Source organism: Lonchura striata, chromosome 1 (genome assembly GCF_046129695.1).
Source record: "Lonchura striata isolate bLonStr1 chromosome 1, bLonStr1.mat, whole genome shotgun sequence".
Lineage (NCBI taxonomy): Eukaryota > Metazoa > Chordata > Aves > Passeriformes > Estrildidae > Lonchura > Lonchura striata.
This window is the reverse complement of record NC_134603.1, coordinates 45,583,821-45,825,854: the sequence shown is the minus strand read 5'-3', so window position 1 is coordinate 45,825,854 and position 242,034 is coordinate 45,583,821. Positions and strand designations below refer to the sequence as shown.

Here is a 242,034-nt window from a genome sequence, read left to right as displayed (position 1 = left end):
TCTATCTTGATCTCAAATTAATTTTACTATGGGGATCATACTACAGATCCCAAGTGTAAGCTTGTGTAAACAAGCATACTGCAATTTCATATTATCTTTAGTACTGGCAACAAATATGTTGTGTTACCTTTTTTCCCAGGTTTAAAAATTTTTTTTGGCTTATGAGAACCCCTTTAGAGGAGTACTAATACTGAATGCCCTTCTGTGTATATCTGTATGTGTGTATAAACACATACATATCTATCTGTGAGCAGCAGAGTCAAAGCTGTGCACAAACCCCCTTCATTTTCTAATTTTAAAATTATGAGCTCTACAATCAATGTTTTATTCAAAATGGTTTTCTTCAACTGAGTATCAAAAAACTATTTTTAAAGAAAGATGGGACAATCAGAAAGACTGCTCAGCAGATTGTGGAGAGAATTGCAGGAAGATGTGTAAACACCATAGTCTTAAATTGCTGAGTTGGATCACAGACTCCTGGAAGCTCTCTTGAGGTGCAGGTGCACCAGCCCAGGCACTGGGTGCTCCTGAGTGGCTGTGGATGGCAGCCACCCCTGCACACAGTGGGATCACCAGTGATGGGAGGTGACGCATTTCCTGATCACTATTTGGAGATGATCTAATCTTTTCAAAGGGTGTTTTCTAAATTTCACTTGCTGGATTCTGCAGGGTATGACATTTGATTGCTTTTTACTGTTTATTTTTAGTGTGAAAATGCCAATAGGATCCTCCTTAGGCTCCTCACAATACCTGAATATTGTGCTCAGTGTTGGGCTCCTCACTACAAGATATTGAGGTGCTGGAGTGTAAATGCAGGCGAACCCAATGGGAAGAAATAACGATGTCTGACTCAATTCAGAAGGCTGAATGATTTCTTTATTATAACTATGCTAAAATACATTAATATACAATATAAAGGGAGATACCAAAACTACATACTACTTTCTCTAACTCTCACATAACTCATGACTCTCAAATGATTGGCCATCAGGCTCAAACAATCCTCACCAGAATCCAACCAAGCAATCACTCCAGGTAAAAAATTCTCCAAACACATTCCACATGAGAAAAACAAGGAGCAGAAATATAAATTGTTTTCTCTTTCATTTCTCTCTGTGCACCTCTATGAAAAATCCTGAGAGAGGGAGAAATGTGCTACCACACTGGAGTGTGTCCAGAGAAGGGCAATGGAGCTAGTGGAGAGTTTAGAGCACCACTCTGATGAGGACCAGCTGAGGGAACTGAGGTGTCTGGAGAAAAGGAGATTCAAAAAGGGAGATCTTATCTCAAGTTGCATCAGGGGAGGACCAGATTGGATATTAGGAAAAATTTCTTCACCAAAAGGGTTGCCAAACATTGGAACAGCATGTCCAGGGAAGCAGTTGAGTCACCATCTCTGGAGTTATTTAAGAGACATGTAGATGTGCCACTTAAGATTTAGTGGTGGACTTGGATAATTTGTTGGATTCAATGATCTTAAAGATCTTTTCCAACCAAAATTATTCTATTCTCTGATTCTATAATAGCAACAAGTTCATTCACTGTTTTAAGAATTTTCTTTTGCCCTTTAGCCCTGCTTATTCTTTTGCACTCTTTGCACAAGTGCAATGATACTTAGTACATGTTTAAATGCTTTGATGGCTGGGTCCTAAACCCTCCATAGTGCACTGATTATTACACTGTTTAAGGTGGCAATTCAATTTTTCTGTTTGGAAAAATGAGTTATTTTTGGCATTATTGTTAGGACGGACATTAATTTGAGCATACTTACTACCATATGACTTGACAGAAATGCATGTTTTGTTCCTCCAGCACAAAGTGAAAATAAACAGCAGCAAAAGGGAACCCCCTTGCTTGTGGGGATGCTGGTGTTTCTAGAATGTCTGGGTCATGATATCTTGGAAAAATTCTGCTCCCAGCCAGTCATATAAAATAAGCTAGTGGTAGGTAAAATAGTTGCTGTCCTTGTCATGCTGAATTCTGCAGGTAATTCTGTACCAGGTTGCTTTTGCCTGTATGAAAAGCATTCCTTCTAATGTCACTTGCTACATCATTTTAGCATAATGTTTGTAATGGATTCATACATCTCTTAGCTATGATGTCTAAATAAACATGTCCCTACATGTTTTGGCAGGTTTTTTTTTTTAGTTTCTTAATGCCTGGTTATACACTGTACATTCACAGGGTAAATGCCTAAACCCTACAGTTGTATTTAGTTTTGGTTTGCTGAGCTTCATTGCAGATTTGAGAGGACTCTGAAAGGTAGGTGATGGTGTGCCACCCCAGGCACATTTTGGCAGGTGTTGGCACAATTTCCAGGACTCCTGGGGACTGCAGTTCCCCTGCAGGCATGGGCAGGCCTTTCCATTGTTTCTGCCTCACTGGGTTGAGAGCTTAGCTGGTTCACCTTGCTTCCTAATCATGCATTTCTTTGCTTTTCTGCTGCGCTTCCTAGCTGGAGAGTGCTGTTTTTTCACTATTTAACTGAGTATCCTGAGTGGCAGTCATTGCCTCCTTAGTTTACCTTCTCAACTCCTGTTTACAAATGACATGAACTCAAAACATCTGAAAGGTGGACCAACAGATCTGAACTGTGTGGATACAGAGTAAGACAGGTAGGTGTAAGAAGGAAAGTTTTGCTCTTCTTGCATGAAGTTGATCAATTTACTGTTTGATTTGTTATTCTGACACCAAAGCCTTTAAGGGAGAAAATAGGTCTCATTTGATTACACCCAGCTGACTCCAGCAGTGATTTGTTTATTAAGCTAACAATACCTTTAAATTAGGATAACACTCCCTTGTGAATTAGATTAATACACCCAATGTGAATGTGTAAATGTTGCTTCATTCCTCACTGTTGAAACTGCATTGATGACATCTTCCAGGAATCAACAAAATCATCTTGGACTTACAATCAGGATTGACATGGCAGGGAGCTAATGCAGGAAAGGGACAGCAGCCCTGCTTGAACTCCAGGCCAGTGTGTGTCCACAGACACTTTGTTTTCATGGAAATGTATAAATAGTGGTTAGATGATTTTATATTTTAGGATTTAAAAAAAAAGAAAAAAAAAGTAAGATCCAGCTACCTGGTAAGTGCTTCAGGGTAATGGCAAATGCAGGATGCAGCCCTGCAGGATAGAACAGCCTCATGCCTGGCTCATATCAATGACAGTACAAGATTATCAGCACCATCAGCTCTATCACTAAGCACTATCAAGCCAATGAAAGAAGGGATTCTTCTCCTGGTCTAAGAAAACAACTCAGTATATCTCTGCTGGATACCTGACACTTTTGACTGCCTGTCCCATTGTTGCTGATATTAAGATACAAATATTAGTTCTTAACTGAGAGTGATTGTGTGAAAAGACAATGAGAAAATGACTGTCTCATAGTTATCTCACTGTCCAGGGACTACAGCACCAGAAATGCAGATTTGTGGCTTGCTTCAGAACAGAGTGGTAAGAGAAACCAGATTGAAAGTAAAATCTTGTAAACACAATAAAAAATGCAGTTAATATAAGCACTGGTTTTAGTTGTGCTGAGATCTTTGTTCCAAAGCAAAGTAGTTCACAAGAAATTTAACCAAAGGGTTATGAAACGATAGAGTTTCCTTAAGCTGCTCCTGCTTTTCTGGGCCAAGACCTCAGAAGGCATCAGCACCCTCTGTGAATGAATCATTCATTATGGAGCCTGTGTTTACTTTTCCTTTTGGCATCCCAATAAATAAAATCAATTTAAGATTATTTACACAGTCACACTGCAAATGGAATAGTCTGATTTATTTCATCTGAAGATCTGGACCATTATTATTTAAGTTAAAAACTCTGTGTAGAAAGAATCCTCACAGTTCTTGTCACTTCCCCAGATGAACCTAAATAATGAAATGTGTGTTGTGAAAAGAAATACAAAAGAAAGGAAGAACGAGTATCTTGATAATTAGTCTTGTCCCCTTCTCTCCAGCCAGACTGTCTTAACATCCCTTTTTTAGAAGATGCACTATTAAAATCTACCAAAGCAGCCTGCTCTAATTATCCAGTGGAATTTACTGTACAGAAACTCTGGAGTTTTATAGTGGAATCTACAGTGTGATCATAAACCAGCCTTGCCGTGTCCTAAATTTTACGGCACAAAGATTGCTTGAAGGAATAACCCCTTTTGTTTGGCACATTGGAGCCCAGATTGCCATGACTGTGGCTCATGTTTTGTTCATGTGTATACATATGTATATATTTTCACTTTCCGCTTCTTTTCATTTCTCTTGGAGCACTGAGGCTTGTGTATTCACTAGTTTAAAATTTCTGCAGTAGGGGAGCCAAGGAGTTTGCTTTTCATTTTTTTCCCCATTTGTTCCCTGAACTCTTCTTGCAGTTTAACAAGTCAAATACAAAACACAGGGGGAATAAACATCCACATGACGGTACCATGCGTGATATGGCATCATTGATTGGATATACTGCATTGGAACATCACACAAAAGAGCCTGTAACGAAAAAAAATCAGTTGCCTGAAGCTTTGAGCTTTCAAATTAGACTAAAGAGGTTCCCCTGATAACCAGCAGTGTTGAAGCTTTCAGTATTATTTAGCTGCCCTGGTATCAGTAACAGTTTTCAGTTAGAAGAACCCGGAGACCTAATGCACTGCTAAGGTAACCCACCTGCCCTCCCAATACTTTGGGATCAAAAAGCCTATCTAAAAATCTCCAGTTTACTAAGCATGACTGGGAGCGAATTCAACTCTCCCTTCTTCAATACTATCTCAGTCTGTGCAGCCTATTTTGCATCAAAAGATCCATTTGAAAGTAGAGATCCCTTAGAGCTAAATATTCTAAACTGACAGAAGAATTTCTAGTGGCACACCAGCCTAGAGCCATATTTTTATGAGGACATCACTTTCTATTTCTAAGCTTCAGTATGCACTCATGCTTCCTCATTGCCAGGAGCCATGCCACATCAAGTTGCCTCCTCCCAGCTTTTATAGTTTTTTTTTCCTTTTTTTTAAATGGAGTCCAGTTTTCTGCTGAATTTATAGCTATCTCCTTGACAAAATGTCAGACACCTATGTCACTGGGATGGAGGTGTCCTGGTACAGCACAAACTATAAAGGACACTGTAGGTGTCATTAAAAATTTATATGGGACAACCATTTGTAAGTCTGATTAGTCTTGAAGGTTGGGAGAGATTAAAAAACACCCCAAAACCCAGACCCGATATGCAGTATTCAGTCCTTAAGTATAAGATAGGAAATCGCAATAGATAAGAGCTTTAAGTTCATGGGGCTGACCCTGAATTGCTTGGCACCTCACAGTGTTGCAGAGAAGGGAAGCTGTGCTGGATCCTTGGCACCAGCAATGCTCTGCAGAGCTGCCCTTGGGTTACAGCCACCTTAGGGCAAGGCTCTGGACTCCTTGGAGGTCTTATTCAACACTGAGCAGGCTGCTTGCACTGAAATAAACTGCCATCGCTTCAGTGTCTGGCTAGAGCCTGGTGAGTCACACTGCTGGGTTTTAAGAAACAATAATGGGCCTTCCTCAATTTCATGTCATGGGAAAACACTGCTTTTACAGTAATGAAACTAATTTTTTTCCCCAATGAAAAGGCATCAGGGTTTAGCTGCTCCCACGCAGTGTCAGGGAGTTTAACATCCGCTAAAATATTCTCAAGGACTAGCAAAGGATTTCAGTCTTAAAAATTCCACATCCATCAAAGAAGGTAGGAATTTTTATGTTAAAAGAAGAAAGATGTGCTGTTATATGTCAGCAACTTAAAATGCCTTTATCTATACAGCCTGCAAGACATCTGCAGAACATTCAGCAATTAAATATGCCCCCAGCTGAACAATAATGTTGCTGCTTGGTCTGCATATAAATTAAGAATATGTTAAGGGTGTGTGTTCAAGATGGGCTCTGTTGTTGTCAATATCCTCTGCCATAAGCTGCCCTTGAAATCACCCTGAAGTCTGCAAAGGGCACTTGTAAAGGTCCCAGCCACACATCTCTTACTCTCTCACCCCAATAAAAGAGAGTGCAGATCCTTGAAAGAGGGATAAGTAGTAATCATTCATCATCTTAGATAGCTTAGATTTTCTCTCAGCCTCCCAGAATATGCTGGTTTGGGAGGGATGGAGGAAGAAGAAGAAAAAAAGGCATAATTTACCCAGGAGTAAATTTGTCCAGCTCCCTGTTTCATGTGAGTACCAAGCAAGGCTGGGATTGTCTGGTGAAGCTCCCCTCCCACTACAGTACTAGGGTTTTCCCAAAGGTGACACCATACCTGGAGGTTGGTTTTTAGGCTGCTGAACTCTCAGCAGCTTTCCTTGCTTGGCGGCTTTGACTGGAGGGCCAACAGTCTGTGTTTATTCCCTGTAGTAAATGTCCTGTCCATCTGTGGTTTGGAGCTCTCAGGTGTGTGTAGATCTGTGTGTGTGCTTGTGCTGGAGGGGCTGGAAAAAAACAGCTGGAGAGGCCCTGCTTTTCTTCCACTGCATTATTTCTGAGGGTGACTAGAGGGTGTTGGCACACCTGTCTACTCATCAGGACTTTACGAATATATATATTCTTTAGTGTCTTCTGTGTAAGGATCCCAAAGTATTTGCAAGATATTGAGGCATTTCTTGAAGCTGCTGTATTGTTCTAGTGAGGCAGACACCCTGGGAAGGAGCTGTGGGTGCCCACTCACATGTGGAGCAACAGCAGCTGCAGTTGCTCGAGGGACAGCAGCCCTTGCTCAGGTGGCTGCCTGTCTCCTCTGCCAGAAGTCACCCCTTGCAGAAGCAGAGGAAGTGAGACAGATGCTTGTCCATGTGTCTGTGGCTCCTATGGGTGCAATGGTGCACATCCATCCTGGTCCCCCAGGAAAGCACAGGGAGGTGGATCAGGGAGGGCACTGGCACTTGATGCTCTCTGTGACCCTGCTCAAAGGAGGGACAGGAGCATGCACATCTGCAGCAGCAGGGATGGAATTTGCCATAGCTCATCATTCAGGACCCCGAGGCATTAACTTCTGCTATGACTTACACCATCCTTATGACTGTAGCACCTTTATGTTTACATTGAATTGCCTTGAAATTACAACAAATGATAAAATTAAAAAAAAATCATTTAGCTTTTGCCCGTTGGGCCTTATTGTCCCACAGAGCAACAGAAGCCACATCTATATCTGAAAAAGAGAAGTACTCTTGCTCAATCCTCCTGGTAGCAGCTTTGTGTGGATAGTCTGGTGAGCACAAGAAAACATACAGCTATATGGCACAGCACATGGGCCCAGGCACGTGTGGGTTTACAGTAAATAATCCAGTTGGAGGTCTTTCTTCTGGGCAGAGCTTTCCATGTCACCTCTCAGCAGGAGAGAGCTGCTTATTCTGTACCTGGATTCTAATTTTAACAATAACTTTCTATTTAAGCACTACAGACTATGTTTTCTTTCAGCAATCTTGTAGCAACAAACAGCTTATACCTCCCTTTCCTCGTCAGATTTTTTTTTTATTCTTTTTCATTCCTTTTTTTTTAGGTATTTGAAAAGAAACCCTGAATTTTGCCTGGTACAAACATCACTTGACTTGTTACAGGTGATATAATGGGGTAAAGAGACTTAAAGTGTGCAGGGAAACCAGCATGTCTTGATAACCATATAATCTTCTGGGAGAAAGGTACAGAAATATCCAGAAGCAGTAAATATGGTAAGGTATGCATAGGGCAACTCCAGACCATTAGCTAGGGACCCATAATGGAACATTGCGGTCTTTAAAGGCATTTTTGTTTCTACAATTTTTATGACAGTTTTATGGCAATTCTGTAACTACTGTACTTCACTGCTTCACAGTGATTCCTTTTTATCTCCTGAGATTTTTCCAAGACATTAGGATGTAATATATGGAGAGAAGAGCAATCGTCGCATAGCAAGCTACACATAAAAGAGTCATATAATCAATTGTTCTGATGTCATAAAAGTCACAGCCCACTGATCTGATGTCACTGTGATGGATTGGGAATTTTAATGCTTCATTTATGGTGTTTAAAAAAAAATGTGGGAAGGGGTGGTTATGTCAAAACACATGCCATTCTTAATGTGGCATTAACAGAGCTAAATGGGATGCAGTGATATTTATTTATTTGACCACAGAAGTGTGAGCCAAGATCAGTGTTAACAGCATTAAATGTGACTACTTCTGTGAGCTTTCAGAAACCAGTGGGCGAGAGCCAGGAGCAATGAATATTTACTCCAGCTGAGGATCTCCTCCAATGTTTTAATTAATAATAAGGGAAGTAAGGGCTCAAATTTGACTTTGCCCCAGGTCAGGGGCACATGGCTGTGGTATCCAAAGAGCAGCTTGGGAGTCTGTGGCTGATGGTGTTGCAGCCTGCTGCTGCTTCCCACATGCTTTGGCAAAGGAAATACCCCCAGCTTGCCCTTCCCTTGCTTACCGTAATCAGCGGGTGGGGAGAGGAAGAGGAGTGGGGGCTGGAACAAAGGTTTGCAGGTATTGCCATGGCCAGAACTGAATGGACACAGCAGTCACACAGAGGTGGCTCTGCTCCCTTCACTGTGGCCCACAGCTAGGGAAAGTTGCTTGAAGGGGAATGTGGCATGGCCCTTACATTTTAGGCGAGACAGTGCAAGATGGGTCATATGGGGCCATAAGATTCAAGACATCCATAGGTCACATACTCCTAGAAACTGCCCTGGACTCACAGGACTTGGTTTAATTTTGACTCCTGTTAAGAAGCTTTTATTTGCAACCGAGAGGACTGTAAAAATGAAAGTCACTCCTTATCAAAAACCACAGTTGGGAAATCACCATATACATGGGTGTTATGCATGAGAGCATTACTACCTCAGTTTGTGATGGGCACGTGAGCTTTTGCACCTGGCCAGATGTACATCTGGAAAAAAATAAGTAAATCCCATACAACATTCTTGTTCATCCTGGCCACAGTTAAAAGATGATTCTGTGCCATTGCCAGAGAAGTTATCACTCTTCTGTCAGCGCTGTTCTTAACTCCTGTCTCCCTCCCCTCATCTTCCCTTTCTCCAGTCTCTCCCCTTTCATTCCTTTACCTATAAAGTCCTTTCAGCCTAGAAGTGTCCTTCCTGGCTCAGCACAGCTGGAAACAGTGACTTTAGAAGAATTTCAAGCAGGGTCTCCTACAGCCCAGCACTGCAGAGGACTTGTGGGCGTGCAGGCAAATAACACTGGGGTTCTCTCTGCAGTGGTACAGTGCCCACTTAATGCCTAGTGATGGCCAGAAAGGGAACACAAGAACTGGCTTGCAGAGAGGGATCCTCTGACTTCACTAGAAAGCCTATTGTGGGTTTGCTGGACAAAAGTGAAACACTATCTTTGTGTTCTTGTGCTTCTGAGGCTTGGGAGCAGGATTTTCACTGCCACCAGGACCACTGCCCTGTGCTGGTCTGCATCTTCCCCCTTATCCAGCTTATTTTCTCCTCTTCAAACATAAAGTTGGAAAAGAAGCCAAGGGATCTGTACTAGTGTATATTTTTTTTTTCACCATCATTTTTGAAGTATCATACAGTCCCCTTCCTTCATGTTGAAAGCGGAATAAAAGAACTCCAATTTCATGCCTTCAGGCCTGAAAGAAAGAATAAAAACAACACAGCATTTGCATCTGTTTAGCAAGCTCTGTTCTAGAAGTCTCCATGCAGGAAAAAAAATGGGGGAAAAAACCTCATCATTTCAGGTGACATGGAGCTGTCAGAGAGTACTGAGGAAAGGCACAGAAGAAAATTATTGTCATAAATGACCTAAGAATTCATGGCCTTATGATTGCAAACACAAAGTCTAAAAAGGTTACATTCTCTTGCTTCTCTGCCTACCCCTGATATCAATGAACATCAGCTAAAGGTGGCTGAAGAACCAATTTCATGCATCTACTGTAGAAGGAAATGAACTGAGCCAAGGGCAAAAATAAAATTATACAAATGTTATTATAGACTAGCCTGCTTCTGTCCTAGTTTAATTCAAATTTCAGTGCTGCAGGCTTTGCTGCTGGCAGTAGCCTTCCTGAATAAATCAACATTTGCTTACATCTAAATTATTAGAGAAACATGTGACTTTGTTTATTGTATAAATTATACGCAAGGTTAAAGCATTAACTGTTCAACGGGCTTTGTGCAGCCACACAGTCACTCCCCTCCCCCCCAAACCTTTCTCCCCCAATACTGTTTTGCCGACAAGGCATCCAGGCTGGGCTCAGTGGGGGCTGCCTGGCAGGAGTGCAGCTAAAGGCATCATTTTAGGGCCTTTCCTTTCATTGTGCTGCCCTGGGGGAAATCACTCACTGCCATGCAGAGCATGCAGAGGATGTACAGCACCCTTGTGCTGACTGGGTAGCTCTTCAGCCCTACTTTGCAGCAGTGTTTGTGGGTGTAGGAGGTAATGGGGAGAGAGGAGCTCAGTACCTGGGCACGTGTACAGGCAGGAGGAAGGAATCTGCTGCTACCAGCCCTTGTGGTGGATGGTGGGGTCCCATCTGCCACAGCCTCCACAGCAGGTTCCTGGCTGGAACCACAGCAACCCAGGGCCTGGGACCACAGCAGCTCTGAGGCACACAAGCTTGCATGCCACAATCCCCAGACTCCCTGTGGGTTTCCAAGTTTCATGGTGGCAGCTGCTGAAGTTCATCTGGGAAGGTGCTCATTGAGAAAACCGGGCAGCTCTGCTGCCTTCACCACGCAGCCCTGAAGGAGTCAGGGGCTGCTGGGGCAGCCAGAGTCCCATCCCCTGGCTGCCAGCTCTGTGTAGGGACAACTGGTGTGACCCCTCCCAGCTGGACTCTTCCCATAGCTGCTTTCCTTATTGCTCTTCACATAATAGAAGCACTTTGCTTCCCTTAGAAATACAGTCTTGTTGCACAGTGCTGTAGCAGTCCTAAGCACTGCAGCACTGTAACTTCAGACTGCGGTATCTGGGATTGTTGCTGCAAAGTATTGAAGGATCCTCTTTTTAAAACAAAGAAAGCAAAAAACCCAAAGGAGCTCTTCTCCCCCAAAGCCAGCAATGTCTCACGGGCCAATGGTATGCTGCTTTTTGTCACAAGTATATCACTACATAGCAGCTGTGTAAATCTTTTCCACAAAGGTATCAGATGCCACTAGCTCGGGGTCTAGGATATGGAATCCAAATGTATGTCTCCTGAGTTCCTGCCCTGAAATACTATCCTGAAATACTATCAGGAGGTTTCTGTGGCCATACTGAACTGAATATTTTGTTTACAATTAATTTACACTTATAAATTAATATATACTTTCAACGCTGCTAAAGGGCCATTGAACAGAGCTGTAGTTTTATATTCAGCAACAGGATGTAATTCCCTATCAATAAAATTGTTGTTTGTTTTTCTCTGCACTCGATTATTATGGAAATTTCACAGTTTCTCAGCTACAGTGGTGTCTAGTGAAATGAGCAGGCCATTTATGTGGAACTTTTTTCAAGTGTCCTTACTCTTTTCTATTTATGCTAATGTTATTTCATGCTAATAGCAGACTATATTTTGCTTTGATACTATTAAAACCTGGCTGGCTTGAGTAAAAGGAACATTTTTATAATGTTTTCTGGAAATGATCTAACACAGTAAAATCATCTCCATTACAAGTGTGATTTTAGAGGAGACTCTGTTTCTCTGCCCTTCAATCCAAAAAGAGAAAAATTCTTTAGACATAAATTAATTTCACTGGCTCCTTTTCCTATTTTTTGTTCTTTGTAAATGATAACTCACTGTGTAATTTAGCTATGCTGCAAGGAGTTCTTCTTCCAAGAGGGATTCAGGAAGCATATATTGTTTATCTCAGCCTGTGAACATGAGGTTTACAAATCTCATTACCAAATAATGGGATTGGAATTCCTATTTCAATGTTTGTGCATCTTTTTGCAAAAATGTGACCTCCTTCTCCATACTGAATAGCTGAGATCTTCCTTCTCCATTAGACAGGTCTCTGCACCTGGCTTCCTTCCTGTGTATTGTCACAAAAATTGGCGGGCTCTTTAAACATGAGAAATTAACTTTCATCCTGGAATGGAAGCTAATGAGAACTCCAGCTCCTTTGCCTGAAATTTATATGAGACCTGAGAGAGGAGACTCACCGAATGAGAAGATTCAAGGCAGAAAATGTAATCAATATTTAGGCATTTCTAATGACAGAGTGACTCTGTCTTCTATAGTGGTTCTGTTCACACCTGCCTTCAGAGCCTCCTACCTCGGTGGCACTGAAAAAGTGCTGAGGAAAACCACGTTCCCCACACCCACCTGCCAGGGGAAGGTTCCCATGAATCCCATGGCAGTTTTGGGGGAGATGTCAAAATGCAAGCTAACTCCTCCTTGGCCTTATGCTGCTGCCTCTGAGCTCGAGCTCTTAAACCAGGGATAAAAATCTGGTGCAGCAACATCTTGCCTTGATTGGAAAATTTGCCTCATCTGACTGACAAGCCTGGGCGCCGGGGTCAGCTGGGAGGCCTGGCTGAACAGAAGGCTGTAATGAAGACATTTTCTCTCTCCTGGCTGACCTCCTACAGCCGACAGATTTGAATAGCCTCTTCTCCAGCTGACAGAATGAAATGCAGGCTAGCAGAGATCAAAAGCACTTACCATTTATCTACCTAGTTATTCATAAAGTCCCCCATCACCATGGTATCTGAAAGCCTCCAGTGAACTGGGGAGAGTTCCCTGGGGCTAAGAGCCTCCAGTGCTTCCTCACAGCAATCAGAATTGCTTCCTGAGGGTTGGTTTGTTTTTTTTTCCCTTCTTTCTCCTGCTTGTAATTTTTATCCATTACTGCAGATCATCATGGGGATTAAAAGGAAGATTGAATCAACTGGGCAAAGGCTTTGACTGAATTTGCATACACTCTCATCCAGCTCCAGTGCTCTAGCTTCTGATCAAAAGATTTTTTGTAATAGTAAAAAAGTGGCTGAAGAGAGAAATTAAAAGTTCCCATCCACGAAGTCCTATCTGAGAGGAAATTAACAGAGACAAGACTACCATTTTAAGACCAGAGTGTATTTTACACAGTGAAAAGACAAATAAATGCATGGTTGAAATATTTTTACAAAAAGGTACAGAATTTTCTAGTGAGAATTTTCTCCTTGCAATTTGCACAGTGCTTTGACAGTTGGACACACAAAGCAAATAGATCATTGCTGTTAAAGAGAATAAAAGGACAAATAAGAAAATAAAAAGAGCATTTCTTTGAAAATATTTGTATATTTTTTACACTAATCTCATGATTTCTCAAAATCTAATGTGTGATTAATAAAATTTACCTCTGACCATTACAAAAATTCCATGGCACAGATTTTTCCAAACAAAGACTCCAGTTTTACACAAAAGCAAATATATCTTTGATATCAAAAGCCAAACTACAAGCAGGTTTGGCTATTGAATTTCATCTGTAGCCTGGTTTTCTTTCTATAGCCTTCTAATCTAAACTGAAAACTAACCCCAGGACTCCAAAATGGTTGTTAGATAGGACAAACTGGTAAACAGCCTACTCTACCTTGACATTGGTGTTACCTATTTCTTTTAGGACTGAAAGCAAGATTTTTAATTGATCTTTGCTCTGCTTCCTACTTGTCAGCCTCTTTACATCACACTTGCACTTTTCCTTTGCTGCTACAAAAACAAATCCTTCATTTTTGAGAGGTGCTGGAATGCTTCAGTGACAAATATCCTGGAGTTTCTATTAACAAACTATGAAAAAATTTAGTCGTGGGATGCCAGTGTTTTCTTCTTCTGATTCATATTAAACAATCAGTGATTTATTAAGAGCTTGTTAATTAGTAATGTGGCAAACTTGATGATTAAAAAGAAACCCAAAGCAACGGAGAGGAGAACCTCTACTGGATTATCTTATGAAAAATGCAATCAGGCTGTAAAAGCAAGCTAAAAATAAAACTAATGCCTTCTTCATTGACCTCAGGCAGTTGCAATCGGATAAAACCCTCTTCAGTTTGTTCCCAGCAGTTCTGTGCAGTGTTGCTCTATGATAGGACTGGCAAGTGTATTCTGCTTGGAGGAAGATTCATCTTGGCTGAGTGTGTGGGAATTCTGAGTTCAAGTGAAGCCTTAGAAGAATCATATTTCAGGTGCCTACAAGTTTATAAATACAGGTTCATAGAGAAGTGGTTGCTGCCAGAGAAGTACCTACTTAGCCTTTTATTTAAACATCTGAATGGCATGAGCTGTGGTACAGGTCATTAATGTGACATGGCAAAAACTGTGGTTGAAAAGGAATCTGTCCTTTATTGCCCAGGTGACAGGCATCCTTTTATTTTGTAATCTGGCTCTGTTGGAAACTGCAGTAGCAGAGCTCCATTTTGGTGAACCTGCTTGGGTTTTTTTTTAACAGGATTTGCTTTGTCATTACAAATATATTAAACTATTTAAAGTTGACACCAGGCTTTACCAGAACAACTGCTGTAAATACATAGTATTATAAAATTGTACTACAGTATATACTATGTTATAGTAATCTACCATATTACCACACTGTTGTATAAAAATATATTACATCGGTCAAGGAAATAGATCTAATGCCTGAGGAAGCATCCTTTGCTGGTTTGTATGATAGTCTTTAGTCACATAGCTATTAGTTTACAAAAATCAGTATTTCATAGTGGGGCTTCCACTAGCTATTGCTAATTAAAGAAATTCTGCCATACGTGTAAAAGTTATTGGAATGTATTCTGAGCAATAAGCTCTCCTGTTCACAAGGGATATATAAACTGGGCACAGGGCAGTGCATAAGGTATTAAGCTCCAGTGTCCTGTGTGTATAAACAGTCTTGATTTTTTGGTTAGGAGCATAATGTTCTATCACATGAGAAACCTGGGCTGTGGTGTTAACCTCACCCAGCTCAGAGTTTAGGAGCATCACAGAGGTGATACTTTTAGCCTTGGAGGGATAATGTATCATACTTGAGCACCTTGTTCACAGCAGTGCTGCAGTCCTGAAATAGGCTATCATCACTTCTCGGAGCTGATGGCTTTCTGCTGCAAGGTAGCAGTGTCACCTAATACTGTGAGGCAAGGGGATGAGGGTGTGGAAGGACAGAATTTAATGAGGAACAATACTTTGCAGTAGTGCTTTAAATGCCTCAGGCTTGGTGTCCTAGAAAGCTCTGGATAAGTGAGAAAAGGCACAAATAGCTTGGACTTCCACATTAAAAAAAAAAAAAAGTTTATTTAGCTTGCAGTTATGCAGGGATCTTTCAGGGAGCTTTACTTTTTTCAGGGAATGTTTGCAGTGATGGTTTCAATGCTGTGCAATTACACACAGTCAGATCTAAAGCAGGTTTTTGTGTCAGCTGGCACACAAACCTAATCCCTGCCCTGCCCAGGGCAGATGAGACCAAGTGACAGTGCCATGCAACATGTGCCACGAAGCTTCCAGTTCTCTGGTCTCCTCTGTCCAAGGGAATGCAACCTCCTCTCTCATTCCCAGCTGGAGGGAGACCAAAGGATAAGGGTTTTCAGGTTGTCCCTCTCCACTTGCTGAGTCCTTCATACAAGGTCAGTTCCAGCTGTTGAAAGGACCAGCTCCTTTTCTGAACTTCTAGGAAAGGAGTCCCATGACCCACTGGGAATGGTGTTCTAGGCAGTGAGCCCTAAACATATGTTAATTGTGCCTTACAAGAGATTAAATACCTCAGCCCCTGAAACAGGTAAAACTGAAGATACACCTGTTTTCCCATCGCTTCATGTCATGTTGCATTTGTTTTTTGGCCTCTGTTATGTGATGGTCTCTATGTTTTGTCAAGCACTCTGTAGTGTCTTTTGACAATCTTTTGTAGTGACCAGACACTCAAAAGCTAGCCAATAGCAAGTGGAATGACCCTGCCCAAAGAAATTCTAGGTAATTTTAGTGCCTTTAAGATGTGAATTTTGAAGCAGCCCATAAGTCCATGTTAAGAAATTGGTTCAGCGCTGACAGAGAAATGTGGTGCCTGATGTATCTTCAGGTTCAAGCATGATGCTGCAGTAACACAAACATGGCTTTCAGGCAAATGACTTCCAGTAGGGAACCATGTCTGGCCCACTGATGATTCTGTCATTTCAGTGGAGGATTCAAGTGATCAGTCTTATCTGGCAAAAAAGGCAAAATCTGAATCCCAAACATTATGAGAGCAAATGATTGAATGGCTTTTAAGACTGTCTGCGTCAAGGACTTGGTGTCCCTGTTCCAGAGCAATAAAACTAAAACCAACAGAAGCAAATGCCAAATCTAGACATCTCCATTCTTGCTGTGACTACAGAGTTTCTGAGACATCCAGAGGAAGGACAGAATACATGTGCAAGAATAGTCTTGTACATGCTGCTGGTGCTGCAGAGTGAAGCTCTAGGGGTGTATTCTTCATGTACTCAACAGCCCTGGATGATGGTGTTTCTGTCCTAGTTGCTGGAAGTTATTACTCCTGCCAGAAGACATGATTCAGTGAGAGTTCCTGAGCAAGGCAGCTGGCTGAGGTTACACAAATGAGGAAGGCAATTTTTCTAACTGTCTGGCTTGCAGCAGATAAGGAAGGGCTTGTGCACCCCTTTCTTGGCAGGGCTGAGGTGACAACACTTTCTGGTAGGGGCATGGAAACCCCCAATTAGGAATGATAGTCTTTGACAGGCACAGCTGTTTGTAGAATCCATGACCTAGTATCAAGACTTCAAGTGTCACTTGAAAATTAGCTAGACGATGGCAAACAATATTTACAGATGAGGAAAATCTGGCACTAGAGGCATTAGAGGGCTTGGCACACAGTACTCTGGCAGACACATGGCTGCAGGACTCCTGCCTTGCATCTTCCTCCTCCAGTCTCTCCCCACTTCTGCCTTCCAGGGTCCCCCAGTGGCAGGGTCAGATGGAGGGGTGATCCAAGGGATGCCCTCCCCGTGATGTCGTCCAGTTTGGTCTGTTCAGGAGCAGAGCTCCACACCTCTGATACTATTGAAAGCACACACACACAGCCTGCAGCTCTGGCTGCCTGCAAAAGCAAGTGCTGGCCTTCAGCCCTGGCAGCTGGAATGCAGAAGTGCAAAGCAAAAGGAACAAAAGCAGTGCTTCATTTCTCTCCTCTTTATCTGTACACTCAGTTAAGATGGTTTGGGATGCTGTCTGTTCTGTGGGCAGTCTATCATCCTCAAGCTGCTGTAGCCTTGATTAAATCCAAGCACTTTAATTAGAAGAGAGCTGTAGCTCTGTATGGCCGTCCCCCACGCTGAAACAGCGGTAGGGAAGTACAATTACACATAGTGACAGATGGAGAGCACTAAGGTAGGTGTTAAACCCGTGTGTAGCTCACAGCCCAGCAGGGCTGGCTCAGCCCCATGGCTCTTCAGGGCGAATGAGCTGGAGACTTGGAAGTTGACAGAGTGAACATGCACTTTCATAGTAGGACTTGAAAATTGAAGGCACAACATCTTTCATATGCATAGAGGCCTGCTGGGAAAAGCTTAGCAGTAACCTTTCCATTCCCTTCTGGCCATTCTTCCCAGAGGTGTGTTCTGGTTTTGTCTTATTTTGGGAAATCATGCAAAGAGAGTTTGGTAAGAGCCTGCTTTGGGTAGGTAAACTAAACAAAATTGAAGATGGTTTTAGCATTGAATTTTTCATCTGATTATATTAAGATCGCTTATAAGCTGAAGAGTTGATCTTTGGCTCTCCTCTTTTATAGTATCTTTATTCTGAGTGGATTCTTCACCCTGAGATCCATGGAAAAGGACAGAAAGACAGAGGGAGAAAAAATAAGATCAGAGATTTTTTTTTTATCTCTTGATCAGCATCTTTCGAAGAGAGGCATGTGCAGGAGTTTCCACTGCATTGGCTGCAGTTAATGAGGCTGCAAGGGACTTTATCTCAGCAGGTGACAAGTCCTCTTTTGAGTGCCCAGAGTAGCATCACATAGTATTTCCAGACTTAGCTACCTCTTTTGGAAGCTGGGCTTGGCAACACCTCAGGATGGCAGCTATGGCACATAGTCCAGCAACTTTCTTCTCATCGATTAAAGGGCTAATGTAGTAAATCTCCCCATAGCTAAACAAGTTGGGTTTTTCTCTAGGATTTTCTGCGTTCCCACAAGGAGAATGGGGAGAAGGGTGAGAGCTTTCAGCCTCAGAATGGTACAAAGAGTCTTACTGGTGCGAGTACAGCTGTGGAAAACAGAGGGTTTATTGTTTAGCATGCCCATGTTTCATGCACAGCCAGGGAAGTGCTGATGAAGCAGTCACACCTGGGGGAAGGGGAAGAAAGAGCATTGTTTATTCAGTAGGGAAATTATAGACATGGACAAACACTGTTCCTGCTCCTCAAAAGTACACCACTGCTCAAAAGGCAACATCTGAGGTCATCTATTAATAGGATTTATGCTAATGAGCAAGCTATCTGGAGAATACAATAGAAATTACTTACAGAACACCTTTGCTTCCTGATACTTTCGCAATCCAAACAACAAAGTCAAGATTGCTATCTATATTTCTTTGAACACATAAACTTCCATGTCAAATTTGGCCAAGGGTAAGTAAATGCCATCCAACTGCACTTTTTTCTTTCAGTCTGCTTAAAAATCAACACTAAGAATTCTTCCTTGACTTTAATAAGGGTATAAGAGAAGGGCTAGAGGAGAAGAAAGCTTTCCAGATACTTCAGCCGATCAGCTGGCTGCTGCGCAGGGCTGTGAAGTATAGGAATAATAGCCGTGATACAGTTCCTGGGATGCAACTCTATTTCATCTCACGAATTGCCTATGCTGGCTGGAATGCTGCAGCTCCCACATGGGAGCTGGAGTCAGGACATTCCTCCTTGCTGTCCCTGCCCTTTTCACTCCTTACAGAAAAATGCTTCCAAATAGACCTTTGTTGCAGTGAAAGGTCTGCCAGGCACATCACTGCTTCATAATTTTCCCCATTTGCTTAAGTGCATAAATTCTGGATTTCTCCTTGGTGGTCCCAGTGTATGCTGGAGGGATGGAGGAGACCACAGAGACTCAGAGACAGCCCTGCTGACTGAGCCCTGGGGAAATGTCTGCTCGGCCTCCAGTGGGCAGATATGGGTTTGCTTCAACCAAAAACTGTACACAAGGGTTACCTTGCTGACTGTCTTGTCTGCCTCCAGCTATGTGGCTTCATCTGAAGATCATATGGCTTGAATCCAGGCCTTGAACCCTTGATCAGCCCAAAATTTGATACCTCTAATAATCAGTCCTCTCTTGGTGGTACAGATGTGTAAGGAGACCTTGTCACTGACACTGTATGAGTGAGCAGAAATTCTGAGAGGGAATTTAGAGCTGATTTTTCCACCTAGGCGAAAGGAATTGGTGTGTTAGCAGAAGGAACAACTTCTGATCCTGCTGTAGAAGTGGGTTTTTTGCCAAAGGACAGAGAAGGTTCCTAGACCACAGGCAGCCTGAAGGCTGTGATCCAGAAGAAGATGAAGGAGAAGCAGGACTTGAAATAAAAATTGCAGGTCATGTCTCTTCAAAAAAACATGTACTACAAACAACACAAAAGAGGAGGCTCTAAACACAGAAATTCGGTGGGTTTTGAACAACAGGGGAGAGAAAACTAGAGGACATTAAAGATTATATGAAACATTTTCTTCGGGGCTCTGGAATTGCAACATCACTGTTGGCAAAATTTACAGATAACTGTAAATGATAAAAGTGGGGACAATTACATAGTGATAAAATACCTTGGAAGAATAGGACCATTTTAAAAAAACCAAAATGTTTCCATGCTTAAAGTACAAGTCTAGGGAGGTTGTCTGTGGGGTATGGCAGAGGAGGGAGAGTGCTCAGAAAAGGAGCTGAAAATGAGCATCCTGTGGTACTCAGTCTACAAAGAGAAGGAGTAGTCTTTTGTGAAAGCTTTGTGAGACCAATACTGGTGTGCTACCTGCAGACCTTGTGCTCACATGGTAAAGGGGGGAAGAGTAGAAAAGAGCACTGAAGAGAGTCACAGAGATAGCTGTGCTGTGGTGTATGAGTGTGAGAAGGGAAAAAAAAAATACTGCCTACTGAAGGGCTTTAAATTAGAACTGATGGCTGGAAGTTGAAACCACAAGTGTAATTCTCAATACAGAGCGTGAGTAAATGTGAAGTAAAGGGGCCAGGGAATTGATGCGGTTTTGTTTCTCAGTATCTTTAAATCAACGTAAATCAGGGATACTTTTCTTGAACATATATTTTTTTTTCCTGAAGTTTGATGTATCTTTGATCCTAGAAGAGTCACCACAGCTTGTAAGCATAAGGGAATGTGCTGCTTTGTGCTTACTTGGAAAGGCAGTGTATCTCAGGTTCAGATAGGTCTGTTTTGCCCCTAGTAGATTCACAGAGACATTTTGATTTTGTAAAGGAGAAAAGGATATCGGATAGTTAAAGGATACAGGATATAGCATGATCAGAGCCCAAGAGTAAGAAGAATAACAGTAATTAAAATATTGTGATCTGAGTGTAATGGCAATGGCAGATTTTTCATTCCAAAGGTAATGCTGCTGAAACTTTTAATGCTTGCACATTTCTCTTCAGTTCTACTAAATGTGGGGCACTGAAATATTTCTGTTTGAGGGAAGGATCACTTTCAATTGCAGGGAGATAATCTCTGCTTCACCAATTTCCTTAGGCTCCTTTGAGATTGTGGGTTTCTAGCGCAGGTTTCCTGTGCCAATTCTGCCCAAGTCTGTTGTGATTTTTGATGCTGGAGAAATAACATTGCAGATGATCTTGAAGGTCACATGAAGGCAGGAGAACTGCAAAACAGCATGACTGCACCCAGCTGAAAGCTGATTGGGAAGAAAATGGTTGCAACTGGACAGCCTATGTCCTGCTAGCCTAAAGCTCATGGGGACAAATGTCTTCCTTCATCTAAAGGCTTAGCATTTCTTACTGGAACTGTGCAAAGAAAAGAAATCAACTGCCCCCTTATGGGATGTGATGTTCTTTTAGCCAATATTACCATCTTTGTTTATCCACTCCTACACCACAAACCCTGAACATGTGCTACATGTCCTTAGGCACCCATTGGTTAATTTACTTGTGTAGAGTAAGGCAACAAAATTATAATAATAAATTACGAAACATAGTACAACTGGAACAAAAGATGCTCTACAAAAATTCTTCCTGCTTTTTTCCCTTGGTATTTCTTCTCAGCCAGAGATATATAAAACTACAGGTCAAAGTGTGGTCTGTCACATTAATAAATCTTATGAGAAAAACTAAATAATCCATTAAAACAAATTAACAAGAAGTGAGTTAAAACACAATAAAATATTATTAATACATCTCAGTGTGTATGTAGAGCCTGTTTAAAATGAATCAATGTACAATTAATGGGAAGCTGATCTCACGTTTTCATATGATTATGTATAGGGTAGATCATGCAATATCATCTAATCTGCAAGGTGTTTAATCTCTTTAGCACTTCTGAAATGAAACTAAGTATAATCTGGACTTCAGGATCCTCAGTGACTGCAGTGATGGGAATTTTAGAAGAGAAACTGGTAGTTAGAAAATAGCATATATATGTGTGAGACTATAATCTATAACCTCCCACTGTATTTTCCTCTCTTCATAATTTTTCAATTTAAATAGAAATATTTGTGTTGGAATGAAACCATCAGAATTCTGGATAAAATAATGACAATTTTAATTGTCACACATTTGTTTTGAGTGTGTTAGATTTATTATAACTGCAGAATTGATTCATGACATTTTCATCTTTTTGTATTGGGATTTCTGTGGCTGAAAAAAAAACCACAAAAAAAACCCACAAAAACCCCACAAAAAGCACCAAAAAACAAAGGACACTGTCATGGAAGAAAAAGCTAAAGGCATTTTGGAGGCCAGGAAAATGAACTACAGCATAACCCTTCTGAGCTTTTTGGGTGAGGACAAAATTTGAAGTTTATTTGCTATCCAGGGAATGATGATTTCACTGGGACTTTCTGGGCTTGATATTGAAGAAGCAAGTCTCATCACTCTGAGATTTTTGCACAGCAGCACTTTGACATGTTGAAGCAAATACTGTGAGGTTTGTGTGACTTCAGTTTATCATGCGTTTTACATCCTTGTCACATAGGTAAATGATCCAAGAACTCAGAGAAATTCCTGATTTAAGTAGACATCAAATACCAGGTGTAAAACAAAGTTTTGTCAGAGAGAAAACGGTCATATTTGTCTCTGAAAGAACTTAGAGTCCATGCTTGAACTTCTCTTTCTAGATAAGTCTTGCTCTTCTCAGGGGCAAGGCTGGGCTTTTCTATCTCACCATTGCTGTGCTTCCTGAGGACTTTGATAAAAGGTAGTACTTGGATTTTCTTTTTACTTTGGTGGATGTTTAGGAGATAAAAAGACTGTGGCAGCAGGGGGAGGGAGTTGAAGTTGTTGAGTTTTCACTGCTGCAGAGGAGACTACAAGAAGAAGGAAAGCTGAGGCTAAATCTTGATTCCAAAGAAAGAGGAACATTTCCCTCTTCTACTATAATAAGCAATGACAGCTGCAAAGGCATACCCTGTCTTGCAATGCAATAATTTTTTTGCCTTTCCCCTACCCACAAGCACAGCCCTTTCTGGCTGCCTAATGTTAAATATTGGTAGCCCAGCCTGGAAGACAGCATGACAGACAATTCTGGACATAATCTCTAAGAGAAACAGGTAGTAAACATGGTGAGTTGTGAGAAAGAGGTGGCTCCTGAAACAGGTAGGGGTAGGAGGAGTATAGAGAGGGGCATACAACCATTTGGTCCATGTCACCAATGCCTTCTGCATTGGAAAGGTAATATCTCCAGCAGACCTGACTGTGAGGAAAACCAGGAGCAAGTATTCTTTCTAGAGTAATCTCCCAGCTTCCCTTCCTTGTGTTCCTTGGGGTACATCATAAATCAGTGCCAGTAGCTTTGCCACAACAAAGCCCCAGATGCTGCTCTGGGTGAAACCCATCTCTGTAGGGGCTGAAGTCAGAGCGATGTCATGTGTCTCCAGTGCCTTGCTCACGTGCCACTCAGGAAGGAATTAAGCTGCCTTCTGAATAGATGCCCACAAAGGATGCAATAACTCTGCTCTGGACATGCCCTGCTTCTCAGTGGTGCCATACAAAGGCTCAGATGCCTGACTTTTGGATAGCTGAGGAAGTTACTGACACTTTTCCCCAGCAGCCTGGAGGTTTTTAATACTGCTTTCCACAAAAGTTTTTCACCAAGGACTTGCTCCTCAGCATGCACGTTGAGATGCACTAAAAAACGCAATAGTACTTGACTTCCTGTCTAATACTAAGATATGATGGGACCAATTTGAAACTCTTTTTGCCACCTCAACAGCAAAACAGCACAGGTCAGAAGAAAGGAGCCCTGGTCCCATGTAAAGGTGCTTTATACTTTCCCTACTTAACTAAGCCCTGTGGAAACTTCCAGGGTGCTCCAGACCCATGGAAGGGTCTCCCCTCTGTCTGCAGTTCAGCAGCTTGGGGCAGTAAGGGCAGAAGGAGCCTTTAGAGGTGTGGGTCTCCTTGCTGTGGTGTTGCCAGTGGTCAGCTTCATGGAAATTTTGTTTTTTCCTCCTATGTTTTTTTGAAACCTTTATCTGGGTTAACCTTCAGTCTGGTGGTGCAGATGTTCATCAGCCTGCATTCCTTTGAAAATAATGGGCTGTTTGTAGGGCACTGATTGTCTCCATTAAAAAAAAAAGCAAAAGAAAAAGACAAAAACCCTTATCCTTGAAAATGAAAAAGCATGCCTCTCCTACTCTGTCATCTCTTCTAACACATTGCACTGAGGGTTAAAGGCGTGTCTCCATCTCCTCCCCAAATGTCTTTATTAATAGCTTTCAAATATTGGCCTCCTTAGGCCATGGACAGATGCAGCTCTGGACATGCTAGAGGCTGCATAGCACTCAAGGAGATAAGACAGTTTAGTTTAACACAGCACGAATGATTCCAGCCTCAAGTCCCAATCAAAGAGATTTACAGCTGTTTTAAAAAGACAGTAATGTTGACTTGACTGGTGAAAGAATGCATGAAACCACTCTCAATAAAAGGTCTGGTTTTAGCAAGTAAATAAATATTAGAAGCAGAACACACACAACTTGACTGTTATTTCATTAAAAATTAGTGTCGTAGCCTAATTGTAACACACCACCAATATTTGTGCTTTTGGAATTAACAGTCAATACCCCACAAGACATACATATCCTTTAGTTAAAACAATTATAGAAAAGACATTGAAACAGATCTCCTTTGTCACCATTTAGGAGCAATTTAATGCACTCTGTTCCTAATATTTTATGATGCAGAAATTCTATTCTCTAATTTCCTTTTCAAGCCTCTGTCCCAAAGGGGTTTTAATTTGATGTTTACTACTTTAATGTAAGAGACCTTGCTCAGCACCCCCCTGGATCAAGCCCTGGGAGAGGCATTCAAAGATGAGAACAAGCCAGCCTCCCCCTCTGCAGAGGGACAAAGGCGACCCCACGGCGTGTGAGGGGTGCCTCTGCACCGATGCTAATGAAGTGGCCATCTGCAATCTGCATCAAATAATTATAAGTTGCCTCCCCTGGCTGCGCTCCATGTGCTGGCACAGCCGGGTGGGAGGCGCGGCGCGGGCTGCTGGTGCCCGAGCACGGGGGCTGCGGGGGCTCGGGGACCGGATCGTGTTTGTCCCTTCACCACGAGGCACACAACCTGCTGAGCAGACAGGTGCTGGCTGTGCTGATGTCCATGGGCGATGAAGCCTGGTTGTCCTAGTAGCTGACATCTATATCTAGATCTATCTGGATTTTTAAACTGATACAACATGAAGAATGTCACTCTCTGTTACTGTATGTGTGTATCTCATGGATATCCTTTAAGCACAATGCCTTGACCATGTCTGCCCTGCTTTCTTCAGCTGATGGGTTTTGCCATTGTAATAGGCTATTGTTTTCCACAGTTTTTTAAATTTATCCTTCAGTTCAAATGCTTCTGGACATGATTACAGTTAGACTCTTTCCCCAGTACTTTAACAACTCTATTGTTTCTACTTATGCTTAAAAACTTAAGACTTCATCTTAATAAAGCACAGCTATTGAAACCAAAGTAAATTCTGCCTTAACATATTAAAAAAAATTTAGAAGAAGCCTACAGAGCTAAGCGTGCCTAAACCCTATTGATGTCACAGGGAACCTATTACATTACATGTACTATAGCACTGCAGTAAGTTTAGGGCTTCCTTTTTTCTTCCTTTTTCTGCCTTGTATCCAGCTGCCTCTCTGCTGGTATTAAAAATATTTTGTTGGCTTTGCTTGGTCCAAAGTTTAAATAAAGCGAGCGCAAGCTTTTATAAAATACATTCCCAAGATTTTCTGTGAAAAACAAGGATGACATAAATTTTTACATCAGTTGAATTTCTTCAGTAGTATTTGAGACCTTGCTACAACAGAACTAGAGACAACTAGAAATAAAATACTTTTTTTTCTGTGAACAGAAAAAAATTTTGCTTAATTGAGCCATCACTGTCTTGCTTGCAAGAGGAAACAATTAAACCGTATGGTCAAAGGACTTTCAAGAAAACATTGTGGGTGTCACCCAAGGCAAGATTGGCAAGATAACTCTTATCTAGTCTTTGGTCCATTTTTGGTAGGCAGCATCCTGTACCAAAGGCTTTTCTGTTCCAGACCAGAGCTGAAGTCAGAACTGGAAGACAAGAGGGTGTTTCAGGTTTCAGCCCAGTTCTGGTTAGCTGCAGTCCTTCCCTGCTGATTGCCTGTCCTGGAGATCCAGCTGGGATCACTGGTGGGTGCACTGTGACTGCTTCTCGTCTGCCTGTCCCCTCCTGGAAAAACCAAGGCAAGCATTTTCTGGGAGTGCTGGTGGTGACAGCCTTCCAGCAGCATGGATTTGCATGGAAATAGTGAGGTCTTGGTGTGTGACCACCACCTGCCAGCAGAGGTTTACAGAGAATGGGGTTAATGGGACAGCCCTCCTCTCTGTCAGCCCCTGGCAGGCACAGAAGTTGTGACAACCATCCAGCTGTGCAGCTTCCCTTGCTGCCTCCCTCAGGTCATGGAGCAGCTGAATCCAGGACCAAGAATACTGCAGTTTTCTAGCAACAATGCCTGCACACACAAGGAGGGATAACTCCAGGCAAGTGGTCTTGAGAGATGGTATCAGGCCCTTGTCTCGAAGTGGCTTTGTGCTGTACATCCTCTCATACAATCTGGGACATTGGGCTTGTATTTTGTACCTCTCCCTTATTCTTTGGAAGTCTTCCCTTGCCCACATACGGTATCTGGCTGACATACAGGGAATCACAGGAACAGAAATCACTGTGATATGTAGTAGTGGCTAATCTGTTGGGATTGTACAGATATTGTCACATGCCTTTAAAAGTCAGTTTCATCTTCTCCCTCCAGGCTGTTTTCAGCATCCTTGATATCCTTGTAGATAAATGAAGGTGGCAGAGAGACCACCTTTATAAACAATGAATTTTTCATCTCTCTAGTAACCCATGTGACCCTGTGCAGGCTTATCCACATTTTGTAGATGCTCAGGTAAGGAGTAAAACAGCAGTGAAGACCTTGCAGCAGTCCTTTGCAGAGGAAAAAGCCGGCTAAAAGTTTAAGGTAACTTAGGACGAGGGGCACACTCCTTTTGCTTCTAGGATTTCAGCTGTCTTCCTAGGACTCCCTCCCTCAGGAGCTGCTTTTAGGGCTCTTGAGTTTAGCTGGTGCCAGAGCTGCCTTGCACCTGTGTCACAGCCCAGCCATTATTGAAAACAAAGAGAAAATGATCATCTGTCCTTTGAAGGAGATTTTTAAAGTAAAATAAGTGTTTTTAGCTGGCAGGAGGCAGATCTTACAGACCCACTCCCCTTGCAGGTGTGCAGCTGCCTCTCACCTTCCTCTCTCCCATCATCAAGCAGATGGAAGCATAGGGGTTACAATCTAGACAGGTGTAAGGAAAAGGTTTTGGGGAGGCTCCAGGACAGAGGTAACAACTTTAAATTGGCCTTTGGACAGAAACTCAGCTGTACTTTGTGTTCTCCAGCCCCACCAAATGATCAAATGCAGCTGAAACATCCCTTCTTCTCCACAGCTGTGAGGACTTAAAGAGCACAGCTGTCTGGTTCAAACACTGCCAAGGCCACAGAAGGAACTTGCCATAAGAAAAGTCACCACAGTGGGTGCCAGAGTTAAGTATAGAAAGGAGGATTCTGTGACAGGAAGATGCTAATTCCAGGGCTGCCTGAGGTAAGATGTGGTTAGCAAATCCTGGTTGATGCATCCAGACAGAAGTTCCTGCTGTGGCACAGCATGGGAAAGGAAGGAACTGCTCATACACATATCACTGGCCTAACAAAGATGAGCCCAGGTTTGACCACCAATGACCACCAAAACACTCCCAGACTCATTTCTGGTGCCTTCTGCCAGAGAACTGCACATGGGACCTTATCACTTTTAACAACAACCTGAAAGGAGTGCATAGCCAGGTGGGAGGTGGTCTCCTCTTCCAAGGAACAAGTAAATTTTAAAATTTTTTTTGGTTTTAAAGAGGTATGAATCATTATCATTAGCAAATAAATTGTGCTTGAAGAACAAAATCTGCCACAAAGATTTACAAGTTCTAATTCAATCCATTTGTATTAGTGGAAATATTTCCTATGACTTCAGTATGCCATGGATTATTCTCTTATTATAATACTTGTCTGATCAAGAGCATCGTGCTTCAGGCATCACTGCAACAACTAATCCTTATATGGCCTTCTAGCAAATGGATTTATCATGCTAGAGCTGAAGCATACTAGGGCTCCATAACTGATATGTTGTGTCGAGGGATACAATTAGGGTAATTTAGGGTAAAATCAGCAAAAAGAAACCTAGCAGCAGGTTTACCTCTCTAAAACAGCCTATGGTAGGTGGAAGCAAAATGCAAAGAAATGGTTCCTACAGATGGACTGTCTGGCAGCTGGTGGCAGCCCTTGTACACATCTTTTTTTTTTGCAGAATGAGATCTCCTATAACATAGAATTTGCTAGCACCTCACTGTGGAAGTGTTTGCTGTGTTAGACAGCTCTTAACACCCGCAGTGTCAAAATAAAGCCATTATAGATGGGGAATAGGCATTCTGCAGTGAAAAAAACCACTTATGCATAGCTCACTCACTGGTTATTTAGGGCACTTAAAGATGAAAAAACCCCACAGAGTTCAAGGAACTCCTTTACCTTATAATGAATTGCCAAAGTTGTCAGAAGCTCAGTGGCAAACACACCCAATAAAGAGCAAAAGGTCAGCAGATTGAAAGAGGTTAGTAGCTTTTCTACAGGGTGTTATATTTTGCTTCAGCATAAGTCATAAATACACAAACAAATGATCAGAAATAATTTTGATGGAGGATTTTAGGGATATTGATAATTTCCTCCATATTAAAGCATTCCATAATTGGCTGTACCAGTTAGTCAAGGTAAGTGGCTCAGATTTCTTCTACTGACATTTCTCTACTAACAAACAGAAAATGAACTGTCTTCTTTGCAGAGTATATTTGTCTAGAAATAGCAAGCTTGGTAGCAGGACCATAAGGTCCAAAATGTAAATCCAATCCTAAAAATATTCCATCCTGCTCTTTAAACCAAAGGTTATGGAATGCCAATGTAAAAGAGCAAAACATTTATCCATCTTCAGGTGTGGCACCAAGACAGCACCATCCCACATCTGTACAGTCAGCAAAGGATCATTCCAGCCTGAATGAGCCAGCTTTTTATGGTAACTTTTACCATTTTTACTTAATCTTTAGCTTGTTCAATGAGAAGGACATTAAAGATGCCAATTGAGCCAAATGTGTGTTTTGAGCACGCAAACATCTGCCTTCATCAGGTGGCTGGTGACTGCCAGTCATAACTGGATCAATGCAGTGAACTTCAGGTGAATGTTTCCCTTTTCTTAACACACAAGGTCTGCTCATGATACCAGATATTGTCAAGGAACATAAATGACATTCTACAGAAATATCTTCAGTCCCCTGAGCTATATGCATATACTCTTCTATCCACTGGGAAATACACCACAAACAGAAGTTTGCAGCTGTATCCCCAGACTTTTAACTGCAGGAGTGAGCAGCTTCTCTTCAGGTGTCTGATCTGCTGTTGGTATTGATTGATTTGTCTCTTACTGCTTCCTACAATTTTATAAATGTCCATTTCTCATTCATCCTCTCTGCTACCAAAATTTTATAAAAGGACAGAGAGACAGCCTTGGTGTTTCATGAGCTGTAGTTACCACACACCAAGCAGAAATTTGTTAGTCAGGTCCAGGATGTTAGTACAACCCAGAGGGTGCCTACATGGAACAAAAAAAGACAGTCAGTGTCAGCTGCCATAACTGAGACTCAGACTGAGACTAATCTACTTTGGCTAATAAATATCCACCTTTGTAACAGCACCTTCCTGTCCTTGGAAAGTATGAGCTCCACAGAAACAGGTGAGAAACTGGCCTTGATTGCTTTCCACACACAGCTTTGAACAAAAATGATGCAGGTTTGTTCTGATGATATTTGTTAGGCGAAATTAGAAAGCAAAATTCAGAGATGTCGTTTATCAAGCACAGGGGAGACACTAGAAAGAACAGTAACAATAATCTTTCTTTCCTGCATCAGCATTTGCATTTTTTCTCTCCAGCAGATTTTGATAGAAAACATGTTAATGTGATCTGGGAATGGTCAAATTTTTTTGCCAAACTGTGGCTAAAGGTAAACCCAGCACCTTTCATGACAATTTCTTTTTCCTGTCTGGCTAACAGTAATTCTGATCAACCCATTCTGTGGTCAGGAAATAATTAAATCTGGGATGTGCTCTCAGGGATATACAAATTCTTATTTTCCTTCTAGATATTAAGAAGGGATTAACTAGGACTGTTTCAAAAGATATTATTTCTATGTTTACAGAGAAAAGAATGTGATGGGTTTTAACCTTTCAGGGTGTTTTTCTGTTTTTGTTTCTTATCTGCACTCAAAAACAATGAGACTGTTCAAAGGGGGAAAACCTGAAACAACCACATGAACACCAAATGATGGTGGTAAAAGGAGCAAGAGATTAATAGGAGGGGTTCACCCCTGGTTTATGCCTTTATAGTTTCCTCTAATGAGGTACAATGTTGGGTAACTGGTGTCATGTGTCATGTCATAATACATCATATCCATATCAGAGTCTGTCATGTCACACAGAGTAATAGGAAATGACAGATTCAATGGGACACTATCAGCTTAGAAATTAAAAAAAATTCATGTATAAAGATTTAAAATACATAAAACATGCTAGTGATAAGTTTAAAAAGATGAGGAGGGGAGAAAGAGGAGGGAACATAGAATAGTCTTTACAAGACAGAATGCAGTCCAGGGCAAAATGTCAAGTCTCAGACACATCAGTCAAAAACTCAGGCAAGCTGGATCCGTGTCACCTCAGCCTGCAGGAGTAGCTTAGCAATAATATTTGAGCTGCTCAGAATTTGAACTCTAACTTTTGGGACTTTACCCACTCTAAATTAGAGTAGGTTGTAGTTAATTCCATTATTTTTTTGGTCTGGTATACACCCAGGGAATTTGGATTCAGGAGTACGTACAGGTTCATAATTTCCTGCAAGATCTTATCTCAGGGTCTGTCTCTGAACAAAAGGTTTGTGCTTCCCTGTGCCAGGCCAGAGCTTGCCTGGGGAGAATCTGTGGGGGAGGAAGGAACCAGAGCCATCCTTTACACCTACTCAAGGGCCTGGGCTGGCAAATGGCTGGACCAATGCAGCCGTGGCATGTTCACACTTGGCACTTATTGTGGTTTCTGCAGATCCTGCATTAGCTGACTTGGAGCCCCTGTTGCACCAGCAGTGTGCACACAAGCATTAGCCGCTGCCGACTAAGCTGTGGCCACACCACACTGCCATACTTCAACAGACTTCAACAGGGAGATCTGCTCAGGGACCCCACTGTGCACTGTCCTGCTGCTCCATGATGGTCTGCAGGAAGACAACACAGGCTCAGGACTGAGCTATTTGTCTCCCAGCATTCCCCCAGTTTCATCCCACTGTACCTCTACTTGTGAGACAGACAATGCCATTTTCCAAGTGGCAGCATGGCACAGACACTGTTGGGTGTTGTGGTCCTCACAGTGATGAATAAAGACAGGCATGGCTTAGCTTAACTTCCCCCAGGCTGCAATTTCATGGCTCAGGACACCTCTGGCAATGCCTGAAATCAAGCATATGTTCCTTTGGATATATATATTTTTTTTTTTTTTTTTTTTTTCCTGGGGAGCCCCATCTTCAGAGCCAAGCCAAGATACTGCTCTTGGGGCAGGATGCTCTTGCTGACCTTCAGGGCCACAATGTTTAAACTGCCACAAGCTTCACTCCAAGTGCCAGACACACACGACCATCTTTTCCTGAAGACTTGAGAAATCATTCCCAGAGCAGCCTTTCAGAGAGAATTTGTTTGCTGCCTGGGTGAAAACCTCTCACAAATTGTTTGGATAGAAACAAGGAGTACCAGTGGTACCTTAGTGACTGAAGGACAGATTAAGGAGTCTAATAATAACTCTGATGCGTAGCAAAAAGTAGCTGAAATAATTGAAATGGTTTTATTTGCACTGCAGTGCTTTGATAAGCCTAGGAGTGAGACTTTCTGTATGTCCAAGGAGGGAGGCTGTAGGAGGTGCTGAGCAAATAGAAAGGAGGCTTCCACAAAAGGCTACTCTATGCTCAGAGCATGCAGGTGGGGATGTGTTGTGCTGCTGTAATACACCTGAGGATGACTGAAAATGATGCACATTCCTTTGGATTTGGCTCTAATCCTAAATCTGTGCTATGTGCTCTTTATTATGTGAGTTTAGCAGTGCACTTATTGCAGTTCATGTAGGGATTTTTTTTTTGCTTTGTCGCAGATTTTATTGCACTAAAAGGTGGTGTTTTAATGAACTGCTTATCAGGTGGAACTGTAACTGTAAAGATGTTTTAAAAGGTGTTTTAACTATAAACAAAACTAGATGTGTGTTGTTTAAATATGAGAAACAAATAACCAGGCAAAGTTGGAAACTATCATCTTTATACTAAAAGTTTCTTAGTGGCTGCTTTTCTTTTAAGGTACACGATGTAGAAAAGCAAACACTTTCAAGGTTAAAATGATATCTGTGCATGATGCTCAGGGGTGCACTCTGTTTCTTAGGGTTTGGGGATAATGGGAGAAGGACATGTCTCTCCTGTTAGAGTAAAATCCCTCTCAACCATACTGAGAATCGTTTATTTTATCTTTTTAATTTGTTTTTTGTTACAGTGTGCAGCTGCCAAAAACCTATTCCAGGTCACTGTGGCACGAAAGGTTCATCCTAATCTCCTGAGGCATCCCATACAGGTGATGGAGTGCAAGGAGTTTGTGACAAAGAACTTGACAGAACATGAAGCAACACGGGTTCTGTCTTAACAGAAATTATAGCACGGACAAGAGGGACATTGTCTTTTTCTTCTCATTTTCCCCTACCAGCATCTGCAGTGCGGTAGGGTGGGTGCTAAGGCTGATTTAACACCTGTCTCCACCCCCAGCCGGATGAAAGGGGACTCAAGAGATGACACGTCCAAGGAATTCGCCTGTGCATTCCAGGGCCGGCTCACACAGCGGTGGGAGAGGCGCCGAACCGCGGGCAGGATGCCTGGGGAAGATACCGCTCCTGATCCCAGAGCCCCAGGTGCTGCAGAAAGCCTGGTTATTTGAGCATCTTTGCCTGAAACACTTAATTTGCAGCTCTTTTGCATTGACACCGTGTATGCAGTACGCTGAGGTACAGGGGAACAGGATGGGTGATTGTGAACTTATTTAAAGTCCTTTGAAACAGCTTTGGAAGAAAGGAAAATATTGCTTGGGAATAGTCAGGCTTCATGTCACATTACATCAAAGGTGAGGGAAGCAGTGAAGCTGTGATACACAGAAATTGTCTTTGTGCTTTTATTTTTCTATACCTATTGATACAAGAAAAGTTATTTCTTTTCAAGCTCCTAATTAATCTGTATGAAGCCACTGTTTTTGCTAGAAGTGAAGTTGGCAAAAAATGTTTGAAAAACAGAACAAGAGCTACACAGCCCAAAATTTATCATCAAATGGTGTGAAGCGTGTACGGTTGCTGACACTGCAAACTCAGCTATGGTATCATGGTTTAGAGAAGGAATAGATGGAGAATATACATTCTCTGCATTTTGAACTACACATATTGAAAGCAGAGCAGTTAGAAAGAGGCTAAATCAACATGGCAGCATGCTGGCTGTTCTCTGGAATAAGGTGTTCCTGTCGCCTGCAGCTATAATGCATCAATATAATGCTATGAGATCAATAGCTCAGGCCTGTAACTGTAGATCTAGTTAAGGCAGTATTTGTATTAAACACTTTACTGTTATTAAAGTTTACTATTGCTGCTCTAAACTCTGAGGGAAACTTCTGCAAGTCTGCTATTTGTGTCAGCTGAACTCCCCATGACCTGTAGCCTAGTTAACTCCTTTTCATATTTCCTGTGTCACTGACATAAAGCTTTCTTGTTCCATGCCATGAATAACCATTTTTGGTATGTATATTCCCAGTTAATATATTGACTTGTTACTTAAGGAAACTAAAAAAGATTCCTCTTCTATTTGTTGTCATGGTACTATAGTGGTTTTCTTTCCTTCTGCTTATGAAATAGGAGATGGAAATCAGGGAGTAGTTCAGGATTTTTGTAGCAAATAAATATGGTATATATTTTGCTAAATAATCCTTTTGTCAAGTGATCTTGGCCGTTTCTCAGCTGGTGGGACACTTGTACTGAATCAAAGATGTGAGATTATGAAAACTACTCTGCTCATTAGCAGTGAACATTTGTATTTAATAAACTGAGTGAGCTAAGTCTGTTTGCTCTATGTTCCTTCTATTTATACATGATTTTTAGTAGTCAACAAAATAGATACTAGGACACAGTCCCCCATAAAGCTTGCATTTATTTGGGTTTCAGGTAATGTCTCTGTCCATGACTTCAGATGTTCATGGGGAATTTCTGGGCTCCGTCTAGACATTAAGGTCAACAAAATCTTGGGATTCCTGTTTTTTGGAATTGGTTACACAAAGGCTTTAGCAGCTCACAATATCTCGTGAGGGTGTCCCTTGCACAATAAAGAGTGTGCTGAGAGGCATGTTAGGGTGCCATAAGTACTTAATGAAGCGTTGCATACAGAGGTGGGAAGCCAGAGCTGGTTGTAGAAGGGAACCCTTTCACATCTGTTCTATGGAGGACAGATCAGAATTCTGAAGGAACCATCATCATCACATCCACTCTGGAAGCATGGACCTCTGACATAAAAGATTTCCTGATCCTCAGTGCCTCAACAGAGCATCTGTAATACTCAGGGCTTCATCTAGGGAGCAAGGCCAATTCATCTATTGTGGCTTTTTGGAAGACACAGTACATTAAAAAGATCTACAACTGTAAATTTTTTTCATGTGTTCATCCTCAGTAAAATCAGATGGGACCCACTCCTATGGACCTATACTTCTAGGGGACCCCCTTGTTTGGATGGGTAAGGTTCCCAGTTTCATCTTTGAGAGGAAACATACAGCTTTTAGAATATTGAATTCCTGACACTTTTTGATGACCCCCTTTTGAGCTCTGAAGGAATATTTACTTTACAAGGAAAAATGGTGGTTCCCTTTCTCTGCGCCAAGAAGAATAAAATGACATCTACATAACTTAGTAAGCTTTATGTCTCCAAGGTGGTCCATGTCACAGTTCTTCACTTGCTTTCCTCTTGTCCACTTGTGTGGAGGGTTTATTCTGGCACAGAGCAGGTGATACAGCAGGTGCCATCCTTAGCCCTTTCATCCCCATTGCCTTGTCAGAGGTCATGAGAGAGAAGTGGAACCACCCACATGTTTGATCCATGCATCTGCCTCTGAACCCTGAGGCACACAGTGCATCCCTCACACAGCTGGAGAAAACTGTCATGCCATAACAACAAAAGTCAGGGAGACTACTTGGACAAGACTACTGGAACCAGCACTAGTTTTTTCAATGCAACTGAGCAACACAGTGGTTCTCTCCAACCAGAACCACAAACCCTGCCTGGGGGACTTGGGCATCAGAGACATCGAGGATGGGTTGGTTTTCAGGGGAAGATTCTTCACTTGATTACCCACACCCAAAAGCATTTTAGTAATAAAAATTGTTTGATTTGTTATAAATTGATACAATTGTTTTGGGTATTTTGGTGCTGTTTAGGCAAGAAATAGAAAATATGAATTAATCAGAAAAAGTACATTGACATATATGTTTAAGCCCACTTCCTGCTTTGGGCTGATTGCACTGCAAAAGTCAATGATCTAAAACAGAATATCATAGTAAAGCAAATCATATAACTGCTTGTTCTTTGTTTTCCTTCTTTCCTTCTGTTAACAATCTGGCTAAAATATGTTAATAACCATAATGTACCTATTCCAAAACTGGGGAAATGCATATATTTGAGCCATCCAGTTTATGTTTCAGGAGAAATATTTCATTTTCTTATAAGATTATAGAGCCAGAGATAGTACCTGTCTCTTAACTGTTTAGGTATGAAATAGACATTAATTCAATTAGACTTTAGACCAGATCTTGAGGTGTTATGTAATTCAGAATACTTTCACTAAAGCTATAATGGTTTATGCCAGTGCAGTATCTAATGCATTGAATACTTTCAGATAAATCCATCAGCGCCAAACTTTTGTTAAGATTACACATGAAGTCTAAGGTGGGTGGAAGAACATTTCATTGATGAATCGTTTGCAATGTGTTATAGATCTCATTCCAGAGGGGGTTCAGCCTGATGGCTGTGCTCCATATGAATCACTGGCTCAAGGTGGAAGTGCTTGTGGAAGTCAAGAGCTATGTATGGTGCAATGGAGAATAGACTGTCCTTGTTAGGCACTTTTATAAATCCCTTATCTGTGCCATAGCACCTAAACATGCTTAATATATTTATCCTTGAAAACATCCCAGAAGGAAAAAGAGTGTTATCTTTATGGACGAAGAACAGAGGAATAGTTATATCAAGGAAACGTTCATGAAATCTAGTTTGGAGAGCAATTAAATTCCTGTCTCCTGGGCATGTTCACGAACCAGGTACCCTCTCCTAACTCTCCTAACATCCGCAATGGCTCACATTGCTTTTAGAAGCAAAACTGCAGCAACTTTATATGATCCATCTGGCTTTTTTTTCTTTTACGGGAAGAAAGAGCTTCATAAATAGCACATATTTGCTAAATTTATCTGTGGCTTTTTTGCAGATGGGAAAACATTTGTTGAAACTAGATTCAGATCATTGGTGGAGCCAATGAATATGTACTTTTCCACCAATTCACAAAAAGGTATTGCATTTGAAAACTGTAGATTTTTCTCCCTGGTTGCTGAATTATTTGACACAAGAGAATTCATTTGCTTCATTCGCATTTCTAACAACCTATGTTAAAGCAGGTGCAAACCCTATTTTTTGTGGAAAATCTGCCTGGAAGGAAAAAAACTAAACAGCGTTGGCATTTCCAGCAGTTTCCCTACTGCTACCTGGCAGAGGACAGGAAGATCAGCTTTCCATTTGCTGGGTGTTTGCTGAACTGCCTCTCCAAGAGTGTAGGATCTATGCTTTGGCTTTTCTTCTCTTGGGTGATGTTTGGAGTAATATTGCCCATCACCAACTCCTCCTACCCAGTCACTGGCAGCCTGCTCTCCTGGAGTATTGCTGCAATTGGTCTTTAGAGCAGAACCTTGGTCTGAGGCTCATTTGTTGGAACATGCTTCCTACTTTACAACTACACCAGCATGGGAAAAGGGAGGGAGAGATGCAGAGAGAAAAGGCTTTGTGCAACTCAGGCAAATTCTGTCCAAGAAATAGAGAATACACAGGCACATTACCTGTGGATTAACATGAACATTGTAATGATACAGAAGGAATGTATACTGGCATTAACTATATATTCCATTTATCTCTTACATGGTAATTGCCTACTTGTTTAATTAAAAAAGAATTTAAATGGGAAACAAGTCATGGCTGCTACGTGGAAATCAGTCAAGCTTGTCTCCCCTGGAAATTGCAGTGGCAAATATATAGATACCACATGCTCATTCAGGAGGACTTCCCTTATAAATACATGAGTTCTGCCCCACAAAGGAAGAATAACATTGTCTACCTCTCCTTATCTGTACAGGCTAATTGAGTCACACAATTCTTTCAGCTGCTAGAAAAGCTGAAATAACAATGATGTTATTATTCTCTATACAAAGAAAATTTTTTCCCAGAAAAAAATTGGGATATATTGCCAAGGAAGTGATTCTGATTCCTATCGTCCCTCACAGACAGATACAGGTATATTTGTGAAAGAGTCATGCTACAGCCTAGTATGCTGTCCTTGGTGTCAGTGTCAAAATTAGAACATAATTTACCCTCAGAAACCTAGTTCAAAGGTTGAGATTGAGAGGTTCCTTGAAAAGCAGTACTTTTTCCATTACAAATACCAGAAGATCTACAATTAGGTGCTCCTACAGCTTTCTGTAGAAGAAACCAGAAAGGGCTAACTTATAGTGTGGACAGGTTGCTTTTTTTTCTGCTTTGTGATGGCACAAATTATACCTACTCCCACTCCTTTCTATCCCACATGGAGAAGCAAATGCACCATGATGGACATACCCCAGGTACAAGGCTCCAAGGTGGTCCTTAGTGACTTCTGCTTTGAAAGCAGAGGAAGGTACAGGTGGTACTAATTGAAAGTAACATAATCTTTTTCAGGTTCATAACCTGAGAAAGTAACCTGAAAGTAACACAATTATTTTTCAGGCAGTATCATCATCTGACAACACAATGTTCTTCAGGTCTGTCATTGTCTGTTTGTTTACTTCTTTTTCAATCCTGCTGGCCTCCACAACACTTTATAGTGATTTCTATTTGTGCATTAAAAAGCATTTCTATAAGTTTGCTTTAAATCTGCCATCTGATCATTACTCAAGGTGTTCTTTTTTTTTAAAAATTGAATAATCATTTCTTGTTTGCCTTCTCTGTACCATCCATGATTTTCTATATCATATTTAAACTGCCTGAGAATTCAGACGACTATTCACCTTTTCTTCAACACTTTTCCCATCACACGTGCCTATCGCACTTCATTCTTTGACCTCTCCCAAATAAAGCCCATCAATCTTCTCCTTCTTTGACACATAACTTTCTGTCCCCTCACCAAGTCTTTCCATGCCAATTCCCAACAAAGCCAGTCCTAAGCTTGTACCATCTTCTGGACATAGCTCCTTGTTGCCCAGCTTGCTCTCAGAACTTCTGAGAACTTCTAACTTCTTCTTTCCTTCATTTATCTGTGATTCTTCTCACTTTATTACCTAACATTATCATAGCCTATTCCAAAGAGGTAACTTTGGAGGTAAAATTACTGTTAGTACTTGAGATACAAACTCAACATTCAAGTATATAATGTTACAAGGATTCTCTGTTTTATTTTCACTTCCTTCTCTAATAATTCCAAATGTAATATTTGCCACTTCACTGCCATGGAGCTGACTTTTCAGAGCACTATCCATAATGACTCCCAGAGCTCTTGCTGGATTGGTAATAGCTAATTTCCCTAGCTAATAGCTAATTTAGAGTTCATTACTGTGTATATAGTCATATAGATAGTTGTTTTTTCTCCTTCATGCACCTTACTTGCATTTATTGACATTTCATTTGTGCTTCCCATTGAATTTGTGATTTTATTGCCTTATCACTCAGTATTGTGAAATCCTTCTGTAGCAGTTTGCAGCCAGCTGCACATTTCACTATCCCAAATAATTATTTTCTTCTGCAGACTTCCTTGCCTCATTTTTAACCTGAGCATACAGGTTACTTATGACAATTTTGAAGTGCACAAATCCCAGTACAGACCTTGTGGAACTCTTGGTAACATTCAAATATCATGAAGTTTATTTAAATACTTGCTTTATTCATCAGTTTATTTAAATGCTTGCCGAGGAACTCCCCCAACAGACACCTCCCACCTCTTTTATTTCTTTCCAGCTGTGCTTGAGCTATAGCTAGTGAGGCTATTGGACACAAAATTACTACAAAGAAGCTTGGTAAGTTCAGAAGAGAAAAAGACCCAGTTTTATTTAAACATTTTGTATTTATCGAATTCTAAAGGTGACCATGGATTGGAGGATGGAATTACCACCTCTCCAACTACACTGGTCCAAATATCAATCAATCATTTCTCTCCACCCACAGAGAAATATGTAAACTATTCTATTTATACATGAAATGGTGTGGGAACTCCGACTCTCAAATATGTAAACATTATCAGAACACTAAAAAAGTTTTATGAGAACTTTAAAACTTTCAAAAGAACTATAAAAGAAAACCTAACACTTAAAAATCAGGGTAACACCCATGGGCCAAGTCCCTGGGACTCAATCTCTGGAGGTCTGTGATGACTGAAGAAGCCCATGAGCTATCATGGGGAAGACTCTCTGGAGTGTCAGCATCATGCTGATATTATGGGGTCACAGTGCCACCATATGGGGTTGCAAAGGGACCAAGAGTCCCACAAGGATTCCATCCTGGTGTCTCTCCATCCCCAACCACTCATCCTCACTTTGAAGAGCTAAGTGGCTTTTAGAGCAGAGTAGAAGCTAAGATTTAAATTTTTGTTTAGATGTGGCTGGTGTGTGGATAGTGCTTGCTGCTAGAGTAAGCATAAATTATTCTAAGTTTTAACTTATAGCTTGCAAGAATCCACTAAGCACCCCAAAACTTTTGTTCAGTATATAAGAACCTGATAAACTGTAAGATTGAGGGGGAAAAATAATTTCTTAGGCCTCTTAGCTTTATTAATGTAAAAGTGAATATGTGTTTCTATTTTAGAGCATACAAAAACTTTTGCAACCGTGCTATCAACATATTTTTCTTGTGCAAATGTCATATTTTTTTTCCTTCTACTGATGAATTAACAGCCCAGCTCAGTCTTCTCTGAATTATTTGTACCATTCAGATGAGACTCAACTGTACAGGAGCCAATACAGTTTAGAAGGAAGACAAATGATTGTATGTGTTGAGAACAATTGCAAGGCAGTGTGAGTTTCACATTCTAGCTGCTTTGGACCTCTTTGCTAATCTGCATCATACTGCAGAAACAGCAAGTTTTAAGTTAATGTGGGATTAGTCTATTGTTTTAATAGTCAGGTAGTCACTCTTAGGAGAAATGATAAGGTATTGTGCCTTTTCTTAAGCAAAACAGTACTTAATCCAATATCTGGCACATTAAAAAAAAGACCAGCCCAAATATAGTTCCCCACCCTGTCTCAGCTTGTCAGACATGTAAGGATTCATAAGTATGAACATGTCTAAATGTTAAAGTGAAACAGGACAATAAAGGACTTTTGCCCAGCCTTCTAAGCCATATAAACCCAATTATGAGACTTCTGAATAGAAAGAAAACAATGGTTATATTTTACTTAACTTGACCTTTTAAGCTGCCAACCTTTTTCTTTGTAAAACATCTTTATGTGGTTGAGCTGTTCTCACTGTGCTTTTCTGACATGTGTAATATTTTTTGTGAGGTCCTCGATGAAGAGCTGGAATTAGTAAACATCTACAGCACAATCTGAGACCAGCAACATACCACATTTCTTCACAAAAATGTCCATCAATGATCTTAGAATAGGGTGGAATTTCCACACCATTTAGATTAATCACAGTTACTGGCATGCTATGCAAGAGAACATCCCTTTTAGATAAAATGTGACTTTTAACCTTTCCTCTAAATGCACTGGTACAGCTCAGAAACAGCTCTTCCTCTAAATAGCATAGTTTTCCATAGCTCTTCTCCCTCTGGGATCAGCAGAGTCAAAAGTGGTTGGAAATGTACTGAAAATGCTATTAGTTTATTTTTTTAAAGGGGAGAGCAGTCAGTGATGCCAGGATATGAGTCCATTAGCGGTTTCTTTTTTCCATGCACCTCCAGAGACACATGTCCAAATCATATTCTGCACAGCCACTCTGAATTTTGTTGTGAAAGCAACATAAGCACAGAGCATGAATAAGTCTCAGTAGGGAAAAATATGCCTTGGCTATTTGTGCACCAGGCCCAGCTGTCTATCCAAGTAGGGCAGTAAGAAACCTTCTGTTATTACGGGAACAAAGAGGTCAGGCTGGAAAAGTGAATTAAATACTGTCTAGTATTAGTAAAAGAGAAACATGTGGCTCTTGGGGGATATTCACAATACACTTCCACCAATTATAAGGTAACTGATTGGAGAGAGGAGCTCATCTGGAGTTTCGGTGTATGAGAAATACTGATGTTGAAGATACCCTGTATAGGAACAAGGGACGTGATGTTACACACTTTGATTTGTCTGCACCTGTGTTTTGATGTATCTATCTAACCACTTCAGAATCAAACAAATTTTGGGCTGAACTACTGGAAAATTGAACCTAACTCCCTTGAGTTCAGTGCCCTATCGTAGAGGCTGGTTTCCATTGCTTCAGCGAGAACTTTGTGTTCTCTGGGTTTGACTCCACCTAACAATTTTTTTCCATACAGGTTTCTTGCTAGAGTCCTGTGCCTGATGTAACTTACTCTCCTACTCACACCCTTCTGCAACCGATGAGCCCTGAGATGTCCCCTAAACAGCTGCACCCATCAGTGCATGCAGCAGCAGTGGCTGTGTGGGCATTCAGCACCTGCAATTACGCTGTGTTTCGTGCAGTGGGAACACACAGAGAGCAAGGGCACTGACCTCGCCTGTCACTGGCACGCAGTGTGTGAGAAAATACCAGCAGGAGGACAAACCGGGCTCCTGACTGAGGAAGGTAGGCTACCCTGCATGCCAGCTGGTGCACTCACCACAACAGGCTTTTTTCTTCCAGCAGTTTCTATTCCCTTTTGTCACTTTGTTGCTTTTGCTGAGGCCTGAAATTTTTAAAATAGGAGAAGAAGCAAAATAGACTTTTTCTGAAAATGCCCTTGGAAATAGGAGTCAGAAAAAAAATGACATTTGAAAACGTTTTAGCTGTTCAGCATCTGACCAAGTTAGAACTTAGTCTGGTCCCCAGAGACTTTTTTTCTGGTTTTAGTCTTACATATAGCACCAACAAATGAACTATTTGTGTGAACCAAAGCAATAAGAAGATGTCCCAAACTCATTCTAGGCTGTATGTTAGCATGCTGCTCCCTCTGTATGTATGTGTTGGCACACTGTACCTTACAACTTGAGTAACTGTGGTTGCTATAGATTAATATAAACTCACATTTTGGGGCTTCATGCTTCCAAGCCTTTACTTTTGCCTGTAGCTTTCTGCCACAACAATTCTTCCTTTCCCCTCACAATTTATTAAAAAACTATTTTTTCACCCTTTGCTTATAACTTTTAATTTCTGTCTATTATTTAGTGCTGCAGCTCTTGAACTTTGCTGGATATTGCAAATCATACAGCATAAAAACTTTCTGTGAAGTTTGGAGTAACAATTTATTTTCATCCTCAGGGATACTTGTTTCCTTCTTTCCCATAAATGAGTAAAAGCTTATTTTTGCTCCTTTCATGTGAAACATTCTCCTGTGGATACAACCTGGGAAATTAGGGATACCTGAATTTTTTTTTTAAACCACTCTCTTGCTCTAACCTTGGGTGAGTCATCTGGACATTGTGTGCTTTTCCTATCCCAGTGATCAAAAATGGATATAAACCCCACAGATCTTCAACTTTTCTTGTGATTGAGATATATGGATGGAAAGCATTAAATAAGTGCTTTGAGTATCCACTAATTTTCTTTTAAATTCTGATTTATTACAAGAGGAAACAGTCTAATTTTAAAAACTTTCAAGAAGATATTAAAAATGGGGATGACAGACAGTGAGGGCCACCCAAGTCAATTGGGAGGTGCACCCTGACTTCAGCAGATTTGATGTAGGTGCCAAGTGTATTTTAGAGTTACTGCTGTAGGTCAAACATTCTATATCACAATATACATAGTCCACTTCATTGTAGGACTTAGGTGATTTTTCCTGCATAAATCATCTTTTTCCTGCATAAATCATCACTGATCTCATTGAGGATGGGAAGTACCTACATGTACCTCTTTCTGGATCAGGGGTTTTCTTCCAACACACTGATTGGAGGAAAGTCTTTATGCAATCTGAGTGTTTAAATAGCCAAATTATGAAAACAGTGTAATTTAGAGGCCCATTTCTTAATTAGTCAAGTGCTAGAGAGGACACTGTCCCCCTTTAGCTGTGCTATTTGTTCAATTCTCTGCATATACTATCTATGAACACTATAAGCATGTGAATCCTTGTCCCAACTTTAGAAGCTTGTTTGTGGTTTATTATGAGCTATTAGGGAAAGCACACCAAGCAATTGTTTTGGCAGGGCTCCAGGAATTGCTTCATATTGTGGCAGGAACGATTCTCTCCTACTAGACAGGAATATGAGGCTTTGTGGTTGGATTTGTTGCTCCCTTCTTTCTCCTGAGCATGCTTTATTAGGAAAGCTCATTTTTGAAGGAGAATATGACAAGCAGTCAATCTCAAAGGGTCAACTGCAGCTTTTATGTGCAAAGTATTTTTCCTTATCCCACACTTACAAATATAACAGCACAAAAATCACTTTAGCACATCCAGAAATACAATAACTGGAGAGAGGCGTAGGTATTAAGATTAGGTTTTGAAGTAAAGGTGTTGTCAGCAACCTCTAGGCTTTGAAAAAGGGCTGGCTGAAAAACATTAGGAGTGCAATGCTAGGAAGCCTGAATGTGGAATTTCTAAGTTAGAAATCTGCTGGCAGAACCTGACACATTAGGATGCTTCTCAGACTGACAGCAGGTGGAGATTAGGAGAGACTATCACGAGCACTAAGCTGTGCAAAACCAGTCATCACAGTTCCTACATGCTCCTTCATCTTTTGGCAATTGAGCAAGCTCCAGAAAGGTTGGAGTTTTGTCAGAGAACTACCATAAAATCTTAGGAGCTTTGGCTTTGGTAACTTCCATATTTTTTGGCTTATATATCCAACTCAGAGTGTACATGCTTCCAGATCTCTCTGTATCCCCCAAATTATTTACTTTCTTGGTTATTCTTCCCATATTCCAGGCAGAGGATGAGGTTTCTCCATCTGAAGATGGTATTATACATAAGACGAGCCTGACAAAGAAGAAAACACCATTCTCCCTTCCTAATCATAAAATCATAATGATAAAATTACCCAGCAGAAAATAGTAAAAATGAATTAAGTAGCCCTGCTATAAATTCTTGACAGTGAATTTCCTGGGGCAGAAACGCTATCAGTGCTATATGTGTGTCTGGTGACCAGCCTGGGAGAGAGCTGATTCTCTGCTAGGGTACTGTGGCAAAGTGATAACTTCTTGGAAGGCACCCGACCATAACACTCCTGCTCCTAGAAAGTGATCATCTCAATCCTGTTGGCTGCAGAGGGGACCAAGGGTGAGGGGGATGAGGTTTGAGGCACCTGTTGCAGCTCCAGAGGTGAGACTGGACATGCACAGATGCAACTGGCAGCTGGACCAGAGTGAGAAGCCCCCGGGGGCAGCCCAGGACTCGGGACAGGTTAATGCCACCTGAATGCTCACTGACCCTCTCTGTCAGCCAAGGGGAAATGGGGGGATGGGGCCGGGGTCTTCACTGCTGTCCTGTGGTGTGCTGTGATTGCAGAGTCCACACCTCGTGCTGGAGGACTTGAGCTGTCTGCACTCTGAGCACAGCTTCCCTGCCCAGGGAGCAGCTCTGCTAGCAGCTGAAAACTGTCCTAGCTAGGGCCCCCCCACCTACTATAGCTCAGACAACCACATAATACTGTAATAAATTCTGAACAACTTTTTGAAATCCCCAGACCTTGACTGAAACTCTGTTAAGTCAGTTCCCATTAACTTCAGCCAGATTTGAAGCAGGTACTTACAACATTATTTTTAAACCTATAAGAAAATAATTTCAGCCTTAATGTTGTTACGCACACAACAGAGAAAGGCACTAATGCCTTCAAAACTCCCAGGTAATTTACAGAAGCTGCTGCCAAGGAAAGGAGCCGAGCACTGAGAGACAAATCTGATAACTTGATGCAATACGGGTTTGTATCTGTTAATCCAGCACTCATGAACTTCTGCACTTTGTAAAGGATGACTTCTGTGCAAAACCCATCTGCTGTGCTCCCTCACCTCCTTTCTCTGGAAAATATTGCAAAAACTACATACAGGCTGGGACCTCCACATACAGGTGATTTCTGTGACCAGTTTGAATTCTGGCTTTGTTCTGTGGCTAAGTCTAAAACACACACTGCATTTAAATTGGTCTAATCTCCTCTGTACAGTTTCTGGTTATTTTGAGCCACTCCATTCTGTGGTTGAAAAGAGCCTTACCCCCATCCTGAGGCAACTTGGCAGCTGGGAAAAGGGGTTTCAAAGGAGGGCAGAAGCCATTCAGGGTCAGGCACCCCCAGTTTATTTTGGCATGGCAAATATTTTGTTCAAATTTAAAAATCCAAACATCAGGCAGTTTGCCAACAGCCTAAAAGGAGACTTGAATCTTCTTGAATAGGCATGTTTAGATGAAATCCTGTATCACATTGGTAATTACAGACCCTGTTATCACAGTAACTCACTACCAGGTGAGAAATCCCTTATAAAATAACTACACCTATGATGATATACTTATGTAAGGCAAGGCATTAGAAGCAAATGCTTCACCCTTCTGTGTCAGAGGGCCAAACTGCCCTGTACTGGGGAAAAAAGAATGGACAGTAAGCCCAAGGAAGCCAGACATTCATATGCAAACCTAATCTGAACAAGTACAAAGCAGGGCTTATAATCCATTTCTGACTGGAAACAATTATGCACAGAAAACAAGCATAAATGCTTGAAATATATGTGTGGATCTAATAGGAAAGAGCTAGAAATTAGACAGTAGGGGAAGGGAGGTGGTCTGCAGGTAAATATGAATAAAGGAGATAACTAAACAGTTTATTATCTGCCAAACCACGTGGATCCTTGCTTACAGAAAACAGCCAATGCTTAGTATTCAGAACAGTTTTCAAGAGTACCTACACCTTCAGCCTAGCAGGCACCAGAACCTCCCAAGCTGTTTCATGTTTTCTTTTAAATTCTTAATTTTGCCTCCCCTCGAAATGTAAACAGCAGACAGGAACTTCTGTCTCTCCAGAAGAGTAATAATGTTCTCAAAGAACATCTTCAGAACATATAGGGCTTGTGTTACAGGAAGAATTAAAGGAAGAAATCTACAGTTTTCCCCAGAAGAATTCTAGGCATGGAATTAACAGCTTTTCTTTGCATAATTTCTTAGGTCCAGAGAAATAGGGAAAGCCTCAAAAGTACACGGAAGTCTTTCATTTAACAACCCTTGAAATACAAAAGCAGAAAGTCCACTTTGATACAAGGTATTGCATGTCTGATATTCAGACTCCTTCCCAAAATTCATGATAAAATTTGCTAGCAGCATTTAGTTTTGGTGTTTATTTTGCTGTCCAGGCACCTAGCTGGTCTGTGGGGTCACCTGCTGAGTAGTCACACCAGAGTTGCTCATCAACTGCATGCATAATCAATGACCTCTGTGTACCAATTCTGTTCCTGGGAGAGCCTGCAACTGATGGCTACAATGCACTGTTTCACTGCTCTCTTGTTCTCTTAGTTTTCTTTTGCTGTTCACATCTCTCAGTTTTTAAGTGCTTACTTCATGGAGGCCATCAGGGTTTTCCTGCAAGAGGTGATTCTTTCAAACTGCCCACCCAGCTGTAAAACCTCTATGTTCACCAAGGTTTCATTGGGGAAATTATACTTCATTGCAAAGTGCAAACAAACTCGTCATGTCTGAAGATTTCAGAACAAAATCTTGTTTGAGACAGTGCTTGGGCCACTAGATGCTGCCATTGGTCACCATCAATTGAGAGAGAGATGCTCAAAATCCACCACTCTTAGCATTACAGAAGGTAGAAGGATGATGTGATGTCAAAGTGGAAGACCCTACCCGTTCCCCTTCAGCTCCTAAGAGATAGCAATGGCAAAAATGAAAAGGAGGATATGGCCCAAGCCTTATCACAGCCTGTCTTGCTAGAAAGATAGCAGAGAAGATGGAGTTTTGTAGGAGTGGACGTAGCAGAGGTAATACGAAACTGCTTGATTCTGAAAGTGTTAGGGGGCAGACTCCAAACAGTGAAAACACACCATGTCTCCAGTGGATTTTACTAAAGGTTTTCCTTCTCAGAAAAGGATAATGTGTGAATTTTAAAATAATAGTAATTTGGGTGACCAGATGAGGTTTCAGAAGAAAGTAAAATAATCTCACACCATCCTTTGCGTGGATATCCTGAGTTTTCAAACTGCAAGGTTTGCAGTATTGATATTCCATTAGCAGATCTCTAAACTTTCAAACATCTTACCACCAGCTAATCAATATCCAAATTCTCTGAACCTGCTGAGAAAGCACACATTTCTGGTGAGGGAATTGATATTTTTATCCCGGCTTCCTTTCTCCTGAATGGACCGGTGCAGTAGGACAGTCACACATTTGTGTGACTATTCCACAGCACAAGTATTAAAATGGAGACTGACAATGATAGCAGCAATTGTTTTGCTTGCAGTGAACATATAGTATGCTCAATCAGTCGGTCATTGCCTTACTCAGATTAAATACAGGGAAGAAATTTTTTACTTGAAGATGGTAAAATACTGGGGCATGTTGCCCAGAGAGTGGTAGATGTTCTGTCCCTGGAAATGTTCAAGGACAACTACTTGAATGCTCATGGCTCTGAGCAGCCTGATCTAGTTTAAGATGTTTCTGCTTATTTCAGGGGAGTGGAACTGAATGACCTTTAAATGCTCCTTCCATCTATGATTCTATAGTTCATGTTACATCATAACTCAGGATATAAAAGTATCCCTTTGTACTCCACCAAGTCTGTGCCACCCTTTACTAATGATACCACTAATAATGCTGGACCTCAGGGCTCCTCAGGCAGAAATCTAGTGGCAGCCAAAGAGAAACTGACTCAGGAAATGAGGCACTGGCTACTGCAGGCTGCAGCATCTTCATCACTGCCTTTGCAGCAAAGATGTGACTTTTTCAAAGTACACAGCAAAGCTTCAGGAAGAAGCCAACATCAAATAAGCACATGGAGAGCTGCTTTCTTTTACCATTGATCAAAGAGCAGTGTCAGGAGAAGGAGAAATAGTACTGCGACTAAAACAACATTGTCTCTTATGCCTCATCAAATTGCGTACAGAGGAGAGCAACAAAGATGGTGAAAAGGCTGCAAGGCTCCTAGGAGAAAGGGCTGAGGACTTAGGATTTGTCTAGTTTGCAGTAAAGAAGGCTGGGGGCAACCTCATTGCTGCCTACAGCTTCCTGAGGAGGGAAAGTACAGATGCAGGTGCTGATCTCTTCTGTAGTGACAGGACACATGGGAATTGTCACAGCTGTGATAGGAGAGGTTCAGACTGGACATCAAGAAGCATTTCTTTACCAAGGGTGTGGTCAAACACTGGAACAGACTTCCCAGGGAGGTGATCGATTCCCTAGGACTGTAAGCATTTAAAAGGTGTTTGGAAAATGCCCTCAGTAATTTACTCTAACATTTGGACTCACCTGAAGTGGTCAGTCAATTTGACTAGATTACCATTATAGGTCCCTTCAAGTGGACATTTCTATTCTATTCTATTTTCTATTCTATTCTATTCTATTCTATTCTATTCTATTCTATTCTATTCTATTCTATTCCAATCTATTCTATTCCCAAGCCTTGGTACAGATGCTTCCTTGCATTTCTGAACCTCTCTCTTCCTGAAAGTGATTCCAGGAAGCAGGCTGGAAGGTTCCATCTGGAGATCAGACACACAGCAAAGATCCAGCTTCTCTGCTCTGCATGCTTCATTTGGTGCTTCTCATCCCAAATGGGGGAGACTGGGGAGCTGCTGGGCAGGAGGGCCTGGAAACGTGCTGTGGAGCTCGGCAGCTGTTTCTGAAGCTGCGGCGTTTTGCCACGGGCAGAGTTCCCTGCATTCTGCACACTGCCTGACGGACCTCGGGGGAGCATGTCTTGCAAAATGAACACCAGAGTTACTCCCTAAGGATCTTTATTAAAAAAGGAAAAAAGGCGAGCTCTTTGTAAATGAAATGCTTGTTTACAGCATAGTGCCACAACTCCAAGTGCTAAGCTTCATGGCCTTAGTGGGTTATAAAAAATATCCATATTATAGATATAGATGGTGCAGAAGACGTAGAAGACATAGAAAATAAGAATAATAGAGATAATAAAGATAGTAACACCCATTCCTCAGCACTTTAAGAACAGCAGCCCTTACATTTAGTTTTATGCTCCCAAAATACAGAATTTAACAAAAATTAAGTCGAGATACAAGTGTAATAGATGCAGGTAATGGAGTCAACATTAGCTCCTAATCTGTTATATTACTTCTACTTAACTACTCCAAATGTTTTATTAACTAAAAGTGACAATATTGCAATTACATCTTAGTTTTTGCAGCTGTTTTCACATCCTAGCAGTAGAAACTGCCTTCCCTATATACATAAAGGGAGTGGCAGCTATATCTGGGACTATGCAATTTAATATTTGCTGAGAGTTTAAAGATGATCCAAGACATGCTCAAGAACAGACAAGAACCTGGATCTGAACATATAAAACAAGTATTTAGAGCAGTTCAATGAAGGGAAGAATAAGTTAAAGAATACCCTGGTTTCCAGCTGGCTGTGGCGAAAAAAGCAGAGTGGAAAGCAGGTGCATAAGAGAGGAGTTCTGGGCATGATTTCCACTTGTGATGCTCTGTGAGAGACCCGTGGGAAGAGGAAAGGGAAGCTGACTGCAGGATGTCAACAAAGAGCTTGGAAGAGACTGATCCCTACTATAAGCCTTCTGCAGACCCCAGGGCAAAGCTTGTGATTGTGCACAGATAAGTGAAATACTCTAAAAGTTATTTCCAGTGCAAAGAAGCTGGAAGTCTGAAGCTGGAAATCCACACATAGCGAAGTATTTACAGAATGCTTATTTGCCTTGTGCAGAGGGGATCAGTCTGGCTAATATTTGAGTTTCTGCACATGTTTCCCCATCCTCCTGGGTTAAAAGTTGGCACATTGGAATGGCAGGAGTTGAAAAGGTTTAATGTAAATTAAAGAAACCAAACCAACCTTAACAGCATGCAAACACAATTTCATTTCTCTACAAAAATGAAAAACAAGCAAAAAATGCATGGACATATACAGAACCAAGAGGTTTACTTTAAATATTGCAATTGATTATGAAGCATTTGATTGAGAGGATGGGAGGAAGATAAGTCCTTATTCAAGTTGTCTGACAGAGTCTTATGCAACAGTGCCGCAGTCACAACTTTTGCAACAAGAAAGGTTTTTTGGAAAGTGATTAATTTGTAGTTTCTAAACCAACTGTTCCAATAGAAAGCACAACATCTGGGAATTCAGGTAACAGAGGCTTGGCTCCAATCTGCAACATGCCATCAAAAGTATTGTAAAATAGATTTTTTTTCCCCAATGGTAGAGGAATTGTTTTGTATACTGATTAGGAGCACGTCATTGTTGTTGGAATTTCTGGAATGCTTTTGAATCTCCTCTAGAACACTGATGCAAAGACAATACATTTTTTTCAATCAGCAGATTGAGAATCAACCCCTGTCTGCATTTCAATCAACCCCTACCCCCACTGGGCTTTAGGGTCTGCTGATTCTCCATCCCATGGCAGAACTCAGAATTTCCCATGGTCTGTGGTGCTGCATCATCCCCTTTTTCCTCCATCTCCTTCTTCAGTTATAGCCTTCCCCCAGACTCTTCTATCTGACAGCCATTCATCTCCTCTATTACTTCACTTTTTTTTCATGTGTTACACTTCTTTTTCTGTGGGCCTCAGCACAAAACTACCAAATAAGCAGTTTGTCTTCCCTATTTCCCTTTTCTCAGCATGCTCATTAGTTTGCTACTTAGCAAAAGGAAACCCCCTTGCTGTCAAAAGAAAAGGGCACCATCACTGATGCTGGACTTCAAATTATCATGATATCAGATGTGTATTAGGAAACACTTATATCAAGGTAGCCCTATATGGTCAGTGTTCATCTACATTCAGACATATTAAAGGGAGACAGGATACGCCAGTGAGACAGAAATATGGGAGTCTCAATTATTATCAGCCCTCCAAAGAGCCCCGGATCCATAAATGAACAGATCCTTCTCACAAAGGCATGCAGATAGATGCTCTGTCCTAAGGAGGCTGGTGGAGGGGACCCAAGGATTTCTGTGAGAAGCATGCCTTGTACAAAGGTTCCTTGATATTTCTAAGATGTGCTTTGCTTTGTACCAGGCATCTCTCCATTATGGCTGTAGAATTTTAAAAATTTACTGTAGCCCCTATGGAAATGGTGTATAAAAATGGGATTTCATGCATTCTTTCTCTTATTTTCATATGGAAGTTGTTTTAACCCTTAATTTCAACAGAGTCAAGGTTTTATCCAAATTGCTTTCTTATTAGATATAAACCATACATACATATAAACCCTTCAGCAAATGGTTTCACTGAGGTCAGAGTCCCCTTCTCCCATCTTCTGTCTCTACACTGTCCCCTCTTGCTTTTCTTCTGTTCCCAGCCCTCCTCATCCTAGAAATAAATTGTTTTCTTCTGTCAAGGAGCTGAATTGGACTATGTTTCAGCTTACAAATAATGTAAACTACTACTGCTGACTAGCCAAATCCAAATTAAACTATTTTTTCACCTAGCTTAAACAGCTGAGGCAAAAGATGGAGGAATCAGAATTATGTTCCCTAATTTGTCAGTTATCTGCACCTGCATGTAGGCACTGAAATACCACAGTTAACCCCAAGACTCAGCTTATATCACCCTTTGAGGTACAGAAGGAAAAAAACCCGACTATATAACAAACACAAGCCAACTTTCCTAAGCTGCTGAAGGCTGTAGCTGGGAGTTCAGCAGGATTAGATCTCAGCCATTAGGCACAAACTGCACTTTTGCTTACATTAAGCCAACCAATACTTTGGAAAGTAATACACTTCTATAAGTCATTCATAGCATCATAATGCCAGTACTTCAACTCCTCTGGGGCCTCTGTAAGATCTCTGCAAAAAGCAAGTAGAAGAAAGTCTATGGCTGCTGCCTTAGGCCTTCTGTGGGTGTTAAATGCATGTAGGCAAATAGCTGACAAACCACATATTCAAATTAGGACATGAATATTCATTTGTTATACTCAGGTTTGTGTGGGACTGGTTTTAACTTGGTCAAGAAAAAGTGTTCTCCCTTCTCCCCTCTGTTAGTCCTGTCACTACTCATGGTAAGAAAGTAGCACCCTAAACTAATTAGTGGATGTGGCCTAAAAAATGTCAAGACAGAGAGGGAACACACACACCTGATGTATGTAGTTGAACTACATCATGCCTCCTCTAAAAAACACCATGCAGCTGGTGTTTTTTAGCCCACAAGAAGAGTATTGAACATGTTTGGCACCTCCATTACAGCATCTCTTTATTCCCACATTAACTCCTGTCGTTAAATCCTCTGAAATTCAGTGAAGATGAGTAGGCACTGTCAGCAGGATTAGCAGCAGAATGGCAGTCTCTGCACTGGCATCTTTCCAGGAGCATGGCAGAAAGGAGAGCTCCTGCACACCTGGCTCCCTGCAGGACTGGAGGGTAACCCTGAGATGGGAGAGGAGGGCACAGCTTCAGGAGCAAGCACACAAGAGACTTTGTCATGATCATGTTGTAGGGTCTCAGGCCATTTTTGCCATCTCCCTCCATACCCAATGAATCAAGAAGAAAGCCAAAAGAACTTGAAACTACTAAAGTGTGCTTCTTGTGTTCCCATGTTCAGGAATCCTACCCAGAGTAAGAGCAAATGCAGGTGAAAGTTGATATTGTCCTACTGGAGAGAAGAAAAGAGATTTGGCTCATACTCTTCATTCTCACCTTTCCAGGAAGGTTTTAATTCACTACATATTTACCATTTGTGGTTTCTTATTTCAGAAAATATTCTGCCCTGAGTTTATTCCAAGAGCCACGCAGCTCAATAAGCCGAACTTGCGTATATTTGCCCCATTTTATTATTTACTGAGACAGGCTCTGCAGGACACTCTGCTCATGCAGAATTGGATGTGATCAACAGTCTTTCCAGCTCTCCAGGCTAGTGCTGACCCGTGCCACCTTGCTTCCTGCTGCAGTGGCAAGACCAGCTCCTGCCTCAGATTTAATCAAGTCAGACTTGTTCTTACCTCTCTGCCACTACTCCTTGGCTGCTCTCTCCTTCTTGTTGAGCCTGGCTGGTCGTGTTCATCTTCAGCAGGTACCTCCTCACTGTTCCCTTTTCCTTCTCTTCACTTTTCAGCCCTTCCTTTCCCCAGTCCTCTCCTCTCCTACAATTCTGCCCTGAATTATAGTTTGATGAGTCCATACAGAAATGAATATAGCATTTCATATTGTCTACTCTATGTCTGACTTTTATCTTTTCAAAGAGTGCTACTGAGTATTATGTGTAACACATACCAGAACTTTTAACCCACAGAGGACATCTAACCCATTGGGTCCTCAAAATAAGATGTGACCAGCTACTGCCTATTTAATATAGTCAATTATTAGCATTTGATAATTATTGAGCACTTTTGTCATTGGCATAATTTTATCAGTATTTTTCTTCATCCCTTGTATTTACAGATATACACTTTCACATGCATGCACAAATAAACACTCACACACATATCTAAATGTATCTATATATATACACATATACAGGAAACCCAGGTCCACACATTTTTTCCAGATGCAGCCTCTTTACTAGTAGAAAATCAGTCCTCTTACATGGTCAAAGCTTATCCTTTGCTTCTGAGGAAGTTTTCTGAGCTTATATTTTCCAGTATCTCTTTCAATTCCTTGGATTAGTTATCATGAACTTTCTTAGGCTTTCTAGATTTGATTCTTTAATTATATGTCTTTCCTGATGTATTCCACAAAACTTGGGGTGACTTTTGCTTTGACTGGCTTTTCTGCTGTGTTCCTGACTGTCATTTCAGTGAGGACTGCTCAGCAGAGGTCTCAGATCTGGAGGTGTACACTGCACTGAAGGTCTGCTGGGTACTTACTGCCTTGCACTGGCTCCCAACCAGAACCTGTGGTGCTCACAGCTGCTGCACCTTTTTTGCCTGCAGCACATTCTGAAGTAGCATGTATTGAAAATATTCATTTCACAGATGTTCAGCTTCGAATTCCACTGTTTAGAAGACAAATTTTATTAGAAAAGGAGCAGATTTAAGGGCAGAGTCTTCCCCTGGACAAGTGGAACCAAAGTTTGTTCTTTGCTTTCTTTTTGGAGTAGTCTTTGTGCAGCAAAATGTAAACACTTGAGACAGTTTATTTAATGCATGTTAATTGTTGCTCTATGTGTCCTAAGTTATGATTATACTTGACTCTTTGTACTAGCCCTGAACTAATTAGATCAGCCACAGTAAGATATGACCAGGGTTACCCACCTATAATACAGCCCATATATTAAATGTGGGATTGCTGTGGTGGGATGGCTACAGGTGCATATATTTTGTATCCTCAGTTTTTTTTATGCCCCTCTGGTATAAAATCTTAAAATAACTGAATGAAATGGATTTCTGCCATCGATTTCAAGGGAATCAGGATTTCTAGTTTTTGTTTTGCCTTTGGTGCAAGACTACAAAATCTCAAAGTAGTCTGAAGATGTCTTTTTCCTTTCTGTTGTAAAGCATAAATTTCACTTTTACCTTCATCACCAGGACAGACATTACCAGAAGCTATCCTTTGGACAGAAGGAACATGAAAACTGCAAAATTCTAGTTTGATGAATGCTTGTGAGGAATTTTTTCAAATGTGTTTTTCCTCAAGGTTGCTGCTTCTGTGTGCAATAGTTGTTCATTTAATTCAGACAGCACCTGTCTCTGATCATTATTTTTTAGAGAGTTCTAGTAATCCATAAACTTAATCTGGAAAAGAAAACATACTGTTACTAATATAGTCTAGTAGAATCCCACTCCTGTTTTGATTACTAAGGTGCATATGCTGAAGCATTTTCTTCACTAGAGATATTTAGTCTCTACTGTGCCTTGCTTTGGTCTCCTTTCTCCTAATTTTATAGATGCTTTTTCTATCGCTGCTTCAGAATTTACTTATTGTTCTTATTGTAAAGGTTCCTCTAATATCAGCAGCTGATATGAACGACCCTCCCAAGAGCAAAAATTCCATAGGTTCTTATTGTTGCAGACTATAAAAAGTATCACGAAACTGTTGGCTAATATACCCTTCTAGTGAAGGTTCTATCCCAGCTCAGATTGCAGCTATAAATGCCATGAGGCATTGTGGATGGATAGGCACATAATGATGAACTTCCTCTCTGCCTGGAGTTAAAAAAGGTTTATGTTAATGTCAGTCTTCCACTGACAGTTTTTATGCTCTGCATCCACACTCTACATATGCTACTAATACTGGTGCTATTTCCCAGCTTTTTGGTGGTGAATATTTGCCCAGAAAAGGGCACTTGAATACTCAAAGGAAAGGAAAGGAAAAATGCAGCCACAAATTCTCTCTTTGTCTTGTAATTATGACTGCTGGTATGGATCTGTTGGCCTCTGCTTTGTTCATTCTGCCTACTGTGATGATTACTGGAGTTGGGAGCTGGGTCTCTGTCTCAGCCATTCTGAATTGGCATCTCTTCAAAGGCAGTGGCCTGCCTTCCTCATCTCTGGGACAACATGTCCAGCGCCATCAGTGGAACACAGGATCTTCTCTCACAAGCCTTATTGGTTTCCTTCTATTTTCTCTCTGTTCAGGGAGGGGAGGGCGAGCAGGTTCTGGCTGGATACCGATCCGAGGCAGTGGATACACAGCAGACCTTGCAAACCTTGGATCTGAGAGGCTGTTTGCTGATGCAGCCTCACTGGAGGAATAGGCAGGAACATGGAAGGATGGCCACTCAGAGCAAAAGTGCCTGCAGATATCTCAGAGCATAATATCAGGGAAGAAATCCAGCTAAAGAGGGGACTGAACAAGGAGCTCTGTGGGTGTTTGGCTGTTGGCTGGGGTCAACCCACCAAAATGGTGATGTGAATAGCACCAGGGTGTTCTTGTATGGCATAGAGGTAGTAAAATCAATTTTATGTGTTCTCTCATTTGGGTTAAAGGTGAGTTTATTCCTTCGACTGTTTTCTCACAGAATTCATAATGGATTCCAAAAAGTCATGGGAAAAAGAACAAAGGAAATCCTCTTGTTATATCTGGAACAGCAACTCTTCAACTGTTTCCATACATAACAAGATTCACTTATTTTGTTACTACTGCACCTTCAGTTCTTAAGACAGAAGAGATACATGGCTATGAGTAAAATATATTGTAATATATTATAAACTAGAATATTTTGATTGTGTACTCTTATAACAGGCTTTTGTGTACTCAAAAGTACCAATGGCCAAATAACTACTGTAAACTGAAAAAAACTAACATATGTATTAATATATATGTATATATACACACACACATACATATATATGTGTGTCTATATGTGTATACACACAAATATATACACATATATATGCACACACATATAATATACACATATATACACATATATATTTTATATATACATACACACGGACTATCAATTTTCCAAAGAAAGGTCTCTTCCCTGCAGCTAATGAAAAAAAAAAAAAGAGATTAAAATATTCCTTAATTAAGCAGAGTTATAAAACAGTATAAGTTTATAAAACAGTAAAAGAAATTGTTTTTATCAAATTTAGCAATTGGACAGCAGTTTGCTTAGAATTACTGGGATCAGAAAAGAATTTCCAATTTTCTGCCTGAGTAAAAAGCTGAATATTTAAGTCCTCACTTTAGAAACACAGCCCTCCCATAGCTGCAAGTGCTGAACTGTACTGCACTGTTTACAGCCTGGGACATTTTGGGAGAATTTCAGTGTAATGACTCAATTTGCTGTCACCTGGGATGGCTAAGGAACAGGCTCACCTTTCTTTTCACCACACCTTACACAACATGGTGTAATCTACAACAGAAAGATGTGGTGGGCTGCTGGAAGTGGTAATGAAGTCACTGCAGCCAAAAACCTTGCATTCAACTATTAGAACACACCAAATTTCAGTGCTGAAGTTTGAAGATCTGTAAGAAATGAGTGTCATAAACCCACAGACAAGCAGTATTTCCTGAGCTCTTAATGTAATTTTCCTTTCAACACTCCTAGAGTCCTGGCATTCATAATGTTTCTTTTGGTACTGAAGTTGTGGATAGAAGAATGCAAGAATGTCTGTGCATATTTATGATACTAATCCCAGATTATTTTGAAAAGTCATTGCTGAGGTAACATTAAAGAAGAAAGAACTGATGAAGTGGTTTGGTTTTGGTGTTTCTGGTCATGAACTAAACATGCAGCATCTGCATTTCTTAGGGATAGTGATTCTTCTCCAAAGGGCAGAGACAAAGTAATCTAATAATTTAAATATGAGATAATTTTATAGACTTACGCTCAAGTTCAGTATTTGTATTGGCTGAAATGATGGGCTATGCACCATTTTCCAAAGCAAAAACTTTGGAAAACAAGATGACCTACCAGCTTACAGTACCTCTCTTATGTGTTTTTGAGAATTAGGGTGTTTTAAAAGTCAGACCCCCAACAGACTTGCAGTAGAAGTACAGAACTATAAGAGTACAAAAACACAAGAGCATCTATTTCATTGAATCTAGCCAAGTGCTGAACTGCAATTAATTCCATTGTGCTGACAGGCTAATCCTTGGCAGCTTTCAAACTCCACAAATAAAAAACATTAACTTAACTTCTGAAGCCTCTGAACTTGTCTTAAATCTGTTGCTTTCCATTACCCAAGTGTGAGCCTTTCTTGATGTCTTACAGTGTCGAGAGCGCTGTACTGGAAGCACGTAAGTGAAGCTGCAGGCACTGAGACATTCAAAAAGAGTTTTCCAATATGGGGGAAAGAGGTAGAGTCAAGATTTCTTGAAATTATTTCCCCTTGACAGGCCATAAATTCAAATGAGTTTGTTCCTTTGCAGGACAGTGTAAGGAGGTAACACTTCCTTCTATAGGGAGGATATAACACAATTCTTCCCTTCCCATTTGCATTACTTTCTGTATAACCACCTGTTTTTCCTCTCTGGAGGCCCAGGCACAAACATATAAGAATACTTTTAATTTTCTTTGGCCTCGCTCCACTGTTTCAAGTCTTTTTGCAGGTGTTCTTTTCAAGCTCCCACTTGACTGATGTGTCTCCATCACTGAGCTTTCTGCACGAAATGTGTTCCTGTAGATGTTGTTGGCAGGCACTGGGTGTTTGGATAGCTCTGAATTGTTTTATACTAGAGGTAGTGGGGATTAAACATAATTAATCTCCCTCCTCCATCAGTCTTTCCCTTTTACCCATCTAATAGCACTGGTGTTGCATTTATGTAATTCAGTTACACAATCCTGGCTATGTATCTTTGTAAGCTGATGTCTGGATGGGGCACCATCAGAAAGAGCTGTTCAGTCAACCAGGAGATGACAGTGGGAAATCATTGTCCCTGGCCAGACAAACAGATGTTGCAGCTCTGCCAACCACTGATGCTGACAAAGGTTCAGCTGGGATACAGCAAATTTTGCCCTAATCAGGATGCTAACTCTAAGGTTTCCCTAGCAACAGGAGCCGTAAGTCCAAAGTGACATCTCATTTCTACTAATCTTTTATTTCATTTTCAGTAGGTAATTGCAGGTAAATCCTCCAGCAGCTGTTTAAGAAGGATGAAGTGGTCAATACATTTCATTCTGCTGCCTACAAATACGAGTGTGTTAAGGAGCAGTTTATCAAATTTTTATCTGAGACATTTATCTGTATTTTACTAAGCATTATCTAAAGTTGATAGGTTCTCTTTCTTTGAAAAATTATGGCATACACTAGCAATGAAATATAAACTTTTCCAGTGATATGACTAAACAGAAGGCAACTCACATTACTGAAGCTGAGGTATATAATTTTAATAAGAGAATTGAAAATAAAATTCTTATCATGTGTCTCAATAGCACTGTGGACTTTCCTATTACTCAAGTGGTTTCATTTCTATTACTAACAGCAGAAATAACAAAAAGAGAAGTGCCATGTGGCATATGATTCCCCCTTTCTTTTTTTCTTTTTTTTTTTTTTTTTTTTTTTTTTTTGCCAGCTATAGTTAACCAGCACCCTCAGTCTTTGAAAGATGAAAAAATTTGGGAGGATCAGTTAACATTAGAGGGGAGATTTATAGAACATTTGCAAACATCTGGCAATAATTGCAGGGGTGAGCTGTTATAAAGTAAAGCATGGCACTGCTCATTCCACATTAGATCAACTCCCTGCCATGTCATTGCTTTGCAAAGGGAGCACTTCACAATGTCTACACTGGCTCCAGTGAGTTTCTGGGGAGTCTCAAGTGGAGATTGAAAGAGTGTGTCTTGCTCTCTGGGTGACAGCAAGCAGTTGTGATCAGCAGCTGTCCTAGGGCTAGAAAACTTAACAGATATGTAAAGAGGGAGTAGAGTTTTTGCTCTGTGTTTTTCCTGTTTCTTTAGAAAAGGAGCTCATGTTTCTTGCTAGGACTAACAGATCTTGGTTTTGGCTCAGGTTTTTGGTAAGGCAGAAGAAGATTTAATGAGTAAATGACTTAAAAGACACATGAATGTCTGGTGTGATTTGCTACTTTTCAAATGTTGAAAAAGTATTCCTTTTTATGAGAGAAGGATTTGGTTTTGAAAGGACAAGCCAATCTTGATAGACTTGATATTTCTCTTATAGTCTCATACTGTAGATTTTTCCAAGGAGTAGAAGCTGTGGTGTAATGATTTGAGAACGGAATATAAAGATTTAGAGAGAGAGAAAAGCAGGCTATGTCTTAGTATTTATATTGCCACTGACTAAAATAAGGAGTTTGTCCAAAACTGATCTCTGCTAATTTAGTTAGCAAAAGACAAAAGAACAATTGCTCTGTTAGTAACTGGTTTGCCATTACAAATGAATTTTGAACTTCCTGAATGGTATTCAAAGGAATGGAGAAGGAGCAGGAAGAAGAGAAGAAAAGGCAAGGAATAAAGGACACAGAGCTTGTATTTCTGATCATCATGGTCTTCCAGGAATAGAAGTAGCACATTTCAAGCTGCTTGCCCTTTGCTTTCAGCAGTGGGAGTCCCCCCCGGCATTTATGTCTCAAACACTCCCTTTGGCTGCTCAGCCTGAGACTTAATAAGCAAGGACACAAGCTACTAACAAAAGAAGAAATGTTCCACTTATTATTCACTCTTAGAGCAATACTTAGAGCACTTTCTTTGTTTATTTAACACAGGTAAATGTAGTGCAGGCAAAGCCAAAACAGCAAATACATCAATCTCAACTGCATAACAATTGCCCAATTTCCATCTGACTCTCAGGCATACGCCTGGGTCCTTAGCATAACCAGTGAGCAGCTGCCTGGAGTCTGCCCTGCTAAGGGTTCAGACAGTCTGTTTGGTTTGTTTGAAGCTGTCCAGACTTCCTCTACCTTTCTTGCTCTAATTTATCTCTTTTTTTTTTTTTTTTTTTTTTTTTTTTTTTTTTTTTTTTTTTTTTCTTCCTACATGTTTGGATTTCCTTGGCATATCTGCTTCCTGGTCAACTTAAGTTTCAAGCAAACCCAAACCATGGTTTTTCATCAGAGAGCACAGAACACACAAACACCATGCTGGAAAGGACATAAACAGTCATCTGGTCCTTCCCCTACCCAAGGCAGGATCAGCTGCCATTTCTGACAGATCTTTCTCTGACTTGCTCCCGAAGATCTCCCAGGACATGTATTTAGAACACTCTCCTGTCAATGCATTCCTTATCCTTGTAATTTCCAGACTTTTTCTTGTATTACATATGAATCTTCTGATTGAAGTGAAATCCATTATTTCCCAATATTTCAATCAAGCAGACCCTGTTTAACATATATCTCAGTACTCTCTTCCAGATGTCTCTTCTGGAGACTAAGAATTATTCAGGTTGTTAGTATTTCCTATTTTCTAGCCCTCTGATTATGCTTATTTGCTCTCATCTAGACTATCTCCACTTCCTTCTTGAAGTTCAGTGCCCAGATCTCATAGTATTCTGAATAGAATGGAAAAATAAGTCTCCATCAAGTTATTTTTTTTTTTTACAAGTGTCATGAAGAAACTTTCTCCCAGTTGCTCAAAATAATTTTTTATTTAGAGGATCCTCCAGCTGTAGTCCAGTTGGAAGCAACCCACAAGGTTGCCACTCATAGACTTTGGTCTGTGGGGCCCTCTGCAGAATCTGACAGACCCTGCAGGAGTCAGGTAGGCTGGACATTGGTCCCTAACAGAGCCAGTGAAATTTGCTGCCCGATGTGTTTACCAGCACTGATGCCAGGCTGTGCTAGATTTACTCATTGCTTAATTGTGTCAGCTAGACAACTGTCAGCTTACAGTCCCAGTAAGAGCACAGCAAATGCCTGTGATAGGCACACTGAGGAGGCAGAGCAGACGGGAAGTCAAGCATATTCCTTGTTTCTGAGACTCCCAGGGACAGAATCTTGTACAGGGGAGCCTTTTTCCCCAGGGAAACTCATCCTGCTTAAAACCATGTGAAATTCAGGGATAAAATAACTGGTCTGTCAAGAAATTTAGCTAGTGGAAGCAGAGGCAAGCAGGTACCAAAGGACCTTTGTACTCTCTAAGGTCATCTGTAGAGTCAGACTTTTCTCACAAAATTGTTTGTACATCCATGTCTCATTTGGGCGGAAAAGGGAAACATTCCAGTCTGAAGGAACAAAGGCTTTATTTGATTTGCTGGTTGCTGTCTTGAAAGGCTCTTGTCAGCCTGACTTTTGCCTAGGGGTAGAGAATTGCCATGGTGTGAGGCTTGCAGGCAGATGGCTGGAAGCAAGCACCAGGCTCAGCGCCTCCCCATCAGCCCAGCTGTAGCTCCCAGATTGGAAGGATCTCACGCTCTTTGCCTCTAGGTAGAAAACGTGAATGATAAGAGCCTGACAGAAATGTCAGCTTCCAGCTGCGTGACAATTCCTCTCCAACACAAATCTAAAAATAAGAGTCAGGTAAAATTGAAAATTCTCAAAGAATTATTATCTGATAGACAGTTATTAAAACAGCATTTTCCACAGGAAAAAAATGACATCTTTTCCTCTCTGACAGGAAACTGCCTACCATTTCCACTCACTGGTGCCTTAAAACCTTTCCATTCTTTTTCCAGATGCTCTTTTGTCATGAGCAGTTGCCTCTGATTTCCCTCTTGCAACCCCTCTCACATCCTCTCCTATGAGGGTCACCCTGCTCACCTCACCTGTCCATTTTCCTTCCTACCTTTGCCCCTCTAGTCAGTACCCCTCTGCTTTTCCAACAAGAATAAAAAAGGGAGAAGGCAGAAGGCAGCAGAACTTGCCAATCAGAGATATCTTGCTTGGATATTATAGTGCTTGGCAATTATAGCGCAGACTGCTCAGTGATACCAGCTTTCATTATTCCTTCTTAATTCTTTCACTCTATTCAGAGTTAAAATTTGTTAGGTCAATTCTACTCCCATAATTATACTGTATATTGCATTATGACATTTCAGCTTTAGCGGGAATCTCTAAATCTACACCTAGCTGAACTAAGGGAAAGTGGGGAGGGAAGGCAAGGAGAAGAAGGAACTGTAAGAAAGCTACACCCTCCTGGATATTCACATCTACACCCTACTGGGTACTCCATCTTGCTTGGCTGTAATTTATTGTTGAAACCAGGACACCATTGGAAACCTGTTGTCTGCTGACTTTGTGTCACTGTTTACATCCATTGTCTATTACTCACTGGCACTTAGGGAGATCCTGAACTCCAGTTCTGTCCAATCAGCTCATCGGGAACTCAGCTAACATCCCAAAATATTGCAGGATTCATCACCTGTGCTTGTGCGTCTGCCATCTGTTTTTTGCAATGCTTTCCGGCGCTGTAGGTTCTGGGGTGGAGCCCTTCTTCAGTGGGGTGAGAAAAAAGAGCCCAGCCAACCTGTGGTTGCAGGCAGAGCAAGATGCCATACTTTTCCTTGGGATTCCCTCTAAATTTAATGCAGCTTCTCTGGGCCCCCTGCTGACATCTTCAGTAGGAATTTTTAATGTGTGCACTGCAAGCCTCACCTTCTGCATTTCTACATCTTACGTGTATTTATGTGAGGTCAAGTAATGTGACATTCAGCTGGGGACGCTGAACACAAATAGTGTGTCGGCTGGCTCCTGCCTGGGGGGTCAGAGGAGTGAGCAAGGCCAGCACACAAGCATCATTTCCTTCCCCTATACATCCAGTTTCCCACAAAGAATCGTCTGCAGAAGTCACTGCTTTCTGCCAACTAGTAATACCCTGTTACGACTAATTGCAAAAGCCATTAATAAAAGAGGGGAGGGGGGAAGCAAGACACAAAAGGGAATAAATACTGTACATAGCCAGAAGGCCTTTCCCTCCTACACATATGATTCACTGTTGTTCCTTGCCTCACATGGGAAAATGTTGTCCTGCTGAATACGTACCTTAAAGGCAACTCTGCCTCAGAGACATCGCATATGCATATTGATAACATGCACTTTGTAGTGCCTAGAGATGTTTTTAACGAGGCTTGCTGAAATGTACCAACAACTTTCTCTCTTCTCCTTCTGTGTGCCACAGATGATTTTTAAATGTGTTTCCTGGTGGTCTCTATTCCCTGTGAGAAAGCAAAAGGATAGCACAGACAATAATTCAGGATGGCAGGAGAGGTGAGAAATGGCTTTCTAGCTTCCCCAGCTGTGCAAGCTTGCAAGAGCCCGGGGTTTCCATTTCTCTTGAAACCTCCATATAAGCTCTTGGGATTTTTCACACAAGAACAGAGACACATGAAGCACCACATAATCAGCCCTTAGGGAGCAGGACAGGTGAGAGACCACTCTGCCAGCAGAAGAGTGGGTGCAGAACCACTCGTGTGGGTTGCTCCATGGGGCTCACACACAATAAAACTCCACCTACCCTTGCACTTCTAATTGACATTACTTCATGGCTGGCAGAGGACAGGTGAAGTTTTCATGCAATCTCAACATGTTAGGAAGAGTCTTGTACATTGAGTCCTTCCAAATGTTAGCTTCTAGTCTCCTCTTGTGTATCTGTTTTTGTCTATCACTGTTTAATTAATGTAATTTATTTTCAATATCCACCTTATGGTGTCATGAGCAATTAAAATGAAGATTTAGAGTCATTGGAAGCATGATTGCAGAAACATGGCTGTCTCACACATCAAATTCTGTCCTCTGTGGGTTGGTGGGTACCGTTGTACCCTGAAGATACTTTTCCTATTCCTTTCTACCACTGGAAAAATACGTATAATTGAAACTCTACTGCATTCATGTTCTACAAAAGGTTACACAGATGCAGTACCTGCTCCAGAGTGTGTGTCTGGAGAGCAAAGCCACAGTGTCCATCATCACTCCACTTGTGGACATTTGCTGTTCAAAGCCACTGAGAAAGATGTGCTTGGAAAGATGTGCAGGCAGCAGGTCACACCTGGAAATGTGCGGGGTATGGCTTTTCTTGCCCAGGACTGCATTTGAAGGAGGGCAAAGGCATGGCATGATCCACCCCCCAGTGACCAGCAGAGAGGTGTCTGCTGGTCATCCCCAGCAGTGCACCACATGCTTCATCCACCCCTTCACAGACCTAAACCAGACCGTACTGCACTTGCAAGCATTATGTAAGGATATATAAGCAAGATTTAAATAACTTTATTCAGGCATCAGAATCAGCTATTTGCAGTGGAATAAATTCACAACAGTGCTGCTGTTAGTCTGTCTCATCACCTGGTTTGGCTCATTTAAAATTTGCTGCTGTGTCCCTCTGCTGGGGCAGCCAGGAAAGAGATGGAGGAGAGGTGGAGGAGCTGCAGTTGGATGTGGATGCACTTGCACATCTCTCCCTCACACTGGGCAGTGCTAATGGGGTTCGGTGAAGCCTCCATACTCCCTTTTTTACCCACAGAAAATTTGTGCCACACACTTTCTTGAAATCCTGGTCTCTTCTTGCTTTTAACTGCTGAACCAATGAAAGTGGGGTGGGGGGTGCATTAAATACAACAGCTGTTGTAGTGGCTGATAGGTTATGATACAATTCCTGGCTGGTGCTGGAAATCAGAGAACTTGCCTAGAGTGATAGTTCTAGAATTTAAACATAAGAAACTACTCTTTCCTGACATTCCCCCTCCCCCCCCGCCTTTTAAGAAAATCAATTGCTATTCATTGTGGGCATAATCAAATTTATATGTCAATCATCGAAAGGTATTTTTATCTTATATTAAAAATCTTATTGAGCCAATTTAGAAATCTAGAGATTTTCAAATACAGTTAAAAATATTTCTGAAAGACAGTGTGCTTGTTTGCTTGCTTCTTTCTCTCTACTGAAATAAATTTTTGGATTTCCATTTTTATTGACATGTCACTGCAGATGACATACTCTTCAAATCCATAGACTTCATTACTAAAATAAATGAAATTTTTAGGTAACCTCAGATAAATTATCATTGTCAGCATCATGAATTAACTCAGATTCATTATAATATAATTTTCACAGCAAAATGTCTTTGGGGGAAAGCAGATCCTTGCTTGAAAAGAACATACACAAGTGGGACACACATGAAGAGGCACGCTCTAGGCTTGGTTGTGAAAGCACATAGATTGCTTCTAGGAAAAATAAAAATTAATCTGCAAAATTTGGTGAAGTTTGTCAGGCATCACACCACCACATAGGTTTGATTATAGAGGATGTAACCTCTCTGGGACAGGTCTCTGAATAATTGTAATGTTTCTAGAGGGAAAAATGCTCTGGCTGTTGACACAAACAAAGATCTCCCTGGGAACCTGGCAGTGGTGAGAATGAATGAAGAAATGGAGACAATGCAGTGCTTCACCTTAACCATCATGTCCAAGTATCCTCACTGTGTATTCCTCAGCTTGGTACACTTTCGAATGCCATTTGGCCCAAATTTTCTTTGCTTTCTTCTGCCTAAGTTGAGCATTACAAAGAAAGGTTTCTCCATGCTTTTGTTAAGAAGAGGTAGGAGCTTGCTTTCAATTTTGGATAAAGTTCTTTCATAGACTTTATTTTGTCTACACATATTCTGCAAAATGTACTTCAGCTCTCATAGAACATTTGAGTGTTATCCAGTATCAGCTCGTTTATATCCCTGCAGATATATGGAGAGTTTCCCAGCCTTGAAAGCAAAAATCAAGAGACTAGAATTGGCAGCTATTGGCATTCATTTGGATGGGAGTTTTCCTGTTCCTTGCACAGGTCTATATTATTTTATCCTTTTAGAATTTATTCTTTTATTTTGGGGACTGCTGGAGGGGAAGCTGAGGAAGAAAAACAGAAGCCTTAAGGTAATGACTCAAGTAAGAGTGTTCACACCTTCATTTTCTATGTGTGTTAAAACAAGAAGGGAAGAATGAAGGCAGGCAAATGCAGCTAAGAGGCAAATGCAGTTAAGGAAACCAAGCAATGCTCATTGAGAGCTGCTGGCAGCAGAGACAAGAGTGGGGTGATGAGCTCCCTGCTGAGACACATGCCCTTCCTTTCATGGTCACCAGTAGCTGTCACACAGGTCCAGTGCCAGGGAAGGAGAGGGGTGAAGGTCTGTGCTTCATACATGATGGATGGCCCCCACAGGCAGCAAGTGTAGGGGCAGGGTAGGGGAGAAGACAACTGTGAGGAGGACTCAAGGATGAAGAAGGAATTCCATTAGGAAGGATAGGCAGGGTACAGTGAAACAGAAGAAGGAAGAGGTATTGTAAACCAAAGTCTGTTGGTAAAGCACAGGTGAGAGTAAACCAGCTATGAATTAATTCAGGCTGGAAAGTTACGAGAAATTTTCTAGTTTTGAGACCTGTAACCTCTGGAGCAACCTTTCAATTAGAGCAGCTACAGAAAAACTGGTAATCATAACTTTAGGAAAGTTAAGACTTTAGGAAAGATTGAAGTATTGGGTAGACAGCATTGCAGTCTATTGTTATGAGAGACAGTAAAGGACTGGGCTCCGTAGCCTATGAGATCCTTTGCTGATCTGTGTTCCCAATTAAATGAAGTAGGGGTTTTTTGCTGTGTATTAAGCTGGGGGGATGTGAACAAACATCTCATAGGCACAGAAGCCTTTCTGTTCCTCCTAGAGCTTCCCTACCAGCAGTCTCCTTGACAGCACAAACCTTGCTGTAAACAGTAAAATAAATGCAAGGCTTGAAGAACAAAAATGCGCAGCCAGGGAATTATGTTAAACAGTGAAGCTCTCAACTGCTTCTCTGCAGGTTAATAAGAAGGGCCATATTCTGACATCCTCACTCCTTGTCTACCAGAAAAAGCATTTATTCTGACATGGAAAACTATAACTTGGTGACAGAAGCTGACTTAGTTACAAAATTCCTGTCAAATCATCAAACAGAAAGTACAAAAAGAACATATAAGGGTCATTGAACTGTGTTCCCAAGGGCTGGGCAGAGATGGTGTAAGTCTAGACAGCATCACCTTACACTTTTTATTTCTAAGGGAAGCAGGGCCAAAATAATACATTTTGGATAGATTTATCACAGCTTTTTAGCACAATTCCAGTGGGGTTTGATTCAGATGAAATTCAGAGTGAGCCTGCAGGTTGATTTCTATTTACTGAGGACCATTTCATTTTTTTTTTTGCAGAAAATATAATCGACCTCAGTGTAAATATTCAGTTATTGGAACTGCCTAATTATTATATTATTAAAATGAAGGATGGGTTTTAGGAAGATTAACTGCAGCAGAATAAGCAACAACAGAAGCTGCCTGGTTGACAGAAAAAGTGTTTAGACTCTTTTCTTCTTCTTCTTTTTTTTTTTTTTTTTTTTTTTTAATGTTAAAGTGGATGGGCATGCTGAAGCAAATGTAAAAGGCAAAGAGCCAGAGGGAAAGTAGAAACACAAAAACACTGCAGTCAGAAATGCCAGGGTGTGCATGCATGACTCCTGGGCACAACTATGACCTGCACCCCAGGACAACAGGTCATCCTGGGAATAGCCTTTACTTGGAGCACGCAGCATTGTTGGCAAGGAATCACACGTACTGTTGTGTGGTGCCAGGTTTTATTTTGATGGAGAAGCCAGGAGTTTGGCAGGGGGGTGAATTTATTTTCCTCACACACATGAGGTTGGGTTGGCTTTGCAACTGGAAATGTGGTCAGAGTATATTAGGGAAAGATAGAATTTTGCCCCTTGCTCTGTTTTTTTTTTTTTTTTTTTTGACAGTGCCAAGTTGCTGCAGTGAAAGTCATTAATGCTAATTGCAACTCTTTGCTTGAGCTCTTAGGGATTTCTGTGTGCTTTTAAACATTCAGTGAGCAGAGGGGCAATATCAAGTAAGCAAGACTGATGCGGCTGTTCTGATAAAAAAGATGTGAAAGGATGAGCTGTATGAGTCCCAGAGTATTCCAGCTATGATTTTGTGGGTTGTAAAATGCCAGGAGACTGGAAGCATCTTCAGTGAGCAGAGGAGGAGAGTCCTCCTGGGAAGGGAGTTGTGGGAGCTGTACTGGAATAGGAGGGGCTCCAAGGTGCTTGTGCAGGTGGGGGTGTTGAGAAGTAACAAGGAGAAAACACCAAATGAGAACAAGGCACCAGAAGCAGAGGCAGAAGGAGCCATGGCAAGATAATATTCAAAACAGATCTATAATAGAATAATTACAAAATAGTGGCAATACATTAGTTATCCTCATGTTAAGGAAGCTTCTTATTCATGTGGCTATCTGGCAGCCTCACTCCCAAGGCCAGAGATTTTCACTGCTGGGACTGAAGCCCCGTCATAGCAGGAGGCTCCAGTGACCCAACAGGTCCCCACCTGACTCATCACACATCCCACTCACACAGACCACGTTTCCTCATCAATTTGACGCCTGATTTCCCATGGCAAAATCTTAGATATCTCGTTCTATAAAGGCATTTATTCATGGTGCAGTAACACAGAAACAGCCAAAGCTGGTCTGTCTGGGGAGGATCCGCAGCCAAGGAACCCCTGGTCTTTTATACCCTCACAGTCTCTAGAAGTTTCCTCTTCCTCCCAAGTCTTTGGCTCCTGCCCCCATCTCTGCATCCATCCACCTTCCTGGCTCACTGGTTTCCAACTCCTTTGTTACCCAAAAGGCTGCAATTCCCAGCTCTCCTGTGTTTTCCAGTGTCCATTCACCTGGCTGGTGTCACCCACAATTATGCCCTGTGTTATCCCAAAGCTGGCAGTTCATGGCCTTTCTTCTCAGGCTCCTACCCAGACCATCTCAGTCAACAGCTTGTGATCTGGGCTGCTTGGAGCCCACGTATTCCTCAACACTCATACTCAAAATAAAATAGCACTGCAGAGGAACTTGTGCAGAACCTGCAGTGGAGCCAGCACAGAAACATTCTGCCAACTGATTAGATGTTATTCATGAAATGCAGTGCCCTTAACCACCAATCTGTTTTCACTTCACATATACCTTGACGTGAAAGCCACATATCATCTGCAAATGATATTTTGCCTCTTTTGTTTTTGTTCACTAGTTCATCTTCTTGGACAGATGAGGCAGTGCTTGGTGCTAGGGACAAGAAGCTTCAAGCCTGTTTTTCTAGCCATGCTACAGCATACAGAGTTAACATTTTCTTCTCAAGTATCTTTTCTCAGGGAAAATTAAAAGATATGAAGAAATATACCAAAGCAACCCCTGCCTCTCCCCTGTAACGCCTTTGTGTGAAACAGAGAAAGCAACTGGTGTTGCCATAAGAGGGCACACTGCAGCTGTAGTTTCCACATAGTTCAGCAAAATTCTCATAGGAATGAGAAGTGGCAGTTGCTTCCCCTCTGACACTGTCCAGTTTTTGTACTGAAGAAAGTGCAGGAGGCTTTCTATTAAGTTTACCAAGAGTCTGTTTGTCTGCTGGCTTCTCCCTCCCCACCCTGCCTTTCACCCTTCCAGCCTGTCTTGGGCTGATTTTAAGGGAAATTTTCAAAGCTTGCAGAACTGTTGTGCTTAAAATTAGTATTCTTTGCCACAGTTTTGATGAATTTGTAATTTTTCTAGCTAAGCACATTACACCAGGGAGCACACAGCACTGCTGTGGAGAATGTACTGCAGTAAGTGAGCAGAAGAGAGCAGGTGCATATAAAGGGATCCTGTCTTGGGGTGAAGAGATGCAGATCACTGACTAAATGAGAACCTGAAACCCTACCAGCAGCAATTTTTGCAATGAGTCCCAGCCCTTAAATAGCTAAAACATTTCTGACACTACCAGTATCAGGATTTCAGACAAAAATAAGAAAATTGAACAATGGGCTAAAAGGGCTAAAAAGTTCATTGAGAACAGCAGGTGTTCTTTGGTTAAAATTATATTTTAAAAAACCCCAAAAACTCCACAAGATTTGAAAGCCACAAACTTACTGGATGGAGAAAAACTATGTACCTTAATAGAAAGAGGGTTTAGGAAAATTGAAATAAGCAGAGGCTATGACAAATCCTTTCAGTGCAAAAAACAATAAAGTCCTTTTGTACGTAGTGTGGAAAAGTATTAATACATAAATGGTGGGAAAAAAATTCTCTCTGATAGAGGGGTACCTTGGGTATGCTTAACATTTTTTCCCTTACTAAGTGACTTGGATGAATGTACAGGACAGAAAGTAAGGATAAATTACCTTTGTATTCAAATGGTATTTGGCATAAGGATAAAAGACAGCACCTGGTTTGATGTGATCTTTGTTATTCTGCTGCCTCTGCACTGTTTAGTTACCTCCACTCCCCAGGGCTGTTTGTTTTATCATATTTCTAGCCAACAGCCCTCTAGCTTGAGTGCCAGGCTTCTGTGACAGAGATCATACTTTGTTATACTTGCACACTTTGTAGCAGAGTGAAGCCTTGACCTCTGGGTTATCGTGCTATGGTAATGCCTGATGATGACAATCTGATCTGCTGGTACAGAATTGCAAGTAATAAAAAGTGATGAACATCTCGGTCAAAGAGCAAAACTCACAGCCTTCCTAAATGCATTGATTAGGCTGTTAGGCCACATCTCTGTTTGCTGGAAATGCCACAGCTCCTGTATATTGTTGTCAGCCTGGCTGTCAAGAAGGTGAAACTGCCTACTTTCAGGTATTATGGCACCACTTTTCTATACCATGGTCCCCAAAAAACACTTGGATAATGCTTGCTGCTTGCAGTCATTGCATGCATGCTGTTGGCACATGCTGGTTTTCTATCCAGCTAAGCATGGAAATGGTCAGATATCCTCTCAAAAATTAATCTAGGTCTTATGGGGTATCACTGTTACGATGCCCCTTTGCTACCTCCTGAACAAAGCTCCTAGGACTCATTCACAGGAATGGTCTGAAAATGTATCACTTCAGACTCTGTCAACTTGATAAAAATAATTGTCATAGATTGATAAACTGAGGTTGCTCTTCACTGAGGAGATCTCATTTGCTCCTACCCAAGTTTTGTGGGAGACAACTAATCCAGAAGAAAGTGTCTGGTAGACTGAATCTATGCTTATGAGAAAACCAGTCACTGAAAAGAAGCATGTTGACAATTTCTTTTCAAGATCCCAGAGCCTTTGTCTATGTCAATGACATCAAGATTAAATACATTTGTTTCTTCCAAGATTGGCTGCTTTTTGGAGCACAGTCCAAAGGGGTAACCTCAATTCTGGTAATAAGGATTTAAAGCACATCATCTTGCAATTTGAAAAACTTATGTTTGCTACCACTGGACAGAATCCTGACTTAACCTCTCAGCAGAACAGCATTGTTTCCATATATTAGTTTGACTGAGTAAGAGCAGCAGAAAAAGGATATCCCATTTCTTAACAGAGCAATTTATTGTTGCATATGGGACTTTGAGCTCATCTTCAAGCTAGCCTTACTAATTAGCAACATAAACTCCTGTTTCTCTTATGAGATTGGTTTGCAACTGGAATTTGACAGAAGCCATAAAGAAATGTTCTGAGAGACTACTCAGGATGATAAATTGAAGAAAAAACCCTAAAATACAGTGCAATTTCTCATGTGAAACCACTAATATGAGATATTACTTCCTGTGAAATTTCTTTTGAAGTGTCTTCTTTCATGCTCTTTATTTCACCATCTATTTTTATACAAATTTTTATTCTTAGCACAAACAGTTTTCCCATAGTCCCTTTGAATTTACGTTAGCAGTGTCACACTGCACAGAAACACACCACCACCACCACTGCAGCATCTCTGGCAATTTTTGTTAACCATTGTCTGAGACAGCCTCCAAGCCACCTCCTAAGACTTCTGTTTCCAAAAGATCTAACCCCATCCAGAAATTTTTTGAGCTCCCCTGCACTGCTGTGAGAGGCATCACCAACTTAATCCCCTGAGAGCATTTAATCCCTGAGTCATTCCTAGTGGAGATACTTCGCATGCTTCATCTGCTACAGAAGCACAGCATCATTAAAAACAACTAACAACACAAATCTATAACAATTTTACTGCTTGAAAAATGTTTCATCAGCCTGGCTGTATTCTTATACCCTGGATTCTCAGACTTTGATGTTTTCAGATCTCACAATTGTACCAGGTGATAACATGAGATGGAAAAAAAAAGCAAACAAAATGTTTTTAATTTAAAACTCTAAATTTAAAAAGATAATGTTTTGATTCTGAATCTTACAGCAAAACTGGTAGTATTTTGGATTTCACACAACAGTTATTGTAAAACTTTCCTAATGTTATTCCAAATCTGATTGACTTGTTTTCACTAAACAGAGAGCACAAACCAATCTAAGACAAACCTAACCTTCCTCCTATTTAACAGTAGCTGTGTCCCCCAAATACTTGTTAACAATCTCTTTCAACCCAAAACCCCAATCTGTGGGTCTAGGGTAGCTCAATATTACAGATAACCCCCTGTAGCCTTGCCATGCAGGAGAGCTGGCACTAGTGAGCAAGTGGAGGCAGTTCTGTCATCAACTAAAACTCACCCTCATGGCTGAGCAGGTTTTTGTAGCCCTGCTACCAGCATTAAGGAGGGATGGGAGAGGCACAGCCACAATGTAAATATATATAATCAGGATTTTATTTCTGGCACTGCTCCTCCTTTAGGTTCGTATGTAGGTCTGTAGAAGAAAAATAGCTGACCTGCATAAGTCACCATGCCTGGGTTACACAGATAGCACTCAAGCATTAACCTCACTAGAAAAATTTGGTCTGTAATAAAAGCCGCATTAAATTAAATCCCCATGATTATTTTTGTCCATGTCTTATCACCACCAGAGATGGTCCAAGCATACAGAAGTATCCAAAAAAAAAAAAAAAAAAAAAAAGTCTGTATTAGCTGTCTTGATATTCTGACAGAAAGGAGCTGGCACAACCTGCAGTCATGGCTGGTAACAAATTGGCTGATCTTCAGGACTTCCTGACATGGATTGCATTCAAGAAAGTACAAAGCAGGTGAGAAAACCATCATGTTTCAGTAAAAGCAAGCTGTATTAAATTTACTCAGTGTAGGTGTAATGATTTGTTACTTACAGAGAGCATTCAGAGCTGCATATTAAATCAAACCACAAGGAAAACACTGTCTGTGTAACAACCATGGGAGCAGACAAGGCTTCCTCTTTCCAGATTTATCTGCAGCATAAACACTATGTTGGCTGGAGAAATGTTAACACTCCTAAGAGAGAAAACACTGATGTTCAGAAAAGAAAGATGGAAGTCAGGGTGCCTGTGTTATCTTTCCTGTTAAAGTTCATTATTAAATCTGTGGGGTAACAAGGGTGCTAAAAGACTTATTAGCCGTTGTTTTTCGACCTATATATTATTTACATGTATACACACATACACATATACATGTATTTATATATGTATATAATATTAAATACACACACATGTGTAAATTTAAACACTGAATTACATATATACACATATGTAAATGTAATAGTAAAAATTGTTTTGACCATTCCTAGAACTACAGAACTCAGTACTTGAAACCTGCTTTAGCTATAGAATTTCCTTCTGGCCATTTGAAAGGTTAGGGATTTCCCACACTCTGACTGCAAAACTGGAAATAAGGGTCTAGGCTTTCACCTCATGTAGTTAGGATTATACATTTCCCAGTTAACCCTGAAACCTGAGTTGTTTCATTACTGACAAAAGTTTTGTTTGCAAGAATATAAAGTGACAACTTTTCAGACTCCTCCCATCACCCAAGACTGCAGCACTGGACAGGAATACAAGAAAAACAAGTTTTATTTAGGAAATTGTCTCAAATATGTAGGTTTAATGATAAATCCTAAATAATTAGCACAATGTTGAGAACATGGATTAAAGAGGACTGAGTTCAGAAGAAAATCTTTGGTATATCATTAATGAGAGCTCATGGAAACTGTGTATTTTGTTAAGAAAAAGGCAATCTGAAATGAAAATGAAAAATCTGAATCACAAATTCAGATGCTTGGAACTTCGTTGTGAAAACCTTTGCAGTTTTCATAGGGTCCCAAAATCATTGAAGGGACAGTTGTCTGTGTAGGGTATATGGAGAAAAGGAGACCATACAATAGAGGGTGCCATCAGATCCTGCACAGCAAACATGTCAAACAGCCAGAAAAATTAAAGCATCCTTTTGACAAAGAAAGAAAAAAAAAAAAAAGAAAATTAATTGTTCTACTTAATTACATACAGTGTTTGAGGATTCAACCTGTAGAAAAAAATAAAGCTAAATGTGGACAACCTGAAAAAAACAGAACACTGTAAGAAGAAGACCAAACTGCCCCCTCCCCCTAAATCCCCCCAAACACAGATAAAAAATTTTCTTCCTAGGGGGATAATAAAATCATTTTGCCTTGACCTTTTCCTCACCACTCAGACAATAGCAATAGCTGCTATATATAAACCTTAGATGCTCTTCAGCTTTGCTCTACCAAAGCGTATTTATTTTAACTCAAGAAGGCTAGTGGTAAAAGAAGTGGGGAATATTTTATTTACACAATGATAAATTAACCTATGTATCTTTCCTCGAAGGGTAGCTCCAGGAGTGACTAGGATGCAGAGGGATCCAGATGGACTTTTTGACCTTTTTTGTTAAAGCTCCATCCATGGCATTTGTTGGGCTTTTTCAAAGCTAAAAGGTTGGAGGACACAAAGCTTTATTCTCACATTTTAGTCTTGAGGCTAGAAAAGCTTCTGCAATCAAGCCCTAGCAATGTTTGCCTCCAGTAAATCTGAAGTATGCTGGGCAGCTGTGGAAGGAGGGAGAAAAACAAAAAAGCCTTGTGTCTGAAACATTAGTGTTTGTGTGCATGCTACCCTGTACAGCTGGTCTGACTCAGCTCTGAGAAGATGCTGTGCAGCTGTTCCTCTGGAGCAATACCTGTGGGCAAACAACAGCAGAGTCCAACATCTATGTACATCTTCCTGATCTCCAGAGTTCATTTTCTCCCTGCTCTGTCATCTTTAATCATGAAGCATTAGGCTTTTTCTTACTGGATATTCATGCACATATGTTCAGAACTTACAGGGACAATCAGCCATTGTTCCAGTTTTCCTATTGATGTTTTTCTTGCAAATAAGAGCCCAGGGGCTGGCCACAAGCCCAAATCCCATCTTTTCAAAACTGATTACTTCTTTGCTGGGACACTGGTTTGCTCTACTGCAATTGTCTAAGACTGGGTTTGGCTGGTGCAAACCTACTTCATCTCTTCTGGAAGTGAAGGCAGGATTTATCCTATGTACTGTACAACTCTGGCAAGTCAAAGCAGATGAAATGCTCCCCTCCCCCCCGGGGTAACTCTGCTGCTGGCTAGAAAAAAATGGCCCCAAGTCCAAAGTGGCAGCAGCAGCTTGAAGAAGATCACAGAAGGGGGATCTAGAGACTAAACCATCTCATTCCAGCTCTGATGAGCTCATTCGGCTGGAAAGGCAAAACAAAACAAAATATGCATGGATTCCTGTCTGAATATGGGACCACAAGGCAGCTAGGCACTGAGATACCATGCAAATGGAAATAATTAAGTACTGGAACAGAATAGCAGAGATATCACTGGGAACTTTCAAAGGAAATTTTTGAGGAAAAATGAATGACTTTCCAATGCCCTGAGATTTGCTGTTCTAAAATAACGAAGCAATTCCCACAGAATAAATGAAATTAACAATAAGGTAGAGTGGAATAATGGTAAAATATTTTGCATGCTAGAAAGTTACAAAATGTCTAAGGTAATCAAATTTTAAATGGTTGAAATGTGGAGAAAGAAAACCTTGTGGCAAATGAACTTTGGGAGGAAGAGCAGCAGAATCCAAATGGCTCTGTGGCAGTAGGGGATGGCCATGACCCCATTTCAAGCTGAAAACCATATGGCTCAAGAAAAAGTGGAAATAAATGACCAAGTCATTAGGATCCCAGTGGGGCATGCAGCAATCCCAAATGGCAGCTGGTGTCCCACAGTTCTACCCACTGATCTTATCCACTGCTGGGAAGAAGTAAACACCGTGGCTGTGCCGTGTTGTGCCTCCCTGCACCTCTCACACACAGGTGTGTGCACACACATGCACATGTTTGCACGTTTTCATAGACACATTTCTATTAACAAGAAACTCTAGGCATACTGTGAATTCCAGAGGTTTTTATGGAGATACATATCAGAAGAGAAATAGGGATGAAACATCACAGGAAGCTCATCACCATGCATGAGCAGACAGAATAGGAGCTGGTTACCCCGTTTGCCAGGCATGTCCACAGGAAACCTCTGCCTTTCCCCATCCCACATGGCAAGGTGAGAGACAAATAATATAAGCTCCTTTTGCCTTTCCAAAGAACATTATGATAGCTCTACTTAGTCTGATTATGCCACAGTTCTTGTAATTGTAAGGATTGTTTTACTAATGAGGCAAGAAAAGTCAAAAGAAATTAATAGCCAAGATAACAGATATCAGTCTGATATAAATAAGACACTGTATAATATTTGCAATACACTACAATCTACAACTGATAAAGAAGTCTAAAGCCAAATGAGGGTTTAAAAGGAAGGTGATATTGGAAATATTTACTCTCTAAGTTTATTTTTAAGCAAATGACTGGGTCATAGTTGCTGTTTGTAGCTGTTGCTGCTGAAGCCGGTGTTGCTGCTGAAGCCTAGAGTAAGGACAGTACTCACTCAGCACAGCTCAGCCTCTCCATGGGACCCAAAAAGGGCTCACCCACATCCTCATACAATGGAGATTATGTTTTAATTCTGTGATACCTTAGTGCCAGTAAGCCCTGGGTAGATCTCCCTTGCCCACATAGTTGCTTTTGTGTTCTTTGCAGGACCCTTCATCTTAACACTGCAGACAGCTCCATCACAATGTGTTTGTCTTTGTAACTCTCCAGATATGCTTGTTTCAAAATGTCAGAATGGCTCCTTCCTCATGTGATTGTGTCACCAAAATAATTTTACTAGTTCTGCCTAAATTCCCTTGGGAACCTGTTTCAGTAAGGTACAAATCATGTGTGTATTAAGTAGTATGCAACATATACACTCCCCTAGGACTCTTGGGAGGTGCCTCTGGAGCTTGAAGAAGCGGAAGGAAAGAGCTGAAGAATTGCAAGGGTGAATATCAGGCATGAGCTGTTCCTACAGATTAGAAGCTATCCCAGGTGATGTGTTCTCATATTAGTAATTTCCAGGATCTTAATTTACCTCCATTAATGTCATAGGAGCTAAACTTTGCATCCTAAGCAAAGAGCTAGACAAGTAGAAATGTAAATACCACAGGATCTGATTCCTGTTGCTGAAGATCATCATGGGAGGTTGGTCTCACAAGCTGTGTTTTAGTGAAAGGGGTCTAAAGTGCCAGTATAATTTCTATCACTTTTTAAAACCTTGGCTCTTCCCTAGTCCTATGAGTTATCCATTTGGCAAAATCAGTGATGTATATACATGACCTGGTTTCAGCTGTTTCTCAGTAGCTGGTACAGTGCTATGTTTTTGGATTTGGTATGAAAATAATGTTGATAACACACTGATGTTTTGGCCTTTTTTTATTAAACTGCTCTTATCTCAACATAGAAGTTTTAGTTTTGATTTTCCTCCCCATTCCACTGGGCTAGGAGTAGGGGAGGTGAGCAAGCAGCTGTGTGGTGCTTGGTTCTCAACTGGGCTTAAACCATGACAGCACGCCAGCATTATTTTTGCTATAATTGCTTTAGCTCATTTCCTTAAAAATATTAAATCATTTGCACAAGAAGCTCTCTTCTCTGATGAATACTTTTCCACAGTAAATCATTCATTCTTTGTTGCATACATTTCCAGACTCCTCTTAGACATGCTCTATGGGCTGGGTTTGGGGTTTTTCCTTATATTTCAGTCCTAAGCTTTAGGATCATGAAATGTCATGAAATGTTTCCAATGATCACAAGATGCCTTTTTTTTTTTTTTTAATACATGTTTATTTGCAACAGTAGTGTGAGATACAGTAGAATACATGTGGGAACCAGATAATCATGTGTTATTTTATAGTGAATTTTTCAGTAGATTATTCCAAATATTACATATGGAAATTTTAAATCCCATTATATTAGTTCTGATATCATGGTGACTAAGCACTTAAACAATAAGCAGTCTTGTGGAAAAATCCAGATACACAGTTTGCTTTACCTCATTTGTCCTAAATTTGAGACTGCAACAGGATGGCTTAGATCATGTAAGAGTGTAGGAAATACTTCAGTCTATATTTACATAATATCTACTTAGAAAGTCCTTGAGAAACTCAGATAGACACAGGCTGAATTGAGATACAAAAAAATTGTGCATGGTGTTTTCACCTCTCACCCTGAAATGAAAGACTCACAATGAAAATTCTCACGTATTTTAATAAGATTAAAAATATTGGATGGTGTATAATATCCTGAATGTGTTACACATCCAGCAGATAAGATGTTTCAGAACACAGTGGCAGCTGCTCTGCCATCAAGCACTAGAAAGGTAGATGGCCATTTAGCTTTCTAAGCACGTACTGTGGTAATTACTAATAATAAGAAATAAAGCACATTTTGAAAAGCTGATATGCAAATAAATGTGACAAGTCTAAATGGCATGAGATGAATCTCACTCCTACTTTGAAAGGTGGAACACTTTAACAGAAGCATTATCATTACTTGATAACTTGAATGCTGCAAGGTTTCTTCATATTTTTTTTTCCTGAGAATAGCCAGAATTTGGGTGATGAACTCCTCAGAGAACACACAGCCTAAAATGTATTTCTGTGCTTCAATGGAATCACCCTTGGCTTCCCTGCTTTCTTTTCTGAAACACAGTGACTTAGTATTATGAAGGTGCTTGTTAAAGTGCAAATATAGCATTGAAAACAATCGTGCTATCACGGAGGAGTGAGATTCATCCTATTTTTTGGGGCCCCAAAATGACAACAGACCTGCCAGTCTTCCTGTGATTTCCATTCACAGTCATAAACAAAAACATTTCCCACCAAAACCAAGAAATGTTTTAAGAGAACATCAAGTATGTTACCAGATGCAGTATAGAGCTGAACAGCTTTAGAACACAAATCTCACTCAAACAGTAACAAAATACGTGTTTTAAAAAAAATACAAAACCAAAAGTATCTTGATTCCATAAAAAGGTCATGCTAGTCTATTATTTAACCAAGCATGACTATTGTACAGTGATGATAACATTGCAAGACAGCTTAGAGGAGCACATATCCCTGTGCTAAACTAAGTCCTAACAGATGCTGAAGAGTGATATTCCCTTATATGAATGTGGTGGGGCAGAACCACCTGTGATTACAGTCACTGCTAAGGATTTACTTTAGGGTGGGTCATAAACCTCAAGTTGAATGCGTCTTCTTCCAAAATTAAACATATTGCTGAAAGCCTCGGATTTTAGAAAAAAACACAGAGAAGTGTGTGAGAGAAGCCATCAGGCCCCAAAAGAGCTCAGGATCATTTCCACCATAGTCAATGACAAACTCCTCCACAAATTTTAATCTGTGGGATTAGGAGCAGACCTACCACACATTGCTTACCTTCTAATGGCATAGCAGCAACCTTTACTGTCTGGTGGCCTCTATTTTAGCATCCCTTCTTTTCCCTGATCTTTTAAGAAGTGTCAGGATCTTATCCTCAATAAGGAGTTCTGGTTCTGGGACTGGTTCTGAGTGTTTGCCACAGTTAATTAATACAGAGTGTTTCAGCAAAAAGATCCTTCTAACCTGGTGCTATGCTCACATTATGCTCACCTCAGCAGCAGAATCAGGCTGGGTGAGGAAAACACACATCAAACCATTTGTGTAAAGGACCCTTAAGCATAAAACAAATCACAGTTTCTTATTTAAATAACACAGTACCATGCAAAAATCACAAATGAAGGAGTGTCTTTAAGTACAAAAAATGCAAACCTTTGCTTAAAAATCTGCCAATTCTATGTCTATTACTCTTTACCTTTTTAAGACATGCAAAATGTTTAACCAAAATGTCCCTTTAACAAATATCGACTGGAACTATGTAAAAAGAAACTAACTGCCTAGGTAAATCCCTCACAAGTTTTGATCTTTCTCACTGAATCTCTTTCTCGTGGTATTAATCCATCTGAACAGAGGTCGAACACCACACCTGTGCTGCCCTTCCCTTGGGAGACATAGTCCTTGCTGTGGGAAGGAGCTCTTATCTGCAATTTGACATTGTCCATTGCAGGTCCCCTGCCACACTCAACTGCAAATGCATGAAGGAGTCATGAATCTCATGCTCAGTGCAGGGAACTTGCACCACACTGACAGGGATTAAGACAAGAAAAATGTGAAACTTGAAAAAGGACATGCTGGGAATATACAAGGCTGCAAGCTGGGATACTAGAATTGCCCTTGGATCATAGTGCACAGATTTGAGGGTTGTAGTAGTTTATCATCTCATTAGAAACATCTAATACCTTGTAATAAAGATTGTATGTAGGGTATGTCAAAGAACAGATGAGGCTAATACAGCCACAGTCAGGACTAATATTTTTTCCTCTCTTTTTGCTAAATAAGCAGGGGTAGCTTTTCAATTTAAAAACAAAAACTATGTAATTAGGGTAATAATACCATGCTCCTGACTGCTCTGCAGCTCCATAGAGTAAAACTCAAAGCCACTGATCAGAAACAAAAGCAGTTAAGTCAGTAACAGCTTTACAGAAATGTTCTGCTGGGATGATTATGTCTGGCAAAAACCTCTATAGGGGAAAGACTGTTTACCAAATATATTTCATGTCCTTTTGCCCCAAAAACACCCTGCAAGCACTTGAACCTTTTTCTACCAACAGATAAAGAAACCTTTGCCAGAGGTGTAGTTTATGACTATGTGAACACTGGAATAAGCAGGGAACCTGTTCAAATAGTTAGGCATCAGTTACAACAAAAAGCCAGAAGCAGACATGTTTTTATCATCTGTTATAAAAAAATATTTCCCAATCAGTGTCTCGATACAGTTAAAAGTTAAAACCCCTCTATATTACTAATAAATTAAAAAAACACTATCTCCAACCATCTTGTAAGAAAATAGGTAAGTAATTTAAACCTTTAGTTTACATAAATTAGCACAGAAATGTGTATTCAAACAAGTGCACTGAAAACAGATATGCCTTCTTTTCTTCTGATATCTCTTATTTAAGTTATTAAGTAACAGGAAAGCCTTTATATTCTTTGCATGACCTTGAGAGTCTGCTAACACTGAATGGTCAATAGTCAAACCCCAGGAGAATGTTTCACCAGATAGACAATGACAAGAGGGAGCATGAAGTACAATCAACTGCTTTGCAGCCTTATTACCCTAGACTTCAACATTCCATTTCAGCCTATTTACTCTTGGGGATGAAGGTAATGTATTTATACACTGAATCACATGAGTGAAATTTGTTGGGTTGATAGAATTTTTTCCTAAAAGCCTGTTAAAGTATCATTTTTTTTCAGAGGTAGTCTGCAAGGCAATAGTGATGTACAAGTGGAAACAATACTCCTTTGCTTGACTGTGGATAAAACTCTTAAATAGTGCTGGTGCCGTCTCTGAACCTTGCAGAGAAGGCTTAATGGGTAAGATGTTATAATCAGTGCTGACAACAGCCAATTAAGTGTCAGAAGAACAATCTGATAAGTAGGTCTTCATGTCTATAGGCATTTCCTGGTATGTCTTAACTGTCAATCTGGATGTTACACATCTCTATCTTTATCTCCTTATTGACTGCTTTATTAAAGGAGAATGTTTTAATATATTTTTTTTTTCCACTTTGAGGTTGCTTCAGAAAGAAGGAAAGGAAAATACTAGGAACAAGTCTAAATTTGGAATAATAGATAGGGAATCCTAATTATTGCAAAGTCCTAATCTTCCAACTGAGCAGGTGTATGGTTTGGGGACACCACTTCATGCAGCTGCCCACACCATACCTTTCAAGAAGTGGAAGGTGCTCAGTCTAGAGGAGATCTGTTTCTTTAATGGGTGGAAGGATATCTGTGGACGTGCTAGCAGGCTGCTCTCTGCTTTCAGTGCTTCTTGCTAGTCATACAGAAGACAACACCTCACTGGATGGATCTCTTCCCTTCTTGTCCTCACCCCTGTCGATATCAATCACATGAACTATGCCAGGCTTCAGGATCAGGTCGTCGGTCTCTACGTGGCTCCTGTTGTCATCCACCTCGATGTACTTGCCCTTGGAGGGCTGGGTAGCCTTACCAAAGACATCTTTGAAGCGGCGCTTGAGTTCTACGTCTGGGCAATAGACGTACTCATACAGAGCACCGGCAAGGACTGCTCCGATTATTGGTCCCACCCAGTACACCTGCAAAAAAAGAGGTGGGAGAAAATCCCAGGCATTAAGCTTTTAAATTAACAGTGATAAGAAGACTGACAAGCAGGCCCACTTCTTCAAAGGGAAATAATTTTGTAAAGTTTTAGTGATCTATCTCTTTACAGAAGGCCTCTTCTAAACTTTTTATTGCTCATTGCCAGCTGTAGACCACGAATACGAACTTTTTGCAAGAAGACACACAAAGGAAACATCGATGTAGAAAAGTGTTTTTCTGTTTCCATTTTGAAACAGGATGACAGTGAACTTTCAAGGAAAACAAGCTCTTCCTAGTGTACATACAAAAAGTTCTGCTTTGGTATTTCAGACTTAGGTTTCCAAAATATTTCAAATTTGGCATTTAATCCTACAGAATACAACAGGCAGTCAACCACAACAGGCAGTCTAATAATCTAATTTAAATAAGCAAATACAATGGACATAACACAACTTCCTAGGTACCTATCTATTTCATCACAACAGGCAGCAGTGCAGTAACATTAGTAGATGCAAAAACCCACAGGCTCCTGTAAATGGTGTGCAAATGTCACTGCTCTGGAGAAGAAGAAAAGGCTGCCTTTCCAAGTGGCCAGGACAGTAACTAAGCTTCTCCTGAAAGTTTTTCCATGGTGCATTTGTTTATTGTTTATAGCTTTAGTTATAAATTACAGGCTTCCTCAGAGTATGGATAATTAATCTTGTGAAAAACTACAGCAGTTTTTCATATGAACAAGCCATTCACTGATAACTGGGTAAATCTGCCTCAATAGGATAACTCTTGGGAACAAAGTTACACATGGTATCATGTTTGCAGGATTTAAGCCTTAGGGCCTGAAGACAATGCTATTTCTATTCTTAGCTGCAGTGGGAGCAATGTGGGCTTCATACTTTAAAAATCAAGAAAATCCTTATATGCACTATAATATGCAGCTCCTCCAGTTAACACTGAAAGTGTCCCTAGAAGTGATTTCCCTCTCTATAATTAGGTGAGGCTGAGCTGTGATCCATCTCTCCCTTATAAAATATGAAATGTTTTTTTATAACTTGGATTGTTGGATGCTATAGAAATTTACTGCATCATTCACAGTCTGCTTATAAGATTGTTTCCTGCGCAACTGCTCCTGGCTAAGCTGACACTTTCAAACTGAAGCAGGTAACATCTGGCCTGGTCTGCAAATACCAGACTGCAACCTCTTCATCTCTCACTGCAGGCATTTGCCGAGACAGATTCTCCCCCAGGAACCAGATCACAGAGGGTCCCTGTTCTCATTTTATACATCTGCCCCAGTTTGCTGCAGAACCAGGTGAAATGTGAAGTTGACAGAATTACTTCCATAGCTCCTTAGCAGCAGGACCAGCGGAGTTTGCAATCTACCTTGGAGATTTTTCCAGCATTTTTCTAGCCTTCATGGGTTGCTCTTTTTTTTTTTTTTTTTTGTTTTTTTTTTTTTTTTTTGTTTTGTTTTGAACTTTTCATATGATTTCCTTTTTACCCCAGCTACTGCCTCCACAAAACAGCCCCCTAATAGTAAGATGCTATTCCAACATGCTGCATGCTGCACTGCAGTCCTAGGTGAGGAGCATGCCTAAGCTTGAGGCAGGTCAGTGCCTGTCCTCCTCAGGGATGGTCTCTATGGGATGTACTGGGAGAGATAACTGAAAGCAAATGACGTGTGAAAAATCCTGACCACTGTTTGTTGCTATGATGAAGTATGAAAAGAGAGTTACCCATTGGTTTTCCCATCTGCCCATAATGACAGCAGGTCCAAATGATCGAGCTGGGTTCATACTGGCACCAGTGTAATTGATCTAAAGCAGAGAGAAAACATTGCCTGTTATTAAAGTCTGGAAGGTAGTGATTCAATTTGCATGGGACACCCTGGTTTTGTAACGCTCCTCCTCTTTACAACAGGTATCGTCACTCTCCTGAGTCTTAACACAAAGTTAAAAAACGTCATCACATGACCAGCCAGAAAAGTTCTGGTGCAACACCCTTCCCAAAGGGACACTCCTGACACTCCAAAGTGCTTTGGCATAGATCTATAAAGAATACAGCAGCTATATAGCTGTAATTGCTCTAAAGGTCACAAAAGTTTCCTTTTGCTTCTGAAGTAGTCATAAAGGGTAAAGGGATCTATTTTTTTAAAGAGAAACCATTAACTTACAGCAAATAAATGTCCAATTGCAACAGAAAATCCAATTGCTAAAGCTACTGAACCAGTGACATCACTTCGTTTTGAATCACAGCTAGCAAAAATAGTAAAAACCAGCTGGAATGTAATTATCAATTCCACCAGGAGTCCATGCCCAGCAGAAAGATCTCGGTGTACCTGGAAGAAGGCAAAGAAACACCAGAAATTAAGAAAAGGTAAATCAGAAAGCCATCACATGCACAAATTGTATTTCAATGAATGGTATTTCTAGATAGTACAAAGTGAAATATAACAATGAACTTTTAGAGGTACAGATTTCCCCCCTCTTCACTCTTCTCCTTTTTTTTTTTTTTTTTTTTTTTTTTTTTTTTTTTTTTTTACTTTAAAATGGTTTTTGATTTTGAGAAACATGGAAAATCAATGCTGGACTGAGAAGAGAAGGCTTAATAGTAACACCCAACTGGAACTTCAAAGTTAGACTGCAGAAGTATAGTTTATTTTTACACAGGGATTTGCAAATGCTGCACTTCCCTTTCACCATTTTTTTTTTCCTTGGGAGCACTGTAATTTACTATTCAATTATAAATTCATTAATTAGCCCTGACTTAATTAATTTAAATTTCAATTAAAAATTAAGCAGTGTGCAGCTCAAGTGCATTTTTAATAAGTCCTGCAACAGGGCTAACTGATGGCATTCCTTATTAGTTTAGAACAAAGCTGAAATCTAAGCCACAATCTATTTCAAAAGTATGTCATTTTAAATTGATGTTTTTTCAATCCCCATCATAATAGCATGGAATTAATTTCCCCCTTCCCCAGACCATATAAAAATGGCATTTCACGCATATATTATTTAAATTTTGTATGTAAATTAACACTACCTGCTGTCATCAGATTTGGGGAAGTTCTAGGAAAGAGAGCTTCTATAAAAAGATCAGCTATAGCTATTACACTGTATAAACCCATCCTAAGGAGGGCTTTAAGCCCTGTCTGGATGCTGTAAACAAACCAGCAAGCTGTGAAAATCTGAGCTCTCCTCATTCTGTGTGACACTGATCCTATTTTCTCAGGGTCTGAGCTAGCCTAGTTCAGGAGGCTGGGGAGAAGTGATTACCGCAGTGACTCCCAGGCCTCCCACCACGCTGGGCGGTGTGACGAGGTAAAGGATGCCCGCACCCACGATGGCTCCCAGGCACTGGGCAAGAATGTAGAAGATGGACTTGGCAAGGCTGATCTTCCTCGTGCAGACCATTGCCACGGTCACAGCAGGGTTGATGTGGCCTCCGCTGATGTGTCCAAAGCACTGCACCATGGTGGCAATGCTGAGTCCAAAGCAGAGGGATATAAGGACCATGTCTACAGGCAGGGGTTTCTCTGCTCCACCCCAGTTGATCGTGGAGCCGAGGCTGAGGAGGACAAAAATGAGCATGGCCAAAAATTCTGCTGAAACGGCTTTCCAGAAGGGCTGAGTCCAGACTCCTTTAAACGCCACCATAATTCTCTCACACTTACACAGACGTCCACACTTACTGAAAAGGAAAGCAAATCTTCATCAGAAGTCACCAAATAAACCTTAAACTCTCCTGTTAGGGGCTGCTCTTCAGCAGATTTTGGATAGAAGGTGGCAACACTGAGTATCCTTGTGCTGGGACAACCACAGACTACACTCTTAGAGGAGACTGCCCTTAAAACATACCCAGTGCTGGAGTGTCTACAGGACGCAGGGTAATTAAACCCTCCTTGCAAGAACTCTGTATAGTTTCATCTCCCCAAAAGCAACATCTGTGTATTTTGAAATGATCATGAAATTAAGTGTAGTCTTTTATGCTAGATGGCCTCTGATTTAGAGGCTGTATAGCTCCACCACTTCCAGTAGCCTGTTGATCATGATGTTCATTAAAACAGTGAGTATCCTTTTTCTACACAAATCTTTAATTTCCGTAAAGCAGGTAAGATAATTCAAATAAAAAACAGTATCTTAGTTGAAGCCTAGTGATTTTGATGACAGTGTAGTGTTGGGGAGTTGCCCTGGGAACCAGAAGAGAAAGTTTATTTGCTTGAATCCTCACACAGACCAGTATTTCAATTTATATTTATGCAAAGAGCAGTTTCTTCACTGTGGATAGTGGGTTGAAATTGAATTCAGGCAGGAGAATAGATGCAATCCTACATTCTGACCTTTAAATCAATTGTATAATCAATAATATGCTTTCTTTTGGGCTAATGGTGCCAATTGAGCTGGGGAATAGAGCAATATTTTCTGCATGTGTGGTGTGTAAAACTCTGCATGGCAAAGAAAGAAATGTCTTGGCTTTTTTTCCTGTCTGGAGATGCTATTTATTAGTCTACACTGCCTTCCTGATGAGTTACAATTTTGCTAGATGTTCAGATACCTATGAAAGTGGGTCACCAAAGAAAAGTTATTTGTGGTATTAATAAATTAGGAGAATAAGCCAAAAGGGAAGCATTTTAATTAGTTTCTAAGGAATGCTAAAAAGATTCTTCTCTAAAAACAAAAGCAAGGAACATCCGACCCATTCAAAAATTAGGAAACAAAAGAAAGAATATTCAGCTGCTACATTTGAGAACAGAATTTCAAGTGGAAGAGGGATGAATTTATGCTCAGTTATCTATGGTAACTGAGCTACAATGCATATTTAATACCAGTTACATCAGAAGGAAGCATAAAAGGCATGTCTGCCCTTTTCAAATCATTGCAAGAGGAATGGCCCATGAATTTCTTAACAGTTCCAGTGAGTAAGGGAAAAGCAATTTAATGCTGTGACAGGAGCAAATAAGTTGTTTCCCTGACTAATTTCCTATGCTAATTTACTCTGTATTTTGGATTAATTTACTCTGTATTTTGAGAATAATTACATTCTCTCCTAAAAATGGCTCTTGTGAAGTGCTTATGAAGGGATCTGAGACACTTGAACGAGACACGTTCTTCTAGAGAAGTGAAGCCAGAACCTCAAAAGAGAATAAAGTAATCCCCAAATCTTCTGATTTTAAGTTAAACTCAAGACAAATGGAAAGATGTTTTTGTAAGATTTCATATTAGCAATCAGTTAATGACCAACCATCCAGACTAGACTTTTTGTACAAAATGAACCCAAAATCATTGCCTTCCTCAAAGCTGAAGGTCACAGGTATTTGGCTGATCTTACCTTTGAACCCTGTGCCCAGATTCACATTGATACTTCCTCACTAAAACTTTATCTTAGTGACCTGAGTAAGATACAGGTATCCATACTGAGAAAAGCTCTTTTTACCAGGTCCCTGGGCACGTTCCAGGTGAACATAGGGATGGAAAAGAAACCTGGGACCTGGGTGCACAGACAAGGGAAGCAGCACTCAGCTAGTCTTTTATCCCTCAGCTCAGCTGGGATGTAACCTGGATTTCCCTGTGCAAGCCCTGGTGTTATAGTCAAAAGTTTTGAAAAATTTCCAGCCACCAAGGGCACTACGGGGGGAATGTAGGTTTACAGAGCATGGTGAATCCTGATGTCTTTGTTCAAATGTGCCTGTCTCTTTCTGTACTCAGAGAACAGCAAGATCAGCAAATTAGTTACACACCTTCATCCCAGAAAGTGGGCAGAAAAAGGTGTTTGTATTTGGCATTAAGATGATGCAGTTGACTTCTCACTGGTTGTGGAACATCTTGGAAAATCACCTTAAGAGTGAGTGTGTGTGTGTGTGCATGTGCATGTGGAAGATCACACCTTCTACAGGGCTGCTGGTGGGTCTGGCTTGAAGGAGGCTACTGCTTATGAAAGATAGATCTCAGATTGTTTCTCCAGTTGAGAGCACATGCAGTCAATTCAGTCAATATTATTTGTAGCCCTGAAAATGCAGAAATACTGCATGCAAGCCAAATCTTCAAACACAAAAGCTGGTTCACAACATAAGTTTTTGTTTTTCTGAAGCATGATATACATAGAACTCTGTCAGCCATATTTACAGTTAACATCTATTTTTAATCCATACCTGTTTTTTTTTTTTTTTTTTAAGCAGTCTGTTTTTCTATGATTTCAACACCAAGCAAAATTCTCACCTGTGACGGCCAAATTTCTCTTTTAAACTGCACACCTTTCCTCCCTACAGAAAGCCCCCCTATAAATGTTAATAAAAGCTTAATACTATGTTTGAGCCCTGAGCCCAGGTTTTCACTTAAATCCAAAGGCAATCAGCAACTCAGAAACCAAAATCATCTCAAACATCCACTATTTGTTGAGCATACAGTTAGATTTAAAGGTTGGAGATAAGACAGAGTGATGGCTGCGACAGGTCTGAAATTGAAATGGGACATCTCAGCAGCTAAGATTTGCAATCAAAATTGCAAAATGTAGGGGTTTTTTTGAGTAGTTGTTGTTCACGCTTTCCTTAGATAAATTCAAAATACAACAGAAAACCACTTTAATGTGATGGTCACACATTAATTTCACAGGTGGGCACACTGGAAATTCTCTGGTCTGGGCTACAAGATTACACAGTAAATTGTGTCTGATAGGACGCAAGGTGGGTTTTGCAGATCACATTGCCAGCAGGGTTTCAGGCGTGATTATGGCTTCAAAGCCATAACAACGTAAATCATAAAAAAGGTTTTGGTACAAAAGTCAAACAGTATTTTAAAAATTCTTCGTTTTCTAACGAACATAATTTCGAGGAGCAGAGCGCACATCCTGGACGCAGGCTTGCGGCCAGCCACTCCACAGGACACTGCTGTCACACTTAAGTTCTGTGCGTGCAGTGGCTATTTACAGCGGCATCTCCGCAGCAAGCTCCCACGCTGCCCGACCTGAGCTTGCACGGCCGGCTGGAGCTCAAATGGACATCGGGCACCTGCCGGCCAACTTTGAGGGAGGAGGGCGACACGCCGCTGTTGCAAAACCAATGCACGGTCGCAGGGCTTGCTTGTAATAATTTGGCCTCATTTTCCAAAAAGCTGTTAAATGAGCGACTGGCATGGATATCCACAGGAGGTGGGGAGATGGGGAGCCCGGAACCGCAACTTTTTCGCTGTGCTGTCCCTGGGCTTTCTCCACACACGACACACTGTTACAGGACGACAGAGTTTTAACATGTGGAAAGAGATTGTGAGTTTGCTTCTCGCCGCACCCTTCTCACCTCTGATGTTAAAACTCCGGAGCGACCGACAGGCTCCCACAGTGCCTTCGGGAAGGGGGAGCTGCTGCCTGGCCACCATCCTTCAGTGCAAAACGCAGGAGAGAGGCGGCAGCGCGGAGCCTCACACCTGGCCGCGCACTCCTGCCGGCGCCGCACAGTCCCATCCCGCGGCCGCGCACCCCCGCGTCCCAGCTTTCCATAAACTCGTCTCTGGTTTGGGGGGGCTGTCCCCGCCCGCCTGCCTGTCTCCCGCCTGCCTTCCCTCCCTCCCCTCTCCGCGCCCCGCGCAGAGCCGCGCACTCACCCGCGGCGCGGAGCGGCCGCTCCGTCGCTCATGCCTCCCCGGCGGGCGCGGGTGAGCGGCGGGGCCGGGCGGGGGCCGGGGCGGGGGCCGGGACCTGGGCCGGGGCCGGGGCCGGGGCCGGGGCCGGGCGGGGGCGGGACGGCTCCCGAGCGTGCGGCGGCCGCGCTCCGCTCCCTACCTGCTGCGCCGGGCGGGCGGGCGGCACTCGAGGAACGGGCGCCGGAGCAGCGGCTGCGGGCCGGCTGCGGTCATGTGCCTCTGCAGAGCAAGGCAGGGGACGCGGCTGCGGGCACAGAGAAGCCGGAGCGCTGTGCTCCTGCGGCGCGGGGCCGCCCGGCAGTGGGGAGGACTCAAAGGCTGCTCAGTTTCTTCTCTGCCGCTCACTGTACTGAAGGGAACATAGCCCTAGCAGCTCAGCAGACAGGGGATTTTATCCATCTAAAATGCCTATTAGTACCTTACTAGAGCTGGTTGTAAAATCATAGAATCATAGTATATCCTGACTTGGAAGGGACCCACTAGGACCGAGTCCAACTCCTGGCTCTGCAAAAGACAGCCCCAAGAATCACACAGTGTGCCTGAGAGCATTAATCAAACATCTCTTGAGTTCTGGTGCTGTAACCACTTTCCTGGTGAGCCTGTTCCACTGCCAAACCATCCTCTTGGTGAAGAATCTTTTTGTTGTGTGCATCCTAAACATCCCCTGGCACACCTTCACACTATTCTCTGTGGTCCTATCATTGGTCACTGCAGGGAAGCGATTAGTCCACTGCCTCTCACGAAGAAGCTGTAGGCTGTGATGACTCCCCTCAGTCTCCTTTTCTTCTGGCTGAACAAGTGACCCCATCCACTCTGCATAAGGCTTCCCCTCTCGGTCTTTCACCCTCCTGGTAACCCTCCTTTGGATGCTTACTAATAGCTGTATATAATTCTTATATTGCGTTTTGTTTGTTGAAGTTGCTTAATTGAATGAAGTTTTGACTAGTATGAAATGCCAAAGTGGAAAATAGTGTTTAAATTAGACTGTGATGCTGTCTGTTGAGGAAATTCACATGGTCATTACTCAGTGCCTCTACAGCATGAAAACAATTAAGTGAAAAACAGCCCTGCATGTAATAAGAAAAAACACAAAGTTGCCTAAGGGCCCAGGCACAACTATTTCATTAGAGAATGCACAGAAACTGTCACTTGAAGAAGACATGGTTGAGAATGGAACAAACTGTATAGAAAATCTGGTTTAGACCTTTGTATGCTGTAGAAGAGTATGCGCATAAATTATATAGAATACTTTGTAAGGAACATGTTCAACTGTAAAATGAGGTTAAACTACAGATAAAGCCATGCATCAACAGTGAAAAATCAAAGTTTGTCATGACCAGCCAGGCTGTACAAGACACATTGTACCAGATAATCCTTCTAACCATGAGTAAACAGTGCCAGACCTGAAGAGCTGCTCCAGGAAACCACAGACAGAAAGTCCCCCCTGAACTTCTGCTAGGAGATATAGACAATAATTTATAACAGTGAAAAGCAAGTATAAATGTGCAAGACTATCAATTAAGGATGCCCTAGACATCCTTACATCCTTATATGTTGCCTGCAAGTTTGTAGACACAGCAATAAAAAAGTCATATCCATATGTTAAATGCTTACCAATCACAATTTATTGCAAATACAGGCTATCATAATGTACAAATGTAGGTGTTTCTCTCAATTTGCCTGCTCCTCCTCTAAAGCCATGTCATAAAGGAAGCTAAGAGACACTCACAGTCTGATGGCAAAAAAGAAGCTGCAGGCTTGATGCTTGCTTTTTTTTGTTTTCAAGCCTCACTTTATTTGCGTATGTCTTGAGCTTAGTCAGGGGATGGGTGGGGGGGGTGGTTGTGTACAGTCATCATTACACATTTCTGCTCTTCCATTTGCTGTCTTTGAGTTTTCAATCTAAGCCCTTCACCTGCTACAGTGATTTCAGAAAAAAACTCTCTTGTTCTTTGGCATCTTGTGGACTCTGCTCCTCTGGCATGTTTATTTGTTCACAAACAAAATTCGCTTAGCAAAACCAGTAATTGCTTTTCCTTTTCTGGCAGATAGCGTATATCTGCTCTTTTTGATCTGCCGAGCAGATCACTGCCACACGGAGAAGCCAGAACATTAATAGCTTCTGTCACTGCTACCATTCTTATTGTGAAAGATCTTCTGGAGGATTAGACAAAGGCTGTGGCCACATAAAACAGAGAAAGGCAATGCTTCAGGCACAAACCTGGAGCGAAGTGTGCTGTGCCAGCTCTGATCAAATAAACAGACTATGTTCTGTTGAAAGCACAGAAGGCAAGGAAGACATCCCTTGAGATGGCACTGAAAATCAGAGGAAAGCTGCCCCAGTTTATCCAGGGGTAAATTAGTCAGTGTTGGGAGCTGGAGTCACATACGTTCTTTTTTTGCTTGTTTGTTTGTTTGTTTATAGTTTTCTTCTTTTTTTTTTTTTTTTCTTATATATTGTCTTTATAAAATTTGGGTTAACTCATTTTGGACTTCTATCCAACAGTGAAATACTCCTGCTACTGTGCTCAACATAGTTAAGGAAAAAACTTACAAAAGAGTATTATGAAAAATTTAAAGATGGTGCTAAAACTTAATCCATGTCAGGGTGGGAGTAAATGTGCAGAGGAATCTTGCTGTGCTTCAGCTTCTCCTTCACTGAACATTAAGTCTGAGTTTCTACAGTAATTTCTAGGTCATAATGAATTAAAGATCTCTGTAGGAACTTAAGCCATGGTGAGAACATGCAACACATAAGACATCCCAAATCTGAAGAAGAACTTCCCAGACTGCTGAAGCGTGCTGGATCTGAGGTTTCAGTTTGGTCGGTTATGGAGGAGAGGGCACACTGCCAAAGTCAGAGAGGAATGTGCAAACAGCTAATTCCAGCTAAAACAATATGAGGGAGAGGGGCAGCAAAACTCCCAGCACTAGACTTTGTCATCTCACTGAATGTGGGAATGTGTCCCTTCATTGCTATGGCAAATCTTATAGATACCCATCCTGGGCAGCTCTGTCAGACTGTGGGGTTTGTCAGCCAAAACTGAAACAGATTTAAGGAAAGATCAAAAACTAAAAAAAGAGCACAGTTTAGAAGCACTGTCTGTTTTCTCAGTGTCTTAGTCCTTTTCCACTTGTACCCAATGGATCTGGACTCTATCCTTCCTTAGGTTGCTGTTGTTAAACTCTTGATCTTGCTCGACTCCTCTCACATCACTTCAGGCTTTTAGTTTCCAAAAGCAAAGAGGTTTACATGCCTGGGCTTTCTCTCTCTCTCTCTCTCCCCCCTTCTCTTTGTTCTGGGTGTTCCCGCCCTTTTCACCAGATTTTGAACCCACCAGCCAATTTCAACTACAGCTGATGGAGGATCAGAAACCCCAGGGCTGTTTAGGCTCCTGCCAGTTCTATGGTCATGAGTGGCTGCAAGCAACCACAGCAAAAGGGACACTTGCTGTCCCTGGCAGGACAGACTCCAAGAGGATTTGTAGAAGTGCCCTAGTGATGGAGGACTTAGTTGCTGTTTTCAAAGTGGTGCAAACTCCTAGGAGACCAAATTCCTTTGGCCTTCCTTGGCTCCTGTCGACAAGAGCGTTTAAGAGCAGGCTGTGAGCCTTTTCAGAAACCATTTGCAGAAACTCTCAGGCTTTTTTTTTTTCCCCTGAGTGATGAAAAGTTTCATTCTGTTGCCACTAATAAATCCCTCTCCCCTCACCAATTTATGTTTTATAAGTTTGGGTTAAGCTTTGTCTACTAAAAGGATCGTACATAAAACACCACTTACCGAAATGTGATCTTTGCACATTTCTGAAGTTTTAATTTTCCTGCGGTGTAATCTTGTTACTTAGGTCATTCATTTTGTCACGCCTTGGTATCAGTCTGGTCCAGGTTTGGCTGCAGGGCTATGTTCTCCTGACATTTAGAGCAAGAATTCCCTGGGAAATCAGTCAAGAGATTTGACATTGCTGCTGGCCAAGCTCCAGTAGGTTTAGTTTTACTCTCCTTCTCTATTTATTGTGGAATCTGTCTGTCCACAAGCTGCACATTGAGTTCTGTGCTAGAGAAGGAGAACTAAAAGGGACAAAATGGCCATTCATTTGGGGGATTCATTCAGGCTTTTCAGAAAGGATTTACAAGAAGCTGTGCACTTAAATGACTGCTGAGCTTCCTTAGCCCTGCTCTATTACCTCCCTCACAAGCCAATTTGGATTGAGTGCTTTTTCTTTGCCCTCTCCCCCACCTCAGTAGGCTTCAATTACTACTGGAAAAGCAAAATTAAGAACAAGGTAGCACAGGAACCACCTGGAGGTTTTTCATCTTTAGAAACAGTTTAATTTGAACATGGCATGGACAGACCCTTTGCTTGGAGGGAAAAAACCAACCAAACAACAAAACAAAACAAAAATATTTTTTTTTTCTCCTGCCACAAATTGCTGCAGTGTCAGTTGCAAAAATCTGCATCAGTGGCACAACCTGGCAGAATCTGATGAGCTGGACAGAAGGTGCAAGAAAGCTGCCCTGGACACTCATGGGAGCACAGGAACGTTAGAGGAACAGCCCCAGGACAACTGGAAATAGAGAAGTAAGGTCTCTAGTGGAGGGGGCAGTGTCATGCAGCAGCAGCAGCACAGAGCATGATGCAGTCAGCTCTGAATGTGCCGGGAGGGAAAACCATCCCATCATACTGGTGGTCTGTGTGCTGGGGCTGTGTAGCCTTAGCCAGGGGGACCAAAGAGATTTATCTAACTTTGCTAGGTGAGACACTGAAATTCAGTTAAACATCACAGATTTTATCAGCCACAGAAATTGCAGTACGCAGTAAACATCCAGCCATGCTTTCCTGACCAGTCTATGTTGCTGTCACTTACAGTCCTTCTGCTGTTTCTAAGCTCTTCAGCTTGAAATGCTCAGCTTCTTCCCTCACCACCACTTCAGGTTCCTACAGAAATGGAGCTCAGTCAAAGAATTGTGGAATTCAAGACTAGATAGTAACATAACATGTTCTGTTTAACTTTGTGTATTGTAGACCTTTTCACTTTAGCTCAAGACACATTTAATGAGTTCAGTAACCTGGATTTGGTTAAATATATTTTGAAAAAGCATCCTTGCTTAGATTTGAAAACTCATGGGAGAGAAAATCCACCCATTCCCTTGGTAGCTTATTCCCAAGACTAATAATTTTCATGACCAAAAACGGTCTTTGTCTCTAAACTGAGTTTGTATGAATTCATTTGCCATATGCTGCTTCTTATTATGCTGTTATCTGCCAGATTAAAAAGCCTCTTATATTGCTACTGTCTCCCCATGAGGATACTTACATAATGTGAGCAATTCAACTCTTCATCATCCTTTTGATAAGCTTAGCAGACTGAGCTCTCAGTCTCTCCCTCTAAAGAAAGTTCAGTAACTTTATTTTTTTCAGGTCTTGTTTGTGCCTTCACCACTTTTTCAGCATTCTTTTTAAAATGCATATTTAATATTGGTCTCCCAGAAGACGTATTCTGAAGTAAAGGCATTTCTTTTAGCACACCTGGGAATTGAATTAGTCATTCTTGCCACAGTATTGCATTGAGGAAGCATTCTTTCTTGTTCTTCTACAGTAACTCCTGAAACCTTCTGGGGATATAGCACTCATTCTATAGGTAAGTTTTGTTTCACTCTGAGGTATGCAATTTTGCAGACATTCTGTCTGACAGGCATCACAATATAGGACAGTCCAGTCTGCTGTGTTTGGCCATCCTTTTCTCAATCTACTGATTTAAGCCATTTTCAAACTATACTGGCAGTGATTCTATATTTACTTCCAGACTTACCTGCTGAAGAAAGCCCTAAACCACAAGAGGCCTCACAGTCATCCCTTCAGATCCCCCAACAGCTGCCATATTAGTATATTAGTACTTTCAGAGATCTCTCAGCCAGGTCTGAACCCATTTGCTGTTCTGTGGCTAATGAACAGTGATAACGCTCTAAGCAGAAATAACTCAGTATAGCAGCAAAGAAACACTGAAACACATTGCTCTGTTCAGCTCCTCTGTCAACCATTATGGGATTTTAAAAATTAAATTGTGTTTTTCATTTTTCTTTTTTTTTGGGCAAGGCTGAGCCTCAGTGGTGTATATTTGACATGTGGCCAAATGCTAGGAATTTGCTCTTTGTCCAAAGATTTTTTTTTTTTTTCCTCTGTATACACTATAATGAAAACATGTATAATACATACACAGCTTCACAGTCATAGGATTTATATATCTTACAGAAATGTATGCCATGAATGGGCTTATGCAGCACATTCCAAGAAAGACAATTATGCTTCAGATCATTCAAGTTATCTTTGTAGATTACTTCAGTAACTGTTGTCTTAATACGATGTATTTTACAGGGGTTATCTTCCCTCTCAACACTAATACCTTCTAGAAGCTAAAACCTTGGGGCCCAGATGTGAAGATGTTGGTCTTTTTCCCATGCAGTAGTGCATCTTTCATTGAACTAACCAAAAAAGGAGGATCTGACTATGAATATTTAGTTCTTTTGTCCATAAACTTCTAAAGAAAACCTGACAGCATGTTTATCTCAAAATCCTTTATAGAATGATAACTATTTCTGACAGATTTTTGTGTTTACAGCTTGGAAAAACCCCAATACATCAAGCTAGTGATACAGGTGCTGCATTTTTACTGGACTAGGAGAAAGGTTTCAAACTTGGAAATGGCAATTGGAGCTATTCAATCCCTTAACTAAAAATAATACAAAAATACATTTATTGTGGAAGACTTTGGGGATAAAAGTATTTTTTTTACTTATTTGCAGATTTAATATAGAATAACTAGTCTGAGACCATTCTTCATGGCTTACCTCTTTAAACTCATCAGTCACCTCTTTTCCTGCATTCATGTTTTAGATAGATAGCCTTGCTATAAGCTGCTGTTTAAAGTGGATTTCGTGAGTTTTATGGAGTAAACTATTTTTGTGCAGGTAGGTATTGTACTGATTTAGTGTCTATGAAGGAGACAAGGGTGTTGGGGACTCCAAAGCAGGGGGTTGGAATTTAGAAGATCTTAGAAGATCTTCAAGGCCCTCTTCCAATGAAAACTATTCTGTGATTCTAGGACACTTCTCCAGGTCAAAATAGTCTGAACCTTGTTAAAAATAGATGTAACTTTCTAAGAATGCATGCAGAGAAAGGGAGATTTTTGAGGGATTTACGGTTTAACATGGCCCCTTTTGTGAAAGCTTAACATATCCAATTCCCATCTGATTTTCAGTGTCACCCTGCACACTTGACTGACACGAGCACATTTGTCTCACTTGCAGCACGGCAGAACCAACACAGCAGTGAAAGGGATTCTTTTCAGCTACACGCCTCACCAGCACTGTGATCCCCGGTGCTCCCACTGTGGCTTGGCTGGTTCTTGGGCTGTGGGAGGGGATGGAAAACCACCCAGCCTGGGTCTCCGTGTTGCAGAGTGAAATTTGCAGAATGGTCTCTTCAAATATTAGTTTTGACTTCCAAACCAAACCTATTTAGTACAAAAGGCACAGGAGGGCACTTCTACGCAGCGTCACAATGCAATTTTTGTTGTGCAATGTCAGAAATTTGTAACTCATTCTTAAAAGGTCACCCTGATTCCATGTGCATTGCCTCAAAGAGTTTTTCTCTCTATACCTGAGTAATTGTAGATTCTTCCAAGTATCCAAAATCATGAAGAGGTATAAAATGCATATACAGACCCTGTAGTCTGTAGGCAAAAAAGCTATCCTTCCCTTCCCTTCCCTTCCCTTCCCTTCCCTTCCCTTCCCTTCCCTTCCCTTCCCTTCCCTTCCCTTCCCTTCCCTTCCCTTCCCTTCCCTTCCCTTCCCTTTCAGTCTTGGAGGGGAAAATGATCACGTGAATTACAGGCAAGTGTAATTTATTGGGAAAAATGGAGATTTTTAAGCCACACAGAGAAAACAATGTGAATGTAAAACAGTAGGGATCATAGTGTAGCCCAAGCAACTGGAAAAATGTGTGAGAGATTTCTATCATGATCCTGAGCAAGATATTTTTAGACAGTAGTCTGCCCTGATTAAGTAATGAATAAATAAAAGACAAATCTTTCCCCACTGTTTCTTTGTGTGCAGAAGATACTGAAAGTCCTAGACTATTTCAGAAGTTTGGGCACACCATTGATTCACTTGGGTTTTGTTATGAGGCCAAAAAGGGAAAAGGGAAAAAAAAAAAAGCCTGTGAAACCCTATAACTGTCCAGTCTCAGTGGTTTTGTTACTGTGCCAAAATAAGGGGCCAAGGCATAATAGCACTAGAAAAGCTCACTTGCTGTAGATTTTACATAACAAGTTCTCAGCTTCTCTCATTCAGCCTGTGCCTGTTTCTGCAACCAAGGCAGCACAGAGAGCAGATTTTAGCTGTAAATGTGTCAGTGGGTACAGCTTGTTTTCCTTTGGCAAATTAAAGAAATGCCTTGGTGCTTGGGGGCCAAGGGTGGCACAGAAAGTAAAATTGAAAATTCTAGAAAGAATCTCAGAAAATGTACCAAAGTATTCTTTCTTTTTCTCCCTGTCTTGCTCAGAAAGGTATGGGTTTGGCAAAGAAGCTTCTGCTGCTTCCAATTATGTTTAGGGGTATGTTTTTATACTAAAAGTCTGTTAAGCATGGCTTCCTAATAACTGGGTTCTTCAGCAACACTTAGGGGTATCCCTTAGGGCCATCCTGCTTTTCAGAGGTGGCATTTGCAACTCCCAGCGATGTGCCTGGCAGCAGCAATGACTCAGTCCACCTAAAAAGTTTTGCCACCTAACTTGCAGGTTGAGTAGCTTAAGCTGAAACTTTTAATCTTAGCATCACTTTTAAATAAAGCAAGGCAGCAAATAAATTGAAGGTCAGATTCTGCTTGGTAAGAGTGCTTCCATTAGGGGAGTTTCTGTAGTCAGGGGCAGTGCATTGTCTTGGACCCACTGTAGAGTCCACTAGGCTGGAGACAGACAATAAGATACAAACAGGACCCTTGTTGGCAGCAAGTCTGAGACAGAGAAAAATTTTATCTAACTTTGGTTTGGTGTTTGTGTTTTCTCTGCTCTTCAGGAGGACCTGCAGGGATCATGAGGATTTCGAGAAACATCATCCCATCATCCTCCCTTGGAGCTGAGCTTTTGCTCTGCTGCAGCCTCTGAATACTTTGATCAGAGATACAATAGCAAAGCTGCAATTTATTATTGTTCATTGTCACCTCCAGCCACAATTAACATTTCCCCTTCTCATTAGAGCTTTTTCCTCTGTCCCTCTTTTGTTTCACTTTTTTTTTTTCTTTTTTTTTTTTTTCTTTTTTAAGAGAATAGCAGAAGTCATAGCAAAGGTGACAGCTTGTGTCTGTGGCTTGGAGTGCACTTTGGGGGTAACACCATAACTTCCTTGAAAGCAGACAGATACTTTAAACCCTGCCTCCTTCCCCACCCCATCAAATGTCCCACCAGGAAATCTCCTCCCAGAACCCACATCTGTACCCATGACCAGAAGCAGGTGCAGCTGGCAAACTGCAAACCCATAGACCTGGCAGTATCCTGCCCCAAGCAAGCTAGCTAAAGAAGCAAAAAGAAAGGCTGTGCAAGGGGCAAACTTGCAGTCCCTGCAAAATAGTTTAGGTTTGCTTGGAATAATGTTGTGTTTCTGCAACATGCTAACAGATTGTTTATGTGCATGTATTTTCATGCACATTTAAGGTGTTTAAAGTCAAATGCAGGACTTGAAGTCTGTAGCTCCCACTACCATTGTTGCAAAACCTTTATCTGGGTGTTATAAGTGTGACATACAAATAGTGTGTACACATGCATTTATAAAACATGTACATGCATTTATATTGCATTTATGAAAGCTTGTAAGGAGGGAACTATGTAGTTGAACTCAGCTTTCTGAACACATTGAGAACCACAATTTTTTCCTCAGATGAACTAGAACTTATTATCAACTTGAAAATCTCTGTGTGTCTGCTTTTGTCAAAAATGAGATGTTTTAATATGCAGGTCCTACTCTGCAGACATCCAATTTTTACATCCCTGAGAAAATTAATCCTTTAGCATTTAATATCCTACTGACCTGTGTTTACAATCCACTGAGTATTGATTTACTTCTCTGTATGCTAAAACGCCCTGAAAAACCTACTTTGCTCCTATAGCTTATATCTCAGAATGTTCTTTCTTGAATGCAAATTATACAGGCCACTCAAAATTTACAAATATTGGGAAATGAGCAGTACTGTGAGCTTTTGTGGAAAACATGTTTTCTGCAAGGAATTTGAGAGAAAAAAACCTGAACCCTGAGATAGAAGGAATTTCTACATGACAAAGTCAAGACAGATATGTGTGCACAGATGGTTGCTGACAGTACCATACTCTCAGGCAGGCTTATTAGTGCAGCCTCAGTGCCATGATAACATAGATGTGCTGGGTTGGAGGTGGCTTACACTTGTCAGCTGAGAGCAACTCGGCAATTGGTCTCACCCATTTTATTGCTGATGTAATTAGAGATTACAGAAAATTCTGTGTTTTTTACAGAAATTCTGTGCGAGGAGACCAAGGAAAGGAAGCGACAATTACACATGTTAAAAAAGTTATGGTCACGGCCTTGAGATTTTCCCTTTCCTTTTGTAAGGATGCTTTCCCCTCTCTCATGGTTGTTTATCACATCATTTTTTGAAGATAAAAGGAAGAAAGCAACATAGTGTGCCTCAGTGCCATCCCCATGTTATTTGTGACCTCTACAGGGTCACAGAAACAGTGGCTATGCTAGTATGAGTTAAATCCTGAGATGTTCTAGCATGCCAGGTAAGCTGGAGCCTGTCACAAGGGGTGGCAGGATTTCAGAAAGGGATGGAGAAACACGGGTCATATACTGCATACTGGGTCATGCAGCTCTGGTGTTTAGGACAAGGCAGGAGTTTGCATACCTGGATGGGATCCACTGCTTCTGCAGAATCCTCTAGCTGAGCATCACTTCATTTACAGCTACTGCAGTAAAAGAAATACTACAGTACTTATTTACACCAAAATAAAACACTTTCTCTTTCATCTGTGCTCTGAATAAATAGAGACGGCAAGATTTTCACCCGGTCTGCTCTCCCAAAGGAACCAGAGGGATACTTTCCCCTGGTCAGACATCCTGGCACTGGTTTTAAGCCTGGATAGGCTTGACAGATGCACAGTGTTTTGAGACAGAGATTGCATTCTTAAGGCTGCCAACTGCCCAGAGCAGAGATGAATGATGTGTTTCTCGGCTGGGGCAAAGCTGGGAAGTCCCCAGCTCCATCCAAGCCGTTGGAAGTAATGCATACAGAAAGGCAATGAACATCCATGAGTTAAATTCCTTACTAATACTTAATTTCTAACCACTGCTCTTTAGCCACACAGTTTAATGATTTTAGGAGAAGACACATGGTATAATTTCCTTCCATTTATAGGGCTACTTTACCAGCGGGGATACCAATGTAGAGAGCATTTCATGTTTGTCCAGCAAGTGTATGAAATTACAGAACCTGGATGAAGATCCCAGACCTCTCCATCACTCCAGCCACAAGCAGAGCTACATCCAACATTGAAGAGACGTGTGGAACTCACTTCAATTAGCTGTATTGTCAAAAGCACAAATGTTCTCCCCTAAAACAAGTATAAATGATATGATAACCAAAAAATCTACGACATTCTCATTAAGCTAATTAATGACTGCTTCTTGAATCTACCCACTTCTGCACATTTCCAAAGGAAAAGCATTCTCAGGTATCTGGGGATATAAACAGATGTCCTTTGCTAAATCAGAGAGTTCCACCTCCCAGTAGTGTATGTTCTTGCCCTGCCCTGTGAACTGTACATTAATTGGTTGATACAGGACAGGTGCATCCATATTTTTAATGAAATATAGTGATTTATGGTCAGATTTCAGACTTTATGTTCCAAGACCAAATTAATATACTTTTGAAGGCATCACAGGAGTTATAAAGTTGATAAATTGGTATTAGCAATACAGTAGAAAAGACTTTTCTGATGCATTGTTAGCCTTAAGGCACATACAACAAAGATGTTTATACGTAACCTACATATACAATACAAAGCTCTAGAAAAATATTTTCCTCTCAGACTTACACAGAGTGTCATATTACAATTTCCAGTTAAATTTAAACTACATTTAAAATTAAAGCAGTGATCTCCAATGGCACATCACCAAGATAGCACAGCCTGAGGCAGGAGTAGCTCCAATAAATTTGGCCTTTCGGGGGAATTCCACCAGAGGACATTTCCAGGAGTATGTGCTGTGTTTGATTGCACTGTGGTTGCACAGCTCTGACTTCCAGCAAGCAACAGTTTAGCAGCAGTTTTAGAATAGATGGGCACAATGGCTATGTTTGAGCTTTGCAAGCCAAATTCTGCCTGGAAAAAAGAAGCTGCCTTATATTGATGTATGCCTATGCATACATCATGCCTATGAAGTTTAATTCTTTTAAATTTGTTTATTCTTTAAAAATTATGGTTTTATTAATACTGATTCATATTTAGAAGAAAGGCAGGTGTAGAACATTAGGTTCCAAAAACCAAATTTTAATTTCAGGAGGGATGCGTAACTGTCTGGTGTTTGGAACAGACACATGAGTCAAAGGAGCACTCTCCTGCCATGCCAGCCCCCAACAGACTCCCTGTAATGCCTTTACAGCACATTTTACTTGCTCTGACAACTGACCTGCATTAGAGAAGTGCTTAGAGATCTTCAAATGAAGCAATGTTCATAACTAAAAAGCATTTACTGTAATGAAGCCCCTTAAAAGAGGCTCTGCATGCGGCAGCTGATCTCTAGTGTAGATGTAATCGCACTGAATGTTGTGGAGTGTATTTTCATTCCTCTTCTGCATACATTATATATAATTTTCTGAGTAAAACAAACATCTGTGCACAGTTGTGGAGATGAGATTTTATGCTAGTTATGGTGGATGACCTTCAGCTTTTGTTTTGCCCAGGATTCTTACAAATATAAACAAAGTTACAATCCAACCTCCCACTTTGACCTTTTAAATTTTACTTTTAAAAATAGAGGTTATCATTTATGCTGCAAATTATGCCTTTATCTCTTATAATCCCATAAGTCAGATATCACAGTCCCACTTCAATTATGCTAAACTCTTATGTTAATTTTAAATCATGTAACTTAATTCCTGGCAAAGCAGGCTGGTGATTTTCAAAATGTGGTTAATGAAGCAAAGTACAATCTAGATTCTGCTACTGAGATCATCTGAATCCCTTAGGTCACTGAACATGACTATGGAGAGGCTCTTCTTTACAAAAGTCTGGGTTAGATTTTCAAAAAATGAATTTTTAAGTGCAGTTAGGGGCTATGAAATTTGAAGTTGAATGTACAAAGAAGTTGAATTACTTTCACTAGAGCCATAGAACAACAGTGCAGCTAAAACAATTACACTTCTGTGCTCATACATGCTTTAAAAGCCTTGACTAGTGTCCTCCCCTGTTAAATCATAAATGCAAACCATACCAGATTTTCAAGATGACAGTCTGGGGACCTGATGTCCATGTCCACGGATGTATGCAAATCAATGTCATTTTCCCTATCATTTGCAGAAACCAAACATTTGCTAATAATTTCTTTCAACTCCCTCCTTGACTCAAACAATAGCTTTATCTAAGACCTGCTAGTAGATGAAATCTTATGAGACTGTGTAGCTTTTTCAATGCAATTAAAGCTGCCCCCCAAACCTCTGTCATTCTCTGATTAGATAGGCAGAAAGTTTGCTACTAAAATGAACTCAGTGTGAAGCTTAAGTTCTTCAGAGACTTTGTAATTTACTAATATTAATTTATTTCTCTGAATTAAAGTATTCATACCAAACTAATTTATAAATTTGCCTCCATTCTTTTTTAGCATGTTGCACTTTTTTCCTCATGTGCTTTTTTGAAAATACTAGTACCACTAGTGTGTAATTTTTTCTGTCTATAAATTATCAGTTAATTAACACACATCCACAACAGACAAGACAATGCAAATATATTGATGCCCAAAGGTTGGTGGATATTTATTTTTTATTTAAATTTACTATATGTTATGTTCCTATAAGGCAAGAGATACTCACTCAGGATTTGAGGTTGAATCCAATACTTACAAGAGCAGAGAATCTAGAGGTCAAACCAAGGTCAAACCCAAGGTAGTTTTCACATTACTTAGAAGGTTGCACAGTACAAAATCAAAACTTTCAGGAGGTCTTCTTTAATAGTCCTGAGTTGCAAGATGTGCTGTGGAGCCAACAGGAAAACCAGAAGGGATTTCTGACAAGGAAGGTGGGAGTCGAGCACCATCCTGTGTTAAAAGGGGGAGATTTTGTTCACCTGAGGAGAAGCATGCATGAGGGAGGTTCAATTGCCAGATATCCCCTCCCAAACACTTCTGGGTGTTAACACCTGTAGGTCCACCCATGCACAGCAACAGCTCACACAAGTAGCAATGTGTGTGTTTACCTGTCCAAGGCATCCTTGCAACCTCTCGCTGGTGCTCAGCAAATGCATCTCCCCACACTTCATGATGATGGATGGCTTTTTGCTTCTCCTCTTTGCTCCATGGCCCCAGGAACAGAATGGTTTAAGCTATGGGCGCTGCTAGCCTCAGACAGCACAACCCCGTGCTTGGGCTGCCCAGTGTACTTTTGCCTTTTCCCTTTGGAGTGGCTTATCCTGCCACCAGGAGAGATGCGCAGAGCCTGTTTGATTACTCTCTGGCACCATGGAGACTGGAGGTGGCTTTTTTTCCTCTTCTGAGGCTGTTTCCTCACCCTACATCAAGGCACTGGAGAAAGATACACCAAACCATTTCAGAAAGAAAGGCATAGGGGACACCTTTATTGTGGAAGGACATTGAGATTTTTCCCTATCCATTTTAGAGATTTGGTCTACTGATGGACTTGGTAGTGTTAGGTTAATTGTTGGACTCGATGATCTTAAAGACTTTTTCAATAGTTCCATGATCCTATGATTTTGCAGAGATTTCTCCTCCTCCTGGGATACCCTGGCCCACCCACTGGGCAAGACAGGCTGCAGGAAGAACTGCATGTTTTGGTCAGGCAGCACTTGTTGGAGGAGAGGGAAGGGAAGGGTAGAAAGAATCTTTTCCTTTTCAAACCAGGCCTATGGGATTCTGGACCCATCTTCCTCTAGGACAAATCACCAATACACATTACACCACATAAAACTGCACCATGCACCCCATTCCTTGGGCTTGGGGACTGCTGACAAGGCAGGCAGGACAGCAAAACACAAGTGACTTCAGGAAGCTGTGGGGGCAGAATGAGTTTATAGGTTTGGGAGGCAATAGGCACACACACCTTCTCTGTAACAGATTGCTGGGAGCTGGGCAGATAACCAGACCCCGCAGACCCGGAATAGTGACAGCAGTTGCATTGAAATAGCTTCTCAGTACAGATTTTAGAATATCCCAGAGCTGCCAGGATGAAACTTAGTCCATTTTACCAAAAATAAAGACTACCATGAATACTGAGACCACAGTATGGAGGTATCATATGCATCCATTGTGCATCAAAATTTTAATTTTGTTGAATGCAGCAGCTCTCTGAAAGGAGGGTCATACTTGTCAATTCCAGTGCCTCAATCAAACTGAGGCAGTGGACTGGTCCTTCACAGGCTTACCCAAATCTACTCTGCTCATCAGCTGAGCTGCTGTGTCATTTTTAGTTTGATACATTTGCATTCAAGAGTGTCCTTCAATAAAAAGGTCAGGTCTAAAATTGGCTAATAGTAATCAAAACAGTCTAATAGTAATCAAAAAAACAAACCTTGCAACTGAGAACACTGTAAACATTTAAAAAAATTAGCCTATGATCATTTATTAATAAGTGACAGAAAGTAAAAATACATTCAAAATTTTTTCAAAACCCATTTCTAAAGAAAACACACCAAAACAGAATCATGCCACTCCAATTTTTTTTTCTTAAACCATTAAAAGAACATTAGGTAAGCTAATGCAACAGCTGTCTGAGCTACTGCTTCCATAATATAATCCATAATGGTAAAAACAGTTTTTCCAGGCATTTTAGTGCAATCTATGCTGTTTGCAGGTCTTTTTTCTTTGCATTCTCCATAATTTAGTATCAATTGATACCACTCTAGCTTATAAAATCCCCACTAATTCAAGACAACTCTACTTAGCAGTAACTTTGTTTCCTTTCAGGGCTAATATCAAAGTAGTTGTTTTGAATCCCAACATGATAAGTATCTAGTAGAAGCCTGAAGCTATTCTAGTGCTATACAAGTGGTGATGTATAATTGAACATTAAGTAATCCAAGTAATAGAAGTCATAGGTCAGCTGTCTCTCCTCCTTAGACAATTCCTTTAAATATTGCCTCACTACTTCTGTACTTGTTCGCTCATCAGAGGAATGTCTGTCTTTGAATTTAGGGAACTTCAGATTGGCTGGAGCACCTACCAGCTGCAGAAAGTAATTGGCATCTTCTTCCAGGGTTTCAAATTTTCCTATAAAATCATAGTTGATGAGGCAGGGATAGCAGAGCTTACTGACTTGCTCCCAGTGAATGTCCATTCCTACTGGCCGGTGGGAATCCAACAAATACTGGATAAACTCCTTGAACTTAACTCCCGATCCTGTTTTCAGTGCTTCTTCATCTGCATTATGTCTATACTTTTTTATTATTGCCTTCCCAAATACGGGATGGTAATAGCTGTTTGGATGTTCAAACTTATCCCTGAAGGCAGATACCAATCTTTCCATAGGATCACGTACAAATATAAACTTGGTGTACATGTTCAAGCGTGTGTAGATCCCTTTTAGGTCATAACTGTCCAATTTCCTTAGATGCTTTCCATAGTGCACATCATCATGGGAGATGTTGTTTGCTGAAACAGCGAGTCCACTGAGCACCATGAGGACCCTTTTCCAGTTGGAGCAGCCTGCTTTTGGCACTTCACAGTACAAAACCTTGTGCCTGTCCTCTACGTAAATTCTTGACACCAGGTGCACCAGATGGGTTTGCAGCTTCCTTCTGCTATTGTGTTTCCTACAGAAGCCCTGCAGGAAGGCCCTGCGCTTTTCCTGGGTGCTGTCTATGTCCTGCCACTCACCACCCTTGACAAATGTCTTGTTTAATGGGTGCAGAGCAGGAGGTAAATACACCCCTCTGAACCAGCTGAGAGGGGACTCACTCATCTTCTGCTCAGGCAGCCAGCTCCTCGAGGAGGCAGCCACCACACCAAAAGGGTCAGCCCTGCCCTGCCAGTGCCTGCTGCTTGAGACAGCCATCTCAGGGTTACTGAGGCCCACAGGAACAATTCTTCTCCATGCTGCTTTCCTTGGCATCCCCAGAGGCTGGAGTGTGAAATCCTGCAAACATGGAAAAGATCAGAGCTTAGAGCACAGTGACAGTCCAGCCCACTCATGTTGCAGCAGCAGCAAGGATGGTGGGGTGTGCTCGTAACCAAGCCACACCTGGTACTACCAAATCCCTTTTAAACCACTTGCTCAATACACCTTATTTAGGAACAAGCTGGACTCATTACTGAAATACATGCTTCTGAAGATTACCTGTTAGCACACAGTAGGTCTTCCTACAAAAATAAATAGCTCAAGTCACACCTCTTATGAAATCAAAAATGGTTCACATAGAGGGGTTGATAGTCCTGCTAGGGGTGGACAGGCACTTTTCTCTACTGAACACATTTTCCCCTGTGACACCACTGGCACTGGTGGAGTTGCACGGTCATTCTCTGGAGTGCACTGGCACAATCACAGTAAAAGGTGTTGGATCTACTTCCACTGCTGAGACTTGGAGCAGCCCTTTTCCCCCAGTGGTAGTAGGGGACAAAACCAGGGCCCCTGAACAGTTGACATCTGTTGGTTTGAGCAGGGTGTAGTGATAGACCAAATTGTCCCTCCAAAATAGTACTACTCCTACCTGCACACAGAGAGATGATGGAAGTGGATGCACTGGACTGAATGTACCTACAGGTGTCTGTGACACAGATGCCTGCTCCTGAGCTGCTTTCATGGCTGTTAAGGAAAAATAGATGCCTTTGGAGCCTATTCCATTTGACTTATTTAAACATCAACACTTATGACACCAACTAACTAAACATTAACTAGTGACCCTGCAAAGCATGTGAAAAGATGAGACTTTCCTCCTAAACACCTCTCTGTATGTCCCCAGACATTGTGCAATCCACAAACTGCAGGAACAGCTAAGCTTGCATCTGTTTTGATGGGTCTTGTATCATGCAAGTTGTGTGAAGAGTTTCTTAAAATATGAGTACTTCTGCTCACTCATTCCTCAGTGGATTGTCATGTGTCTGATAAGCCTTGTAGATTTTTTTTCTCCTGTTAGTAGGCAAGCCTGCTGCATTGGGACACCTCTACAGCTGCTATTTTCATTACACTGCTGAAGAGGGAGGATGCTGATAGACAGGTTTTTAAGCATCTTGTTGCAAGTAACAGAAAAATAGAAAAATGGTTAGGTGGACAGACAAAGACAATTTCCTGACTGCTTCCATGAACCTAACATTTTTGGAAATCTACATTAAAAGGCTATTTTAGCATAAATTGATTAAACATTTATTGGAAAGTTGATTTGTGGACTGGCAGATCATACGTGTGGATTTGGGGGGATGATAAAGTTCATACACCAATTCAAATAAAGGTATTAAAAATTCAGAGGAATAATGTAAGAAACGGTAATGAAGGGAACACAATTTGAATTCCAGTTTGAAAAAAGCCTATGAAAAAGTAACCAGTCCCAAGAAAAGTTAGCATATGTTGCAGTGTAATAATTTCCCATAACAGAAACAAACCCAGGGGATCAGGCTTTTCTGTACTGCTGCAAGCCACTGACAAGCAGGTCTTTATGCCATTGAACTGATTTTTGTATTAGTGAAAACAAATAAAAGAAGAAAGTTGTGCAGGACTTCTATGCCTGTGAGAGAGAAGGCATGTTGGTGTTTTTAGAGATGAAAAAGGATACTTGAATTCATTGGATTTGATGTGGTCACATTTAAAGAATGTATTCTGTCTAATATTTTGTTATTTAAAACAAATGAAACGTATGTGTCTAGAGATTTATCCCTTCTGCCCTAGGATGGAAATAATTCAGGAGATAAGTCAGTGTGTAACAACAGAAAGCAGTGCTAGTAATAAACCAGGGTATGACTATGAGCCCAATGGGAGTTTCAGCATCACAGTGAATGGCAAAGTGCCATTCTTACAACTGCAGAACCACAGACTTACAAATAATTTAAATGTTTTTACCTTAAAAGGGAAACCTGGAACTCAAGGAGGTGAGATGAAAAATACAGGGGACTCAGAAACCAGCTACACAATAACTCAGCTACACAATAACAATAAGCTCAACAGAAGTATGAATAAAATAATGACAGTGCTAAAGTAAATAAAGGTTGTAAGTTCATCAATGCAACTCCAATGATTTTGAAAATTTAGAAGACAGTCTCCAATGATACATGGCTGTACTGGTGTTCCCCAGTGCAGAGAAAACTCAGGAGAGGGCAGTACCTCATGGTATGTCACCTGAATTTAGCAGCCCATTTTTGTGCAAAGAAACTGAAACCATCTGATTTCAAACTAAATCCACTAAAATGAGCCCTATACTTCAAAGGAAAGTTCAGCCTTTTCAAGCCATCCTGTCATCCTGAACTGGTGGAAGATGCCCTAGTTTCACTAGAACAGGAGAGAAAGGACAGACTGAAAGGTGTGTGTGGTCTTGATTTTATTCCTTTTCAAAGAGTCTGCCTGGAATCCAGGACAAGCCTCAAGGGTAACCCAAGATAATACCAGAGAAGGATTGTATTTTAGTTGCAGAAACTGTGAATACAGCTGTAGGAATCACTACTGAAATATTTTTGTGTGATTAACAACTTTGGAGAAGGATGGACAGAACTATTCTGAGAAATCTCAGTACCACCATAACGGAACAACATATGCATAGTTGGAGGCAATTGGAAGGGGCTCCTTCCTAGTGAGATGAGGTAAAAGGAGAAAGAATCACTTAGCAAAAAAGGCCCAAACAGAAAGCAAAATAAAAAAATAACCCCCAAAAGAAAATCAAAATCAAACCAACCCAAAACCCTCACAGGCCTACCCCTCTGTCCCTAAGCCAAATAAAAAACCCCAAACAAGACCCCAAACTCTAGAGCCAAAGTAATGATACAGGAAGATCTGAGGACCAAGAAGTTATCTGAATCTGTAAAATATTGTTAGTTGCTTTCCTCTTCCCCTTCTCTCTGAGACACTTATCCCACTTAAGTTGGCTAATATATGTTTTTATGGTCTCCATGAGGGATAGTATCCTTGCAATAAATGCTGGCTGTAACTTGCTCTAAGAATAGGAATGGATAGTGATATTTTCCAAAAGCATAAATAGCTGGTACATTGCTATGGAAGTTTTCTTAAAAAAAAAAAAAATAAATCAAACACTTCTATACACTTGCCTGAGTAACTAGGTTAGTACCTAATAAAGGTGAGATGAATGAGAAGATGAATCAAGCTTTATTTTTGATAAGAAATATTTAACCAGACAGTTTTCTTAGGAAACTAAGAGAAATTATTTAATAGTTAGTGTCATGTTCCTTAAGCAAAGATGCCTGACAGTCTGACACTTATCTGCATGAAAATCTGAAAGCCACACACTCTGAAAGCATTTAAATGTTTTATGACACCAGTTTTAAATATAGAGAGCTGCCTTCTTTGGCTTGTTCTTGGTGTCAGTGATTTTTTGTTGTGCATTTTATGACACTTTAAAGATCTGAACATCTCCAGTTATGTCTTTTTTTTTTTTTCCCACAGCAATAACAGGTAAACAAAAACTTGCAAAACCAATAAACACATTTAAAAAACATCCATGACCATATATCCATGTCCATGTCCATCCATATCCATCCAGTCCATCCCACAAGCTGCTGAGCATCGTTGTTCTGAAAAACAGCTGGACATACACAAACAACAAGCAGCATGCAGGCAGTGTCAGACACTGACTCTGCATCCAGATCCAGATCCAGTGCAAACTGTCCTCTGTTTGCATGAACACATTTGAAAGGAAGTTAAGAAGTGGACACGAGCCCAATTTAGAAGAGTAGAAGGTCTCACTTTAGTTAGGCGAGAAGTGAAAACATATTTAAAAATATGTTAAATTTGAGGGAAAAATTGAATTTAATAGAGTGTTTGTGTGTTGTGTGGCTACTGGCAGGCAACTCAGTGAAACTGTTGAAACAAAAGGCATTTTAGAGTCATTAATGGGTTCATGGATTTTTTTTTTTAACATTTTTATTGCTGGAGATTCCCTGCTCCTCCCCATTCAAAAAAGGATTTATTCTCACTGTAAAAATAAGTAGCCAGTACCTTCTTTTATACACATCTTTTCCTTTAATACCTTCACAAGCTACTGAGGTAGAAGAGATTGATCACTGCCAAGAATGGTTAAAACTCATCCAATTATGCTTTGTGGTGATTTTACAATGCATGGGTGGGATCTCATCTAGGCAGTTTGCAATTAGAGCAACTCACCATGCAAAAAGATAGTGATGTATTGGAAAGGCTGATATTCCAGGGCTGATTTACAAAGATTTAATGGTCTGCAGTGCAAACAGTGCTGTGTTTCCTCAATGCCTTAGTCGTGGATATTCAGTTTTACTAACAAGAATAATAAAATTAAATAAGCCCAACAGAAACATAGCGTGAAGAATAGTAAAGGAAATAAATATTCTCTTTTCTTGTGCTTTTCTCTGCTGCCAATGTACCTGTTTATCTAGGATCTCTCTGTAGAAAATTGACAGAGTAATTTAAGATAAGGTTCATTTTCCAGTTCACACTCAGACCCTATAATGATCAAGGTGCATATAGAGATGGGTCTCTTAATTTAGCTGAAGACAGCTTGAATACTGAAGGACTATAAAACAAACATCCTCTTACTTGGCTGGTAGATATCTGTGAGTCTTTGAAAACTTTGGAACCAGTAGTTTCAGCCTAAAACCTCAAGTTTTTCACATAATAGTTGGATGGGGCTCTGAGCAAACTGTTCTAGTTCAAATGTTCCTGCTCGTTGCAGGGGGACTGGACTAAGTGACCTCTGAAAGGTCCCTTCCAATTCAAACTGTTCTTTGATTCTGTGAAAATTGTTGGGCACACTTAGAAGAATCTCTTAATCAGAGGACCATGATTGTGGCAGATAGCTTGGACTTGGTCTGCAGTTTAAATGTGAGGGAATGAGTTTAAATGTGAGATGTACAAACATGAAGAGCTGTACTTGTATGTGCAAGTTTTCTTAAGCCTGTCAAAAGGAGAGGTTATCCTAACTTCTTTTGTGCTAAAAGACTATTTGGAAAACATAATTCAGAATGACCAGACTCCTCTACTACTCCTATACTACCTGAGCTAAGATGTAAATATGCTCAGAACTCTCTCATGTCAGAGCAGTTGTTTAGTAATGTTGCTGAGCTAAACAAACTCCCACAGTATCTCCCAATGGAGAGACTATTCAGGCTGCTCACAAAGTGACAGAAAATATTTGCTGATGAGGTGCTTCACCTTCTGTGCAGTGGAGATAAACCTCTTGATTCATCACTTGTGCCTGTATCAGCTACTCCAAAGATAATAGGCACAACTAACCCCTCACCTCCCAGCGGAGCCATGAATTTTTGGCTTATCTAATTTATTCGGGGCATATCACTGATGCTACATTCCTCAAAAGCCAGAGGCAAGACCTTACTGCCACAGACACCACATTTTCCTATGAGATATGTATCCCTAAAACACATGTATTTGTATCAAGCATCTCTAAGATTACTAAACAGGTTGAGGGGAAAAAGAATAAGAAAAAAGAGTATACAAGATGCTCAGAACTTCCTTCAGAGACTAAGAAGCAGACTTCATAGTTTGTAGCTGAATTACAATTAGGTTCAAAGGGGATCCTTGTGAACTCTGAGCCAGACACAAAATAGAATAACTGATCATAGTAAGGAAAAAAATACTGCAGGTAAATTTTAATTAACAGATACCAGTACATTTAAATACTGCTTTTCAAAACACAGCTTTGTAAATCAGTGACTATTGCCCATAGAATCTGTTAGCAGAAAGTCCAGCATCTCATTGCACAGTGACTTGGAGTTATGGCAAGGATACAGACCAAGATAATGAAGAAGGAAAGGACAGAGGGAAAGAGAGGTGTTTTTTTTTTTTTTTTTTTTTTTTTTTTTTTTTTTTTATGGTGTGGGCAAGTGTCAGTGATTGGTGTGGAAAAATTTGAAGGGAAACCCCCAGTCCAGAGATGGTTTTGGAGGAGAACAGTCCAGGGCCACAAGCATTGGGAAAGTGGAGAGGCCCAATGGGGTAAGATAAACAGTAATATTATCACAAGTATAGTAGAGTACCTACTAAGGAGACAGGAGAAATCCACTTGTCTTTGGCTGAGACCTCATAGACACCCAACTCCTGGCTTTGCACCAGCCTTCCCTCCTCTCCCTGCCCTGTCTTGATCTACAGAAACCAGAAAGTCATGCTAATGAGGCAAGGCAGTCTGCACGAGCCACTTCCACAAGCTGATTCACACGGACAGCAACTTGGATGAAGGAAATTAAGCTCTAATTTACTTGCCAATTCTTGATCAAATCTAGAATTAACTCCCTCCTGTTTCCACCTTCACAGTCAAAGCATTTGGATTCTCCAAAGCATGCTTTGAATGGGAGGAATAAAAAAGATCAAGGCATAAATAATAGAAAAAGTAGCAATAAAGATGCTATTATTATCAGAAACTAGGTTTTGCATGACAGGTTAAAGATTCACCAATACAACTGCAGCCAAGTATAGCAAATAAAAAAAGTGCTCCACTCACTTATTACTAATAAATAAATAGCAGTGAAGGTCACTTGATAGCAACAATAAATTGGTTTCAGGATAGTGCAATGATGATGATGCTTGTCTTGCTTCCTGATACCAGTTTTATGGCTCTGGTTCTTTGCACTATAACACACAGACTTGAAAATAAGCACAGAGCCACTGCAGCCCAGACACGTCATGTTTGGGCAGTCTGCAGCCCATGGAATTTGCATGGAATGCATATCTCTAGATGTTCAGCTAAGATACACTACTAATAAAAAGCAATTTTCAGGTCATGGACCTCTTAACACTTGGCCATATTTAGCCCAACCTCCTTCTGACCTAGCAACACTTCTTTTGGGTGTGTTTAAATTGTTAATTCTGAGCTCTAATCTCCTCTGTATTAGTAAAACCTAAGTAAAACACTGTGGTCAGTGGCAAGAAATCTTCACCAACACACTCACATTTCTATACAGAACAGCAAAGCACTTCAATCAACTTGAAATTCAAAATGGACTAAACAAAGCATGCAATATTCATTTTAGGAAGCATAGTGCTTCATAACAAATAAGTTTACCTCATGTATAGAGGGAGCTTACATCTGAAGATGACACTTTCAGGCAATCTCTGTATATTACATATTGATCTCCAACTCATTAAGTAATGCTAATGTGCCTACTTTTTCATAAGTTAAAGCAAGAAGCAAACCAAATGACCTAAACAGTTCCTGCTGTTGCCAATTGCTATTTTCAAGTGTATTTAAAACAAGTCTTTGAAAACAAATAGCATCTCTTGCATGTTCACAACTCAAGCCAGGTAGGAATTTTTGAGCACATTTTATATTTCAGGCAACATTTATTTGCCTCTCTTAAGAAAAGGGACACCAACATTTTTTATCCAAAGAGGGGCCATATCTCAGCCTTTGCTGATCAACACCCAGCCTGCACAGGAGAGACCCTGTACCCATTTCCTTGTCCACATGAATAGACATATTTTACAGGAAGCTGACCAAACTGCTGGCTGTTAATCCCGGAGGTTAACCCTGCACACTTGGACTGAAACCCTGGTTCCTGTTTCCCAGCAAGTGCTTTGAGAATAGAGGCCTGAAATATAATGTTGTGCTTCTACACACAAAGCAGAATTTCTCACACTAGTGGCTGTAGCAAGATTCACAGGATTTTTGTTTTTTTTTCTGGTAAACAGAATCCATCTCTATCTTGTTTGCAGGTAAACACACTTATCTTGCAGCATAAACAAGACATCTTGCTCTTTTAGAAATAATAAGAAAAGTTTCAAATGAAACTAAGTTCAGATGAAGAATATTAATGTATATACAGGCATGAAGAATTCAATTTCTCCCAAATTGCTTTGTAAGCAAGATCTCTTGAGGTCCCAAAGCATTTTCCCTTCAATCAAAATTAGCATTTAATTCAAATTAGATGACTTTATTGGTAAATAAAAAATAAATAGAAATGTAAATGCACTCTAGGCTGGAAAATATCTCAAATACATATTTGCCTACATTTGTACACTATTAAACAAATTTGTGTGTTCATTTTTAGACAGAAAAAAATAATACTTGGGAATTGATTGCATTCATAAATGACAGTGGGAAAAAACAGACTGTGAATTGACAAAGGGCATTATTCACTGTACACTCCATCCTCACACTGACTGACCCTGTTTCACTGAATGGGGCTGTCATGTCTATCACAGGTAAAAGAAAATACACTAGCTTATTCTGTAGCAGATTTTTGTGTGGCTATCCACTCAATATGCATTAATATGCAAGCAGTGCCACAGCTGATCAGTGTGCCACCCAAACACTAACTAGTTCAAGCACCATCCCTCCTTGAAGCAGAGGAATCATGAAAGCAGCACTGTGTTTAAGGGTAGCTGCACCCACCAGAGCCACAGTGTTTGGTTTCATGCAAGTCCCTTGACCTTCACACTTCATTTTTCCATGTCTAAATATTGTGATTCCTACTTTCTGATTAACACTGGCAGAAAAATATTGCCATTTTACAGAGCAAGAAAAGACACAGAAATCAGATAACTGGGATTGCCACACAACTTCCTAGTCCATGCTGCCCTTCATTGCTCAAACCTCACAAAATATCTTTCAGTACTTCTATTGAGCATTCAATTTGTTGCATATTTTAATACTTTGTGGGTTTTTTTCCACAAAAAATTTTTTCTTCAAAAAATTTAAGATATTTTTATCTTCAGACATTGCACTTATGTTCCTGTCTATACAGTCTGAGAAACAGTTTCCTCCACAAGGGACTGAGAATGTTCTCACATAATAGTGTCTGCTGTACTTATTTAAATAATAGTTCCTCCTGCATTTTTTTTTCTGAGAGTCACCACCTTGGTACTATGCACTAATCAGTGAAGGACTGTTACATTATCTGAACTCAAAGGAGGCAGAGAATCTTATCAGAAGCAACCTTTATCAGCTTGGAAGAAAATGTTATGTGTAGGGAAAAAACTGAACATTTTTCCCCAGCTGATTTTATCTCATAATATATCAGATTAAGAATTAAAACTTAATTTTGAAAAATGCAACTTATGCTTACTCATACAAAATATGTGGGGGGAGCAGGAAGGATCTCATATTCCACCAGACAGGGCTCAGAGCTGTCTACCTCAAACAAGTGAACAAGTGAGAACCTACAGGTTATGACCAGGTGACCCAGGAAGAGTGGCTGTAAGGTTGTCCAGGGGAAAAGGATGTGGGGGTGCTGTTTAACAGCAGCTGGATCTGAGGCAGTGTGTGTACCAGGTGGCCAAGAAGGTCAATGGAATCTTGGTTTGGATCAAAAATCATATGGCTGACAGGAACTAGGAAAAGGTTTGTCCCTTTGTACTCAGCACTGGTAAGTCCACACTTGAAGCCTGATGCAAGGAAGATTTTCCTTGGTGAAGAAGGATTAGCTTAGGGAATATTTAAACAAACTAGACAGAAACAAGTCCTTATGGAACAGAAACAAGGAGCTTATGGATTGCTGTCATGAGTGTTGAAGGAGCTGGAGGATGTCACTGTGAGCCTATTCTTGATTATCTTTGGAATATCAGGGTGACTGGGGAAGATTTCCTGAGCATTGGAAGAAAGCAAACATCACTCCTATTTTAAGGCTGGATAGCAAGGAAATAACAGGCTGATCAGCTTTGCCTTACTACCCCGGAGCATGATGTAGCAAGGGACTATTCCTCCCCAGGTACATTTCACCTTGATGAACTTCATGAAGTTACTGTTTTTCCATCCTGTTGGAGCCCCTCTGAATGGCAGCACAACCCTCTGTTGCATCAGCAATCCCTCAGCCCAGTTTTAGATCCTGTGACAACTTCTGGAGGGTACACTCCATCCCATCATCCTAGTACGTAATGAAGAAGTTAAATGGCATTTATTCAGTTGTGACCCCGGTGACACACTGGTGACTGTCCTCCAGCTGAATCTCATGTTGCATGGATTTATGAAGGAGAAATTGACCTGACCAGTCTAATAGCCCTGTACAAGGAGATGACTGGATGAGGGGAGAGTACTAGATATTGTTTATCTCAAATTTACTAAGGCTTTTGGCACTCCCATAACAACTTCATGAAGTACAGGGTAGGAAAGTGCTCAGTGAGTTGGACCGAAAACTTAAGCTCAAATAGTTGTGCACAAAATGCAGCTGGAGGACATTTACTACTGCCCCAAGGTCGATGGTGGGTCCAAAGGTGTGCCACATCTTTATTATTGACTCGGATGATGAGACAGAACATACTTTCACCAAGTCTGCAGGCAATACAAAATTGGGAGGAGTGGCTGCTACACCAGAGGGTTGTGCTGCCATTCACAAGGAGCTCAACAGACTTGAGAAATGGCCAAACAGGAATTTCATGAGATTTGACAGAATGGAATGAGAAGTCATGTAGCTGGGAAAGAACAACCCCAGGAACTAGTACAGGCTGGGGGCTGCAGCTTTGTAGGAATGGACCTGAGGGTACTGGAGAACAAGCTGCCTGTGAGCCAGCAATGTGCTCTCAAAGCAAAAAAGGCCAACAGCCTCCTGGGCTGCATTAGGCAGAGCAATTCCAGCAGATCAGGAGAGGTGATCCTTCACATTTGCTCAGCCCTGGTGAGACACAGGCACACTGGCAGTGCTGTGTCCAGTTCTGGACTTCCCAGTGCAGGAGACATGGGCATACTGGAATGCATCCAATGTATAAATGGACATAGAGGTAGATATGCTGGAGTGAGCTCAGTGAAGGGGCAACAAGGTATTTAAAGGTTAGGAGCGTACAAGCAGTACATGTGACATACAAGCAGTGGCCAAGAGAGCTGGTGCTGTTTATCTTGGAGAAGAGGAGGCTTGGAGAGACCTTATCAATGTATATAATCTGGAAGGGAAGGAGTGGGGGAAGTAAAAATGATGGTGCCACATTCCTCTCAGGGGTGTCCAGTGACAGGACAGGAAGAAATGGGCACTAAGTGAAATACAAGGAATTCAATATAAATACAACAAAATACATTTCTACTGTGTGAATACTAAGCACAGGCATCCAGGAATATCCAGGAATAGAGGAATATTTTTGAAGGTGCTCAAAATCCATCCAGATGTGATCCTGGGCAACCTGCTGTATGAGTAAGTGGGTTAGACAAGATGATCTCCAGAGATGCCTTCCAACCTCAATCATTGGATGATTCCATAAAGCACATGAGGGTGAAACAATAGTTCAGTTTGTTTAGTGGGCTAAATGCATTACCTCTCTCATAGATTTTCATACTCTTAATTTTGGGGTCATAAAGTATGTAACGCTGAGGAATATGATCCCAAACCGGGAATACAGAGGGAAGGGCCATACCTATCAGATAACCTGAAAGTGGCATGATTTGGAAGCTGGCATAAATGGACTGAGTTTTTTTTAGCTAGGTCATTAGGGGATAGAGGAGAAAACTGGAGTAAACTACAGCAGCGCACAAAGGCAGACAAGGACTTTGGTCTGAACTCTAAAGTTTTCAATCATGTTAATATAGATTTATTACACCACGTGCCCGAAGTAACCTTCAGGTCACAAGCTATTTATTCCTCATCATGGTCTGTGCAACAAACTTTTATTGTCATTTAACAGAGGTTTGAGTGATCTTTGACTTTTCTTTGGCACAAGGTATACACATACTGACAGTATGTCACAGCTGCAGTTCTGTGGTCCGGCCCCAGCTCTAGCAAATGCATTGCCTCATCATTATCCTTTCTGTGTTCCTCCTTTGCAACCCCATGTGCAGAAAGGGAAATATTCCCTGACAGAGCACTTAAAAGACTGAGGGATGGATGTGCCACTTCAAGAGAGTCTGCCTTGGCAAAAAGCTCCTCAATGACAAAACAGGGGGATAGATATTGTGGAGCACTCTCACTAGTGTCCCAACGTGACCTCCAGCTTCACTGCAGAAGGAACAGGCTCAAGTCTGAGCTCAAAAACAGCTGGGATTTTAACCTAGAAATCTGACTCTGCAAGCAGCTTCAACTTCCAAATGCAATTACACATATTCTTGTCAGTCCTTCAGAGATTCAGAGGCACTGGACACAACTGTATATTAAGACCACAACACAAGCAAATATGAATGTTAAGGATGAAACATAAAGGATTTCCCCAGACAAATTTTGATTGGTGGTCTGTAATGTGCTGTTTTGCCAATACTGTTACATAGAAACACAAGGTTTTTCTTGCTTCCTTGCATTTTCCTCAGCAGTCATTAACATGCTACAGTAAACAGGCTGTACATTGGTGCCATGACTTACCCTTGAAGTTGCAAAAGCAGTTAAAAACAGTTATTGAAAAGCAGAGTGTGTGCTACATCTGGTTGACTGCTGGTAGTAGATGACCACTGCTGTTAAAACGAACATACATATTTATATACATAAATGACAAAAATGGTGTTAGAGGAAAACCAGCAGATGCCTTATGATTAAAAGGAACAAAAGCTAGTGAATATGACAGCTGTAGTCAAAGGTTTCTGGAAGCAGCTACTCCCTTAGTGTTTTGTCTATGGCAGGTTTCACTAAACTTTGCTTAGGCTTTAGAAGAGCTGAGAAACCACATTGGTCTTCAAGATTAGAGAGGTCCCAGATGCACACAGACAGTCAGGGGTTTACCCAGCAGGAGATCACTGGGACAGCAGCTTTATCATTGCTCCATCCCCTCTCTGTTTCACTCAGCTCTCAACAAGATATTTCCAGCTATTTGCCCCTTTGCACTCCTGCTCCTGTCAAGTCATAACATCATCCATCTTCTGCAGAGAGCTTCTCCCTCACTTAAGTTTCTGGCAGCAAGTTTAACTCACTGTTGCTGAACTGAACTTAAAGGGGACTAAAGGATCTTATCCTGCATATAAAATTTTAAGTTCAGTATTGAAAATGAAAAGAATCCTTCCATGACAGATATTCCATCAGAATCAACACCAGTTTAAATATTTGTGTTGAAGCAATACAAAATTCCTCTATAATTGTGCCCTAAATGACAGTCTTGAAAATGAGATTGATTTCTGTTCTGAAACACTCTTCTGATACTTGGAAATCTAAAGGAAGCTCATCTGGAATGGGACATCACCAGCTAAAGTAGTGCCCATTTAAATGGAAATGTCTTCAAATCAACTTTTTACAGCTTTATTTAGATACATTCAGACTATCAAGACAACGTGATATTCTTCCAAAATTCAATACTCTTAGGTTAACTGCAGAGAGACAGAGCAAGTGAACCATTCAATGAAGGCAAGGCAGTGGCATGCAGGAAATGACCAAGAGTGGTTGCACAAAGTACAGCACATGATCCACCCTTTGAAAACGTGGTGATTTTTTTTTTTAAATTCACAATACATTCTTCCTCAGAAAAGGGCAATGGCATGCACCGAGCAGATTTTGTCACACAGAAAATCTGCAGAATTAGGTCTCCAATCAACCATTCACACACTGCCAATGTTACCTCAAGTCGTGGTTTAAAAATACAAGTGCCCCCCCTTCTGGCCAACAAAGACTCCCAAAAGTGGCTTTGCAAGAGATTTCAGGCTAATTCTAAAATGCAGTTTCGGTTATAAAAGTTAATTAGACTTGTTCTAGGATATAAATTCTCAGTCAAAGCACATAACTCCCATTAAATTCCAAGATATTTCTACAGTTAGTTTAAAAAGAGAAAGATTTCCTTTGCTTATGCAATGCCACGTTCTGGACTAAATATCTATCCATCAATTTCTTAATAATGAGAATATTGTAAAAAACCGGATATTGCATTGTGCCACAGGACCAAGCTTCCCATAACTGCAAGGGTTTCCCAGACATGCAAGGGTTTACTTGGTGAAGAGTGGTGCCAGCTCAGGCCACTGAAAGTGACACACTGACATCTGTGCCATGCTCAGTCATGGCTGCTAGACCCAAACCAGGCTGCTTTAGGTGGTCAGTCCCCTGTCAGATTTGGCCTTCACTTTGGTGATCAGTTCACAGATAACTGTGATGTAATTACTCCAATGCCTCAATATATAGCTTAGAAGGAAGATGGCTTAAGGGAGGGTAAATGCTGGACTGCAAATATTTTAATAATTGCTTTTTAAGTAGCATTTCAAAGTAAATCTCACAAACAATCCAGATGCCCATTTATATGCCATCTGGATAACAGCATTCAGCAAGAGGACAAGAAGGCAAAGAATGACAAGCAAGCACACTGGTTCTGAGGGGTTGGGTCCTTTCAATCCACAAGGGCATGTCATTGAGAAAGTAAACTCTGGGTTTCCTCCTCTCTTTCTGGTTAGAATTTTTTTCAGTTTAGTTCCTGTGTGCTTTTCCTGACGCTGAAATAAAAAATTATAATACATAAAGGTTTTTTCATAAATAATTACTCTTGATACAGTAATAATGACAGGATAGAAAATACCTCTGCAAACAATATCACAGTTTAGTGCAGCCTTAATGAAAATTCATGGCAGAAATAATCTAAGAAACACTGAAATACACTGCTTATATATGTTGATCAGGTATTTGTATCAGTAGATTTCTGCCTTTTAAAAGGAATACTAGCAAACGGAAAGGAAAAAAAGGCATAACGTTGTGATACAAAATCTGATACCATTGAACAAATTACCTCTGGGCTTCGTCCTCAGCACCAACAGGGGAAGTATATGAATTGCTTAAATGACAAATTTTAGGTCAAAATGATAGCTACTCTTGTGAATTCAACACATCTGCAGAGCCAGCCTGTTGTCTGACACGTGCTCCTTAGCACACCTGTATAGTTAATATTAGTGTATCCTGTGAAATTCTACTTTGTACTTGCCACAACTCTTCTGCCTAAAAACTTAAGTTAACAAAAAGTATGAAAGTTTCCAAATACCTGATTAATTGTCTCTTGTTGCAGCTTTTTTCCAGACTCTGAAAGAGAAAGAAAAAAATGGTTTCCATATATTCTAATCAATATGATAGGGGACATGCAGAGCAACAAACAGTAAATTAGTGAAAAAATAACCAAAACCTATAATTAAGAAACATAATTTAACATGTGGAAATTACTTGATAATTTGAAATGGAAATACACCTAAAATAAAAGAAACACAAGCCTCTCTTATAAAAGAGATGTGATAGAAAGAAGATTGAGATAGGCAGCCAGTCTTGCTAACCTGGAACCCCACAAAAAATTTAGACATTAAAAGGGGAGAAAAAAAATTCTAATATGTAGGATGAAGCTTCCTAATGTTAAAGGATGTACTACGTGACCAAGAGATTGGTACCATCCAGCTCAGGATTTGACCACTGGAGGAGAAAAGCAACTTCTGCCATTACCTTAAAATAAAATTAAATGCCTGTGTCAAGACTGAAGCTCAGCACCAGCTGGCCCAGGGAGAAATTCTATCCTGATATAATCCACAAAGTGGCAAGTTGAATTATGGTCTTGTTTCCTTATTCTGGCCTTCTTCTGCAGTGTCCTTCAGTGTGCTCCTGGAGATAAAATCAAAACCTAGACAGAACACTGCTTTTCTACACTGTCTGGGACTCTAGCAGCAAGGACACCTCAAATCTGTCCTTTGCTTTTTGACCAAAAGGGGCAGTAATTTGCTTCATTTACTGCTCCTATGCATTAGTTGTCAAAAGGGCAGCTGGTATCAGTTTGCTACTGGAGACTGTCCACACATATTGGGGAAAGTCAGGAATTTCTCACTTGCCTATCCAGCTAGGCTACGTGCACCCTGAGGGTTTTTAAAAATAATAATGATAGGACAGGAATTACAACCTGTCAGTATCACTATTAAATGTCAGGTGAGCCTGCCTAGCTTGGGCTGCCACTTCCAGATCTGGAAAGTATACTCCATTTCAACAAAACTTCTCCATATTGATAAATGTGGCACAAACAGAATTTTTAAAATGAGATGAAAATATTTAAAGTTTTAACATACAGACTCTACTTAAGGGCAAATGATCCTCCCTTCCCATCTCGAGACTACTCCTTTTTTCAATGAAAGCCTTATAGATTATTCAGATGAAGATAATTACTTTAGGCTATATTATAAGATTGTCTCTTATGATAATTGCTTCCTGCATGCTTGTGTTGTATTTTTATTTGCTAAATATAAAAAACTATGCTTTTAAAAAACTCCACAGAACTATCATTTAGGGGAGACTTCTTAAAACATATTCCCTTGCTCACTGAGTTCATCTTTAGGAGAAATAAGATTTATTCTTGTAACAAATAATTTAGCCAAATAAATTGTTGGTAATGGAAGATTAAAGGGGTATATGTTTTTAGCATTCTCTAATGATATACAAGTTGCTAGGAAAGCAGAGTGTTTGAAATCTCTGGTTAGATCAACACTATTTTGCTCAAAGGTTTGTGGACTTTGAATACTGATGCTTTCCTGTTTCCCAGTGCATTTGTTTTTAGGCTATTTTGATTCACTTTAAAGGAATTTTAATAACTTTCTGTTGACAGCATGGACAGCTGGTCTTGAGAATTAGTGAAAATTCACTTGCTGACTGAGGAAGGAAGTGACATCAATGAGTTTCTAAAGTCAGGCCTGAGGGAAAAGTGTGCTCTGCCAGAGTAGCCTTTCATGCCATTGTATTTCCAGTGATGCCTCAAGATGCAGATTGCATTATCAATCAAACTTGTGCTTTCTCCCTCAGATAAATAGAGAAAAAAGAACAGAAAGACTGGGAAAGACCTGTGCAGCCATTCCTGACACTACTAAGAAAAAGGTGAAGAAGAAATTATGCTAATTCTTTCCTTGTTCTCTGTTCTTTATTTTTGTGATTTAAATGTACAATATCAAGGAAAAGGCAGTTGCAGAAGTGGCTTTATGATACGATAGCAATGATGAAATGGGTTAAACAGGACAGAGATTGACTGTTGGGCTGTTAAGGATAGAAGAGAGATCAAATTCAAGGTCACCACTAAATTGAATACTGAGTTCTCCATTTATTCGCTAGATGATCCTTGTCCTCATCACAGAACAACTATGTGCATTTGGCAGAGTCAGCACTTGTGCTTAGAAAGGGACCAAGGTCTGTTATAACAGACACTGCAAATCAAGGTGGAAACCTGCAAAGTCCTGGTGTGTATTGTATTATTGTTTTAGAAGAAACATCACAAAAAGCAGTGAAAAAACATGACACCTACAGTGCTGAAAGAGGGTTCAGGTTCCAGCTGCCAGAGGCTATTTATATGGCAAGACAAGGCCATTGAAAGTGGGCAGAATATTTTTGTCCTGCTTTGTTTTTTTTTTTTTTTTGTTTTTTTTTTTTTTTGCCTTTTTTTTTTTTTTTTTTCTTAAATTCCCAGAATTATCTTATAACGACTAGTTGCCAGTTTATTTTACTTTTGGCACTCTCACTTTTGAGAAGGATGTTCCTGTGTTGGTGCCTTGTGATAATTTGTGGGACCACCAGCATTCACCAGCAGGATTCAAAAAACACCACTGGAGAGGCTGCTCCTTACTCAAAGGACGTGAAGCAATGGGACACTGACAAAACCAGAACTGTCAGAACACACCAGCCAGTCCTACAGGCAACCCCTGTGCCAGCCTCATGAAATTCAGGTAACACCTACGCCATCCTCATGAAATTCAGGTAATACTTGACACTTACAAGAAGTTTTATTTCTGGTAGATGTACACATGCTAAATTAAAATTTTTTGACAGTTTCTCCCAAGCCACTGCAATGATGCAGTAGCTTATGCAACTGCCATCTGAAAGCTCACACAGAAGCTGCCCAGTAGGTAAGCAGCTCAGTCCAGAGCATACCTTCCCCAACTCAGACTGCTTGTGAGCAGCTTGCTCTTCTCCTATATTTCTTCTGAAATTTCACTTTTCTACCTTTCATCTTGCAAATTGTTCCTAAATGGGCTCAATAGTGCCACCTGAGCTAAAAATCACAAGCAAATCCAAAGGCCTTAATCATAAACAAATAAGTGATACTTTGTGATTCAAAGTGCATTTACCAGTATGAACTATGATTCTTGTTTGCTGATGCTGTGATTTTCTACCATGCTAACTGAGGCCAAGCTGCTGCAACTGGATTCCAGTGATGTTTTTTGCGTCAGGGCTGGAGAAACATACCTCTCCCAATTAATTTTTAGTAATTTTATTTTGTCTCTCTGGCTGCAAAAAGTGTAAAGGGTGGTGGCTCATTGAGATAAATGGCCTTCTTGGGTTGACCTCAAGCTATATCACTTTAGAAAAAAAAATTACAACAACATTGTTTAAAATAATTCTCTGTATGTTCATACACTAATTAGTATACTAATTCCTGTTTCCAGGGCAAGTTGGTTTTTTCAATTTTTTTTTTTTTTTTTTTTGTTTTCGTTGATTGTCCATGATTACAAGATTACCTTACTGAGAGGAATAATGTATGTTTTCTAAAGTAGCTGATAGCTGCAAGACAGGAGAGTGTGCCATAACTGCTGCTGTCACGAGGAATGGCAGCACCACACAGCCTACACAGAGAGCAACACATAATCATGCACTCTATGCCCTGCTTACCTCCATACAAAGGAATGGCATATTTGTGCAGGTTTACAGATTAATCTGCTGTAATTCTCTTTAATGTTAAACTACTTCCAGCTCAAATGTAATTAACATCACCAGGTACAAAAGATTCAGATTGGAAATATGAGTACACTCCAACAGAAGAAATAACAGCTTGATGCTGTTCTTTATGTTCAAATAGTTGGATACATTAAGGATTTTGACAGCATGTTTGTTCTGTAAGTACGTAGATGAAAAAACAAAGGTTTCATTTCAAGAGGCAAGGCATTACTACTGTATTTAATTAGAGAGAAAAATCCCTTAAGTATACAGATCTGCCAATTTATGTGATGTGACTGCTATAAGACCTAGCAACAAAGGATTTTTTTCCTTCCAAAATCAAACCTATATTTATATATACTTCAAGCAACCATCATCAATGTCAAAATAAAAGCTTTAGAATAAAAAGTTTGCTTCCTTATGTCTTCAGATAATTCTACTAATATTTGTGGCATGGCAGAAAGCAAGGGGATGAACAGAAATGCTGAGTCTGTTTCTCTGTTCCCAGGTATCTGAGGGTTTCCAGAAAGACTGAGTATAGTGTGGAGACCTCAGGGGGCAAAGGGGACCCTCAGCCTTGCTCTGAAACTGCCAAATGCACAATCTGGAACAGCCATATTCACTTAACTTCAAGTGGGAATGGTGCTTCTAAAAAATCATTTGTGAAGAGGGAATTTCATGCTCTAATACTAATTTAGTTTTGCTTTTCCAGCTTGTGAAATAAACCCTACCAACTTAGTCTTTATGTTTCTAGCCTTAAACACATATGCAATCTATTAAGTTGTGACCCACCCCACTTTGATTACTGTAGTCTGATATACCAGTACAGATTCTGAGAAGTGTAAATAAATCAAAGCACTCATTTTTTATAAACTTCTGCAGCATTTTTTATAAACTCCCATGGCATGACAGCTTAGGGAAGAAACACTCTGATTTGTTTTTCAGGCTTATAACAGCCAAGGTGTGACATTAACAGATTATCTTCTGTGAAAGCCTGTAACTAGACACACAAAGAATAAAATATTTAGGGCAGAACCATACATTTCCTTTCCCATACATTATTGGCAGAATCTCTGGAGTCTGCAAGCAACACAGCTCTTGCAGACCTGCACATCATTTCCTCCTCCTTCTAACAAGGAATTCAATAAACTGAAAGTGCTCATTTATATCATTGCCTTCAAAACCTAGTTTAGCTTTCTGTTGCACCTCTATGATAATTATGCAACTGAATATGATTACAGTGGCCTAAAATATATTAATCACAACTTCATGGTATTGCATAATTCTTCTCAGTTGTCACAATGCCAACTCATAAGTTGCCCTGGCAGAAGGAAACATAAAAAGAAACCCAAGTTGATACTGATTGAAGCAAATGAAGGAAAGTTGGCCGTCTCAAAGCACTGAAACTCTCACAGCATTCCAAGGTCTCCCTAGCTAATTTTTAGTGATTACTTTTGATATGAAAACAGACCTTTAATTGTCAGTCTCTAATAAGGATGCAGAACTGTTCCCTGGGAGGTTCAAAGGACCCTGGGAAACTAAACATTTACGAAGGCTTGAGTAGCCAAATGTCTTGTGCTGATTAACATAGACCATTCAGTTTCCACCTAACGAAGTCATAACAAGAAGGAACCCCAAAGGAAAAAAAATTGGACTGACAAAGGAACATTAGTCTTAATAAGACTGAGGACTCTCATTCATTAATTCTGTTGAGCATAAAAAGGAGGTGGGGGTACAACTCAAATTCATTCCTGGACCAAATCCTGCATTGACTAACATTGTGTAACTGTACTTAGGGAGACGAGATGTTACAACATAAATTAATTAAAAATTTAAAGTTTTACCTGCTCTCTGCCTCATCAGCAGTGCTAAAAATTTTCAAATGAGACAGAATTGCCAGGATGCCCACTAATGGAATTAGTAAGCAGCCTTGTTTGCCAGTTTTCTTCTAGAAGGCTGTGCTTTCTGTAACTGGGAAAAATGAAAGCAAACATTTTTTTATATTTTTCCTTTAAGGATGGAAGATTTGAGATAATGGAAACATGCCAGACAGTGCAGTGTATTTGGTTGTAGCATCAACACAATATTGATATCACAATTTGGATGGTTTCCAGTTGAACATGGTGCATATTTTCAATGCCTATTTGGTATTCAGCTTGTGTCTAACAAGAGTAGTTTGTTTCAAATTTGTTTTACAGCTCACTATGCAATTGCTTTGAAAAGTTTTTTTCTTCTTATCCAACTGCTTCACTGCTTTTGTCACATTCCTGCACTCTTAAAGGAACCGAATGCAGCAAATCACACATTCCTATTCACCTGTAATAGGCAAGCAAAGACCAGTTAATTATGTCTTGGTAGGTGCATTTTTTGAAATCCTATCACAATGTGATCCAAATCCAATGGTAAAAATTCTCAGTTCCCACACTGCAAGGGCCATTGCTTTTTCATCTGAACTCATACAAACTCTCCTTTTATGTTGCTAGTTATGTATGGTGCCTTATGCTGTTTTATATTATGATAATCTGGAGGGTAGGTCACATAATCTGTTAAAATACCTTTTTGACTGTGCTCCCATGTCAAGCTCAATTACTTATGCAGTTGTATCCAAAAAAATAGGTTTCCAGGCTTTGACACAAAGAAAGATGTTTCTGCCCATCTGTTGCAGTTTCCTGTATCAAGGTCCTTAGCACATCATTCTGTGAGGGATCATAAAATCATACAAAGGCTTGGGTTGGAAGTGACCTTAAAGATGTTCTAGTTCTAAACCTGCTGCCATGGGCAGGGACACCTTTCACTTGACCTGGTTGCTCAGAACTCCATCCAACATGGCCTTGGATGGTTGACTGTTTTTTTTTTTCCAATGAAGGAAAATGGTCTGGGTTTTTTACTCTAAGAACATCACAGTAAGAGCTATCATAATAGAAAAGAACACGGACAGCAACTGGAGCATGAATCCACTTGCTGAGACCCCACACAGAAATAAAGCTGTGGACATAGAGTTCTCCTTTAATATACCCTGCTATGGTCTAAGACAGCTGAACCTTTGCATTTGGTCTGCAGTGGACTGAAATATTGCAGTAGTCTGGCTTTGGTTTTGGCTCCTGCTTGGATTCTATTCATATTAACAGAATGGCTGGCCCTGTCCAGATGAGGAATATGAGTGCAGTTGAAATTAACCACCTCCAGGCAAAGCCTCATGGAGTCATCATCATCCTGGTCATCATCATGGTCAACTGTTGTTTTTTCACTGGTAGCAAAGATAGGTTGATCTCCACCTTTGGAGCACACTATTCCAATATAATATTAATTAGAGCACCCTGGAAAAGGCATATGAAGGTACCAGTGCCAATGGGAAGCAGCACACAAGCCTGGAGAAAGTTATTTTTACTCACCTGCTAGGATAACTGCCCCACAAACAGGTGAGCTACAAAACTTCTCTATTGTGAATCAGAAGCAGTAGTGTAAGCAAGTTAAGTACACAGCAAGCCCAAACAGGGATGGAAAAATCCAGCTTCTTGGCACTAGTTACAAAGTAGAGTCCCACAGCAAAGTCACCATGGGAAGACTTAGTCTACAGTTTCTGCATTTCAGAAATAAAAAGAAGATTAATTGTCTGTACAACATAAGGCCAGGAAGTGACCAGTGGTGATGAGAGCAAATATTCTTTTAATTTATTGCTCATTCTGAGTTATGCCTACATAAACAAACTGTACTTGTTTAAATCTTCTCAGTTTCTTTGTTTAAGGTCTAAATGTGACACTCTAAGGCATGCTCTTAGCAGAATGGCCTCAAATAACTTCTCTGGAATCATTCCAGTTAGAAGTAGAATATTCCCCAGTGTGAACCTGACAGTAAGAGAAAGACACTACTCACATTTATGAGGAATAATCTGTAATTAATCCAATAGTAAGGAAGAGAGACGAAAAAGGAAAACGTGCAGTAAGAACCTTATGAAACAGAACTTAAACAACTAGAAAAAAAAAAAAATAAATCTGTAAACCAAAAATTTTATAGTGAAAGAAAATTAGGTGAAGAAAGGCAAAGAGAAACAAAAACTAGAACATAACCTTTTCTAATGCGTGGCTTTAAATTAAAATTGGTCAGATACTAACCAAAAACTTAGAGCAATCATTTGCTGCAGGGAGTGCAAATTTATCTACATTTTGTACAACTGGAATATGACCTTTTATGACCAAATCTTGTGGTTGACTTCAGCTGCAGCTATTGGAAGTCATTTGTAAAAGGTCATCCATGACTGAGAACATAATATGAATCCATGATGCACAAGGATTCAGGTTTGTGCTACTCAAAAGAACTTGGGGAAGGAGAAAGAGGGCAGGAAGCTAATCCACTGCTACAGATTCAGTTTTCATATATCATTTATAGTTTGGTAATAGCAATTAATCTAAATAATAAATTTCTAATATCTTAATGTAAATTATGAGAGGATACACAGTTTTTATGCTTGTCATTTTTTACTACATTACTTAAATATTACCAAAAGAGATTATATTATCAAGCAAGACTACTTATTCAGTAATGTAACTTGAGTCAATTTTTGTTGTCTAGAGCATGATAAAACCTCTTTTTCCAACAGATTTTCCATTACAAGAAAAGATTATGGATCCTCAGTTGTTACTGTTATAAAGAAATAAGGTTCTTAAGCAAAGATGGTTTGTAGCCCTAAATAACACATTTATTATTCATGCACAACCTTACACAACCTTAGCACTGTTTTTTTGTATTTTGTTTTTTTTGGGTTTTTTTTTTCTTTTTTTCCCACTAAAAGTATGATATTTTAAGGAGCTCCTTACAAGAATAGCTGATAATTGTGCATAAGCAACCCTCAACAAGAAAAGTACAATGATATATAAAAACATGTAAGGTCGTTAGTCATGTTCACTGACCATTAGAAAATTCAAACTATGATTTGGGCAGTTGATTAGGGAAAAGAAAAATTATACAATACTTTATGTGTAGAAGTAAAAGAAAATTCCTGTTAGAGAGAACTGTCAGCAGTTATTTAACCAAGATCTCATGACAACACTTCCCCAAAAACCTAAAATTAATTCAGAAGGCCAGTCTGTAAAGGATTCACCACCACGATATGAGAGCACATTTAAAATTATGCAAAAAAAAAAAAATACTCTTTTATGCTTGCTTTCTTTAAAGCCAAACCTGTAGCTCAGGCTTGCAATCTGCCCTACCACTAGCTTTGGGTGGCTGTGTAGCAACTGGGTATATATTGCATCCACTATGGATAATTGCAGCCGCCTCCTTGCCCGCAGGTGAAACACCTTGATGCTCCAAGCCTCGCAAACAGCACGATATTCTGCTTGGAAGGAGCCTTTTGCTCACTTTAGGGATGCCTGTTGTGCCTCCTTTTGAGTGCTATCCTTGCTACACCACTAAGGATACTGGCAGTGCTCAAAAGTGGAAAGCAGCAAGGGTGGTGAAGCAAATTCAGCTGGAGAAGTCTTTATGAGAACCGAACTCAATATATGTCACTGAAACATAGTTAAATGATTCTTTTTAATTAAGCAGAGACTCAAAATAACAGCACTAGGGTGGTATATGGTAAGGTTTTCTGTACCCAGAAAATGCAAAGTACCCCAACATCAAAAGCATAAACGCTGCACTGCATCAGGCTGATCACTCGAGCAGAGTCTAAGTATATACTCTCAGGTACAGCACATCCTTTTCATGCACAGCGGGTAAAATAGGCTTTAAAACCACACCTGCAGGTTTTGTACATGCCAGCAATTTCTGCCCACAAACATACTGCTGCTGCTTGCAAAGGACCATGTGTACATACCAAAAGCTGGTACTGAGGTACAATTTGCATCCATAAACGTGCAGGTGCACTTCTGCAGAGACCTATGAGAAGAGCGTGACCACACAGCTGGCAACTACTACTTACACAGCAGCCTTCAGACAACACTCTTTCCATAGGATGTGCCATGCCAGGCACAGCAAGGAGAGGCAGAATTCACAGCTGAAACTGCAGCTGTGTTCATGACTGGCAGACTGATTTAAGAAACAAGCTTACCCAGTCTCGGTTTGCAAACCATGGGTATTGTACTAAGACTGGCAGCTCTGATGATACCCCAAACTGAGGGCAAGTTTAATGTGTCAGCTACAAAGGTGGAAAAATTTCTGAGAGAGTCCTTTTCACCAAGTGATTCAACATGGTTTTCTATGACTGAAAGAACCCACTGTGTTTATTCTTCCCTAGTGAACTGCATTCTTTTCCAGGCATTAAAATTAATTCTGCAAGACTGACATGAATCAGCATGAGAATTACTGACCAAGTAAGCTTCAGCAAGTACTGAGTGACACAGTCCCATAATATGGGGACTTGATTCACATGTAAAATACTGATTTCTCATGAAGTGAGCACTCAGGATGAGACATTTCTCTTTTCTTCTGACAGAAGAAGAAAATATTGTCAATATTGTAATCACAGTCAATATTGTATGTGATTACCAACTTGGCAGTGACTTCTTGCTAAATGCAAGGACAAGGTCTTCACATATGTTCATAGACTAAGGGGAAAAGGCATATTTCTGTTTAGCTTAGTATTTAGTTCTAATGGACATAATACTTTATATGAAATTTGATTAAAGAATGTGAAAAGAAACACAAATGAAATGTGGAAAAATTTTCTCCAGATTAGAAGTTAATTTGGACTAAAGCCACACCAATTGTGATTGCTTAAATATTTAGTGAAGGGTTAAAAGCAGTTTGAGAGGACTGAATTTCCTGCCTTCTTAGGGATCTAAAAAAGAAAATACAATAATTGAGCATCCATCCCCCATGTAAATTTTGGACACCACTAACACACTGACCTATTGCTATAATTAAAGTAATTTGTATACTGTTGTTTGTTTATAATTTAAAGGCAAGCTCCAAATGTTGCAAACATGTGAGATGCAAATCTTCAGAGAAATTAATTTTGCATATTGATGTTGCTAGCAGGGGGTGAAAGAAGTGCTTAATATTTTTAAATGGCTGGTTAATTAGATGTACAGTCAGAGACTCTGGAAGAACAGAGATGCAAACAGCTCAGAGCTTCATATTTTTTCTTTTCATATATGCATACCAGTAATGTTCCTACTTTCAATACCTTTTGTCCCCTGGATTACAGATAACTAGCTCCCAGAATCACATTAAAACAGAAACACCTCTGGTTGCAACTGTATAGAAACAAGCTTATGTTAAACATATTAACAAACTTACTGTAGAAATGGAAGATAGGCTCATCCATCACAAGAGAAAGCAAGACAGACAGAAAAAAAAAAAGTTATAAAGAAATCCCTTCATTTTTAATTCTCATTTCTGAGAAGAGATTAGACCAATTCTACAAATCCAGTGTAGACTACTATTTCTTTGCTGGAAAACTTACATCATCATGCAGCCACATACACACAGCCAAGACCCAAATAATCTTAGCTAAAAATACCTCTTTATACAAGCTACAGACAAGCAACTTTTCTTTGGGTTTGCTTTTATGATTGGTTTAAGCTTCCCAATGCTCAGCCCTAGCTGCAGCTGAAGGGATGTGCTCTTCCTCCTCCCATGTGCTGGCACTAATGCAACTGCACTGCAGGGTCAAGACACATCACAGTCCTGCCACAGCTAAAAATTCTCATCTTGCCTGATAAGCTGATTTTCAACCATATGAGCTCAGAGCAGCCACATGAGCTATGCAGATCAAGACACCCCACTGGAAAGAACTGTGGGGACAATAAGAAGTCCCCATCTGGGAAGGTCATGTGTAGATCAGCATAAATCTTCTATAATTCCGTATCCTCAGAGTCCTTATCTGTCCAGCTGCTTCAAATCCCTCAGCATCAGAATACCCAGGTTTGTCACAAATGACTGAATAGTTCAGATGCACAATAATAACAACTCTCTTGACAACCAGCTATTTTCTTTTAGGGCTTGCATTGTACGGGACTCTGTTTTTTCCCTTTTTTAAATACTCAGATACATAATCTATTTGGTTTTCCAAAAGGTATTTGATAACATCTCTCTCACAAGATTTCTTAAGAAAACCTAGCAGGCACAGAACTAGAGTGAACACCTTTGCACAGGTTTAGAAAAGCAACTGTTGAAAAGATAGGAAACAGGGCGTAGGAATATGAGAGAGGACAGTCAATTTCACTGTGGAAGAAAATCACCAGTGGAGTCCTGCTGCCTCATGTTGAGGATAATGCTCTTCAGCCTGTTCTGAAATCACCTGAGAAAGGGAGCAAACAGCAAAGAGACAATGTTTGCTGATGATATTAAGCTATTTGGGGTAGAAATGATGGAGGCTAAAGAACTTTCTTTGAGAGTAGGTTCGCAATAATATGACATTTGAAGTGCAATTTATACAAAATGATCCTAGAAATCTTTTAGGGGAAAGCTTAATTTATACTCAAAAATAGTGGACTCTGAACTGAGTTACAAGCACACTGCTACCCAGGAATGAGATCTTGGGGTGGTAAAACTTCTGTGCAAACGTCATCTTCCTGCTCACCAGTACACAAAGCAAATTGAGCACCAGAGAAAACCCATTGTGTTTCTGCATATTCACACTCTTACATCTTAAATATTACCTGAAATTCTGATCCTTCCACTCATGTACAGAGCTGAAGAAGAAGGAAAGAAGGTGGACTGAAATTATAAATTGGTTTGCAAGGAGCAACAACTACGAAACCTGGCAGAGCAATGATCCAGAGGAGATATGATAGGTATCTGTAAAATCATGAGTGACATGGAAGGGGTGAATCAGAACTGACTGCTTGCTGCCCATTGTAACACAGGGCTGGGGGCATCGGATGAAGCAGGCAGATGGCAGGTGGAAAACAAACATGAGGAAACAGCTCTCCATGCAACTGAGAAAGGAAACTCAGGAACTCTTTGCCAGGGGATGTTACAGCTGCTAAAACGTTACATGGATTCAGGGGACAACTGAACAAGCTGGGAGACAGGAAATCCTTTTGGGGCTGATAAGCAAACAAAAACCACCTCTGGCACAGGAAGTTTCTGAAACACAAACTGCTGGAGTTTGTGAAAGTAACGTGAGAAGGTTTCACTTTGCTGTTTAGGATATTGAGCAAGACAGAGCTCTGGTCTCAGGCAGTGTTGCTGCTGTGTGCATGTGTAGCAACACAAGACAGTTAAAATAGAAAGGCACCCGTTTAAAATACTTCAGAGTCTGGACACCCTCAATAACAACATGCACCACATGCTGTTGACCATTCCTGTTGAGCCTCCAACCACATGAGACTGATCAGTACTTAGATAAATTTCCAAGAAATAGGAGGAACAGACTTACTGAATATCAAAAGCACTAGACTCTATGTGCAATGAAAAAGAAACAAACACAGTGATCTCAGTGACTTCCAATGTCACCTGGAAAGTTTACTGTGAGCAAGAGATTGGTCTGCAGTATCCTAAGGTAGATGCTAACACCAGACCATTCTATTATAACACAGGCTGGAAACACAAAGGGTTTAGAAGGCATTACGGGAATCTTTTACCACCTATCAGTTTTCTGGTTTACTGGTTCTGCTTCCTTGGAACTACAGAAAAATCACTAGAGAAAAACAAATGAGCCTTTTAGAGAAGTGAGATGAGTTTTGTTCATAAGACAGATATTAATTTAAAGAATACAAATAGCCCAACAGCCATTAAAATGAACTCTTAAGCACTATTTCTAATTATACTGCATTGATTAAATACAATTATATTTTAATTAAGCTTTGTTCATACCATTATCCTCCTATGTTTTTTCTCTGTCTAGAGGAGGGAATTAATCTCTTTTTCTAGAGATTCATTTTCATGGCAAATAATGCTTATCACTTCATCTATTTTAAAAGCAGAAAACAAAATCTGTGCAATACATGAATTGTCTCAGCTATGTTAGACAGAATCAGCAGTCTGCTTCAAATTCATCTGCATGGAGAACCCCAGTCAATGTCTGCATTCTTTTCCTTGCTGGTTTTAAAGTCCTACCAAGAGGCTCACTTTTAGCATTCTAAGCTGTTACAGCTCCAGGTGCTGAGTTATGTTAACAGATTGTGTGAGTGCTCCCAGTCTATTTCCGTGTAAAATCAGGTTACCTACAACCCGGGCTGAGGAGCAGCCTCGTGGTTTGCCCAGCACTGGGACTATGGAGAAGAGATCCTGAATGTTAGCACCTACTGCCCTCTGCCTGCTCCAAGTAAAAAGCTTAGGCAGCAAAACAAGAGAGCACTTCACTTTCCAATTTTTAAAATACTTGGTCTTACCACTCTGATTGGAATTGATTTCTAACCTATTTCTTTTGATTACAAGAGTAGGAAGTGTTATTCTCCTCTGTATTGTCATCGAGGTAGGGATTGCCAATACAAAATGTGCAGATATATACTTCCTGCATAATTTTATCCTGTTTTCATAAAACATAATTTTAAATTTCTCTCAGCATTCAGTGGGATTATGAATTCAGAGATTCACTATATCTTTCCATGAAATGTGGTGGGAGGTGTATTGCAGTGAAGTTCATCATGACAGACAGAGTAAAGAGAAGTCCAGGTTGTAAATCCTGGCCCTGCAATACGATCCATGCAGTGAAACACTTACACAGGCCATCTGAGTACCTGGCACATACTACAGAGGGACAGACCTTGATGCCTACACAGATAAGGCTGCACCATCAAGGACAAAGTTCCTATAAGCCATAGCAGCCAGCCAGCACTGTGAATGGGGACCCAGAAAAAGTCTGTCTCAATGGTTTTGACCTTGTATTCAGTTTAAGTGATAATCCACAGTGATCAACTCTGACTTGCACTTTAAAGTCTCAGTTGTGCCCAAAAGGATTGCTTGAAATTCCTTAGATATAGAAAATCAACAGGAAATCCACTCCCTTGGGTTTTGCTAGAGGGTACACTAACCTCTGGACTTTTAAACTTTTTCCCTGACCCAGAGAATAGAAAATATTTCCATGTCCATTTGTGGAGGGACAGAAGTCATGCAAACAGCATTCATAGAGTCAGACCTGGCCCTAAGTCCATGAATGCAAAGGCAGTGCTGTAGCCCTGGGTATATATGTCCATTAATCATGAGCTACAGTTCTGAACAGAAATGACACAGGAAATCCTGGCGTGCTGTTACAATTCTATTATCCCACATGCATGTCTTCCAAAATGCACCACACTAGCATTCTCTCCATGTAAGACAGGAGATATTGGAAAATATAAAAGCCCATTTACATATGTAGCTACTTCAACATATGTTTTCAAAACTCTTTACATTTCCAAGCTCAAATTTCCAGCAAAGGCTTAACCCGATGGAGTTTGGCTTAGAAATAAAACAAACCACGTGCTTCCAGTATATTTGGTCCTTGTCACTGCCTCTGCTTCTTCAAAAGCTCTATCAACAATGGTCTGGCAATTACCATCCCTTCCCATTCGCAGACTCATTTAGGTTCACACCTGGAATATTCACCTCTGGTTCCACCCACTCACAACAGCTGATTATTTTGATAATTAACCTGTTAGACTGCCCAGACAGCTAAGAACCCCCAAGTAACACTGGACCAAGGCCTTCTATGGGAGGTTTTGGTCAGAAGCTGAGGACAGAGCTGACAGACATACCATGACTGCATGCCACGCTTGCTGAAAGCATGTGTAAATTAATACTGGGCATTCTGTATGCCTCAGCATTAAGCTGGCCTGGCAGATGCAGTCCCTGAGTACTTTCTTTCTCTCTGTGATTGGCAGTAACAGCCAGCAAAAAAATAAAGCAAACCCCACCCTCCTGGGACACCCCTTGGGATATCATTACATTATTATCATTACAGATAGATTTTGCCTGTCACTTTTGCTCTGTTTTCTTTAAATAAAACAAAACAAACCAAAAAACCCAAATCAAACAAAAAAGCCCACAATGTTTCAGATACTGAGAACCAAAACTGTGTAACACATGGAAGTGACTGTGAAAGTTATTTGGAGTAGGACTTTGTCACTAGAGGGCACTTAGTCACATAAAATTAGCCATCTTTGGGTTGGGTTGGTCTTGGGTTTGGTATTTTTTGTAACAACTTCTTTCTTTAAAATATCTTCTAAAATATTTGTTGATTTTTCTGGATTTTATTATTGATTTAGGAGTATGTAAGTATATCCATAAATATCTGTAAACCCAAGAGTATAAGGGCAGGGATCTGCAGAGAAACATTTCCTCTGGGGCAGAGGATAAACAGGGAAGCTAAAGAGAGGCTAGAGTGTACAGGATTTAGTGCAAAAACACAGGCTAAAATTATACCAAAAGGTTGCTCAATTAGTATTAATTTAATTAATAAAACCTGAAGTGGAACAAATTATCATACATAGCAGCAGGGGTGTATAATCACAAACACAGACTCAGTTCTCAAGTATCAAAAGCTCTGCTGTAAACTGACAAATGAAAAATCCTCTGTTATTGAAAACAAACAAGGCAGAGCCCTCATTTACACATACCTCTCATGAAGTACCTAAGGTACCAAGTGGAGTGCATTATTCTAAGTGGATTTAACATACTTGACACTTCACTATAGACCATCTAGCTTATTGTGCTCCAGTGGTTTGCTTTGCTGGACACTGAAACCCAGTCATTTCTGATGGGTTGCTTAAGGCTCACTGGCAGCCTGGCTAACGAGGATACATTGGCAGCTCATGGCACAACTTTAAAGCTGCCTTTGTACAAGGAAGTTGTGCACTTTACCTCCTGGCTTCATGGCTGTGATAATTTGTCATGGGACCTCTTCTCTCTGATGGATAAGCAATTCCAGTGGGCTGAAGAGCCTGTGTTTTTGCACTAAATCCTGTACACTCTAGCCACTCTTTAGCTTCCCTGTTTATCCCCTGCCCCAGAGGAAATGTTTCACTGCAAATCACTGCCTTGATGCTCTTGGGTTTACAGATACTTATGGCTATACTTGCATACTCCTAAATCAATAATAAAATCCAGCAAAACCAAAAATATTTTAGGAGATATTTTAGAGAAAGAAGCTATTAGAAAAAACAAAACAAACAAACAAAAAAACCAAAAACAACCCAAGACCAACCCAACCCAAAGATGGCTAATTTTATGTGACTAAGTGCCCTCTAGTGACAAAGTCCTACTCCAATAACTTTCACAGACACTTCCATGTGTTACACAGTTTTGGTTCTCAGTATCTGAAATATTGTGGGCTTTTTTGTTTGGTTTGTTTTTTGTTTTGTTTTGTTATCTTTAAAGAAAATTGAGCAAAAGTGACAGGCAAAATCTATCTGTAATGATAATAATAATAACCACAGCAATAACAACAACAACAACAACAATAATAAACACCAATCACTGTGTTAGTCTAAAATACACTCTATTAACTGAAATATGATGAGTATTTTCCAGCATCAAAGTCAATGCTATTATTTCTATAACTCAAGATAGACACATAGCTTTGTGGTGGGTTACTCAGATTACTCAACATTCTTTGAACTGCTGTTGCTTCTAAGAGCTCCCTGCCACTGAGTGGTGATGCTGCAAAGCAGAAGAGAGAATTAACTCTGGGTCAGCCTGACAACTCTTCCCCTTTGCTACAAATCCTTCACCCCACACTGAAACCGACCTCCAATCAGTCATTTCTTCCCCAGAACAGCCCATCCATGTGCTGGAGCAAGCACGTCTAAAAGGCAGGCATGGAGCTTCACCTGCTCCATTATCTTCTCCAAACATAATAAGTAAGTAAGTAGAAAATATGTAAAATATGTACTTAGGGAAGCCTAGCTTATAAATGAGCTCTTAGAAAACAAAGAAACCCTTCAAAAGAGAAAATCCTTTTTTTTTTTTTTTTTTTTTGTCTCTCAATCTTTTTAAATATCTGAAATGAGAGAAATTGTAGAAAGGATAGCAATGTCTTTACTTTGCACTGCTACTCCTTTAGGTGAAAGCTGAAGATTTAAAATCTAGTCTTAATAGAGAAGAAAATTTATTATTATTATTATTATTATTATTATTATTGTCATTATTATATAAAATATGCAATATATATTTTCTATATTATGTTATAATATATAAATTAATACATTACATATTATAAATAATGTAGCACACACACACACACACACATATATATATATATATATATATATTTATATACACCCACACATTCCCCTGTAACATTTCCATTATCAGATTTTTGGATACCACTCCAAAATTATTCATCGCTCTTCTGTAAATAGCAGTTTTCCTATTTTTTCAAATGTTGTCTTTTGCTTTTTCATGTGAAGAATCTCACCTTGACCATTACACTTCAGTCTGGAAAACAGCTGTCGGTCATTTTTTAAAAGACCAACAATGAATAATTTAGAGTAATGCTGTTCTCTGCTATGTATTTTTTAAAAAATGAAAACATTTCAGTGAAAACATGCTTTTTTTTTTGCCTTCACACTTAACAAGCATGAATTATATTTTCTGTTTTTTCTAATGAAGTCATAACCTTACCATATTAATTTTCTTTGCTGTACTCACCGTCTTTGCACTAAGATAATCAATGATGTTAGCTAGAAAAACAGTTTGCCAGTGTGCTCTCAAGTTACTGTAAAACGGGGGATTTAGTCAGAAGTGCTCCCATATTCCTCTGGAACATTAAATTGAAGGCTTAAAATACAGCCTTTCAGTAAGCAGTTCCTTAGAGAAGATAAAGAACAGCTCATAAACTAAAAAAAGGATGTTGCAAAAGAGACAAATTTTTCTAATGTACACAGCATTAAATGCACTGAAGTAAATTCAAATCTCCTAAAGGAATTTTTTTTTCCTTAAAAAACAATGAACACCAATTCTAGGGTACTCTGAATTGCAATTTGACCTTTCAAATTACTGTCAAAAAAAGAGTACAGTTTTATTGCTAGTATCTCTTCTCAAGTTTTATCACAGCAGTTACATTTCTGCCTCTTTGTCCATACTCAACACTGCCTAATATTGGTTAGAGCCAACATAAAATATCAAGGATTGTAATTTCAAATGACCTATCTACCGAATGGAAGGAATAAACTACCCTTAAGTATTTTCTCAGTCATGACAGAAACATCCAGTGCCTTCTTAAGGCTAATAAATGTAGACAAGAAACATGTTACTCTTACACTTTCATGAGACATAAAGCTCTGCAGTTCAGTGTCTGTGGAAATTTCTTCTGAACATATTAAAATAATCTTAGGGCTCTGCAGAAACCCTGTTCATAAAACAAAAAAAAAGCTAGGATAGTTAAAATTAATGCATCATAAATAAAACATGCATTTCTGTATATATTAAGTGACAGGTCTCAGAAACTCCACCACCACCCACACGTTCACATGCAGCAAAAGCACATGCAATTCATTAAACCCACTCAAGTGTGCTGGTTCTTCCTGGCATTATTCATAATTGAAACATTTCAATTCTAGTTAACAAAAAAACCCCTATCCTCTAATTTGAAAGTAAAACAAGAAAATTAGTTCTGTGTTTCAAGATTACAATCCCACAGTGCCTTCAACTAGCCACATTAAGGCTTAGGGTGGTTAATTTTAAAATGTTTGAGGGGTTTTGTGGCTGCTTTAAAAAAAACATTATAAAGAAGTAATGCAGCCCACTCAAACAGAAATCTTTACAAAAAGATCTCTTCAATATTTTTTTCCAGTATGCCAAACAAAGCCAGACAGGAAAACAATGAAAAATGCCAATCTCTATTTTAATTATAAATTGAAAATGTAATTCCTTAAATATGAATGCTCTTAAATAAGCATAACGAACAGATGGGCTGCAAAAAGCAGAGTAAGAGCAGGGTGTCCTGCAGGATATAGTACTGAGGTGACAGATGATAGGATGGGGTGATAGTATCCCCTTTTTACCTGTTTTAACCATAAAAGTTCCCTGCCAAGCACCAACATGGTTAGGACATCTCATCTGGACTGCCTATACAAAAGGAGGCAAAGCACCCTGAATGAAATGGACTGGCTTGCTACAATGAAAATAAATGGCTAAGAATTAGATTCTGCATCTCAGACTCAATATTCATAAGCCAGAGGTGTGATTCAAGCTCTGATCCCAATCCACTGTTACTCAGCATTTGGCTTGTTCCTGTTCACAGAGTTGAGCACAAAGTGTATTTTCCTATTCTTGGTCTGTTTTAATGGTTCACTAGGTCTCCACGTTGCTATTCTCAGACAAAGACCCAACCTCTCAATTTAAAAATAAAAGAAAATCAGCTGCCTGCACCTTTCCTTAAAGCCTTGCTACATTTTAGGGCCATTCCAACAAACATCACCCGCTTTTCTCCACTTTGGGCACTCCAAAGAAGAAGGATAATTTTTGCCCCAAAAATTTATTCTGTAACATCATTAGAGAATTACCTTAGTGGAACTGGTGGAGCCCGGGGGGAAGGGGCCATGAATTATTGCTTTTTTCTTGCATTCTTCACTTGCAACCTGCAGCACACCAGATACCTGTAGTCAGCAGAACTTTGCTCTGGCTCCACATGGCCCATTAGAATTGGGCAGACAAGAAACTTGATTATGTAAAATCATATGAAAGCTGTTTCAGTGCAACACCAGATGCAGGAGGAAATCATTATTCTGAGTTGCAGCTGGTAATTCCTGAAATACAGATCTGTGTTACTTCTGTAACTTTTTGTTAAGGTATAAAACCCCAGCATGTTCCTGAAGATCCATTTTTTCCTAAAAATCCTGGTCTAACTTATTTATAATTTATTTTCTGCAAATTAATATTTTAATGACTTGTACAGTGGAAAAAAAAAAAAAAAGGCTATACAGACTTTTCTATTTGCATGTTGAAGAATTGATTTTACCTGATTAGTTACATGGGTCCAGAAGAAAACACACTTTTACCATGCTAAACACTTCCAGCTTTTAACTTTTGGAAAATAAATTATTATTATTCCTTAATACAGCAGTATCAGTAAATCTTTACCCAGATGCCTACAAGCCTTTTAAAAAATTTTTCATTCAAGAGAATAAATTATTCTGAAAAACAAAACAGCTAAAATAGTTTCTGCCACAAATAAAACTATGCTGATGAGCCCACACACATCCGAGGTCCATCTGCATAAATCAAAGAGACATGTGAAAGTCATTCTATTCACTTAATAGCCACACGGTATAAGAAAGGAGAAAAAAAGCCTATACTCTTAAATTTGTCTCTGTCTCTTCATAAAATCATCCTCATGAATTCAAATGGGAAGAAGCAGCTTGCCGCTGGAAAGCAAAGTATCCGAGTGCCGTGGCTGCAACACACCAGCAAGGGGAGCAGTAACACTTTGAGAACTTCTCTCTCCAGCGACGGCCAGTTTTACATAAATGCAGTAAGGTATAGAATATTGATGCCAGGCTGTACAGACAGTGGAAGGGATATTAATTCTACTGAAAGACGAAGAAATTAAAAAAAGCAACCCAAACCCTACACAGACTCCTGCAATGCTAGAAGGTGGAAGCACACGTAAAGGATCTCAGATCGGCCCCATATGCCACTCACCAAGAAACCCAAGGCAGAGAGCTAAAATAAAGCCCTCTCAAATCTGAGACTGTTATTTCCATTTCAGGTATTTTTATATATATATACATACATATACATAAGTTGTCTTCTGTATGTTCTCTTTTTAACTACATTTTTCTATGTGAAGAGGAGACACTTTCTAGCTTCCTAAGAAAATAAACAGATGGCACTGCTGGAGTGGTAGGTAGGAGGGATGAAGTATTCTCAAGCCTCAATTGCAACCCTTGATAGGGAAGGTAGAAGGTGGAATTCCTCAAAGCAGGCTTTTACATCTGGATTTCTTAGGGACAGATAATTGAGCCAGCACTTCAATGGAGGAGTACATTTTATAACTGCTGTCAGACTGACCTTTTAAATTCTTGTGCCTGTAGCACTGACACAGACTTGCCCATGGTACTAAAGGCAGAGCTGGACATCCCACCACAGCTCCCTCCACACAGGGAAAAAAGAGGGAGCACTGACAGTGCTTCTTTGCTGCATCATTCCCACTCTTCGCTTTTCAATCCTGTCCTACCACAGGTACCTCTGAACAGTGGCACTGCCCAACACAACTACAGCCCAGCCATCATGGAGCACAATACCACAGGTCCCAGCCAGGGAAATGCTGTAAAAAAGAAACAAAGGTGAGAAGGAAAACTGCTGCCTGAACCAGGCTCTTCACTACAGCCAAGGTTCCCCCATTCATACCTTTTCTACAGCAATATGAAGTTTTTAGAAAGAAACAAGAATCCCTCTCCCTTCAAAATGCTGCAAGTTTTTAACAACTGCTACCCAAGTAGGTAACAAAGGCGTTTAATCAACTTGTAAATGCCCAAGTGTGAAGGCAACCTAAGTACTAATCATGAAATTACTATGCATGACAAAATTCAGAATAGTGTTTTGCTGTAATTGTGCATAATTTAACTCAAAAAAGCAGGAGTAGTTATATTTGGATACAGAAGAAAGAGGTCAATTTAATGAGGGGGGAAAAAATGCTGTCATTTTTACTAGTCTGAGAGAGAATCCTTCACCCACTGTCACCCACTGTAAGAATTTTGGGATGTTGCTTCTCCAGAATGTCATGGGGACAAGTCATCATCAAATGAACATGTAATAGAAAAAAATGGTGTTCCAGAGCCACATTTTCAACCAAAGAATCCACTTTTGTCATCTTAAAGCACATTTATAAACTGCAGCTTCAGCCATTGGAGGCAGTATGTTACAATCCCAGAGTACAGTTGTAAAAATAAAACAATATAAAAGTTTTCATCCTTCTGATAAGAAGGAATGGAAATATTAAATAAAAAATCCAGGATGGTCTCAACAATTTCCTAATGATTTAATGACATTTCTGGACAATGGGCTTCCTAATTTTGAATTTGTAAGCAGATGTTGATGGAGTCAAATCCAGGCTTGGTTTGTACAGTTTCTTCTTTTCTTCTAAAGGGCAAGAATGGGGTATGGGATGCAGGGTGACATCTGTCCTGGATGCAGTGCTACTCACATGGGCGAGGCTCTGTGACCTCCACAGAGCCTTTCAAACCCAGACACAGATGAAAGATGTGGATTCTGAATGTCTGCTCATCCCATCAAGTCAGCCTGAGTTTGCCTGAACTTTGTTAACAGGGCACCAGCCACAAAGAAGAGCCACAAGCCTCCTACCCCAGCACTCTAATGTTGATTTTGCCCTCCTTTTGTACCCTTCCCATCATCAGCATCAAGCCAAAAGAATTACATTTAATCCCTTTACCTGTCACAAAGCCAGCAGAGAAACATAAGCAGGAGTTTTGTGGCAGAGGAGAAGGAAACCAGAGCATGAAGTGCCCTTCACCATGCATGCCCACTGCATCGGTCTGAGCAGCCTAACCCGTGCTCTGTGACACAATCCTGAGGATGTCACTCCTTGGGACAAAAGTTTTAGACCAGAAGTAGAAAGAACATGAGATAGTATCAGGAATAAGTGCTTTTCTGGTAACCAAGTTCAAAAAGGGTACAGAGGGCACAGAGGCTATGGTTAGAAATTATCTTGATGCTAATGCAAATGATTGTAATTTCTTCTAAAACGTGCTCTTGCACTTGACCTTTAAGGCACACCTTTCCAAGGAAAAACTCTTACCAAATCACAATAAAAATTCCTTTGGGTTTATTGTAAATAGAAGAAGTAAATTGCATTAGCATAAACACATCTCCATCTTAAGAGGCAGATTCTTTGATAGGTAGCTTTGAATGTACATAGACTGCAAAAACAGGAGGATGGCTTTAACAGCCAGCCTTTAAAATTCCCTAGAATGCAGCTGGATTGGTAACTCTTCTAAAAGTCATAAAATGGATGTATTTTTCCACTGGAGGTGTACACCTTTGCAGTTTTTATTGACTAAAACTATACTTTATTGATTTTGAAGACATCTGGAAAAAATAGGGCATTTTTGTTTATTTTGAAAAAGTAACAGGATATATTTTCAAGAAACAAGTGTGTGTAAACACAAAGTTCTCTAGGCTGGCACGATATACACCACAGCCCTGATTTCATATGCATTCTATATAGACTTTACTCATAATCTAACACAGATCACATAATGTTCATGTGACCACAAAAAGTTTGCTTTTTCCCTGAAAGGATAGCATCTTTAAACATTATGTTAAATTATTGCTGGGTCAGCCCAGAATAGACAAGCCCCTACTACCCTTGGGTGGGAACATCAGGCATGATTAAACAAAAATCTGCTAGTCTTTCTTTTAGGTCATTTCTATCTTCCCAGTTTTCAGTCTCTGTATCACAAACAGGTGCAGGTAACCCAGTTTTCCCTGTGTTAGTTGTATTCTTCCTTATGAAATGAAGTCTGAAAGGATAATTTGATTTGCAAAAAGAGAAAAAATACTCAAGATGATAAAGAACAACAGGATGCTGGACAGAAATGCTCTGGGATGAAGCCATAATATGAGAATGGATACAGCCATGGATAGCCTTTCCTCTTTCCATCATAATCCTAAGAAAGATTCCTCTTTTTCTGAGCCTCCTGGCTTGCATGTGTGCCTTATCCTCCTCCTTTCTCTTTAGAGTAGCGGAAATTTTTATCTCTAATCCCCTTATCATCTGCTAGACAAAAATACGGATTCAACGTCCTCGTTTATTTTCGAAAAATAGCATTATTATCAAGAATGTTGCTAATTATCAGTTACTTTGAGAGATATGAGACCCTTCTTCTACCTTGGGAAAATATTTGGGGTTTTTCAAAAACTCTTCTACTTGAAATCAGAGAGTGTAAGATTAGAATGACTTTATAACCAAAGAAAGAGTACATTTTACTCTTTTGACTATCTGAATCTTCAAAATAATTTCAAAACATGTTGTCCTTTTACTTAGGCTGCAGACTCTGACAAATTCAGAATAACTAAGAAAGGATTCTTTTATTCAGAAGATGTCAAAACAATAATGTCAGTAGAGTTCTCCAAATAAATGAATTTAAATAGAAAATTCATTTGAAATTTTCTTTCCCACACACTGTTCTGCAGTTGCACTGGATCAGCACTTCCTTCTGAAGGAGAATGTTTTGTCACAAAGATCCCTGACTTGCTCTAGGGCTTTGTGCTTACTTGTATTTTAGTAACAGGACAATCAAGGCCTGAAAAGCTGTTTTTCTGCAGTAAGTACTGTACCCTTCCTCCTTGGGGTCCAGCTGCATGTCATCCCAAGCCAAGGGCTGGTACAGAACAGCTGTGTTACCTTGGCTCAAATAATCTTTCTGTAGAATACTTAATTTTTGAGTTCCATGTGTCAGTGGTAAATCTTACTTGATTATTCCCATTTTGCTGCATTGTTTATCCTATAGCCTCATCTCATAGCTTGGAATGAATCATGGTAGATCTGCACATCTAGTGGCTTCCTGATAAAGCACATTTCCAGTACTATTTTTAAGCATTTACCAAGCAGTGTGGCTGGGGGCACTACATGACAGATGCTATGGAATCACTGAACATTTGAATATTACTATGTTAATTTTAGAAGAAATGTTATACATATATCCACATAGACTTTTAGCGATTGCATTACAGCCTAAGTGATCAGGAGATGAGTTAACAGAGGAACAAGTGATCAGACGGGGTTTGGGATACTGAGAAAGCAGGTTCTATGTCATACCCACAGTGGTCTACAACAAGGACATGTATTATCAATTATGCATTTATTAATTCTCCTGCTGCAGAGGACAGGTGACCTATTCTTAACTAAGCATACATACAACTTGCTTATAGATAACATGTTTTCTCTTTTCTGGATAAACTCTTTTTTGCTTTAGGAAAGATTACTTCTCACCTCATAACCTTGTCACTTCCAAACCTTGTTCAATATAAGGGAAGATGATGTAGTACAGGCAAATGAGCTGATGACCACCACCTGATCAGGAGAAAGTTTCAGATTTAGCTGGGAAAGCACAGCTTGTGGTGCTGAATGAGACATGCCCCATCTGGCCAGGGCCCTATAGCGTGTTCTGCAAAGAAGGATACTTCAAAGATTTCCAGAAAGTAAGGCACCTTCCTAATGAAAGGTGTATACTGGAACTGTGACACTCCTTAGGGCTGTGGCCCAAAGCTAGAATTGGTTTTGCACTAGCATAAAAAAATATTCTGTTTGCTCTTATAGATTTAGTTTAATAAATATGATTTTCCAGCTGTTGGAGCCGAGTCCAAAAGGAACACAGCCAGTTCCTTTTACATAACACCAAACTGGGAAGACTTTTTTCCAAAGCTTGCTCAAACAAACAGGCACACTGACCACTAGCTGTTGTACAACTCCACAACTCCAGCTGCTCTCAAATGGCATCTCATTCACAAGCCTCTCTAGCTTAGAAGAGGTAAATAACTAGTGTGTACATTACTGTATACTTCCGTTTCCTCAGAAACTGTAATTACAGGGCTACATTTGCTGAACAGCATCATCAGAACCAAATCTGTAGCAATGGTAGTAATTTTCTCCTTAATTCCAAAAGGTGTAAGGGTAGGGTGTAGAGGAGGACTGCATCAGTTACTCTCATTGGTATGTAAGTGGATGATAATTGTTTTAATATCCATTAAAAAAAAAGAAAAATATTCATGCTAATTTATTGGATTAAACATCAAGTTATTTGCATTACAGAGTCAAGGAACAACTGCTTCTGATGATGCCAATGTAAATTATCACAAAACAAATAATTTATGTCACAACCAAAATTGCAGAAGTGCATGGTACTACCAGATACACTTCAAATACAACCCAGTTACCATGTCTGCCAGTCTTTCAAACTAATAATTTAATTTCCTTGTGGCATTACACAAGGAAATGCACAATCTGTATGTAATTCACAGCATTTACTAATTGTATTTTTTCCTTTTTCTAAATTCAAGCTTCCCACAAGACTAAAGATATATTTTCACATCTGATTAATTTCATTATCATTTATGCTAAATCTGCTCCAACTGAACCTAAAAAATGTGGAGGAAAACAGGTTTGTTTTTTTTTTAGCTTGGATTTAGATTTAAGAAGACAAGTAGCAGCAGCAGCACGAGACACATATAATAGGGCTTAATTACATCTCACACAGGCTTAATTATGAGAAGTGGCAGAAAGAACCTGCAACATTTCATCATTAGAGAAAAGTTATCAACCATGTTTCCCAAACTTTTAGTACAGAAGTGCTATTAATTGCTTACTGCCAGCATACAGAATTTGCATTTGTTATTCAGGCTGATATACATATCACAACTGCCACAAGAAATGGATAACTGAATTAGTTTGATGAATTTCATAATGATAAACATAGCATTTCCACAACAAGCTTAGGGAATTGAAAGCCTGCATTTATGAGTTCTGATTTCTGCAGCAACTGGTTTGCCTTTTTTTCTTCTTGTAAATTCAGGATAAAATATTGTGATTGTTATATCCTTTGATATCCTTATTTAATTCCCAATGCACAGAGAAGATAGTCTGTAGGCCCATGTAAGTAAAACAGCAATTTCAGAACTAGTTGAAATACACTATTTCATCCACAGAGGAAACTAAAATCACATTGCTTTCTGGGCAAAGAAAATGAGAAGAAATTTTAAAAAGTGTATTTCCACAGTATCCCATATAAGAACTTTATAAAAATTTTTATTGTAAATTTTAATTTTTATTATTTCATGACACATCATTTGCAACTTCACATAGTTATTTAAATGCAAGTGATGACCTTTCATTGCATAGATTTAGGTGAAAACACTAATACTGATTATTGTACCATTGACTGATTCACACAGACTTTTATCCAGACCAACTTGTAACACACCATTATGTGTTCATCTTAAGATATGTATTACAATAGTTTGGAGATACAAACAAGTTCTAGAAAAGCTGAAGCCATTATTTCAACACTTGGTGGCAACGTGTCAAAAAAAAACCCCAAAAGTTCTTCCAGCAATGCTGACTTTTACAAAATGTGCATTTCACTGAAAATAACATGACAAAAGAATTTGGAGCAAGCCTAATCCATTCCTGGTTGCTTTGATGGCATTTAGTACAGGCTCACTTCTTAGACATTCTGCTATATTTTTGGTGTCAACATCTTTGAGCAACAGCACTTCAAAAGTGGTAACTCAGCCTACACTACTTCCTGGTCATCAAAGCTGAGCACTTCTGCCACACTGCAGAGCGCATGTATGAAATACTGACTGCATGCTGCCATTTTCTGCTTCACCCCATGTCTTCAAGAAAGAAGGTGTAAACACCAGGGAAGGAACACCAAATTCCTGGCTCTGCTATAGAGTGCCACACCCAGTGGCCTCAGGGTCCATAGGAAGGACAGGACCATTTGGGGTGGGAGCTGGGGGTACCATTTGCTACATATAGGACACTGTTGGGCAGATATCAGTGGTATAGAAAAGACTATACAGACAAAAGCTGCTCACACCATCTTTCTTTAAATAGCACATTATATTGCTTCTTTTCCCTAGTACACAACGTGATGCTTCAAGCAGCAGAGCTTTGAGGAGCGCTCTTTAGGAAATCATTCCACAGTTTGCAATGCATCATTGACAGAAAACTAAGCTCCCTTTAAGGTAAGGATTCCTGAAATCCAGCTGAACACTGCTGCTACTCCTCAGTCGCCCAGTTTCACTTTGCCTTTCTCTGGTTATCAGCACTAGTGCAAATTAAGTCTTTTCACTTGAAATAATAATAATTTTGAAAGAAAGTGTAATTTAGCTTTCCTACTTCTAAGGTCTAAGCATTTCTAATAAATATTAATTTTTTTGTCTTCTGTCTGAGGTCAATCGTAGTAGGCATCAATATTTTATTTATCTGCCTCACTCATTTTTGACAAGGGGTAAAATCAACAGCAGGATTAAAGGATGCTGTAATAAAGATGTTAAAGAATAAAAACTTGAGCTTAAATCCTGACCTCTGCAGAGCCTCATTAGTATAATTCACCCTGTCTCAATTCATCACCAGTCATCTCTGCTCATTATTTATAGTCCTTCAACTCATCTACATTCTGTATGACCATGTTTCTAAGCCAAAATGTATTAGTTATTTGTGTACTCTTTGGCAAGATAGTATCAAAAGGTTTACTAAAATACATGTATTATACCACTTGCCTTTCATCTGCTTATTTTGTAATCTTATCAGAAAGGTAAAAAAAGCAATCTGGCTAGATTTATTCTTTCTAAGCCTATTTGTCTTATTGCTTATGGTTCCACTATTAAAGCTGAGGAAAATAATCTTCTTTACTCAACCTCGCAGTGCATTTATCATTTGCCTGCTTTTTATGCTTTTTAATTTCACTGGCTCTTCCAGTTATAGTCACAAAGCACTCCCAAAAATGGACCCTGACATGGAAAAAGAAATATGTGCACAGTAAGGATAAGGTTTGTGGAAAGAAGTAGAAACACAAATGAATTAGAAACAGAAATAGAGCACAAGGTATAGCAAATTTTGATCCTAAATCTGCCTCTTCTGACCACACACCTTCTGTGTGTACTAAAATTCAGTTCTGCAGCCAGCACTAAAAATCAGCCAGCCATAGCACTTCAGCACTCCCTTAGCTTTAACCACATGAAAAGTCCCTCTTGACTTCAGGGTCTACTCAAGGTTCACAAGCTAAGCACAAGCTTTGCAGAAGGAAAAAAAAAATCAGCCACAGTAAATCACAAGCCTCATTTTTTAGCTCTGAGGGCCTACATCCTGCAAATGGAGAAAGCAAGAATATGAGGTATGGATATTGATGTCACTGAGAGGCTCCGAGTTCCAAACCTGGCTTTGCACAAGCCAGTGCTTGTGCTTTTTTGTTATGCCTCTTAATAAGCATTCTAATTCTCTTTATTATTTGCTATCTGGTTCCTTAGCTTCGTTTTTTGCCATTTCCTGGGAGGATCTTTTATAAGAGGTTAGAGTCTCCCCTTGCTACTCCTAAGCTGAGATGCACAGATTTGCCCTCTGCACCAGCAAATTGCAAAAATGGTTTGAGACATTACTCAGTACACTGCAGATCAAGTAGAGGTTCTTCAGTCAACAAAAAATCAAAAGTAAAGGAGCCAGCAGCTTCTGTTTTAAATACACATGTCCAATTTGTCTAAATAACCTTTGGGTATGATAGTTAGTAACTGCATTTTTTATGTCATTTTTCAAGTCTCATTACACACTGACTTACTGAGTGTCCCTGCAACATTTTTCTGTAGGTATGTTTTACTCAAGCCAGCAAAACACAAGCCACCTCAGAAAAAACACTCACAAAACCAACCTGGCTAAAATTCCCAAATCCACTTCCATAGTACAAGACAAAACCAACCCACCATTACTGCACTATAATGCCATAATGCTGCTTCACAACAGGTCAAGGAAAACTAAATAAAATAAATAAATCGTTAGCAGCTGGGAGGGTAACAACATTTGCCAATTCAGTTTCACATGAAAAAACAGTTTCTCCTCTCAGTAGTGGAAAGATGATACTGTCATAGGTCAGTTAGAATCCCTGACCTAAAGCTGGATTTTCACCAACAGGAGCAAATACCTGAAAGTGTTGAGCAAAAGAAAAGCGTGAATACAGTAAGGGAGGTAAAAGGAGAAAGAAAAGTGAAGAGGAGAAGTCAAAAGAAATGTGATTCTTAATAATAAGACATTAGAAAAAAACATGATAGAGACTGCTCCAGAAGGAAGTGCACCCAAATAAAAGGGAATACAGTGTAGGCACAGAAAAAATAGGGGAATATTAAAGCAAATGCTTACTAACCAGCAATGACAAAAGAGGAACAGCAATGTTCAGCCTGAATTGGATGCAGAAGCAATTTGAATCACTGTGTTTACTCTCCTTTTTTTCCTTACCTTTTGTTTTATTAAACAAGCCACTTATGCCTATTCCAAGGGAAAAGAAAAAAAACATTCAACCTTTCAAACTGAAGACTCTGTGAGGCCATCCAGGAACACTCTGGATATGTGGAACAGGGTTCAGTGAACAAAATGGATTTACTCAGACTTCTGTGAATGTCATTGACCTCCATAAGAATGAAAATATTAAGATTAATGATTGCATCATGAGTGTTACAGCACCAAATAGATCAGGAGACCCTTGAACAGATTTTGAAGAGAGGAACAGCTCTAATTCTGCTTCCTGCTATTTAAGACACATGGCTTGTGGAGTCATGCTAACAGGTAACAAGCAATTTAGGAAGTGCTGGTGCAATTCCTCCTGCAGCCTGGGGATCTTGAGAGCATTTTGCAACACAACAGTTGCTAATTGAAACACAGGGATACCTCTTTCACTCATGGAAATACAGAGCACTTCAGTGCTAGCCAGAGATACACTCTATAATGTGTTTTGGCAGCTGAGGTAGAGGGCAGAGAGGGTCTAGCACACATACATGCACTGAAAATGCAAGAAATCCCACTCATAATTCCCTCTACACTTCTCAGCCAAATGTGTTTCCTTACTCTTTTCAGTTCTGTAAGAGAAAAAGACTCATAACTATGATTCATACAAAGAGGTATAAAGGATGCAGCTTCACACACATCATTGTGCCTCAAAACTCAAGTAAGATTTACAGCACTTTCTCAGTGGAGTTACAAAAGAGACACAGATATTCCAGGTCGCACATAACTTCTGAAAATTTAAACTAGGTAATATGTAATAAACATGTGAGCACTATTTAATTACTAATTATTCAGAGGGCATAGAACTTAATTACACTCTCTTCCATTTATCTATATTCCATCCACCTTTACAAATACAACTGCTTCTGGAGAAGAACAACACATAAAAATTTTCAAATCTAGCTTTAGTCAGGGTACATTTATATATATTGTTTTTAACAACAGTAAGTTTTAATTGCAGAACTCTTTTGCTTGTTTAGACATACTATGTTTCAGAACTGCATTATACAAAAAAATCATACACATTTGCAAAATTGCAGTGCACAGCTGTTTTGCTACTTACACTCCATTTTAAAATTGACTGGTTGGAAAATGAATTTGTCTGAAAACAATCACTTCTGAACTCATTTAAGTTTACAGAACTCCCTATGATAGTCTCTCTTATTTGAGCTAAAAATGTGACTCACTGGCTAAATAAATGCTACACTAAAACTGCAGTGCAGGAAGAAAGGGGCATTTTATTTTCATTCTTTTCTTGCTGGGTCATTTTCAACCAAAAGCCTAAAAAATATATTTAAGGGCAAAAGACCTAAGCAAACACAAGCTGACTCAAGCTAGAAGGTCAGTAAAGCTGAGAAACAGCTGCATAAATATCTTATACTGATTAAAAGCTGTCATACTCAGAAAATAAATAATTACCCCAGATATGAGTCAAACTAGTGAACCATCTTTGCTGAATGCACTTTTAAAGAAGTAAAAGCACCAAAAGCTGTTTGCATAACCAGTTAGTTAGGATAGGTTGCAAGCAGAGAGTTCCCAGAGATTTCATTCAGCAAAACTAGAGATAAAGGGCACCATCAAGTAAATTAGTGGCACAACTTATAGTGATTTCAAAAATAGGAGCCTTGGATCTCAAAAGCAAGGATAGCATTTGTTTCCTAAACATAAATTCTTTCTACTAATATTAGAGAGACATGTTAGAGGAATCTCTCAAAAATGATGGGTTTGGTGTTTATTGAAAAAAAGAAAAGAAAATTAAAGGCATGTCTTTATACCTGTCTCACCATACTACGTGATGTATTCACAAGGGGTTAAGAGGAGATATAGCAGGTGGTACCAATTCAGGTGGTGACTGAGGTGAAAGGAGGCAGGGGGAATCTTACAGAAGCAGTTGTCCAACAGAGAACACTCTCAGCTCTAGCCAAAGCCAAATACTGAGACCTGGTATGTTGAAGGAAGGAATTTCAGCTGATGAGGGACGGTCCTCAGAAGGATGAGTCAGAGATCCCCTGCTACACCATAAAATGGCATAACACACCTACACCAAGATCTTTGTGCAGTAAGTTCAGGTGGCAGTGGTTAGAGAAAAAACCAGCAATTTTCTTTTGAAAGGAGTCTGGACTTAAATAGACATCCTTGCTAAATAAAAACACCCACCACACTTTAACAGTGGTCTACCAACTGTGAACAAACCGGGAAATTGCCTATTAAATGCAAAAATCAGCCCTCTCTGTTTTGGCAACAAAACCTGGAATACTACCAAGCACTAAAGTATTAGACTGTGTAAAGGAAAAAATAAGTGAAAACCAAAATGATTGCTGATGGATGTTAGCCCATGAAAATGCATCAGGACAGCTCCAAGGAGCACAGTCAGCAGCTAACCTTTCACAGCCCCTCCCCTGCAACTTCTGCAACACACTGAAAGGTTCACATTGTCACTGAGCTGCAAATATAAATACATACCTTCTAATGAATGGGAATAAAGATCTCTGTGGATTTCACACAGAAGACAGGGCATGACCGGTATAATTAAGTAATTTGAAAACTGTAAAAAAACAGGTTTGTCAGGTTTTAAAGGACAGGACAGAAATCTGTGCTTCTGCATTGTAATAGGCTGCTTCATCTCTAAAGGCAAATGTTTATGATATTATGCCAGTCCATGGGATTGTCTCAAGATAACTAGTTCTTCTACATTCAGCACACAAATACATTACCCCATTTTATTCCTATACAAACAGCAATTTCCCACTATTATACAATGAGCATAAAATGAATCTCATATTTGCTGTACTCCCACAGTGCCTCTTTATACTGAATGAATACAAAATGTGAAAGAATTAAGCTTGCGTGGCCAACTCATATTCTAACACCTTTTGAGTGCTTGAAAAGTAAATGTCTCCAACATTATATAAATACCATTCAAATATGCATAGAGAAAATTCAGAGTTCTCTTATTTTGTATATATACACATATGAAGTTTTAAAGAAAAGCTAAAAAATGCAGTGCCATTTAAGACAAAACATCCATTGCAGCTTCTTCTTTTCTTTGCTAGAAAATGGTAATTACAATCTTAATGCCATATCCAATGTTTTGTATATTTTTTAAGTACAGCACTCAATATAAAAGTCCATTTCAGGCCTAAAAATCTTGGTATGGTACTATAAAGCCATTAACTCTGTATTAAATTACACTACATTTCATTTATACTACATTTCATTTTAGCTGTGATGGCCCAGTAATTACTACTGATTGTTTCTGATCTCTCACATATGAAAAAGCATGGCTGGTGAATTAGTGATGATAACCAATAATGAGAAGCAAGGGCATTTATAGTTTTTCTTTGTACACCATTCAATTATTATTAAAAAAATTCATTATGCTCTGTATTTTACTACATAAGGCAGATATAACCCACTAAATATATCTTTTACTTTTTCTCATTTTTTTCAAGAGAGATCACAAGATATTATCACATTGCCTTTTCTCTGTCTCTACACTGCCAGGCTCTGGCCAGCCAATTCTGAATTTGCTTTCACTTTCAGACATTTATCTGCATACAGTTAGGTGAAAGGTATTATTAATCATATCCTGTTGCTAGGCTACCTGGAGATGTTCATTTAAGCTTAATGTTTCTCTTTGTTATAAAGTGCCATGAGGAACACACAGATCTGAGACAAGAAAACTACCTTGCAGAAGCTGCCTAAAAAATAAAATCAAGGCTCTCATAACAGAATACACATTAATAAGAAAAATAATTTTTAAAACCCCAGTATATCCTATAGTTTGCATAGTAGAGCTTCATTTTAACATGAAACTTTTAGATAACTGATGCACATGAACCTTTTAGATAACTGATGCACAATAAGAATAAAACCTGAGGTTTAGTGTTCAGCCTCATAGCTGCTGGAAGAGCTTTAAAGACACTACAGACTACAATGTCTTTATTAGAAATTATTCTGCAATGAGAGCATTATATAATATTCAGTGAAATAAGCAGAAATGCATGAATTACACACAATTTAAAGAAAAATACCCTACATGCCCATTTAAATTACCATATTAGTTATAAGATTTTTGGTTCAAGCTTATGTGAAGATTCATACTTCTGCATAAAGATTCATATCCATTCATATCTGCCACACCTAGGAAGAGTTACAAGGATTTAACACTGTCTTAAGTTACATGTTACAAAGTTCTGTGTAACAAGAGATGGAGCAGTGTAAGAGTGAGATGTGACTTTAATGGATCTTTTAACCTAGTGAGTAGCAGTCGTTCCGTGGAATTGGAAAATATGAAGCAAAATCCTAGCAAAGACAAGGCCATGTACAATTTTACTCCAAGACAGCAGGATGAACTTCTGTGACTCTCTCAAGGTCTCTATACAACCAGCTATCTCATTTAAAATCTGCAAAAGCCCCTGTCTGTTAAAACTTTAATCATGTTAGAGAATGAAAGCAAAACAGTCCAGACTGTTTCCCTTCCACTCTGCTCCAGCTTGTCTAAAAAAAACCTGGACGTACTTGAATGACTTTCCAAGTATTTTGGAATACTGATACTCATTTTAATTCTCTGTAGAATCCCTTTCCATTACTGAAGACAGAAAGCATTCACTTTGAGAGAATTAATATCTGGTGCACACACTCATTTGGAAATCTGGGTTGTAGCCCTTGAAAACATAAAAGCAGCAGCACCTACTCAGCATGGTGGTCCCCCATAACTTTCTAACCCACCCATTCTGTTGAAATGCAATAATTCTGAATACCAGCAAAGACTGTAAAATCTGCTCTGTTTCTGGGGAAAGTAAGCCTTTTTCTTAAGTTTGACCTGCAAGCCAACATAGCACTTTGACAAAATGACAGTAAGCAGTGTTATAGAGTTTTCAATACAGATTCATGGCTGGGATTCTGGTTTTCACCAGAAACACATGAGTGTAATAATGAAAGAAGTCTTTCATTTATGGTGATTTCAATATAGGAGCCTTGGATTTTCATTTTCATCCTTTACAGAGTTAAGAAAAAAATACTCTCAGAGACCAGCAGTGACACTGGACTCCTTTTCTAACTCCTGCTACTTTGGTGCTTTCCAAGTAACAGCTGCAAACAATGCTCTTCCTGATTCTTCATGTGAAAATAGATGCAAAATACTTCTGGAAGGCATTTTTGCAGTGCATTGATATGTCAGCAAAAAAGAATACAAAAATGGCTGTAGTATAGAAAAGTAAGCGGTTTTTAAGAGTTTCCTTTATTAGAGACATTATTTCCAATTAACTTTCATTTCTGCACTAACATTATAGGCATAGAAAAGTCTGCATTCAGCATTTTCAGAAGTATTAAGCATGGGATTTTTAAGTCCATAAGAAGAGATTTTTTAAAAGTTGCATCTGTGGCATTGGGGTTTGAAGTATGTACTGATTAGCTTGAGAAGAATTTGTTTCAACCAATGTTCAATTTACTTTTTTATGAAAAAATACAATAAAATGTTGTCCAAAACATTAAAAGCCAGCAGGTACATTTCCAGCACTAATTCTAATCTAAGATTCCTAACTGCAGTTATTTTTCCTATGAGAAGGCTGAGATGAAGCCAAACAAGCAATGCTGAGGACACAGCTAATGCTGCTGCTGTCATCATAAGATCCAGGACCTGTACCTCTGCCCCTGTTTTTTATGGTAAGTGCTGTACCAAACAACTGTTTCTTCAATGAAAATCTATTTTGCTTAAAATCTTGCAAATAAATTGCTCTGAAACAGTGGCATTAAAAAAAAAAAAATTAAAGGAAGATAAGATTCAGCTTCATTTAGAAGACCAAGCACCTCTTCAGAGAGAAAAAAACAACCCAGGACAAATGTGGTACTGCTTTAAATTTATGAGTCTTTGTGTTCTGGTTTGGTAGTTCTGCTTTAATAATGCTTTGTAGCAGTACTACACAGTGGTAGTACTCCACATTGATACCCAAGTTATTTTTCCCTACTTCAGATTTCAGCTGGGTAGGAGAATTGAAAAAAAACCCAAAACATCTTTTCTTGAAATGAGCTACAATTACAAAAAAGCCTCATTTTTAGCTTATCACAGTTTTATAAAGAAAAAGTGTAACAAAATATCCCCCTTGTAGGAGTTAAAAAGGATAGCTGTGAATGTATAAGCTCATTTTAGTTTTGAAGTTGGCAACAAATGCATTATGGCAATTACATCTCACCAGAAGGAAAAAAAAATAAATAATTTTAAAATCGTGCTGTGCCTGGTGCTCTGATAACCACTACTTCCACACTAACAGTGTGAAACATACCTGTCCCCATCCCTCTTGTAATAGGAACAAATTCCATGCTTCTGTACTGCAGAGGGAGATCCTTACAGCATAGATAACAGACCTAATATTTCATTTCATACTCTGTTCCCGAGTTTCCACTCACACTTTGAGAAAACTTCCTGATATTCTTATTTTTTGGCTTGGCCTTCCTTTTCTGAATTGCCATCTCTGTTTTTCCCACCAGATGTCATGGACAGGTCAGCTGATGTTTAAAAAGCCAATGAGCTGGTACAGAGGCCAACCAGCCTGGATCCAGGGTAAAACTTTTTGAAGTTTTACAATGTTAAGTTAGAGGCTGCTCCCCTCCCACTTCAGTAGCATCCTGCTTCCTGCGTGGGAAAAGATAAACAGAACATTTATTGGGAAGGATTTGCTAGTCTGGAGAATGGAACCAGATTTTTTTATCTTGTTCCCTAAATTTAGGGGTTTTTTTGCTACCATGCCATTCTACATCCGTGGAAACTGTGTCATCAGTAAGACATTTGGGTGGCAGAGATTGAGAAGACATGAGCACTTCAAAGAGCAGGTGCTGTGAAGCCAAGAACCATCAGTTAGTCAAGAAGCAGCAATGCCAACAGGGCACCACCCTGATGTAAGGCACCCTAATTAAAGCATGCAGGGTGGATTCAGTCAAGGGTACCTTTGCTGCAGCTCAGCATCCCCAACTATAATGGAGAGAAAGCAGTGGAGAGTTTCCTCTTCAGGCAGAAGGGAACTTCTCATCCTTCAATGCCCTCCATCGGGACCATGCCAGTGAAGCACTGTGTAGGCAGTGTCACATGGAGTCTTCTGTAGCCCATGAACATTGTGGTAACTTCTGTATCCCTCCAGAACTGCTCAATTTATGGCCAGGGGCTTCTCCAAAAAGTATCCCTCAATCAAGTGTATGTGAGAGTGATTTAAAGCTAACTGAAATTAATTTCCTAATGAGTAGGTAGCTCTTTGAGAACCTAAACACACCACACCTGCTGTTTCACCTAATGAGATGAATTATTAACAGATTAATGAGTAATCGTCCTTCTGCTCATGTTTTTAACAACCAGACCTTTTTACTCCCACACTCAGCTGCTTACAACACTATGCTGAGCATGCAGTCTTAGTGATTCCTTCTACAATTTAGCGTCCTACCTGCAAGGACTTAATTCTGTGCTAACACCTTTGTTAGCACTTGAGAACACATTGAGGTTCTCCACACAAATAATGATGCCTTATTTTCATGACACCCTTCTCACCTTACAATTGACATTCAACTTTTTGCTGTTCAGCTAAAAATGATGTCTTCCTCTTTCCTAAGTGCTAAGAACAGCTTTTGTTTCACAGGCATCATCAAGACATCTTTCCACCTTTGATGCTCTTTATACTCCTCATTTAACCAATCAAACATAATTCTGGACTGAATGCTTTCTGTAACAATGCATTCAGTCTTCTCGCACAGCCTTTTCCTTGTGGGTAGGCTTTGTTTAACACATTCTTATTTCTCCTGTACGTTTCAGATCTATTCCCTTTGTTCTTTCCTTGGGTATACAGGAGCCTCAACACTCCTGTCTTGCTAGCTCTGCTCATGCAGCTCAGCACCTCAAGTCCCAGTTTCTTGTAACAGAAGTAAGATTTTAGTTAATACTGCCAGTGTATTTTCCAGAGCTGCAGTCCATGCTCATCTTACAGCAACACCCGGATAGCCTGGCATGCTCCAAGTTTGAGAAGTGTTTCTTTTCTTCTATCTCTAATTGAAAATGAGTTATCTAAAATACAGTTTGTCCTTCTTAACCTTTGTTATCTTCATCCCTCATGAAATATGTCTTCTCATCTGGAAAACTCCTTCCGCTTGAATTCCACTCTGGTTCCACCTGACGGCATCCCTGTGTATTTCCCATCCAAAAAAAATCTCTGTTCCACTGGCTCAAGAGATCTGGCCTTGAGATACAGCATTTGAGCTCTGATGGCCATGTACAACTGTTCACACCAGAATAATTGCAGTCTGAGCTGATGATTACATTCCAACCCACAAATATTTGCTATTAACAAGGAGAGGGCTGTAACAGAACTCTTCCACATGGTAAAATAAATGAAAAAAGGTTTTTATCTCTGCAGTGCTCTAAAAGTATACAAGTTTTAAGACATGCTTTGAAATACACTTTAGTTTCAATTATTGTTAATTGCAAAACATGAAGGTCATAGCATGGACTATATATCTTCAAAATTATTATTAAAGTAGCACTGATTACTAACTTAGTTAGTCATAGCTGCAGCTATTTTTCTCCTGATTGTTTCCTTCCCTCCATACATTTTCAGATTCAGAGCCATTTTTTCCAGTATTCCTCCGTATTATTTCCATATTAATTAATAGTAATGAAAATACATAAAGAGCAAAGATTTTCAACTTTTCTAGGAACTTTTCCATAATAGCATTCACCAATCTGTGTGCCAAAAAAGTGAAAAAAATAAAAGTAGGACTCAGTCTGATTAAAAGTACTCTTTAAAGCAAATTTTAAGAACCAACATTTATGTTGCTGATATCTGCCTTCAGGTAATGTTTGAAATTCTGCTGAAAATCAAATATGCCAGTTGTAAATCAGTGTTATCAACAATCTTCTATGGTGTTCTACAGAATTTTCCCCGCTGAGAGTTTCCACTACTGCTATAGCACAAAACACAGACATTCAGAAAAAAACAACTCTGAAAAATAAAGTACTGCAGAAATACAACTGTAAAAAAGCAGTATATATAAATTAGAAGCAAACTTTCCAGCACAGGTAATCCCCTATAGACTGTTGAAGACATTCTAACAAGTAGGTAGAAAAACAAGAAAAACAACTAACAGAACATTAAGAAATCCAGTTTTTATACTACGGCTTAACTGTTCCCCAAAGAGGAGAAGGGCTGTGCTGCCATCTTCTGAAGCTTGCCATCTTTTAGCAACATAAAAACTTTATGTTCATGTATAGGCAAGCATGAACTTTGTTGTTTTTTGCTTCTCAGGTTTCCTTTAAACATGGGTGTGATTTTTAAGGTGATTTAGATCTCAAGTGTCATGGAAAGTCTGACTCACTACAAAGTTTTACCCAAATTACATATTTTTAAGATGCCATAGTAATGAATGGAGAAATTATTTATGTTTGGAGACACAAAAAGAGCAAGAATAAAGAGTAGTTGCTTTGTTTCTATGTACCCTCACATTTATGCTCCAGTGAAGTTGCAGAGAAGCTCAGTAACACATGGAGAAGGCAGTACAATATAACAAAGCATCTGCAGATAACTCCATCTCAGTTTTCTGCTCTTTGGTTTTATAAGGAGTCACGGAAAGACTTTACACTTCATTATTTCTATAGCACCTATGAGCAAAGCATAATCTGTTCTTTCACATCAGCCAACCAACCATTAAACTACCAGAAGTTAAATCTTTTAATATCTTCAGTTCTGCAGGCTCCATACATAAAGCAAGGGTGTGGGAGAAGAAACCCTGCAATTACTACCCAAAGAGAACAAAGCACACTTTTGTCTGACAGCCTCTAACTCTTACATCACTTGCAATATAAATATATACTAATATATATAAATATATACTAATATACTAATGCTATTTTAAAAATTTTGTAAAAAGTTAAAAACATGGCTGAAACTATCTAATGCTTGATAAGGAATAAACACTTTCCTTCAGTAAGCATGACAAGATAATGAACTATAACCACTTATACACAAAAATAGTAAAAATATAGCAAATCACTGAGCAGCTGTAAGTCATGGATGCACAAGAGCAGAGAAAATAAACCATGAACAGTTTGTGCTAAACATAAGCTGATCTGGAAAAGAAAGCCAAAATGTTGGAAAGAAGCTTTCCATCTCTCACCTACCAAAAAGAGACTCTCTTCCCAGCACCCTGAGATCCTATTAGATATCCAGGTCAAAGAGACAAGAAAAAGTGTAAAATACAACAGTGTGTATATTGTCTATATGTGTCTGTGTGTTATCTTAAATTTAACGACATAATTAATTGTCCTGTGCAGCAAACCAGGACTTTATGATGACATTACTTTGGACAACATACAAAGATACATACAGAGAGCCATGCTTTGTATCTTCAACCACTAATCAGAGTATAGTTTTTTTTCCCCCACTCTGATTATTGGGATAACTGGACTCCTTTTTTACTTAGCTTAGATTGTAAGCATTTGCTTTTCAAGTCTTTTTTGGTACAAAAGAACATCCTAGCAATAAATAATTTCAACATTACCTCCAAAATGGAGGTAGTTTGAGGCTCTTGGGTGCAGATAAGAAAAGCAAAGGAAGTTAATGCGTTTAAGCTAACTTGCTCTCCTTTATTTATTCATGCCTATTGGTTCTCAATATTTTCCTTCTCCTTATTATATATAGCTGCTGGAATTAAAATTATAAGAAAAGAACATTCTGCCTGAGGGATTGCAAGGGAAATGTGATAACAGAAAGAAACAATGAATCTGTCAAGTTCAGATAAAAAGAATACTCCAAGAATTATGGGTGGTAGTTGGATATTGCATAGAAAATTTAACCATTCTTTCTTGGGATGGTATTTCCTTGATAGTAAGAAGTATCTGTAGTTATGTCTAATTGATGTGTTAATGCAAATTATCATCTATCACACTACCTCTTCCACTGTCTTCACTCCACTCTTTAGAAAAATCTTTCATACAATTGAGCAGTTTATAGCTCAAGTATGTAGAAAACATGAACAAATCCCTAAATCTTTATATAAGGCTCAAAAAACTCCCATCAAAAATGCATCTACTTTGCTTTTGATAATGAGAGTCAACAAAAATGGAAATAGAACATGGAAAAAACTTATATGCAGCAAGATTCAGACTCTGTGAGGACTCTTAATATTCCATATGCAAAATTCTTAAATATTAACATTAAACCTGACAAGTAAACATAAATACAGATCTATGATATGTAAAGAAGAAGAAGATATAAAGGTTATGAAACAACTCTTGGTTAGACCACTGTGATCAGCATTAATACCTTTAATATAAACAGCACTGAAACATCTCCCACCACATTTTTGGCAGGAATGGATGCTGAAATACAAGACTGTAACCTTTGTATACATTCTTAGTTTAAAGGGTTAGTGAACTATAAATTGTATTTTCCCACTTCTTTTGGCTTTTAAATATGTAAACACTCAAGTTATATACAACTGCCTTGCAGATATTGACATAATATTTATTGAAAATTTATAAATTGTGAATTTATTAGATGTATGTTTTTTAGTTTAATGTTTAATTTATTATTTTAATTACATATTTAATATTACTTAAGGGTGTTGTTTTTTATTTTTTAAATTTTTCTTTATTAAGCCAAATATAAAATAACATACAGACCCAGAAAATTTAAGACAGTGAAGAGGCTTGGCTTCTAAATGCAGTAGACTAAATACTCATACTGACAGACTGATGAGTGGTAGATCTTAAAATAGGATAAATGGGGAAGTGTTCTTATAGTTTAGATTTTATACACCATCTGTCTGCTTTGCAACCAGAGCTTCTGAACCTGAATTCAGTGACGACTGCTATTTACAAGAAATCATTTTATCTGACTAGACAATACATTTTGATAATACAAATTAATTGGTTAAAAGAATTTTGTAAGCAATGATACAAGACCATAAATCTTGAGGAGAGGCAAAATTCTATCTAAGGATTAAATTCATAATTACATGAATTTTTAGAGTTACTAAGAAGAAATGGAATGAACAGAACTTCATCCCTCTGTAAGGAATGCTCTCCTACATTTTTAAGGAAGTGTCTCAAAGCATACCAAACATGATACAAGCTTCCTTTGAACCTGAAATGCCAAGTCTCTGTCAGCACAGGATTCTCATACCAGAAGAAGCTTTCAAAGTAGGATGTAGCATCACCTCTGCTTTGAAGACAGGGAACTAGGCCATAAGTTTTCTGTATTATTTTCTTAAGAAATCATAAGAAATCATCTAGAACATAAATAAGAGAACACTTGTCTTACAGGAAAGGGAGGCAAAAGAGTTTTGATGCCATGAATCTCTGAATTTCCTGTTTACCAGGTAAACATATAACATGTAAAGGAAAAGCCATCCACCTCCATGAAACAGAAAGAAACTTCCCCAAAGTATAATGGCGGAAAGAGGGTGCAACACACTATATAACATTTCTACTTGCAGTGTTAAATGCAGTGGGTCTTTTCTCCATTATTTTTCTCCTATATTCACAGAACAGTATCTGCACTTTGTTATTCAGCACCTGGACTGGTCTTTCAAAAGGATCTTAAAATGTTAACTAGAACTTGCCTTGGTTTATGCTGGGATTGAGTTGACTTTCTTCCTAGAGACTGGTATACAGTGCTGTGTTTTGGATTTAGTTTGAGAACGATGTTATAAAAACACTGGTGTTTTCAGTTGTTGCTAAGGAGTGTTTCTACTAAGGCAAGGACTTTTCAGCTCCTCATGCTCTGACAGCAGGAGGGCTGCAGGGGCAGAAGCTGACAGAGGACACAGCCACGACACTGGGCCAGAGGGATATTCCATACCACATGGTGTCATGCTCAGTACATAAACCAAGGGGAAAGCTGGCTGAGGGCCACTGCACAGGGAATGTCTGGGCACTGGTCAACAGTGGGGTGAGCAATCACATTGTGCATCACTTCTGCATATTCTGTTTCTTTCATCAATATTGTTTTCTTCCTTTTCTGGCACATTAAACTGTCTTTATCTCAGCCTTTGAGCTAGATCTCTGCTTTTCTGATTATCTCCTTCATCCTTCTGTGGGGTGGAGTGGCTGTGTGGTGTTTGGTTTCTGTCTGGGGTTATACCAGGACAGAACTACACAACACACTGAGGGTTAACTAAGCTCAAGAACCACAGAAGAACCTGGCAAACCTTTGCAGTTTTATATAGCCTAGCAATATGAAACCCCTTTCTATTCTTGGCTAGATTTCCTTCACACACCCTCTTTAAAAAGTTTATACAGAGAGAACACAAACTGTAGTACTTCTAAGGCATATTCTCAAGGCTAATTGCTAATTTTAGGCAGTGGAAAACAGCCTCTTCCTAGACTTTCTCTCAAGCCGGTGGAAAGACTATGGTTCCATAGAAGATGGTCAGAAGAGGATATGTAAACTGGATTTGTAATTGTAAACATAAAAGGGAAAAAAAAAAAAAAAAAGACAAAAAGCCCTGTTGAAACCAGTCACACACCTGCCCCTGTACCTGCCTGCTCACCACTCAGTTTTAGCTTCATCCAGACAAGTCTTCCTGTTCCTCCCAGTTCTGCCCACACTCCAAACAACAAGTATTATGAGCTCTCTGCCCCAACCTTCATCTAAACCCATGTGTGAGTCTAGCCCCACTGACACTACACCACAGTAAAGACTGAGAATTGAAATTATCTTGCAAGACAAAAAGAAAGATAACTACTCTCCACTAACCACTCTGGTCAGGAAGATCAGCCTACCAACCCAAACATTTCTCTTTCAACACCCTCCTACACATCTTGTCTTCCTTCTTCTCCTGTATTTCATGGTTCACATCCCTAGGCTTTAAATGCAAATTGTGAATTGAAATATTTTTACATCTTCTTTGATGAATCTCCATACATAATTTACAAAGCCTTACATAAATTCTCTTAGACCGACATAAATCTTCTCCCTTATTCATGTATCACCATCATGGTTTAACAGGGCATGGAAGATCCTGATCTTCTTCAAATTCAGGGTTAAAGGACTCCACAACCAAAATCTACTAATTTTTGATGCTAAAATAATACAGCAAAGGTCCATTAAAAAAATAAATTCTGTAAGACCTGTAAGACTAATAGTATGTACTTGAGCAGGAAGAGGAGTGCCACCCACTATAGAACTATTTATTTGATCATCCAGAGTCACTTTGGAATTCTGTAATTGAGGGCTAAAAGCATTCATCAAAACTATCTTACTGGCAACAGCCATATCATGTCCAGTATCATGTGGGAAACATGTTACAATGAGTTATTGCTCAAATCCAAAATACCTCAAACTTTTCACACTAAAAGTGAGCTATGGAAGAGGTCTTATTTGCTTAAAGCATGAAAAGCATAACACTGAAGTAAGTTGACATTACCCTCATTTCCATAAGCCACTGCAGCTACTGACTGACATTTTGCAAGTTAAGCAAGAAAGGAGTCAAATTCATACTGGCATTTCTACTGTCAGGCAAAAAAAGTGTGAAGCGTGCATAAACCTGCAGTCCCATCTACTGCTTGTCACTGTGCCCCTGAGAAGCAAGAGCATAATGTCACTTTCTCCCCCTATCCCTTTGCATTGCGCATAGAGAAGGCATGATGCTCTGTATCTTCTCGTGTTGCACATTCAAGAGTGAGCCTTTACTGTTTCAGAACAGTGCCCACTAGGACAGCCTGTTTGATGGAAACCATCAGGCTAGAACTCTCCCTCAAAACAGTTGACGTGTTTAGGCAGCAGCTACACTTGTGTTATTAAACAAACAAAATATCTGATCTTTTTTGGCAGAGATTCAGCAGCCTGAAATATGCATTATTGCACCTCCTAACTGGGTGGTGACCAAAAATAGACTTCTTGATGACTTTTTCCTCCTAGGAAGTCTACTCTTATAGGAGTATATATTTTGTTACAAACGTGAGGTTCCTCCAAACAATAAATGCATAAAAGAAAGCAATAGCAGAATGAAATGGCTTATATTGCTTTTGTAAAGCTTTAAAATGTTTGATTAGATCTGCTTTGGAGATTATTTAATCTGTGACAGAATGCTGTCTTTTTTTATCTTTCAGGAATTGAATTAAAATGTGACCTCTATCTATCAGTTCCAACAAAAGACAGATAGAAAGTACACTCTCTATCAGAAAACATAAATTAGTAGAATTAAAATAAAAGCCTCACAGGTTTAATAAAGGATGGAAAAAACTTGGTTTCTACATCAAACTCTCCAACTCATGCTTCAAGAAACTCTGTAGGCAGTCTTTGCTCAGAAAATTCTGAGGATATTTAATCTCAAATCAAGACTTAATCAATTGATGTTGTAAGGTCTCTTTATGAGAAATCATTCTTTAAAGGACAGACTGCAAAATATTTGCTAGTAGTCTATGAAGTACTGTAGCTAATTAAAGAAAGTACATTTGTCAAATAAATTAAGTGATACATTATCATTTGCCTTCCCAGTAATCTATAATGCATCTCCAATATATCAGCATGAATTAAAGGAGCCTTTGTTACAGCTAGTAGAGTCCTCAATTGCTCTTCCAAAGAAAAGTCTGACATTCTATTTTTTATCCATTCTTAACAGGACCCTATACTTAAGCTATATATCATATACTTTGAATCAAAAAGTTCCTTCAAAAGCAAAGTCAGACATTAAATAAAATAATTTTAATTTTCATTATTTTTTCCTTTGGAATAAACAAGAAATAGTCTTATTTGTTTATTTGAATTTAACTTCTACTTTGCTAAAATTATACCTTCCACTGAAAATCATTCTGAAGGTTTTCAAATTAACTCAACTTTAAGGTATTTAATCATTATTCTTCTGGGATAAAAACCCCCAAACATATCCTTAAAAATATTTAAAATGTCTTTACTATTTAATTTTTTATTTTTTTTCAACCATAAACTCTTGCCAGGAAAATAAATGAAACTTTTTAAGAAAGCAAATTTAGTTAATTGCATCTATTTACTGTTTATGTAACTTCTCCTGGAGCCTTTCTTTGGACCACTTAGCTTGTGGGACTTTTAAAAAGTCATTAGAGCTAAATTGCTTGAAATTAGTAAAGTTATTTTTCCCATTCATGCATCCATCTCAGCTGAGAAAAATCATTCAACAGTGAGAACTTGACAGCACAGCCACTTTTCCCATTAGTGGTTGGCTAAGGCAAGAAAATGGAATTTTTGTCTGCTGAAGTTTAGGCAGTGGTTTCATGCATAGAACAGCCTCAGCTGCTGTCAGCTGCTCAGTTTCTCTAAGCTGCAGAAGTGAACTGGCATACCTACACCTGCTGATGACAGACAGCTCTTCTGAGATGGAATGGCAGCAGGTTAGCTCCTCTAAGCAATCCACAGGGCAATGGCAATGGCCTCACAAACACTGCTTAATCGTTATTCTGCTCCCAAAGGTGTTGCAGCTGATTGATACGCTCAAATTTCATTCTAGATAGTGATAAAAACCCCAAGCTATCACAATTCTATTTGCTATCCTTACCCAGCAAATGTTTTGCCCAACTCAGACTGTCAGATCCATTTCTAATCACTGTACAAGTAACATTAAGTAAACGTGGCATTTGGAAGACTTGATGCTTTATACAAAAAAAATCAGAAATCTTCACTTATTCTTCACTTCCTCTCAATCTTAGGCACTAAGAGATGCATGGTTTGTCAAATGTATGGAGAAAATATACATCTAATAAAAAACTAATAATTTCAGTCATGTTTCTAACCTGACTGGCAGAGAAGTGAATTCGTTTGTTACTCATTCAAAAAAAAAAAAAAGATAAACTTTGTCTTATGAAGAAAGTCCTTAATACCTAAACCTCTCTCCCCTCAAATATCTGTCATATCTCTGATCTGCTCTTATCAAAATTTCTCTTCTTGAAAGACAGTTTATTTACACATGTGCAAAGTCAATCCCAGAATAGTTATGAGTACAGTTAAATAAATATCTCCTTCCCTCTTACAAAAAAATATTGGAAAACAATATTCTTCAATTTACTATCAACACTTTGATAGGTACAAAGCTGAAGTGATACAATCAATCGTTCCCAATTAGTTTTTGATAAAGAGAAGCACAGAAAAGTACCAAAAATGTAGAAAACATAGTCTAGATGTTCTGCTGAACCATTCATCCATTAGTCATCCATTTTTAATTTTATGATCAGTAAATAACAGTCTAATAGTGCTCCAATGATAACACACTGGAGAATATTTCCACAGAATTGAAGAGCATCATGGGAAAAATGCTTCCAGTAGTACACAGTATTCAAACCAGATTTCTCATCAGAGGAATCTCAGAGGAAAGGCATCAGTTAAACAACACTGTACAAACTGATGGAAGAAGCAATTACTCAGGGCTACTGAACACACCTCAAATCTAGAAGGCCCCTAAATTATAAAACACAAAAGGCAAAGAAAATTCTCTAAATTACTACTATAATCTTTACTTTACAGTCTACTCCAAGCACTGTTTGTAGAGACAATATACAAAGCTGGAGAGACCTTTGAACCTGGCCTGATTTATTGCTTCTTTTTGTCTGCCACAGAAAACTGGATTCCTAAGCCTCTGCTTGAGCTCCCTGAAGGTAGAAGTGACCTGATATGTCCTACATGACAGAAGGTGGTCATCTTCCTACCATACTTGCTTGGCTCAAGTGGAAAATAACAATTTTCAGGTCTCTGCCAGTCTGAATGCCTCCCACCACTGGTATTCATGGCAGTCTAAAATCAAGTCATTACATCCGATATACATTCCTCATTCAAAAAGAGTATTTATGATTACACTGTCCTCCTATCCAGAAAAGAAACTCAGAGTAGTGTGATTTGGGCTTTTATCTTGGACTCAACTTGTTGAATGTCATGCCACCAAAACTATTGTAGCTCCTCTTCAGGCTTTGCCTTCCCTCCTCTCCACCATCCCTCGTTCCCCAGCTCACAGCATTACACCATTACAAGGCCTCCACATACAAATGTTTACTGTCACTTTGGATGTTTAGACATAAGATTAGGCCTCACTCACTCCCTCACAACAAATATTTTGTTTTATTAGTGTTTTATTATTTTGTTTTATTAGGAAAACACTCCTAGATAGGTACAGTTTCAAGTGAACATTTTTGATAATACAGTATTTGGTATTGCATCAAATGCAAACATAATTATTTGCTCAGTGTTATGGCTATTTATTGAAAAACAAAATGTGACTGTCTGTAGCAATACAACTACCTGAAACATTACCTCTATGCCATAAACACTGCTGTGAAAATGCAATATCACATCAGAGGAAAATGTCAAAAGCCTAAGCAAAAGGCTATTTAGGTGAAAAAAAAAACAAAAAGCAGGAACAGACACTTGGGTACTTTCAATTGGTCAAATTTCAGTGTTCCTCACACACACAAAAAAAAAAATCTTCATTAATTCTACTGATTCTCTGAAACACAGATCTTGTTGGCTAAGGGTTATCTTAACATGAGGAAGATTGCACAAAAATTGCACAATAAAAGGAGATACTATTCCTACAAATCCACCCATTTAAAACTTCTACAGACTGCAGCCACATTAGCTGCTTCCAGATATTTGGAGTGCAAGAAAAGAAACATCAGTGGGGAACCAAAGTTCTGGAAAAACCTGAAATGTCAGAAGTTTTTCAAGGCAAAACCACAGTTGTGGCCAGGATACTCATAATGAATGGCTGATTGTGTGATGCCTTGTTTAGATAGTATCACCAGAGAATGATTTTATGATAGAGAGTTTAACTAATGATTGATATGTGAGAAACAACCTAGTTAAAGGACAAAAATATTTTAGTGATAGGAACTTCCAAGCAGTAGTCTGAGAAAAGTAAAACATAACCATGAAAAACACAAACATGTACAACAAATATGTAACAATTTGAAGTAAGTTCAGCACATTTCTTGTACCAGAAGTACAAGATAACAAAATAATAGGAGTTAGAACTAAATATCTAGGGCATGGTCTCCTTTCCTACCATCAAGGATCCAGAAATCATTTGCTTTACCCTACCATTTTTTATCAATTGCTCTTGTTTTTCTATGGCTTACCGCAAGGGATAAACAGTAACAAAGACCTTTGTTAGTGAATATGTCAGCTTCAAGAAACACACTGAACAGAATGAATAAATGGTTTTGATCATTCTGTGTTCTTTGGCCCTTATGGAGCGATAAAACCAAAACGATGTTGTTCTACCAGCTCTAGAGTTAGACAGTCTGGCAGCCCTCTGACCCAGGTGAAATACGTGGTCCTCAGCCCCAAATGAAAGCTGAAAGGACAGCACAGTTTTGCAAATAAACCTCTTACCTCCCCAAGTAATTAATAGGATTGCCTTAAGTGGATACTAGTCCACATGGATTAGCTAATTAAAAATACCAAGATTAACTTCTAACTTTCCAGAAAGTCAGTTATTAATTTGTGTGTACATTGGTTATCACATAGTAGACTTAAACTGCTTCCCAGCTGTCATTCAACTGTATTTTTTTTGCAGAATATTAATACAAGCTGTCCAATATGCACATTTTCTTAGCTGGAGAGTCAAGGCTGAGTCTTCTTGCCAAGAATACCTTGAACCCACTTGTCAGTCATAGCATCTGGCAGCTTTATTTGCATTATATTTATATGTACATCAGTCCTAAACCTGATGCCAATGGAGTTTTGTTATATTGCATGATCAATCATAACTGAAGTGGTAGCACACCTCAGCTAGGTGCAGATTAATTCTACCAGAAAGAATTTTCTGCTCAAAGGTTAAATAAATCATGAAGTATTTATACCTCATTGCATCTACCTCAGCCTACGTAAGCCCATCTTCAAAATCTGTTCATCTTCAAAATAGGCATGCTGAAGTGAAAAGATCGCAACAGAAAAGAAGTAGGGTGAAATTAATTTTGCCATCTGTAAGAGGATACAGCAAATGAAAAAAAAAATCCCCACTTTCCATATTATTTGCTGTATTTCACACATACTTTGTGCTGGCCCCCATCCCATGCAAGTAATTTGAAGTCCAGGAGCAAAGCCAAGGAGTTTTTTGAAATGTTTTTCATTGTCTTCTACCTGCCTTCAGACTGCAATAGCAAATCCTTAACATAAAATTGCACAGAGGAAGAAGAAAACTCATCAAATGCTTACTGGAAAAAAAAAATTAGTGCATTTTTTTTTTACAGTTTGTTGCTTCATAAGATATAATTTAATCGGGGGCCAGTCAGCCAACTCTCACTCTAATGATTCTGATCCTACACGTAATTTCTTTAGTGATTAGGAGTCTATTCATATCAAATTGACTTTATTATTGCATTAATAATTCAGCAGCTCCTACAGCAAAAGAGTAAAAAAGATAAAAACACATCCAAATAAATTCCCATCCCTCTACCAGCCTGCCTGAGCTGCTTCTTTCCCTCCCATCACAGAACATGACAGGTTTGGTTCTTCACCAAGTGTCAGAATTTTACATATTTCATAACCTCCTTGAGGACTGCTGGTAGGTAGAAAAGGTTATAGAACTTGTGAATCTTATATTCCCACAGAAATTTCAGTTTCTAAGGAAAACAAATATATGTCACCTCTATTAACAACTGTCCTTTAGAGTGACTTGGCTTGAGCATTTCCAAGTAGTTTATAAATCAAGCTGAAGTTATGTAAAGTCTTGATTCTTTGGCCAAATATCAAGAATAGAAGTGCTTTCTGGAAAGTGCTCCTTAGTTCTTGTCTGCAAGTATAGGATAATCTTAAAGCAATGACATTTAATGAATTTTATGCATAATGTTTAAAGTAACAGGCTGCATTTTACACTCAATTTAAATACCATGACCTGTGTTAACAGATGGTAGCCTGTTAGTTCTCAGTAGTGGACAAGGCATACTGTGCATTAACAACTCTTTAATGAGAGCAAGAAAGAGCCAGAAACAAATAGAAACAAAAATAAAACTAATGCATGTATATATTTTCCTAATTTGTATTGCCAGAATTAATTAGAAAAATTTAGTGTGAACTATACTCTAGTTTTTTGTTTTTAATGCAATAAAATTATTGCAACAGATTCCACTGCATTATTTGGCCTCTAAGTGTTCTTCCAGGAATAAAACAATGATTTTGTGCAGACAAGTGGACCAGAAAGTAAAATTCTTTTTATCCAGTTTTATTAAGCCTTTGCTAACTAAAGATCCTTCTTCTCTGTTGTAAGGTCAAAGTCAAAGTAACTTCTCATGACATACACTTCTGAACAACAGAAACATTATGTGGGTATGGCAACGGTTCTGGAACAACTGTTTTCCACTCTTCCCAGGAAGAAGCAGAGCATTTAAAAAATGCAAGCAAGATTATAAAATATAATCAAAACTGTCTTTGCAAACAACATTTGCTATACTTACTATTTCCTGTTGGACATTTCTTAACAGAGCTATTTTGTGGATGAATGGCAAAGCATCAGGCACAGATACTTTCCTGTTAAACATAAGAGAACGTTTCCAGCTGCAGCTAGCAGAACTCACGCACCACATTTCCCTAGCTGACCATAATCAAACCCAAACACCTCCAAACCCTCATTTCTCCTGCATATAATTTACTGAGATGCAGTATGCCCAAACCCAGGGCCCAACAACATGACTCTAAACAACCCCAAGTTCACTTCAGCTGATCCTAAGTGCATGCTTGTATTAGGCCTAGATTATAACACATCTGTCACAGAAAGTATTGCAAACCTTTAACAGCTTCTTCCTCCATCTATGCCCTTACACATGTACACAAAGCTGAGCAAGTTCTTCTATTGTTGGACTATAATCAGTACTGAAATGACCTGATCCATTCTAATAATATTAAATATAAAATTAACTAACACCTGGTATGCACCCCCAGTGCAATTTAATATTAGATCTGATTATTCTTAACCTTAGGTTGCTGATCTTCAGTTACTTTCCTGTATGTTACCCAGTGTCTATGACATGCAGAAAACATCCCCTGATGTGCATGTCAAAATTTCTGGCTATTAGGCCATCATCTGTTATGTTCTAGGGCAATGAATTTCTTTGCTGAGACAAATTTTGCCTTGCTATCACTGTTATTTAAGGAAGTCAATTTTCCAAAGCCAATGACTTTTTTTTTTAAGAGCTCCTCCCCTCTTTCTCCCTTCATTGTCTGCTTGGCTCATAGGAGTTTTTTCCGTGGGAACTGAACTCCTTGCAACCCTTGACTCACCGTATCCCATCCCTGCCAATCCAGGACCTTCTGTGCTGCAACACCCCTAAACAATAACAAAAAAAACCCCAGCCAACCAACCAACCTATCAAAAAACTGAACCAAACAAAAAGGAATCATTGCTCATTTGGAAAAGTCTAGCATTGACCAAGTCTTGTTTGTTTGTTTTTAATTAGAATATTATGGAACTGTAAACATGAAAATTATTATTACCAGTCTCCAGAAAAAAAAAAGTCTATCATTCCCCAAATATTTTGATAACTCATGTCATTTTCCCTTGTAATGGTGCCAAGAGACAAAATCTGTGCCTACTCAGCCTGATTTTGCTAGAGCTATGTGCTGTGAATTCCTGGCAGGATTGTATGATAAAAAGCTGAGTGGTCGACATAAAGAAAATAATTTGAAACAACAAAGCTGTGAGGGAAAAATTGTACTTCTAGAAGCTAGGTTTAATAGAGGTCAGCACTAGTCTTGGATGTTAACATGGGGAGGCTCTCAAGTGATAAGGAAACAATAATTTTTTGTGATTTGAGTGGGGCAGGGGGGAGTGAGAGTTCCTAAAGAACTACTGTTAACAATAATATTTTCTAGGTTGCACTTGCTGCAAAGTATGGCTTTCCACCACAGTATAGGATGCTGCTGCTTCACCTCTTCACTAAATCAAGATCAAGCTAAACATAATCCAAAGCCAAGGCATGTGATATTCTATTCCCCATCACTTTACGCCAAATGAGGCCCATACATGCCTGGGAACAGTTTCATCCATATACAGGGCAGTGCTTAAAATACAGCATATTTTTCAGTTTTCTTGAGTAATGAATGTTACCCAGTGTTTTACAAAAAACTGAAAAATTAATGTTAGCCACTGTTTTACAAAAATCTGAATCTTTAAGCTGATCTGATTATTGACCCTGACTTTCAACAGAAATGAGCAAATTTGGGAGTTTTGGAAGGGGCTTTCTTGATTGTTTATTTTAGATTTTGTTGTTTAAACACAGCATTTGATAGCACCCAGCTAGCTCTGTCTTCTTTGTGGCTGAAGACAGCAACATTCACTCCCACACATATAGCCACAAGGCTCAAGGTTGAAGGAGCTGCGAAGATAAACACTGTGTGCTGATGTGTCATGCATCTTCCCAGTTTCAAACTGACAGATAGGAAATGTCTTGCACGGGAATACTGTAGAATGTAGAAACATTCTTTTTCTTTGAGTTTGCTATTAACATAAATTAGAAATAAATACAAAAAGTGAGACACTTGTCTGAAGAAGTAGGGACTCAAACTTGGAAGCCCAGCCAATATTCATGCTGCTGTGAAATAATGATTATCTTTAAAAATAAAAAAGAACCAAAAATAAAACCAGTTTCTTTCACATTAAAAAAAAAAAAAAAAGAAGCCATTAAAGGCACTTCTCTTCTTCCTTGAACCTTTTGCTCCTTGACACAAATCATGTTTTTCTCTAGCTAAATCATACACATCATCTCTCAGACATTAACCCCTTGTACACTAAAACGGCTCCCATTACTTGAAACTTCTCAGTCTCCTGATCTTTATATGCTTTCATACATTGCAAGATGATCCAGAAATATCCTAAATTAATAGCAATAACCTGTTTACATCAGGACCAAATGAGCAAAATGGAAAAGACAGAAATGAAGACTCTATAGACTGTGAATACAAAAAAAAAATTATTCCATTTAGACTCATCTCCATGTACCCCAGTAGCTGACTGTGGTTAGAAGATAGGTTTCCATCTAAAATATTTTGCCTACTAGCAGTCTCTACTTCCACAAAAATAAAGGAAAATAAAGGGGATACTTTAAATAAATACCTATATGTATATACTCACCCTTAAAACAAACATCAGAATTTCTAATTTAATTCCAGTAAGAAACCAAAGCTTTTTCTTGGAATTTTGCAGCGACCACATCACATGTTTTAACAGGACTGTTTGCAATCAAGCAACATATCAAAGCAGTTCAGCATCAGACACAGAGGTAAGCAGCTTTAAATATACTCCAGTAGCAACCACTTGCTCCTCTGAAAACATGCAGTTCATATAAGGAAAATAGAACAAGCCAGGAAAAGAGAAACATTCATCTTTTCATCATAATTCCTAGATAGTAAGTCATATAAGGAGAAACTCAGGGAGCTGAGTTTGTTTATCCTGTAGAAAAGGAGGCTCACAGGAGACCTTATCACTCTCTATAACTTCCTGAAAGGAGGGTGTAGCAGATGGGGATCGATCTCTTCTCCCAGGCAGCGAGTGACAGAATTAGAGGACATAGCCACAAGCTATACCAGGGGCATTCAGGCTGGACATCAGGAAGAATTGCTTCATGGAAAGGGTATTTTAGAATTGAGACTGACTGCCTAGGGAGGTGGTGAAGTCATCATCTTGGAGGTGTTCAAGAAAGACTGCACATGGCAGTAAATGCTAGGTTTTAGCTGTCAATGTCGTTATGAGACAAAGGTCAAATTTGATGATTGTATAAGTCTTTCCCAAACTTAATGATTCTGTGATCTCAATATTTTTCTACTGTCACATCTAAATGATGATTTTCAAGGTGGAAAATAGCTCTCCACCCTTCTTGCTTTGTAAGACTACATTTGTCTTAAATGGTATGCATCATACAATCCATGCCCAGGAGAGACAAGACTGCAGGGCTGTACTGCCCAAATGACAAGCTTTTAAGGAAAGGACATTTTGGAACTGAAGAAGTGCCATGAACCAAATGTTATTAAAAGCAGTAACAATGGTGGACAATAACTGAAAACTAACCACTTCACTCAATGACAGCACGTCCATCAGAAGATTAAAAAAAAGTTGGAAAACAAAGCAAAACTCATATATCATGTTAGAAAAAGAAAAAGCATAGCTACTTAACAGAAAGAATGACTGCTAAGGACTCTGTAAAATCACATTTCCAGATATCAGCCAGATATTCTGCTCTTACAGTCTGACAAACTGGAAAGCAGCATTAAAAACACCCATTACATATTTTCTATCCAATTCAAAGGAGCATTTTGAAAACAATGTTACTGTTAGGCTTTCCAGGAAGAAGGATATCCCAGTTCATAAGTGTTTCACCATCAAGCCAAAAAGCCCTCCAGGGGTAATTACAATTAAAATTTTGAAGTTTAATTCAGTTATATGCCCACAGATACAAGAAAGTTACAAAATCCTCTTCTGAAACTTCTGTTTGAAAACAGGCAAGAAAGAGTATATTCAGGTGCCCTTTGTATAATTAAGGTATGTGCTGTACCTTTCTAGAAGTAGATCTCTGTGGTCTAGGTATGAACAATGCTGTGTGGGCTGTTCAGAGCTTACACACAATAATACATGAAATGTCACCAGCTTCTGCTCAAATATGAAATTGAATATACGGCTAAGAGAAGCCCCAAAACCTCATCCCATTTAGTTTGCTTTATAAAACCAGAATATGGGAGCTGGAATTTCTTCTAAACCAGAAGGATTTATAAAATTAAAAGGGATTTAGCAATAGGAATGCTAAAAGTAAAATCAGTGAAATGCAAGATTAAAATGATTGAATGAAAAAATAAATTAAATGGTTGCTAAACAGCCAGACCTGGGAAGAATATCCTCAGGAATAGATAAATACAGCTTTAAGTGTTATAAAATATGAAATTTTAACATTTTTTTCTTAAAGATTCTGGGATTTGCAACTGCAGAAGACAGGGTGAGATTCTACAATCAGTAGCTCAGGAAACCATTTTCTCTTATATTCAACTTTTACTTGTGTTTTTAGACCATTATGGTTTAAGAAAATATCAATTTCCACCTGTTTCTTAGTAGCTTTTTTCCTGAAAAGGCAATTTTTCTCTCCCTACAGCTTCCATCTACTGAAAGCTGGATGTGAAGAAAGGAAACACATTCTATGTTATAACAGAGAAATTAACCTAATAAAATTTTGTAGCATTTCTGGGATTTCAATACCTGTGTAATTGTTCACCAAGCAGCATTTAAATCCTATTAAATGATCCTATTAAATATTCTTTCTTTAATGCTTCAGTCCAATAATGGGGCAGATTTAAAAAATAAAACAAAACAAAGAAACAAAAAGATTTCACACACAAAACACAGCATATTCCAACCAGCAGGCTAAAACCTAAATAGACCCAGACTCATTAGAACAGCCTCATTAGTGACTGGGCATTGTAAACCTGAAGTTTTTTATACCATCCCAGTGATGCTCTCCAGCAGACTTAGGAAGACTCCCATAAACTACCTAGTACTTTGACAGCAGAAATATTTCAATCTTTCTAGAAGAATTAAATGATTCATAATTAATAACCTTTATTAAGCAGTGTTCTTTTCACCTTTATCTACAAACCTCTTTTCTACAAACATATTATTTTAATATATTTTCTGATGATTGTCTAGAAAAACTATGGCTTCCATGAAACAAGTGCCTTTGCAATTCATCACATAAGAATGATTCTTTAAGCCACATCAATGTTTCTTCACTCAAAGTTTAAATAAAAATAAACAAAACAAGAGTAAATAAAGACCAAAAGAGTAAATAAACAACAAAACAACAAATAGTAAATATTATCATGTGTTCACACATATTCAATTGCTATTTAGAATACCAAGATAAGAAAAAAAGGCACTCCGTGGACTCAATATATCTTCAGATTACTGAAGGACCCAAAAGACCCCCTTGAATTACCAAATCTGGCAAGGTGGGGAAAAAAGCCTGCCTGTTTATGCCAAGGAATAGGTATAATGGCTACAACCTGGATGGCTAAAGGAATAGCAGACTAAATTTTGAAAGTTCATGCTAAGAATTGCACAAAAGCACAAAAATTTTAAAAAATATGTGATTGTTATCTGATTTTTTATTGTGTTTCTTTACAAAAGGAAGACCTGTGGTCTGATGAATGGGTATAAGGTCTATGTCAGGAAGTTTCTCAAGAGATAGATGCACAAAATTGCAGGAAAACACACGGACTGCAGAGGGATTGCCTGGGCATCCACTGATGCTACAGAACTGATACTTTGCAAAGTGAAGAGAAAGGGCATGGAAAACATCTTGGTATCCTTAAGGTGAGATACCAAACTGCTGGGAAAGAGGAGATGCAGACTTCTTCACTCTTCGGAACCAGAAATCTATGTGAGGGCAGTGTATCCTTTTAATTAGTGGTAAGACTACACTATTCTAAAGTGGTCATAAAAAATTACACAAACTTTGAGAGAAGGGAAAAAAACCCACAAGGCAAAACCCCAAAAAATAAACCCAGCATACCATTCTAATCTGAAAGATATCCTCAGATTATTTTGTAGCAGTCACACTAAATCACATCAGTCCCCCTAAAAAGGAAGAGTTTTAAAGTACAAAATTAGAACCCCTATCCTAAAACTCTAATTCTTGTCTCTAATATTCATATTTCAGGATTAAATTGCAAGTGTCCTTTGTACCCCAAAATCCCCTAATTCAGGTAATTCATGGTACAGAAATCAACATCAGCCCTGAGACCCAGCAGCTTGCTTCATCTGAATAAGATCAACAGTGCTGGAAATTTCTAAGCATGAACAAACAGTGATTACTTCTTAATCAGTGCCACAACATTTGATGCTTACACTGCATAATGCAAGACTGTGTGGAGAACTGTCAAGTAAAGCTGTAGGATCCAGCTGAATTCACATCAAGCTTCATTAATGTATGTGAATTTATATACAATGAATATATTTATATATGGAGAACATGAAGTGCTCCATATTTACCACATTATCAATGTTGTCAATTAAATTTTCATCCAGATGTAGCCTGTATATATTGATGCTTACACTGGACTCCTGACAAGTCTGTTCCAAATTACTCCACTGAGGTGAACTGAAGCTACCCAACAGAAGTAAAGATTTATCATCCTGTCTTTATACACTCCATGCCCAGAGCCAAACCAAGAAACTCCCCTGTTCTCTCACTCTGCTAATGTCTCTGAAAAGCCATCAGAGAGGACTACCATGTAGCTAGCAGCTGTTTCTTAGACATCTTTAAATTAAAGATTTTCCCCTTTTTAAGGAATAGGGATGACAAACACGACTAGAAATATTCTGAAGAGTCCAAGCACAGTGGGAGGCAGCAGAAGACACGGCTGTGCTGAGAAGTGCATCCAGCTGCTCAGCCTGCAGGTGCATCTGGAGTAGACGGACAGGATGAAAAATTAGAGGTGTTCCTGGGCTGGATACATTTGAGTAATGAGGGAAGTTCGTAAAAATAAATCAGAGAAAAACATGTTTGGATAAGATCAGTCTAGAGCAAAATAAGACAAACAGGGGAATCAAATCATAGTTGAGATCTCAGTGATGTGAACAGGAAGTAGAAATAAGAGATCCAGAAAGAGAGAAAGCAAACTATGTATAAAAATTGGCATTGGATCTAGTGTAAAAAACTGTGAATAGCTAGAAAAAGTGGCAATAAAAATGGCAAGTGTGAAAGAAAACAGTCAAACTTTAAACCAGTAAGCCAAACATTATTAAAGGAATTGAAAAATACCATATAATTTTCCAGTTCTCTCAAAAAAAAAAATCTGATGTGGAATAATTCACAGCACAGTTAGGAGAGCCTGAGAAGTAAGCATGAACATTACAAACCACAAAAAATCAAAATTCACTATCGCTTCCAGAGATTGTGATTTATAAGGGCTCCGGATATTCAGAAGAACGGGGTGATAAGGAGAAGCATTTCACAGCTGCAAAACAGATACTTTCCTTAACTCAAACACATCCAACTTTCCATCCCTTCAGCAACCAAATGCAAACATGAATGCTGTAGGTCTTGAGCAGGGCACTTTGGAAGATAAAAATAGTTCTGCCTACAACAAACACTTGTCTTTACAGGCTCATAGCACGGCAATTGAGAAGCACGAAGCGCACTTTCCATTTCCTAGCAGAACTTCACCTCACATGCTCAGCCACTTGCAGATTAAAACTAGCTGTCTTACAGCTGTGCAGCTAGTGAGAGGATTAAAGGAACACATAAAATCTTTGCAAAGATACTTGTCAGTTTAGGATTCTCCAGATACAGCTCATTCCCAAAAAAGCCACAGTGCACAACGCATGGCAATACAGAAAACAGAGCAGAAGAGGGGAAAAAAAAAATTGCAAAATGTCCATAACTAAACTAATGTATATTGTGAATATGCAAATATGTTCCATTTCATATCAACTCTAAAGCAGCATACAGGAGGGGAGCATTAGAGAATTGCACTGCAGAAGGTTTAGGGGAGATACAGGTGTTTGAAATAAAAAAAGAATGGCTCTCTAAATGTTAAATTGGAACGAAAAGCAAGAACAAACACCAAAGAATGAGTTTTTTCCATGCTCTTGCCAATGTGCATGACCATATACATTCTCTACTGCTACTGTAGAGAATGCCAAAATTCTTTTTTTTTTTTTTTTTTTTGGATCTTGATGAAGTGCTGTCACAACAGCAGTCCAGTGAGATAAAAGGGCACAAAAACTGCAGTCACACTTTAAGCTCACTAACCATTCTGTTATACTCTGATAGCTTCCATTTTATTAGAGAAATGCTTCCACATGGAAATGGCTTATGTGTGCAAGGAGAAGCCTCTCCTGAAGAAGATTATAGCAATATATCAAAGAAAACCCCAAAGAAAGCATCTGGTTGGCCAAAAGAACAGAGTCTGTCCTAATTCAACCTTTATTTTATTTTCCCTGCTTCTTTTTAATGGTAGAGAAATACATACAAAAGAAAGGAGTCAAAAAACTGAAGTGAGAAACAGCAACAAGGAGCACTGCAAGGAAAGAAAGGTTAATTACAGCACAAGAAAAGATGCAAGGAATGTGAAGAATGTCAGCAAGTAAATAAATCAATAATCTACAGTCATCATCTACATTCCTGAGCTTCCTGAAATCAAAGATATCTGGCCCTAACATTCCTGACAACAGTAGAGATTTTCAAGGAAGACCCCCCTCTGTTTCATGCTCAGTTTCTGCCAGCACCCTTCTGTCAACAACTGATTATAAGGGGGCCTTTCCAAAGGGAGCCTGTAATACCTCTTACAACAGTTTTATTAATACAAGCTTGTGAATACTTTGGGACAGCACAGAAAAATTAACAAGGCAGAATTAATGCTGTGATCATTGCACTTAGTTGAAAAAAACTTCAAGGTCATTGTCAAACAACTGCAGAAATTATGCACTATATTTCCCCCTCAACACTGCTCTCTAAAACATACTGGAGCCTAGCAGCTCATGGAATAACAGTACAAATCAATAAAGCTAGAGACTAATGTGGTTTTACAGATCTACTTCTTCACAATGGCGTCAACATACTATAAAATAGGAGTTTTACAGGGGAAATGGAAGCTGAGTGAGAGAGATGAGAGGATCTAAAAGTCAAGACTCAACAAGTTGGAAACAAACAAAAAAACACTGACAAAAAAGCCCAAGCGTATATACCAAACAATCAAAAAAACCCAAAAAACCCAAAACCCCCAACAAAACCTTGAAAACAAAACCCTAACTCCCCAATAAAAGTATACAAGTAAAATCAAGGATATGCCCTCAATAAGGTGACGTAACAGAAGTATACCTGCAGAGCACAACCATGGAGGACCTTACTGACATGCATTTTGTGGAAGGCTACTGAGCTTCCAGTAGGGGTTGAGGTAAATAACCTGGTTTAGTTTAGTTCATAAGAGAATCTAGATCAAGCTGGGGTTCAAGCCAAAACATCACAATTCAGAAGTGCAATCCTGAGCCAATGCTAACTCAGATTTATCTGAAGTTGCTATATATAAAAAGACTTCTAAGCTCAGTCTCAAACAAGCAACAAAAAAGAAAGGGAAAGGATGATTCCATGAGCACTGCTGCTTAGAAGACCACTTTTATCTATAAAACACAGCAGTTGTTCTCCAAAAATTTCTTAACCATACAAAATGTAATGTACAAAACCCACAACAAATCATCATAGAGAATAATTTCTAAATTGGACATGCAGAATGCTTTTGCAACAGTTGCTTTTGCAAATGAAGCTGATACAATACAATTAGGTAGCTGGGGGCATCTTTTCATGTGACTGCAGAAATTTCTTAATTAAGTGTAGCAATTAAAATGAGTCTATTTTCAATACCATTTTACTTCCAAAGCCGGGGTGGGGGGATGGGGACTCCACCCCCAACTGTCCTCAATATGTTTTATGGTAATCTTAAAATAACAGATGCAACTGTGTTAAAAAAAACCAAAAAAACCCCAAAAAAACCCCAAACATAAACAAAACCAAAAGAGAAAGCCTAGTGTACCTGTATGCTGTTCTTCAATCCAAGCTTGCAGATACATGAAGAGGAGTAGACCAGCTACTCCAAACAGCAGTACAGACACGAAGACTTGTCTTAGGTTCATGACCCTACAAGGGAGCTTTTCTTCAGCTTTCAGAAGGACTCATTGCTCACTTCTCTGAAGTCTTCAGCATGCCTGCATCTTCTTCGGTGTCTTCCCCAGAGACACCAACCTGGGATAACAAGAGAAGGAGGTTGTTCTTGTGTTACATTTTTATTCTTCACCAGAGACTGTGTTAACAGCATACTATATACAAGCTGGAACTCTTACAAGCTATTGCTTTCAATGCTTATATTTCTGCTCACAGTCTCAATGCTCTACCCTGAGATGAGTTCCAAGCAGATGCATTTCTCAAAGTGGCTGAAAAGACCATTCGACCTCCTGAAGAGCAAAGGTCACCTGCTGTCATAACAGAGGGAGGTAATGACCCAAATGAGGTCACTGGGTGTTACACCAATTCCCCACTCTGCCCACCAACCATCACAGCTGGGAAGTAACAGCAAGCAGCTGGAGCCTCCCAGGTAGATGGGTCACAATTCAAGAGGCTGCCAGTCCCATGTGATGGGCAACCCAGCATCCCAGCTTCTGACTGTATAATCGTGTGTCCTTGAGGATGGATCACCCCACAACATGACCACTCCACTTGGAGAGCCCCAGCATTGGTTCAGCCTGTGCAATGATGTTCCCCTCAAATATGAATCCAAGTTGAGTTTTGCAGGATTAGGAAATGTCAGCGTAAGATGGTATCAGTAATAGAGCAGAAAATTAATTAATGGCTCAACTTTTTATTCAGCTCTGTTTTGCAATATGGAGGGGGAGTTATCAGGAACTCAATTCTTGACACCAAGTTTAATGGAAACAAGTTCAACTGTAAAAACCTATCAAAAAGATTACTTTATTGAACAGCACTGGACCCAGAGGAAGTAATTTACCTGATATCCTGCATGTACCATAAAGGGGTCATAAAATTAATTTTATAACATCAGAACATGAAGACACTGTGGAACACTAGAGGACAACTCCTTAAGCTGAATAAGAATGTGCTCACTTTGAAGCATTAGTAGCTGAAGAGCAGTTATTGAAACTGGCCTGCACAGAAAAATAAAATGCTTTAAAATTCAACATAATGGACACTGTTGTCAGTGCATATGACAGAAGTGTCTGATGAACTACCACAAAGAGTACTAGGAAAAACTCAGGCTTTTCAAGGAATACAGCCTAGTGGTAGCCTACCTATTCAAAAGATAAATCTGTTAAATACACAGAAAAGAAAATGCAGCCACTTAACAGTTATTCTGAATCAGACAAATACTCTATGTTCTACAAGTTTGTATTTTTTAATAACTCAGCACTGTTACATCTATAATTGCTGAGTTTCTAAAAATACAGTACACATAAAGCTTAGCAGGAACTCCCATTAAAAACAGCTGTTGAATGAACAAAGTAACTATGTTAGAAAGACGCAAAAGATTTCAAGAACAACAAAACTGTTTAGGACTTTTCAGATTTTTTTTCAATTCTGTGCCATTAAACTGTACACTTCTCTTAAGCACAAACTTGCCTGCAGAAAACATAAGCCATGGTTTAAATATTAATAATTTTATGTGTAATTGTTCTTTAAAGACAGATAGCTAGACATTAACAGACTGTAAATTTTCTGTCTGAAGTCTTTTTTTCTGAGGGTCATGAAGCAACTGGTTCAAACCAGGCACATGAAAGGAAGGTGATAGAGGCTTTATTCATAACCTTGCTCTTTCTGCTTTGTTTCTATAAAGAGGGAATTTCTTATATGTTATATGCAAGTACCTGTTTGCTACTATTATGACGATGCACAGGATTGGAAAGAAGCAGTGAAGATTGGGCAAAAACAGAGAAAATGCTTGGGAAATGCTGTGAAATGCTTTTTGTATAGGTGTGGAGCCTCCTTTCACCCAGCTCTTCATCAGCTGCTATCACTTGCACCTTTTTTTCTTACAGTGCTCTCAGCACTCTCAGACTTGCAGTGCTCTTTATCTACACTACAAGCCTACTTAGGGCTTTGCACATAACTTCAGTGCTGCAGCAAATGCACTGTTTGTATGTCTTCAAAAGTCACTCTGCTGATGAGACAGAAGCTTCCCACCATAAGCAATGCTTCAAGAAGTCACAGAATCGACAAATACAAACCTCTTCTGTTTCCAGCAAACAAAAGCTGTGTTGTTCATGTAACAGGACATTGACAGCATCTGGATTAGGAGGAAAAAAAGCAGCAAATAAAAAGATATGAAGATCTGAATATATCATTGAAATAAATTACTTCGAGGTACTAGAAAGTGGGAATCAGTTTTCTTGCTGTTTGGGATTTGCAAGTTTCTCTCATAATAACATGTTGAGGAATCCAGACACACGCAACAACAGCGCATGCTTCCAAATAAGCCCATTTCTGTGATGTTGCTTTCTTCCTTCTCTGACTACACAAAGCTCCCATATATTCAGCCCTTCTTTCTGAAAAACAGCATCCTTGAGTGGGCGAGCAAAACTTTCTTAGGCCACATGGACGATGCTGAAAGGAAAGTATCTCACACCACATCTCCATGAACATTTCTGACACTTGTAGGCTGGCACTGCTGCTTTCTCCAGCCATTTGCTCTCATTCTCTTGCCATCACCATGAGTGCTTTCTGACCAAGTTTAACCAAATCATAGCCCACAAAGAATTTATCAAGGAAAGGTGCCAATGGTTTTTCCTTTAGCAGTAGCTGGTATCACATATGTCCATGACCCATGACAGCATAGGATATAGAGGTGACCTTGCCCAAACACCATCATGGTTGTATGCAGCGTCATCTACAAGCCCTGAAAGGTGATGATGAAAATGCACAGCAAAATAAGGAGCACTTTTAAGCAATTTAATCTGTTAAAAAGTGCAATTTAATCTGTTAATAAGAAAACAGATGCTTTTCTCTTATGTTAGTTTTGGCTTTGAGTGGAAAGAAGTTTGTAAAAGGATACAGAAGTTCAAGGTGTTTTTCTTTCTTTTTCATTTTGAACTACCAAACACACCCTAAGGCAGATTCACTCCACCATCACAGTCAATGTAATTATCTTTGTATCAAGAGTTTACATGCTGCTTGCAATTAGTTTAATTTATATGAAACTGCATTCTTCATTTACATGTTGACTAAGTTTTAAGATTAGTTTTAAAAAAGAGTAACATTACTTTAAATTAAGACTACTGATTTTAGATCAGGTTAGAATCTAAATACATCAAACATAACTATTCTGCTACCTTATAAGACTTTAAAGGTTTTTCAGCTTGAATGAGTAGTTTAATTTATTTAACACAGTGATTTGTAGCCCATATATAAAAAAATTATAGTGACATTTAAAAAAGTCTGTGTCTGTGAGTCTTCTAGAAGAACTTGAAAAATGGCTGCACAATACTGACAAATTTGCTCCCTTTGTATTAAAAAGCAATGGTTGTGGATTATAACCTGGGCAAAAGGAAGTACCTGCAAATATTCTTTAATCAAGATAAATGCTAGCAGTTACTTTCAACCCAAGTATTTTCAAAAAAGATCAGCCATATCCAGACAGAAGCTCAGCATCCCTGCTTAAGCTGTGAATCTTTTTTTTTTTGGTTCTAGTTCTGGGCAACATGACTCCCCTGGGTGATACTTTGACCATCCTTGCTGGATGGTTCTTGCTATGTAGGAATTAATGTAGCCTGAGAAACTGGTCTGTGCCTTCCATGTATGCTGAAGTAGGTTCTTGCTTTTGCCCAACATCACCCCAATCTCTTTGGGATGTATGGACCTCAATGTCCTACCTGTTTGAACTCAAGTTCTGCATCCCAAAATTTTAAGTTATTTTGAGTACTGGAGAGAGATTATTACATGTCCTTATCCATCATGGAGAAACAATAAATCTGGCAGACAATAGCACTATGCATCTTAGATGACAAACACAGCAAAAATTTAGAAATTTTACAGGCCTGTAGTCATTCACTTCTGAGTCCATGTTGCTTAACATTTTTCAAATATTAAAAGTTTCAAGAATCCTCATTCTACTGATGTAAAAGCCTTGTGTTTTCCTCATTGTGTTTTGGGGTCAAATAGGTACATTCCTGTGCAGAGCCAACAAAAGCAATTGAAATAACACAGTCACCCAAAAATGAGGAAGAGTGTACCTCCTGCTTTTGGCATGATTCCTCCTTTCAGTATGTCATCCAACATTTTCTTCCTTGCAATCAAATATACCTGCAGCCGAGGAGAGGCACCTCAGCATTCAGGCACCCTTCCTGGCTCCCTCCTATTCTAGACCACACAAAACCAATGACATCTGGTCAGCATGTTAGGCTAACTTTGGATTTCCTTGCCACCATGCCACTCACCATCACCTAGTTCCAGAATCAAGGACATACACACAAATGCAAAACATTAGGTTGCTTTCTATTTAGAAACCTTTCCTTTTAATTTCAGCTTTATTTTCCTTCACCTGGAAATCAAGAATATTAAGATGCAGGGTTAACTAGCAAAATACAGATTAAAAAAATCCAGCAATCTTCATAATGGTCAAAACATTCATATTACTGTGGGATACTATAGATTTCCACCCACTCAGTATCTCCTTAGACACAACTGAATTAATGAAAACAAAATAAGAAAAAGAACACAGAAAGCTACTGCAACTGCACAGTTTGGGGGTTCTTAATTTTCTTCCTTCCTTCCTTACCTCAAGAAGCACTACATTTTCTCCACTGGAGTTATCACGGCAAGAAAATTTTGCAGTGAGGAATGTTCTGATGGACACTGGCCCAGACTACTTTCAGCTCAGTCAGTAGAAGGAAGCAAGGATATCTTCTCACTTCAATGCTCCCCCTCCTCCCTCACTTCTCATCTGTTAGCTCATGTCCTACTTCACATGCAGATGATCCTCCAGGATCACCTTTCCACTGCCCACATCTCAACTTTCTGGCTTCACAACGACTAGCGCAAGGCAGAGCTCCAGCTCTTAACAATGCTTGCACAGTTCCTTTATCAGGTAGTCCTACTTTTTTTTCTGGTTTATTACAGAGGTTGCTAGAAGTAAACATATGGTATTTGCTATTTTCTATCTCTAAGCAAGTTATGCTGAATGTTAGGTCTGGGTGAAATCAAAGGCCTTATAGATATTTGAATTAAATGAGTAAGCAGGTCAAGACAGTCAAACAGTGGTGCTGAGAAACTTTGTAAAAAAAATTAAAAAAGAGAACCAGTCAACCCCTCACCAAACACCCCCCCATATAAACAAAAGCAAACAACAAAACCCAAACCAAACCAAAATTTCCATAAGGGAGTTTCTCCTGTCCATAGGAATTTTATAGGGGTATATAGACAGCATACAGGCCCACCTGTTTCATCAGTCCTGCTGACACTTCAGCAACTTCTTCACCTGAAGAGCTGCTTACAAGAAGGCTGTGTAAAAGTATAATTGAAGACACCATCTGGCCTGCACAACTTTTATTACTGGCAATAACAGAAGATTACTACCTACCAACACTGCAAATCAAGTTAAGAGAATTCTGTAAGAGTTCCATAAGACACAAATAATGAAATATTTTTTTTATGAAATATACAGGGATTTGTCTTCAAAGGAGAGATCTGTTTTTATCAAAGTGAGCATTCTTCGCTCAACCACTGTCAATTATGAAACAATAGAGCCCCTTTAAAAAATAGAGCTTAAAAATTTGAAATTTTAATAGCAGTCAGGAAATTTCAAACATCAACATCACCAAAGTAACTTCCCACCCAGTCAACTTGTATATATTTAACATTTTTCAACTTCACTTTCCCTTGTTATATAGCAGACCACAATGTTATAGCAATTACAATTTGATTTAAATGCACTTTATAGCATACAACATATTATACAAAATTAATAGAGTGGCAAAGAAAATATGGTTTGCATTTGATTTCGCTGTTTTAATCTATTAACATCACCAGTTCCTCATTATCCTTTTGATATATTTACAAAGGAAAAAAAATCCATTTAATGAAACAATGGGTGTAAGTTAGACTCATTGCTTCTGAGAACACGCACACCACTTACCTGGTCCTGATCCTCAACCATAAATCCTGCTAAACTTCAGACCATGTCAGTTTAATGCACATAGTAACTTGCCTCAGACACTTGTAGATTAATTTAAAGCTGCAGTTTCAGACAAACAAAAGTTATGATTGTGTTAAGAACAGATAAATGCCAAGTTGTCTTACCCATGTGTATGCAGGTTGACACATCAGCATCATGGAACGTTTTGGCTACTTACAGAGAATAGAGAAGACACTGAAAGCATCAGGTCTGGAACTTCACCAGTTCACCAGAATATTCAGTTTCGAGGGTTTCATCCTACAGCTGCTGGACATCTCGCTTCAAAAAGGAAAAATCATTATTATTCTCAGTAACATTTCCCAGTCAGGACTGAGGGACCTCAGCAGAAAAAGGCAAGTTTGGCATGCTTAGCTCTTACCTGTCTGAAGCACTCCTGGGAGTCAGCGAGCAGTCCCATGGAAGTCGCCTGGATTTTGGGAAGTAAAACAAAAATACTGCTCACGAGACAGCAACTTGATGGCTCTCAGTCTTCTAACCGGATTATAGGTGGGATTTCTTTCCACTCTCAGGAAAAGGAACATTAGCAAAAGGACTGTGTCAAAGCCAGATCTTCCCTTTTTTGAACTGTTGAAATGATACGATCTTGTTTATGGACTGCAGTGAACCGGACGGGGGGCTATCAGCATGCCAACAGGACTCGCAGCCTACCCCAGTCATTCACACTACTGCTAGAAAACGCACAGGCAAAATACCAGTCCATTTTTTTTTTTTTTTAATTTTGGAGACGTGCCACGAATTCCCGATTCCCGGTGTGTGACGAAGGACGGGGGTGCGTGTGGGCGTAGGGAGTCAGCAGAAAAGTTGCTCGGTGCGCGGAGCGGGGGCTCTGCGACCCCCTCAACTTCTGGGGACGCTCCGCAGCCCCTCGGGGCCGCTCCCGGCGCTGGAGCCCCTCGGCACGGACACGCCGGGGGCCGGGGCTGACCCTCATTCCCCGGGGCCGGTCCGCGCTGAACGTACCGGGACGGCCGCGCCGCCGCCTCCGGCCCCGCCGCTCCGAGTCCCGGCGCCGCGGGGCCGGGCGGTGCCGGCGGGGAGCGGCTGCCGCCGGGGCCGCGGAGATCCGCCGCCAGCTCGCCCACCCTCCGCCCGCCCCAGCGGGGCTGCCGCCCCTCACCTGCCGCCGCTCCCGGGACGCTCTTCCGCAGCGGTGCCTACACAGAAACTTTCCTCGCCAAACTTCGCGGCCGGGCGGGCTGGGGAGGGGCCCCGGCGGGCAGGGACACCCCCGGCCGCAGCGGGGCAGGTGAGTGCCCCCGGCCAGCCCCGTGCGCCCGCTCCGCCCGTGACATCGCGCTCCCTCCCCGCCGCCCGGAGATGAGGAGTTCTGCTAAAAGGTTTTGTTTGCTGCTACATATGCAGGGGTAGCTCTCCCTGTGCTGGCGAATAAATATGTCTAAGCTGCCAGGTACAGGCAACTCATCTCTTTAATTAGCTACTAAAACAGGTAGTGTAGAAACTTTATTGTCGTCTATGGGAAACAGGATGACAGAGAAAAATGTTTAATTAGTGCTTATTGGAGCTTCACGTGTGCCTTGCAAACCTTATCTGCTTATTGTGACAATAGACCAACCATGTAGATAAATGGCATTATCTCTCTTTAACGGGAATATCTCTTTGCTTACATTTCTTCAGGGGAGTTCTTGAAGAAATAGCTCCTAGCCCTTGCTAAGGTGCGGTAAGCACAGAGGAGTTCTGACTTTCCAAAGCCGCGCTCAGACGACTTCTGTCAGTGTCACTCTCCTTCAGGCATTTCCATTTGTGATCCTAGAGCTACCTCAGAAACAGACACCTAAAATGCTCCCTGATTCACTGCCCCATTGCTCACTTATGGCGTTCAGGCCTCTCCTGGAGTAACAGTAATGTAACCATTCATGTTTTTGCAACATCTTTTACTCCGACAGGTCTCAAATCATCTCACGCGCTGTTGGGACAGCACGCAGCGGTCTCTTCCCCAACCAGCGCAGCACCGCCTCCGGTAGGAAGCTAAGCAGCGCCCACCCGCTGAAGCCCAGCGTTCCAGAGCAAGAGGGTAGGGAGCTGGGTGCTGCTCAGATTTCCAAGGGGGGTTAACTAGGCAGAGAGTGTAATTACCCTGTCCAAAGCTTACATGTTCGTTGAAAAGTGCTCCGGGATCTGTAACGGCCATAGGCAGCCAAGACCTGTGTGCAGGGATGTTCCCTTGGATTTTCAATCCTGGCACTAAACTGTCCTGCCCTTGCTTAGTTTGGGTTGTGTGAATACATATAACCTCACCGTGGTGCTATAAATTTTCTCTGGTTTATCTCACTTAAGGGTCTCCCTAGTCACAGTTCATTATAGGAGCTAGTAGCTCAGAGAAAGCCTAGGGAGAGAAGATTTTTTTCCCTTAAACCCAACCATGGATCCATTTTAAAGTTCTAGTGAGTAATGACTATTTCTCACACCTGTAGCTTGTCTGGCTGCCTAGTAGAAATAAAAGGGGAGGAAGGAGAGTATGAAGTAGAATATGGCAGTCTTTTGCTATTTCAGGGGAGTTGAGCATATTTCCCCTTTTAGATAACCTGGCAGGCATGTGATCCCATGTTAACCATATGCCTTAACAAAAAAAATGAAACCTCATATTTAAATTACGGCTCTATTAGTCCCTGATGGCCAGTGAGATTTTTGAGAAAAACAACATGCCAACTGAATTTTGGTTTCCAGATGTAATACACTCAGAAGATTGTAATGAGGGTCACTGAAGCTTCTAGTAAGGATATACTGATTAACCCTCTAGGTGTTGTTGATTTAATTTCACTCAGTAAGTACATGCAGCAAACATATGTCTTCAGATTGATCTACTCAGGCCATATCTATCAACTAAATAAACTTATATATAACACTGAATATATCATATGTCTTTATTTTTATTTTTCTTCAGTTAATGGAATAAATTAATTGCTTTGTGATAAAGCCAAGTCTTGTTTTACAACTTAGTAAAAAAACCAACCAAACAAGAATAACCCCAAACCACAAAGAATTCCAGACTATTGCACTTAGTTTTGATAATAATTATTCCACAAAGATTGTCCTGGTGTGGAGGGTACAGTCCAGCTATTGCTATAAGAATCTTTGCCAGATTAAAGATTAAAAATTCAACATGCAGGTGAAATTAGACACTGGATTAGGAAGCTCATCAACTACGTAATTGTAATCAGCACCTTCTGAAGCCTGACATGTAGCAAAGAAGAAGCAAATTACAAAAGGGTGGCGGCAGTCTGTCTGTGGCAGCAAGGCTGGTGTGGAGCCAGTGCCTACATCAGAAACTCTGTTCTTGGCAGGTTTCTGCATGTTTCCCTTGAATTCTGGTAGATGAGTAGCTCAAGAGTTAAGGAAGCAGCATCATCCTCTGAAAGCAGTGAGACAACAGCCAGGTGGTGATGCCTTCTCACAGGAACAGGAGCTGTCAGTGCACTGAGAGAAGAAAGGCAACAGGTTGTGAACCAAAACTGCAACCTGCCAAAAATCAGAGGTCAATTGTGGGAACTCAAAATGTCTCTCAGACATTTTTAGAGGTTCCAGGCCGTGGTCAGACGCAGTCTGGACCCCAGCAGGCAGCTGGATTTAGCTGTGATTTCGAGTTTGAACCATGGAATGAATTACCAACTTTGAAGGTGGAACAAGCAGTCACAAAGTGCTAGATAGTATAGTAAATGTAGTCACAAAGTAGAGGGAAATGTTTTTTGGTAGTGTACAGGGGGGGTTTAGTGCATGTACAGGGGGGTTTTCACTTTGTACATGGGGGTCAGAAGTTCTAAGATGGAGGAAAGTGGGCTGAACCCATCCTTCTTCTTTCTTCTTCCTTACCTCCATGTTCTTGGTGATGTTGGCACTCACAGATTGGTTTAGAATAGAAAAACACTTGGTAACGTAGGTAATAGGTATTGGGGAATAATTGTAAACATGTTATACGTAATATATCTTATAAAAGATAGCAGCAGCCCTGGGTGGGGAGAGAGACGAAGAAGACACCAGACAGTCAGGGTGTCAGGAGTGTGTGCCTCTCTGCCTGGGCCGCTGACCAAAGGGCCGCAGCCCGAGAACTTAATCTGTTAGATAACTAGCAATAAATCATCTTGAGGCCGAACAAGAAGAGGCTGCGGAGTTTTTCTTTGGGAACACGGGTTGGAGGAGAAGCTTTACCACCACACGAGACCCCAGACCAAACCCGGGGTTCTCACAGTCAATTTGCTGAAATAAAACCACCTTTACTCCACAATGAGACCCATTTGGGCTCTTCACACACTTCCTGTGTGGATTTTCAGGAACAGCCACTGAGGAAAGTGTGGTGTGGAGGGAAGGTATAACAATAACAGACACTTAGAGCTGCTTCTCCATGGACTGTGCACTGTGTATGGCCCCCTAAATTTGTGGGTGCTCAAACCATGGGGCAGAAACCATCATTACTGTAATCTGTTAATGAGCCCCCACCACTTGCTGAACATTCCACCCAGCCTAGGTTTCCATTTTTCATTTTTCAAAATCTTCTGCAAAGCTAGTGCAGATACACACATTTCAAGGATTCAGAATTTGAGATTCTTGTGTTTAAAGAAAAAATTCATATGAAAGCCCTGGCTTATGTAGCAGGGCCTGTTTGGCCTGATCTTTTTCCAAAGGGGAAGGATTATACCTTCAGAGACATTTTTAGATTAGCCAAATTCGTTCCAAGTGCTGTTATAATTTGCTGCACTGACTTTTTAGGACAGGCCACACTGGCATAGTTTTAGTGTGTTATATATAAATGTAGAGCCCATGAAACAAGCCTTTGGTGATTAAAAACATTTTATCATTATGAAGGTGTCTTTTGCTCCAGGGTACAAACCATTCAGCAAGTAGTTTCATTTTATTTCCTTGAGCTTTTTTTCATTTTCAGCTAATTAGCTAGAAATACACCACCAAAAATATTCCCCTTTCCTCAGTTAGGAGGCTAAAATTTTCCTCAACCAAGCATTGCTATGGGGCATTTGCTTTGTTCTTTTAAAAAACTGCTAGCAACTTGGTATAAAATTCATTTGCTCAGTAACTAGTATGCTGGGGTAATTATCAAAGCCTTTCTAACCTTTTCTAAGTCGTGTGCTCATTCAAAAGTATTAGGCAATTCAAAATGTCTGTGGTTCTTCAGCTATTACAAAGTTTAGTTTTTAAGCAGTATCCAAAAACTTGACTTAAACACTTCAATGAGTTGACTGTGAAGTTATTTTATCCTAATGGGCTCCTGTTCTCAGAAGACAGCCAAAAGTAAACAGTAGCAGCATTTTTTTTTTTTTTTCTGAAGGTTGGTACATTATCTTACTCCAATTCTAAAATGTTTTTCAAATAGCAGATGCTACTCTGTCAAGTGCTGCAGGGCTACAAAATGCCTTAGGATGTCCTGAAAAATTTCTTTCTATAAAAAAATAAGTGAATTAATTCTGTATTTGAGTGACTGGTGAGGAATTCCATTAACAGGTGTGAATGGAAAGGTTGAGATTAGCTCCCTTTCTCTTACTCCCTCTGCTCTAGCTTTGGGTGAACAGGGTTTATGTGAGTGTGCATGCTCACATAAATATGATGCGTTTATATCTTAGAGGAGGTGTATCAAGTTTTACAGACTTGACACAGAGCCTTTCAAGACAAGACTGGATAGACCCCTGACCAACCCAGCCTGAACCTATGGCTGACCCAGTCATGTGCTGGAGGTGGGACTGCAGGTTTCCTAGCATCCTGTCCTGTGTGAGTTGTCCTATGATGTCTTCCTGGTCACCCCATCTAAAAACCAGGTCACATTTTTTCCCAAAATGGTCTCATCTAGTTACAAAAATTAGGTTTGAATGCCCTCCACAGAATCACAGACCACAAATGGCTGAATGAAATCCTTAGTTAGTGTCAGAATAATTTCTGTTGAAATATGGTTTGTAAAGGAGGAAGTTCCTCTGAAAAAAAAAAAAAGTCTGTTCTTCCAGGCCTGTTGCAATGCAAAAGCTATGTAACATTGTAATTTCTAGTTTGTCTTATTCTAGAGAAGAGGAAACATTCTTTGTTCCACCAAATAATGCTTGATTATGGTGTCTCCTGGAATAGAATAGCCTATTGTATCAGAGAGCTAAACTGGGAGACAGTTTTTTTGATCTTTCAGTTCTTGTCACCACACAAAATGAGTTGAAAAAAAACCCCTTAACTGTGTGATTTAAATGCTTTAAAATCACCCGTAAAGATCTTGAAGGCTATGTCCTTGTCTTCCAATTTTCACTAAAGGATACTGCTGATCTTCTCCATCCTTACTATGACATTTAGATTTCTCTAAATCTCTAAGCAGCTACAACTGACTGCTCTTAGGTATTACAAAGACTGAAAAAAAAACAAAAAAAAAAACCTTACAAAAACCTCTTTTAGACCAATTTTACAATCTTTCATGTGACTACTAAAGGCCAAAGAAGTACATTCTACATGTTGCCCTTTGGTCATTACACATTCCCTGAATGTGAGACAAACAAAATTCCCTTACTCCCAACAACATGCTTGACAGTACAGAGTTCTGCACTAATTCAACATCTGTTGACAAGCTGTCTATATAAATAGACAGAGAAACTGATTAATGAAACTGGGGGTACCTCCAAAGTAATTCACAATCTGTTGAAATAGGACACCATACCAGTAAATATGCAATTCCAATGTTCTGGTTCCTCTTGCACCCTAAAATACCAGGAACAAAAAACCAGAAATACAGTGATGTGACAGTCTAGCAGCTGTCCTGAAGCTAAAGGAGGACTGAATGAAATAAAACAAGATGGGTTTTTCCTCACCACTGTCAGCATTGGACTATGTATTGAATGTTTGCATTGCTCATTAAGACAAATGGACATATCTTAAATCCATTCTGACAGCTTGGAATCAAATACTGAGCAAATTATGACATTATGGTATTCATATGTGCCAGAAAAGAAAAAAAAAAAAAAAACCAAAAACACGTTCCTGAGAAATTCTAGGACAAAGGAAGGTGGAAAGTAGAATAAATACTAGACAGTCTGACAAACATAGTATGTAAGAGACAGAAAAAAAAAACTAGAGATTAAAAAATTACCCAAAATCTCATGTGAACATTAGTCCCAAATGTTTGGTTGTTGTGTAATGGTTCACATATGGCCAAGTGTGGGGACTGCTTTTGCACCTCCACAAGGTATTATACAGTGTCAGTCTAAGGAAAATGAGGTCAAATATTCTATACTGGATGTAGACATGCTGGCCAGCCTAAGACTTGCAAGAAATTTCACTACTTATCACACACACCTCCCTTTAGCTAGAAGCTGGGGTACATATAAAACAAAAGACAGTTTTTCAGGGGGCACAACCAAGTGCTTAACCTATTATTGCCTGTTTTATGCAAAAAATATTCTCACAGCTGGGTTTTTAGATGAAGATATTTCACTGAGACAATGGTGATTGCTCTGGTGGGTCATCTTTTAGCTATAAAATTTTAGTTGAACTGTGCTAATGTAGCTAAATCTGCTGGCAGTATTTGATGGAGTTGATCATCGAGTGGTGCTGTTTAACATAAGATCTACCAGGGTAGATAAAGCTGCACATCTCATTTTCTTGACCCTTTTACCCTTTTTCTAGACATGTCATTGCTTAGATTGGTGCTCCTTATTCTGGGAGTATCCCCATGAATTTGAAACCCTTCATTAAGACTGGGATATAAGACGGATTGGAGAGTCAGCAGAATACTTGGGCAATAAAACTCTGCATCTTCATTACAGCATGATCAAGCTTCCCAAACACTAAAGTGTATAACTTCACACACTAAATGGAAGAGTAGCCTGGGAAAACTAACATGCCTCTAATGTTGGACTGTTCAAAGAGAAAGAGATACAGAAAAGCTGTGTCAGCTCAGGCTGAGAACTAAGCTTGGAGCAATTCTGGAAACGTGGGTAACGGCAGAAAATTCTCTAGCCGGCGGCATTTCCCTCCTGTCGCATACCCACAGCTGTTTTTCCTGCCCTCAGGCCCCACTGCTGCAAAATGCTGTACAAAAAAATGCAAGTGAATGCCATGATGGAGCCGCAGGATCATAAAATCCTAACACATCTCACAGGATTCCTGCTAATTTCCCTTGGCTTGGCTCAGCTCAACTGTATATAAACCATGCACTCCAGGATTTGGCTTACTTTCTCTTAGTAATTAGGTTTCACAGGAAGGTTTTTCTTTATTTTTAGGAAACTTTTCCTCATAACTAATATCATTTTCCTCTGTTTATTTCATGTGCTTTTCTTCTTCTTTTCCCAAAGGACACAGGATAGTTCACTACCTTTTTTGTTAGAATATTACATGGTAAATTCCTACCAAGGAAACCACAGCTCAAAGCATATTGTTTGCTTAATAAGAAACAATAATCCTTTACCCTATGTTTGAATGCTGCAATGAATTTATCTCACTCATTAATCCAGTGCAAGCCACCTTCTTTCTGTCTCTGTCTCATTGTAACTGCTGAACAAAGGTGACTTTCTCAAGGATGCTTTGAAATAACCCATTCTCCAGGACTTTCTTTAGGCTTGTATCCACTAAACTCATCTTTTCCAGATGGTATCATAATTTTCTACCCTTCTATCTTGGAATGAAATGTAAGAATACTTAATAAGTAACTTGGGACCATGAACTTCCACAAATACACTCATCCAAGTGCTTTCATTGCTAGAGACTGTTACTTCACATCTGGAGAGGAGAATGTGATCTGTCACCTTGTATGGGGCTTGCATGGCAATATCTGGGGGCAGGGGGAGGCAGGCTACAGGGATGGCTTCTGTGAGAAGCTGCTAGAAGCTTCCCCCATGTCTGACAGGGCTGATGTCAGCTGACTCCAAGACAGACCCACAACTGCCCAAGGCCGAGACCATCAGCGACAGTGGTACCACTTCTGGGGTACCAGAGTTAAGGAGGGGACAAGAGTTACTTCGCAGGAGTAGGTTGTAGCTGGAAAACAGAGAAGGGAGAATATGTGAGAGGAACAACTCTTCAGACACCAGGTCCATGCAGAAGAAGGAGGAGGAGGTGCTCCAGGAACCAGAGCTGAGCTTCCCCTGAAGCCCATGGTGAGGCAGCTGTGCTCCTGCAGCCCACAGAGATCCATGGTGGAGCAGAAATCCATCTGTAGTCTGTGCAGGACCCCACTCCAGAGCAGGTGGATGCCTGAAGGAGGCTGTGACCCCATGGGAAGCCTGTGTTGGAGCAGCCTTCTGGCAGGACCTGTGGAAACATGGAGAGAAGCCCACACTGGAGCAGGTTTGCTGGCAGGACTTGTGACCCTGAGGGACATATTCTCAGGTGCCTTTCCCAGTACACACCTGATCTGGGCTGCACAAATTGAGTGGTTGTTTATACTTATTGTCAGTATTTTTTTTTTTTTATGTGTGTTTGGGAATTCAATCTGATTTTGGAAATGGAAAAGCATTAAAGTTTCTGTTTTGTAATTTTTGGGATTATCTTAATTACTATAGGAAAACAGCTAAAGAATAAACAAAGCAGCCTGTTATTCTCTTGTTTGCTTTACAAATAAATGCTCTGCTTTGTAATTCTTCTTTTAAAGCTAAATGCTTTTTACAAAATATATTGCTTAGGAAAACTTTACAGTCATTATGGTAAACATTTGACAGTACTTGTAGAGGTAAAGCACAGATACCACTATTTGTTTTATTGTTTATAAACTGTGAAATTTTTGGTCAATAGAGCTGGAAGCCTTTTTATTTGAATATTAGACAGGAGCAAGAAATGTGGACCCTGTGCACACACAGGAACATTCTTGACCAAACACTCATTGGTTATCATCAAACTATTTTTGTTTGTATGTATTAAAGTCAACACATGTGCAAGTCTATATGCATACATGATGCATTTATATCTGTCTTTTTGTATCTGTGTGTTCCTTTGTTTCAGAGTTGCAAGTCATATAAAAAGGGCTTAACTTATAAAAACAATTGAAACTTCCAGCAGTGAATTAAAGTAGCAGGAATTTTTGTTTGTTTTCCTTAATCTCAAATTGGTGTGAGGTGCACAGTTGCTGCTTATGTCTGTGTAATAACACTGACTGCCAAGTTATGTTTTCAAAAACAAATAGATTGAAGTAGTCAGGATTTTCAGGATCATCTATAGTTGAAAAACCTCCATATGTTAGGTAGCTTACAGGGAAACCATTAGTAGCAAATCCCACAGGCACCCTGCTGTCAGAGGTCCATACATGTCACAGAAGCAAATACATTCTCTCACTACAGTTTGGATTATTAACCTGGGACTTTAGAGCTCCACAACATGAAAGTCCTGTGTGTCTACAGCCAGATTTTTCACCTGTGATTCCTCTTCTCCTGGTCCAGAACCTACACAAAATTACTGCCTTCTTCCAGGTGGACTAACTTGCCAGCTGCTTGTAGCCAGCTGTGAGACTACCAGTTTTTACAGTAGACAGCCCCCAAAACAGCAAAAGGAACTAAGAAGATGGAAAAATTCAGGTACTCACTAAATTACCAGTCTTACTATCACCAACTGCCGATTTACATTGGGACAGGGGAGAAAAGAGGTTTTACTCGAGGAAATGAATGATATTTAGCAAATGAGATAGGGGACAGTTTTTTCTTCAGATAATATTTTCTTTCTAAGTACCTACATATATGCTTTAGAGTATATTTTTAATATAGTGGTAATTTATCCTCTATGGGCAGTCAGGATGAATGAGGTAACAGAGTTTGCTCAGGCCTCCTTGTCTGCAATAAATGTATGCATAATGCTGTAATACTATTCTGGGTTTGCACTCGGTAGTTACAATTTCCATTCTACCACCCTACGAGCAAAATGGGGCCTCTCATTTATCTACATCAGATCATGGTTTTCAATTGATAGATCAACTTCAAATAAAATATAGGAAATTCACCTTATAACATAAACGTATCTTGTATTCAGCACCTGCCTTCATTATGGTGCATTCTGTAGCAGCTGCCTGTAAAGATTACATTATATAGAAAAAGAGAATTTTAAGCCATCAAAGAGGATTGAATTAAATCCTTTAAGAGGCTGATGAGAGCATGGTCATTTTCAATAGCTGAATTACAACACCTTTCAGGTATTACACTTGCCCCTGAACATCCTTTTTCATTTCTGCATTGTTATGTTCGTACTTTCTACTTCACTAAGGTATTTTCTTCCCCTAGCTTAGTGTTAGAAAGCCAGAACCACCCCCATTACCTCTGTCACCACCACAACCACTACCAAAAAAATATGGGATAATTTGACAGCAAAAGCTGCTATATCAAGTACATGCAATTTATTATCCTGAAGTGAACAGATAAAATGTATTCTCCATCTGTCTTATGTATGGTAGCTTACAGTGTGTGGGTAGGTTCAACATTCAGACCAAATGGTTTTCTTCTAGTCACCAGGACCACAAAGACTGATGCTTCATAACAAATGTTTTCCCTCTGTTGAGATAATGAAATATCTTGTCTTCCAGAAATACATACTTTTGGATTTGAGGTTATTTTAAGGCCTGATCAGAGCAGGTCAATGAATTTTACATTTCTGATTTTTACTGCCTACAGTGATCTTGTAAATCAGTGTAAATATTTTTAAATGCCTACACACAGCTATTGAAAAACCTATGGGGAACACACGTCATGGCAAAAGTAGAAGTTTATGGTGCAGGGAGAATGAGATCCTGTTGCCAACTAAAAGCTTCTAATGGGCACAGGTAAAACATTTTGTTCTAACATGTCTGTGCTCTCCTGTATGAGCATGAGTAACTGTCAGGTTAATGCTGCCAAAACCTTTGGGATAAGAGTCCTGAGGCCAGTGGTGGCTGTGTCTCACTGCCATCACCCAGCCCAGCACCCTTGTCCACATTGATAGAGACCGAGCTGCTATTTCCACAGAGAGTGGCAGCCACTGCAATTCCTTGCTACTGCCCCTTTGAGAGCACCTAGATCTTTATCTGTTTCTCAGAGGGAGTGTAAGCCCAGCTGATGCTATGAGTATTCAGAATTTCCCTTTAGCTGTTGTCAATCCCTTTCTCAAGCAGTGAAGGAATGGATCCTCAGGCTCTCTCCCATGAGATTATGGCCAGCCAGAAAGCCAGTGTAAAAAGTTTTGATCTTACCATTACACACAGCAATCAAATCCTAAGTGCTTAATGGAACTGAAAGGGAAAAAGTATTTTATCTGTGAATAACTAACCCCACATTCAATCATACCTGTGTAAATCTGCAGGATCCCTTCTGAGTCTAACAGGACAGCCCTACAATTACCTCATTTAGCAGAGCCCCACATAAGAAATGGGGTGCATGTTCAGGAGGACGGTGTCTCAAACTAAAGGTTAAGATATACAAAAATATTTCAGGAGCTTGAGGAAGAAAATTAGTGTGTGAACATGAAAACCTGAGGAAGGAATGATGAAATTAATTATCAGACTAAAGGAAAAACGAAGAAGCATGAAGAAAAGCAATTAGTAGTTGAAAATGCTCTTGAGTCCAGTAACCTTGGAGAATGCATTGAGCTAGTAGTTGCTGCCACTTTAGGCAATTATTGGATATCATATAAACCTTTTTTCAAAGAAAGACAGAATTGTTTATGTTTTAGAAAGCAGCCATCAATAGTGAAATTAAATATCTGAATGAATGCAGGAGCATGTTCTAATAAAACATGAAGGAAGTAATCAGGGAAGATTATCTGTCTTGACAGTGTGATATTTAGCAGTGATAAAAAAGAAACTTGTTGCCAATGTATTTTTCTTTTTGCAAGCTGATCCTATGTAGTATAATATTAAATGGCAGAGGCTCATAAAGAGTTTAAATGCTTCTCGGCAGGACAGAGCTGAAGACACGCACAAAACTGAGATTTATATTAGATTACAGAAATGGCTACTCCTAATGCCAAACCGGGGCATCCTGGCATTGGCAATAACTTCCCCTGATTGCTCAGAGCAGCCTATAGTCATGCAGTTGACCTGAACTGGAGTTTGATGAGTTGCAGAGAAGCAAGGCTTTGTACCCTGGACTAAAGGAAAGCATCACTTGACCAGCCCAGGACAGAAATTCAGCTCCCACAGATATTTTTGATTCCCTGTTCCCAGGGATATAAAGAAATTATGTCAGAGCCCACCTATAAAATGTTGCCTCTGTCTGGAGGTCCCTGTTGCAAATTCCCTTGCAGGGAGCCAAAAAGGAGGTCACTGCTTGTAATTGCAACCTTACACTGTATCCTGGATACAAATAACACCCAACTACAGAGTACAGCCTTGCCTGCTACTGTAGCTCAGCAGATGGAGTAGCTGCTAAACTTAGCTTGCAGGATTGAGAAGTGGATTTTTTGTTTTATAAGCAAAACCATGTGCAGATGAACTGAGGAAAACCTACAGATCACAGAAATAAAATCTATTACTTAGCAATTTTTTAGGTCAACATACTACATGTCACACATCACTCTCTTCTCTCATCTCTTTTCTGCTTATTTTATTTTAGTATCTTGTTTGTTTGCTTTTCTGCTGCACTCCAGAGCTTAATTTTAACAACTGAAGTTGGTAGGCCTTGCTCAGAAAGCCTCCCAAATTTACAATTGCTCATCTTTAATGAGATGGCTTAAGAGAGATAGTACAATATATTTGCTTATAATTTCACGTGGTTTTCCTGTGCTTTTATTTTAAGTGGGATTTGTATCAAAACCCCAAAAATAAACCATATAAGCTTGTGTCAAAGCTTTACTGTGAAGCTTTGATGCAAACATCTGCTTCTCTAAGAAGGGTATTTGAACAGCTTCAAATAGTGCACACTTTGTTCTTAAATTCTAATGAATTTGTACAGCCATGCTGCTTCTGTGAGGTGGTAGCTGTTTTAATTACCATCTCCACACCTCTAGGACCATTACAGACCTGTTAGAACCTCTAGGCAGGGTCCTAAATTCCTGAAATACCAACAGAACAATTTTTCTGATATGGCACCTTCAGACTAATCTTTGTATTTACCTTAATGGTTAATATAATTATTACAGTGATCTGCAAGAGTGAATTTTTCATTTGCATGAAGAAAGCTGTCTTCGTATCTATTTGTTTTTTTGGTTTAAAGTAACATTTTCCCAAAGTTAAAGAACGTTAAAATTGCTTATCATGAGCCAAATTTCTGTGATTAAGGAAAAAAATATTAAGCCAGAGAGAGCTTTGTGTGTACTGGGTAGATACCCACTGAGATTGTGAAAGACATAATTATTTGGTAATCTTAAAAGTACAGAGCAGGTTGCCTTCTGAGAGTAGCCATTGCACTTTATGATTTCTGCCATACTATATATTGATTTCTCTATCTTAAGAATCAGCACCTTTCCCTGTTGATTGAATTCTAATTATTCACTCTATAGTTACATTGATTTTAACAGTCTTCTGGACAATTTTGGACCAGGTTGGTTTCAAATTACACAAGATAAATTAATTACGACTATTGATATACAAACTTTCATTCTCCAGCAACTTGTAAAAGAAACAAACTGCTTTTTCTCCCTTCTGCACAGGCCAAACTTGTGTCACGCTCACTTGTACTGTAGCAGTCAGCTGGCCTTAGTCTGAACCTTATGACAACTCTGGGGTGAAAAGGCAGAAAAAAGAGTTAATTTTATTTATATAAACCCTATGATGAGTATGTCTATAATGGAGTGTGATTAAATTAATTGTACTTTTCATATATTTCATCAAAGACCTGAAAATCTTCTACCTGTAGGTTACATCCAGATGCTTCTTGGGTGTTATGGCCCTACCTTTACTCCCTGAAGCCATGAGACATGGATGATGGGTGCCTGTTTCAGCCACCTGGGATTGTCCCAAACCTCTCTCCATGCTCCCAGGGTCACCCCGTTAGTGAATTGTACCCCTGCTTATCTGATGCACATACAGGAACAGGAACATGCATAAATCAATAGAACAGCCTGACTGTTTTGTATTTAAGTTTAAGGAATCCTTTTTGGCCTCATGGCTTTATTTCCACTTACCTTGGGCAATGATTCCCTCCTCTTTTGAGTTATTGCTATATAAAGGAATATTCAATATTCTGTCACATTGAAAGCCACTGATTACATTAATCAGCTTTAATAAGATATGTTATTAGATCTTATTTTCTTGAATTATCTATAGATCTAATATATGATCAATGGCAGCCTTTAAATATTTCCAAGTCAATATTTCCAGAGATTTATTCATTCAAAAGGGCCTAGAAGTGTTTTACAATTGAAGGTTCAGACACTGCTTGCCAGCTTTATTTAGCCTTCACTTTCTTTCATCTAAAGTTCATTAATCTGGGTCCTGAAGTTGTGGTGCCAAAAATGGTTGAAGCAGTAGCACATAGAATAATAGAATCATTTAAGTTAGAAAAAACCTTTAAAATCATCAAGTCAGACAGTTAACCCACCATTGCCAAATCCAGCATTAAACCATATCCCTAAGCATCTTATTTATAAGACTTCTAAATACCTTCAGAGATCTCAGTCTCTTTACAGTTTGTTCCAGTGCTTGGTAAATCTTCCATTGAAAAAATGTTCCTAATACCCAATCTAAAACTTTTTTGATGTGACTGGAGGCCATTTCTTCTTGTCCCATTTCTTGTTACCTGGGAGAAGAGCCTATGCTCACTTAACTACAACCTCCTTTCTGGTACTTGTAGAGAGCAGTAAGATCTTCCCTCATCCTCTTTTCCTCCAGGCTACACAACCCAGCCCCTTCAGCCATTCCTTATAAGACTGGGGGTCCAGACCCTTCACCAGTTCCCTTGCCCATCTTTGGATATCCTCCAGCCCCTCAATGTCTTGTAGAGAGGATTGAACAGAATTCAACATGTGGTCTTATCAGTGCTGAATACACAGAGACAATCACTACCTTGGTCCTGCTGGACACATTATTTCTGATAATAGCCAGTGCATTTTGTGGCCAAAGCAGTGCTGGCTCATGTTCAGCTGGATGTTGATCAGCACCCCCAGGGCTTTTTACTTCAGACAATTTTCCAACCATTCTTCCCCCAGCCTGCAGCTCTGCAGGGCATTGTTGTCACCCAAGTGCAGGACCCAACATTCTGCCTTTTCAACCTGATACAATTGGCCCCAGCCCATTAATCCAGCCTGTTCAGATCCCTCTGTAGAGCCTTCCTGCTCTCCAGCACATCAGCACTCCCACCCAACTTAGTGCTTTCTCTGAACTCACTGATGGTTATTAAACAGCACCGGCTCCAATACTGAGCCCTGGGGATCACCACTTGTGACTGGCCACCAAATGGGTTTAACTCTCTTCATCACCACTCTGGCCCAGCCATCCAGGTGGCTTTTTTACTCACTGAACCATTCCCATCCAAGCTGTGAACAACCAGTTTCTCCAGAAAAATACTGTGGAAAGTAGTGTCAAGGCTTCTCCAAAGTTGTAGGTAGACAGCATCTGCAGCGTGCCTCTCATCCACTAAGTGGGTCACCCTGTCCTACAAGGTGACCAAGTTAGCCACAGTCTGCGAGCCCAGACCACATCTGATGGTTTTTTTTTATATCTAAGCTAACAGGGACACTATTAATATAGAGTCCTGTCCATGCATGTATCTCCACTGTACTTTCAAGCCCACTTTGGGATAAGACATGGGTATGGGCCTGTCTGCTTGCACCACCATCACACCCATGGGAGGGAGCGGGATATGCAGAACCCACCCAAGCTGTCCCCCATAGCTCTGATCTTGTGCCTGTGCCCCAAACTGATTAAACTCCTGCCCTGAGTCTGCTACCCTTATGAGATGGAATTTTACTTGTTCTGTGCTGGATGAAATGTGACTCTGGAGTACAATTTTCAGTGTAAATGGTAGAATTATGGGTGGATTAGAGCAAAAAGAAATTAATGGAGAAAATTAAATCAGATGATGATTTTACAGCATGCATCTATTGCGCATTCAAAAATCACCCACTACATGTACCCATTCTAGAAGTAGCATACAGAAGATTTACTGCAATGACATGCTGTTTTCTTTTCTAATGAGCAAATGAACAATGAGTTATCCTCCTTTAACCTTGCATATAGAAAATAAGTCCAGCAGGCAGGGGAGTTTGATGATTTAAGATGTTATTTTCTAAATTATAAAGCTTCCTGTGGAGATGAACTTTCTTACAATCTCTGACAAACTATCTCATGATTACTGTGATAAGAGCAGTAAATGATCTAAAAATATGTACATCATCTTTTGAAGTAGAAAGGAAGTTTTACATAAGTTCTTTAAATCTCAGAGCAGAGTCGTTTGTTCTCTGTTAGGATAAACACATCATGTTAGGATTTACCCTGAGCAGCCTAGCAGAAAATAATCTGCATAAATAGATGAAATTTTATCAAACAATGAATAAAATATTCAAACAGAAAATTTATTTTCTTTTGTTTCTAAGAGGTGTAAAGAGAACAAAATTACCAGGCTATTTCTTTTCCCTTAAAATCTTTTTATAGACAATGGTGAACAGATGATTCTGTCAAACTTCACTTGTGATGAATTCAAGACAAGATAATATCATCATCCATCTTCTTGATGAGCCTCATCATTTTATCTTCAGTCTGAATCCTGGAGAAAACTTAACAAGCTCTACACATCTCTTCATTTAAAAATTACGTTTGAAGGAGAGAAAATGTTTAAGGTCAAACTTCTAAGGTACCATCTGGAGCTCATTTAACAATTGCCAAGAACATCTGCCACCACTGCACATGCCTAAGACAAAACCTCGCCAATATCACCTTTTCTTTTAAGGACAAAATCTTAGAGTCACATGAGCATTGACTGAGATGCCTTTCTTCCAGCAGTCAGAATTTAGCACAAATTTAGTGGTTTGACAGTCCAGTGGACCTTTTAATAGATAAGGACAGTTCTGTGGTTCACAACACAGAGTTCACCATCTAAAAGCCTGCTTTCACAAACAGTAGTGTCACTTACGACTTTGCAAGACACATCAAAAATGTTGGGGGGTGGGGTGGGGTAGAGGGTATCCCCTGACTGATGAGAGCTGAAATGCAGTTATAGGGTACTAAAACAAAACTCCCATAGTTCCCATTTTTGAAGGCCCCCCCCACCCCGGCTTTGACTCTCAGGTTGCTGAAGGCAGTATTTTTGGAATTTGTTGTAAGTGAAATATGAATGCAGACACTTAACAGCTAAATAAAACGCGTCCTTAGAGATGGGTATAATATTCTCTAAACTTTTATAACAAAATGCAAAGACATAAAAATCTGAAAAACATGTGGCATACAAGGTTTAATTTCTCAGATAAAGCTTTATTCATATTTCAACATATAGCAAATCCCACTGGCTATTAATTCCTTACATTGAGGAGGATGTTTAGAGTCTTAAAAATAGTGTAAGGATGCTATTTTTTACTCACATGCATGAATTCTTAGTAGCAAGAAGTAGATAGGAGATGAAGACCTGAATAACTAAATGATTTGGGGTTTGGCTTTTTTTTCATAGCTTGTATGGAAATTATCTCCTTTAAATGATGGACATGACACATAAAATGCCTATTAAGATATGATGAAAATTTCAACTAGAAGGAGACATTTTACACTATTGCATCATTAATTTGATTGTTTGATCAGACAGGGCAGACTCTTTCACACATACTTAGTGTATGAAATTTCTGTAGTTTGGTAAATGTCATGCATTGGATTATTTTCATAGGTGAAAAAGGTAATACAATATACTAAGTATTTAGTGATTTGTCAGAACTATGTAATAACCAGTGTGTGCAATTCAAGGTAATGCATATGTATATTAATAGGTATAATGAATAATTACATTCAATTTATAGGAAAATGAATCTATATTTTAATGGTGTCTGGAAAGCAGAGAAAATTGAAGTGACTGAAAGACTGAATGTGACTAAAAATCCCCCCATTGATTACAGATAAATTTACCTTTGAAACTAGAAAACAGGAGTTATGCTTCATGTCTTTTTCTATATGAGTTTTTAAATTATGCAACATTTTGTATTTTAACAGATGGCATAAGTTAATCCTTATCAGAGGGACAGGAGTTATGTGGAAACTGGTAGTGTTTGTCTCATGGTGTAGAGAAGCTTAATGGGAAGTATAATATTTTGGGGTTTTTTTTATTATAGCTAAATATAGGTCTCCTAAAAATTATCATCAAATTGCGTTTTTTACTGATTTTTTTCTGTTCGTGTGAAAATGAAGAGAACAATGCCTGCAGCCAAACCTCCAATCTAGCAACTATTAACTTTCCAAAAATTCAGAGCACCATTATCAAATCTGTGACACAAACAACATTGTATGTGATCTCCACTTAGGCTTATCTTGCCAGCTCTATTCGAGAATTTTAACTGGCAGAGGAACCTGTCACTTTGAATGTGATTTTACATTTTTTCTCTATGCTTAGAAACTGTTTATCTTTAGTAGAGCCTAAATGTTTTCTTTGCTTTTGTAATGCCTCTAGTCTGAACAGTCTGCTCACAGCTGAAACAGAATTTGTAAGCAGGCTGGCATTCATGGTGTGACACTTTCTCACCTGATCCAGATTAATTTAGACTGCCACTGAATCCTCAGTCTGCTGAATCTCCCTGGAGTAACTTTTGTACATTATGAAAATTTAAAAAGAACTTCTGCTTTTAAGAATGAATTGACAAGTGAAAAAGTGATAGTTCACAGAATACCCACAGATGTAAAGCAAAATGTCTCCAAAACCTTAATTACAGTACAAGGATAAGAATGCTGAGATTGATGGCAAACTACATTTATAAGAGTAAACATTTAAAAGTTAAGAAAGTCTAGGAGTTTAGGTTTACAGGCAAGTATTCAGGATTTTTTGTTATGTTTTGCTTACTTCAAAATAGGGAAAAAATGTTTTATGCTTAGCATGGAGCCAAAGAAAGATGAATTTGAGTAGATATGTGTACAGGTGTTTTTTATAAGAATTCAGTCTCATTCTTTTCAATAGAATTGGAGATTTTCATTGGGTTATTTTAGATATTAATTTTTATTTTGCAAATAATGCCATAGCTCTAAATTGTGGGAAAGGCTAAAGCTATGCTTTGATTATTTGTTTGCAGTTGGTATATCATATGTATTTGCTTCCCATATTTGCTAAGCTCTATTTTTGTGTGTTGTTGAAGCCATGTAAAAAATTAGAATGGTTTACTGTGTTTATGCCTGTCTTTGTTGTGGTTTAATTCCTTTGGTAATGAAACATCATGCAGCCACTCATTCATTCCCCCCTACCCTGGTGAGGTGAGGAGGAGATTCAGAAAAAGGTAAAGCCCACAGGCTTAGATAAGAACAGTTTAACAGTTGATAAAAATTAAAATAGACCAAAACCAGCAATTGTAGTGAGGAGAGAGAAACAAGTGACACACAGTTGCCCACCACCCACTGACCAATGCCTGGCCTGTCCCCCAGCAGCAGTCAGCCTCGCTGCCACCCCCTTCTTCAGTTTATGTACCAAGCAAAATGTCCTGCAGTGTGAAATATGCCCTTGGCCAGTTCAGGTCACCTGTTCTGCCCATGCTCCTCCCATCTTCTTCCACACCTGCTCACTGGCAGAGGCTGGGACACAGAACAGTCCTTGACTAAGGGTAAGCACTGCTTCGCAAAAACTAAACCATCAGGTCAAGGTTATTCTCATACTGAATCCAAAACACATAGCTAGGAGGAAAGTTGACTCTATTCCAGATGAAACCAGGACGGTGCAGTAACAGCCAGTGTAAAGCTGCTGCACAAAACCGTGTTTGTCTCTCAGCAAAACAGGGATAAAAATATTATTTAGAGACTATCTCATTGTGGTATGGTGCTCCTTAATCAAGTCCTGTCAAGCAGGCATGCAAACACTGGAAGTCACTGAAGAAGGGTGGGGAAGGAGCAGAACAATTTGGAATTAAATAATTTTGGCAGGTGAGGGAACTTTCAACCTGGGTCAAACTAATATCAGTTGAATGATTTGGCAAGAAAATCCTCGCATGGAAAGTATTTTCCCTATGCTATTATCAAAGATATCTATAGGTTTTAATAAGTGCAAAGACTCACATTCAGCAGCTAATGCGGCATTCTCTGTTGTGGTAACAATGCTGATAACACCATAAATAAATACAGTGGTTTGGAGCTGCTCAAGTGATGAAATCTTTTTTCATTCTTCCTTTTGCTAGCCCAGCTACATCTCTTGGTGCCACAAAAGGTAGGCAGACTTTTGAAGAAGTGTTATACAGATTGAAGTGGGAGATGAAAAGTCATGTCACATATACCCTCCTGGCTCCCAGCTGCTGAAAGCTGATGTTCCAGGGTATTTCTCTCCATCATTAGGAAGGGGCTGTTATGGAGATAACATGGGATGTGGTGAGGTTCAGTTGAAATGGAGGAGAAAATGCATGCAAAAGGGACCAGGGAGAAATGGGCAAGGAGGAAAAGGTTCAAAGAAAATTATTGCAAGAAATAGGAGGAAAACAGAAAAATGAGAGACTAAAAAGTAGGTTAAAGTGTATAAGGAAAAGGGTTGGGAGGGAGGGAAGAGAAAGGGAAGGAAGTATTGAAGGTTAGTTTGAGAAGTTTGCTGACACTCTCAAAAAATGTGTAGTATCAGGAATTCTCCAGAACTTCCCAAATCTACAAACAGGAGAAGACAGGCAATGGCTGAAAAAGCTGGTCTTATTTTAATTAAATGTTTATTTAAGTCTAACATATTTAAAAATTATAATTGGTTTCCCCCAGCAATGCCCTTAACCAAGCCCCTTCACAAAGATCTTTGAAAAGCAGTCAACTCACAAAAAATCCCACTTGGCAACCCTTTTTCTCTGAAAAAGGAGCTTACCGAAATCTTCAAAGGCCAGAATTTGGCATAGTTTTCTCTTGAGGAAAGTTAACTCTGTGAGTTGAAGCCCCACCAGGAAATGCGATGTGCTCCAGCTCGCTGCATGCGTGCTCTCTGCGTGCCCAGACCCACGGGCAGAAGTGACTGACCTCTCTGCCCAGTGATACCTCATCCCATGCCACCTGCCCCTGCCCGAGGAGCCTCAATTTCTGTACATGCCCAGGTGGCAAAGGTGCAGCTAGGATGGATGGATGAGGGTAGTACCAAGGCAGCTGTGCTGTGTAACCCGCCCCTGCTCTAGGACTGCTCGGTGTCCAGCTGTGGCACCGCAGAGAGAGTTCTATCAGCAGGTTCTTGGTCCCACAGGAAGAACAAATACATGAATTTTCAATGAGCTTTGTTTTGCCAAAGCTGATCCTCTCCCACTGCCCTTTGGTGTGGGCAGACATCCCCTGCAGGAGTGGATGAAAGACAAGGTGCCATAACCGTGCACCTGAGCAGGTTTTCATCCAGAGACCACAGAGCTAAGTCTGGGCTTAAATGATTGTTTCTTGGACAGGACTTCTGATGACTGTGATCAGTGTTGATGTGTAAGAACAAACCTTTCAGAAGACTATCACATCCTATTACTCTGCAATTAAAATCCAGGGGGATGTTTAAAGAAAATTAAAATTCATGTCCTTGTTGCTACCCATGTAAAAATGGATGGAGCAACTCGTTGCCTGAAAACTCAAATGGACTGCAAAACTTCTAAATGAGGCTCATGTTGGGAAAACACAGCTCCGAATTTCTGAAATTCAGTCTCTTTTAATGCATTCTAGGTAGGGTACTTAAATATTCATATCACATGGTCTTTGCAATATGATATTAGAACAGACACAGAATAAAGGTCAACAGAGAGAAAAGTCAAATAATAATAAACCAAAAATTCTTATGCATTCACATCTTATCAAAAACACAATGGAGTTGGCTGGGCATGTTTAGAGGAAGTCATTTTTCAGACAGAAAAAACAGTTTGTGAAGGAAAGCATTCATCAATACTTTATATACAGTTTCTGTGTGGAAAGAATTCCTGGTGAAAGTACATGTACAACCAATTATCCACTGACTGCAGCCACCTGTGGGGAGAAGGAATAGAAAGTCTTTTCTGTAGCTCATTTTGTCAAGGGACCTGGCCCTCTAGTTCATGCGCCCAGACTCCTGGTGGAAAGTGGGAAGTTGGAAGCACTTTGAGGGGCACATTAAGAGTTGTACAATGCCTTGCCCCAGCTCCTCTGCCTCACACTCCCTTCTTGCCCCCAGCCCAGCCCAAACCATGCCTGGGATAATGGCAGTTTTCTGGAATGTGCCCGGGAATCTAAATGAGGATGTCTACCACTCTGCTGGCCCCACGGTACCTCCCAGAAGCCTATTAGTTAGAAGCAGTCTCCCTCTCTATCACTCCTGATGGTTGTTAACTGTCAGGAAGTTCATAAGAGGGAACTGAGTTTCCCATTTCTGAAGAAAAATCAAATTATTTGCTTTTCACTCTGAGACCTAGCCAGGTGCAAATATACCAAGTACAATTTACTGATATCAATTTAATTGCATATTTCCTTCAAACTATATGACCACCTGGATGCAGTCACAACAACAACAACAGTAAATCAATGTTTGTGAGGAAATGCTGTTGAGTATTAAGATCTAATAATATGCTTTTTTGAAAGCTGCTGTAAAATTTTTTGTTTCACTTTGCAAATGAGTGTTAAGAATGCCAAGAACCAACAAGTGTCTAATATTATTTTTCCCCAGATGAAATCAAAAGATATTGATTTCTGTGAAAGGGATTCCTTGATATGTAAACACATTATTCTAAGGCTTAGAAGAGTCATATACTTTTATTTCTCCTGTCTTCTGAAAACACTTGAAGGTAATATTTTATCAAAAGAATTAAATGAAATGTTGTGTATGTTCCCAGATAAAAAGCCACCAAACATATAGCTTATATTTTTGCATTGTATACATATACATTCCTATTTTTACCTTATATTTACTTAAATAAAAGGCATCTCTGAACAGTAAAAGACATGAAGCTGCAAAGTTTCTTGTGTGTGAAGTGGCACCAAGGCTGTCTGGAGGACACTCAGTCTCATGGTTTAGTGTGTGGTGGTTCTGTGAGAAGTAGGGATTAGGACTTGATGATCCTTATGGGTCCCTTCCAACTTGAGATATTCTGTGATTACCTCATGTCTGATCATGAGGGTGAATTTCAGAAGAGATTCTCCTTCTTATCATTTTCAAGGACCCCTCATGTGCATGTTTTAAATGGTGATTCCACTGCTTTATAGCAACACAAGTGACCACCAAACGGGTAAGAAATAGGGGTGAAGCACCTCCTTTTACTAGGTGGTTTTGCAACTGACACTTGGGATTCTCCAGTTAGGGTGGTCATTCCTATAATTTCATTGACTAGGGAAACCTTTAAAAAGAATATAGAATTCCATTAGCAGTCTGTCAGTCCTCAGGTGCAATCAGCCATTTGAGCCTCTGGACTGTTTTTTAGAGTAATTTGTCCACTACAATAAGCATGACAGGAAATCTGTGACTGATAATCTATATTTCTATAGAAAATATAAATATGCATGCATATGTAATAGATTAAAAATAATATAAATTTATGTATTGCATATATAGTATAGATAAAATTATGAGCTAATGCTTATTTATAAATTTATACATATAAATTCGTATATAGAAATCTAGTTATTTCCATATACCCAGAATGAGAGAAACTTTCCAGATTTAAGAATTTTAAACTGTAGAAATATCTTCTACTCTGTTTTTTTACTTTTGCATTTTCCTTAGAATGGACCACCATTGCTCAGATTTAACTGGGGCATAGGCTGTTCTAACTCATCAGCTTAAGTACCTTTCTTCAATAAGCTTGGCCATGCAGGCTACCATTTCTTAAATATCTTCCATTTCCCAGCAGCTTTGCCTGGTCTTGAGTGTGCACAATGGAAAAGGAAAGGGCCAGGAGTTACAAACTGCCCAATAAAGGAGAAAGAACATTCCTGTGTCTGCCATGGAACAGTACAAAAGAGCAAAGAAGAAAAACATGCATCATATTTGTTGTTAACCAGGACAGCAAAAGAAGAGGAAGCCCCAAGATTAACGGACAAAAAATAAATCTGATTTGTGATGGTCACAATAATGAGATGGAAAAAAGCCACCATGTATTTCAATTCCAGTTAAAATAAAGCATATTTCTGCCTAATACTTTTGATAATTTGTCCATGAGCACTTTGTTATTTAAACAGCGTTCATGTGGCACAGCCAAGTTTAGAAAGGATTTATTTAACATGCCATTACAGCAATTAGCCCCGGGGAAAGTTCAGCTTGCATACCCAGCTTCTAAATATGTCTTGAGTTTGTATTTATCAAGTGAGTTTCCTTTTCCCCCCATACTGAGTATAAACTTTTCCTTTTTTTCCATCATCTCACAGCTCCTCTGAAGCTTTCAACCTGAGGTCTTTGCTGAGCACTTGGCACACTGGAGCTCCAATCCAGAGGTCCCCTTCCATGCTCCCTCCTGAGGACACTGGCACAATATCTGTCCTCAGTCAGGTGCATCTGTCAGGCCACACGTATCAGGTGGGATCATGGCTGCAGGAGTAAGTAGATAAAGACAGGATGTTTAAGAGGCAGAAAGGAGATTCAGGATGTTGAAGTTCAGTTTCGAGGTTTGATGTGACTTGAAGTAAGTCATGCAGTCATTACCTACACATTACCTGTATCTAGGCTCTCCAAGTCTGCATGGTAATAGTTGTAGTTTACCTCCACCGTGGTTACTTGTCACCACAGGCCCCCAGCCAGGTAATAATTAGCATTGACTCCATGTTGTAGAAGGCTGATCAATTGCTTTTATAAGCAAATTATATAATCTTATACTGTATTATGCTATATTTATTAAGAAACTCAGTAACCCTTACAGCCAGTCTGATACAACTTTGACCTAATTGGTCAATCCATCCAAACAACATCCAGTGTCCAATGAAGAAATCACCCTTTGGTAAACAAATCTCCATGACACATTCCACATGTGCACAACAGCAGGTGCAACAAGTGGAGAGAAGAATTTTTTCTCATTCTTTTCTCTGATTTTCTCACAGCCTTCCCTGGGAAAATTCCTGGGAAAGTCTGTGCCTGCTCTCTGTGGCCAGAGAGCTGCTGCCACAGTTACTCAGTCTGTAGTGGATGAGCTATCACTTGCAATGTTCACTTATATCAGGTAGTACATCAAGGGTCCAGTCTCACCTGGGGCCTCCAGACACAACCATTCCTCAAAAAGCTTTTTGAACCCTGTGACTTTGATCAGATCTTCACAATTAAGAATGACATTCTGCACAGTAGAGGAAATGAGGTCTGGTGCCCAAAAAATCTGGGTTTGAGTATTCCAGGATATCATACTAAAAAAAAAAAAAAAAAAGAAATAATATTTTCTCTTATAAATAAAAACCTTTTTATTATCTTCTGAATCCAAGAGACATAACTTCCTTTGTCTGTACACCTCTCTTGATGACAAGAAGTAGGCATAGCACTTCTTCACCACCAATAGCTCTGGGCCTCCTGATTTCATGTTCACTTTTTCTTTACTATCATCCATAGAGGTGACTCTCCAGGCTTCCTTGGGAACAGGGAAGGAAGCGATTTCTTACAGGTTTCTGCTGAATGCAGTGTGTGCAATGCTGCAATCCCACTTCCATCTGCCATCAGCTGATGAGCCTCTCACAGTGCATGTGGCAGGAACTTGCACTTTTTGCCCTCCAACATAGATTTGGACCAGTTTCTGTTACATTTTCAGCAGGATTTCCCACATCATTCAATGCACAAACCAGAATGTAGCTCTAAATCTACTGCTTCTTATGTCTTCAACTGCAATTAGGTTTTTTAAACTGTTTTTGATGAGCATGCATTTTTCAGTCATAATTAATTGCAAGAGTTGCAAAAGAAAAATGGTGTTTCAGAGCCTCTGCTTGCTGCACATATTAGCCACAAGAGGCTTAGGGAATGTCACTGCCTGGGTTAAAAGAGTAATGTTGCTTTGGTTTTGGAATATGCATAAAAAATCAACCTTTTCACTTCATACTCTTTTTGCACAATACGCTGAACATTCATTATACACCAGCTCTGAACAAAGCACAGTGATACTAATGAAAATTTTTTTCTGAAGCATCAACAGGACTGGCCAAACTGATTTTTTGGAGGCAAAATTCCCCATCTAGTTTAATTTTCTACCACTTATTCTGTCTATATCATATAAATGAACCAAAGTACAATAATACTTCCAGCAAATAACTCTACAGACCCATAATTCCCTGATGGCTTCAACTACTGGACTTCTTTTTTAACAGTATTTTGAGCCTTTTTGTGCATGTCTGCAATAAATTAAAATCTGGATATTTCCAAATCTATTTCCCTGCATTATGTCTGGATTGTTCAGGATGAATGGCTACAGCAAGAAAAGGTGAGAGGAATTTCAAGGGCTCCATGAACACTGACTAGTGTACCACTGCAGTATAAGATTAACTGACATCAGCTTGACCTGCTACTTGCCTGAAGGAAAATGGTCTGATGGTATTTGGTAAAGTTTATGAGATGCAGGTTCCCACTGTGGTGTAGGCAGGTCTTTAATTTTCTGTCATTTATGACTGTAATGCTCCCTAGGCATACAGCTTTGTCACAGAAGTGACAAAGAATCAAACTTCAAATTGGTGATTTTTTTCCTCCCCACTTTTCCCCAGCATCCTTTGGAATGAAAGGAATGGGTTGCAGAGAGAACAGTGCAAGTGTGATGAATAGTGTTCATGGGGCAGCCATGAATAAAATAGAAAAGAGTTACATAAGCATTTGGAGAGAAAATATATGCAAGTGCTCTCAAGTACTTGCTTAAAACAGATGATTTAATTTAATTTAAAATTTATTTTAAATTCAATCTTATTAAGTTAGAAAGAAAGAATAATTCTTCAAAAACTAGTTTGGAAGAAACAAAAATTTTGCTCCCTGGTCATGAATCTGTGCCGTATTTGAAGAACTCATTTTAACAAACATAATGAACAAATACCAAGAAAAATTATCCTGGAAAAAATATTGAAGCCCAGCTTTTGAACCCCAGCTAGCTTTGATCAAAAGCAAACTTCTATATAATGTTAGAAAACCACCCATATATTTCAGCGGGAAAAGCTATCAGGTTATAAAAGAAAAAACAATCATGTCTGGTTTTCCCTCACTGGATTCCTGAAATTAACGGGGAATGACATAGTGGCTGTGAGCGTTTCGTAGTTTCTGGGGTGGAGAAGGAGGGAATATTTCTCACTGATTTCTACTGACCCCTTGTGGTAACGTGAACTGGCTATCATATCCTGCTGAAGGAGACTTCCTCAGGCGTAGGAAGCGTTTACCATGGGCAGGAAGAGTCTTAAGAGCTTACTCTGACCATCTCAGTGGCCTCTTAAGAGCAGAAACTCTTAGGTTGTCAAGAGTCCAGCAGATGGCCAAAATTCAAAAATTTTTCTTAGTCCATGAGGGAAAGATTTTGGACTGCTTGGTGCGTAACGAGGCTGCAATTCCAAAGGACAGGTACGGACAATGTAAACACGAGACTGAAATTCACATAAATAACTCCATCCACCAAAATCCCAGAATTTAATTAGAGGCAAATGTATGCAAATTTTATTTTGCACTACTGGGGAATGATATTGTCTATATAAATGTCTTCTAAAAACTAAATTCAGCCCTAAGATGAGAATTTATTCAAAGGTTGACATTGCCCCTGTTTTGGGTAATTTAGTCTAGATATCAGCCAGAATGAGATATGGGACAAGCTGTAAGACGGGTGGTTAGAGATAGTCCAACTTTTAGCCTTTCCAAAGTACATATTAAATCTAATGAAAGACAAGAATTTAAAAAAAATACCTATTTGGGAGAAAAATAAGATTACTGTAATATATGTTCACTTTCAAGTACATGTAAATTCTTTATACTTGCATACTCACTATGCAAACATTCTGTCACTTGGGAACAAACCAAGCTTCTTGCTACTTCCATTTGTGCTAAAAAGAGAGTCACTTTCAGAGGAAAATCCCAACTAAGGGAAATATTAAGGAGTGCATAGAAAATTTTACAGTATGATTTTTATATAGAAAAAGTACATTTGAATCTCACATGATCCATATACCTGGGATGTGTACTTTACAGATTTTGTCAGCTGTCAAAACACATAATTAGTACCTGAAAGTATTGATAGTTATTGTTTATTGATGAGAGAAAACAACTATAAGCAGTTCCAAATCTCATGTCATGTTTTCCTGGTGTTTGCAAAGATTAAATGTCTGCTACTATATCTCACATGCCTTTCTGGATTTGGTGGTTTGTTATATTAGTTGGAAATATGCCCCAGACTATTTGACACACATGGAACCAATTCACTAAATTTGGTATTGCTGTCATTCTTCCCTTTCTTAAAGAAAAAAGAAAAAGAAAAAAAATGAAATAGCTGGAACAATGAATAAATGTTATGTATGTTGCTGAAGCATACCATGTACTATATACATAAACTCCCTGCTCCATATGTTTTCGCTTGCTTCATGTGCTTCCTGTAAAATTGCCTTAGGTTGTCCATGAAAAGTTAGGAGGAATAATTTCCATTAATGTTTTCTGTCCTTAAAAATGAAAAATAAGATGACAAAATCTACCTTAGATGAAAACTGTTAGTTATAAAATTCGAGAGCAAGTAAATGGTACTTTTAAGCTTCAAACAAAGTAAGTGGGCAGCAAAATCACATGGGAAAACATATTTGCTTTAGATATAAATGAGTCGAGCCTAAACTAAATATCCTTGTATTTCCTTATTAGGGAAGCATCTTTCAGCTTAACTTTTGGAAATGGGAATAACCCACAATATTCATACTTGATGGGCCACCCACATCATAAGCATGGACCTCTGACATGAAAAGAAACGTGGAAATCAAACATATCTAACTATTCTCCTGTGACTGCAGCAGAAATAAAATTAAATGTCTGAGAAAATAACCTCATGCAGAATTTAATCAGTCTTGGAACATTGCCCTGAAAAAATGGCACTTTTGATTTTTCCAAGTGAAAAAAGGAAATTCATTGTAAATTTCCCTGTGGTTCCATGGACTCAGCAAAACAGCCATGCCATTCAAGGGGTTGATGAGCAATAAGTTTGGGGCCTAATATTTTTCTGTTTGAGCCAGGCTTCAAAAACAGTCAATAAAATATTAATTGAAATCATAAAATCTAATATCACATGCTCTACATTTTCATAAGTTCATCTTGAAAATATTGTTCTAATGTCTGCAATGAAATTTGTTATCCATTTTTCCTTCTTATGTGTTTCATATTCCAGTGACACTTTAATATGCTTTGGGGTGTTTTAGGAAGGGGTAAGTTTTCTTTTCAAAACAGTTTAAATAGCTGAACAGATGCAAAATTAGCCAACGCTGACTGTATAACCAGTTGCATACTGCAGAAAAACTTGTCAGAAAATTCTAGTATTATATTTATCAGCTTTTAAATGAGAACACGGCTATCAGCTTCAACAAAATCTAGGATAATGTAATTTTTACAGCTGAAGAATGACTGAATGCTTACACTTACAGAAATGTTTGCTTTTAATGGCTACATTTTCCATCCCCATGATACAACAGTCTAAAAAAACCCTTTCTGTCTGTCATATAGGCGAGGTTATAACAACAATTATTATTATTTTTATATCTATACAAGGATGTCTACAAAATATTTAATACCTAAGCAGCTGGTGCACTGTGGCCGATGTGTACTAAATGAATAAATGTTTTGTCTTGTGCTTCTCCCCGTGTACTTGCCTCCATCTGTTGTCTTGTGTCATTTTTGATTGAGGCCTAGAGGCAGTACCACAAAACAAATAATGTCAATTTTGTTTTCATTATTGCAGGGCCAAGAACCCTACTTCCAGCGCTTGGTGCTGCACAAATATGAATGCAAAGAGATGCTTTCCATGCTTACACCCCATGCAGTAGGACGACTTCACAGTATGAAATTTTCCATGAGAAGTTTAAATTGGTATTCGTTAAAGGACAAATAACGATGGAGCGTGCAGTCTAAGCGAAAGCAGATTTAGCAAGCTGACAGAGGAAATTCTAGTTCCTCCTAATGAGCGCTCTAAAGTGAACTGTGTTCTCCAGGTCAGAAGATGAGCGAGCATCTGTTTAACTCCTCAACCTCACCATGCCTGCAACCTGCCCTCTTCCAAGACAAGTGCTTACCAGCTCTGACCCACAGACTCTGGGGACCATGGTGTGCGTGTCCTAAGCCCTTGGGTGTGTTGCACTGGCTGCTTCCCCCCACTGCAGAGGTTGATTAATCACTGTGCTACTTCAACACGTATCTACAGAGCTGATCTCCATGAGTGCATTCTAAGAACAGCTCTCATCAACAGGGCTATTACAAACAGTGCTTTTAGGTATGGGATGGTTTCTCAAGGGGCTCCCTTCTCATTTTCATTGGCTGCCAAGGGAGACCACCTGGCTAACTCAGCTGATTAATTCATGTGATTGAAGTTGGCAACTTAAAACTCTTACAAATGTTTTAGGACAACTATTGGGTCAGAATCAAACCATACATTTTAAGGCTTTCCTGCTCAGCCAGGAGGTACATAGGTTCCTGTATTTGGGTAGTGGATTTCTACACCCACACAACCATATGTGCAGACCCATACAGTCTTTCTGTTCTTCTACAGTTCCTGAAAATACATCAGTGGTGCTTACTAGCACAAAGAGTGCTGTAGTTCAGTCTGTGAAAAATTCTGCAACCTGAACCGCTGAAACCCAACCTGTCTGTAATCAAACACTCCTTGTTTGAGACAGTGGCACAGAGGAAAGAGAGTTGCAGCAACAACAAGAACAAAAATGGCAGAGAAGAGTGACTGAGGATTGCAAGTTCTGGGGATCCTGTGGTCCCGTGTGCTTGGATAGAGAACTTAGTGAGTGCAATCCAGGACAGACCTTTTGTTTGGGCAATGCCTTCTAGGTCTGAGCCTTGCTGACTTTAGCTGTTTAAGCCCAAAGAATGATTAATGTCGAGGTGAGTGGGATTTCATCCCAAATGTGAGTATTTTAGGACAGGTCTGTTGCCAATCTCACAATCTGTGAGCTTAATTTTCTCGAGAAACATCTTGGAGTTGTCTGTCTCCGCTGAGCAAACAGCTTCAGGGACAAAGAGCTGAATCCTGAATTGAGTGAACTAGATTGTCCCTGACACCTCTGTCAGGACAAGTTTCTCTCAAGAGAAGGACACGATCTCTTTTTCTTGGAACTGCATAAGACATCATTCAGTGTGTCCATGTTTGACAACTAAGAGAAATACAGCTGTATTCCAGAACTTAAGCTAAGTAACTTGGTATCACGGAAATTTTTAGAATTGCAGTTAAAGCTGATGACCCATTTTCCATTATCTTGAATTCCAAATAAGGTGTATTAAATATTAATTTTGGATCTTTTTCAGTGTGCACCTCTGAACTTGGAAGGCCATTCCCCTTAGGGAAGAGAAAAAGGAGAAAGGGGAATTCCCTCATTTATTCAGAAGAAGATTTATTCTGTTTTGTGTAATTGCTGGCATGGGAGAAATCCTTCCACTCAGAAATAGCTGCATGTCATATACTGCCAAATGGTCTAAAATACCAAATTCAATGAAGTAAGACAGATACAACCCATACACAAAAATTCTGTGGAAGAAACTGAAAAAAAATCTTATTCACTTCTGACCTCTTCTTTCTTACATATTATGAGGTCATGTGATGGACTCCATGTTAGACTAAATGATTCTTGGGATGGAGTAATCTCTGAAGAGATTTTGGGTTTCCTTGGTTCTGTTTTTACTAGACTGGTGGTGGAAATTTTCACTTCTGATCATTACTTTGCTGTTATTCAAATGCATGACAAAGATTTTTATTAGTTAAGGCTATTTTCTCACTTCACTTTCCCCCTTACTTTTAATAGTCTAAGTAAAAGAATAAACAAATTCTTGATAAGCCTATGTGGCACAGATGCCTCCTCCGAGCTCTTCCCACATCACTCAAGTGAGCCAAAACTTGACAGTGAGCCAGACCCCAATTCCTGATATTATTACTACTACTTTTACTACTACTACTAGTAGTAGTAGTAGTAGTAGATCTACTACTACTAGATGGCATCTACTCCATTTACAATCAGGGCTCCCACATCCCAGGCACTGCATACTGGAGATAATCATAGAATCATAGAGTCTCAGGTGGAAGGGATCCACAAGGATCACCAAAGTCCAACTCCGGGCCCTACACAGGAGAGCCCAAGAATCACATAGTATGCCTGAGAGCATTACCCAAATGCTTCTTGAACTCTGGCAGGCTTGGTGCTGTGGCCACTTCCCTGGGGAGCCTGTTCCAGTGTAAGAGAGATTTGTTATCCCCCAGGGCCTTCAGCCTAATATGAATAACAAACGAGGCTAAAGGCTGTTCTTCCATTCATCAGGAAAAGAGACTGAGCAGTTGTGCCCTGTGGATTTTGTGTGAGAAAAGTCTGCAACTGCCTGCACTGCTGGTCTTTGTCTGATCCTCTGAGCATGACTTAAAAAAAAGGGGGAAAAGATAGGAAGATGAAGGTAAAGTCAGTTACAAAGCTCTAAATTTGATAGAAAGCTACATGGGGAGTAAAAACAAAATCATAGAATGACAGGACATAAATGCAGTGGGAGCTAGGGAAAGATGAAAGAAGAAAGGAAATTGGATAACAATAGTGATCAGAAAGAATAAAGGCAAAGACAAATAATGGCAAGAAAGAAAGAAAGAGGATTAAAGGTGAATGATGAAAGCAATGGAAATAAGGGTGGTAGCTGCTATCAGAATAACAGGAAGTTATTTTATTTAAGATGTCATTGTTAGGAGTCAGAAAACATATTTTTGTTTAAACATATACAATCCTGAGAAGAGGAAGGTTTCAAGGCAAAAAGGACTTCGGGAAATTTGAGAAAACAGCTGACAATATGTTTATATGGCACCAGCAGCTGCTGGAGTTAGCTGAGGATGGCCTAGCTTGGTGTACTGGCAATGATACAGCTTGTATTAACACTGACTTTCACATAGCCTAAGCAGTCCTGTTAAAATATGGGGAGTTAAAAAGTATCTGAAAATACTCTTTCAAATTTTTTTTTTTTTTTTTTGCTTTTGAAAGTTTCATCTGAGAATGATACACCATCATGAGTTTTTGTTGTTTAATTATTTTTAATTCTTTAATAATGAAAATTTTTGTATGGAATAAAAAAACCTCAGAAGATCATTGGGAACATCAGCAAACTTCCCTATGAATAGCTCATACATGCAGCACAGGTTTTGGAGTTTGTTTTCCAGGCATAATTTAGGCTGACTTCCAGGGAGTCCAAGACTAAATACATGCAAGGAACTACAGGTAGAGTGCCAGGCACTGAGAAATATTCCTGTCTCTTGTTCTCTGCCCAGCTCATATGGACATCTGAGATGCTCTTGCCAAAAGGCTGTGCTTACACCATTTAGAACTGAATTAGTGGGCTGGGGAATAAGCACCTGAAAACCCAATTGCCACAGAAATAGAGCTGGGAATACCTTCACCCTCCCCTGGCAGCCAAGACTATTCCTTACCTTGCAACAATGGGCATAAACACTGAGAGCTTGTACTTCCCAGAAAAAAATGTCATCCCAATATCATTCTCTTGATGAGAGATGGGTGGGGTGAATAAAGCAAGGAGATAGAGAGCCAGACATGGCAGTGAGGTCCCTGCCAGGACAGCAGTGGAAGAGCCTTGGATCACCATTGGGATAGAGACCTGCCATGGCTCAGCCATTTCCAAAGTCTCTGCATCTCGGGGGCTAGGAAGTAGTTGAGATTGAGGAGCTAATCCAGGTCTGCTTCCAAGCCTGCTTCCAAATCTGCTTCTGTCTTTGCCTAACAGCAGCAGCAGCCACAGCAGTTGCAACAGCAGCTCAGATTTTGCATTACCTGGTGTCTATGGCTGCTCAAGAGTATCTCCAAATTCATCTCCAGAAAGGACTAATCACAGCTGATGTACCTGCCATACTAAATTAGAGAAGTCTCACCAACTGTTGTTTTTATATCCCACTGCTTAGTTCAGCAAAATATGTGTTCTCTAATTTCTTGTATTAGTGCTTTGTTGTCCCCAGAGAAGAAGCCTCCTTAATTTAATAGCAGTACATGTGTAGTTAGCAGCTTGTAACACTTTGCTCTGCTTCCTCAAATGCTGAGGTACACTGACTTTATGAGTGGGACTCATTGCCACACGACCTTGTAGTCTTACCAGTTAAAACAATTTTATTTTTTTCTGGGACCTCTATCTCATTCAATTTCTTATAGTGTAGGGTCTTCAAGTGCCATCATTTTACTATGAAGTCTAATTCTCAAGACCTGACTCCAGGGATTTGGTGATAAACTAGGATTTATGGTGCAGGAGAGCCATACTTTTCAGTGACTGAAATGACACAATAACAGAGATAAAATCTGCAGGTTTTGTTCAGCCAAAACTCTTGCCTACAAGAACTCAAAGAATGAGGGATATCTGGCTGCAAAGAGATCCGTAAACAGTAATCATTTGATCTGGGTAGAAAAAGTTAATACCAACTCCTGGAGGATTTCAATATTTGAAGACTGCTTTCATGTAGATTTAAAATAAAAGCTCAAAATGTCAAAGTTCTGCTTAGTCAGATTCCAAGCACAGTTCAAAATCCATCTGAGCAGATGAAAACTGTTCCTAAAGCCCCAAAATTTCTGAAATATAGACCTTGATGATTAATTAATCTTTCATGTTTTTGCCGCCAGGAAGAAAAGGATTTCTGAGGCCAGGCTTTTTGAAGCCCACCCAGAGTTGGCAGCCTGACATGTACCGCTGGTGGCCAGCAGTGAATGATCTATTCTCACCAGAGTTTTTTCCAGTGAACTCCAATCCTTCTTAAACTGGCTTCAGGATGAGTCAGTCTCTGATGAAAGAAGTCTCTGTGAGCCATCACTATTCAGAAGGAACTGTCTAGAAAATATGTTCCTTTCCATTTAGAATCCAAAAAGGGTACAGAGAGTACCATGTTTCATCAGCATAAATAATTAACTACAGAATGACATGTAATATTCATACTTAAAAATCATTAAACAAAGTAGGCTGGAAAAATTTTTAAGCATGGAGTGATATTAATCATTTAGCCACAAATTCAGCTTAGAGCTTCTCTTTTGTTTAATTTAATTATTATTTTAAAAAATCTATTCACAGACAGATGTTGCTCTGCAGATCCACAGAACCAATACCCACACGTGACCCTGAGGTTTAGCAACTTGCAGTATTAATTAAATCATGAAGCATTGTTAATGATAGTGGGAAAAGTAAGAATGAAGAATTTTCTGTGCTTGGTAAAATAAGGAACAAAATGGGTCAAAAGAACAAGGCTTTTTTATACAGCATTGCCTTCTTAGCTGTATTGTATGCTCACAGATGGTTCTCTATCTTTTCTGTATTTCCAAGCATGCAGAGCAAGATCCTCTTGGAATGGAGGTGTTTAAAAGAAAAGAGAACCCCAGAAGATTCATGAGAATTTCCTAGCAAAGAAAGTGCTACCATGTAAGAGCTGAATTCATCTCAGCAAGTGGAGTCATCCAGAGTTGTGCTACTGCTCTCACAGAGGGGCAAACCCCATGAGCCGACATTGTTTGGTTCATGGCCTGGAGAACAATCACACACAAATTTGCTGTGTCAGATCTCAGTGATGGTCTTGTTCTGCCTTTCTGGAATCCATTCTGCGTTTCCTCCCCTTTTCCCCAGCAAAAAGCACTCAGCCTGAAACTGAACCCTCTGTGAGATGGCGGCAGTTCTGACAAGTAAGGCAATAATTTATAAAATTAGAGTAAAAAGTGTAAAGATGGACTGGTTGGAAAAAAGTGTTCTCTGGCTGGATATTAGAATATCTGAATATTTGCTCCAATGTGACTGTCACCTATTATCCATCAGAAAGCTACCAGAGCCTCAGCTTAAAGAAGAATATGTTTTTATCCTCTGCTTTATTTGTATGCTTACCTTGAGTTTCTGGAATAAATTCAGCAACTTTAAACCATGACCCATCTGTCATGTGTCTTTTGTGCTGCACCACGTTCTCAGCCAGTTCTGAAAGGCTTCATTCACAAACTCGCCCCTGCGATGCCAGGGAGCCTCTGCAGAGGGAGAAGTCACTGTACGCTAGGGTTTTGAAGTGCAGTCTACTGAGGAAAAAAACATTATTCTCTTAGGATTTCATTGCATCCTGCAGCCCTTTCAAATACAAAAAATACAGTGCTTGTGAACTGTTCTTCTAGTACTATATATATTCACAAACTTAGATTGGAGCCATAGACAGACCTTGGACCCTGCAGAAACTTCTATAAGGCACTAGAGATTCACAAAAAGCTACTTAAAGCTACCCTGCTGGGGAAGACAATTGTTTCCTTGAGCCTGGACCATGGGCAAACATTTGTGAAACATACCAAGGACTTAAGGCATCTTACAGGCCATTGTCCTTAAACACATGCATGTTTTGGAAAGTAAGTATAAAATCTACTCTGTGATGATTCTCTCTATGTTTGTTATTTATTTCAGTCAAAAGCATGAAGGGGACTGCAGAACAGCAAAACAGAAGAAGGGCTTGTGCACTTGCAGGTTGCATAGAGTTGTTTCATGAAGTGTGCAGTTGTGTAAAGCACCTACAGTTACGATTTCTCCTGGTGAATTGCCTGTGACAGTGAAGTGAGGTACTTTTCTTCATTAGCTCATTCATGACAATCTCATGTTGAATATTTTATGCATTCATAAGAGGCATGCTCTTCTGTCTCATCTGCCAGGTTATTCCTTCTCCAAAAATAAACAAGAAAGTTGTGATTATCCTGTGGTGATTGACAGTACCATCACTAAATTACATGGAAAAGGATTTTTTTGTTATTCTTTAAATGAAAATCATAACACAGCTACATAAAGGTCACAGGTGTCTCCATGGCAATTCTCAGATGTGTAAACAGGTAGTCAATGAAAATTTTCAGTGAAGTAATTCTCTGAGTTTGTGATTTTCCTTTCCTGTTTAACAGCCCTGTCTGTTGAGCTGCCATCTCACCTGAGCTGTGTGTGTGCACAGTGCCTAGATGGATGTCCACTTATCAGTGTCTCTAGCTCTCACTTAGGAGACATAGGTCAACCAGTATGATAGGTGCATACCAGGATGGTGACCAGTGAAACCACAGTGTTACTTTGCTGCTATAATATTCCTACTCTAAAGTGACATAAAATATGAGAGAAAAACACCTTTCCTTGCTGGGAAAGAGAGGTAGGAATGGCATTAGGATAGACCTCTGGAATATGCTGTGTTTTGTAGGCAGAAGAAGTTGGAAGACATAGATGAATCATTTAAGACAAATTTACTTGTGCTAAAAACTGATCAATTTATCTGGCATAAAGGAAGACTCTAGTTCTACTATCAGGATCTGAAGGCATAATTACATGAGCCACAGCACTTGTAAGGATGTTCAATGCAAACATAAATTTATTAGAAAGCAGAGCAAACACATTTGCACACTGATTTCATATTTCTAGAGGAAGAATTCTATGCACTATGCCAAAATAAGAATTTTAATTATCTAATACAAAATGGTGAAATTTAATGAATTATTTAATAACATCATTGGCATTAGCACAGATGCCTCACCGTGCTGGTGCTTCACTCTGTCTTGTATAATGGGAATGGTTGAGAAATGCCACACATTTCTGTTACACAGTGTTATCCTGGGTGCCTGCACAGAGTTCCACTGCAGAAGTTCTAGTGCCAAAGCATGAAAGTTATCACTTATGTTTCAAGTGCAGAGGGAAAGCCTTGTGATTTATAACAACTGCGGAGTGTCTTAGAACAATACAGAAGCAATCTTTTTTCTCTGAGAGTCACATATTGCCCTGAAGTAATATGAAAAAAAGCAGAAATTCCTATGGAGCATTCCTGCTAATAAAATATTTCTTTCTGAGGAGGGGGAAAATTAACAATGAGCTCTAAAGCTGGTGGGTTGGGCAGTAGTCTAAGCCTAAAAACAGAATAGTATTTGAGCGCTTTCTATAGCCTTTATCTTGATTTTTGTTGTCTTTGAAGGACAGAAGAATTTTAAAAAATGGTTGGACATTTTCTAAAATATCTGTAATTTGCACGTGGTAGCAATCAATGAGATGAGAACTTATGTGTATTTAAATGGAAGTGAGGCCAAAAATCACTCTATTTAAATTTCTGATTTAACTGTGTAGTCTTATGAATTAGCAGAACCTGTGCTTTGGGGAATAGGTAGAAGAAGGAGGAATGGGGTTTAGACACTGGTGCAAAGATGTGAAAGCTGGATTATTACCAAAATAAATGTTTGGTAAATTATGCCCTTAAAATCTGATATATAGAAATCTAGGTAAATAAGAGGATCCTTTTAAGACCAGTTGTTTTGTGATGAGAAGAGCAAAGTTTCACCTGCCTCATGCTAGGTAATAATTTGTCATGACAGTGAGAGCTGACTCCTTAGAAAATTTAAATGTATCGTTTATAGTTAGAATATGAGGGACTTCAGAAAAACTTTTCACAAATTTTGTGAGCATGCAGATGACCTTCCTGTTTCATCCTGCATTTCAGATTTTCTAAACAAGCAGATAATTGTCATTATTTTAATGTTTTATTCGGCAGTGCCTTTTCTAGTTTCATCAGAACAGGGAATTATCATAAAAAGCAAGAGAACAAGGATAAAACTCTGATTCCCCATAAGTTCTTAACAAAATTATCATTGATTTAAAGAGGAAGGAGATGTGTTTTTTTTTTCCCCAGTGCTTATCTACATCTTTGCAAAACATAAGTTTATTTTTATTTTGCACTAAGATGCATCTAGAACTATCAAGCCTCCTTCAAACAGCAATGTCTCAGCTGCTATTTCTCCATACAAAGGCAATTACAGATTTGCTTTTGACATCTGTGTGTATATTTCAAGGCTGAACTGAAGTGAAGCTTGGTTAAACACCGTTTGTGGCAGTGGGGTTACCTTGCATGTGACAGCCCTCACCTCCACTTTCATCTCCCCCTGAGAGCAGCCCCTTTGATGGTTTTCAGTAGAATGACTTATCCCAACACCTTTTCACACGGATTGCACAGTGAACCCCAGAGCAGCGAACCAGAGGATAAATTTGCTTTCTGTAAGAGTTTGCTTTTGTTAGAGAGCATGACTGAGACAGTGGGTCAGGAGAAGCTACTTCCATCTTTAAAGCACTGTTGCTTAGTAGGGGCTTATGACTAGTTTGACAAGGTTAGATCAGACGTTCAGTATTGTACATCATTGTAGTTAGCAAGTTAACTCTTAGAAAAGGTACTTTAACATAGTTTAAAGCCAGCATTTGACCTACCTTCAAAGGCAGTAACTGTTGTCTTTTAGCACACAGGGCCTTTGGAAGTTGCACAACTTTTATCTTGGTGTCATGGATGGTGGTGAAATGTGTTGTCTCTATCTGACAAATGTAAAAAGCAGTAACAGAATAGTGAAGAATTCTCCCTGAAGTCTAATGATCTGTTATTCATCACTGTTTATCAGTGCCCCTACTGTATATTTTCTGTGCTGTCATGGAAACAGCCATTCCACCAACCTATTAAGAGAAAATTAAAGTGACACTGTCAAGAAAAGCATATGTTAGAAATTAATTTCTTACCTGCCTCACAAAAAATAAATCCCCCAAATATTTTTTAATTCTCAATAATTCTATTTGCATTCATCGTTTGTGAAGAAAGATAGAAGCTATTTCATAAATTCGGAAAGAAAAAAAATAAAAAGAAAAAAGTACCTGTATACAATAGATCACAACTGAATTTAAAAGTGAATTTAATAGAATTGGTTTGTTAAAAATTGCTTTGGTTGTTTTTCAGTCCTCCCACAAGAGCAGGCAACTCCACCTATTTCTGTATGCCAACTTTTTATATGGCAAAAGTAGTGCCATATAAAAAGGCATAGCAGTGCCATTATGGCACTTTGGTATATAAGGGGACCTTGTCCCATACTGGCTCTGTCTCAAATAATCAGGGTAAAGTTGCTCTTTCTTTCTTGTCTTTCCCTCTGTTCCCATCCCAGCCCCAGCTTTGTCCCATGTTTTCCTTGCACTGGCATAAGTATGTATTGTGAAGAAACTATACTTGATGGATTATTTTTTTTTTTTCCCTGAGCCTGGTCAGATGACCATCAATCCAGAAAATTATGCTAGTATTGCTAGAATTGCAACCTCAACTTAGGATGTGGATCCACAATAAAACTGCAAGGACAAAAAGGCCTCTAACATTATGTAGTGTAAGGCTTCTCACCCATCTAACTCTTAAAAATGATAGTATTTCTTTTATTGGAAAACTGTTCTACTCCACCACCCCCAGAACCCCCACTGGAGTTCCTTAAGAGTAGCAGCCTCCTCTGCCACATCTCCAGCATGTCCTCTCTTGTCATTGAAGTATATTTTGTCCCCTACTCATGTGGAGGCAGTCAGATAGGCAATGGTAGAGTCAAGCTGTGCATATTTTCCTGCCCTGGGGGACTCTGCTAGCACTTTGTGTCTCTGTTAGAGCTTCTTGTTGCTGCCTTAGCAGTGCAAAAAGCTATGCTGCACAAGGGAATCTACCCAACAGACCCTTGCTAAAATGTTGTTCACGTGAAGACAACACAAAAGCCATCCCCAAAGTCACTAGAGTCAAACTCTAAAACTAGACAGAAAATAAAAGGAAATCAAAGCCTGGATGGATAACTCTCTCTCTACTATTCTTACATTCAGATGAAGAAGGTGAGGCAATAATTCAGTGCTGAAATGTGCTTCATCATTCTCCAGTGAGCTATGGTCAAGAAAAGGGCTGATTAAAGTAATTATTTATAGGAAGCATAACAACAGTGCTACTTAAAGCTCAATAGCTGTCACCATGACTTTAACAAAAGCTTGTGAGAGTCATACCAATTTGACGGTGTCTTAAAGTGAGCTGAACTGTAGAGAACTGCAGTTTTGTTTCTGATACCAAGAAAATCATCACACTAACAGCAGTAATCAAAATGAATTAACCCTACCGAGATACAGTGAGTATAGAGCTGTCAGCATTTTTTTCCTCCTGCTCTGGTTAAACCCAAAGAAGGGAGTACTGAATAAGGGTCCACTACAACTATCAAGCACAGTGCAGTCTGTGTGAGACTTTCACTTATTCGACTCACCTGGGAGTACCTAACCTTATCCACAGAAAAAAGAATCATTAAAAATATGGGGATTTTTAATTATTACTTGGGTTTATGACCAATATTTAAAGAGGTATTTTAGTTTTGCTTATCCTATGGCTGAAGTTCAATGTGTAGCACTCAGTCACACCAAGTGCCTTCATGCATTCAGAATAGAGAATGTTGGCATACTGCTGTCTCCATATAAGTGAATCCTTTTTTAACTCTCTCAGCAGCAGTCAAAACTAAAATATCACACCTATACAGCAGCATTAATTCACTTCAGGAACAGAACATGAAAATTATGTCCCTGCAACAAAGTTCTCCTCTGGTCCCAGCATAATTCTTAGGATCACTTTCATCCTTTCTTGTTGTGTCCTACAGTCTTCCTCAAATGACCTCCACTGATACTCCCTGCCTTCAGAAGCTTCAGACATCTGTGTCACTTCTTTATCAGACAACACAGATGCTGAATTTATTTCAAAAGGTAATTCAAGATGTCTCTAGTGACTTTGTATGGCTTTCAAAGCACTAAACATATTAGCTTCATCTAATGTAAGACACCAGACCTACAGCTTGCCTCTGATTCAGACATACTTTGCATCTTTGAAGCCTTAAAGTAATCTAATCATGTATGGATGCATGATATGTGCAAGTCTGCAGGAGACAAACAATCCTTAACTTTGTTTTTGATTCTTCATAGAGAATCAGTCTGTGAGCTTGTCCATTTCTTTACTTTGACAGCAACTTTTTTTGGATATGAGCCAGTAATGTGCACTTGCAGTTGAAAAAGACAACCATGTCCTGGGCTGCATCTAAAGCAGTGTGGCCAGCAGATAGAGGGAGGTGATTCTGCTCCTCTACTCTGCACTGGTGATATCCCACCTGGAGTGCTGTGTTCGGTTTGGGTTTCACAGTACAGGAAAGACATGGATCCTGGAGCAGATCCAGAGTAGGGTCACAAAGATGACCAGAGGGATGGAGCACCTCTCCTGTGAGGAAAGGCTGAGAAACTTGGGATTTTTAAGCCTGGCAGAGAGAAAGCTGCAGGGAGATGTTATTGTGGCCTTTAAATATTTAAAGGGATCATATAAGAAAGATAGGGATAGACTTTTTATTAGGGCTTGCTGAGATAGAAGATGTCCCTGCTCCTTGTGGGGGATGCTGGACTAGATGACCTTTAAAGGTCCCTTTCAACACAAACTATTCTATGATTCAGTAAATATCAAAAGGGATAAAAATGTCATAAATCTGTATATAGTTCAAGCTGATATTCTATTTCTACTGGCAATGTTATAGTATTTTTGCATTAATGATGTCTTGAGATACTTGAAATGATGATTAGTCATTCATATGCTAACTTCTTTAACTGTGTTTCACAACATTAAGCATACATCTATTTTTATACAGTTTATGATCTCACAGTCCATTTTATCCTTATTTTTAGAACCAGGAGTTTTAACAAACCAAACATTAAAAAAAGCTGCGAGAGCTGCTTGACTGTCAGTATTAATTGTAGGAACATTGAATTAATCAACTTATATGTGATGAATGTGATATCAACTGTCCTTGGAATATTCTTCTCTTTTGCCTTGAATCAGGGTGGTGTGTCACCAGTTTTGAGCTCCCTACTGTGCTGGAATTTTATTTCAGAATTAATTGCAATCCTGCTTTGAGTTCTGAGAAACTTTCTTTTCTTGTTAAAATTAAGTTATACTAGCATACTGCACCCACTGCAGTTTTTGTATGTGTATGTACATGTATGTACATGGACAGGTTATCAGCAGCCAGACTTCATTCCAACATTTATAAAACAGTACCAAGTCAAACTATTCTGCCAGTTTATTGTATAAGAAGGTGTACAATACACAGAAAATGTGGAGGACTCAAAGTGCAGCCCACAGCGTTTCCATCACCCTGCAAACACCCCTACAATGTTATTTACTTTCTGTGAGGGTGATTAACTCTCAAACACACTGCTTGCTGTGAGATCACCTGGCTGCAGGATGACAGTCCAGGTCTCCTTGTCCCCTGCCAAGGGTGCCATGGCTGTTCTGCCTTGCCCCTTGTATCAGGCACCCTGAGAGCACCCACCACTCCAGCTGCAGCAAAAGCTTTTACAAAGCAAACCTAGAGGACTTTATAGGAGTTTTATATTAAACACTAGATGTCACTGGCATACTCTTAACGCAGTTTGTTGGAATTGACTGCACAGTATTTGCTCAGCCCCTCACCCAAATGCAGAAGCTTTTTTGGTGCCTGTGCCTCACTGGCAGAGACCCCACAAATCCTCCTCAGGTCAGCTATGGATGTGTTTTCAATGTCCTCACTGCCCAAACTATGTGATTGCTTGGGAAGCAGCAAGTACAGGTGTTTCCACAATGGTGGTTTTTTATGCATTTGTGTATTCTCATTGATCTCAGATAAATATGTAAGTACAGGAAAAAGGTACAAGTTGCCCAGAATAAAAAGAATTAATTACCCAGTTATACTATCATTAAGGAAAAAAAACCCTAATCCACAGGGTTCTGTCCCTTCTCTGAAGGAGAATGGTTGTCCAGCACAGCAATCAGGTCACACCTCTTTACTCATGCTGTGAATAGCAAAAAAGCAGATTTTCTTTGGAAGAGCCATAAACAAGAATAGCACTTTAGTTCCAGTGTAATCAAATTCAAATATTGCCAGAGGTTTTGTTTTAAAAAATTACCTTGATCATGGAATAAGATCTGAATAAATCATCTTGGTTATTTTTCTATCCTTTGGGCACATTTTAATAACTTCTTTGTAACAAGGCTTATGCAACACACTCCTGAGTCATGATGCAAGTTCAAATTCTGTGCAGACTTTTTCTCTCTCTCCAGCAAGTCTGTGACTAGCAACAGCAGCCTGGAACCCTAGCACAGCCAAGGTAAACAAAGGCAGTGCCCAGTGGCAAACTAGAAGGTTCCTTTCAGGATGTATGATAGCCTTTGGAAAGAACTGAGACATCCTCTTCTCAGGACCTACTGCCAGACACTGGAAAATGTGCAGAATGAAGTGCAGGCTGGCAACAGGCAGGACTGCAGCTGTCCCTTGGTGCAAAAGTCAAGGACAGCTCAAAGTGGTCTGGCATGTATCAGTGTATCTAAGAACTGGCAGAAGACTTTCCCTACCTATTTTGTTTGGGTTTTTTGTGGGTTTGTTTTTCCTTTATTTTCCCTTTTTCTTTTGTGACCAGATAGGTGGGGAATTGTCCCCAGTTTTTCAAAGTATGAAAATGGGTATGGAAACATCTGAGCTCAGGCATCTGACCAGATGTGAGCTAGCTATCATACACTGTGCTAAGAATTAAATTGTTTAATGACCTCAGAAAGTCTGAAAACAATTATAGAGTTAGAACTGAGGTGCTCTTTGTGCCTATACAGAGCTGATCACACCTGGCTTTTATTCAGGACACATCCTGTTTCCATCTCCGAAAGTTACATTTACCCGGAAAGGAGGCCCTGAAACTTCTCTCCACTCTGACACAAGTCAGTCATTGGTGTGGTCCTCATCATTCAGGATAACTTTGGGGTATCTGATTCAAGGAAGGAAAGAAATGATTGTATATAACATCCATTTCTTTATCTGAAGGAGCAAATATAGAGTCTCACTAGGTATCGGCCACATGGAACAGAATTGCAACCATTACAAACTCAGGAATTGTTCCCTTCCAAAAATTAAAATAGACCCAAACACCCTGTCTCCCTCATCTCCACTTCCTTTCACACTGCAAATGCTGGATAAGGAATTGGGTTTGTACTGTGCTTTAAAGACCTACCACCTCTGGCACCAACATAAACAATGGTTGCTCATGTAGAGGTCTTTCTATGTTGAAATAAAAGCAAAAAGACAGAGCCTAAGCTCTCTTATTTTGTCTAGATACGAAATGAAAGTGAGTAGAACACAAATTATCTTCTTCAAGATAAATCTACTGAAGGATGAAATCTGTAAGAGACATTTATTTCTGAATGGTTCACTCCTTATCCTTTCATTGTGTAAAAATTCCATATAAAAAGCATGATTTATGTGGAAATCATCCAGATTGCATATTTAAAATCAAATCAACCAAAATGTATATTTAAAATATATTACAAATTTATATAATGGATTAGTATAGAATTTTCTTTTACAAATTCAATCAATTTGTATTTAAATATATTGCATTTAGAAAGCAAACTAAGGTTTTTCTTTTTTTGTTCCAGAAATAACCTGTTATTCTGATCAAAGGGAATACACAAATACTCAAAAATTTTCCAATATTTTTGTTTCCCTTTCCTAATGTGGAGATTCTCATTAATGACTTTTCCGACTGTCAAATGCTGATATAGGTAAAAAGTCACACATTTGAAAATCTAATTCAGCTTCCAAGGACGATAAGTTCATATGCACATCCTTCAGAAAATCACTTGTTTACTTGTCTTAAAGGGCGTATCTGGTCCTCATGGCACAGTGCCACACTCAGCAACATTGATGTCCTCCTGTATTACACAAGAAAATTTTCACTAAAACCCTAATGGCAAAGAAGTCCCAAAGAAGTGTGAATATCCTTCCTAATCAATCTCTCCACATTGCTCTAAATTTGTTTCAACATCTTTGAAATGTTCAGTTTTGCTAATAGCCAAATCATAAAAAAAGCTATTATGGTTGTAATTGGATTAACTCCAATAAACATATACTTTTTTTTCCCCCCCAAACTTTTCAACTTTTAAATCTCTGCTGAAATGCTGATTGACCAGTGGTGCATATTTTGGTTAATTTTACATGTAAACTTTATCTACTTGCTCAGAAACTTAACCTGACAGATTATGAAAAATAACCAACCATTCTTTTGTTTGATATATTTCAACATTATCCATGAAATCCTGATGACACTGAAATCACTAGGAACTCTACAATTAATTTGAACAAAGCCATAATTTCATGTCTGTGTCTCTGTAGACTGAGGACAATGTTACTCTTTTAATAAATTTCATTAATCAATCTTTTTCATTGATTTCTTCAGGAGAGAAGACTACCCCAAATGTGTTATTCACAAAGTAACTAGTCTACACACCTAACAGGTGAATAAATACTTGCTCTTTTGGCACTGGACAGCTCCAATCCTGTATGCAATAGCAATACCAGCAATTCATAATGCTCTGAGGAATTCAGAGAGCAATCTGTAGTGTGTTCATGACAATCAATCACTCAGCACCATCTGCAGAGTGCTGCAGCTCTGATGGGGATGCAAAAGGTGGGGTGCCACCCTCTCCTCCCCGTTGTGCTTCTACCCTCCAGCCCCTGTGTGTCCCCACTCCTGCAGTGCCTGTTTGCTTCCACACCTTGCCTCCTTCTATGCTGGTTCTCTGGAATATGTTGCAGCTTCTTTTGTCCTTCCCATCACCTTCTGTACAGTGAATCTTGTAGCCTTGGCATTTATAAAGATCTTAGATGATTTAGCCACATAAGCTTTTAGACACAGCCTTTTATTTTCAGCCTTTTGATAACTGCAAAACTTTTTTCATCTTCCCTTACAAGCCTGGGTTATTAGCAGGCCCATCTGTGAGGTTGACCAGCCTGTGTGATTAACACACCCATCTGCTTCAAATCTGTTGATAATCCGCAGATCAAAGTCCCACTTGACTGTGGTCATTAACACCTTTCAGCGCAAGAATATAATTCAAATATACTTTTGCTAAGATTCAATTTTTTTTTGTAATGCTAAGAATCTGTTTCAAATGACTGTTTTCTCAAGGAAATTCCAAGTGCTTAAATGCTCTTGACAAGCGAGTGAAAAAGAGGTTTTGGTGCAATAGAATCTGGGGCACATTTCTTTAACTGTTTATTCTTCAAAGAAACAAAAGGTGGGGACTCTCACCTTTCCCCAGTTATCCTGTATGCCACTTCCATATCCGCAGCACAGACAGTATTTTCCTTGCATAAAATCTCTTGTGCTTCAAACCCCCTTTCCATTTTCAGTGCCTCTCAGGACTTCTTGGTAACTGAGCTTCCCTATTTATTAAATATGATAAAATGTTGCTTTCTCACAACGGTGAAATGTTCATGTTGGCTATCAGCCTCCGCTGCTTTAGTTTGGAAATTATGTAATGCAAATGGTAAAGATTTTTCTGTCCCTTCATGCTCCAGGACAGCCACAAATTAACATTTGTTGCAAGCAAGTTAACTATTTTATTGCTTTTTAAAGTCAGATATATTGATTGCATAATTTTCTATTTGAGTCTCCTTGGTACAGCTCCTTTCTATTTGAAGCTCCTTGGTAAAGCAACACTAGATCACAAAAATGTTGGCTGAAGTGAATCCAGGCTCAATATGCAATGCAGAGCAAGGACATAAATCTTTCTGGGATATCATCTTTTTGTTCTCACATTTCACTGAAATGCATTACTTGCTGTGAAGGGGAAAAAAGCCTCAAGGCCTCTTGGTATTTCACAACTGTGAATTTCCAGCTACTTGCTATATTTATGGCTACATTATCAGTCTTCATCAGGATGCAGTAAATACCTTTGCAGAGGTCAGTATCTTGGATTTAGTTCAATTGTTATTTTCAGTCCTGGTAGAAACTTGGCTTAAATCACTTCTGTCATGTACTTGAGACACTCAGCTTGTTCCACTGTCTCCTACTCCTTCTGAAACAAAGGACAGCATTCCTGCATGGGGCCATTGACAATAAGAAACTCTGCTTTGTTGCCTTCCTGACAGTTCTCCTTCCGTCAGTCTTGTTCCTAGCATTGGTCTGATCCTTTAGACTCAACAGATAAACCAGTAATTTCTGCTTTAACATCTCCAGATGGCTTTCAGTCTCCTGGTCTTCATTTCTACACTTCTTTTATTCAAATCCACCTGTCTGAAAATCCATTCTCTCCCATCTTTACCTGAAGTTATTGCAGCTCAGCAAAAAAAAAAAAAAAAAAAAAAAAAAAGTTACCTTTCTATTGTTCAGTCTACCTCAGGCTTTAACATGGAGCACCATAGCACTCAGTCATGCAGGATTTCTGTAGCATCCAGATTTCCAGATTTTATACTGCCTGGATTCCTGTCACTTTCTTCTGAGTGAAAACTAGTTCTCCCTACAAGGACTTTTTTCCCTATCTTCCAACTCCTACGCCTTCTACCCACCTCCATATACTTCTCTCCTGTATTTGACACAGACCTCTAATTAGCCTAATTAAATCAGATCAATGTGTCCCCTTTCTAGAAATAAATTATGTATAAAAAAATTGATTGAGCTGAAATGCAACCCTCCCTGGAACATTCCTGCTCAGAGCAGATGTCATTTGTAAAATGTGCTAGCAACTTGCCTGCCTGAGACAGAAATTTCTCTCTAAGTCTTTACTTGGTTGCTTCTTAGTCACTTGTTGTAACAGTTTCAAACTCTAAGCCAAAGTCATCATTAATTTCCACCTGGGAGAAATACATCTACAACCCCTGTTCCCTCAGAGAGGTGAGATTCCCTGCTCTTTGTCATATTTCCTCACTTTCACTTGTTCTCAGCTCATCTCTGTGATCAAGCAGTTTCCACTCAGTCTCAGACAAGGTTTCGCATTACTTGCTCTAAAAATAACAACCTTTTCAAGATGTAAATCCATCTTTCATCTTGCCTTAATCTCTGGCATTTTAGAGCCTCCAGTCTGCTACAGAGAGAGTAACACTGTGTCCAAAATTCCTCTTCTCTGGGGCTTCCCTGCCCTAGAGGTGGTCCCAGGGCTCCACACAAGTGTCAGCTCTGCTGGCTCTGCTGGAACTCACAGGACAGTGAGTTCTTCTCCTGCTGCTTTCAGGTGGTCAGTCAGCTCTACTCATACCCATTTAAAGACTACCCTGGCCTTCAACATGGAAACTGTCAAATCTTTCCCTTGGCTTTCAGCCCATAGACCAGTGCTTGGCATCCTGTCCTGAGCTGCCAGAATCTACTACCTAGCTTTTAAGGTTCAATAACCAACATTGGGTTTATCAAGATTTTCTTTTCCATATTCAGTTAAACACTTCACAATTGTACTAAACATACAAGCCCCAAAAGTTAGTGTTACTCCTCCCTGTGCTTTCCTCCTACCCTTGTCTGCCTTCTTCAAATCATATTTCTTCTTCCTTAGCCTGTAAAACTCACTCTTTTCCATTCTTCCAACCAACTCCTTAGGCTAAGTAAAATTCATTCCCTGAAAATGAGGGGTCATGTCTTCATCTTCTGCTTCTTCAGTCACAGCTCCCCCATTACTGAGAAATTGCTTTCACCAATTGCAAGAATAAAGGGACCATCATACATACCTAAGGTGACCTCTGTTACATCAAAGAAACATGAAATATGCTTCTATTTCAGAGCAAATCCTGTAGAAAAAGCTCCAAGTTTAGTTTTTATTCTTTCTATTGGTACAGAATCCACAAACACTGGTAAACTGGTTCACTGCAACTTGGAGAGAGTTTTACTTCCAGCCTTCATCCATTTGACCTTGTTTATCTTTTTGCTGGAGAATGAAGAGCTTTCTGTCCTTCAAGTGGAACACTTCCTGTGTTCGTCTTTCCTTATAATAAATCAGCTGAGAGCCCTAAGCAATGAATCATGTTTTCAGGGGCTTTAATAGCCCTCATAGCCTTCTCCCATTCTTTAGTAGTGGAAAACACAATTGATTGGACACAGTAACAATTTTCTACCATAGGTTGTGGTGTGTCAAATAACAAAACTTCCCCCATTCACTTTATCCGCATCACTTGTACTTCAGTATAAGTACCAGGATCCCAAGACCTTTCAGTATTAGAAAGATAAACTTTCTGAGAGCCCTGTTCCTGTGCAAAAAAAAACATGTTTCAGAATTGGGTTTCTAATACTTTTCCACATATTTTTCCCTTGAATTGCAGAAATCTACAAAGCCCTTGACATTATTTCCTCACTTAATTT

General features: G+C 39.6%; 3 protein-coding genes and 1 long non-coding RNA gene across 9 annotated transcripts; 2 read left to right on the top strand and 2 right to left on the bottom strand.

Annotated features, from left to right (window-relative positions):
- Positions 1 to 78,910: 78,910 nt before the first annotated feature.
- On the bottom strand, positions 78,911 to 91,273 carry AQP4 (aquaporin 4). Of its 2 annotated transcripts, none has more exons than XM_021551583.3 (5): positions 90,651 to 91,273; positions 86,156 to 86,570; positions 85,054 to 85,218; positions 84,617 to 84,697; positions 78,911 to 82,882 (listed from the first exon to the last, which is right to left on the bottom strand). In XM_021551583.3, exons 1-5 carry the CDS (start codon positions 90,722 to 90,724, stop codon positions 82,604 to 82,606), a joined length of 1,014 nt encoding a protein of 337 aa, XP_021407258.2. In that variant the 5' UTR covers positions 90,725 to 91,273; the 3' UTR covers positions 78,911 to 82,603. The 2 variants fall into 2 exon arrangements, with proteins under 2 accessions (XP_021407258.2, XP_031359883.2); XM_031504023.2 differs by lacking the exon at positions 90,651 to 91,273 and adding an exon at positions 90,473 to 90,555.
- On the top strand, positions 90,450 to 179,487 carry LOC144246462 (uncharacterized). Of its 4 annotated transcripts, none has more exons than XR_013340127.1 (5): positions 90,450 to 90,523; positions 124,532 to 124,603; positions 158,884 to 158,981; positions 177,456 to 177,531; positions 179,389 to 179,487. XR_013340127.1 is itself a non-coding variant. In XM_077783872.1 (5 exons), the coding sequence occupies exons 1-5, from the start codon at positions 90,503 to 90,505 to the stop codon at positions 179,413 to 179,415; spliced, it is 300 nt and encodes a 99-aa protein (XP_077639998.1). In that variant the 5' UTR covers positions 90,456 to 90,502; the 3' UTR covers positions 179,416 to 179,487. The 4 variants fall into 4 exon arrangements, 1 of the variants encoding a protein (XP_077639998.1); XM_077783872.1 differs by lacking the exon at positions 158,884 to 158,981 and adding an exon at positions 144,482 to 144,585 and having other exon boundaries at positions 90,456 to 90,523; XR_013340126.1 differs by lacking the exon at positions 124,532 to 124,603 and adding an exon at positions 150,905 to 151,009 and having other exon boundaries at positions 90,479 to 90,523.
- LOC144246463 (uncharacterized) lies at positions 99,803 to 104,384 on the top strand. Its single transcript, XR_013340129.1, has 2 exons — positions 99,803 to 99,893; positions 101,952 to 104,384. It is a non-coding gene; the product is annotated as an uncharacterized LOC144246463 (long non-coding RNA).
- On the bottom strand, positions 106,800 to 191,399 carry CHST9 (carbohydrate sulfotransferase 9). 2 transcript variants are annotated; one of them, XM_077783858.1, is made up of 6 exons: positions 191,349 to 191,399; positions 191,148 to 191,248; positions 187,029 to 187,087; positions 184,826 to 185,034; positions 122,748 to 122,785; positions 106,800 to 107,894 (listed from the first exon to the last, which is right to left on the bottom strand). In XM_077783858.1, the coding sequence occupies exons 4-6, from the start codon at positions 184,923 to 184,925 to the stop codon at positions 106,800 to 106,802; spliced, it is 1,233 nt and encodes a 410-aa protein (XP_077639984.1). In that variant the 5' UTR covers positions 184,926 to 185,034; positions 187,029 to 187,087; positions 191,148 to 191,248; positions 191,349 to 191,399. The 2 variants fall into 2 exon arrangements, with proteins under 2 accessions (XP_077639984.1, XP_021407257.2); XM_021551582.3 differs by lacking the exons at positions 187,029 to 187,087; positions 191,148 to 191,248; positions 191,349 to 191,399 and adding an exon at positions 189,575 to 189,591.
- Positions 191,400 to 242,034: the final 50,635 nt, after the last annotated feature.

Coding starts and splice junctions, on each gene's coding strand:
- LOC144246462 (XM_077783872.1), top strand. CDS start 90,503: ATGCCTCCCCGGCGGGCGCGG. Junction 124,604..144,481: donor CTGACACTACTAAGAAAAAG/GTGAAGAAGAAA, acceptor GTCCTACCACAG/GTACCTCTGAACAGTGGCAC. Junction 177,532..179,388: donor GTTCAGCATCAGACACAGAG/GTAAGCAGCTTT, acceptor CTCTCCCTACAG/CTTCCATCTACTGAAAGCTG.
- CHST9 (XM_077783858.1), bottom strand. CDS start 184,925: ATGAACCTAAGACAAGTCTTCGTGTCTGTACTGCTGTTTGGAGTAGCT. Junction 122,786..184,825: donor GATTGAAGAACAGCATACAG/GTACACTAGGCT, acceptor TTTCTCTTTCAG/AGTCTGGAAAAAAGCTGCAA. Junction 107,895..122,747: donor AACAAGAGACAATTAATCAG/GTATTTGGAAAC, acceptor CCATGTTTGCAG/GATTTCACACTCCAGCCTCT.
- AQP4 (XM_021551583.3), bottom strand. CDS start 90,724: ATGACCGCAGCCGGCCCGCAGCCGCTGCTCCGGCGCCCGTTCCTCGAG. Junction 85,219..86,155: donor GAGGCCTGGGAGTCACTGCG/GTAATCACTTCT, acceptor GCCTTCTTCCAG/GTACACCGAGATCTTTCTGC. Junction 84,698..85,053: donor CAATTGGACATTTATTTGCT/GTAAGTTAATGG, acceptor TCTCTGCTTTAG/ATCAATTACACTGGTGCCAG.